The following is a 219,488-nucleotide window of genomic DNA, read 5'->3' as shown; positions in this document are numbered from 1 at the left end:
TGTCTCATGAAAGCTGTGGATGTTTTTTCCCCGGGGGGAAAATGCACATATGCACATACACTAGTCTGCAAACAATTGGGGAGTTCACCTGAGTTGGCTCTCTAGAGAAAGTTCTTAGAGAGGTGGTGTAGCGACATTCTTTCAGAGACATTCTAGTGAACTTCTCACAATTCTCTTGGCAACACCCCTACCCGCGCCCTCACTCCCACCTTTATTTTAATGAGACGTTTCAAACATACACAAAAGTAGAATTGTAGAGTGAATCACTATATACCCATCACCAGTTTCAACCGTTATCAAGATTTTGCCACACTTATTTAACTGACTCGCTTCCCTTTTTTTTGCTAAATTATTTTAAAAGAAATTTCAAACATCATGTCATTTTACCCCTACTTACTTCAGCATGCGTCTCTAAAACACATGGACATTTTCTTACATAATATGCCATTATCACACCTAACAAAATTAACACAGATTCCTGGATCTAGAGACTGTCATATGGAGTGAAGTTAAGTCAGAAAGAGAAAAGCAAATATCGTATATTAACGCATATATGTGGAACCTAGAAAAATGGTACAGATGAACCGGTTTGCAGGGCAGAAATAGAGACACGGAAGTAGAGAACAGACGTATGGACACCAAGGGGGGAAAGTGGTGCTGGTGTTGGTGTGATGAATGGGAAGATTGGGATTGACATGTATACACTAATAGGTATAAAACAGATAACTAATAAGAAACTGTTCTATAAAAAAATAAATAAAATAAAATTCCAAAAAAATTAACACAAAGTCCTGGGTATTATCTAATACGCAGTTCATATTCAAAGTGTTTCATTTGATTCAAAGATGTCTTTTTAATGGCTGGCTTATCCTAAAGCCCTGATCTATTTATTATTGTTGGGGCTCTCTTGTATTTTAAATGTATCATGCATCTCCCCGCACCTTGCCCAATTAAAGACTGCCAAACATTTCACAGCTAGTGGGGTTGGGGGGTGTTAAATAGTTGAGAGACCATCAGTGAACCGGGAGTGGGGAGCAAAGTAGAGGGATTTGGGGAAGGATTCATGAAGGACAGGGCTTTGGATCAGAAGGCCTGTGGGAGATGCGTTCCCTCCCCACAGGAGGTTCAGGGCCAAGGAGCTGCACAGAAGCCCCCTATGGGATTTGATCCTCCAGCGTTTCCTGGGAGCCCCCTAAATGTTCAGGGACATGTGGCCCCCAGAAGTTGGGCAGAATCAGGGTCTTATCTATTTAAGCTGTCCGTCCCTTGGGTCACCACCTTGGCTAGGGCAGGTCAGCATCATCTCAGGGCTAGACAGATGTGTCAGGATCAGGACACAATTTACAGGGCCCAATGCAAAATGACAACGTGAGATCCCTTCAAAAATTATTATAAATTTCAAGATGGCAATGGTAGAGCATTCAACCAAGCATGGGGCCCTTCTAAACACTGGGCCCTGTGTGACTGCACAGCCGACTCACCCATGAAGCTGGTCTTGGTCAGAATCTTGTTCTCCTGCAGCTCTGATAGCTACTATAGCAGAGTGAGGGACATTATGCCCAGGGCGCCCCTTCCTGCTTGGAGGAACCCTTTTCATTGCACAGATGGAAGCAGTGAGACCCCGAAAGGAAAGGGGTTATGTCCGAGTTTATGCAGCAAAATGAAGGTTGTTCATGGGAGGGGGGAAAGAGGGCTGCCTGGGTTGTGGCTGACATGGATGAGCTCATGACTGCCTTAGCAGGGAAGGTCAGGAAGTGGATGTGTTGGTGAAAGTTTGCTCAGCAAGTCCTCTGGAGTGCTGGGCTCTGCCCAGGACCCAATTTTTCAAGGCGTCAGTGAGAAACTGGGAAGTATACAGAGAAGGGAGGAGAGACCCAAGAGAACTGGGCTCTACTCTCTGAGTTGATGTAACCAGGACGGCTCAGAATGGAGGAAGAAAGGACCTGGAGAGTGACTTGAAGGTCTGAGTTTGGGGCGGGGGACAGGGCAGACCTAAGACCTGAGAGAGAAAGCTGCAGGCACAGAAATGGATTCCAACCCACCCATAGTGAAGTGCTCTCTAGAGGGCGGTCGTGAAAGAGAGAGTGAGCTCACCATCACAGAAGGTATGCAGGTGACTGCTGGAGGTCCCCAGTCAGGGATGCTGCTGAAAGGGTGCCTATCCCAGGGAGTGAGAAAGTTGGTGCCCTCTAGGTGCCCCCTAATTCCAAGAATATGCTACATCAGACCTAGATGGAAAGCTTAAAGTTTGGGACTAGGTATAAGAATTCATTTGTTCATGTGTTCATATGTTTGACAAATGTGTATTAACATTCCTCCTTTGTGCTGACCCTGTGTCAGGTACTGAGCGAGGCTCTGCACTTGGGGTGCTTACAGAAGGGGAAGGGGGAGAAGCAGGTACGAATCAAATGATCACAAATAGGGGCAAAATTACATCTCGGTGAGGGCCAAGAATCCGGAGAGTTTTCCCCAAGGGAGGAGACATGGAAGTCTTGCAAGAGGAAGTGACATATGAATCAAGGCCCTGGGGAGCAGGGAGGGACACTGTGGGCAGAGGGACAGTGTGAACAGAGGGGTTGAGGCTGGAGGGGACACGTGGTCCTCCAGAACTGAAAGACCAATTTGGAGTTTAGTGATGGGGGGGCGCACAAGACGGGGGCAGGAGAGGAGTGTGGAGAGAGACAGAGCAAGGCCTGGCAGGACAGACCTGATGAGGGGTATGGGAGGTTGTTATCAAGGGTTTTGCGTGGTGGGAAGGGGGCTGTGGCTGGTGTGTGGAGGATGAGCCAGAGGAGAGGTGGGAAGCCTGAAAGCTGCAAGGAAGCTGGGCAGGGGTCCAGGAGTGATGAAGACGGTGTCCAGAGCTTGGGTGGTGGCTGAGGGATGGGGGACTTTCCAGGCAAAGCAGGGACTATTTCCCTAGCCAGGGAGAGAGCAGAGTTAGGGAGGCCTAAGGCCTGGGGGCCCATCCCAGCTGCTCCGTGGTACCCTCAGTGCTGTCCTCTCCCAGGGTGGAGGCAGGAGGTGCCTGCCTCTCCACAGACACCTCCTGGGGCCGGCCTCCACCCACCACCACCCCACCTTGGGCCTGCTCTTTCCTGAGCCTTGGGTACTGGGAAAGGTGGGACAAACTGGCCCCATTTGCTAGATGAGGAAAGGAAGCAGGAAGCACAGAGAGGTCTAGGTGCCTGGCCAAGGTCACAGAGGCACAGAGCTGGGCACAGAAGCTAGGTGTCCTGACCCCACTGGCCTTTCTTGCTGCCCAGCCAGAGCGCCCAAGGGGGTCCTCAGCCAGCCCTGCTGATCCTCCAAACGGCACCCCTGGTCCATGTAGTGTAGGAATGCAAGGCTATCACACATTTCGTAGCATCCTGATCATACAAGACCCTTAGAGAGTCAACCCACTCATTCTACAGGTAGGGAAACTGAGAGCCAGAAGCCTCAAGAAAGAAAGGATTTTTTTCCAAGTTCCCACAGCTGGTCAGTTCTGTACTGGAATCAGACCCAGGTCTTCTGATGCCCAGCTCGGCACCCTTTCACTGCATCTCTCTGAGATTGCAGGGTTTGCCCTTTTACCTGTGCTGAAATAATAACAAGAGCACCATTATTTATTGAGCATTTACTAAGTGCCAGGCATCATGCCAGGTTGTTTGCATGTGTTAATCTCATTTCATCCTCAGCCAGGTGAGGTCGGGTCATTGTTATCCCTGTTTTGCAGGTGAAGCTGCTAGAGCTCAGAGAAGTGAAGTTACCTGCCTGAGGCCACACAGCAGGTGAGTGGCCTGTATGGAAGTTTTTCTTTCCTCTCCAGCTGAGCCACCTGGAAGGATAGTGAGCCTGTATGTGCCTCTCCCCTCACCCCAGGGTTTTTCTTAAACAAATACCTGATTCCTCTTCCTCCTTTAGCTTCCTCATGCAAAGGAGCCTCAACTCCCCCCTCACCCTCACCCTTAGATGGACCCCTCAGTCAGAGACCTGAACTACCCCTCACGTGACACCTCTGAGGACACTGTAACCTTGTTTAAAAATTTCAAGCTAGGCGTCTGAAATCGCAGGTCTTCCCCCACCTTGGCCTCTGACTCGCCATGTGACCTTGAGTCCTTGCCTCCCTGGGCCTCAGTGTCCCCAGGTGCCCACTGGGGACTTGTTGCTTTGGACAGCCGTCCAGCTGTGGCGCTGTGACCATGTGTGGGTGGAGAAGCCCTTCCTCGACCATGTCGCAGCCTCTTCCTCTCTGACAGCCCCTTATCTCTGGGAGCAGCCGTTTATTGGAGCCCTCCTTCCCTCTGGCTCCCCGGGTGGGCCCCTCTTCCCTCTGGAAGTCCTCCCTCTGGGCTGCTCTCACACACCCAACCAGGGCCTTCTGGGGTGGGGCTCAGAGACGATGGCCTCATAAAGATCTTGGTGATAACTCGGTTTTTAAATCAGGTTTATGGCCCTGAAAGAAAGAGGCTCTGGGCTTAGCTTCCTGTTGGAAATGATTTGCTTAAGAGAAGCTGGTGGGCACCACGGCCAGCATTAGGCTTCCCTAGACTGCCCCCCAATTCCCAGCCAAGCTTCGACCTCACTCTGTGACCTTGGGCAAGGAACTCTCCCTCTCTGAGCTGTTCCTGAGGTGGAAGTGAGGATGGTGATCTCTGCCCACCTTCAGGGGGCAGCTGTGAGACTCATGGGTGAGTGCTGGAGCTGCTGGGAGCCCCTCCCCCCTCCTCTCTCCCCTCCCATTACGGTCCTCTCCTCCTCCTGCCCCCTTCAGAGGCTGGGGCGCCACCTGCTGTCCCTTTGAGGTACTACTGGAAGGCTCACTGGCTGCCTGGTCTCAATCTTGACGCAAAAGATGTGCTGATTCCCCTCCCCCTCCCAGTGGAGAAACAGAGGCGTGGCCTGGGGGGGGCAGTCCCTCAGTACACAGCCACTTAGGGATCGGAAAGGACGCTAGAGCCAGAGACCCAGGGGCAGAATGTGCACATGTGAAGGAGCACTGTGTCTGACCCATTGTCCAGAGGAGATACAGAGGCCAGGACAGGAAGGTCACACTGTGAGTCAGTGGTCAAGCATGGCCCAGAAATCCCAACTCCCAGTTGAACGCATTCCCGCGGCCTCTGGGATGGAGAGAGTCAGGGTGGGAGCGGTCAGCCCACAGTCGACTACCGTAGCCTCCCTACTAGCCCCCTGCCTTGCCTCGCCCCTTGCCCCTGTTAGCCAGTCCTCCACAGCGTACCACCATGATCTCACCGGTGCCCTGTTTAAAATCCTACACTGGCCCCTCCTGACCCTCAGGACAAAAGCCAGACTCCTGTCGGGCCCACAAGTCCCCTTACTGCCTCTCCAGCCTATTCCCCACCACGTCTCCTCTCTGTGCCTCAACCATTCTTTCCTTCCTGTTCAAACACACCAGGCTCTTTCCGGCCTCCAAGCTTTTGTGCATGGTGTTCCTTCTGTCCAGAACACTGTTCCTGCCCCTGCATTGTAGGTGGCCTCTTAACCTCAGATCTCAGTTGAAATATGTCTTCCCCAGAGGATCCTTAATCTACCTAAACAAGAACCCCACCTACCCAGCCTGTTATTCTGACTCTTTTATCACATTTGTCACAATTTTTATATTATTAATTTGTGGTTTCCTTGGTGTTTGCTTATGAGCTCTATGAGGGCAGGGCACATGGCAGGTGTTCAGTTAACTTGAATTGCATGGATAAACGGTGGGAGAAACAGAAGGGCCTGGGAGTCAGAGGCCCCATTCCAGACCCACTGTGTGCCCTCAAGAGGGTTCTGGCCTTCTCTGAGACCCAGTTTATCCAGTGAGGGGGAGATATGTGGCCTCTGAGGGCCCTGCTGTTCTGATGATCCTTGAGCCATCTGTGCACCAGAAGGACACACTGTTGTTCCCTGGGGCACTGAGGCCAAGGCCAGCTGGAGGCTGGGGAGAGGCTGAGGCAGGCAGGGTCTTGAAGCCCTTGTTAGGCCTTGGTGGTGACAGCCTGGGCCAGCATAAGCAGTTCTAGGAATCTAGGTTGGGAATGTGGCCTGAAGCCGCCACCGGTCCCTCTGCCCCACCAGCCAGTCACTGTGCTGAGTGTCCAGGAGGGGAAGGGGCAGTTTCCACTGTGTGCCTCTTTTCACTCCCCCACCAGTAGGTACAGGGACCTACCAGCTCAGGGTGTGCAGGGAGGAAAGACACGGTGCTGGGGGTCAGGAGTCCTGCATTCCAGGCCCCTTCTGTCTCTGCTAACCTCAGGCGAGTCCTCTCTGCTCTCTGGGCCTCAGTTTCCATGCCTGTCGCTCTTAGGACTCCTCAGGCCCTGACATCCAAGATGAGTGTGCCAATGCCTGGAACATATGTGCTGCATCCTCACCCCAGGCCGGGGGAGCTTGGGGGGGGGGGGGGGCGGCGCCGGGAGCGTGGGAGAGCCAGATGTGGTGGCTGCTGGTGCTGCCTGAGTGAGCACTGATCTGGCCTACTGGGAATTCTCCCACTCAGGCGCCCTTTCCGGGCCCCCTCCCCCGCCCCACGGAGAGCTCTGGCTTCCGGCTCTAAGCAGCGTGGGTTGGGGGGCTGAGGAGGGGGTTCAGTTCAGCCCAGTTCCCTCCTTCAGAGAAGAACATGGGCCTGAGAGTCTAGACCGGAACCTGGGTGTCCGTCCTGGTCTCATATCACAGTCACTTTCCATCACTGGGCCTCAGGCGTCCTGACTGTACAAGCAGCGGTTGGACCAGCTTCCCTCCACCCCTGATGGTAGACTTCTGCGACAGCAGCTCCCAGCGACACCTGAGAATCAGGCACCTTCTGTGGAGCTTTCTCACTCTGCCCTAGTCCTGGAACAAAACACCTTCGGTGCAGGTGTTATTCAGGCCTCTCAACAGCCCCATTTTACAGCTCAAAACACTGAGGCTCTTTGAGCTCAGATCATGTAATTCGTCTAGGGTCACACAGCTAGGAAGTGGCAGAGTTGGATTGGAACTACCCATATCAGGGCCCAGGTTCTTAATCCCCGAGCATGACACTGTGCAGTGGGGAGGGGACGTGCTGAACCCCAAGGCCTGCGGTTCCTCTCTCCCTCTGTACCCCATCCCACTTCACCTCAGGCAGTGCTCCCCACGCTCCACGCTCCGCCCACCCACTCTCAGCCTAGCCTCTCCCAAGACAGGATTGTCGGAGGCTGGACCAGGCTCCCAGCATCTGGGCAGGTGGGAGACTGCTCGTGGCTTATCCTGTCCCCAGTGGAGCTGGGGGCCACGCTGACCACCCCGGCGTGACGGCACTGCACTACCCACTGCACACTCCTTCAGAGTACACAGGGGAAACTGAGGCCCAGAAAGCGGAGAGCTCAGCCTAGGGGTACACAGTGGTGGGCTGCAGCTGGAATGAGGGAGACACACTATTTCAAGGACACTTCAGGCACTGTACCTAGCCCTTGAGGTGTGCATTGCAAATCACAGCAGTCTTTCGAGTCATTCCTTGAATTATCTTCATTTTTCAGAGGAGGAAACCGAGGCTGAGAAGTTTAAGTGCCTTGCCTAAGATCATGTAGCTTGGAACTGCAGAAGCCGGGATTTGAAACCAGCTCTGTCTCCGGCTCCAGAGCCTGCCCTGTCCATCATGACCCTTCTTCCTCAACTGTCCAGCCCTCAGTGAGTGCCCTGTGGTGTTCCGTGTGGTTCTGCATCCCCCAACCCCATCTCAGCTATGAGGAGGCATAACAGTCCTGGTGCCTGCCAAGGGTTAATGGTGGTAGGGGCTAAGTGATTCCAGATGGGCCAGCCGGATGCCTGGGCTGGCCGGAAACCGGCAGCCGCCAGCTTCCCAGGGGAGCCACCAGCGGCCGCCCCCTCCCCTCTGTGCTGCATCTCTGGCCCCCAGCTGTCCCCTTGCCCTGGGGTCCACCAGCCTCCTCTCCCTAGCTAGAGTCCAACTCTAAGACACTTGTAGACAAAGCATCCCAAGGGCCCTCCAGCACAGTGAGTCCACCCGAGTTATGAACAGATGGGGAAACTGAGGCTCAGATAGGACATGGTAACTACCCAAGGCCACACAAGAAGTGCACAGCTGGGTCTCCTGACTCCCAGACTATCTATTTTGGGTACTGGGAGTTGAAATGCCTCCTTGTTCTCCCCCACTGACCTGGTCCGAGAAGTTGGGCCAAGGCTTTAGAGGTGAATGGCCAAGGCAAATGCCTGGAGGGAAGTTGTAAAGACTGATGGAATCTTTGGGCAGGAAGGCCTGACCCTGTGGTCTTTGGAGTCCCCCGTATTCCCCTGTGACTCCATTGCCACCAAGCTGGACCAGGCCCCCTCTCTTGGGAGGCTCTCACGGCCCCCACCACATTGCCTGGAGCTCGTCTGAGAACCCTTCTCCCTCTGTGTGGTCCAGCCAGATGCTCCGCTGGGCAGTCCCCACTGGGACAAGACCAAGAAATGAGTGCAAGATAGGTTACCGTGGTTGGCATGAAGTCCCAACCTCCTTCCACCCATGAACAGGAACCTGGGGTGAGGCCCAGGAGGAAAAGGGTGTAGACAGAGGGCAGGATGGAAGGAGCTCTGGGCAGAGTCAGGCTCTACCTGTGTGACCTGGAACACTTTTCTTCCCCTCTCTGGGACTCCGATTCCCCATGTGTACAGTAATGGCGGCAGGGTGACACAACCCAACTCTTATGTCCTTTTAAAATGATGCCCTTGGTCAGGAGTCTGTGACTAGAGACACGTTCTGATCCGAGGAAATGACGGTTGAAGAAGTGAGGGGCTGAGAAGCCCAGGGGCTCGCAGAGGAACCTTGGCAGACCTTAGTGCAGAGGATGGAAACGGAACGCAACAGGCACTAGAAAATGAATGAGAGATGGGGAAGGGATAACCCAAGAAGAAGGCGGGACAGGAGGGCCGGTTGACACTGCAGTGTGGGTCTTCCGCTGGGGTCGGATCACCTGTATCTGTTCCACCATGTGACTCATGAGGCCTGGTTCTGCTTTAGCTCTGCCACAGCTGTGTGAGTTTGCGAAGCTCACCTCACTCCTCTGGGCTTCAGTTCCTTGTCTATACAGTGAGGAAATAATTCTTTCTTGGTAGTCCAGGGATTTTGAGATGATGGAGGAAGATGTCTGGAAATCTGAAGTTTGCTGGATGACTTTGGGCATGTCTCTTTCTCTCTCTGTGCTGATTCACCCCTGGACCTTGATTTCTTCTTATGAGAAGTGACTGATAACCTCAGAAGGGCTTTCTCTCTCTTCCAAGTCACCTTTTCTCAGAAGCCCTTTCTGATTCCCTTAAGCCTCTGCGAGTGCCCCCTCTGAATGCACTCTCAGCCCCCCTGCCCTCCCTGGGCACTGTCTCTCCCACTAGCCTAGGTACCCTGAGGTCAGGGACTGTAACTTACTACTGCATCCCAGCACCCAGCACAGCGTCTGGCATGTAGTAGGTGCTCAACAAGCTTGTTTAAGGAATGAATGTCGATGGAATCAACCGGATAGGTTATCAGAGCTCCTTTTACAGATGGGAAAGCTAAGGCACAGAGAAGGGACCCAGCCCCAGGTGCCACGGCAAGGGGAGTCTGCCACCCGAGACAGGCATCAGGTGAGTGGGGCCAGGCCACTCTTTAATGAAAGTGACTCAGCGGCTGGCTGGCGTGGGCTGCGGAATTTCTAAACATCTCCTCACATCCTGAGTGAGCAGGCTACGGGAGGGAGCAAGCAGAGGGAAAAGAGGAAGAAAAACAAGAAACTTGGGGGAAAAGAAAGAGGGAGGGGGAACTAAAATTGAAAACAGACGCACGCGTCCACCCTCCCCGCCCCCAGCCCCCTTCTCCCAGCTGAGCCAATCAGAGGCCGCCCTGCAGCCTTTCCCCCAAAGTGGGGGGGGGGGGGCAGGGAAGCCCACGGTGGTGTGAGCTCCTGGGGCTGCCAGCAGCCCGCAGTCCCTGCCCGCCCAGTCTGGAGCCGGAGAGAAGGAGGGACTAGGAGAGCGCCCGGGCCCCTCTGACCAGCGGCACCCGGCAGCAGCCTGTGCCGAACGATACAGACAGATCCAGGGCGGCCCCTCCTGGCAGCCCTGCTCCTCCAGAGGGATGCTTTGGGAGTGAGGCCACTCCTCACCCCCGTAGCCCCTCACTCCCGCCATTCTCCTGAGGCTCTGGGAGCCTGCAAAGGTCCTCACTGCCCTCCTACCCTGCTGCTGCCCAATTTCAGGTCCAGCAAAGTCTTTCTGATAACAGGAGAGGGTAGGCAGTGAGGAGGTCTTCCTGGAGGGGGTGACAGCCCAGAGCCTGGGACCTTGCCCACACTTCAGAAGGCATCAGCAGCAAGGTAAGTGCTGGGAAGAGGAGGGAACCCCAGCCCCTTGTCCTGTCCCCTTGTCCCAGACTGCGCCTTCTTGGGTAGGTCAAAAAATGGAAAATATTTTTTACCAAACCAGATGGGAGGAGGCCAGGAGGCTGTTGGCGACATCAGGGCTGGAGGAGCCAGCTCTCTCCTGCTCAGGCTGCTTCTGGGGTCGGTGCCCCTTGCCCTCATCAAACAAATCTCAGAGGTTTCTGGGTGCCAAGCGGGAGGGCGGGGGTGTCCTCCAAAGCAAAGCACCGCCTGTGGGGGGGGTGGCGGGGAGAGCTGGGAGGGGTGTGAGAGGGGAATTGAGAGATGGCCAGCAGGGTACATGGCAAGAGGACCTAGCAGGGAACGGGGACCGTAGATCCGCTGCCTCTGTCCCTAGGCCCAAGCCTTGTCCCTAAGAATCTGTCTGGCTCTAAGCCAGTCGGCCGCCAGGCAACCTCTCAGGATTTAAATGGATTTGCAAATTTTCCAGATTCCTAAGATGTCCTTCCAAACCCCCAGCGGCTGGGAAAGTGTGAAGGCGAGGGGGCCATGGCAGGCCCTTCCGAACAGTCACAGTCGTGCAGCCTGGGCCGGGGGTTTGGGATCTAGCAGTCAGATCTGGGGGCCCCTCTGTGAAGAAGGGGGGTTGGCTGCTGGGCCCGTTCCTCTGGTCCCAGGCAGCTGCTCAGGCCTCCTCACTGTCTCCCTCCTTCTTAAATATGAATCTGATTCCTTCTGTGAGTCTCCCTCGTAGAAGGTGCCTATAGAAAGCCCAAACTCTTAATAGCGGCTGCCACTGATCGACCCTTACTGCATGCCAGGACCATGTGGAGTGTTTTATAAGCATGATCTCATGTAACGCTCACCAGCAAATCCAGGGGCAGGGACTGATTTTATACCCAATTTACGAGTGAGGAAACTGAGGCTCACAGCAGCCACAAAACTGTGCCACACTGCTCTGCTAGTAGGTGGCAGAGCTCAGGGAGATAGTAGCCTCCCTGCCCCATCACGCCGGACTTGGGCTTCGCGTTCCTGACGGTCAGATCCCAGAATTCCCGGAAGGAATCTTCATGATCCTGCCAGTGGGCATGCCCTGCCTTACCACTTTCCCTTTTCCTTCAAGGACCCTCCCTATTCTACCTCCTCCAGGCAGCCTTCCCACGTTCTTCTAGTCTTCCAAGAGCTTACTACGCCCATCATCCTGGAGCCTTGTTGCTTGACCCTCTCTTTCTGTTCGTGTTCTGTTTACACATCAGAGATTGTTTGGGCCCCAGGCTTCCCCATCTTGTGTTCTGGCCCCAGTGTTCCCAGAAGGCCAGTGGGGCTGAGAAAATGTGGTTGTGAAGGGGAGGAGGGACTGACTGAAGACCTTGTGTTCCCAAGGGTGAGCCCAGAACCCAGGCCTCTTGTCTTCCTTCAGGTGCCCTTCCAGAACCTTATGTGTGTCCGTCCCCCAGACATTTTCCTATATGTCAAGGGGGGTAGTGCCCCTGCCTCTGTGATCCCAAAGTGCACAGAGGCCTCTAGCGAGATCTTCTGAAATCAGGCAGTCCTCCCCTGCCTCCAAGCATCAGGGCCCTGAATCCACAGCACTTGGGGACATGCAGACCATGTTGGTCACCATCAGGAAGTGCTTACCCTGTGCTGGGCACAGAGCCTGGAACCTCGTATGCCTTATAATCCCCCACAACAGGTTTTTGGAATAGGTATTATTCTTACCCCTGTCTTGTTTTGTTTTGTTTTTTAACATCTTTATTGGAGTGTAATTGCTTTACAATGGTGTGTTAGTTTCTGCTGTATAACAAAGTGAATCAGCTATACGTATACATATATCCCCATATCCCCTCCCTCTTGCGTCTCCTTCCCACCCACCCTATCCCACCCTTCTAGGTGCTCACAAAGCACAGAGCTGATCTCCCTGTGCCATGCAGCTGCTTCCCACTAGCTATCTATTTTACATTTGGTAGTGTATGTATGTCCATGCCACTCTCTCACTTCGTCCCAGATTACCCTTTCCCCTTCTCGTGTCCTCAAGTCCATTCTCTACATCTGCGTCTTTATTCCTGTTCTGCCCTTAGGTTCTTCAGAACCTTTTTTTTTTTAAGATTCCATATACATATGTTAGCATACGGTATTTGTTTTTTCTTTCTGACTTACTTCACTCTGTATGACAGACTCTAGGTCCATCCACCTCACTACAAATAACTCAATTTCGTTTCTTTTTATGGCTGAGTAATATTCCATTGTATATATGTGCCACATCTTCTTTATCCATTCATCTGTTGATGGACACTTAGGTTGATTCCATGTCCTGGCTATTGTCTTACCCCTGTTTTGAAGACAAGAAAAACAAGGCTCAGAGAAGCTAAGTGACTTTCCCAGGGTCACACAGTTAGTTGGTAGAGTTGGTATGTAGGCCGAGGTCTACCTGAAACCAAAGACTTAACCCCCTTGCTCCCAGGGAGCCCCCCTGGTCACAGCGGAGAGTCTCCATCCTCCCACAGAGCCTGCTCCTGGCTCCAGCACTTTCTCCAGCAGAAAGATTAGCTTCAGGCCTGACCTGCTCCCAGGTCCACCCAGGCCCTGGCTTGGTCCTGAGTGAGGAAGGAGACCATCTGGTGAGTCCCCTCCCTTCAGTGGTGATCGGGCAGCCCTCCCTCCTCTGTGGGAAGAAGAGATGAGACTTCTAATTGCCCACAGATGTGGGGCAGCGGAAAGCACCGTGGATTCAGAGTCAGGAGACCCAGCACTGGTCCTGGCTCGACTCAAATCCACTGTGTAGCCAACCTCAGGCCCCCACGTCCTCTTTCTTGCTGCGTCCGCATCTGGAAGGCAGTGGGCACGGTGGGTAAACAACACCAGGTTTGGGCATCTGATGAGCCCCCCTTGGTCTGGCTGACTGTGTGACCCTGGGCTAGCGCTCTGCCTCTCTGGGCGTCAGGCCCCTCCTCTGTGAGCAGTAGGGTGGGATGCAGGGTCCACATGGTAATAATACAGATAAGGTGCTTGGCACAGTTCCTGCATCTCCTGGGGCTGGACTTAATGCCAAAGGCTAAGAGAGAGCAGCTGCTCTCCCCGCCTCCTGCACGGGACGACCTGGCTGTGAAATTGGTCTGCACCTCATGAAGTGCTATGCCCACAGAAGGGAAGGGACCTGGGCACCACGGGTGTGCTAAAGGCTCAACTCTATCCTCCAGGCACAGTCTGGCTCTGAGACCAGCTGCCTTCTAGGTTGAAGGAGGGGACTCTGGAGGGGACTCTGGGTGCTTTGCTCAGGACAGGCTACTGAGTGGTGAGGAGGGAGGAAGGAATGAGAGAGGCCCCAGACATTCCTGAAATGTCCCCCCTCACCCCATTTCTTGCACGTGGTTCAGAACCCTGCAGGCAGTGGACCCTTGGAAGGGGGAGATCTTCCTGCCCTGTTTTCCACAGCTCCCACAACCCTCCACCATGTCTTCCCAGCATCAGAGCTTGTGACGCCTCAACTGGGAAGCCACGTGTGCAGGATGACAGAACTGGGACCAGCCCTCTCTGAGCACTTTCATTGTGCTTTACATCCATTACCAGCAAGTCCACTGCTGTATTCCTTAGTGCTTGGAACAGGCCTGGCATTCAGTGAGTGCTTAATAAATATTCGCTGAACTAATTTAATCATCGCAAACCACCTCGAGGAGTGGATATAAACTCTCCATTTTACAGATGAAGAAATGCCCAGAGAGGTTAAGAGGTTAAGTCAGTTGCCCAAAGTCCCACAGCCAGGATGCAATGGAGCCAGGATTTAAACCGGGTGTTTTTGACTCCAGAGTCCACGATTGAGAGGCTGGGTGGGTTCTGGATCTCAGCTGTGGCGCCCCTCAGAGCTCCAGAGGTGGTCATCAGACCCAGGAATCCATCCTGTGCGACTGTGGGTGAGTCAGTCCCTCTCTGGGTCTCAGTTTTCCCATCAGTAAAACAAGGAGTTTGAACAAGATGATCTCTGAGCTCCTTCCAGCCCTAAAACAATTCCAGGATTCCAAGCCACACCAGCCCAGATGGGCAGTTGCACAAGCTCTGTTGTGTACTCAGGGATCATGCATATTTAACTTCACAGTGAAAGGGTTTTTTCTTACCCTTTTTCTACACATTACAGAAAGTGGTCAGAATCGATGACCTCTAATGGAAAACGGTACCCTATAACAAGGAGGAGGGACCTTCTGACAGTCAGAGCGGCCTGGTAATGCACTCAGTTTCTTGGGGAGCTCTGAGGTCGTGATTTCCCAGTGCCCACAGCCCTATTTTCCTGGGATACTGAGGAAGGAGGGTCAGGAGGACTGCCTGTGAGAGGGTATGTGTGGATGCTGTGACCCTTTGCTGATTTTCGGACTTCATAGGCTCTGATTTCAAAAGGAAGCAAGGCTTTGGCGCATGGTAGATGAATGAATGATGGGCTCCAGAGGCAAGGGAATGGATGCAGAGACCCACCTCTAATGGGAGGAGTGTGGAATTCATACACTGTTGCTTCCAGTGTAGAAGCCCCTCCCAAGACTTCAGGCCCAGAACCCTCAGGCAAAAGAGCTTCCTGAACCCCCCAGGCCGTGACCCCAGGATCCGCCTTTCCCAGATGCTTTCTGGGACGCCCCAGCCCAGCCTAGTGCAGGAGGTTGAAAATCAAAGTGTATTGCTTTAACTGCATTAGTACCCTCTCTTCTCCTCGCTTCAGATCAGAGCTATTTAATGTCTCAGGTGTCCAGAACCTTTCATCTGCCAGAGGTACCGGCTCCTCTGCCCTGTGATGGAAAGGGTTGTCGCTTGGGAGGTAGGGGCAGCAGGGCCAGGCCGGTTAGATGGTTCCTGAAGGTCAGAAGTGAAGAGGATTATGGGGATCACTGGGTTCAACTTCCTTACTATATGCACGGGAAACTGAGGTCCAGAGAAGAGGAGGGACGTGCCTCAGGTCCTACAGGTTGTCAGTGATAGCACTGAGCCCAGGACCCGGGCTGCAGGTCTGGACTTTCCTCTGTGCTAGCGCATGTGCTGAATCTTCACCATCCACCTCTGTGGTCCAGGGCTTAGGCTCCAGCTCTCCCCGGGGTGAGGCCACAGGGCAGAGTTTTGGCTGGAAAGGGACAGCACCATCCTGACGAGGGGTGGGAAACCCTCTGGGTAGTCTTGTGGACCATGGAGCCTTTGGTTACATCACTTCTCCATTCTGGCCATAATTTCCTTTTACATAAAGTGATGGGGTGGGGGGCAAGGGGACAGCTCAGTGACCCCAGAGGCTCCATCCAGCTCCGTTCTTAGCCCCTGAGAGCTCCTGCCAGCCTTTGTGTGGGTATTTCACGTGTTGTTGCTACCCTGGTTACCTTCTGTCCTGGGAAGTGGAATCATAAGAGCTGTGACACGTCCTCTTCTAGCTTCTCCACTCCTGAGGCTGAGCCTAAGTGGTCATGGATGGTGGTGGTGTTGGGGGGGGGAAGTTCCAGAGTCAGCCCCAGAGGGCAGGGCTCAGATTTACAAACCTGTCACTGAAGCCCTAAAGGTAAAGGCTCAGGTGTGACTCAGTGGACCGTGGGCTACTCCTGTCTTAACTGTATTTGTGTCCTTATCAGCCCCCAGGCTGGGGCCTTTCTGCTGAATGGATAATGAAAGAGTGATAAGTAAGCGTAGGGGAGAGATGGATAAACAGGTTGGTGGATGCCTGCACGGATGGATGGATGGATGGATGGATGGATGGATGGACAGACAGTTGGCCTCCCCTCTAGTCCAGGGAGCAGGGGTGACGTCATGAGCGTTCAGCACGTGTAGTCACAGTGGGCTCCACGCTTAGAGGGGCCTATCATTGCCTTGAAATGCTGAATAGTTTTTTAACAAGGGTCCCTGCATTTCTATTTTGCACTTGGCCCCGCAAATTATATAGCTGGTCCTGCCAGGGAGTTCAGGCTGGGTTTGAGATGGCTTCATCCCTGAGACTGGTCTCGCTGCCTCCACTGTCCCCATTCTAATCCACGGCCTCCCACAAAATGCCAACCTACTCCCATCACTCTCCTTTGTGGAGGACCCCCCATCCCCATAAGGGCTTGGACTTGCACCACTGTCACTGCCCAACCAGCAGCCAGCCCCCTACTCTCACTGTCAATACCCTGACAAGTTGGCTTCCCAGTGCCTCCAGGGCAGAGCCCAAGTCCTTACTCAGCACCCCAAACTTTTCCCAGAGTGGCCTCTGCCCTTCTTCTCTGCCCATCCCCTGCCTCTTTGCTGAAGAGCCCCAGTTTCTAGCCTAACGGATCTGTCTCTGCCACCACCCGGATGCCTCGCGATCTCCCCCTTCCCTAACTGCTCATGCCGAGCTTCTGTGGAATACCCTTCCCTGGCATCGTCCACCACAGAACCCAACTCAAGGCCACCCTCTCCCCCCTTGAAATCGTCCTATAATCATAATAATTACCGTTTACTGAGCGCCTGTTATACGTCAGGAGCCTTTCATCATCATCTCTAACCCTCACAGCCATGGAAAAGGATATCTCTTTTGCTGTTTTCCAGAAAATTGGGACTCAGGGAAGTTAAACTCAGAGAGATCACATGTTTATGAGGTAGTAGAACTGGGACTTTGACCTGGATTAAGTGGCTTCTAGCTGGGACTGCGGCCCCTGGCCTGGCCGAGCCCCTCCATGTGCTTTCACTGCCCCGGGAGGCAGCAGGCACAGCCTGCTGGCATCAGGGTCCCATATGTCTGTGCTGCCCCCTCACCAGCCCATCCCATCACCTTCCTGGAGGGGAAGGGTCACCATCGCCTGCCTATCCCAGTTTCCCAGCCCAGGGAGTGCTGAGTTTTTAGGGGGCAGCTGAGGACCGGAAGAGCTGACTCTACACAGCCATTTGATCTCTCATGCTGGGTAAGCATCTATTGAGCACCTACTGTATGCCTAATCCCATACGAGGAACTTGAAGACATCCCCCAAATTGTTAGATGGGTTTCCTCATTTGTGAAAAATCAAACTAAGAGGCCAAGACAAAGGTAGAAGAAAGAGCCGGTTGGCAGACAGTGGACTGGGAGTCATTAGACTTGGGTTCTGGTCCTGGGTTGGCCTTTAAATCCTTGAGTGCGCCAGGAGGAGACCCGACCCTACCCAAGCTGAGCCTGCTGACAATACCCATAACAACTGCAGCTACCCTTCCTGGCGTCCCCATCACCCCATTTCCCACACGCATCCTTTGCTGACAAGCTTAGCCTAGCAGGGTCTCAAGGCCAGCGAGTGAGTGAATGAGTGAGTGACTTATTCTCCCGTGAGTGAATGAAGAACAGTCACGTGGCCACTGACTTGGCCGAGGGCTGTGTGCCAGGCCCTGCTTTGAGTATTTTCCTTGTATTAACTCATTCAAAGGCCTTGACAACTCGATGACGAGCCCTGACTTACAGATGGGAAACCCGAGGCACAGGGAGGCTGAGTAACAGTTAAGTGGGAGACTCGGGGTGAGCGACTGGAGGAAGGGGTGAAAGAACAGATGCTGGGAAAGCCAGAGGGGAGTGAAACGTGGGCGTTTCACTCCCCTCTGGCTCTGCTGCCCAGGAGGGCTCTGAGGGGAATCTCAATGCTCCGTAATTGGCAGCAATTAGACGCAGGTTCTCCTTAGCTAGCTGCCCTGCCCGATGTGCCGGCTCTGGGTTGCTGGGGGAAGGCCGCGTGCTGGTGGGTCAGTCTGAATGGCCGAGGCCTGCCCCCTGCCCACTTGGCTCTGAGAACCATTTTATGTGTGGCCCCCACCCCGGCCCAGGGCTGATCTCGGGCTGGCAGCGGCCAGGGGAACAGAAGGTTTGCCTGTCTGCGCCTGCTGCGCCCCCCCCTCCCCAGCCTCAGCCTGGGACCCCTCTCAGGGGCTCCTCTGGCTGCCAGGGCCTGACGCTCCCCGTTGCCATGGCACCGGCTGGAGATGAGACTGGGGGTTGGCTGCAGGGGGCGGGTTTCAGGGAGGGCAGCCGAGGGATGGTGGAGGCCTGGAACTCTGCAGCTGCAGAAGCCCCCAGGCCCTCTGTGAACAGTGGAAGGGGTGCTGGAGCTTCAACAGGGGCAGGCCTGGACCCTGAGCGCAGCAGGCCTGTGGCAGCGCTGACCACGCACCTAGCCTGACTACTGGGATGCTCTTTATCAGAGGTGTCTGGGACAGGCCTCATGGTAGACCAGAGACCTGCTTGGGCACTGCCTCTGCCAGACCCAGGCTGTCCTCAGCAGAGACTCCTCTCCTCACCTCAGCCTAGATGCTGACCCTCAGACTCTGCAGTGACGTCGCAGAAAGGTCCTGAGTTCTACCCTTACTTGACTTCCAAATTCCTGGGTGAGCTGGGGTAGATCCCTTGCTCACTCTGCCCCTCAGTGAGGGAGGGACAGGACTGTAACCTCTGAGGATCCCTCATCCCTGAGAGCCTGTATTCAGTGTGGACCCCATTAGGGTGAACCCGTGTGGGAGTGTTTCTCTGTGAACAGACCTGTTTCTGGGCAGAAGCTAGGCAGTCTAGCAGAACAGTTAAGAATACAGGTTTGGAGTCAGATGGGCCTGAGTTTGCATCCCAGCTTATCGTTGGCTTATTACTTATCAGCTGTGTGACCTTGGGCAAGTTGCCGTACCTCTCTGAGACTTAGTCTCCCCCTCTGTGAAATGGGAATAATGATTGTATCCTCCTCACAGGATTGTTGTGAGGATAAAACAACATCCCCAGGTCATCTCATTTAGCAGAGTCCCTAGCTCTGAATTAGTAAGGGCTTTTGTTTGTTTCCAGATTGTGGAGCATCAGAAAAATGAATGGGAGGAAAACCGTCCTTGTTGCAGGGTGGGGGGCATTGGCATTGGTGAATGGAAGCAGGACCAATGGGTAGAGGATACGATGAGACAGATTGTGCTCAATGGGATAAAAATTTTCAAATAGTCTGACCTCTGAGGATCCTGGGCCGTCCAAGAATGGAATGGGCTGCGGGTGAGGTAGTGAGATCCCTATCATGGGAGGTGTGCAACTGGAGGCTGGACAACCCCTTTGTTTGCAGAAAGGGTGGGGGAGATGTGAATTGGGAGTACTTACAGCCCCTCCCAGCCCTAAGATTATAGGGCTCTGTGAAAGATGGTGTGACTTCCTCCCCGCTTATCCTGCTGAAGGAGACTGAAGGAGAGGTTGGAAAACAGAGGGTGAAAGAATAAACCTGGTGAATTGTATATTGAGCTCGTACTGTGTGCCAGACACAAGCTTGACATCTTTGCCTCCTGCCTGAGAGAGGCTGTCGCATGAGTGTTGAGCCTGTGTGCTGTCAGTCCGCCCAGGATCGAGCACCAGCTCCAGTACTGGTGAAATCGCTGGGCAAACGGTTTGACCTCTCTGTGCCTTGCTTTCCTCGTGTGTAAAATGCGGAAGCAGCGCTGATGTCGTGGATTGTTCTGAGATCATTCATGTTCAGGCCTCAGCCCAGGCTGTGAGTGATGAGAACTAAATCATAGGTAGTTATTCTTCTTCTTGTTGTTATTTTGAAGGCCTTCTAAGTCCTTGTTCCTTCTCGAAGGGGCCACTGGGGCCTAGCTGGGATCCAGAGGACTCTAGTCCAGGGATCACTGGGCCTGGGCAGAGCCAGGCCACATGGGCCGGGGAGTGGCCATGGGGATGAACAGGGAGGCCAGCGAGGCACCGGGGGAGGCAAGCAGTGCTTGCTCGGCAGGCGGGTGGACAGGCGTGTGCAGTGGGCCTCCCTCCCTCCCTGACCTCCTTCTCAGGGCCGCTTCCCAGCCCGTGTGGGGACCCAGGCCCCCTCCCCTGGGCCCCCAGCGGCCGTGAGGCACACACTGAGCGCTTTCCCATGAACTGTTCCAAGGAGCTTGGCCTGCTCCCCCTACCCCCAAGTGCGGGTGAGGGGGTGTGCAGGAGCAGGGGCTCGGACTGGGGGAATCAGCCCGTTCTTTATCAGCCTGACTCCGATCCAGACAGATGTTTCGTCTTATTTTGAACTTCCAGAAAATAGGTCATTTCTTTCCATTGTGTCCCTGGGGAGGCCTCCTGGGGACAGGAGCACAGAGTGAGTGACAAGAGCATGGAGGCCTCACTTGGGCCCCTGGGGAGCTGGGAGGACAGCATCCTCCCCCCTCTGTCATGATGAGCCATCTGTCAGCAGGGCCAGGGCTTGAAGGGTCTTAAAGGCTGGGCTAAGAAGCAGGCCTTTACTGAGGGCGGATGGAGAGCCATGGAGGTGCCAGGGAAGGACGTGGTCAGATGGGGATTTCAGAAATGTTCCTCTGGTTAAGGTGTGAGAACAGGCAGGAGGGGACAGACTGGAGGTGATAGGGGAGGGGTTGGTACAATGGGGCAGGCAGAGGCCACCAAGTTTCTGCTGGAGGGGGCAGGGGTAGGGGCATCAGATTGACGGTCCGTGGAGCTAGCACTGTTCTTCCACTCACTTGGACTTCCAGAACAGCTGGGTCCCATGCCAGGCCCCAGCTTAGCTGACTTCTGCTGCTTTGTTTGGGAGACCTCATAGGTACCTGGAAAGCAGGAAGGTCCTCTGGGTCTAGAAGCAGCGTGGCAGAGAGTTGGGCCTGGGCGATCAAGCAGCATCGCTGTGTGATTCGAGGCAGGTTGCACACCCTCTCTGACCTCCATGCGATCCTGAGGTCTGTGGGGAGATTCAGTGTGTAGGGTGGAGTGCTGAACCTTTAGCGGCAGAAGGGGCATCGGATCGAGAGGGGCAGGTGAGAGCCGCATAGCCTCAGCCCCTTCCCAGCTTTCTATCCGCAGCCCGTAACTATCTCCCAACCCAAAGGAAACTGCTCTCCTTCCTGGCTCCCAGGATGGGGTTCCCCTACCTGTGTTGCAAGATTCTACCTAAAACTCAGCGCACTTGGGGTAAGCCCACATGGGCCACACTCTCTGCCATCACTCTTGTACTTTCCCAACCGCTGGCGGGAAGACTCAGTCTCCAGCTCCAGATGCCTCTTGCCCCTACGCACGCCCAGGACTGGAGCTGGCTGCCTTCTTCGAGCTGAGTCATGACATCCTGGCTAGGGCCCCTCCCCCGCACCCTACCCCCACCCCAGCATTCTAACTCAGCACAGCTTCTTCCAGAGCAGGGTCCTGAGAGTCACACCATGTCAGCCCCAGAAGTGTTCCTAGGACAGCCCTGTCTACCCTGTGTACAGATGGGGAAACTGAGGCTCAGAGAGGGGCAGGACCATATAATCAGGTGACAGGGCTGAGCTAGAACCCACATCCCTTACTCTCAGCCAGGGATCTGTCCCCAAAGTGTGTGTCAGGGGCTGTGAAGTGTCTGTGGTGTGGAGGAGAGAGGACTAGACCAACGGGCAGGAGACCGGAGTCTGTGTCCCCTCTTCTGCCAGCAACTTAGCAAGTCACCTCCTCTGAGTCTGTTTCCAATCCCCGCCAGGCTGGGACAATGCAGGGAAGGTGATATAAAGGTCTGTGTGTAGCAAGGGGGGTCGGTATCCTGTGGGGAGGGAGGTAGCAGCAGCTGTGGTTTGAACCCTAGGCCCTGAGCCACCAGGCTCACATCTGAGCCGGGGCTGGAGGCGGGGGCTGCCCAGTCAGGTGTGCTTCAGTGCCCCATTGGTCAACTGAGCCCAGGATTGCCTAGGTCAAAACACTGAGACCTATCCCTGTCCTTTTCCAAGCCTCAGTTTCCCCATCTGTACAGTGGGGCGCGGTAAGGGGGCTGGATCAGATAGCTGGTTCCTGAGGGCCTCAGAGCTCTGACATTCCAAGACTCTGACCCCACGGCCGGGCCTCCTCCTCCCTCTGGCATCTTGTTTATTCAGAGCATCCCTGGCCCAAGACTGCTGGCCTCAAGCACCCGCTTCTCCCTGAAGCAGGGCTTCCTCCCACCCCCATTTCACTGCTATTTCTGCCCTGCCTGTTCCCCACCTCCAGACTGAGTGTCCCTCTGTCCACTCAGATACGCAGCCCCTCCAAATTCTAAACTAGGTCAGTGCCAGCTCCCAAAGCCTCTCCTCCACCACAGTCTCATCTCAGAAGATGGTATTGTGCCCCCAGCACACACACACTCCTGCCCGCTAGTACTCTAAGCCAGACATAGGGGTGGGGCTCAGGATACCTCTCCCTCCAGCCCCCCTACATCAGATCACCAAGTCCTGTCGTTCTGGGCTGGATAAATCTCAGTCCGGTCTGTTTCCATCAGTTCTCGCTGGCCTCAGCCCAGCCAAATCCAGTAAACAGAGTAATGGTGGCAGAGCAGTCCGCCTTGGCTCAATCTCTGCTCTGTGTTCCTAGGCAACTTCCATAAGCCCTCTCTGCCTCAGCTTCCCCATCTAAAATGGGACGATCCTTGTGTGTACCTCATAGTGTTGTCTGAGGAGCAAGTGAGTAGATCTATGTCAAGTGCTCAGAACGGCACCTGGCACAGTAAGTACACAACACGTGTTGGATCTGTGGCTTGTCTGTGCCCACATGTGCACGTGTGTTCAGGTGAGTTTGGGATACCGTGTGCACATGCTCTGTGCGTGTCGTATGTGCACAGCTCTCCTTGTGCCGGGTATACGTGTGACTTGCCGCGCATGTGCGCACCTCACGTGGGCACGTGGGAGAGCACAGAGGCTGCGGTCTGGGCGCCGTGGAGCTGCGTGTGTGCGTGTGTGGGCGTGCACGTGTCTGGTGCCGACGTGAGGGCGGGGCACACGCAGGGCCCGCTGCACACGGGTGTGTTTCAGAGCAGTGTGTGACCGAGCGCGTAGGCAGGAGCCTGTGCTGTGTGTGCAAGCACTCTCCGTGTGCAAGCCTCCCCCACTGGCAGCCATGCAGCACACCCCCGCCCCCAGCCTGCCTGTGTCGTGGGAGCCTCGGGACCCCGAGGGAGGGAAGCTGCTGCTAGCGGATGTGGCCAAGATGGACTGGATTTATTTAGATTAAGGCGGTGGGAAAGGAGTGGAAGCTTGTATGAGCAGGAAGGAGAGAAGGCTGGGGCTCTCACAGTGACTCCTCAAGCACGCTTGCTCTCCTGGGCTTGGGGTCCTCTGCTCACTTGGGGCTCTCCCCTGGACCAAGGGAGGGGTTCCCTCTGACTCACTGTGAGGAGCTGGGCAATTATCTCATCTTTGGGCCTCCGTACCCCCAACCTGGCCAAAACAGGAGGAATCACGAGAACTCGCCTCATGTGCAAAGGGGGGGATCTCTGAGGGTCCCCTCCCTCTCTCTGCTCCAAGGGCCTCCCCAGGCAGGAGAGTGTGGCAGGAAGGGGGATGCCTCCTCCCTGACTATGACACCCACCTTGTCCCAGGTGGTTCCTCCTTGGAGCGCAGCCCTGCCCCTGAAGAAGGGGAGTGGTCACAGGCAAGTCCTCCACCCCCATATCAGCCACCTGGGCCCCTCTGGGGTCGGCTGGAAATACAGCAGCCCCTGGGAAGCACAGAAGTCTATAAGGCATTGGATGGACAACTGGGGGTGTCAGGGAATCATCCAAGATGGCCCAGGAGGTCACGTCCCAAGCCCCACTCTGGTTCTTCCCAGTCCACCGACCTGTGGCCCACACCACGCTTCCCCCTGCCACCTCCTGAGTGTCCACATCACCCGTTTATTTGTCTGGAAGTCACCTGAAAGACTGAAGTCCAGAGACGGAAGCAACTTGTCAAAGTACACACAGCAAATCTGGGACCAAATGGTCAGGGGATTGAATCCGTGGAATGAGATGAGTTATGGATTCTCAGTCTACGTCAGCATCAGGAATGTTGCCCTTCCTCCCATCAGTCCCTATATCCCCAAACCACCCCGGCAGGAATAATAGTGACCAGAACCTTCTCTCTGGCAGTTTTAGAGCATGATGGCTCTTTGAGATGACTCATCCAAACCTCTCCCTGTGTGGATGGGGAAACTGAGTCCCAGAGAGGGCTGGAGACACACTCAGTCTCAGAGTAGGTCTGAAGCCCCATGTGAAATGCTCATTTCATAGAGAAGCCAGTCCAAGATCCCTGGCTGTCCGTACTCTCCCGAAGGTGACTGCACTCTCCCTGAGCTCCTGTGCCCAGCCCATCCTCTCCCTGCAGCCTGATTCCGTCTTTTTGCTGTGTGACTGGGCCATGACTCTGTCCGTCTCTGGGCCTCTGCTGCCCGTTCAAGAAGGCCCCTCCAAGCTCAGAGTCTCAGGGACTCTAAGCCCCCTTAGCGCCAGGCCTAGCAGGAGAGAAGCCAGTGTCGGGGGTGGTGGGGGAGGCCGCTTGCCCGCCCAGGGGCCCGGCCCACAGCCTTCCAGAGCCAGGCCAGTCCTAGTTGCCGTGACCTCCCATCTCCAGGCCAGCCGACCAAATTCCTCCTTTAGAATAATAAACAGTGTGGCCAGCCAGGGAGGCCAGGAGGGGAGGGGCAGAGAGGCTGAAATGACCCCCTCCCCCAGCCTCCGCTGCTAACGATTTTCTTTGGCTGAGATCTCTGGTAGGAAGGGGGGATCCAGAGGGGCACCCACCAAGGGACAGATAGGCCTCTGTGGTGGATGCTGGCTCCGCCACGGCGCTGCTCCCTCCTGCTGGAAGAGGCCTGGCATCCAGCTGGAGGGCTGGGGCAGGAGGGATGGGAGAGGAGGGCACCGTGGAGGGGGCCTCAGATTGGCTGGGCTTTGAGTCTAAAGCAACTGGGAGAGGGGACCCTCAGGCAGGCTGGTCTGAAGGGATGGGGAGAATGAGGAGAAGGAGAGCAGATTCATTCAGGGAGCTTCTTAGGGCACTGGGCAGAGCCGAGACCAGCGATCCCCAAGCCAGGGCCCTTGCCTGTGTCCCATGACTAATGCAGCCCTGGAAGTGGTATACTTGCCGTTGTCCCATTTTGAGAGCTGCAGACTGAGGCCACTGAGATAATGACGGTAAAGGAGGTAGCCCTGCTGGGGCTCAAACCCGGATCCCAGCCCTGGCATGGGAACTGAAAGGGGTGAGATGAAAGTCGAGTGGGAGCAATCGGTGTGTGGCCTTAGGAGCTGGGCCAGGCAGGGCAGCTACTCAGGGAAGGCAGGAGCCCCACTCTCCCGGTTGCCTTGTCACCTGGTCTCTGCCACATTTCTTGCTCTATGACCCCCACCCACTTCTGGCCTTCTTCCTGTTGATCCTACAGTCAGACCTTTGCAAGCCTGGCTATCGATGGTTATTTTGGACCCTCAGATGGGGCTGCCAAGGGCAGGGGTAGGGCAAAGATGCACGCAGTGCGATCCATCCCTCTCCATGTCCCTGCTTCTGTCTCCCTCTGCCTCCATCACCCGGCGCTTCCTTTCTCTCTGTCTCTCGGCGTCTTCGTCTTTTTACCTCTATCATTCCAGTCCCTTTGTCTCCCTCCAGGACAAGCCCTGCTGTGTAGCCTCGGGTAAACTTCTTCCCCTCTCAGAGCCTCACTCTCCCCATCTGGACCCTGGAGGTGTGGGTGGGGGCTTTGGATTCAACAGTTTCCAAGGACTGCCGAAGCCGTGCTGTGTGGGGTGGCCTCCCCTGGGCCCAGCCCCCGGCCCCTCCCTCCTGGGCCTCCCTGGGCAGCTTGGGGCTGAGTAAAGGGGGCCAGTGCTGGGGGGGGTGCCCCCCACATTCCACAGCCCCCGCTTCCCTCCCCAACGCCGCCTCCATTTCCTGTTGTGCTTGTGGAGCTGTGGGAGTTCTCCCGGTTCTGGCTTACCCCCTCCTTCTCCCCTAGGCCTTTCATCACACTTTCCCAAATATTTGTCCTGGCAGATAAGAGCCTGGTATTGGAACTGTCACCCGGAGGACAGGCTGTTAGAGCTGGCGGGCCCCTGGACACCATCCAGCCCAAGACCCGCCCCCCACATACATACAGAGAAACCAAGGCCCAGGGAGAAGCAGGGGGCTCAGCCGAGGCCATCAGGGAGGTAGAGGCAGAGCCACAGCAGGGTCCAGGCACCCTGTGAATGGGCCCGGCACAGGGGAGGGAGCTCCTTGGGCATGAGTGCCCTCTTGGAGGGGGCTCTGAGTAGCCTTTGACTTTAGCCCGAGGGATCCAGAGGCTGGGGGGCTCAGGCTGGGGCTTACTCTGCAGGACCCAGGCAAAGATGGGCCCTGGCACTGCCTCTGGCAACTCTGGGCCCTGACCCCTGTTTAACTCTGCAGGATACCATGCGGCCTCCGAGTGCCATGCGAGCTCCTGTCCTCGAAGGTAGGTAGACTCGGGGCAGGGGCAGAAGGCCCTGGGGAGCCACTTAAGTAGGATCTGGAGCTGGCGGGGTGGTGCATGCCAGCACCAGGGCCCGGGCACTGCTCTGCTCTTGACCAGTTCCCTGCCTTTCCAGTTGCTCTCAGTGGAGGCCTCTTTCCACTGCCTACCTCTCAGCTCAGAGGCCTCAGTCGACCTCTGCCTGTCCAGAGACATCAGCTCAAATCCTCGGCTTGGCCCTCCACACCCCATGTCCCCTCACCAGCAGTCCCCACCCCATTCCCTAACAGTCACCCTGGTCTCCCATCTCTTGTCAGCACTTGTTGGTACTAGTCCGGCCAGTCTGGTTCCAGTGGGGGACTCCCCTTCCCTGCCTGGACCCCTCATTGACTGTAAGCTCCCAAGTCTGGGTGGGCTTCTCCAGGCAATCAATGCTGACCAGGCAATCAGTGACCAGCCAAAGGCCCACCCAAAGATGACCGACCCACTGGCTGAGCACCCACCCGTCTAAGTGGGTGCTTATTTTCACCTCATGTTCCCTGCCGAAGTGGGCCAGGGTGGGGAGGGCGAGGCTTACAGAATCCTTCCCCGGGGGGTGTCAGCAAGAGGAGGGGAAACCAATCACTTGACATTCCCCGATCCCCAGTCCCCTTCAGCCTCCAGGGGCCTCAATATCTTTCGTGCCCCAGTCTGCCTCACTCTGGACTACCTTGGCCACCACTTCCCCAAGCAGGGCCATCTCTGGGATTTGGGGCAGAACCTGGACATCTGGGGCAGCTGCAGGGAAGAGGCTCAGAAAGTGACCTGGGAAGTAATGCAGGAACTGGAGGCCTGGGAATTGCTTCCCGAGGATTTCCTGATGCCTTTGAGAGAACATGCCTGCAGCCTGAAAGCTGCACTGCAGAAAGACTCCAAGGCTGGGGGTCTCTAGGAACTGAGGTCAAGAGGCCAGGAGGCCAGAAGGAGTCCCTGGAGACCAGGCCCCGGACAAGCAGGTCTCAGAGCCATGGGTTCCGGTCTGCGTTCTCTGTGGATGAGGGAGGTGTGTTCTTCAGGGTCAGCTGTGGGGAGAGGTGCTCACGCTCTTGTGCCCTGATGTCTCCTCTCCCAAAGGCCAGGTGCTGTTGCTGCCCTTGCTGTTGTTGCTGGGACCACCGGCCTCCTGGGGCCTGGTCATCACACCCCCGGGGCCAGAGCTTGTCCTCAATCTCTCCAGCACCTTTGTTCTGACCTGCTCGGGTCCAGCTCCAGTGGTGTGGGAACGGATGTCCCAGAAGCCCCCACAGGAAATGACCACGAGCCAGGACGGCACCTTCTCCAGTGTGCTGACACTGACCAATGTCACTGGGCTAGACACAGGAGAGTACTTTTGTACCTACAAAGGCTCCCATGGGCTGGAGGCCAGCGAGCGAAAACGACTCTACATCTTTGTGCCAGGTGAGGGACCCCGGCCTGTGTACTCACTCCCTTATTCCTCTTTCTCAACTGCAGGCATCTGGGGGAAGTTCAGAAAGTGCCTTACTGATATGGTGAAACGCAGCTGTCTCAGAAATGCAGATGAATCAGGGAATCCAGCCTGGTTCAGTCCAGGAGTATGTTCACTCCCACCCCTTGCTCTGAATATTTGTCTGCTCCCTGTCAGCCCACCCCATTCCTGGTTCCCAAGAACTCTGCATTCTCAGCTGGTTCCAGTATGTACCCTCTTGGCCTCCATATCTCATTTTCCCCATTCTCTAAGCTCCAGGTACCAGCTGCCCTTCAACTTGCAACTTATCTTCTTTCTCAGGCCAGTGCCGTCCATATCAAATGCTAAAGCTAGAAGGGACCTCTGAGAGCATGCTTATTCTATAGTGGGTAGACTGAGGCCCAGAGAGAGAAAGAGACCTGTTCAAGGTAACAGAGAAAATCAGGGCATAGCCAGAAACCCAGCTCCTCTGACTCGTATTCTTGGCTTCACCTATGGCAGATCCCGCTGTGGGCTTCCTCCCTGTTGACCCCGAGGAACTATTCATCTTTCTCACGGAAATAACTGAGACCACAATTCCATGCCGAGTGACGGATCCAAGACTGGTGGTGACGTTGCATGAGAAGAAGGTGGATGTCCCGCTGCCCATCGCCTATGACCACCAACGTGGCTTCTCTGGTACCTTTGAGGACAAGACCTACGTCTGCAAAACCACCATCGGGGACAGGGAGGTGGATTCGGATGCCTACTATGTCTACAGCCTCCAGGGTGAGCCCCCTTTCTGGCCTGGTGCTCAACAGAGGCAAGTATGACCCTCCACAGAGGTACAGACCTTTCGGATAATACAGTGTGCACTTCCATTTTTCACTGAATTCTCACTACAGCCTTGGAAGGCAGATGTGTTGCCCCATTTTACAGATGAGAAAACTGAGACTCAGAAAGAGGATGGAGTATGTCCAAGGTCACAGGAAGCATTAGTGGTGGAGCTGGGCTGTATACTGAGGTGGGCAAAGGCACAGGCTTTGAACCAGTGGGGTTTGAATCCCAGCTCTGCCACTTCCCATCTGAGTGACTTTGCGCAAGACACATAATCTCTCTGAGTCTGCTTCTTCCTCTGTAAAATGGGGATGATACTGACTGCTTACCTAGTGGGATTATTGTGAAGATTAAATAAAACAAAAGAGTATGTGGTTGTGCTCAATCAATTCCTTCTGTGCTCAGATGCTCAGGGAGTACTTTGATTTCAAAATTGTTACCCCTTCTAGAATGTCAGCTTCATGAGGACAGGAATTTTGTCTGTTGTGCTTCCTGCTAAAGCCCCAGTGCCTAGAATAGTAGGTATTTAATAAATATTTGTTGAAAGAGTGAATCTTCCACACCAGTTATCCCTTCCCTCTCTGGACCCCCACCCCCTCCCTAAACGGATGTGCTGGTGGCTGGGGGGTGACTTCCTCAGCCCTAAGCCAGTCTCTTTCCACCAGTGTCATCCATCAACGTCTCAGTGAATGCGGTGCAGACTGTGGTCCGCCAAGGGGAGAACATCACCATCATGTGCATTGTGACTGGGAACGAGGTGGTCAACTTTGAGTGGACATACCCACGCATGGAGGTAATGCCGGGCCACGGGTTGGAGGAAGGGTCAGGCAGGGATGGATATTTCAGGCTTGTAGCCTGACTTCATGGACCTTTCCTGATGTGGGGGGCTTGCCCCAACTTTCCCTACAGAGTGGGCGGCTGGTGGAGCCAGTGACCGACTTCCTCTTTGAAATGCCCCACATACGTTCTATCCTGCACATCCCCAGTGCCGAGCTGGGAGACTCAGGGACCTACATCTGCAATGTATCAGAAAGTGTGAGCGACCATCGAGATGAAAAGGCCATCAATGTCACCGTGGTCGGTGTGTGCCTTAGGCTTACCCCCAGTCCTCAGTCTGAACTGGACCCAGACCTTGTCACAGCCCTGGGGTACTGTCAGCCGTGTTCTAATCCATCTCTAGCCTTAGTGCCAAGCAAAGCCCCCTTTTCAGGAAAAACCAAAACCAAAGCACAGTACCAGCCCCGATTCCAATCCTCATCCCAACCTAGACTTCCTGCCTAGCCAGAACCTGAGCCCCAACCCGATTTCTAAATCCCAGCTGCCATCCCCGGCCCAGGTAGCCCCATCCCCAAATTCAGCCAGGCTGTAACTCATCTCCGCCACAATCCTGAGACAGAACACACCAAAGAGCACTACAACCCCAGTCCCAATCTTGAGCCCAGCCCCCAAACCAGTATCAGCCCCAAATTCGGCTCCTGCTCCGGTCCATCACAGTACCCACCTGAACCCCAACTCAGGTAACTCCTTCGCTGGTTCAGTTCCTAAAGCCTGAGGCCCCGCCCCCAGGAGCTGCTGCCCCATTGGAGGCCGGGCATAGCCCCGCCCCTGACGGCCGCCCCTTGCAGAGAGCGGTTACGTGCGGCTGCTGGGAGAGCTGGACCCTGTACAATTCGCGGAGCTTCACCGCAGCCGGACACTGCAGGTGGTGTTCGAGGCCTACCCGCCGCCCACTGTCATGTGGTTCAAGGACAACCGGACCCTGGGTGACTCCGGCGCCGGCGAGGTTGCGCTGTCCACGCGCAATGTGTCTGAGACCCGGTGAGCGGCGGCCTGTCCGCTTCATTCTTGAAGTTATTATTCTCTGCAGCCGGCAGGCAGGCCACAGCCTTAAGCTACTTGACAGACCTATCGAGGCCCATCTTTCCTGAGAGCCTACTACATGCCAGGCGCCATACCAGGGGCCTGTGCCAAGCACTGGGGATGCTGCATAGACCAGAACAGACAGTTCCAGCCTTCCTAGAGTTTCCTGTCTAGAGGGGAAAACGGACTCTGGTCATCCGATCACCCAGATGTTTAGTTGTCCTTGTGATGGGTGGAGTCCGCTGGAAGCAGCCACGGATAAAAAGGCAGGATGACTGGAGAAGAGGGTGCAGGCAGGCCACTGCCACCTATGCAAGAATGGTGGCCCTGAGGCTGGAGGTTAGCAGACTGAACTGAGGTGCTGCATGTTAGGATAAAGCAGTGTCAGGCCTTTCTGAAAGCGGTGAGATGTGGATGGATGGAGATGGTGCTTCCCCTCCACCACGCCCCCCACCCCATCCGTCCTAACCCTCCCTCTTGACTCACTGGAGCTGCCTATGGGTGGGGGATTCAAAAGTCCTGGCACTGCTACTGATACCCATGTGACCTTGACACTCCCCTTCCACTCCCTGGACCTTGTTTTTCTGTCTTTACAAGAAAGGTGGGGGCTGTAGGACTTCTCCCAGCTCTGACGGCTGGGTCTCCTGGCCTGTCCTCCTCATCAGGTACGTGTCAGAACTGACACTGGTGCGGGTGAAGGTGGCTGAAGCTGGCCGCTACACCATGCGGGCCTTCCATGAGGATGCTGAAGCCCAGCTCTCCTTCCAGCTGCAGGTCAACGGTGAGGAGCCTTCCTCCCTGCTTTCCTTCCCCTGACCCTCCCACCCCCATTGTCTTGCCATTCCTACACTGACCATCCACCCACAGGAGGAGGAGAAGAGTGAGTCCAGGACTCAGGAGGCTGGGTTCTAGGCCAGGCTCTGACACTGACCACTGCTGTGTGCACATCCCCTCTCTGGGCCTCAGTTTCCACAGCTTTACGAGAAGGTCATTGGGCTAGATTGGTGTTTACAAAACCTCAGGCATTCACATCCCAGTGGCATGATTTTTCCTTCTCACACACCACTTACACTGCAGTACTAATTGGGTATTTATTGAGCAACTACAATATGCCAGTCCATTCAAGGTTCTGGAGGCCCTGCCATTGTGGAGTTTGCATCCCAGTGCGGGGAAGATAAACATCCAAAAAAGGGGCAAAAACAGCAAACCATGTACAAGGTTAGAAGGTAACAAGTGCTGTGAAAGAAAACAAACGAACAGAAAAGCTCTGTAAGGAGGGTAGAGAGTCCTGGGGGCAGGGGAGTGGGGAGAGTTACAATTTCAAATAGCATGATCAAGATTGGCTGCATGGAGATGACATTTGTGTGAAGACTTGAAGAAGGTGAGGGCATTAGCCAAGTGACTATTTGGGGGAAGGGCACACCAGGCAGTGCAAAGGCAGGAGCAACGCAGAAAGGCTTGTGTAGCCGGAACAGAGTGAAGGGGAGAGCGGTGGGAGATGAGGTCAGAGCTGAGACGGGGCAGTTGGGGGGACAGGAGAGGGTAGATCGTGTAGGCCTTCCTGGGCGCTTGTATGGACTTTGGCTTTTACTGTGACTGAAATGAAGAGCCACTGCAGGATTTTGAGCAGAGAAATGACACGATAATGACTTAATGTTTTGTGAATTGACTCTCTAAAAATAAGTTTATTTTGAATGAAAAATGAACTTCTCCACTGTAGATGGAAAATCAGCATCACATGTCATAAGTATAAAGCAACCACTAAAATAAACTCTGAGAAAGCAAAACAGTGCTATTAAATTCTAACTCCACGTTCTTGCCGGTCCAGGGCTCTGATCCTGAGGCCTGCCCTCTCTTTGTTAAAAGGGAAGATTAGCAAATCTCAGAGAGGTGTTAAAGACAGACTAGCACCCTACTGAGATTTTCCCTTTGAAGTACCCAGAAGGGGAATCTGTCAGTTTTCACATGGTGATTCCTGGTATTTAATGTTCACCTGCAGTCTGAAGCTCCCCTCCCCCCAAGGGAGACTCTGGACCAGGTCCTCCCTGAGGGCCTTTCTTACTGACTGTCTATCCTGACCTCTCCACCTCCTGGCCCGTGCCCCTCTCCCTGCAGTGCCTGTCCGTGTGCTGGAGCTGAGCGAGAGCCACCCTGCCAGCGGGGAGCAGACAGTCCGCTGTCGTGGCCGGGGCATGCCCCAGCCACACCTCAGCTGGTCTACCTGCAGCGACCTCAAAAGGTGAGCAGACCCTGGGCCAGTGTCTCCCAGGGTACCCATAGCTGACTGGAAGGACCCAATGAAGGTCATCTAGTCCAACACCTTCCTCTGGGAACACTGTTCCAGGCTAGATCCATATCCTAGAAGATGTGGCTTCTTGGAGAAACTCTGCACGACCTAAATTGTCGCCTTTCTTTACCTTAACCCTGAAGGTCAAAGGAAGGGAGTGGATTTTGCAATCCAGGTTCTCAATTCTGGGGTAGGTGCGCCCCTGCTGGTCAGTTGAGGGATCACGGGAGGAACCAACTCAGGACCAGGCAGTGGGAAAAAGGAACTGGACGCGCCCAGCTTCCTTCTGTCACCACCCGGTGGCTCTACCTGCTTTTGGCCTCAGTTTTCCCACCCGCATAGGGAAGCAAGAGACTGGAAGCCGACCTGGCTGGTTCTCCGGCAGGTGTCCGCTGGAGCTGCCTCCCACGCCACTGGGGAACAGTTCCGAGGAGGAGAGCCTGCTGGAGACGAACGTGACATACTGGGCAGAGGAGCAGGAGTTCGAGGTGGTGAGCACACTGCGCCTGCGCCGTGTGGATCAGCCGCTGTCCGTGCGCTGCACGCTGCACAACCTCCTGGGCCAAGACGTTCAGGAGGTCACCGTGGTGCCACATTGTGAGTCCTCCATCCTCCGTAGCCCCTGACGACCCCTCACCCCCACCTCAACCCTGCTGTACATGGAGCTGTGCCTGCGTGCCCACAGCAGGCTGAAGTCAGCATTCAGGGCCACGGCATTCAGGAGCATTGTGGGTGTATCTTCCCAGGCATTTGCACAGCAGCACGATGTTGCCACACACGTGTACATCCACGAGTGCGTGTGTGTAAACCATGACAATGAACAGTGCTATCTTCTTTTGTATGTACACTGTATGTATGTCCTAAGCTGTGTACGCGAGCATGCCTGATCGTTGGACATGGGTGCAAACCCTGCAAGTGTAGATTTGTAAAGCAAGTAATGAAGAATGCCCAATCCCCACATACACGTATAAAGCTAGAGCGTGTGTCTGTAAGCAGGTACACAAGCATGTTTATGGGTGTAAACCCACTGAGGGTATGTTTGTAAACCATGTACACGAGCACCCCAATCCCCAGGCAGGTATATAAACCCACGTGTGTACGTCTGTAGGTGTGTACATGCAGGTGCACAGTCCCCATACAAGTGTGCAAACAATGTACAACTCCCGTGCACGTGTGCACACTGGCGTAGTGCACGTCTGTAAGCGTGGAGATGCAGCACACCTCTTTGTAAAACGGTGCAACCCAATCCCCATACATATATGCTTGCTGTGCCATGCATGTCTGTTAGCAGGTACACGTCCATGCATAAGTCTTATCCGTATGAACAGTCCCTACAGTGCCCAGATGCTTTTGCTACCTGCCACTCCCTGTGCATGCATGGACCTGCGTGCATGTGTTTCATTTTTTCACCTATTGCCTCATTCAGTAAATAGTCACAGGGTCGCAGCTTCTCACTGGAGAAGGCCCAGCCCTGCCTGTCCTCCTAGTGCCCACGGTCCAGAGAGGAGGCAGACAAGGAACTAGGCAACCTCACCGTGGGGGTCAGCGTTTTGGGGGAAAGCCTAAAGGGAGAAGGGGCTCCATACCCAGCTGTGGGATTCAGGAAAGTGTCCTGGTAAAAGGAAGCTTTAGGTCAATACCTGAAAGATAACTAGAGTTAGCCTGGTGAGGAATGGTGCTCTGGTCAGACGGAACAGCCTCTGTAAAAGCCCAGAGGCAAAGTGGGTTCAGAGAAATTAAAGGAATTCAACCTGGCTGGAGAACAGAGTGTATATATTTAGGGGCTGGGGGTGGAGATAAGGGGGAGGGGACTAGTAAGGGAGGGGGCTATAGGAGAAGGCAGAAGCCAGTGCAAGCAGAGCTATGAAGGCTGTCCAAGGTGTTTTGGACACACTTATGCCTATACTTAGGTAGGTCCATGGGCTTATACAGGCAGATACTGCTCTACACAGACCTGCCTCCCCCTGCCCTGTGGTGGGATGGGTGATGGGTTTTAATGCCTTATCTCACTCACACTCCCACACATGCACACATATCCCTGAGCAGGTGGGCACCTGCAGACCAGCTCTGAGCAAAGCAGAAGTAAAACTTTTGTGTGCCACTGAGGGGGAAGCCATGTACCAGCCCACGGGGAATTTCCAAGGCTGGTGAAGTCCCCTCTTTTTTACTTGGAGATGGCTCCCTAGAAGATGCAGGCTTCCTTCCCAGGATGGGGAAAAGGAGGAGAGGAGTGATGTTGGTCTGAGTCCCTGAGGAGGAGGGACAGAGCTCTCTAGCGAGCAGAGAAGGGCAGGTGGGTGACACAGGAGGAGGGAGTGAGTTCCCAGGGGACTTCGTGGGTGGCCAGAGGGGCAGGACAGGGGAGGTGAGGGTCTGGCTAGGGTGGATGTGGAGGGAGTGGGAAGGAGTGGGTATCTGTGCGGCAAAGAGGTTGAGGCTTTGGGGGTAGAGGAGACTCAGGTCTTGGGGGGGCACCCAGAGTTGGCCCTACTTGGTTACCCCAGTTCCCTGGCCCACACCCCGATGTACTTTACAACTGCCATCACTATGGGGGAGGAAACCGGCTCCTTTCTGCAGTCTGGATGCCTCAGGCTATGGGAGCTCAGTTATTGGGTCCATTGGCCTCTCAGTCAGGCTCTGTCCTAGCAGTGGCTGCCCCAATGAGTGCGTGGATTCAGAGGAGAGGTGAACCACAGCCCGGCTGTCAGGAGCGTGCATCCAATCTGGAGCTATGGCAGACAGGCCGGACTGACCCTGGCAAGGGCTGAAGGGATTTGGAGGCCAGTAGTGATCCAGGGGTAGTTACTGAAGGGCATGGGGTATTTATGCAAGGGGCTGGAGGTGTGGCCCAGAGGGGAGAGGCTAAGGGTCTGACATCATAGGCCAAAGGGGGATGGGGCTGGTTCCATTCTGGGCAGGTTGGGCAGAGAGGGATTTGTGGTGCCAGAGATGGACTGAAGGGAGGGGAGCTGCCAAATGCCCTGCTTGCTCATAAGCAGCTCTTGTCTCTGCTTCCAGCCTTACCCTTCAAGGTGGTGGTGATCTCGGCAATCCTGGCCTTGGTGGTGCTCACGATCATCTCCCTCGTCATCCTCATCATGCTCTGGCAGAAGGTAAGCCCCACCCTTGCCTGATGGGTGCAGACTGGCACACCATTCTTTGCACGGACCCTCCCTGCCATCCCCTATTGCTGGAGGATTGGGCCATGGCCGGGGCCCAGCGTGGAGCTCAGGTGTGAAGTGATGCTGGGTGTTTGAGCTGCTTTCAACCCCAGCAGCCTGGGCAACGTGGGCCTGCTGTGCACCCCGCTTTCCATCCAGAGTCCTGCTCAGGCATCATCCCTGCCCATCGCAACCACGGGGCATGGGACCTTCAGGGTGCACTGCACGGGCTCCAGCGTTCTTCCAACTCTGACCCACAGAGACTCCCAGGCTTCTACTGAAAGGCATTCTAATCCTTTAAATCTGTCATTTCAATGGACTGTTCTGAGATTTCACCGTTCCACGATTCCACCGTAGGACTGCAGCACCCCATGCTTCTTTCATTCTCAGATTCCAATCCTGTGACTCCAACATCCTATGATTTCAACACTCTAAGGTTATATCTTTCTGAGATTCCCGCTGTGACTGATCCAGCGTGGGGAGGGGCCATCCACATCCAGCAGAATGTCCCTGCCTTGTGTTACCTTCCAGGGCTGCCTGCTCCCGTCTTCCCATCTGAGGAGCGGCCCAGGCTCTGGGAGAAGCTGGTGCGGAGGTTCTGATGAGCCTGCCCCTCAGCTGTCAGCTGCTCCTCAGCATCTCCCCCTGACATCTGTTCCGTGGAGCCCATGAAGGCCTCGGCTCTATTGATAACTTGCTGTATGGCTTCAGATATGCCCCTCATCCTTCCTGGGCTTCAGGTTTTCCTGCCCCATCTGTTTCATAAGGAGCTGGACCTAGTGGTCCCCCTCTGATGATCCGTCCCTCGTCTTGGTCCTGCAGAAGCCACGCTATGAGATCCGATGGAAAGTGATTGAATCTGTGAGCTCTGATGGCCATGAATACATCTACGTGGACCCTATGCAGCTGCCTTACGACTCCACCTGGGAGCTGCCGCGGGACCAGCTTGTGCTTGGTCAGCCCAGGGAGGCCTCAAGTGCCAGTCTGGGGACTCGAGGCGGGTGGGAACACTGATGTCAGAGCACAGCCTTGCCATGATTAGCTTTGAGACCTAGGGCTGACGTCTTGCCTTCTCTGGCCCTGGGGCCCCGCCCTCTGTACAGTGGCGGCAAGATGATCCCCCAGGGACCGTCCAGCGTTGAGGTCCTATGATCCAATGATGGTGGGAGATGGGACCCCTTCGTGGCGAGAGAGGAAGTATTAGTCGAGGGCACGCTGAGTGCCAGGCCTGCGCTTAGTCTAGCTGGAGAGGCTGAGAGAGCGTGGAGGAGCTGTGCTCCCCTCTGTGGGGAGAAGAAGGCCTCCAGGGACTAAAGAGGGGCCAGAAAGCAGGCAGGACTTAAGCGAGACCAGGAAGGTCTGCGAAGCACTGTGATTTTAGGAGTGTCCGTCGGAGAAACACCTTAAGTCCAGCGTGGCTTGAGGGATGTCTAGCTTGACCTCAGAGAGTGTAGGGGGGGTACAGCTTCCTAGTGCACCAGGAGCTGAGAGATCATCTCTTTTCCAGGACGCACCCTGGGCTCCGGGGCCTTTGGGCAGGTGGTGGAGGCCACGGCTCACGGCCTGAGCCATTCGCAGGCTACCATGAAAGTGGCCGTCAAGATGCTGAAATGTGAGTCCTGGGAGCCCGCCCCTCCCTTACCTCTCCCCTGCCCCCTCCCCGCACATTCAGGCACTCCCAGAGCAGGCTTCTCGCTGATTCTCCGGGCACAGGAAGTACATTCACACCAGAGCCAGCAGCGCTCCTGATTCTGCTTTGGGAAAGAGGCTTTCTCACCCTGCCCCCTCCTCCGGGAGCCTCCTCTCCTCCTCCATCTTCCTCCCATCCTCTTTCCTCTTCTCCTGTGCACGGGTCCTCATCTCCCTCGGCCACCTGGGTCTTACAGCACAGCCTGGGACAGAAGAGCCGGAATAGGCTCCAGTGGGGTGTCTGCGGGGCCTCAGTGACTGGACCAAGCCTGAGGGCCCCCTCTCTCCCTCAGCCACAGCCCGCAGCAGCGAGAAGCAAGCCCTCATGTCGGAGCTGAAGATCATGAGTCACCTCGGGCCCCACCTGAACGTGGTCAACCTGCTGGGGGCCTGCACTAAAGGAGGTACAACCCACCCCTAGAGGATTCTGGGGAAGTGCCAGTGGCCAAGGCCTGGCCCCTCCCCGCCCCCTCCTCAGTTTACGGACAGGACACTCCAGCTGGAGGGTCCGTGCCCACCCTGTCTAGTGCCCTCACTTCACAGAGGCAGATGGGTGTGGGATTTAGCCAGTCACCAAATCACATCGCCTTCAAGACCAAAGGACTCTTTAGTTCACCAGTCCTAGCGGCTTCCAAATCAAGGGGTTCTCTGACACTGAAAAAATGTTCACGATACATTTTATTTTATTTTTACTTATTTATTTGTTTACAATACCTTTTAAAAACTATCAAAAGTGACAGCTCCTGTGACCCTGAAATGAGTTATAGCCCCGCCTCTGGAGCCCACCAACTAGCTTGCTCACTGTGAGCTGCTGTCACTCGGATCATAGAATAAGGTCTCTCCAGCCAAATGTGTTTATTTGAAGCTCTGATGACAAGTTAGGCCGCCAAAAAAAAAATGTTATCGCTATTTACAGCTGCTTATTGTGAGATCTGGGATTTTCCTCGGTATTGTGCAACAAAAACAGAAGTACGCTGTGTACGTAGGCCAACTTATGTCTGCGATGATCACACATTTCAAAATTTTTGATTCCACCAGTATGTGTAAGCTGCCACTGATTGACTTTAAGTCAATGTATCGTGTTTGAATTTAAACAGTAACCTGGTAATAAAGAGTTACCTTTGTTTATGTTGTATCCTGGGCTCGAGAATCAGCTTTATCAATAACAGCTAACCCTGTGCTTGCTACTTGCCAGGCATTGAGCTGAGCTGACAAAGACATTGTCTCATGAATACTCAGTGCAGCCCTTTGGGGTGGGTATTACTAGCCCCATTTAATAGATGGGGAAAGTAAAGCTCAGGGAAACTAAGTGCCTTGCTCACGGTCAGGAAAGTCCAGGTTTGCCTGGCACCTAAGCCTCTTTGCTGACCCACGTGCAACCCGTCATTAGCCTCATGGCCCTGATGGGAAGGCCCCCCCCCCCGCCCCGCCCCGGGGACTGTCCCTGAGCCTGTCCCTCCGCAGGGCCCATCTTCATCATCACCGAGTACTGCCGCTACGGCGACCTGGTGGACTACCTGCACCGCAACAAGCACACCTTTCTGCTGCGCTGCTCCAACAAGCGCCGCCCGCCCAGCGCTGAGCTCTACAGCAACGCCCTGCCCGTTGGGCTCCCGCTGCCCAGGTACTGGAGGGAGGGCGGGACCTGAATCTGTGGGGAGCCCTGAGGAGCGCCTGCTCACTCCTTCCTTGTCCAGGACAGAAAGCTGAGGTGAGGGCGGGCAGAGCCACTCCTGGAACCAGGTTTCACTTGTTTCACCAGCCAGCTCAAGACCTGGCCCCTGGCCACCCCAGAGGTGGGCAAAACAATGACGGTGGTGATGATGGTGGCATCGGCTACCACCTGCTGACTGTCCGTGGTGTGCCAGGCCCTGCGCTGAGCGCTCTGGAGGCTCAGAGGGGGTGACCCCCTTGACCCCTCACCCCACCCCATCTCATCTCCTGTCGTGGACAGGGGGCACCTGGGGCCCTCCTGTCCCAGGATGACCCCCTCTGTGGTGCTCCACACTCTACTCCTGCCTCGCCACAGCCTCCCCCCTCCTCCCCACACCAGTCTCTCCAGTGCCTCCAGGGCAGCTCATCCCCTTTCTTCTTTTTCTTTTCCAAAATGGCATTTCTTTGTTCTTTTGCTAATTACAAAAGCTACACATGTTTATTGCAGAGGCAAGAGTAAGTTCAGAATAGCATTAAAAGACATTAAAACTCACCTGTGTCCTCCCCAACATTTTGATTGATTTCCTTCCAGTCTTTTCTCTAACCCTAGAGACACATGGGTACATAGTCCCGCAGCTCTCGGGGGAGCTGCAGCTGCAGGCAGAGGCATTAAGGCGATTCATTGCCCACTTGCAGGGCATCGTGGCTGGACGGTGCTGTAGTGGCCACAGGAAGGCACTTGGGTACAGGCCCTTCCTGTGACCCTGGTCCTGGGGTGCTGGAGTCACCCCTGGACGTAAATTCTCTGAGGACACACCCTGGGTCCTAGGTCATCTTGGCAGACCCAGCGTCCAGCTCAGCGTGGGTCTGAGGTTGGCTGGAAGGGCTCACTACATGGTCATTCATATTGTGACAGACTGTGTGGGCATGCGAGAGTGAGGGAGAGAAGAAATGCATGAGTGATGGGGCCTTGCAGGAAGGGGAAGAGAGGGAAGAGCCTGTGCTTCTCCTTTTGTAACGCTCCTCTGCCCCCAGCCATGTGTCCCTGCCTGGGGAGAGCGATGGTGGCTACATGGACATGAGCAAAGATGAGTCAGTGGACTACGTGCCCATGCTGGACATGAAAGGGGACGTCAAATACGCAGACATCGAGTCCTCCAACTACATGGCTCCTTATGATAACTACGTCCCCTCCGGTGGGTGCGCACAGGGTCCTCACACCTAGGTAGTCATGCATTCTTTTTTTTTTTTAATTTTAATTTTTTTTAAATTTTTGGCTGCATTGGGTCTTCGTTGCTGCGCACGGGCTTTCTCTAGTCGCATCGAGCGGGGGCTACTCTTCGTTGCGGTACGCGGGTTGCTTCTCATTGCGGTGGCTTTTCTTGTTGTGGAGCACGGGCTCTAGATGCGCGGGCTTCAGTAGCTGTGGCTCATGGGCTCTAGAGCGCAGGCTCACTAGTTGTGACTCACGAGCTTAGTTGCTCTGCGGCATGTGGGATCTTCCCGGACCAGGGATTGAACCCGTGTCCCCTGCGTTGGCAGGCAGATTCTTAACCAGTGCGCCACCAGGGAAGTCCCATGTAGTCATACATTCTTTTCGAAACCTTTCCTCTGCCCAGCCTGGCAACAACCCTGTTAGGAAGGTGACCTTGTGCCCATTTCACAGATGCAGAAACTGAGGCTAGCCACCTGCCCAAAGCTGCTGTGTGGTGGAACCCCAATATGAACACCCTGTTTCTGGGTCCAGAGATGTGTACACAGTCCACAGGGAGGGGAGGAGCTAGGGTGGGCACAGGGGTGCCTGACCTGCTGGGGCCTCGGGGAAGAGTGGTCTGCAGGTGCCAGGCTGATCTAGAGTCCCTAAAGAGCAGGCAGGCCAGGCTGAGCAAAGGTGGCCCAGGGCTAAAGCCAAAAGTTTTTCTGGCCAATGAGGGCTCTGATAAAGGAGAATTTAAGTCAGACATTTGGAAATTGTTTTCCTTTTGTGGGAGGCTTAGAGGATCAGGAGTCTTCTCTCTGGGACATTCAGCCTCCACGAGCCAAAGGCCAGGAGTTCTCTAGCCCCAGGGAGACACAAGACAGTGGGTGTCCTTCTGCTCTTCCCTAGCTCCTGAGAGGACCTGCCGGGTGACTTTAATCAACGAGTCCCCAGTACTTAGCTACACGGATCTTGTGGGCTTCAGCTACCAGGTGGCCAATGGCATGGAGTTCCTGGCCTCCAAGAATGTATGTGTGGTCACAGTGAGCACAGTGGGGTCCTGGGGAGGTGGGTCACCCAGCCAGCCAGGGTGCTCCCAGTACATGGCCCCGTACTGCAGCCCTCTGGCGGGTGAGGACGGCAAATGCCCTCACACCTGGTGGCCCCTCACACCTGAGCACCGATGCATATTTCCCAAAGCCCCTGACACGGAGAGTCTTTCCCCAGAATTGCCCGCCATGGTCTCAGCTCCCATCTCCTCCCTCCCCAGTGCGTCCACCGAGATCTGGCAGCCAGGAATGTGCTCATCTGTGAGGGCAAACTGGTCAAGATCTGCGACTTTGGCCTGGCCCGTGACATCATGCGGGATTCGAACTACATCTCCAAAGGCAGTGTGAGTGCCTTTCCCCATCCTCATGGTTCGCGTGGCTGTGGCTCATGGGAGATCAGGACAGGGTTCTCGTGGCCTGACCTGCCCAGCGGCGATGGGCTCTGCCTGCCTAGCCCTGTGTGCAGGGATGGGAAGGGGAGCCACTAGCTGTGCATGGGGCGGGGGTGAGACGCCGAGGCCCGTGGGGTAGGCCGGGGGCTCAGATTTGCTGGTCGTGGCAGGGGTCAAGGGACCAGCTGTAAAGGGTCCTGGGGAGGTTGAAGGGGCAACAGGCCAAATGTGCTGTCCCAGTAGCAATGGTGAACAGAGGAAGAAGCCCAGGTGACAGGCTAAGACAGATGCGTAGATGGCAGGCAGTATTTGGTTCAAAGGTGACCATCCTGCCTCTCACTCGTGTCCGCACTTCCCGCATAGGAATCTGCCCAGAGATCTAAGGCAGCTAGGATGAGAGCTGGGTGACACCTTGGCACGTCTCTTCCTCCCCCCAGCAGTGGACTTTCCTAGGGTCAAGAAGGGGAGCCTGTTCCATGAGGAGCCCTGGGGCTCTCCCTCAAGGACAGGGGTTACCATGTCCCCAGCTTGTGCGAAAAGAAACTCAGCTTCCTGATCCTCTGACCAGCAGTGGGATGGGCGTGGGAACCATGCATCAGCAGAGATGGGCCCTCAGGGACCGAGAAGTGAGAAAGAGCTGGGGGTAGGAACTGCCAGGCTTCCTCCCGGCTCCCAGGTGCAGAGTGGGGCCCGGCCCCCCCCTTGCACTCAGCAGCCTCCGCCCTCCCGCAGACCTTCCTGCCTCTGAAGTGGATGGCCCCCGAGAGCATCTTCAACAGCCTCTACACCACCCTGAGCGACGTGTGGTCCTTCGGGATCCTGCTCTGGGAGATCTTCACCCTGGGTACACTTCCTCTTCCTCCAGTCCTCAGCCTCACGGCACAGCGTCTGCCCTGACCGCTCACATCTTCATCCTGGTGGGGCTGTGGGACGGGCTCTGGGACAGGGCTCAGAAGCTCTGCTTCTTTCTTGTTACTGTGTGACCTTGGCAAGTCTCTTGCCCTCTCTGGATCTCTTTACCTCCCCATCTCAGTAGAGATGAATTTGGACAGTGACATCAAAAAGCCTGCTTGGCTCCAGCATTCTCTGGTTCTCTGATTCTGGGGAGGCATGTAGTCTCTGTCCAGAGCCTATGAGGGAGCCCACATTTCCCAATGCCAAGGCCACTGCACCCTCACCGACGCTGGGGTTGGTGTACCTCTCCCTGTCCCATGGAAGAAGATTCTTGCCACTGTTCCGACACACCTGAGCCTGTGTTTCTTGTCTCTGCTCCCTAACAGGTGGCACCCCGTACCCAGAGCTGCCCATGAACGAGCAGTTCTACAATGCCATCAAGCGGGGCTACCGCATGGCTCAGCCTGCCCATGCCTCTGACGAGATGTGAGTGGAGCGCTTGGGAAGACACTTTGGGTGCAGACAGTAGATATCCAACTTTACCAGCTTAAGCTGAAAATAGATTTATTAGTTCAGAGATGTAGACAAATGTAGGTATAGCTGGATCCTGTTGTTCATAAGACATCATCCACACTCTCTCATCCTACCGCGGGGCTCTGCTCTCCTCCGCGTCAGCCTCACTCTCAGGTTGGCACCGTCCAAATGGCTACGTCCTAGCTGCTTTCACCATAGTTCCAGTGAACTATGTCACCAGTCCAGAGGTGACTGTCAAGGGCTCAGCTGGGGTCACCTGCCCATCTAGAAAACCAGCCACTGAGCTAAGGTGATAAAAATGCCTACTGGCCATGCCCGTGTCATGTGCTCACCAAGGTGTGATCAATCCCATGGGACCACTGAACTGAGGATGGTGGGAGGGCTTCCCAAGGGAACATGCAGGTGCAGTAATGGAAAAACCCCTCCCCTCCAAACTCTTCATTACTCCCCTTGTTCTGGGAGGTGGCAGACCCTGAGCCAGAGACCCTGACCCCTCTGCCCCTTTCCCCAGCTATGAGATCATGCAGAAGTGCTGGGAAGAGAAGTTTGAGATTCGGCCCCCCTTCTCCCAGCTGGTGCTGCTTCTCGAGAGACTGCTGGGCGAGGGTTACAAAAAGGTACGTTGAAGGCTTCCCTGGTGGCGCAGTGGTTGAGAGTCCGCCTGCCGATGCAGTGGACACGGGTTTGTGCCCCGCTCTGGGAAGATCCCACATGCCGCGGAGCGGCTGGGCCCGTGAGCCATGGCCGCTGAGCCTGCGTGTCCGGAGCCTGTGCTCCGCAACAGGAGAGGCCACAACAGTGAGAGGCCCGCGTACTGGAAAAAAAAAAAAAAAGTTACGTTGAGGCAGGGTTGGGGTGGGGAACGGAGAGTTCTGGTCCAGAAGTAGACACAGGGTACAAGGCTCTGTGTGACATGCTGGTATTTGGGGGACCATCCTTTCCCCTCTCTGGGCCTCAGTTTCCCTGTTGGTACTAATAAGGGATGGGCTGGAGCTGTGAGTGTAGTTTCTTTTAGCAGCATAGAGTTTTTAAAAGTGAAATCCTATGTGGAAGCTGATTAATTTAAAGTGGGGGCAAGAAGCCTACAGCCCCCTTCATCCTGCATCCTTCCTCATGCCTTTGCACCCAGACCAAGTCCTGGGCCTCCGTCACAAGTTTGAACAACCCCAGGCGAGATGACTGCTGAGGGCCTGACCACTTGGACCCTGTGGCGGGCTCATACAAGGCTTATGGAGCCAGCAGGGCCTTAAAACCCTCGCTGCCCAACTACGAAGCTACAGTGAGGGGGATGCACGTGTCCTTTGGCCCAGACACAGCTCTTTCCCTCAGTCCATTCCTAAGCCCACTCCCAAACACATCTGTTTACAGCTCCAGGACCAGTGAGTTGAAAGGGAGTTGTCTCCCTTCAGTAGCAAGGGAGACTGTGGCCCCAGCGAGGGAGGCCATGGCAGGCAGAGAGCCCGTGCCTGTCTACCCTGAAGTGGGGGAAGAGTTAGGGTTGCGGGTGCTAGTCCGATCACCGGCCCCTCCCTGGGTGACCCTGAGCCCATCTTGTGTGGTGAGAGGCCAGGTAGGCGAGCAGCTCAGCTGTGGGGCTTTGGGCAATTCTTCCTCTCTGAGCACCAGGTGCTTTATTTACATGAGGTGGGAGGGGCTGGGTCAGAATCTGCCCGGTAGATGATCCCTAAAGGCATTTCTGGTCTGACCCTCCCTGTGTCTCGGCTTCTTCCTGCCCTGCTGAGCAGAAGTACCAGCAGGTGGATGAGGAGTTTCTGAGGAGCGACCACCCAGCCGTCCTTCGGTCCCAAGCCCGCTTGCCCGGCTTCAATGGCCTCCGATCCCCCCTGGACACCAGCTCCGTCCTCTACACTGCTGTGCAGCCCAACGAGGGTGACAACGACTATATCATCCCCCTGCCTGACCCCAAACCCGAGGTTGCTGATGAGGGACCACTGGAGGGTTCCCCCAGCCTTGCCAGGTAGCCATTCTGACCTGCAGCCCAAAGCAGTAGGGTGCATAGTGTGTGTGTGTGTGTGTGTGTGTGTGTCTGTCTGTCTGTCTGGGTGTGTGTGTGTGTGTCTGTCTGTGTCTTCATGCCATCAGGCTTGCCTTAGAAGTAAGTTACCTAGGGTGAGTACTTATTCCTGCCAGTGAATAGAAGAGAGAATTGAACTCATTTGACCTTTGATGACCTCGATTGGAAATGGCAGGCTGGTAAGAGAAAGTGGCCTGGGATATATTGTAAGGTAGCTGTTTCTTTAAAGGAGCCTCCACAGGCCATCTACTCTGTCCCCTCTCTAGGCCCTGTCCTAGCCCTAAGGAGGAAAAGAGGAAAATCTAATTCGCATCCCCAGCACCCCATGTATTACTCTATGGTCATCGCCAGCCCTGTGGTCTGTCCTTTAGCACCATGCCCTGAGGACCCCAGGGAGCCTGGCACAGGGAGGCAGAGGTACCTACAGAAGTTCAGGCCAGAATTCAGACTGGGGAGGAGATTCGTGCTTTTCTTTTGCCTCAGGATGTGATGTTACGGTATGGGGAGGGCTTTGGAGGAAGGCCAGCTGTTGCCTGGACTAGATGTTCCCCATGTGGCCAAACCCACGCCCAAAATATTCCAAGGCTCCAAGTAGCCAGTGTATAGAGGAGTTGAGCTCAAAGTTTCAAACAGCTTGGGGTGTGAATGTTGGTGCCCTCAGACAAGCTGCTTCCCCTCTCTGAACCTCAGTTTCCTTAACTGTAAGATGAAAACAGTAAGAACACTTCTATTTGGAGGTTGTTGTGGGGATTAAATGAGATCATTATACATTCAGGCATGCGGGAGAGAGACACTGACGGGTGAGCGATCACCTCGCTCTGCTTTGAAGTCCCAACTCCTATACTTCCCCGCTGTGTGACGCAAGGCAATGATGTAACCTCTCTGAGCTGCACTTGCTCACAGCGCCTGCCTTGCACAGTCTTTACAAGGATTCAGTGAGTTAAAATGTGTAAGGTGCATGCTGCAAGGGTGGATAGACAGAAAGCTCTACGTTAATGCTGGTATTATTTCACTGTGGTTCCCTCCCAGCCTCTCACTCACTTGCCTTCCGCCTCTAGCTCCGCCCTGAATGAAGTCAACACCTCCTCTACCATCTCCTGTGACAGCCCCCTGGAACCCCAAGAGGAACCAGAGCCAGAGCCCCAGCCTGAGTCCCAGGTGGAGCCAGAGCCCAAGCGGCCGCCGGATTCCAGCTGCCCTGGGCCTCGGGCCGAGGCGGAGGACAGCTTCCTGTAGGGGCTGGCCCCCACCCTGCCCTACCCGAAGCTCCCCCTCTACCTCCCAGCACCCTGCGCCTCCAGGCCTGGCCCAGCCTCCCAACAGCCAGGCTGTTCCCTTCAGCTGTCCCCTCTGGAAAGCTTTTGCCCCTGGCACATCACACCCCGACCCCTGGGGCTGGCTTAGGAGGTGAGAGAACTGTAGGGACCATGACCGGTCCTCTGCCTCTGGAGAGCGCATGTGACTCTGAGCCAGGCTTCTCCCAGGGGACTCAGTTTCCCCATCTGTAAGATGGGAAAGGTGGGCTTGGCAACCCACAATCTGGGATTCTCACCCTGGCTGACAGATATGGAGGCTGGAATCGCTGAGGAGATGCTCAAGGTTCATGAGGTGGTAGGTTAACTTTTTTTCCTCTTCAGCCAGCTGCCCCTCAAGGAGCTGCAGCTCTCTCCTTGCACTTTTTCCTGCCCAAGAGCTGGGGAAGGGACCCTAGCATCTCTGGCTCCTGGCTGAGCTAGGGCCTGGCCTTGGACAGTGTTGTCTCATCCAGAAGCCACCTCCCCTCAATGCCAGTCTTTGCTTTCCCAGGCCCAGGCTGGTCTGGGGCCTTCCAAGCTTAATTAATGCTGGGGGCTGAGCCAAGGACAGGACACCCTGGCCTGTAGCCCCTGCCCCAGGCACTCGGGGTACACCTCCCCATAACATGCCTGTGTCCGTGTCTTCCTGGCCCCATGGATCCAGGGGTCTTTTTCCTCATCACTGCCAGTCTTACTCCACTCACCAGAGTCTCCAGGGCCAGATGGGCCCCACGTCTGTGATGAGTGTGTTGACGTGCCTGCAAGAGGTGTCCACATGTATGGGCCAACGTGGCACTGGACCCGCTAAGAGACCTTGGAGGAATCCCTCGCCCTCTGTTTTCCTTGTTGAAAAATGAGCAGGTTGGACTCATTGACTTCTGGTGCCCTGCCAGCACTAACATTCTAGAATATTCCAGGGGTTGCACACTTGCCCAGATGAAGCAAAGATAAACCCTCCAAACCTCTATCCTGGGTTAGTTGGGGTCTGGGGAGGTTCCAGACTACACAGCACACTCCAGGCATTCAGGAACTGTGCCCCTCCCCCAGGCCCCTGGCAAGTCCCCAAAGGCCAGCTGCCCAGGCCTTGACTCTGAGCGACAGCCAGTGTCCTGGAAAGCCCCCAGAAGCTGCCCCAGGGACATGGGGAGACCGTGGGACCCCTCTCAGCACCCACATGACCTCTGGAACTATTCTGGGCAAAGGAGGCCGAGACGGCAAGTCAGACCACCTGACACAGCCCACCACTCGTACCTGCTGTCCAGGTCTGTGCCGCAGACCTAGAGGACAGTGAAAGGACAAGAAACCTTGGATGGGGGACCTGAGGAAGGGGCGCAAGAGGTGGGTACTTTGGAGGGTGTCTTCCCACCTGCCAGCTGCCCCACCCTGAGGCAGGAACCGTAGAACATGGCTTTGTCTGCCCGGGGATGCTCACCTCACTGTGTCTGCCAGCCCAGTTGGCACTGGAGGGAACTGGGGCGTGAGGGCTGTGGCCAAGACTGCTGGCAGGGGAAGGGCTGGAGGGAGGGTGAGGGAAGGTCAGCGCCTCTGGGCACCAGCCCCTTGTGTTGGTTGGCACCTCCCCGCCCCAGGACCCCCGAAGCCTGGTCAAGGAGAGGGCGTGGGTTCTCACTACGGTACCAAAGATGTAATCACCTAGGTTTACAAGTATTTTTAGGACTCACGTTAACTCACGTTTATACAACAGAAGCGCTATTTTGTATGCCATCAACTTTTCTTCTCTGTGTACTTTTTCTTTAAAAGAAAGATTTTAATATTAAACCTGGTGCTTCTCACCCACAGACCTCGTGGTGTCTCGCAGGTTTGGATCCCCGGGCCCGGGAGGTGGCAAGAGTGGGGTAGGGCAGCCGGGCTCGCCCAGCTGTAGGATCCCTGCACAGGGCCCCTCAGCTCAAGTTTTGCTTCCACCTGTGAGACGGGGGTCTTCACACTCCCCCTGGTAGCTCCTCGCTGGTAGCCGGGTGACCTGGACCTCAGGCTTTGGTTTTCCAGGTTGCGAAAGGAGAAGGCTCTTCCGGCTCTGCAGTGCCCGGCTCTGGGTTGGGAGCCTGTGTTCCCCTGCCAGCCCCACTCCGCCCCACCATGTGCTTTGGCTTTGGCCGTTAAGCCAGGCCACCGCCCTCCCTCCCTCCACTCTGCCCACGGGCCCAGATTGAGGCCGGTGTGGCTCATGAGAGGCATCCGCTAAAGCCCAGATCCCAGGCCCCGGTGAGTAGTGGTCGTGTCTCAGGTAGGAGCAGGGCAGATGGACAGAGCACCCAAGGGGTCCAGAGAGCAGGAAGAATGAGGAGAGAGGGTGAAGGAGAGAGGGGAAGAGGAAGGGAGGAAGACGTGGGGTGAGAGCCACCAGGACAAGGCCCGTGGCGGGGGTGGGAAAGGCGGCCCGGCTGGGTCTCTGAGAGCAAAGTCTAGCCAGGCTGGGAGAGGAGTGCGGACCGGCCTCCCATGGTTGCAGCAGCTCGGTGGCATGGGGCTGGCACGAACCAGGCATCTCGGTGTCTGCTGGCCGGCTCAGTACTGGACGTCGGCTCCACTGCCCAGCCCAGGCCTGGGAGACCTGGCGGCAGTAGGAAGCCAGGGCAATAGAGCTGCCAGGGGCCGAGGGCAGGGTGCACAGGTCCTGGACCCAGCCTGGGGCTTCCTGGCCCTCCCGCCTGAGCCCTTTGGGAGGGGTCACCTGAGGTGGAACCAGGTCTCAGCTTGAGATCTGTCACACCTCACTACGTGACCTTGGCCATTCCCTGCTCACTCTGAACTGGGGAAGGGGCCTCTCAGTTTGTTTCTAGGGACAGGCACCTGGTTTTGGAACCACAGGGCTCCCTGGACTGCCTCCAGGAGTCTGGGGCCGTGGCTGCCAGTGGGGAGAGGAACAGAGACGTGGGGCAGCTCTGACTCATGGGCCCAGCCGCCAACTCGGGCGGTTGAGCCACCCCCAGGGAAACCCCGCCTGCTGCAGGGCCCACCCTCCTGGGGGTCCTGGCCTTAGAACCCGTGACCCCGTCTCTCCTGGCTGTGGTAGAAGATGAATAAGCCATACCCAGATCTGCCCTGTAAGGAGAGTAAATCACCACATTCCAGGTGCGGATTACCCTCGCCCGTGGGAAAAGCCTCCATCTGGAGGTCAGGGGACCTCGGCTCCCTCCATCTCAGGCCTGCTCCTTATGGGGCCTTGGGTGGATTATTCAGCCTCAGGCCTCCATTTCCCCAGAGGTAAATGGAGCTAATGATGCCACAGAGGGATAAAGGAGGATAGAGCGCTGGTGCCCACTTACTGAACAGTTACTCTGTACCAGGCCTGTCCTGTTGCTGCACACACTTCTCATTCGCCCTTACATCCACCCTGTCCCCATGTTACAAAGGGGACACCAGTTCACGGGGGGTTGAATTGGCTTGCCCAATGTCATCTGGTCGGTGTGGCAGGGAGGGGATAGGAGCCTGGGCTTGGCCGACCCCCAGGTCAGCCCTAGGGGAGGCGAAGCCCAGGCCAGCTTGCATGGCAGGTGAGTGGGGAAGCCTGGGTCCCAGCCCCGGTCTCCTGACTCCAGACCTCTGGGTCTGTGGGTCTCCAGGAGAAAGCACTGGGGGAGAGGAGAGAGCTAAGGGAGTCTGAGGGCTAAGTGGACATAATAAGCAAGAGTCTGGTGGGGGACTTGGAACCCACAGTCCCCTGTGCAGAGGGGTGCAGGAGCTGGAGGACGGGGGAACCGTAGGTCAACCTCTGCAGGCTCCCGCCACTCAGGCGGGCCCACGGGAACGGGTGAGCTGGAATTTTCCTGCCAGACGATGAGCCACTTGACTACACAATTCTTCCGCCACCCTATTCACAGCCAGCGTCCTTGTTCCTGGAAAAAGAGGGAAGGACTGAAAGCTTTTGCTGAGGGGCCCTGACCCTCAGCTGATGCGGGGCCCCACGACCCCCATTAATGCCCTTTCTTTGAATTAGAGCCCTGTCTCCACAAGGCCTCTTCTATTTCAGTTTCGCATTCAGCTTCATAGTCATTTAAAATTATTTTCACAAAAGCATTTATATAATATATGCTTACACTAAAAAGTATCTATTACCAAATATGTAATATAGAAAGGGACCCTTGAGACCCTGACTCTGTCCCGGTCCCTCACCATTTAGAGTGGGTTCCTATCGGTGGACCCATGTGATGTTCACAGTACAGCCAGGAGACATGCCAAGGGAAGATCCAGGTGAGGAAGCTGAGGCTCAGAGCCGGGAAGTGCTGGCTCAACGTCACACACAGGGAGGCTCATGCCTGCCAGTCTGGTGTCCTTGCTACTGCCTTTCTCAGGGAGTCTCTGAGTCCAGTTCCTGGACACAGAGAGGGCAGCAGGCTGAACCTTGGAGTCAGGGTGCTGACCGTCCACTCGGGGTGAGGCTCCTGGAATTCCCTGGGTAGGCTCCTCCTTGGTGGGGGCTTCTGGGGCTTCTCTGGGCTGTGATGGGTTCCCACAGCTCAGAATACCATCTGCCATGACCTGCCATGACTTTTGGGGCCTGATGAAGGGGGCCCAGCCTGGGGCAGAGGGTGGCCCTTCTCAGGATCCAGCAGGGACTCAGGGACATCACAGAAGCCAGACTATCTCTCTGTGGTCCCCCTCCCACTGGCTCAGCTCCTGCCCTTCTCTCTGGTCCCCCTTTGGCATGCTTGTCTGCCCTCTCCAACAGCTCCCTACGCCTCCACCCCCCGCTTAGGGCTCCTTTCCTCCTAGCACGGTTGGGACAGTTCCAGTCTCTTTCTGGTTTGGGGTTTTGTGGGTAATCACTGCAAGGAACTAGAAAGTCACAAACACAGGGAAGTAACAAAGCTTCTGGAAAATCACAGAATTCTCAGAGTGGTTGTTCCCCTTCTGAAGGGAAAAGATGGCAGCTTCCGCACCTGAAAGTTTTTCTTCTCCGTTACTGATCTTCTTGAAGCCTACTATGATCTTGGCTCTCCTTTGCTCAAACACCTTTGATGGGTCCCCACAGCCCAACAAACAAAGTCCAGACATCCTCATGTGGTCTTTAAGGCCCTTCCTGACCTGCCTCCAACCTCTCCTGTTCCCTCCCCACATCTGCCCTCAAGGCCTGTCTACCCCTGTGTGGCTACAAGCTGTCCAACCTTCCAACAGTGCACAAGGCTTCCCTTTTCTCCACATCCTTACCAACACCTATCACTTGTCTTTTTGATAACAGCCATTCGAACAGGTGTGAGGTGATACCTCATTGTGGTTTTGATTTGATTTCTTGATTAGTGATGTACATCTTCTCATGTGCCTGCTGGCCATATGTAGATCTTCTTTGCAAAAATGTCTATTCAGTTCCTCTGTCCATGTTGTAATTGGATTTCTTTTTTTTTTTTTTGCTATTGAGTTGTATGTGTTACTTATATTTTGGATATTAACCCCTTATCAGATTTATAATTTGCCAATATTTTCTCCCACTTCATAGGTTACCTTTTCATTTTGTTAGTTTTTGCTGTGTAGAAGCCCCACCTCTGCATTTCTGTTGGTGCTGTGCTTACCACCTAGGACTCCCAGCCCTCTATGACTGGAAGGCAAAGTCTTGCTCTAACTTCCAGCCCAGCCCAAAGCCACCTCCTCCAAGAAGCCTTCCTAATACTCAGCTGGAAGTGGATTCTTTTCCCAGTCCTTTGCTTGTGCCTCTGATGGGCCCTCATGTTTTTCTGACAGCCTCAGTCCCCTGATGTCCTATGTGCTCTCTCACTTCCAAGCCTTTACCATGCTGTCTCTCCTTCCTAGAATATTCCCTACTCCTCCCTGCACCTCTCCCCAACTCCTTCTCAGTTTAGGCAGACTCTTCGTTGTCTTCAGTGTTCCCAGGATGTCCTGCAACTCCACTGATGTCCTAGTTCATCTTCACCCCAGGCTGTGAGCTCCAAAGGGGAGGGACCATGCCTGCCATGTTCAGCACTGTCCCTAAGGCCAAGCAGAGAGTCAACACTTGATAAACATTTGTTGACTGCACTTCACCTGCATTATTGCCTCACTGGATCTGAGTTAGTAACCCTTCCCCTGTTTTACAGATGAAAAAAACAGAGAGGCCATGGACCTGGCTGTGGTCACACAGCTATGAGTGGGGAATGTCATTCCCAGTCTGTCTGGCTCCAAAAACCAAGCCACTCCCCTCTACCCTTGACCTTTCTGAGAGCCCCAGCCACTGCTGAAGGCAGGTGGTTAAAAACATGGTCTCTGGGGCTGAGTTCCTGAGTTCAAATCCAGCTCTGCAACTTATCAGCTGTGTGACCCTGGGCAGAACACATCTCTCTCTGAGCCTGTCTTTCCTCATCTATAACATGGAATAATTATAGCTATCCCCTTAGGCGATTGTGAGGATCATATGAGATGACCTGTATAAAGAGATTAGTCTAGAGATTGGCACAAAGAAAGTGCCCAGTGGACAGGGGGGACTCAAGACAGCCCCTCCTTATGCAACCACTTTACTGCAATTACTAATGACACCCCTTTTGGTCTCAAAGGTCCTCGTTTGGATGATAAATCATAGCAATATAGACTGATATCAGTATTATCACCTGCATTATAGTATCACCACTTAGGACAGGGAGGGCCTTGGAGGCAGAAAACTGCCCTAAACTGCCCTGACTCCACTTCACTGAGTCTAAAAATCAGTGGATCAGAATGGTCAGGTATACCACAGGCTCAAGAGGCAGGAAAACCCCCACCAGCTGTATGACCTTGAGAAAGTGACTTAACTCCTCTGAGCCTTGGAATAATAACCACACCTACCTCTAGGGTTGAGGATTCAGTGAGAAAATTCCAAAGAGAGCTTGGCATGCTGCCTGACATGTGGTGAGAACCTGATAAACCTCGCAGGCCTGCAAGTGAAAAGAGAACTGAGATGGGTGTGAACCCAGAAGGCTTGGGATGCATAGGCAGAACCCCTGCCAGCCTGTCAGGGACAGGTAGGGAGTCCAAACTTTTGGAGTTATAGCTGGGTGAACAGAAGTGACAGCTTCCTCTGATCTCTGGGACAGAGACAGGTTCTACTGAGGTGGCCTATGTCAGCCCTCGGGGTCACTGTGACCTCCATCCCCCTGGGTAGCCACATCCTTTCTCCACCTCAACGCCCTCCACCAGGGAGGGGTCCCCGCCAGCCCAGATCAGGGACTTTGTGAGAATCGAATGGAAGCTGAGCGCCCAGTCCTGAGACCAGACACAAACTTCACCTACATCTTAGAGATTCTCCGCTTTCCTCAAGGCCATCCGTGGGCTTTGGAGGACAATGGCCTCAGACACAAGGAAGCATCAGAATCCCCTAGAGAGCTTGTTTCCTGTGCAGGTTCCCATATCCCACCTCTAATTCCACAGGCCTGGGATGGCCCTGGAATCTGCATTTTAACAGGTACCCCTGTGATTCTGAGGCTGGGGTCCCTGGACTGTACTTGGACCCAGACTGTACTTGGAGGTACACCCCCGCTTCCAGTTCCCATGAAGAACCCTGGCCTGTAGGATAAAGCCTAAAACCCCAGCCGCATGGTCAGGGACACTTTGCACTTGGACCTCGCCCCTTCCTACTTCTGCCTCTGCTCCCTTCCTCTGGCCGGCCACAGGGAGCTCTGACTTTTCGCCCTCTCTGCCCTCATACCGGTCACACTCCTGGGTTTCCTTTCTGCCTGGAGGACTCCTCCAAGGACCAACTCCAAAGCCACTGCTCTGGAAACCCTCGAAGCATCTCCATCCTATCCCCCCATGCCACCTGATTGTGCCCCTGTCACCACACGAAGGGGCTCCTTCCAAATATATTGGACTTGAAAAAGTTAACGTCACATTGCTGACCCTGCATATTGTTGAAGATCTGATGAGGGTGAGGATGACCAGATGTGTTGGGAGACCAGGTCCCAGGAGGACCGCTAAGGGATGAAGTGCTTGCCCTAGAGACGTGGTGCCTCCAGGGGCCACAGGGGCTGCCCCCACACAGCTGGCCTGTTGGGGGACAGGGAACAGAGTTGCCGGGGGATCCTGAAAGCAGCACCAGTAGTGACAGGTGAGTACCCCAGGGAGACAGATCTGTTCCCTGGTAGGGAAGCATGGGCTACAGCTTTCTAACTACAAGAGGTACACAGGTGACCTGCCAGGAATGCTGTGAGTGTGTGGGGAATGGTATTGGCCAATTGACCTGGCAGCCGGGAGGGGTATCCTGGACCTGAGTCCCTGAGAATCCCAGTACTGCCTCTAAGTCTTCCCCAAAGTGACTGTGTGACCTGAGTTAAGTCACTTACCCTCTCTGACCTTTCTTTTTCTTATCTCTAGTGGAGATACTATGCACTTCACTGAGTCCCTGTGGCCCAGGCGTCTATGAGAAAATGGAAATGAAAGTGCCTTGTAAACAATGGCTCAGGCTTCCTAAGCAAGACACAAAACCCAGGAACCAGAAATGAAAAGACCAGCAAATTTGACAACAACAAAGTAAAACTGCTCTGTAAATAGAGTTACCAGAAAAGAAAGTTGAAAGAGAAGTGGTGGACTGGGGGAGAATATTTTCAACATACCTGATAATAGGGTTAATAGACATAATACAGAATATAAATAGTGCCAACAAATCAATAAAAGACAAGAAACAAACGGGAAAATGAGGCAAGGATATCTGTAGAAGAAATCCAAATAGCCAATATACATGTTAAAAAGACAATCACTTTACCATCAACCTCACAAATGCATATTAAATCTCAATGAAATAACATTTCTTTTCTATCAGATTGGGAACATCTTTAAAGGTCAGTAAAAGCCAATGTCAGCAAGAACGTAGTGTAGCTGGTTTCCTACACACTGTTGATAGGAATGCACATTTACACAGTCTTTTTTTAAATTTATTTTAATTTATTTATTTTTGGCTGCGTTGGGTCTTCCTTACTGAGCGCGGGCTGTCTCTAGTTGTGGCAAGAGGGGGCTACTCTTCGTTGCAGTGTGTGGGTTTCTCATTGCGGTGGTTTGTCTTGTTGCGGAGCACGGGCTCAAGGCATGCAGGCTCAGTAGTTGTGGCTCACGGGCTCTAGAGCGCAGCCTCAGCAGTTGTGGTGCACGGACTTAGTTGCTCCACGGCATGTGGGATCTCTCCGGAACAGGGCTCAAACCCGTGTCCCCTGCATTGGCAGACGGATTCTTAACCACGGCGCCACCAGGGAAGCCCTACACAGCCCTTTTTGGAGAGCAGTTTAACAGAGCCTCCACATTTTACTGGACCCACCCTTGGACCAAGCAATCCGGAATGGATCCCGCTCACATGATGGCACACACGCACAATCATTTAGGTGCTCGGATGTGCACCGCAGCATTGTTTACAGTGGAGAAAAATCAAGTAACTAAAGTGTCCATTCAGTAGAGGAATGGTGAAAAAAATTATGGTACATTCATCTCATGAATACAATGTAGCAATTTCAAAACTGAGGTAGATCTCAGCGTATTGACATGGAAAGACTTCTAAGATGTGTGATTAAGTGATAAACCCGAAGCCCCACAGTGCAATAAACAGCATTTATTACTGCTTTTTAAAACCACACAGTATGGCTGAGGGGACGGATGAATGGACCCATGGATGAGCATATAGCTGTGTGGACAAAAGTCAGGAAGGGTAGAGCATATACATGATTCGTACCAGTGGCTGTTGCTGGGAAAGGGGCTGTGGTTGGGAGCAGGGTTTGTGGGGGGGACTTCCATCCGGGGGGAGAACAGATCCCTCTGTATGTATGACTATCTTGCAGTACACACTGTGGGGAAACAGGACCATAGCGTGCTGCTGGGAAGGGATTCCTGGCACTGCTGCTCTCTGCCTGGGTTCTGTACCTGCCAGTGGCCAGCTAGCTGCTCTGCTAATGGCCTTTGTTGTTCATTTCTTTCTAAATACCCTTCTTCTTGTCTTCCCTTCCTCTGACTGGCAAAACCCAACCCTCCCCAGGCTTGGCATTTATCCCAGATCAATACATTACCAGTTAGCTTTCCTACTATAGCATTCAAACCAATAAAACATCACAAATCTACAATAATAATAAACAACATTTATTTCTCTCTCATCTACACCTTGTGCGGCTGATCTTGTTGGACTCAGGGTTCACTCATGCATCTACATGGCGACTGGGGATTCTGCTCCAGGCTGGGCTCCGCAGAGGTACCTTAGCTGGTGCAGCTCTGCCTCACATGTTTCTCATCCTCGCCTTAGGACCAACAGGCCAGCTCCGTGATGCTAGAAGCATCTTCTTGTGTCTCTGCAGAGATTTGTCCGTTTTATCTAACTTGTTGAAGTGATGTACCTAGAGCGTTTTACAGGATTCCCTTTTTATCCTTTTAGTGTCTGTACACTAAAACGGTGATGTTGGTGATGATGTCCACTCTGATTCCTGACATTTGTAACTTGTGTCTTTCTTGTTTTGTTTTTCTTGAATATTTTATTCTTTTTTTTTTTTTTTCAATGAAACGGCTTTTGGCTTTACGGATTATTCTCTGACATTTTCTGGATTTCATTCATTTCTGCTGTTATCCTCTTTCCTCCCTTATCGTTGCTATAGGTTTAATTTGTTCTTTTCTGGTTTCTTCAGGTAGAACTCAGATCATTGATTATTTTTTCATTCAATTAAAAACATTGTCTAATTTCCCCTGAGATTTCTTCTTTGACTCGTGGGTTGTTTATAAGTATTCAATTTCCGTATGTTCGTATCTCCCAGTTGTTGTTCTGTTAATGATTTCAAGTTTAATTCTGTTATGGTACATGAAATACTTTGTATGATTTAGATATTTAAAGTCTTTATGCTTTTAAAATTTTTAATGGCTTTTCTTATACATGAGTATATGGTACATCTTGGTGACTGCTCCATGTGTCCTTGGGAAGAATGTGTATTCTCTTGTTGTTAAGAATATTCTCTAAATATCAATTAGGTCAAGTCCGTTTGTACTTTAGTTCAGGTGTTTTATATTCTTAATTTCTCTGTACTTGTACCATCTGTTCCAGAGAGAGATGTGTCACCAGAGATTTGTCTATCTGTTCTTTCAGTTCTCAGTTTTGTTTCATGTATTTAGAAGCTCTCTTCTAAGGTGCACATACATTGGGGATAGTTGTATTTTGGATAATTGACTTCTTTGTCATTATGTAATATTCTTGATGATTTCCTAGAAATATTCCTTGTTCTGATGTCTGCTCTGTCTGAGATTAATACAGCACTCTAGCTGTTTTTTTGTTTTTTGATTACAGTTTCCATGGAATACCTTTTTCCATCCTTTTACTTTTATCCTACCTATGTCTTTATATTTAAAGTGGTTTCTTTTTTTTCATCGTTATTGAGGTATAGTTGATTTATAATGTTGTGTTAGTTTCAGGTGTAAAGCAAAGTGATTCATATATATATATATATATATAATTTAGAATCCTTTCCATTATAAGTTATTACGAGATATCGAATGCAGTTCCCTGTGCTATAAAGTAGGTCCTTGTTGTTTATATATTTTATATATAGTAGTGTGTAGCTGTTAATCCCAAACTCCTAATTTATCCCACCTTCCCCTTTGGTACCATAAGTTTGTTATGTCTGAGAATCTGTTCCTCTTTTGTAAATAAGTTCATTTGTATAATTTTTAGATTTCACATACAAGTGATATATGATATTGTCTTTCTCTGTGTGACTTACGTCACTTAGTATGATAATCAGTAGGTCATGTTGCTGCAAATGGCATTACTTCATTCTTTTTTATGGCTGAGTGATATTACATCATATATATATATGTGCCACATATTCTTTATCCATTCCTCTGTCGATGGACACTTAGATAGCTTCCATGACTTGGCTGTTGTGAACAGTCCTGCTATGAACATTGGGGTAAATGTATCGTTTTGAATTAGAGTTGTCGTCTTTTCCAGTTTTATGCCCTGGAGTGGGATTGCTGTATCATAAGGTAGCTCTATTTTTAGCTTTTTAGGGAACCTCCATACTGTTCTCCATAGTGGCTGCACCAGCTTACATTGTAAAGTGGGTTTCTTGTAGAAAGCAAATATTCGGTTTTGCTTTTTATCCAGCATGACAATGTCCTTTAACTGGTGTAGAGCTGACCCGTGAACACTGGGTGTTCATCCACATATCGCTCATCGTCATCCCTCTGTATCCAACGTTCCCCCTCATCCGGGGGGTCAACCAAGGCAAGGCCCTCAAATCTGTCTCCTTGGCAGCCAACCTCATAATAAAGCTCTTCCTTCTCTCAAAGGCCAGTCTCATAATCTTGGCTTTTATGCACGTTGGGTAGCGAGCCCTTGCTCAGTAACAGTTTTGGACTCCATGAAGGGACTCAGTCTTGTGACAGCCTGCCCGAGGCACTGTAGCCCCTGGCGGAGTGTGGGCTCTCACCGCAGACCCTGAGTGGCCACCTAGACCAAATTCCTGTAAAGGGTCAGCTGTCGAGTTCCTGCTTCCCCGCTGTGGCCCTCCAGGCCCCTCAGTGCTCCTTTCACTTTTGAGAGAAGAAACAGCTCCGAAATCACATGTCTTTGGGGGTGAGTAAGCTTGTTAAAATGCACCAGTGCTTATATTGTTGAATAATCTCATCAGGATTGTGGGTGAGAGTCCCACCTTAAGAGAGACACTCTAAAAGGTTGTAGCCACTGAGGTACCAAAGGATCAATCAGGTTAGAATCAGAATCCCTGAGTTAGAGCCCCATGCCTTTTGTTTGCCTATGTCTGACTGTTTCCTTTGTTAGGATTGGTTAACAAAGGGGCTCTAACTGTTTCCTTTGTTAGCGGTTGGTTCCTGGATGACTATAGCAAAACTTTCTGGAACCAGGATTAAAGGGGTTGGGCGGGGGCGGTCCTCTGACCCAGGAGGTAAAAGCCATCTCTCCCTGACTAGAGAGCTTGCCTTACAGAGCTGTTGGGAGTTTTCACCTGTGCCTAATATAATTACCTGGCCGTATTGATAAAGGTGTGTATTCTTAAACCAGCCCAGATTACCTTGTTGGGGCGAGAGGGTAAAGGGGAAATGAGGGAGCATGAAGCAGGAAAATCTCGACCCCAGAAGAACGTCACCCGTGTCTGGGTTAAAGGAATTTCATACAATTGGACGTTTTCGGTTTTCCTCACTGAGAGTTTTAACCCTCTTTTGCATGAGCCAAACTAGCAGGGAGTTAGCATTGAAATGCTTTTCAGTGTGTGTGTGTGTGTGTGTGTGTGTGTATGAAAGTTTGCCGGAGGAACAAGCATTGGTGGTGATGCTAAAGGCCACATGCTATATGGAGGTCTTGGGCGGAATGTATTCTACCTGGAAATTTCCCAGGTGCTGAGCTGAGCTTCTCTTTGATTTCTGCTCGGGAGGTAAAATGTTTCGATCATCTACCTAGAAATTAAATCCCAACATGCCCACAAAGGAAGTCAGGGCTTGGGTATTTCAACCTGTATACTCCTGAATTCGTCTCTCAAATTCAGCTCTGAGTCTCAGACAGCCTCCTCACTTTGGTTTCTTTAAGGTGATCCTGTCATTTCTTCCACCTGCCTCCCCATGAGATAAATTTATCCAGGCGGTGCGTGAGACAGAGCCTGGGCACTCCCAGGCCCCTCTGCAATAGGCACGCCTGCCCTCAGCACTCGGGGGGAAACTCTTAGGAGCCTCTGAGCACCGTGGCTGCAGTCTCGGAACTGCCAGGACAGATTTCTTGGCAGACAGGCAGCACGCGTGATGTTTAGGCTACAGTGCTTGGCAACCATCTTTAATGGAAACCTTTTCAGTGTTCCCTAAGGGAACCCTCAAATCCAAGCTGTTCATCTTTGAGACTCTCCATTCCCCTTTGTGATTCTCCAGGGAATTCTTTTTTTGTCTTTTTAAGTGAATGGTTTTACTTATCTATTTTTTTTTGGCTGCGTTGGGTCTTGGTTGTTGCATGCGGGCTCTTCTCTAGTTGGGGCGAGCGGGGCTATCGTGCTTGTGGTGCACGGGCTTTTATGAGTTACTGAGGGAAGGCCATTTTCTAGAGATTTGCAGTCCATACACTGTTCTCAGCCCTTTGGTTTGAAACCTGGGATATTGACTAAGACTTTGACTTAGGGGTTGCCTGTTTTCATGCGCTCTCTCCCAAACATCCATTCTCAGGGGGGCAAGCTAACCCCTCAGAACAGGCACTAAGATGGAGAGTGGTTGGAGGGGCAAGCGGCCCGTGTGCCCAGGTGCTGCCTATATAGGAACAAAGGGTGCTGGTAGCCACAAATTGGCAAGTCCTGGTGCTTTCCTTCATCTCCCGTGAACGCCCAGGTTTTCCAGGTGCAGCCAGCATTGCAGCATCACGAGGACCTGAGTCTCTGATAAGACTGCTGCTTGGTGTGCGGCCCCAACCACAAAGGCTGGGAAGAAGCGGCAGGCGTTTGGTGAAGGTGGTTGTTCCAGCCTCTTGTGGGGTTTTGCTGGCCAAGAAGTAAACTATCTTGAGTGCTGCAGCGGAGGAAACCCAGTCAGCCAGCTGCAGAGCCCAGCTTCACTAAGTGCTTCTTTTTCTTCGAGGAACGGCTCCTGGCTGTGCTAGCGTCAGCTCTGTGCCGTGCACTGCGGTTATCAACTTTCCTCAGATCAAGAGTAGCAGGTACGTCTGACCTCCGCTGGTTTTTCTAAGTTATTTTGCCAAGTAAGAATTTGTAGAAGAGATGTAAAATTATGGTTCAAGGAAGGACCCTCACTAAAACCTGTTCTCCCCGGTGGATTTTAAGGTGTATTCTTTTTGTTTTGTATTTTGTTTTTATTTTCCTGCGGTACTCGGGCCTCTCACTCTTGTGGCCGCTCCCGTTGCGGGGCACAGGCTCCGGAAGCGCAGGCTCAGCGGCCATGGCTCACGGGCCCAGCCGCTCGGCGGGAATGTGGGATCTTCCCCAACCGGGGCACGAACCCGTGTCCCCTGCATCGGCAGGCGGACTCTCAACCACTGCGCCACCAGGGAAGCCCTAAGATGGATTCTTAACCACGGCGCCACCAGGCGAGCCCTACACAGCCTTTCTTGGAAGGCAGTTTAACAGTGCCTCACATTTTACTGGACCCACCCTTGGACCCAAAAATCCGGAATGGATCCCGCTCAGATGATGGCACACACGCACAATCATTTAGGTGTTTGGAAGTGCACCGCAGCATTGTTTACAGTGGGGAAAAATCAAGTAACTAAAGTGTTCATACAGTAGAGGAATTGTGAAAAAGTTATGGTACATTTATCTTATGAACACAATTTAAAAACTGAGGTAAATCTCTATGTATCGACGTGGAAAGACTTCTAAGATGTGTGATTAAGTGATAAACCCGAAGCCCCACAGTGCAATAAATAGCATGTACTACTGCTTTTTAAAACCACACAAGGGCTTCCCTGGTGACGCAGTGGTTGAGAGTCCGCCTTCCAATGCAGGGGATGCGGGTCCGTGCCTCAGTCTGGGAAGATCCCACATGCCGCGGAGCAGCTGGGCCCGTGAGCCATGGCCGCTGAGCCTGCGCGTCTGGAGTCTGTGCTCCGCAACCGGAGAGGCCACAACAGTGAGAGGGCCGCGTACCGCAAAAAAAAAACAAAAAACCACACAATATGGCTGAGTGGATGGATGAATGGATCCATGGATGAGCATATAGCTGTGTGGACAAAGGTCAGGAAGGGTAGAGCATATACAGGATTCGTACCAGTGGCTGTTGCTGGGAAAGGGGCTGTGGTTGGGAGCAGGGTTTGTTGGGGGGACTTCCATTCGGGGGGAGAACAGATCCCTCTGTATGTATGACTATCTTGCAGTACGCACTGTGGGGCAACAGGACCATAGCGTGCTGCTGGGAAGGGATTCCTGGCACCGCTGCTCTCTGCCTGGGTTCTGTACCTGCCAGTGGCCAGCTAGCTGCTCTGCTAGTGGCCTTTGCTGTTCATTTCTTTCTAAATGCCCTTTCTTTTTTCTTCCCTGCCTCTGCCTGGCAAAACCCAACCCTCCCCAAGCTTGGCACTTATCCCAGATCAATACATTACTAGTTAGCTTCCGTTCTATAGCATTCAAACAAAACCCCACAAATCTACAATAATAATAACATTTATTTCTCTCTCATCTACACCTTGTGCGGCTGATCTTGTTGGACTCAGTAGGGTTGACTCATGCATCTACATGGCGACTGGGGATTCTGCTCCAGGCTGGGCTTAGCAGAGGTACCTTAGCTGGTGCAGCTCCACCTCACATGTTTCTCATCCTCGCCTTAGGACCAGCAGGCCAGCTCCGTGATGCTAGAAGCATCTTCTTGTGTCTCTGCAGAGATTTGTCCGTTTTATCTAACTTGTTGAAGTGATGTACCTAGAGCGTTTTATAGTATTCCCTTTTTATCCTTTTAGTGTCTGTACACTATAACGGTGTTGTTGGTGATGATGTCCACTCTGATTCCTGACATTTGTAACTTGTGTCTTTCTTGTTTTGTTTTTCTTGAATAGTTTATTCTTTTTTTTTTTTCAATGAAACGACTTTTGGCTTTACGGATTATTCTCTGACATTTTCTGGATTTCTTTCATTTCTGCTGTTATCCTCTTTCCTCCCTTATAGTTGCTATGGGTTTAATTTGTTCTTTTCTGGTTTCTTAAGGTAGAACTCACACCATTAGACAATGTTTTTAATTGAATGAAAAAAATAATCAATTTCCCTTGGGATTTCTTCTTTGACTCCTGGGTTGTTTATTAGACTGTTGTTCAATTTCCATATGTTCGGATTTCCCAGTTGTTGTCCTGTTAATGATTGCAAGTTTAATTCTGTTATGGCACATGAAATACTTTGTATGATTTAGATATTTAAAGTCTTTATGCTTTTAAAATTTTTAATGTTTTTTCATATACATGAGTATATGGTACATCTTGGTGACTGCTCCATGTGTCCTTGGGAAGAATGTGTATTCTCTTGTTGTTAAGAATATTCTCTAAATATCAATTAGGTCAAGTCGGTTTGTACTTTAGTTCAGGTGTTTTATATTCTTAATTTCTCTGTACTTGTACCATCTGTTCCAGAGAGAGATGTGTCACCAGAGATTTGTCTATCTGTTCTTTCAGTTCTCAGTTTTGTTTCATGTATTTAGAAGCTCTCTTCTAAGGTGCACATACATTGGGGATAGTTGTATTTTGGATAATTGACTTCTTTGTCATTATGTAATATTCTTGATGATTTCCTAGAAATATTCCTTGTTCTGATGTCTGCTCTGTCTGAGATTAATACAGCACTCTAGCTGTTTTTTTGTTTTTTGATTACAGTTTCCATGGAATATCTTTTTCCATCCTTTTAATTTTATCCTACCTATGTCTTTATATTTAAAGTGGGTTTTTTCATTGTTATTGAGGTTTAGTTGATTTACAATGTTGTAGTTTCAGGTGTAAAGCAAAGTGATTCAGATATATAATTTAGATTCATTATAAGTTATTACAAGATATTGAATGTAGTTCCCTGTGCTATAAAGTAGGTCCTTGTTGTTTATATATTTTATATATAGTAGTGTGTAGCTGTTAACCCCAATCTCCTAATTTATACCCCCATTCCTCTTTGGTAACCGTAAGTTTGTTATGTCTGAGAATCTGTTCCTCTTTTGTAAATAAGTTCATTTGTATAATTTTTAGATTTCACATACAAGTGATATATTGTCTTTCTCTGTGTGACTTACATCACTGAATATGATAATCTGTAGGTCATGTTGCTGCAGGTGGCATTAGTTCATTCTTTTTTATGGCTGAGTGATATTCCACTATATGTGTTTATATATTTATATTTATTTATGCCACATCTTTTTTTTTAACATGATATCACTTTTGGAATCCGAAAAATAGCACAAATGGATTAATTTACAAAACAGAAAGAGTCTCACAGACATAGAGACCAAATTTATGGTCACAGAAGCGGGGGAAGAGATAAATTAGGAGTATGAGATTAACAGAGGCACACTGCCATATATAAAATAAACAACAAGGATTTACTGTTACAGCACCGGGAACTATATTCAATATCTTACAATAAACTATAAGAAAAGAATTGAAAAAAAGAATATATGTGTTTAAACAAATTACTTTGCTGAGTACCTGAAACTAACACAATACTGTAAATCAATTATACTTTAATGAAAAAATGAAAATTTTCACTAGAGTACGGACGATGGGGTGACAGGGAGAGGTGGGGCTGAAGAGAGCAAAGGGTCTGGGTCACAGAGGGTCTATATGGTGAGACTTGTATATTCTGATCATCTCTTGCTAACAGTGGGATCTGCAGAAGTGGGACACAGGGGGCCTGGGGTTCAATCAGCTCTAATACCAACCAGCAGCAGGTTCATCACTTCTGTTCTCATCTTCTCAGTTACCATATTGGTATGATCAAGCTGACCCATCTCCTAGCAGCAAAGGCAGGAACTAGAGCAACCCAGGGCCCCACAGGGCTAAGATGCTGAGGACAAAGCTTGCTGTTCTGCTCTCTCAAGAATTGTCACGTAAACGTCCCTCCCCGAAAGAAGACGCTGAGCTCTCCCTTCCAGGCTAATGTGTTTTTAGAAAGTTAAGTTCTCCAGGTGTTGCCCATTTCAGATGGGTCCAGGACATGTTGGAAATTGAGAGGCCCTTAGCCTCTTGCAAACAGGCTGGGAGAGTCTTAGGTCAAAGCCCAAAGGAGAAGGCTGTGAGATTGTTCATTGGCATCCAGGAGAGATGAAGCTTGTTCCAATAATTCTCTCTGCTCTTCACTCCAGGCTCTGCCAGAATGCAGGACTGTTGGAAAGTGGGAATCCTGACAGGTTCTGGGAAACAAGAGGAGGCTATGCCACATCTTCTTTATCCATTCCTCTGTCGATGGACACTTAGATCGCTTCCATGACTTGCTTGTTGTGAATAGTGCTGCTATGAACATTGGGGCACATGTATCTTTTTGATTATTAGAAATAAAGATGAAATTAGAGTTTTCGTCTTTTCCAGTTATATCCCCCTGGAGTGGGATTGCTGGATCATATGGTAGCTCTATTTTTAGTTTTTTAGGGAACCTCCATACTGTTCTCCATACTGGCTGCACCAAATTACACTCTAAAGTGGGTTTCTTGTAGAAAGGAAATATTGGTTTTGCTTTTTTATCCAGCATGACAATGTCCTTTAACTGGTGTAGAGCTGACCCGTGAACACTGGGTGTTCATCCACCTATTGTTTATCGTCATCCCTCTGTATCCAAGGTTCCTCCTCATCCGGGGGGTCAACCAAGGCAAGGCCCTCAAATCTGGCCAGTCTCATAATCTTGGCTTTTATGCACATTGGGTAGCGAGCCCTTGCTCAGTAACAGTTTTGGACTCCATGAAGGGACTCAGTCTTGTGACAGCCTGCCCGAGGCACTGTAGCCCCTGGCGGAGTGTGGGCTCTCACCGCAGACCCTGAGTGGCCACCTAGACCAAATTCCTGTAGAGGGTCAGCTGTCGAGTTCCTGCTTCCCCGCTGTGGCCCTCCAGGCCCCTCAGTGCTCCTTTCACTTTTGAGAGAAGAAACAGCTCCTAAATCAGATGTCTTTGGGGGTGAGTAACCTTGTTAAAATGCACCAGTGCCTATATTGTTGAATAATCTCATCAGGATTGTGGGTGAGAGTCCCACCTTAAGAGAGACACTCTAAAAGGTTGTAGCCACTGAGGTACCAAAGGATCAATCAGGTTAGAATCAGCATCCCTGAGTTAGAGCCCCATGCCTTTTGTTTGCCTATGTCTGAGTGTTTCCTTTGTTAGGATTCGCTAATAGGCGTTGGACCTTGGATGAGTATAGCAAAACTTTCTGGAACTAGCATTAATGGGGGGATGTGGGGTCCTCTGACCCAAGAGGTAAACGCCATCGCTCCCTGACTAGAGAGCTTGCCTTACAGAGTTGTCGGGAGCTTTCACCTCTGCCTAATGTAATTACCTGGTGGTATTGATAAAGGTGGGTATTCTTAATGAAACCAGCCCAGATTACCTTGTTGGGGTGAGACGGTAAAGGGGAAATGAGGGAGCGTGAAGCAGGTAAGTCTCCACCCCCATAAGAATGTCACCCGTGTCTGGGTTAAAGGAATTTCATACAATTGGACATTTTGGGTTTCCCTCACTGAGAGTTTTAACCCTCTTTTGCATGAGCCAAACTAGCAGGGAGTTAGCATTGAAATGCTTTTCAGTGTGTGTGTGTGTGTGTGTGTGTGTGTGTATGAAAGTTTGCTGGAGGAACAAGCATTGGTGGTGACGCTAAAGGCCACATGCTATATGGAGGTCTTGGGCGGAATGTATTCTACCTGGAAATTTCCCAGGTGCTGAGCTGTGCTTCTTTTTGATTTCTGCTCGGGAGGTAAAATGTTTCGATCATCTACCTAGAAATTAAATCCCAACATGCCCACAAAGGAAGTCAGGGCTTGGGTGTTTCAACCTGTATACTCCTGAATTCATCTCTCAAATTCAGCTCTGAGTCTCAGTCAGCCTCCTCACTTTGGTTTCTTCAAGGTGATCCTGTCATTTCTTTCACCTGCCTCCCCATAAGGTAAGTTTATCCAGGTGGTGCGTGAGACAGAGCCTGGGCTCTCCCAGGCCCCTCTGCAATAGACACGCCTGTCCTCAGCACTCGGCTGGGGCGGGGGGGGGGAACTCTTAGGAGCCTCTGAGCACCGTGGCTGCAGTCTCGGAACTGCCAGGACAGATTTCTTGGCAGACAGGCAGCACGCGTGATGTTTAGGCTACAGTGCTTGGCAACCACCTTTAATGGAAACCTTTTCAGTATTCCCTGAGGGAAGCTTCAAATCCAAGCTGGTCATCTTTGATACTTTCCATTCTCCTTTGTCGATTCTCCAGGGAATTCTTTTTTTAATTTTTAAGTCAATGGTATTTTTTTTTTTTTTTCTGTGGCTGCTTTGGGTCTTGGTTGCTGCGCGTGGGCTTTTCTCTAGTTGTGGCGAGCGGGGCTACTCTTCCTTGTGGTGCGTGGGCATTTATGAGTGCCTGAGGGAAGGCATTTTCTAGAGATTTGCAGTCCATAGACTGTTCTCAGCTCTTGGGTTTGAAACCTGGGATATTGACTAAGACTTTGACTTAGGGGTTCCTTGTTTTCGTCCTCTCTCTCACCAAACATCCATTCTCGGGTGGGGGCAGCTAACCCCTCAGAAGAGGCACTAAGGTGGTGAGTGGTTGGCAGGGCAAGTGGCCTGTGTGCCCAGGTGCTGCCTATATAGGAACAAAGGGTGCTGGTAGCCACAAATTGGCAAGTCCTGGTGCTTTCCTTCATCTCCCGTGAACGCCCAGGTTTTCCAGGTGCAGCCAGCATTGCAGCATCACGAGGACCTGAGTCTCTGATAAGACTGCTGCTTGGTGTGCGGCCCCAACCGCAAAGGCTGGGAAGAAGCGGCAGGCGTTTGGTGAAGGTGGTTGTCCCAGCCTCTTGTGGGGTTTTGCTGGCCAAGAAGTAAACTATCTTGAGTGCTGCAGCGGAGGAAACCCAGTCAGCCAGCTGCAGAGCCCAGCTTCACTAAGTGCTTCTTTTTCTTCGAGGAACGGCTCCTGGCTGTGCTAGCATCAGCTCTGTGCCGTGCACTGTGGTTATCAACTTTCCTCAGATCAAGAGTAGCAGGTACGTCTGACCTCCGCTGGTTTTTCTAAGTTATTTTGTAAGGTAAGAATTTGTGGAAGAGATGTAAATTTATAGTTCAATTGAGGACCCTCAGTAAAACCTCTTTTGCCTCTCTCAGAGCCAAATGATTTTTATTTATTACATCTGTCTCCTCCTTGGGTACTCTCGCTCTTCCCTGTACTCAGTTCAGCCCAGGGGCCGCTCTGCCTCAGGCCAGGCAATATCTGTTGAGTTAAGTTCCCACAGGTCTAAAGGACTAGGATCAACCAAGGGGATGTTTATGTGTGTCCTCTTCCGTTTCTACCTCTGGTTTATATAATTGGGGGAAAAAAACATATTGCACAGCTCACACCAGAGGGCAGACAGCAGAAGCAAGAAGAACTACAGTTCTGCAGCCTGTGGAATGAAAACCACATTCACAGAAAGACAAAACGAAAAGGCAGACGACTGTGTACCACATGAAGGAACAAGATAAAACCCCAGAAAAACAACTGAATGAAGTGGAGATAGGCAACCTTCCAGAAAAAGAATTCAGAATAATGATAGTGAAGATGATCCAAGATCCCAGAAAAAGAATGGAGGCAATGATAGGGAAGATGCAAGCAATGTTTAACAAAGACCTAGAAGAATTAAAGAACAAACAGAGATGAACAATACAATAACTGAAATGAAAAGTACACTGGAAGGAATCAATAGCAGAATAACTGAGGCAGAAGAACAGATAAGTGACCTAGAAGACAGAACGCTGGAATTCACAGCTATGGAACAGATTAAAGAGAAAAGAATGAAAAGAATTAAAAACAGGCTGAGAGACCTCTGGGAAAACATTAAACACAACAACATTCACATTATAGGGGTCCCAGAAGGAGAAGAGAGAGAGAAAGGATCCGAGAAAATATTTGAAGAGATTATAGTCCAAAACTTCCCTAACATGGGAAAGAAAATGGCCACCCAAGTCTAGGAAGAACAGAGAGTCCCAGGCAGAATAAACCCAAGGAGGAACATGCTGAGACACATAGTAATCAGTGAAAAAAAAGACAAAGAAAAATTATTGTAAGCAATAAGGGAAAAATGACAAATAACATACAAGGGAACTCCCATAAGGTTAACAGCTGATTTCTCTGCAGAAACTCTACAAGCCAGAAGGGAGTGGCATGATATATTTCAAGTGATGAAAGGGAAAAACCTACAACCAAGATTGCTCTACAACCAAGATTGCTCTACCCGGTAAGGATCTCATTCAGATTTGATGGAGAAATCAAAAGCTTTACAGACAAGGAAAAGCTAAGAGAATTCAGCACCACCAAACCAGCTCTACAACAAATGCTAAAGGAACTTCTCTAAGTGGGAAACATGAGAAGAAAAGGATCTACAAAAACAAACCCATAACAATTAAGAAAATGGTAATAGGAACATACATGTTAATAATTACCTTAAATGTGAATGGATTAAATGCTCCAACCAAAAGACAGGCTCACCGAATGGATACAAAACAAGACCGATACATATGCTGTCTATAAAAGACTCACTTCAGACCTAGGGACATATTCAGACTGAAAGTGAGGGGATGGAAAAAGATATTCCATGCAAATGGAAATCAAAAGAAAGCTGGAGGACTTCCCTGGTGGCACAGTGGTTGGGAGTTCTCCTGCCGATGCAGGGGACATGGGTTCGTGCCCCGGTTCAGGAGGATCCGCATGCCATGCAGCGGCTGGGCCCATGAGCCATGGCTGCTGGGCATGCGTGTCCGGAGCCTGTGCTCCGCAACGGGAGAGGCCACAGCAGTGAGAGGCCCGCATACCACAAAAAAAAAAAAAAAAAAAAAGCTGGAGTAGCAATACTCATATCAGATAAAATAGACTTTAAAATAAAGAATATTACAAGAGACAGGAAGGACACTACATAATCAAGTGATCAATCCAAGAAGAAGGTATAACAATTATAGATATATATGCACCCAACATAGGAGCACCTAACTACATAAGGCAACTGCTAATAGCTGCTAATAAAGAGGAAATCGACAGTAACACAATAATAGTGGGGGACTTTAACACCTCACTTACACCAATGGACAGATCATCCAGATAGAAAATAAGGAAACACAAGCTTTAAATGACACAATAGACCAGATAGATTTAATTAATATTTATAGGTCATTCCATCTAATAACAGCAGATTACACTTTCTTCTCAAGTGCACATGGAACATTCTCCAGGATAGATGGCATCTTGGGTCACAAATCAAGCCTCAGTAAATTTAAGAAAATTGAAATCATATCAAGCATCTTTTCTGACCACAATGCTATGAGATTAGAAATCAGTTACAGGGAAAAAAACACAGACACACGAAGGCTAAACAATACGTTACTAAATAACCAAGAGATCACTGGAGAAATCAAAGAGGAAATTAAAAAATAGCTAGAGACAAATTACAATGAAAACACGATCCAAAACCTATGGGAGTTGTGGCTGGTTAGGTCAGTTGGTTAGAGCATGGTGCTAATAACGCCAAGGTCGCGGGTTCGATCCCCGTATGGGCTACGGGTGCTTTTACTTCTTACCACCCAAGGTGGTTACACGTCTCTAGCTGAGACTTGGAAGGCACAGGTTACTTAAAGAAAAAAAAAAAAAAATCAACATGTCAAAACCTATGGGATGCATCAAAAGCTGTTCTAAGAGGGAAGTTTGTAGCAATACAGTCCTAACTCAAGAAACAAAAATCTCAAATCAACAATCTAACCTTACACTTAAAGGAACTACAGAAAGAAGAACAAAACCCAAAGTTAGTAGAAGGAAAGAAATCATAAAGATCAGAGCAGAAATAAATGAAATAGAAACAAAAGAATAACAAAGATCAATAAAACTAAAAGCTAATTCTTTGAGAAGATAAACACAATTGATAAACCTTTAGCCAGACTCATGAAGAAAAACAGGGAGAAGACTCAAATCAATAAAATCAGAAGTGAAAAAGGAGAAGTTACAACAGACACCGCAGAAATACCAAGCATCCTAAGAGACTACTACAAGCAACCCTATGCTGATAAAATGGACAACCTGGAAGATATGGACAAATTCTTAGAAAGGTATAACCTTCCACGACTGAACCTGGAAGAAACAGAAAATATGAGCAGACCAATCACAAGTAATGAAATTGAAACTGTGATTAAAAATCTTCCAACAAACAAAAGTCCAGGACCAGATGGCTTCACAGGTGAATTCTATCAAACATTTAGAGAAGAGCTAACACCCATCCTTCTCAAACTCTTCCAAAATATAGCAGAGGGAGGAACACTCCCAAACTCGTTCTACGAGGCCACCATCACCCTGATACCAAAACCAGACAAAGATACTACAAAAAAAGAAATTTACAGACCAATATTACTGATGAATATAGATGCAAAAATCCTCCACAAAATACTAGCAAACAGAATCCAACAGCACATTAAAAGGATCATACACCCATGATCAAGTGGGGTTTATCCCAGAGATGCAAGGATTCTTCAATATACACAAATCAATCAATGTGATACACAATATTAACAAATTGAATAAAAACTGTATGATTGGGCTTCCCTGGTGGCGCAGTGGTTGAGAGTCCGCCTGCCGATGCAGGGGACATGGGATCGTGCCCCAGCCCAGGAAGATCCCACATGCTGCGGAGCGGCTGGGCCCGCCTGTGAGCCATGGCCGCTGAGCCTGCGCGTCCGGAGCCTGTGCTCCGCAATGGGAGAGGCCACAGCAGTGAGAGGCCCATGTACCACCAAAAAAAAACCAATCAAAAAATGGACAGAAGACCTAAAGAGACATTTCTCCAAAGAAGACATGCAGATGGCCAAGAAACACATGATAAGCTGCTCAATATCACTAATTACTAGAGAAATGCAAATCAAAAGCACAATGAAGCATCACCTCACACCAGGTACAATGGGCATCAGCAGAAAATCTACAAACAACAAATGCTGGAGGTGTGGAGAAAAGGGAACCCTCCTGCACTGTTGGTAGGAATGTAAATTGATACAGCCATTATGGAGAACAGTATGGAGGTTCCTCAAAAATCTAAAAATAGAATTACCATATGACCCAGCAATCCCACTACTGGGCATATACCCAGAGAAAACCATCATTCAAAAAGACACATGCACTCCAATGTTCGTTGCAGCACTATTTACTATAGCCAGGTCATGGAAGCAACCTAAATGCCCATCGACAGACGAATGGATAAAGAAGATGTGGTACATATATACAATGGAATATCACTCAGCCACAAAAAGGAACGAAATTGGGTCATTTGCAGAGACGCGGATGGATCTAGAGACTGTCATACAGAGTGAAGTAAGTCAGAAAGAGAAAAACAAATATCACATATTAACGCGTATATGTGGAACCTAGGAAAATGGTACAGAGGAACTGGTTTGCAGGGCAGAAATAGAGACACAGATGTGGAGAACAAATGTATGGACACCAAGGGGTGAAAGTGTGTGTGTGGGGATGAATTGGGAGATTGGGAGTGACATGTATACACTAATATGTGTAAAATAGATAACTAATAAGAACCTGTATAAAATTTAAAATTTAAAAATTTAAAAAGCAAAACAAAACACAGCTCTCTGTATATGCCTGAATGCCTTATTCCCTTGTTGGGAGGAGATCTACAAACAGAATTAAATGACTTTCTCACCAGAAAAAGTAGGCCTTAGAGAACTCCCAGATCAGGCGTACGCCCTGCAAACTGTGCAGGAGACAAGCCTCAACCAGAAGGTCCTGAACAAATTCTACAAAAGGTTAAGAGTGGATGTTTGGGCTGATGGGAGGCAGGAAGTGCCAAGAGGGCTGACCCAATAGTGGTAAAATTCTGTCTAGATGCCAAGGCTCCAAATGTAAAGCAATACCCTTTAAAGAGGCATGTGAGGGAAGATACAAAGTCTCTGATAACCACCTTTCTTAAGTGCCAATTAAACTGACCTTGTCAGATACAAAACAACTGGTACTGGAAAGTATTGTTTTGTACGGGATTTGCGAGTCACTAACCAAGTTGTAGATATGTACATCTGGTAGTACCAAATCCTTACAGTTTGCGTACAACTTTATTTGGAGACTTGGCTGGTTTACAGTTCTGGACTTAAAAGATGCCTGTTACTGCATATCCCTAAGTCCTGAGTCCCAGGAACTGTTTGCCTTTGAATGGGACAATCCAGAGATAATATATAACAACTGTATTGTTGGATGGTACTCCGACGGGATTTAAGAATGCCTCCACCATCTTCAGGGAAGTCTTATCCAAGGACTTAAGTGATCTCCCATTAAATGAGGGAGTCTTACTGTGATATACTGATTACTAATAAAAATAACGGAGCCTCAGACCAAAATACAATCCTCACTTTAAAGCTGCTGGCAGACCGATGATATAAAGCCTCTAAGGGAAAAATGCAAATCTCTCAACCAACTGTAAAATACCTAGGATTTGAGTTATCAGAAAGACGGGAGACTTTCGGCTTGGAGGGGACCAAGGTGCAACTTATTCAGTCTTCCCGAATCCAGGTTCATCTGACCCCAGCTGCCTCCACCCTGCCGCCTAAGTTGGACCCCAACGATACCAAAGTTGTATACCCGAGGTGTGTCAGTGGGGAAGTTTGTGACACATCTGCCCTGGCCCCCAAGATCTGCCCTGGGTCTATCTGCAAAAAAAGGTTGGTGAGGACATCGCCAAGGCAACTGGTGATTGGAAGGGTCTGAGGAGCACAGTGAAACACCATTCAGAACAGACAGACCCAGATGGACGTGGTACCTTCTGCCTCTGCCCTGATCATCAAAGCCCTAAGGGAACCACCAAGAGACAGAAAAAAGCAGAAAACCATTAAGCACAGTGAAAACATCACTTTTGATTGTCAACGTTGCCTGATAGATGCATCATCGATCTTTAGCTAGAGAACTCTCTGGAACCATTAAAGATATCCTGGGCCAGTCTGTGGGCTGCCATGTTGATGGCTGCCACCTTCACGACATCATAGATGACATCAACAGTGATGTGGTGGAATGCCCAGCTAGTTAAGAACTGCAAGGAAAAATAATTTAATAATGGGATATTTGATAACCATTTAAAAAAAATTTACTACTGGACCATTAGCTAGGGTGACAGTACCCACCATCAGAAGGCAATGGCGAGGATTCTCAGGAATGGCTAGGTTTTGTCCTATTTGGATCCCTAACTTTGGTCTCATGGCCAATTCCTATGTTAGGTTCTCAAAGGAAATGACAGCCATTAAGCTGGACTGTGGAATGCCAAATGGAGTTCTATCCCATACAAATAATCAACAAAGTCTATTCTAGCAGATTTGACTGATCAGCCTTTAGAAAATTGGGATATGGAGACGTTCATGGACAGGAGCAGCTTCATGGACCAGGGACTCCGAAAGGCTGGGCATGCAATAGTAACTCATCAGGAAGTCCTAGAAGCAGAAGCCCTCCTCCAGGAATGCCTGCCCACAAGGCAGAGCTCAACGCCCTCACGAGAGCCCCGCACCTTGGAGCAAAGAAAAAGGTAACCATTTATACCAGTTCTATGCTTTCTCTGTTATACATGAACATGCGGCCATATGGAAAGAGAGAAGTGTACTATTTCAGGAAGGAAAGAAATTAAACATGCAGAGGAGATAATGGCCTTATGAGATTCTGTTATAATGCCAGAAGAAGTAGCCAAAGTATATTGCCCAGGCCACTGAAAGACATAGTTACATAACTAAAGAAAGTAATTTGGGGCTTTCCTGGTGGCACAATGGTTAAGAGTCCGCCTGCTAAGGCAGGGGACACAGGTTCGAGCCCTGGTCTGGGAAGATCCCGCATGCTGCGCAGCAACTAAGCCCATGCGCCACGGCTTATATCTGCACTCTAGAGCCCGCCAGCCACAACTGCTGAAGCCCAGGCACCTAGAGCCCATGCTCTGCAATAAGAGAAGCCACTGCAATGAGAAGCCCGCGCACCACAACAAAGTAACCCCCGCCTGCCGCATCTAGAGAAAGCCCGCACGCACCAATGAAAACCCAATGCAGCCAAAAATAAATACTTATTAAAAAAAAAAAAGTAATTTGGCTGATCAGGCCACAAAACAGGTGGCCCGAACCAAAAGCCCAGATCCTAAGGCCCTAGCACTCATTCTGAGTGTGGACCTATCCCTTTTAAGCCTTGGTATTTGGAAATGGATCTAGAGAGTGCAGACGAATGGGGATTTCATGCCGACCCTTAAGACTTAGATGGTGATCAGTACCAAACAACCAAAGAGGGCTGGATTGACAGTGAACAGGGACTAGTGCTTATTCCTGAGCATTTAACGGAAAGGAACCCATTATGGGAGGGACTCAGCCTATGACTAGTTACAAAAGCCTGTTGATCCACAAATGCAAAGGACTATCTAAAAGGTAATATAAAATTGCCTGATCTGTGCCAGAAACAATCCGTAAGCTGGGCCACACCCAGCAATAAATGGGGTGCAAACCCAAGGGCCAAAACCAGGAGATGACTGGTAAATACTGTTATGCCAAGAGCCATGGGACATAATATACACTTGCTGGTGTTTGTGGACACCTTCACAGGATGGGTCAAAGCTTTTCCAGGCTGGATAGAGAAGGCTTCCAAGAAAACAGTGGCCTTACTAAAAGCATTTTTCCCTCATTTTGGTTGTCTCTTTCAATTCACAGTGACAACAGAGGAGCTTTCATAGCCACGGTAACTCAAGAGTGTCTGGGCCCCTCAGAACACAATGGAAGTTACATGCTTCATGGAGACCTCAGTCTGTGGGAAATACTGAAAAGATGAATCGTACCTACAAAAAGACAATCGCCAAAATGTCAAGAAACCAACTTAACTTGGGAAAAAGTCTCACCAGTTGCCCTGCTTAGGCTAAGAGTAGCCCTAGAAGCCCGGTCCAGCTGAGCCCTATGAAATGTTATATGGGAGACCCTTCCTTAAGACTAAGTGTTATTAGTCTTGAAAATGATCATATTGTAAAATAATTAGATACTATAAAACGTGTACAGTCTCTACGTGTTACTGTATCTGCTATACATAAAACGCTTCTAGGTGATGAATGTTTCCCACAGACATTGCCCTGCTCTGCATAAGCCGGGGGATTGGGTCCTCCTCAAGACTTGGAAAAATCAACACCCTGAGGACAACTGCAACCTAAGTGCAGTGGAGCCTGCGAAGTTCTGGTTACACATTCTTATCTTGTATTTTTAAAAAGGCCTCCCACACTCGCATGATGATTGCCCAAGACTTGAGAGTTCAAGGTGGGACTTGCAAATATTTCAATTTCATTCCTCTCATAAAAATCCACACTCCTAATCAGCAGAGAACAGCTAGAGCAGCCCTCCCCCTATTTCCCTCAAGGCCGAGGAATGTACCAGAAAAAAGGGGGGGAATTGAAACAGCACCAAATTAAACTGGTTTGTGTCCTTAAATAGGTTGTTGATCAAACCTATTTAAGGAGCTGTTTTGCAGGCAGAGATGGGAACCCACGCCTACAGGGTAACGCTGAAACCAATAATAATTAGTCTGTGGAACTCAAAGAATAGAAAGGTTGCCACCAGAGTCCTTTACAAAGTACTAAGTCCTTCGGAAAATCTGGCTTCCAGCAGCACATGTAGCTTGTATGGACTGATTCAAGACTAGCCAATCACCTTCCAAGCTTGAAATTTCCCCAACCCCTTAAATTTTCCCCAGTCCTGGAAAGGAGAGAGAGGTTTGAGAGCCTTGCCTCCTGTCTCCTTACCAGTTGACTGTGCGATAAAACTCTTTGTTTCTCAGAAGCCAGTGCCATAGTATTGGTTTCTATTCATGTCTGGCACTGAGCCCTTGCTCGGTTACACCTAGGAGTGGAATTGCTGGGTCACATGGTAATTCTGTGTAACTTTTTGAGGAACTTATCAAATTGATTACGACAGCAGCAGCTCCACTTTAAACTCTCACGTGTTGTACAAGGGTTGCAGTTTTTCCACATCCTTTCCAACACTTGTTATTTTCTGACTTTTTAAAAAAAATTATGGCCAACCTTGTAGGTGTGAGGTAGTCCACACTGTAGTTTTGATTTGCACTGGCCTAATGACTAATGAAATTGAGCATCTTTTCATGTTCTTGTTGGTCATTTGTATATCTTCTTTAGAGAAATATCTATTCAACTTTTTTGCTCACTTTTAAATTGAGTTGTTGCCTTTGTTGAATTATGGGAGATAACTCTAGAATATATGGGTATATTCTAGATACTGAACACTTGTCTATATGGTTTGCAAATACTTTTTGCCATGTTGTCTTTTTATTCTCTTGTTGGTATTCTTTGCACCAAAATGTTTAATTTTGATGAAGTACAATTTATTTTTTTCTTTGGTTGCATGTGCTTTTGGTGACATAGCTATGAAACCATTTTCAAGTCCAGGTCATGAATATCTACCCCCACGCATTCTTCTAAGAGTTTTATACTTTTAGCGTCTGTATTTAGGTCTTTGATCCATTTTGAGTTAATTTTTGTATATGGTATGAAGTAAGGGTTCAACTTCATTCTTTTGTATGTGGATATCCAGTTCTCTTCACACCATTTGCTGAAAAGACTGTTTTCTTCCTGTTGAAAGGTCTTGGCACCCTTGTTGAAAATCAATTGACCCTTGATGTGAAGGTTTATTTCTGAACTATCGAGTTTATTCTAAGAATAAATCTCTGTATCTGTTCTTAGTCCAATAACACACTGTTTTCATTTCTTTAGCCTTGTAGTAAGTTGTGAAATTCAGAAGTGGGACTCCAACTTGGTTTTTTTCCAAGATTGATTTGGCTATTTGGAATCTTTTGAAATTCCATGTGAATGTGGGAATCAGCTTTTCCATTTCTGCAATTAAGTCCATTGGGATTTTGAAAGGGATTTTGATCATTCTGGGGAGTACTGTCATCTTAACAACATTAAATCTTCCAATCTATGAATAAAAATCTTTCCATTTATTTAGTCTTCTTAATGTCTTTCAGCAGTGTGTTGTGGGTTTCAGTATTTACGTCTTGCATCTCTTTGGTTACACTGGTTCCCAAGTATTTTACTCATTTTGATGGTATTTATTTCAAATAAAATCAGTTTTTAAATTTCTTTTTTGGGTTGTTCACTGCTGGCATAGAGAAATACACGTGAGTTCTGTGTGTTGATCTTGTATCCCGTGACTTTACTGAATACATTTCTTAGCTCTAATAGATTTTTGAGGGGTTTTGTAGATTCTTTAGGATTTTTCTCAATATAGGGTTCTGTCATCTGTGAATAGAGATAGTTTTACTTCTTGCTTTTAATTTGGATGCCTTTTATTTCTTTTTCTTCATGATTGCTCTGACTAGAACCTCCAGTACAATGTTGAATAGAAGTGGTGAGAGCCGCTGTCCTTGCCTTGTTCCTGATCTAAGGTGGTGAGGGTGGGGAGTGGGGGAGAGGAGCTTTCAGTCTTTTATCATCGAGTTAGCTGTGAATTTTTTATATACGCCCTTAATGCTGTTGAGGATGTTTGTTTTAATTCCTACTCTTTGGGACGTTTTATCATGAAAGCATGTTAGATTTTGTCAAAGACTTTTTCTGCATCAATGAGTTAATCACGTGAGATTCTGTTCTTGTTCTGTTGATGTGGTGTATTAGATTGATTTTCATGTGTTGAACATCTTTGCATTTCTGGGATAAATACCACTTGGTCATGGTGTATGGTCATGTTAATATGCTGTGAGATGTGGTTTGCTAGTATTTTGCTGAGTACGTTTGCATCTATGTTCTTAAGGGATACTGGTCTCTAGTTTTCTTGTGATGTCCTTATCTGTTGTTGGCATCAAGGTAATGCTGGCCTCATAGAATGAATTGAGAGGTGTTCCCTCATCTTCTATTTTCTGAATGAGTTTGAGCAGGATTGGGGTCAATTCCTTAAATGTTTGGTACAATTCACCAGCGAAACTATCTGGTCCTGGGCTTTTCTTTCTTGGGAGGTTTCTGATGATTGATTCCATCTCTTTGCAAGTTAGAGGCCTGGTCAGAGTTTCAATTTCATCCTGACTCAGTTTGGGTTGGTATTCATGATTACTAAAGGTTCAAAACACTTTACTAAAGCACAAATGTATTTATAAAATGTATATATCTAAGTAGATAGAAATAATGTCCAGAAATAACAGGGCAAACATCTTCCTCTGATCTCAGGGATGGAGACAGGTTTTGCTGCGGTGGCCTAGGCCACCCCTCGGGGTCACCGTGACCTCCACCCCCCTGGGTAGCCACATCCCTTCTCCACCTAACACCCTCCACCAGGGAGGGGTCCTGCCAGCCCGGATCAGGGACTTTGTGAGAATTGCATGGAAGCTGAGCACCCTATCCTGAGGCCAGACACAAACTTCACCTACATCTTAGAGATTCTCAGCTTTCCTCAAGGCCATGCATGTGCTTTCGAGGGCAGTGGTCTCAGCCATAAGTAAGCAACAGAATCCCCTGGAGAGCCTGTTTCCTGTGCAGGCCTGTTTCCAGGCCTGGGGTGGCCCTGGAATCTGCATTTCAACAGGTATCCCTGTGATTCTGAGGTTGGGGCTCCTGGACTGTACTTGGAGGTACCCACCTCTGCAGGCTCCCATGAAGAACCCTGGGCCTATAGGATAAAGCCTAAGCTCCCAGCCACCAAAATGTTTAATTCTGATGAAGTTCCATTTATCTTTTTTTTTTCCTTTGGTTGTTTGTGGGTTTTGGTGACAAAGCTATGAAGCCATTTTCAAGCCCAGGTTATGAATATTTACCCCCGTGCTTTCTTGTAAGAGTTTTATACTTTTAGCCTTTGTATTTAGGTCTTTGATCCATTTTGAGTTCATTTTTGTATATGGTATGAAGTAAGGGTCCAACTTCATTCTTTTATGTGTGGATACGCAGTTCTCTTAACACCATCTGTTGAAAAGAATGTTTTCCCCATTGAATGGTCTTGGCATTCTTGTTGAAAAACAATTGCCCATAGATGTGAAGGTTTGTTTCTGAACACTCAAGTTCATTCTATTGATCTCTATGTATTCTTAGTCCAATACCACACTGCTTTCGTTTCTTTAGCTTTGTAGTAAATTGTGAATTGGGAGGTGGGGACTCCAGCTTCTTCTTTTTTTTTTTTTTCCTAATATTGATTTGGCTGTTTGGCATCTCTTAAAATTCAATATGAATTTGAGAATCAGCTTTTCCATTGTAATAAAGGCCATTGGGATTTTGATAGGGACTGAATCTGTAGCTCACTTTGGGGAGTATTGTCATCCTAACAACATTAAATCTTCCAATCTATGAATAAAAATCTTTCCATTTATTTAGTCTTCTTAATGTCTTTCAGCAGTGTGTTGTGGGTTTCAGTATTTACGTCTTGCATCTCTTTGGTTACACTGGTTCCCAAGTATTTTACTCATTTTGACGGTATTTATTTCAAATAAAATCAGTTTTTAAATTTCCTTTTTGGGTTGTTCACTGCTGGCATAGAGAAATACACGTGAGTTCTGTGTGTTGATCTTGTATCCCGTGACTTTACTGAATACATTTCTTAGCTCTAATAGATTTTGGGGTGTTTGTAGATCTTTAGGATTTTTCTGTGTATAGGATTATGTCATCTGTGAACACAGATAGTTTTACTTCTTCCTTTTAATTTGGATGCCTTTTATTTCATGATTGCTCTGACTAGAACCTCCAGTACAGAGTTGAGTAGAAGTGGTGAGAGCCGCTGTCCTTGCCTTGTTCCTGATCTAAGGTGGTGAGGGTGGGGAGTGGGGGAGAGGAGCTTTCAGTCTTTTATCGTTGAGTTAGCTGTGAATTTTTTATATACGCCCTTAATCATGTTGAGAATGTTTGTTTTAATTCTTTTGGGTGTTTTATCATGAAAGCATGTTAGGTTTTGTCAAAGGCTTTTTTCTGCATCAGTTGATGTGGTATATTAGATTGATTTTCATGTGTTAAACCATCTTTGCATTTCTGGGATAAATCCCACTTGGTTATGGTGTCTAATCATGTTAATATGATCATGTTAATAATCTATGCATGATCTAACATAATATGATCATGTTAATAATCTATGCATGATCTAACATAATATCATGTTAATAATCTATGCATGATCTAACATAATATGATCATGTTAATAATCTATGCATGATCTAACATAATATGATCATGTTAATAATCTATGCATGATCTAACATAATATGATCATGTTAATAATCTATGCATGATCTAACATAATATGATCATGTTAATAATCTATGCATGATCTAACATAATATGATCATGTTAATAATCATCTATGCTGTGAGATGTGGTTTGCTAGTATTTTGTTGAGTACGTTTGCATCTATGTTCTTAAGGAATACTGGTCTCTAGTTTTCTTGTGATGTCCTTATCTGTTGTTGGCATCAAGGTAATGCTGGCCTCATAGAATGAATTGAGAGGTGTTCCCTCATCTTCTATTTTTTGAATGAGTTTGAGCAGGATTGGGGTTAATTCCTTAAATGTTTGGTACAGCTCACCAGCGAAACTATCTGGTCCTGGGCTTTCCTTTCTTGGGAGGTTTCTGATGATTGATTCCATCTCTCTGCAAGTTAGAGGTCTGATCAGAGTTTCAATTTCATCCTGACTCAGTTTGGGTTGGTATTCATGATTGCTAAAGGTTCAAAACACTTTGCTAAAACACAAATGTATTTACAATATTTATATATCTAAGTAGATGGAAAGAATGATCATCTTCCTGGATCAGTGTTATATGGGTTTTTTCTCTTTGTTTTGTTTTTTAGTTTCAAGAAGTAACTTTATAACCATGTGAATCGAAATAAGAAGGAAAATACTAAGAGAATCAACTAAAAGGGGTAAACACAATTGCCTTCAGGAAAGGAGGGGGCAGAGAATCTAATCTTCTTAAGAAATACAGGGCTTCCCTGGTGGCGCACTGGTTGAGAGTCCGCCTGCCGATGCAGGGGACACGAGTTCGTGCCCCGGTCCGGGAAGATCCCACATGCTGTGGAGCGGCTGAGCCTGCGCGTCCGGAGCCTGTGCTCCACGACCGGAGAGGCCACAGCAGTGAGAGGCCCGCGTACTGCAAAAAAAAAAAAAAAAAAAAAAAAAGAAAAGAAATACAGCAGCACAATTAGGCTCTTTGTAAAAAATAAACTTAATTAATCCACAAAAAGAAAGTTCTTCAGCCAGGCTGCATGGATTCAAATTCCACCTCTACCATTTGGTATGTGACCTGGGGCAAGTTTACAGTGTTTGATCTCCATGAACCTCAGTTTCCCATCTATGAAATGGGAATGATAACAGTACCTACTCTATAAAATTTTTGTGGGAACCAAAGGAGACAGTGGAATATAAAGGGCTTGGCTAGTGAGTGTCCTGTAAATGGAAGCTTCTTGATGCTATTTATTATCAGGCTTGTCCAGACCAACCTAACTTCTCTTTCAGCTTAGCAAGAGCCACCTGGTCACTCTGGAGACCCCCATTTGTGCAGTTGACTGCCTGTCTGACACTGGGCATGTTTCTTCTCCCAGAGCCCCTCGGAGGTGGCTTCAGAAGGGCCTCAAACTTAGCCAGTCCTGCCCCAGACACTAACCCCTCCCCCTGGGGGTCATGGCTCTGTTTTTTAGTTTTTTCTTTTAAACAAAGATTTCCAAACTCTGTGGTTGCTTTGCCTCCTAAAAGGGGAAGAAGGGGGATCAGCCCAAGAAGAAGGAGGAAGAGGAAAATAAGACAGACAGCCAGTGCAGTGGAGAGGAGCTCATGTCCAGTTGTCCTGGTCCCTGAAGAGCCAGTGTCCAGGAATCTAGCTCCCTGCCCACCCCCAAGCCCTGCATCGGCCTGCCGCCTTCCCCCTGAGGCCATGGGCCCAGGGACTCTGCTGATCCTTTTGGTGGCCACAGCTTGGCACGGTAAGAGCACACCTGGAGCCTTGGGGGATGGTGGGGGGTGAAGGGGATGTGACAGAGAGGGCTCCTGTGGAAGGACTCTCTGAACCCCTGCCCCTCACTGGGTGTCCCCACTTCGTGCTTCCATCTCCCCAGCCCTGGGCTGTAGGTATGTGGGTGTCTGCTTTGGAGAGGCAGTGGGGGGAAAAGAGGGTATGAATGGGGTGGAACGAGCCTGGCCAAGGCTGTGGATCCGTCCCAGCTCAGATGTTGACTGTCCGTGTGTCCTGAACACGTCCCTGATGCTCTCAGGGCTCTTCAGTGTCCACTAAATAGTCAATAGCAGGTTGTTGGGGGCGGTGATGGACTAGAGTAAATGGTTTTCAAACTTCACTGTGCGTCCATATTCCCCGGGGATCTTGTTACGGTGCAGACTCTGACTCAGCAGGTGACTTGAGATTCTGCATCACTAACAAGTTCTTAGGAGATGCCAATGCCCCTGGTCCAAACCTACACTGAGTAGGGAGGCCCCAGAGAACCCCTGATGGCTCTGCTGGTTCTGCCAGCCTGTGAATCACTAGGCAGACTAGGCAGGATCTGGCTGGGAGAGGCAATGATCCTTCCTTGGGCGGCTTGGGCAAGGGGTTAGAAGGAGACATAAGAGGCCAGCCCTCCGGGCTTCCCTGGTGGCGCAGTGGTTGAGAGTCCACCTGCTGATGCAGGGGGCACGGGTTCGTGCCCCGGTCCGGGACGATCCCACATGCCGTGGAGTGGCTAGGCCCGTGAGCCATGGCCACTGAGCCTGCGTGTCCGGAGCCTGTGCTCCACAACGGGAGAGGCTACAACACTGAGAGGCCCGCGTACCGTGAAAAAAAAAAAAAAAAGAGGCTAGCCTTTCTGGCCCAGGGCTCAGAAGAGGTAAATTTGGGAGGAGAGAGTACAGGGCAAGAGGCTTTTCCGGGGGAAGGACAGCAAGGGTCTCCTGGGCTAGAGCTCTCCCAAACACAGGCTGCTGGGGCTCAGGATGGAGAGCTGTGGGGCAGACCCCAACCTAACTCCATCCCTCTGGCAGCAGCAGTGATGCAGGATCTCCATCTAGGAGGGTGCCTCACTGGAGGTGAGGGGCTGGGTGCTTGGCTTGTATCTACAGCTGGCCCAACAAACACATTAAATTTTATTGCTTATTTGGAGGGAGCTCAGGGAAGGATGGGGACTGTGGGTGGGGTGGGAAGGCAGCCCTCAGCTCTGGCCTCCCCACCATCCTGGGGCTGCAGGACCCTGGGGAGTAGGTGCGTCTGGTCCCTGATGAGGAGATGGCCCACTGAAGGTCTTTTTCTGGCCCAGTCCGTCCCATTGGGCTTGCATGTCCGTTCTCTTTTGTTGAGATGTAATTTACACATAGTAGAAAGCACAGATTCTTAAGTGTACATTCGATGAGATGTGACAAGTGTACACACTTGTGGCCCCACCAACTCAGTTAAGATCGAGACTATTCCCCTCACCCTAAAAAGGTCCATGGGTTTTATTTCACTGCTTTGTCCTGTCCTCCTGCCCAGAACCTGCCTGTGGGGGACTGTTGGAAGGTAGAGGGGCTATCCAGCATCTAGCCTCAAAGGAAAGAAGAGATGGGGACAGCGGGGTGGAAACCTAAGCTTTCAGCCCAGTAGACCGGTGGTGAGTGGCGGGGGGCAGGGGGCTGCTGTGAGAAAGTTGGGGGACAGGATCAGAGCACGCTACCGACCGGGAGAGGCTCGCCAAGAGCCTGGGCTGAGGAGGGAGCTCTGCCCCAGGCCTTGGTGTGTGCTGTGTGTGTGCGTTTTGGGGGAGAGGAGCGGAAGTTGGGGCACACCCTGGGAGCAGATGATGGAGAGGGGTCTCCCAGGCAAGTGGGAGGGGGTGGGGAGGTTTGGGGAGATGAGACGGTGGGGTGAAGGGGCAGGAGGGGTCCAGCCCCAGCCCAGGGAGGACGGCCCTGAGCAGGATTTTTCTTCCTGTCAGCCCAGCCAGCAGTGGGGAGCTGGGGCGGAAGTTGAGGGTGTCAGCCCTGTCCTGCGTGAATATTTGAGATGACAGGAGGAAACAAGAGAGATGCCTCTCTGACTACATTTCCAGGAGGCCGAGGCCAGAGCTAGAGGACAGAGCAGGGGAGGGGAAGGGAGAAGGCACCTGTGAGACCAGGCGGGGGCAGAAGCAGAATACAGAATCACAGAATCTGAGACCAGGGGATGTTACAGGCATAGGCTGTGACCTTTAAAAGTTAAACAATTCAGCTATCAGAGTGTCAGGACCAGAGGGAAGGTTAGAAGTATAGCAGTTGAAGCCAGTAACCCAGGGCAGGAGAGTTGAGTGCGCCAGAGGCTGCACGTCACCTCACTGAATCCTCCTAAGACCTCTCAGCGGTGGGAATTGGGATTCTTCTCATTGGATGGAAGAGTAGCCTGAGGGTCAGAGGTTAAGCAACCTACGCAGTTAGCAGGGGAAAACCAAGTTTTAGACCCAGGTTGGTGTGACCCCACGATCCAAGCTCTTTCCTACGATACAACCCTGCCTGGGGCGCTGCACGGCTGCAGCAGTAATAGGCCAGCACCCACTCCGTTGGGACTTGCCAACAGCCTGCCAGAAATGATGTTTGTCCCCATCCCTGGTGGTCAGCCGCACAGGAGTGCTGGCTACGACCCTCAGGTGTTGGCTTTGGTAGTATTCACTCAATCCTTTATGCCAATCAGAAGCTCGGGCAGAGAGGCTGCGTACCTCTGATGGGTACAAAATGAAAACATAAGCCATCCTGATATCATTTGACAGAGAAGATCTTTCCAATTCTGGGGTCTATGGTGAGGGTGGGGTGGTGGGGCAGTGGGATGGAAAGACCTATTTAAGAAACTTTTGTGCAGGACGATGTAGAGTCCCTGAATTTACCTGGTGCCCTCAGGGCTAGCGTGTCCGTGGCCCCATCGCTGGGACAGAAGGTTTAGACTCACTAGGGGTACCTAGTGGGTCAGTGGCAGAGCCAGGACCCACAGCCTGAGACATGCCAATGCCCAGCCGGTGGTACCCCCTGTCCTGGGGGCGAGGGGTTCTCTCCCCGTGGCCGGGAAGCAGAAGTGAGAGCATCTCTGGGAGAAGGGCTGCAGGCTGAGCGGAAACCGGGTCTGGGCCGGGTGCCAGCAATGTGCTTCCGCCTGCCCAGGCTGGAGGGCGCCTGGCAGCCCCTCCAAGGCCTTGAATCAGCTCTCACTTCCCTCCACTGCCCCTATTTTAGGCCCTGGAAAAATGCTGACACTGCAGAGGTGATGGGCCTTCTTCCCGGAGGGCCTGAGATGAGTTTCAAGTTCTGTTTTCTTCAAGAAAATTTTCCTTAAAAGAGATTGTCTCCCTAGTAAACGCAGCAGTGCTGGGATGTCAGGGTGGGTTGCTGGGGGTGGACTAGGTAATAAACATAAGGGCTAACCTCACTGAGTATTTATATTTGGTGACCGGTGATGTTCTAAAGGCTTTCCATGCGTTTAAATCTCCTGATATCTATCCCAATAAATGGGTACAATTATGGTCCCCATTTTATAAGTGAGGAAACTGAGACACAGAGCCTCTGAACCATCTTACTGTGTTATAGACCAGACGTCCAATGATGGGAGTGGGCACAACAGAAGACTTCTGAACCTGTCTAACTCTGCTGGGCTAAGATCCTACACCGCTTTTCTTCTTCCCCGTGTAAATTAACTCAGAGGACTCTGCCATGAACATGCCACTCATTTGTTTCTTCCTTTGCTTGTGTGAAGCCCCTTCTTTGAGCTGGGTGCTGGGCTTAGCAGCAGGGATGCAGCCCACTTTGTACATGGGGCTGAAGGAGTCCACTCCTGGGGAGAATGATGCAGTCATTGCCAGTGAGACTGAGGCCAGAAGCTGGGGGAGCCCCCATGGGACAGCGGCTGGGTTGGAGGCCGAGAAATATCCCACTGCCCTTCCATCAGAGACATCAGTCATTCACAGCAGCTTTGGGCTGGGGGCCTGAGCAAGTGACCAGAGAGGGGCAGGAACTTGTTCAAGGTGATCCTGCAAGTCACAGCTGAACCCCAGAACAACCATCACCCCTGCCAGGGCAGCACCCATCTCAGAGGCAGGGTATGGCCAAGGCGGTGTCACCTCAGGCCTCAATTCTGTTTGCCACCCCCCCCACCCCCCGTCACCAGGTCAGGGGCTCCCGGTGATAGAGCCCAGTGGCCCTGAGCTGGTCGTGGAGCCAGGCACAGCTGTGACCTTGAGATGTGTGAGCAACGGCAGCGTGGAATGGGACGGCCCGATTTCCACCTACTGGACTCTGGACGCTGACGCCCCCAGCGGCATCCTCACCACGAACAATGCCACCTTCCTAAACACGGGAACCTACCGCTGCACTGAGCGTGGAGACCCCCTGGGGGGCAGCGCCACCATCCATCTCTATGTCAAAGGTGAGGACTGTGAGCCCACTCCCAAGAGGACTAGCCAAGCAGGTCCCACCACGAATGCGCAGGAGGGCTGGGCCCTAATGTTAACAATCACAATAAGGCAGCTCCACATTTGCTGAGTACCTGCCACAAACAAGGACCTGTGGCAGTGCTTCTAATTGAACGTTGTCCTCACAACAACCCTGTGAGGTGGTTCTGTGATTCTGCCCATTTTCCAAAGGCTCAGAGAGGTTGAGTCATTTGCCCAAGGTCACACAGCATTAAATAGTGGGGCTGGACCTGGCTTCAGAGCCCCAAGCATCAGCTGAGCTTCCCTGGTATAGTGTGACCTCAGGCAAATGATCAGCATCTCTGAGCTTCCCTGTCACCAATGTCCAGGGACCTCTTGGCCTGGTGGAGGGAAGGCAGTTGTAACCCTGTATCCCGACGTTCCCCAGACCCTGTTCGGCCCTGGAGGGTCCTGGTCGAGGAAGTGACGGTGATGGAGGGTCAGGACGCGCTGCTGCCCTGCCTGCTCACGGACCCAGCGCTGGGGGCAGGCGTCTCGCTGGTGCGGGTGCGTGGCCGACCTGTCTTGCGCCAAACCAACTACTCCTTCTTGCCCTCGCACGGCTTCATCATCCACAAGGCCAAGTTCATCGAGAGCCAGGACTACGAGTGCAGTGCTCGGGTGGACGGCAGGATGGTGAAGTCCCTCAGCATCCGGCTTAAAGTTCAGAAAGGTGTGTGGGCCGGGAGGAACAGAGAGCTGGCACCTGGCCTGAGGGGAGGTAATGGGGGAGGGGGGGCAGAGGGGGCTTTGTTTCATCTCTTCCTCCCAATCGCGACAGAGTGATCTATGGGGCATCTACTGGGGCAAGACGGTAAGGTGTCAGGCACAGAAAGGCAGAGCACACATAAGCCAAGTAACTCGATGGGCAAGGTGGTCTCAGATTGTGAGACAGGCTGTGAAAATCATTGAGCAGGGAGATGGAATAGAGTGTGTGGGAGTGGGGGGGGTGGTTCATGGAGAGAGTGACATTTTATTTGAGCTGAAATGTGAATTATGAGAAGGTGGAAACAGCAGGTACATAGTCATGAGCTGGGAACAGGCTTCGAATGTTCCAGGAACGGAAGGAGGGCCCGGAGCTCTCCCACACTCTCAGACGTGGATTTCCCACTCAGTGCTGGTCTGGTGCTGGGTGCTGGGCACAGGAAGGGGGGTAGTGAGCCACGCGATGGGGCATCGTGGTGGTGGGTGCGTGGGACACCTCTCTCTGGGGGGCAAAAATGCTGGTGAAGTCTCACTCCTATTCCCCCTTGTCTCTGCTGGGATGGTGGACAGGATTCTGGTTTCTGGAAGGATTGGTATGTGTCAGCAGGACGCCAGGCTCAGAACCTGGGCTTGAGACAGGAATCAGGTACCTGTAATGAGGCCAGGGTCAGAGCGGCATGGCTGACCCAAGTCCCTGTGCTCTGAGGCCACGAAACTGTCCAGGAAGTCAAAGGACCCCACCCTGTGGGCAGAGGGAGCCATGAAGGCCCTTTCCCTGCACTTTGCAGAGAGAGCCCTGGGCTCTAGTTCGGCCATGACCCTCTCAGTGACCACGGGTGAGTCCCTTAGTGTCTGGACCTTGAGGAACTGAATTAGGTTATCTTTCAACAACAGCAACAGCTAGAAATATTCAATTCCTACTATGTTTTAGGCACTGGACTAGCTGTGAGGGATAGCGCCTTCATGGATCTGACATTTACCGGGGAGGCAGACAGGAGAGAAAGTCAGTAAATACCAATTGTGAAGAAATATGGGGCGGGGGGGGGTGGGGGATGAGGCTAATTCAGCGAAACTGTGACAGGAGGCCTCTCCGAGGAATGTCTGAGCTAAAGATCTGAAGGATGAGAAGAGGCAGGCAGTCAAAGCGTGGGAGAAGGCATTCCTGGAAGGAAGGGCAAGTGCAGAGTCGCTGGGTGGGAAAGGCTGTGCGGTGGGAAGGGCAGCTGGGGGAGTGGAGGGTGGCAGGTGTCCACGGGTCGGGAGCGGGGCCTGGGGAGGTGGGAGGGACTTCGGCTTTTATTCTGAGAGTGATGATGAGAAGCCACTGAATATTGTCACGAGAGAGAGGCATGATCCAATTTTCATTGCGAAGAGCTCCCTTTGGCCGCGGCGAGGAAGGAGGGAGGCCTCCCAGGTGCCTGAAGGGGTCCAGAGCAGAGAATGAGGGTGAGACTGGGGAGAGGCGCTGGTGATGGAGCAAAGGGGACTTTTCAAGGTCTATTTAGGAGACAGGACTTGTCGTGGGGAAAACTGAGGCGTCGGGGCTGCCTCCCAGGATTTGGGATGGGAGCCTGGCCCATGGCAGGAAGCAGAGTGACAGCTCTGGCCTGGATGTTCATGGGTCCCTTGCCCTGACCTCAGTCATCCCAGGACCCCCGACCTTGACACTGAAGCCTACAGAGCTGGTGCGGATTCAAGGAGAGGCTGCCCAGATCATATGCTCAGCCAGCGACGTTGATGTCAACTTTGATGTCTTCCTCCAACACGGAGACACCAAGGTCAGTCCCTGGGGAGTCTGTCCATCCTTCTGACACGCCAGGCCCTGCAGGATGCAGTCCCCAGCCCCACCTCAAGCTGGCTCTCTGGGCTGAGGGCATGGTCCAGGCCCAGAGAGGGGAGTGGACTCACCCAAGATCTCACTGCCAGTCAGTAGCTGATCCAGAAGCAGGACTCGGGCTCGTGCCACTAAATCTTGTGGGGGTTGATGGGAGGAGGCAGTACTCCACCCTCTTGACCCATGACCTTTGCCCCAGCCTGTAGACAAGAGCCACATGTCAGCTCACTTCTGACTTAGCAAGGGGTTCCTAGGCCACCTCTGAAGCCCAGGAATGTAAGAATCCTTTCAGAAAAACTCTGGAGAGAGGACGGGGAGGGGCTTTTCTCAGGAGGAAATGGCATTCGGCTGCTTCTAAGAACATCCTTCCTCCTTGTGCCTACCGTGTGCCAGGCTAGCCCTGTGCCATTTGCCTGCTCCATCTCACTTACTCTACAACCCTAAGAGCGTGGGGCCAATGTCAGTCCCATTTTGCAGATGAAGAAACTGAGGCTCAGAGTTCAGTCCCTGCCCAAGGAGAAGCAGATAGTAATTCTTAAAGGCTGAGAATTAGAAACCAGATCTTTCTAATTCCTAAACAACCTCAGTATACCATTTCCATTCCTTCTGGCTGCAGCTCACAATCTCTCAACAATCCGACTTCCATGACAACCGTTATCAAAAAGTCCTGACCCTCAACCTCGATCACGTAGACTTCCAAGATGCTGGCAACTACACTTGCATGGCCACCAATGCCCGGGGCATCCACTCCACCTCCATGGTCTTCTGGGTGGTAGGTAAGCATCAGGGTGGTGGGGAAGGGTCATCAGGGATCCTGGGGTGAGGGGGTGCATAAGGGGATTGAGAGAGAGGGAGCTGATGGCAGGGAAGGAGGAGACATTGTTAGAACAGCTCGCTAGAATCCCCTTTTTCTGGGCCTGGTTAAGGAGCCACGACACTGACAGCCCTCCCAGGTCCCCCGCCCCCCGCCCCAGAATCCCTCCCTCCCGCCTTGGAGGTCCCACAGTGCATGGCTGCATCTCATTCCAGCATCATTAGTTCTGTTTGGGGATTGGTGTCCAGTAGCTTCCTCCTGGGCTTCACTGTTCACTCATTCATTCCTTCCTCCATGCCTGGGAAACCCACATCACAGGGACACGTGAACAGACAATGACCACCCAGTGCGGTCATGGGGGAAGTGTGGGGTGTCCTGGGAACACCAAGCGAGACCCCCAACCAAGGCTTGGACAAAGTGGCCTCTAAGCTGGGACCAGAAGAATGGAGGTGGGTTAGCCAGGCAGAGGGGTGGAAAAGGAAGGGGAACAGCACTGCTGGCAGAGGGAACAGCATATGCAAAGGCTCAAAGGCGAAGAGAGCAAGAGCATGTGAGACATCCAGAGAAGCTGACAACAGCAGGGACATGAAGGGGAGGCGGGGGTGGTCACAGGAAAGCAGTGCTGAAGGTAGTATCCGAGGGCAAATTGGGTGGGGAGTTTGCATCGTATCCGGTGGAGGTCATTAAATGTGTTAAGAGGAGAGCGATGAGATCAGATTGCACAGAGGGTCCACTGTGTGGTGGTCAGGAACCCACACTCCTGGGGCACATTCCAACCCGGCTCCACCAATGACTTAGGCAGGTTCCTTACTCTGTTTCCCCATCTGCAAAATGCGGATGCTAACAGTAACTGTCTCATAGGATTGCTGTGAGAATTAAATGAATATGTGAATATATATACATATTTGAAGTACCCAGAATAGGACCTGGCATACAGTAAATGCTAAGTGTGCATGAGGAGATGTTATTTGAGAAGGCTCAACCCTACGCCGTGCGGATTGGACGGGAGACTAGAGCCTGGAGACCCATGAGGGCGGTTAATGCAGTGGTCCAGGCTAGAGATTGCAAAGGGTGCTGGACCACGGCAGCGGCCCAGGAGAGTCTGTCATCCAGAACGATTTCGGAGGGATGATGGACCAGACTTGGTGACTGCTGGGATGAAGGGGTGAAGGATAAAGGAGCCAAGATGGCTCCCGGGTCTTTGAACAGAGTGATTGGGTGAGAGGCGGCAACAGCCACTGGGCTGAGAATCCAGAGCTAAGGGGAGTTTCTTCAAGGTGCGGACAGGCTCTGAGTCATTTCAGTCTGGCCACACCTCGTGTGTTAAAAGTTATGGGAGCCCGAGGGGAGGCGGGGAGGGGGGATCAAGGAAGATCTTACTGGGAAGCTGACATTTGAGCAAAGACTTGAGGTGGGTGAAGGACCAAGCCATGTAGAATCTTGGAGAAGAGAGCTTCAGGCAGAGGGCAAGCAATGTTGTTAAGGCAGGTCCATGCTCACCACATGCAAGGAGTAGGTCAGCCAGTGTGACTGGGCTGGAGCTCAAGAGGAAGAGCGGTAGAAGTTGAGGTCAGAGGTGAAGGGGAAGGTCCCCGTAGGCCAAGGTGAGGACTTGGGCTTTTCCTCTTGAGAGAGATGGGGTGCCATTGGAGGGTCTGAACAAAGGGGTGACATCATCTGACTTGGAGGTAACAAAATATAACATGGCTTTCTGGTGCTCTGTTGAGGACTGTCTATAGGGAGATGAGGGTAGAAGCAGGGAGACAGGAGGCTACTGCTGGTCTGAGCTAGAGGTGATGGTGGCTTGATTAGGGTGGTAATGGTGGAGGTGGTGGGAAGTGGCTGGAGTTTGGCTGGCTGGCTGGCTGGCTAAGGGGAGAAGAGAGAAGAAAACAGCCTTGCCCTAAAAGCTCACAAACTCAGAGAGAGAAGACAGCTACCTAAAGGAGGAACCAGATACATGAAGTAGTGTAGATGTGGTGCCTAATGAATGTGTCATCTCAAAGGGCAGCAGAGGGCACCATGCTAAGTGAAATAAGCCAGAGAAAGACAAACATTGTATGATATCGCTTATATGTGGAATCTAAAAAAGTACCACAAACGAATGAATATAACAAAAAAGAAGCAGTCTCACAGATATAGAGCACAAACTAGTGGTTACCAGTGGGGACAGAGAAGATGGGAGAGGATTAAGAGGCACAAACTACTGTGTATAAAATAGATAAGCTACAAGCATATGTTGTACAACACAAGGAATATGGCTACTAATTTATAATAACTATAAATGGAGTAAAACTTTTAAAAATTGTGAAGCGCTCTGTTGTAGACCTGAAACTTATCAAATATTGTACATCAACTATACCTCAATTAGAAAAAAAAAAGCAACAGGAATCCAGAGGAAGGAGAGCTCCCTTTGGCCTGGAGTGGATGGGTGGAGTCTCCCTAATGGGTACAAGTCTTGGAGAATGAGAAGGATCTAAATAGAAGAGAGGAAGAATATGGGGTTCCTGGTGCAGGAAATGACTTGAGCACAACATCCAAGGTTGGAATGACTGTGGTGTGTTCAGGGGACATGAGAACATCGAGATGGGTGGAGAATTGTGTGTGTGTGTGTGTGTGTGTGAAGTGGGGACGTGGCTAGGTGCGCATAGGAAGACTTGAATGAGAAGAGCCTTGAATGCCAAGCTGAATAGTGGAGGTGATGGGGAATCACAGGGAGCTTTTTGAGCAGGAACAACACAGGGTAGAAGAGTGAATTTTAGATTTCATAGAATTGAGTGAGAAGAGGAGCCCTGAGAGATCATCTGGTCTTTTTGCAAAGCCTTGGGATTTTAAGAGGGTATTAGAGTAGCTTCCATGAGAGGCAAAGAGAGGCTGAATGGATGGGGGTTTTTTTTGTTTTTTTTTTTTCCCTGGTACGCGGGCCTCTCACTGTTGTGGCCTCTCCCGTTGCGGAGCACAGGTTCCCGACGCGCAGGCTCAGCAGCCATGGCTCACGGGCCCAGCCGCTCCGCAGCATGTGGGATCTTCCCAGACCGGGGCACGAACCCGTGTCCCCTGCATCGGCAGGCGGACTCTCAACCACTGCGCCACCAGGGAAGCCCCGGATGGGGGTTTTTGCACCTCTCCTTTGCCTACAATTCAATCAGAGCAGCTTGATTTTAATTCATGCATTTACTTAGAAGAAACCAGCTAAGACTCTTTCAGTTATAGGTACTAGAAATCAACTCAAACTGGCCTAATCAAAAGAGGAATTATAGCCAAAACCCCCATGTATATGAGCTTCTGGTTTCGTTAGATTTAGGTGTTCAGGTGTAGACAAGAATCTGTTGCTTCCCAACTCTTAGCTCTTTCTTTTTCTCGCGGGGCAGCACCAAGTTTGGAAACCCCAGTGGAATGAAAGCTTCTCTTTCCCTCGAGTTCCAACAAAAATCATGGAAATTAGAGTCATGGACTCACATGCCTAGCCCCAAAATCAATCACTGGTCCCAAGGGGACAGATTACCCTGATTGGCTGGCCTGGATCACGTGCCCACTTTAGAGCTGGATATGGAAGCTGCATTGACTATACTACTACAGAAAAAGGGGGAAATGGGTGAGAGCGTATGGGAAAAAAAAAAACAGACTTTTTTTTTAACTGCTAGAAAAATTTCCATGAAGTTATAACAACATAGATATATTCAATCTCTTCGTTATATAAATAAAGATGTAGAGGTGCCAAGGAGAATAGGAATTTGCCCAAGTTGTCCCAGGAACTCAGTGAAGAAGAGAAGAGTTTGGAGCCCTGGGGGTGGTGGGAAAAGAGACGAGAGAGGGCAAGTCTGGGTTATGGGCGGAGTCTGTGTGCCTGGCACATGGTAGGTGCTCAGGGAGGGCCCAGCTGAAAGACTGGCTCGATGGGTGGATTGCTAAATGAACACACACACTGGGGTATCTTCCCACTAATGCCAGATCTCTGTGCATTCTGCTTTCCAGACAGTGCCTACTTGAACTTGACCTCTGAGCAGAACCTCCTCCAGGAGGTGACCGTGGGTGAGAAGATAGAACTCAAAGTCAAGGTGGAGGCCTACCCAAGCCTGCAAAGTTTTAACTGGACCTACCAGGGACCCTTCCTTGGCCACCAGCCCAAGCTCAATTTTGTAACCAACAAGGGCACATACAGGTATCACCTATTAGCTCATATCCGCATAGCGCACAGCCAGATGGAGCAGTTCAGCCAGGAGTCAGGACACTTGGGTCCTATCTCAACCTTGTTGCGTGACCTGGAGCGAGTCCTTTCCCGTTTCTAGGTCTCATTTTTCTTGACTATGTCGAACCTCGATATCAGTCATCAGCGTCTGAGATGTAGATCAAATTAGTGTATCCCTCTGTCCTATATCCTTGGAAAATCCAATGTCCTCTTCAAGAACTACCATTTCTTGGGGGCATGCATTCTGATGGTCACCCAAGGTCTCGATCTTATGCCTCCTCTTTTGTGACTAATCCAAATGCAGAAGACAACCCCCCCCCCATGATTTCCACTCATAGTCACACACCTAATAGCAATCGCACGACGTATCTGCCATATACACAGGTTTGGGGAATAGAGGGAGTTAACATCTCTCAGTCACAGATATATCAGAAGTTCTTTAAAAGCCTGTGGTCATCCACCCCTGAGAATTTCTCACCAGCTGTGCTCTTCTCCACAGGCTCAGAGCTCTTCTTATAGAGTGCCGTGTGACTCTGCATCCTCCCGTCTCTCCACTCCCAGAATCCTGCTCATCCCACATGCACAACATTTTAGAAATCTCTTTTTCTTGTCTCCTGTGGACTCTGTCCTCGGGGTCTTACTTCCTCATCCAAAGTGACCTAACCCCAGGTAGTTTTCTAAACAAGAGAGTTTCTTCCCCAAGGAGGAACACTGATACCAAGTGTGAAAATAATAATTTCTTTACCCTGTTCTATTTGAATGAGAGGGTACAGCTCCATCAAGGGCAGCAAATATGTGGTGTGCGTGTGATAACTTCCCCTCCCTCACTCGTGACAGAGACCCTTAATTGATTTTTTTTTTTTTTTTTTTTTTTGCGGTACGCGGGCCTCTCACTGCTGTGGCCTCTCCCGTTGCGGAGCACAGGCTCCGGACGCGCAGGCTCAGCAGCCGTGGCTCACGGGCCCAGCCGCTCCGCGGCATGTGGGATCTTCCCGGACCAGGGCACGAACCCGTGTCCCCTGCATCGGGAGGCGGACTCTCAACCACTGTGCCACCAGGGAAGCCCCCTAATTCATTTTTGAACCCTTTCCTAATTCATTTTTGAACCCATCCTGCCAGATGCAGCCTCAGAGTCCTTCTCAACACAGTCTCTAGGCTATATTTCCATCATAACTGGCTCATGAGAGGAGACCTGTTTGCCATCCCTGGGCTAGATAATCCCTAGACATCTTCCGACTCCCAAATTCTCTGGAGTTCTCTTCCTAGCTCCAGAAGCCCAAACCTCTTTGATTCCTGGATTCTTGTGTTGTCGATCATCAGAATCAACAAGGATGTTCCCTTGTCCTTATCTTCCTCTTCCCAGTTCCCTTCTTGTCCTTTCCGGCCAGGATTTCTAGCTTCCCCTCGTCTAAAGCAGAAGTTCTGAATCTGGAGTCTGCAGACCCCTGGAAGGAGGCTGGTCCAGGGATAGGTTTCAGGGGTCTGTAAGCGACAGGGACACTGTGGAAAGGAACCAGGGAGATGCCCTCAAACATAGTAATCTGGGGCCATTCAGCACAGGGCAGATAAGCGTGGGCACCAAACAGCCCACGTGATAGGTGTGTTCATAATGGTGATTTTGACTCATGCAGAAAGTTAAATTCTTTCAGTTTAAGAAGGAGATGTTAGTTATCTCAAGGATTGCTCTCTGAATACCATGGGGTTTAGTCTAGTAATGGCTGCAGATATTTTCCAGTAAAGAGACAAGTGCCTACAATGAGTCAGGCACTCTATCAGGCACTCTGAGTATATATCCCTTTAGTCCTTAGGTTGAGTGTGTGGATTAATTACTGTAAGTGTCACCCTTACAGAAAAGGAAGCAAAGGATCAGAGAGGTTAAGTACTTGTCTAAGGTCACACAGCTAGGAAATGGCAACATTAGGACTTGAGCCCTGTTCTCTGGAGCCCATGGCTACATCCTGCCTCTCTCCCCTCTCAAGGTCCCTCTTGGCAGGGTTGGCGCTTTAGGGATGGAAGCTGACCTGGGTGCTAGCGTCTTCAGCAAGGATTGTTTAGCCCAGTGATGGTGGTGAAAGTAGGTACATTCATTGGGACCTGTGATGTGCCTCCCAGTGTTGGCATTTTACAGACATCACGTCTACTAAACCTCAGAACAAAAGCACTTTACGGATGAAAGAAGCAATTAAGGGAATCGGGTTGGGGGTTTTTGCGTGTCTCAGGGGCACTCAGACTGGGTACTTGGTTCAGCCAAGACCTTTGTGCCCCGGACACTTTACCAAAAATAAATCCCTTATAAGGTGGTTGTCTGAGCCCACTGTCCTCACCCCAGATGGCCTGCTCCTCTCATGCAGGTACACCTCCACCCTCACCCTGCTTCGCCTGAAGCCCTTCGAGGCCGGCCACTACTCCTTCCAGGCCAGAAATGCCAGAGGAGAGGAGACCCTGACCTTTGAACTCACCCTTCTATGTGAGTGATGGAGTGGGGCTGGGGACATGGGGTTCCTGAGGCTGCTGGGATGGCTGGGCTGGTGGAGAGAAGACTCAGTGTCGGGTGGTCAAGCCAGGAGGCGGGCCTCTGGGGCTGACTCCTCCCTCCTTTGCCCCTCCCTCTGCCTCAGACCCCCCAGAGGTAGAGGTCACGTGGACCCTCATCAACGGCTCTAAAACCCTGCTCTGTGAAGCCTCAGGGTACCCCCAGCCCAATGTGACGTGGGTGCAGTGCAGGGGCCACACGAACAGGTACGCGGGCTCTGGTTGCCTTCCTCACCTGGGCGCAGGGGCCGGGGCAGGGGCCGGGCACCCTGAAACTCTGAGCTACATTCTGTTCTTCCCAGATGTGGTAAGACCCAAGTGCTGGTCCTGGATGACCCAAACCCTGAGGTCCTGAGCCAAAAGCCCTTCCACAAGGTGACCGTCCAGAGCCTGCTGGCCACTGGGACCTTGGAACACAACAGGACGTACGAGTGCAGGGCCTACAACAGCCTGGGGAACAGCTCCCAGGCCTTCGGGCCTGTCTCTGTAGGTGAGCCTTTGACCCGCCTGCTCCAGGCCAAGATGGGAAGGAGGCCCAGGAAACTGCCCCACAGCCCCACCCCTGGGAACCAAGGGCCAGAGTTCCAGTGCCAAGCAGATCCCAGCCATACCGAGTTCTAGCTCTCTGCGTGTGACTCCAGGGCCCCTCCTGACCAAAGCTCTCCTGAAGCGGCGAGATGGGGGAGTCTAGGACCCGTGGGGCTGCAAGTAGTGGGGAGAAGGGCAGAGGGGATGCAGACGTGAGATGCAGAGAGAAAGCAGCTTGAAGCAGCTACAGCCGCATCTGGCCCCTCTCCTCACATTCCTGCACTTGAACTGACTCATTCGTTCATGAGTGTGTATTTGGGACTCACTTCGTGCAGGGAGCAGTGCCTCCCCGGAGCGTAGTCCGGTGATGTGAGCAGGCGACAAATGAACAGTCCCCTCACCCCCTCCCCCAATCCCAGGGCCGGCCTTGACAGCCTTCTCCATCCCTCCCAGATTCCCTTCCTGCCAGAGACACAGTCCTATCCATTCAGGGCCACTGTCCGGGGCGGGGATCACTAACACAGCTGCATCATCCGTCTAGAGGAAGAGGCATCTTTCTCTGCGTTGCACAAAGGCTGCATGTGGGTTAGTTCTCTGATTCTGAGAGGCCCAGGGCTGCACAGGCCCACAGAACCCTCAGGCCTCTAAAAAGCAGATTCAGCACCCACCGTGTGCCAGGCCCTGGTGAGGTTCTCTGGGCCCAGAGAGGACAGAGTGGGAGCCTCTGCCTGGCTCACAGGGGGCCCGCAGGTGCCCCAGCTGCTGGCCTTGGAGCAGGTGGGGCTGAGGCCCGATTCCACATGCCGCTGCCTCGGCTGCTCTGTCTTGCAGCTGGTGGTCGTATATCACAAATAATAAAGCCAACATTTTCTTGAAGGCTCACACTGCGCCAGGCATCACGCTAAGCCCTTTGCAGGCATTATTTCAGTGAACTCGCACACCCCTAGGAGGTTAGTCCAGTCTTCCTTCCCCCCTGGGGCGTGCTGAACCTGAGGCTTAGAGACAAGTCACAGGTTCAACTGTCACACCTCCTAAGTGGCAGAGCTGAGGCTGGGCCTCAGACTCATGCTGCTGATCTGGGCCAGGACGTGGAAATTATGTCCTTCCAAACACATCAAGGGAACTAGGGCTGTTGATCTGGGAAGAGGAGACCCCGGGTCCGTGAACCTGGCTTTCAGACTCCCAGAAGGGCTGTGTGGTCCCAAAGGGCACTTGGGGAAGCTGCAGGGAAATGCTGGGGAGGCAGATTTCAGTCTAACCTCTAGAAGGTCTTTCCATCCGAGCTGGCCAGAGGTGTAGGTGGTAAGTCTCCACACTGGGGGAGGGTGCAAGTCATGGCTGAGCCCCAGGCCAGGCTGCTGCAGAGGCTCCTTGCACGGGCAGTGGGTGGGCTGCGTGACCTGAGGGGCTCCGCTGGCCACAGAGCCTGCGAGTCTGGGCAGGGTTTGGAGCTGGTCACGAGCAGTGCTAGAGAGGTGGTCCTCCCTGCCCCCGGCTGGGGGAGGGTCTACGGGCTTCCCGCTGAGAGGACTCCTTGTTCAGTCAGTAAGCATTTATTGGGCACCTACTGAGTTCCAGGCAACTGGCCTGTTCCAGTGGGGAGCAGGTGGTCTCAAAGGCCCTTTCTGCTGCTCATTCCTCTGCCCCACCCTTTCCAGGAGCCTACACGCAGCCCCTTGATGAGCCCCTCTTCACGCCGGTGCTGGTGGCCTGCATGTCCGTCACGGCCTTGCTGCTGCTGCTACTCCTGTTGCTTTTGTACAAGTACAAGCAGGTGAGCCTGGGCAGGGCTGGGGGGCGGCCAGGCACCCAAGTGAGCCAGACCCTGGGGCAGTGCCCCCAGGCTGTGTGGATCCACCCTTCAGCCCCGTGAATACGAATTCGTCTGTCAGCCAGTCATTGAACCAACAGCCCTTTAATGGGCGCCTGCTGTATGCCAGTGTCAGTGGCTGGGTGAGCCAAGACTCGGAGCCTCTGAGGTTTTGCCCTCGTAGAAGTCTCTGTCTAGTGAGCTGGACGGTTGCTAATCGAATAGCCACGGAAGTGAGGGCGTGGATCACAGAGAGAGAGATGCTACGGGGAGAGCCGTGGCCGTTGGGGAGAGCATGAACATGGGAACTTGTCCCAGCTGGGGGCTTCCAGGGACACAGAGAGGGTATCATGGGGCCAGGCCTGTGTCTCTGTCAGGTGGCAGGTAAGTTAGTGGAGGGGAAGGCCTGACCATCATCGTCCTCGTCATTTAATATGATTATTAATCAAGTCTGCACGTTGACGTTTAGTGCACTGCCTGTCACCCTGAGTGCTCAGCGAGTGATGGCGGTTTTAGGGGCATTGTTACGAAGCATGTTACCTACATCCCCTCATTTACTGACCTCAACAGCCACGGCATGTGGGTAGTATCACTACCCCATTTTACAGAGTTGGAAGCTGAGGTTCTGAGAGGTTGAGACAGTTGCCCTAGTCTACAGCCGGTCAATGGCAGAGGCTGGTTTTTTAAAAGCCATTTTGTAAACCCATGGAATCATCTTATCTTACCCTCAAAACAATCTAGAGGCAGGGACTAGAGCAGTCAGCATTTTACAGTAAGGAAGCAGGCTCAGCAAGGTTGAAGGACCCGCCCAAGAGTCCCAGTTGCCTTGCACCCCAGAGCCTGTGGCCTCCACCACTTAGCCTCCCTGCCTCCCTACATAAAAGACTACTTCTGGTGCAGTCAGGCACTGGGAGGGCCAGGCCAGAAGGCTGTGGGGGGCCAGAAGTGGAGGGATCTTTTCTGGCTGGCAGGGAAGGGAGTCTGCTTGGAGGAGGTGGCTTGGCGTGGGTGGGACAGGCCTTGGAGAACGGGGCAGGCAGCCAGGGGGAGATGAGATTCAGGGAAAGGATGTCTCTGGGGGAGAGGGCGCTATGTACAAAGAGGCAGGTGGGGAGAAGACCAAGGTGAGTTCCGGAAATACTGATGCCTGGAAGAGGACCCAGGTGGGGACAGGTTGGGGGTCTGAGGGGTTGGACCCCATCCTGTAGGTTCAGCAGGTGTGAACAAGGGAGTGAGGTGAGTTAGGGATGAATAACCCACCTTGTGGGCTCCTCTGCTGCCTTCTCTTCCCCACACCTGCCTTGTGGGTTTTAGTGTGAGTAGAGGACTTGGAGTAGATAGGTAGGTGGTATGTGGGGGGTGCCCCAGGGGCCCACGGGGTGCCCGGTGCTTATGTCAGCACACAGCATGAGGAGGCAGCTCTGAGTGCAGAATCCAGGGCCCCAGGTCAAGTCTTCAGGGATCTGGGTCCTGCTCGGACACTGGTTTGCCATGAGACCTTGGCTGGGTGACTGCCCTCTTTGGGCTTCATGCAACCTTGGCGGGTGGACTGCCCGCTCTGGGCCTCATTTTCCCCACCTGTTCGTGGTGGGGTGGGTGACCTTTACAGCCTCCTCCTGTGACATGCCAAGAGGCTGATGGTCTCGTTTAAGAGCCAAGGGTTGGGAGTTGCATGGATCTGGGTCTGACTCTTGGATGGGCCCAACCTCAGACAGCCCTCCAATCCCAAGATGCACGAGCTATCTTGAGTTTCCCAGCCAACTTCCTCCTGGGTCCAGGGTGTGCAGCATCCATTCGGAGCACTGTCCGTGCCCACCACCCTGCTGAGTCCTCTATACGCCGTCACCTTGGTGAACCTTCAGCACAGCCTGCTACGGGGCTGCCATTATCAACACCATTTCACAGATGGAGAGACAGAGGCTTGGAGACACCAATGTTCCTAGAGTCCTAGAGCCTGGCAAGGCGGGATTCAGACCCAGATCCATCCAACTCCGCCCACCTCCGGGGACAGGACTTCACTCACTGTTGCGGCCTCCCGTTCCTTCTCTGCGCAGCTCTGTTGCAAAGTTCTTCCTTATATGGAGCGGAAAACAGCCTCTCCGTCCCCACAGAGCCGCCTCCTCAGCCCGGCAGAGATTCTAGAGAAGGGCCCAGTTCCCCTCCAGCCCTTTCTGCCTTGGGCCGCCCAGCCCCCTTGGCCAGCCATGGTTTGGCGACACCTTACGCTCTCTTCACGGGACCACTTTTGGAACACGTACTCTGGTCACCTCTTATCCCATTTACGAAACTGAACTGGCCCCTGAGCTGACCCAAGGCCAAGAGAAGGAGGACATCCCAGGGGTCAAGATGGCCACGCCCTGCCTCAGGGCTTGTCCAAGTGTCCTCTGCTTTGCTCCACGGGGTTCTGAGTCTTGCCCCTTCACTGGGGACTCAGCCTGGCTTGTCCTCACTACTCAGGCCTGAGGGGAGGGGTGGCCCCGCTTGGGGGAAGGGTTGCTTCTGTCTCAGGGCTGACTCATCGCCTTTCTGGCCCCCAGAGAGACCACAAGGGGGGCCAAGGGGGAAGAGAAAAGGGCAGGAGTCAGCAGGCTGGAAGGAGGAAGGACATGGGGAAGAAAGGATGATGGTGATGGGGAGGACCGAAGGAGACGGGGAAGCCACTGGAGAGGCTGGAATTCTGGGCGTTGGAACTGAGCTCTGGGGATTGGGAGGTATATGGGGGAAGCACAGGAGGGTCCCCAAGATTTCCAGTGGAAACTGTTCAGATCTCCCCCTTCCTGAGACAGGAAACATCTGCCCACCCAAAACAGCAGGCCTGGATGGGGAGTTGTGGGGACTTTGATGATTCCATGCCTACCTCGGTCACCAAGGGGAAGTGGCCTGGCCTGCTGTGAGGATTAAGTGAGATGACGAACGTTGAGTGTGGAGCCCAGCACCCACTCACAGGAAGTGCTCGGGAGACGCTCACTGATAGCATTATATTCCGAGGCTGCCCATCCTGGCCTCCCCATTAGGGTTCTCCTTCAGAGGAGAGGCCCCTCTGGGTAGAAGCCCCCGGGAGTTACACAGGAGCCCTGTCTAGGGATAGCAGAGGCTGAGCAGAGCTAGTGTCTGCTTTCCAGGAAGAGGGGTGGGGATGCCTGAGGCAGGCGTGGGAGAGCTGCGTCGTCCTCCAGGTATCAGGTCTGGGATTCAGAGAGAGAGCTGAAGTTCCAGCCAGATAGCCAGCTCGCGGTGGGCTGGCGAGGGGCCAGAGGAAGGAGAAGTGGCAGGGGGGGAGAAAACAGCCGTCACCACAGTGGCTCCTGGAGATGGAAGTGGCCAGGCGAGGTCAAGGAATCCCTCCCGGTTCTGTGTCCATCCTTTGCGTTGGGAAGGCACCCACACACAGGGTTTGAATCCTCAGACACTCAGGAAGTCCTCTTCCTGTCCCATTTCAGACTATCTGCTGAAACTGTAACATGGATGTCCTTAGGTTCACCGCTAGTCTCTCGTCCTGAATCAGGACCTGGAAATTCTTCCTCATGTCTAACTGCAGTCTTTCCCTCCGAACTACCATCTGGAAGTCCTTCCCTATGGCTATCTGGAGTCTTTTCCCTTAACCTGGTGAGACTTGTCACCCTCCTCCCCAGCACCCACTTTAGCTCCCCCTGCCCGAGTTGGGTGCCCCATGTAGGAGCCCAGCTGCTAATCACAGCCCAGCTGGTCCCTGTCCCCCGCAACTGACCGGAAAGAGAGCTGGACTGCTGACCCGAGGCCTCAGTGTCCTCCACCGCCCCAGCCCAGCTTCCACTTTCCACCTAAACTCTGTCTGCCATCAGCACTTCTCATGGGTACCCCTGGCATGATGCCCCCATGCAGCTGCCACCAGGGGCAGGAAAGAGAGAGGCAGCCACTCCTCCTCAGCTTAGGCTCTGCCACCAGCTGGCTCGTTGGAACAGCACGGAGAGCCTGAGGGGAATGCGGGTCCTCCAGACGCCCGCTTTCTTGTACGTGAGGTCTCTCTCTGTTGGTCCTTGAGCAATGTAGAGTCGGATGCATCACTCGCCTGCATCGAGCCTCAAAGGGTTCACCTTGCGCTTCGAGAACTCATTGCAGCCCTCAAGACTTTCCCGCCTCCAGAACCGCCCCCCCCCCGCTCCCCTCCAGCCACACGGCACCTTCCAGTCCCTTAGACTCGCCAAGACCTTTCCCACCCCCAGGCCTCCACTCCCTGCACCCGCGAAGTGCTTCCCCTGCTGCTCACGTGGCCAGCTCCCTCTCGCCTCCTCAGGGGCCCTCCCTGACTTGTGTGCAGTTGTCCCCGGCGCTCTCTGTCCTATTACTTTGCTTTCTTATCTCCATAGCACTATTCGAAAATTTCCTACTTATGTATCTGAGTCGATTGTCCGTCTTAGCAACTAGAATGCAAACTCCAGGGGACAGGGACTCTTGTCAAACTCTGAATCAACGATGCCTGAAACAAATAGGTACTCGGTGAAATATTTGGATGGGAATAATATTCAGCCTTAAAAAGGAAGGAAATGCTGACATAGGCAACAACGTGGACGAACCTTGAAGACATCATGCTAAGTGAGATAAGCCGGTTACAAAGGGACAGAACCTGCATGATTCCAGTTCAATAAGGTACCCGGAACAGTCAGATGCATGAGATAAGTGGCTGGGGGCTCGGGGGAGGGGGGAACAGGGAGTTGTTGTTTAGTGAGCACAGACTTGCAGCTTTTCAAGATGAAGAGAGTTCTGGAGGTTGGTTGCACAACAGTGGGACTGTATATAACACTACTGAACGGTATGCTCAAAACTGGTTGGGATGGTAAATTTTGTTCTTACCACAAGTGAAAATAAAACAGACAAGTAATAATTGGATGGGAGGATGGATGGATGGATGGATGGATCTACAGTTCCACCCTCCCTCCTGGCTCGGGAATTACCACATTATCAGAGCTGTCAAAACCCTCAGAGGTGGTCCTGTCCAAATCTTTCAATACACAGGTAGGGAAACTGAGGCTTGGAGAATGGACGGTCCCATGGTAAGGCCAAGCCAGGCAGGGACGGGGCTCTCGGTGCCGTGGGCATGAGATGACACAGCCCCTCTCACCACGTCGCAGGCCACACCGATCTCCTCCCGCTGTGCGGTGGGACTGCCCAGCCCCTGTCCTCCCGGGTCGGGATGATGTCCAAGATCCACCTGCCAGGCCCAGCTGACCCATGCCTCCTCCCTCTCCCTCTGCAGAAGCCCAAGTACCAGGTGCGCTGGAAGATCATTGAGAGCTACGGGGGCAACAGCTACACCTTCATCGACCCAACCCAGCTGCCCTACAACGAGAAGTGGGAGTTCCCCCGGAACAACCTGCAGTTTGGTGAGCCAGGGTCTCAGCACCCAACACTCCCTCCTGTCACAGGGCCAGCGTGGGTGGCAGGGAGCCTGTGGGCCCTTAGGTGCCCTGGGGCCTAAGCAGGCTTTGTGTGTGGCAGGTAAAACCCTTGGAGCAGGCGCCTTTGGGAAGGTGGTAGAGGCCACGGCCTTCGGTCTGGGCGAGGAAGATGCTGTTCTGAAGGTGGCTGTGAAGATGCTGAAGTGTGAGTGCAGGAAGCAGGTTTGGGGTAGCGGGTAGGAGGTGGTATATGCCAAGGGAGGGTCTGTTCTGTTGTCACAAGGGCATCACCCACATTTTTGGCCTGTCAGGGCCTGCGGAACAGAGCCTGGGATCGGGGGTGAGGACTCTCGGCTTCCTTTGTGAGCTCCCGGCTCCCTCTAACTCCTGGGTGTGGAAGGGCTTCTGCCTGAGCCTCGAAGGGGCTCAGGGGCACAGAGGCCATCCTGGCCTATGGCCTGGCCACAGGTTGGTATCCTGCCACCCAAAATCAGCTCAGTAACAGGCCATCTCTCCTCTCTCTCTCTCTCCCCGTAACTCCCATCGTGTGTCCTCATTTCTCCTGCCTCTTTCGGCTTCTGATTGCTTTGGGGCTCTGGGTCCCCTCTGCTTCGCTCCCCTGGGCGTCTGTGTGCGCGGCTCTCCATGTCCTGCCCTTTCTCTGTCTGTGGGATCTGTGGCCCCATCTCCCAGCCACGGCTCACGCTGACGAGAAGGAGGCCCTCATGTCGGAACTGAAGATCATGAGCCACCTGGGCCAGCACGAGAACATAGTCAACCTCCTGGGAGCCTGTACCCACGGAGGTAAGGGGCCCTGGCAGGCATGGGGGCCCGTCGTGGTGGGGCCTCTTGGGTGTCTGAGGGTCCCAGGGCTACCTCACTCCATCTTCCCCTTCCCGTCTCCACAAAGTGAAGGTGGGATCCCTGTCACAGCAACCCTTGAATTCCTAGGCCAGATGCCTGGACTGGTCAGAAGCTGCTTATGGATGACAGGTGGTTCTGTGAGATCTGCTCAGTGGCTCTCAGAGATGGGTGGGCATCAGAGTCACCTGGAAAAGGAGAAAAGAGCGCAGATGCCTGGGCCCTGCTCCAGGGAGTCTGACGCTATGGGTCTGGAGTGAAGCCCTTCAAATCTACCTTTTAGGAAGCCCCCACTCAAAGAGGCTTGGACACTCACCACAGGGCCCAAGAAGTGCCCCAGGGCCTGCTGGGACTCTCAGTCCGCTCCCATCTCTTCTCCTGTAGCAGCTTTGACGGGTGTGGAACTGTCATAGATTTCCTTCGAAGAAAGAATTATTCAGCTACAGTTTTTTGGAGGTTCCTCTGCTTTAGACAGTTGGGTCACTGAGGTCACCCAGAAAGCAGAGAGGGCTGCTTATAGGCAGGCAGGATTAGAACCCAGGGCTCCTGAGTTCCAGTCCAGGTTCTTATTGCCCCCGCCCCATGTTCCTGTCCACATGGGGTGGTGTGTTAGGGGTGCACTGACCCCACTCTTGGCTGCTCTAGGCCCTGTCCTGGTCATCACTGAGTACTGCTGTTATGGCGACCTACTCAACTTTCTGCGAAGGAAGGCGGAGGCCATGCTGGGACCCAGCCTGAATCCAGGCCAGGACCCCAAGGCAGGCACCGGCTACAAGAACATCCACTTGGAAAAGAAATACATCCGCAGGTTGGTGAAAGACAGGAAGGAGGCCAGGACTGGGAGGTGGGGCCCCCATGTCTGTCCCCGAAGTCAGCTCAGGGCTGCGTGGCTTGCGTGGCCCTCACCTTCCCGTTTGTGCTGTGTGGAGTACCCACCCATATTATGTGGGCAACTCAGTTCTCCTCCTATTTATTCCCATCATCCAACAAATATTTGAGCCCCTGCTATGTTCTGGGAGTATTGAGGGCAAAGATGGGCCGCTCATAGTCTGGTGGAGATGGGCATTAAAGAAATCATTATCTTATCATACGTAAAAGATCAACCAAGATCCATCCGGGGCCCTCGCTAGCGATGGGCAAATCTTGGGGATAATGGCCCTGTTTCTCCCATAGCATGTGCTGTCGGGGGCTGGAGGGCACCCATTCCACTTTTGAGTAGCCATGCAGAAGTGGGATGGGGGCTGGAGGGCACCCATTCCACTTTTGAGTAGCCATGCAGAAGTGGGATAGAGTCTTTCGGGCGTTGAAAGAGCAGGGGCAAAACAGCATAGCTGTGGCCAGGTCCCTGGTCCACTTGGGCCTCAGCTTCCCCAGCAAGCCACCAGGGGTTGAACCCCTCAGGGTCTCTCTGCTCTCTCGTTCTGTAATGCTGTGATTCCTGGAAGCCACCCAGAGGCAGATGGACAGAGCCACATTGGGGAACCAGAGAAAGGAAGTGGCCTTTGTGTCACACATGAGTCAAGGGCAGAGGTGGAGCCTGGCTGGATTCTGCTCTGTTGACTCCTTGTCCAGTGCTCACCTGAGCTACACTGATCTCCTGGGAGTCTTGGACTCGGGGCTTGTGAGGCTTCAGGGCCAGGCTGCTGGGTCAGAACAAGGGTATATATACACTGGGCTCCTATCCTACCAATGTCAGCTACCAAACCAGGGGAGGCAAAAGGGGAAGGAGGCCATTTCACTCCACCCAGTGACCTCGAGTATGGGGGCTGGCGGGATTTTCTCTGATTTTCTGACACCCTTTTGAGTGGGTGGCTCACGCCGGGCCTCAGCAGGCTGGAAACTCAGGCCAGAGCAACTCAAAATGAGAACTGAAGTCAAGTATTAGCTTCCATCTTCAAATCTACAGATGGGGAAAGGATTCCGAGTCGGGTGATTGCAAGGGCAAACGGCCTGTGAACCAGTCCTTAATGAGATCCCAGGCTACATTAATAGAAGTACACTTTCTAGACCAAGGGAGTGGATAGTTTAATGGTCAAACCATAAATAAAGCACTAGCTTGTTTTTCTGGGAACACGAGAGTAAGGACATCGTCAAGGTGCACAGCTGTATCACAGAGGGAGCAGGAGGTGAGAGGTCCAGACTCCTATCTGGTTGGAATATTAGAAGCAGTGGTGGCTATTCAATGCGGAGCAGTGCTTCTCAACCTGAACAGCCACCCGAAGCACAGGCTCACAGGCTTCTGAGAGCTGTTAGGAATGTACAATCTCAGGCCTACCCAAACCTGCGGAGTCAGAATCTGCATTTAAATAAGATTCCCCAGGTGATTCGTACGCACATGGATACGTTTAAGCAGCACTGCTCTAGACCAGTCCTCAACTCTGGCTACACACGGGAGTTGCCTGGATTAACGTGTAAGTGGGAATGACTGGGTCTTACCCCTAGAGTTTCTGAAGTCTTTGGTTTGATGGTCTGAGTATCTGGAACTCCCTGGGTGATCTTAATGTGCAGCCAGAAGGGAGAGCCGTGATGTAGACAAGAGGGCTCAAAGAAGGGGCCCTGGAATATGCTCGAAGCCCTGCTGGGCTGTTCCAGAGAAGAGGGAGATGCTTCTGGAGGGCAGAGTGAGGACCAGGAGGAGGAATAGCCCGGGGGCAGATCAGCATTAGGAACAGTGGAGAACTTTCTAACAGGTAGAGCTGCCCAAAGAGAGAACAGGTGGTAAGCTCCCTCACTGGATGGCCAAGCAGAGGTCACTGATCAAAGGAGGTGTCAGAAAGGGAAGTTCAAGTTGACCCTGAGGTCCCTTCCTTTCTCTGCTGAGTGGGTGGGAGAGGCCTGAGCTGGGCAGTGCAGTGACAGGCACTGACCAGCCCGCGGTCCCCTCTCCTATGCAGGGACAGCGGCTTCTCCAGCCAGGGTGTGGACACCTATGTGGAGATGAGGCCCGTCTCCACTTCTTCATCAAATGATTCATTCTCTGAGCAAGGTGCGGAGGAGGTATCAGGGCTGAGGGAGACGAGAGGGGCTACTTGGGTTGAGGTGGGGAGGCCGCCCTGACACCTCTCCCCACACCAGACCTGGACAAGGAGAACGGGCGGCTGCTGGAGCTGCGTGACCTGCTCCACTTTTCCAGCCAGGTGGCCCAGGGCATGGCATTCCTCGCTTCCAAGAACGTGAGTCAGAAAACAGGTCCCTATGATGTGTGGTCACCCAGGGTGTGGGGGGCGGGGGGGGCAGGGGCAGCCAACACCCCGTGAGGCTGGATGGGTGAGGACAAGGGGGAGAAAAGGGAGTGTGTGAAGGGGGCCGTCCTCCTTTCAACACAGGCCTGGGAGTCTAGAGCCTGAATGCTGGCTCTGCCGCTTGCTGTGCGGCTTTGAGCAACTGCTGAACCTCTCTGAGCCTAGGTTTCTACACCTATAGAAACGGGCACAATCGTAGAATGGCATGAAGGTGGAACTGGGTTACAACGTGTGCAGATGCTTAGGGAAGGGCCTGGAACGGCAGGGCCCTGAGGGTGGCAGCTCCTGCTCCCGTTAGGAGCCCCAGGGCTCACTGCTCCTGGGCCTGTGCAGACCACCTAGCTCTGAGGCAGCTCCTGCCACGCAGGGCCAGAGGGCCAGAGTCATGGTGGTTTCTCAACACTGACTGTATGCCCACATTAAGTTTTCCTAGACCTGGGTCTTGGTAGAAGGTAGGGACAGGATCCAGGGTACAGGACCAAAACTGATGCCCACTTCCTCGAGGAGGACCCCAAGCCTTCTGGGTGGGGTCCTGGCTGTTCCTCCTGCACCTCGGGCTCAGGTAGCTGGGGGGTCAAGACTAACCCTACAGTGCTTTCCCTCAGTGCATCCACCGGGACGTGGCAGCCAGAAACGTGCTGCTGACCAGTGGCCATGTGGCCAAGATTGGGGACTTTGGTCTGGCTAGGGACATCATGAATGACTCCAACTACATCGTCAAGGGCAACGTGAGTGCTGGGAGGGCTGGGCCAGGCTGGAGAGGGGTGGTGACCCAGGGTGCAAGGTGACTGGGGTCTGCTGTGCCAGGCCCGCCTGCCCGTGAAGTGGATGGCCCCAGAGAGCATCTTCGACTGCGTCTACACAGTTCAGAGCGACGTCTGGTCCTACGGTATCCTCCTCTGGGAGATCTTCTCACTCGGTAAGCCGCTGGCGCAGTGCAGGCTCAGCGTGGGGCTGACTGGTGCTTGGTTACCCACGGTGTCCTACACCTCGTGGAGGATGCTAGTCCAGGACACTTGGTGGTCAGGGCAGAGCAAGGGCTGCTAAGAGTGCAGGGATGGGCGAAGTATCTTAAAACCAAGCGTTGCAGGTCCAGAGTGGGCGGGGCACACCCCCTACCTCGACAGGCACTCCCTCCAGGAGGTTTCCTCACCTGTCTGCTTGTGCAGTTGCCAGTTTCCTAGAACGCTGTTTGCCCTCACTCTCTGAAACATGCGTGTCTTTGAAGATACAGCTCCCATTTCTGGAGCACTAGGCACAGGAAGTTGGGCTAAGCCCTTCAATGTACTCCTCTACCAAGCTCTTATTCCAAAGCCTGTGCTGGAATTTTGTGGGTGTGATGAGGCCTGGCTGAAGACTTTCAACGTCCTAGAAGCCTAAGCCGTTTGCAGTGCCCGGCATATAGTAAACACCTGTTAAGCGGAGCTGCTGTTCTATTATCGCAGTCCAGCTGGGACCCCGCACACCCAGCCCTGCCAAGATGTGTGGGGGAAGGTGACGGTGAGCACTGGATATGGTCTTTTCCATGATCCTGTCCTTTGCAGGCCTGAACCCCTACCCTGGCATCCTGGTGAACAGCAAGTTCTATAAACTGGTGAAGGACGGATACCAAATGGCCCAGCCCGCGTTTGCCCCAAAGAACATGTAAGTGAAGGACCCCAGGGAGGAAGAATACCCCAGGATTTGTTGGAAGTGGATGGGAAGGTGTGTGGCCTGTCTTTCCTGTCCACAACGTTCCAGGGTCAGGCTTCCACTTGCTCACAGTGGACTAAGACCTCTTTTTATCAACTTCAGGGTTTCCACTGGTTTCCCAGGTAGCATGGGGCGGGGACATTCTCAAAGACGGCTCTCAGCTGGGGCCGGCCCTAAGACGGATGATGGATGTTTAACTCAGACTCTGTTGCTATGACCTCAAGAGGGCTCTCTCTTTCCTTCCCTGTCCTGGAGCTCTGTGGTGGCGGCCAGCCTCTCACTCAGCATAGCCAGCCAGCCAGCCGCTGCAGCCTCTTAACTGCCTCACACCAGCCAGCCCACCCCAGGCTCCTCACTGGCTCCCTGCCCTCACCACAGCCTTCCCCCGCACTCGCTGGCCCATCTCACCCACTGCATCTTTCTCCAGCCACTGTCTCTCCACGGCTGCTCCCTAGATGCCACCCAGGCGCTTACTGCCAAGGTGGGTGCACTCAGCCAGCTAGCTCCTCAGCCACTTTAGTCCTACCATCAACTGGCCTCTTAAACCTACCTGCAGGCAGCAGGAGTGCCCCTTCTTCATCAGAGCTTGGGCAAAAGAGCATCTCTGAGCTTTTTTCCTCCTCAGTTACCACGCCCATTTTGACAAAAAGCCCCTTTTCCCAGGGTTACTGGAAAGATTAGATAATGCACACCAAGGACTTCGCACTGGCCTTGTGCAAAGCTCACTTCTGACTTGGTTTTGGGACCTCTGCGGGGCAGGACCCTGGAGTGTGTGTGCGTGCGTGCACAGACATGATGAGTTCCAGGCCCACAAGTAGCTTCTGTCCTGCCTCAGATACAGCATCATGCAGGCCTGCTGGGCCCTGGAGCCGACCCGCAGACCCACCTTCCAGCAAATCTGCTCCCTCCTTCAGGAGCAGGTGCTAGTGGATAGAAGAGAGCAGGTGAGTGGTGGCTGGCTCAGGGTGGGTGGCTGGTTAAAGCTGGGCCTGACTGATCAGTTCTGACGATCCCCTGACATCCCCCCACCCAGGACTACAGCAACCTGCCAAGCAGCAGCAGTGAGCCGGAGGAGGAGAGCTCCAGCGAGCACCTGGGCTGCTGTGAGCAGGGGGGCATTGCCCAGCCCCTGCTGCAACCCAACAACTACGAGTTCTGCTGAGGAGGTGACCCCAGGGTGACCCCAGGGATGCACTCTCTCCCCTCCTCCGTGGACGGGGCACCACGGGGAGAACACAGACTGTGCCCTCGGTCATTTCCCTCAACAGCCCTGCTCTGAAACTCGGGAATGTGGGAGCTACAGGAGGTTGGAGAGAACCCCACTCCCAGGGCCGGAGCCATCACTGCCAGTCAGGGGCTGGGGCTCAGCCCTGCCCCACCCCCGCCAGTTCTCAATGCTGTGGCCTCATGTGTGCTATGCCAACTGGGAGAATACCCAGCTCACTCTTAGCCTGTTCCCGCTTCCTCCCCTCCTTCCCTCCTGTTTCAAGGGAAAGGGACTGGTTTTGTGACTGAAGTCCCCAGGAGCTGCCCAAACCTTGGGGAAAAAACAAGGCTCCCTGGCCCTTAGAACACCTGCCGAGTGGATCAAGGAGAGCAGGCCGGTGCTCAGGGCTGCACTTGGTTCAGGCCCTTGGAGCAGGGTGACTCCTCTGTAAGAATCTAATTGTCCCTCTCTGCCCTCTAAGCCTTCTCTCCACGGCCCCACCCACCCTAGGTCTGGTATTGCTGCAATGAGCCAGGTGGCAGCTAAAGGTTGGGGTGCTGTCCGGCCCCGCCCTCCTGAGCTGGAAGGCAGGGGCCCCGTGTGGCTGGCCACACCAAGCAAGCAGCACACACTCCAGGTTGACTCATCATAACTAACAGTCACGCTGTGGGATGTCTCTGTCAGCATTAAACTAACAGCATTAACACAGCTGGCCTCTGGTCTTGGTGCCATGCGGATTCCCGGGGACCTCCGTCCATCCTTCCGCGGTGAGTGCCCAACCCCACTGAGCTGCATACAACGAGGCTGGAATGGACTCTTGTTGCACCCAAACCATATAATTTAATAAACTTTATTCTGGTCGGGGAAGAGGGAGGGAAAAAAAGCCACCTATTCCACTCCTCTCAATAAATTAAATAACACGGCCAATTCCCGTGCCCTAAGCAAACTTTGGGCACTTGAGCCAGTCCTGCTGTTTCCTTACGGCCCAGTCTGCTTACCCTTCACAGAAGGGAGTTTTTCCTACTGCCCCCAGGTTACATCATGCTCACGGGCCACATCCCCTCTGTGATGAGGGTCCAGAGAGGATGCAGGCTGCAGCAGCAGTGACCAGGAAAGGAGGAAGGGGATCCTCTTCCTCAAAGCTTGGGGCAGGGAGGCTAGGCCTGGAAGAGAGCTGTGGCTCACCCTTTCTCAGCTGCCCCCAGATGTGGGTGCAGAGGGAATGCATTCCTCCTCTGGGAGAAGGACCCCTGGAGCTAATGAAGCCCCCAAGGCCCCGAGTCAAAGGCAACAGGCCGCAGGGGCTGGAAACGGTGTCCCTGGGTGGGAAGGGAAACCTCCTCAGCAGCCTTAGCCCACCCAGGACCTCCACCCCGACCCACAGGCGCCCCTGGGAAGCCAGCAGCTACCTGCCTTCTCTCAGCCTCCCTGCCCCTTTACTGAACATATGGTGCCACCCAAAGAGTGTCCTGGTGCCTGTCCCGACCCCCAGAAGGCTGAGAACCAAGGACCCTGGGCTCCACCGTGCTCAGGAAATGGAAGCTCTTTGGTCAGTCCCAGCATCAGAGGCTGGTCCCCTGGATGGATCTGCCTCGGGCAAGGGCCTTACTATGGCTTGAGAGAGATGGTGCGGTCCCTGCACCAGAGCCCGGCTTACTCTGCAGCTGTGGCCACCTCCTCTTCCTCAGCGTCCTCCTCCGTCTCCGTCTTGATCTGAGCAACCCCGAGGCGGTACAGGGTGTCTCGGATGACCACCTCGCCAGGCTGGCAGCTCTGCACAACGTCGTGGATCTGCCGGTTGACAATCTCGCGACTGGTAAGGAAGTCCACGAGGCGGTTGTAGAGGTAATAGTGGGTGGCATTGTCAAAGGCAATGGGCCGCTGGCGGACGCTGTTTGGTTTGCTGTCTGCAAAGGAGGACAGGATGGCTGCGTAGGGCGCCAACTCAGGACACAGGGCCAAGGAGTGATGCCCAGCACTGGGGTCGCCAGGACTGGGCTGTGTGCCTGCATGGACGATGCGCCGTGTGGCAGTCTTGGTGACCGGGTGCTGGACAGAGTGCTCAGCCTCCGACATATCCACCGTATAATGCTGGTCCAAGAGTTCCGGGCAGGACACGCTCTACAAGGGAGATGATAAGCCACTGTGAAGTGAGGGAAGATTAAGGTCCAAGCTGTGTGACGGGTGAGAGCGAAAGCTGTGGGTGAGCCAGCTCTGCTTAAATCCTACCGTCACCACAGAACACGATTCCCGGGGCAAGTCCAAGTCCCCCTTTCCTCCTCCCCTGTGCCTCCGTTTCCTCGTGTGAGAATGGGGACAGTAACAGTGGCCACCTCCCAGAGCAGATGCTGGATTACCTGAGCTAATATTTATATCTGCCTAAACAATCAGACTGGGGCTGCAGGGGAACAGGAAGGAAGTGGTTCCCACGGAGGCTCAGATGCCTCACACCAACCTTACAAACCCAGTGAGCCCCATGGACTAAGGCAAGTGAGGACAGTGAGGGCCCCTTCCTATTACCAGTCCTAACGTCTCTTCTAGCCAAGGGCCTGTGCCCGTGCTGAGAACCACAGCCTGATACAGCACACCAAGACAAGGAGACCAGGGCTCTGCCATTCATCTGCTGTGTGACACTCGACAGGTCCATTTTCACCTCGGGCCCTTACTTTCCCCTTTTAATTAGAGGAAAGGGGTTGATACGGTCAGCGTTTTCTAAGCCACTGTGCCTCTAGATCACAACACAAGGAGTGCCACGCAGCATATTCGGTCAAAGCCAAAATAGGGCTGGTCTGGGCCTTTAGTATGTCAGCGTGCACAGTGTCCTCAAAGGTGGCAATTTTCTAGGCTTAACTGCAAGGTGACCCCCTTGACCCCAAGATACCTGGGGTCACCCTGGGCACCCTAAATGACATGCTGTGGCCTCACACACACGCATGGGGTGGGTCAGTAAAAATTTGTGGAGTAAATGCTGGTTCCAGAGCACTGAGACAAAACACTGGTGGAGAAAAAAGGTGGTGGATGGTTCGCAGAAGGTCTTCCCAACGAACCAGGGGCATGCGTCCCAGTTCCTCAGAAGGGAACTCACCACAGGCGGCTCCGTGGGGCTAGAGAAACAGCCCTGATTCCTCCCCCACATCTGGTTGGTCAGCTCTGGGTAGCAGAGGTCAGCACACAGGGCCACTGGTGTGGCCATGTCAACCACATACACAGGAGGCCAATGGCGGGAGGAGACGAGCAGATCCACATGGTCGAGGGCACTCTCGCCCCGCACAAGATACTTAGAGCCACACACCACCTGGTGGGGAGATGGAGTACAGCACAGGGTGAAGAAGCCAATCTGCTGACAGACCGAGTCAGGTCCACTCGCTTCCTCCCAGGAAGATGGACAATCAGGTTTTATGACTGAGGTCACGCCCTCCTGCCAGAGCCCATGACATTCTGCTTCCCTCCTACTTCTGGCCCTAAACGAAGTCGCCAGCTCACTGCAGCCTGGGAGAAGAGCTGGGAGCATCCGAGCCTCAAATGAGGCTGAGAGATCCCCCCGATCCCCACCCTCCACATCACCCCACCAAACCCCGTCTAGTCCAGTGGTTCCCAAGCTGCATGGCACCAGCAGCGAGGAGGAAGTTCCTGGGTCCCACTCAAATCTACAGGATTAGCCACTGAAGGGGGAGTCTGAGCAGCTGTACTTTGAGCAGACCCTGATGGTGCTGTCCAGACGAGAACCCCTGATGAAGGCACAGCCTTCCTCAAATCCCCCAAATACCACTCCACTGCTGGGCAGCTGTGTGTCCACTGGAGAATTCTGCCTCTACCTCCCTACCTTCACACCTACCAGTCCTGGCTATCGCCTCCAAGTAATACCACCGGCCCACCACAGCCCCGAGACCTATAGCTCTCACATCCCTGTGTTGTCCAGTGCTTCTCCTGAGATGAACCCCAGTCACATGAACACAAGGCTCTGAGCAGGCTCTGGCCTGCCAGGGGTTGTTAAAGGAGTTGACGACCTGACTCTCTTTCGACAGCTAGTCGCCCTGCCCCACTCAGTGAAGTGGAGGCTCTGCGAAGCCGTCTTCCCCATTTAGCCCTGTTCAGGGGGTTTTCTACCCTGGCATCTTCTTGGATTGGGACAACTGGGTCCCACAGGGCACAGCCTTCCCAGTGCTATCCTGGCGCCTACCCTGTGCATGCTCTCTACGGGCCTAAGGAGTGATCTTCTTAGAACCCAAATCAGACCATTTCCCATTCAAACCATCCAATGGGCCCCTCTCATCACTCTCAGAAGAAAACCCAAACTGTTACTCTTGCCTCCAAAGCTCTACATGAACTGGCCTCCGGGGACCCCTCCCCGCTCAGGACATAGAGGTCACATCCCTTCCCAAGCTTACATGGGGCTCTCAGCCTCCTCTGGCTGCCCCACAGACAGCAGGTCCCTCTCCGCTACTTTCTATCTCTGGTCCTTGTCTAGTTCCTGCAGAGCTGGTGCCACAAGCCACGGTGACTTTCTCTCTCAATAGAATGACATCTTCGCTGCTCACCTCTGTACCCTCAACAGCTGATGCAGGGGCCAGCGCACAGTAGGGTGCCTAATACTCACTGGTGATGACCCAGAGGAGCGATTCCACAGCTGCCCAGTGACCTACGTGCCAGCTCCAGGACGAGCTGGATCAACCAGATCCTCTGTGTGGGCAACTGACACGAACAATTTCACCCTGAGTTCTTCCTCGTTATCCTCCTACCTGATGGGGGCACATCTTGTAGATTTTACCCCCTGTGAGATGAGGTGGGGGCTGTCGAGCTCTGGCTCCATTCTGAACAGATTCGTAGAGGGCCAACAAGGAGAAGCAGAGCTGCTCCTAGAGCACAAGGACAAGATTAAACACAGCAGTGAATGCTAAGCGACCAGGCTTGGTACACAGCACCAAATGCTCACTCAAAGCAAATGAATAAACTGTTAAGGCCAGACTGGGCCTTGGAGCCTCACCAGCCCAATGTCCTTTAGGTACATATGGGGACGCTGAGGCCCTGTAAGGGCCAGGTCACAGACAGAGCCAGCCAGACTGATAAAGCTGCCAGACTCTGAGGCCTGGGTTCTATTTTTTTACAGGGCAGGGAAAGTGTCACGGAGGAGCCAACATTTGAGTCTGAACTTGAAGCGTAAGATTTTCAAGAGCACATCAGTATGAAGGGAAGTACATAATGTATGGATAAAATACACACACCCCTCCACATCCTGCTCTATGGATGCCATGGCGCTTGTTTTCTAAGAGCCTAGATAGGTGATAACTAGACACTGCAAACTTCATGAGGTTGGTATTTTCCACTTTGCAAATAAGGAAAATGAGGCTCAGATGTGTAAGGCAGCTTACCCAAGGCCACACACAGTTAGCAGGAGAGCCTGGATTCCTGAACCTGAGTCTGGATCCACTACCTCAACAGAGAAACTGCCTGGATGGGAAGGCCTTGCGTGCGTGTCACAATCTGGCTGCTGGCTATCTCCCAGGCCTCCCTGCCCACCAGCACTCTGTGTCCAACACAAGTGCCCAGTCACGGGTATTCATATCCCTGCCCAGAAAGATGGCCCACCAGTCTGCTCCCAAAGTCCCTACCCCCAGCGCTGCCCCGAGACTCACCCTGGAGTCTTCTGCCCCGAAGGGGATGCCACACTGCCTCAGCAGGCAGTGCAGCTCCTCCTCGCTGTAGGAGCCGATCTCCTCAAGCTTGCAGGTGCCCTCCTGGAGCAGCCGTACCAAGGCAGCACCATTGCCTGCAAGAGACGTCGTGCTAATGGGAGGGCGCTACTGCCAGCCACCTGAGGTCCTGCGGAGTCCCTCATGCACGAGGATGGGAACAAGGGGGCCTGGTCCACAGTCGAGCAGGCTTTGCCCTGAGCACTGCCCTGGGGGCTGGGAGAGGTGGACTCAAGGCAGGTCTTAAGCTTCTACAGATATCCGAAGTCTCTGAGAGCCAGCTTTCTGCCTTTGAACATCTAGGGGAGATACCCTGCACAGCACCCATGCAAAGAACCCTGAAATGGTTCAGCTTTTAACCTTTTAAGTTTTTCCAGAACCATGATCTCAGATTCTTAACACAACTGTAGCAACGTGAGGAACAGTAATAGCTCTCATTTTAAAAATGCTCTTTATACACTGTGTTCCTGAACCTGCTCAACAGAACTACGCAGGGGCCTTACTTATAAAATCAGTTTAGCAGGTCATATCCAGGATTTTAAAAATGAAATAGAATAGAAAATCAAGTATGTTGCATTTGGTAAGGGAAAGTACTGTTTTATGAAAGTTGTTTTAGTTACAGATATACACAGACGTGTTACTTATATGACCATCACGCTGGGTCATGATGTAGAACCTATTGCTTACTCTGAGTTGCAGTTAAAAAAAAAAGTAGGCCATCACTCTAACTGTATTAGCTCACTTAATCTTCACAACAACCTAGGCGGTGGGTAGCAATGTCACGCCCTCTTTGTAAATGAAGCAACAGAGGCTCGGGGCAATGAAGGGATTTGGGTGGAGGTCACATGGTCACTGAGGAGCATAGCTGGGAATCAAACCCAAGTTGTCAGAAACCGACGCCCTCAAAAGAGCTAGCCCAGGGCTTCTCAACGTATAAGCACAGAGCATCTAAAAAACCATGTGAAAGACCTGTTTAGAAGGCAGACTCCCTGCCTCCCCCTACATCTCTCAGTGAGACTCTTTGGGGCCGGAGCCCTATCATCAGCATTTTTCAGAGGGTTCCCACTGTTCGGTGTAGGGCATCCCAGAAGGCTGACAGTGGGCTATGTGGGTCAGTCCTATACAATGTGGCTGGCAGCTCTTCAACACTCTGCACGTGACTTTCATCTCCAGGGGATTCTGTCACAGGTCGTCATTATCTTTCCAGAAAGAGCCCTCCAGGTGGGCCTGGCCCCCTCTCAACCATACATGCTGTCTTGCCATGGACAATGTTCCAGACGCGATGGGACCCTTCCCTGACCCCAGCTACCAGGTGGCCTTACCAGGTACTGGCTGCACATCCAGGTTTTTGTCTTTCTCAGTGTTGACGACCACAGCTCCTCTCATGAGTGGTGGGAAGAAGGGGGCAATAACAGAGGCATCAAACTTGGTGATAGGGATGCTGGCGGGGAAGGCCACCTGCTCAATCACTTCTGTCTCCATCGTGGCCCAAAAGTCCTCCACATTTACCTCACTAGAGGCCAAGAAGTCAGGCCAGGTGAACTAAAAGGTCAGGACAAAAAGGTCAAACTGTAGGAGCCACAGAACGTCAGCAACACAACAGCCTAACTTCTCCATACAGGCTGAGCAGGGGGAAGGAGTCAGACAGCCACACACTGCCGGGACACCCCCGAATCTAACATCTTAGTGCCAAACTGCTCCTTGGCCTCATTCCTTTCTCCCACACCACAGCACTCCCCAAGACCTAAGTCCCTTCTGCGTCTATGCCTTTATTCATGTCCTCTTCCCTGCCTTGCCAGGAGAGGGCAGCTACCACTGCCTGTCATGTGCCAGACACTGACTAATTAACTACTACTATAACAAGCCTGAGGGTGCCTGAGGTGAGAGCACTGGAGCGAGGGGCAGTCTGAACGAGAACGTGAACAAAGATCTAGTTCCAAAGCCCAAGCCCTTAATCCTTATGCCTGGCTGGCAGAAATCATCAGAATAAAACTTAGTGGCACTCCACCCACTTGCAAGGCCCTGTTGATCCCTCACCTCCTCCCGAAGGTCCTCCCAGACCATGCCAGCACATGGCTATCTCCTCTACGTGCAGCCTGTACTTACGTACTGTAGACATTCAGCACTGCGCTACTCAATTTTTCTTCTTGTAAGCACTCTTATGCAGCCCTCAGAGTGAGACCCTGATCCTATTGCCTCATCAGAATCATTTGCGATACTCAGCAATGCTGATATCCAGGCTGCACCTCCATCTGTATGAACTAAATCCCTAAGGCTGCATTTTTAAAAGATTCCCTAGGTGAGCGGTTCTCAAAGCGTGGACCAGTGGCATGAGCAGCACCTGGGAACTTGTCAGACACGCAGATGCTCAGCCCACTCCAGACCCACTGAATCAGAAACCCTGGGGCTGGGCCCCAGCAAGCCTCTCACACTAAAGTTTGCAAATCATTGCCCAATGTAATTCTTACGCCACAAAGTCTGAGAACCATTGCTCCACATAGAGACGTCTCTTATCAGTCCAGAGGGTCCTCCTCTACCAGTCCCCAAGAGGCGTGCCCAACCCTACAATCTCCTCGTGGACGTTTGTTTTGTTCAATACCTTTCTGTTTTATTTCATTGACTTTAGAACACCCCCAGCCTGCTCTCCTCGTACGCACTACCCAACTCTGCACTCCACACACAAAAGGGAGAAAAAGTCCTGGTCTCTAGAAAGAAACACCCAGAAACAAAGAAGAGAAGAGACACGCATACGGAAAGTGAAGGGAATGCTACTCCATTCTGTGAGGAGTGAGCCTTGATCGGAACAAGGCGGGTACCAGGCAGGACTAGGATATGTGAGTTTTTGCAGGGAGGCGGGCTTCTGTCTATTCTAGAGAGCAAAGAGCCAAAAACCTGTGACCGGATGTGTTTAAAAAAAACAGAGCTCAGGGGCTTCCCTGGGGGCACAGTGGTTGAGAGTCCACCTGCCGATGCAGGGGACACGGGTTCGTGCCCCAGTCCGGGAAGATCCCACATGCTGCGGAGCGGCTGGGCCTGTGAGCCATGGCCGCTGAGCCTGCACGTCCGGAGCCTGTGCTCCGAAACGGAAGAGGCCACAACAGTGAGAGGCCAGCGTACCGCAAAAAAAAAAAAAAAAAAAAAAAAAACCAGAGCTCAGGGTCCCAGGAGGTACTGCTGAGCATGGTGGTGCTTATGAGCTCAGATTCTGGAGTGAGGGAGCCAGACCAAGGTCAAATCCCAGCTCCACCCCCCTTCCTGACTGGATGAGCTTGGGCAAGCACCCTTCATCTACAAAAATATCACAGGGTTGAGAAGTCAGCCAGAAAGTAATGCACTGAGTACAGAGTAAGAACTTGGTATATGTAATAAAATGCTCAATAAATCATAGCTGCACGATTAATATTTCCATTAGACAAGCAGATTTGAATGAGTCTAGAAACAGCCTCTTTGTGAGATAACATACAAAAGGAAATTTTTTTTACAGTTCATTTTACCTACAGGGAACACTGAGAAGGCTCCAGTAGCATTATGCTTGTTTTCATATATCTCATTATACACCACCACCCTCAAAACAGAACTATTTGATCAGCGTACGTACTTATTTTTTTAATTGGGAAGAGAAAGAGGAATATGCATTAAATCCCTAATATGCTCAGCTGGCCGTGTCAAAATACACCAGAGCTTTTCTCCAGAGGTCCTGTACCACTCCCGGTGGCAAGCAAGTGAGCTGCAGGTCCAGTGCTTAAAGAGTCACTGTGGTAGAGTTCAGACATGGAAAGCTACTACTAGCATGCTCACGGGGCACTCCACACCTATGCAGGCAGACCAGACCTCTCAGCATGATGGGAAGGAGTCCACCTATGGAATTTTTGAAAAATTCCCTGTACCAGGTTAAATAATTTTCCCTATTAGTTTTAGTTTGTGAAGAGTTTTATCATAATGGGCGCTGAATAAAAAAGAAAGCCTTTTTTAGACGTCCAGTGAAATAATCATATGGGTTTTCTCCTCTAAACTGCTAAGTACTGAATTACATTAGAATATTTTCTCATGTTGAAACAATCTTGCCTTCCTGGGATAAGCTCAGTCATGATTTTCTTTTACTCACTGTTAGATCTGTTCTGCAATTATCTTATTCAGAACTCTGACATCTATATTCATGAGTACGATCGGCCCAAATTTTCAGCTTATATTAAATGTATGGTTTTGTTTTCAGGTATATGGTCTTACACAATGACTGATATCCACTTTTGCTATTCTTCTACGACTGGAATCTTATTTCTTGGATAGTTGTTAGAATTAATGTATAAAGCCATCTGAGTTTGGTGTTATCCTTGTGTGAACACTTTTTAGTTAAGAACCTAAGTCAGATCAGTCCACTCTTCCTCAAAACCCTTCACGGGCTCTCCATCTCACTCAGTGGAAGTCCTTACAATGGCCCGGGCCACCCACAGCCTCTTGAACCTCACATATCCAACCACTCTACACCCTGCTCACAGAGCCAGCCACATCGGCCACCTTTCTGTTCCTCAACCATGCCCAGCAAACCCTCTTCAGATCCCATTCTTGCTGCTCCCTCTGCCTGGAATGTTCCTCCCACTGAAAACTACATGGGTTTCAGACGGCTCTACTCAAATGCCCTTGTGTCAGACAGGACTTCCCCGACCACCCTCTATAAAGCAGGAGCCCCTTCTTCCCACAATACTGCTCTCTTCCTCACCCTGCCTTACTGTTATTGTTACTTTAATGTATTACATATAATATATATTAATGGTATTTTAATACAATATACACAATTATTAATGTTTGTCTCCTGTCTCCCCAAATCAGAAAGTGAGCTCCATAAGCTCAAAAACTCCGTGGGTTTAACTGTCATTTCCCAAATGCCTAAAAAGTGCACCTATAGTTCATGTTTAATAAATTTGTTGTTGAATAAGTAACAAGTGCCTCCATTTCCATCTGGCCTGCCTTAGATGAAAACCTGGGAACTGGCAAGAAAAAGCTACTCACCTCATCCAGGAAAGAACTAGAGCCATCTGCTCCTGGAAACACCATGTAGGAAGGTGGCTGCCAAAGTGTGCAGACATTTCTAAAGGTCACCTGTGGTGACCAAGAGGCACTTACCTCCACACTCTTTAGTGCCAGCACATTTTCTTCACTCCTCTGGGCAACTTCCACTTTGGGGGCCACACCACAGATGCCACAGATCATGTCATTGTAGTCTCGGACAGTGAGGCACTCAAAAGCCCAATAGCCATTGCACAGCAGCTCCTGCAGCTGGCTCAGCTCCTCTGAGGTAAGGGTCTTCTCTAGAAGGAGAGCAAGAGCTCTGAGAAGTTCACAGAAGAAGACCTGGAGGCCACAGGGGATGAGCAATGGCCAGCAAGAATAGCAATTCTGCAAGGCTGCTTCTCTCCTAAGAACGCCCAAGAGTACTAACCACCAAAGGGTCAAGCACCCTAGCCATTAGGTGTTCAGGTAGCAACTCAAAGGGCAATTCCAATGAGAGTTATAGCTGCCCTGTACTCAGCACCCACTAGGACCTAGATGCTATGCTGAGAGCTTTGAATACATTCTCTCATTTAACTCTCACATCTTTATGAGCCAAGAGTATTATTATCCTCACTAAATAACTGGAAAAACTGAGGCACAGAGAGTAACTTACTCAAAACCACACTGCCACTAAGTGGTATAGTGCAGACTCAAACACAAACCTGTCTGACCCTAGAACCTTTCCTCTACTCCATCCGACCTCATAGCAGGGAAGGGGCAGGGGGCCTGGATTCTGTAGGAAGGGATGGGAAAAGCATAAACAGAAAGAAATGAGGAAAGCAAAGGGAAAAACAATTTCTAATAATAAGGAGGGTGGTGCCCACCTTCATGTCTCAGCACGAGCCTTGGAAATGGGAGCAGACCTCCAGAAGCTGTGTATTCAGAATGAGTCTGCTTACCATTGTAGTAACGCCAAGTCTACCTATGACCAAAGGATGAGCTTCTACGAAGTCTGTTTAACCTTGTGCTGAAGGTCTCTGGATACGTGGAAAGACTCATGCTTTCCAAAGTTTGGCATTCGTAAAATTCAAGAGGAGGAGTGTGTTAGGAAGTCAAGAATGTCTTCTTTTCAAAACATCAGACTCTCCTCCAAGGTAATTATGTTAACGAAAGCCCATCACTGAAAATTCCCAGGGAGCTTAGAACTAACCTTGGGGAAACGGAGGAAGCCAACCTTTACCTGTCTGATCCTGCACTGACTTCAGAAGAGTGCTGATGGATACTCTGGGGTCCTCTCCCAGCTTGATCTGGTTTCGGATTGCAAAAAGCAAGTCCAGGCTCACGAGCAGCTTGTTTCCCACATTAAAGAGACCTGCAGGTTAAAAAATGGCAACAGAGACATTTACTGTTAACAACATCCACAGCTGCAAAAAACAGGAGACTAACGAAATGCCCACCGATGGGGGAACATTAAAAAATAAACTGTGGTACATTCATAAACTACAAAACTAGAGGTCACCTGCCAGTTGGTAACCTACAAGCAGCTGTGAAGGAAACTGTTTAATTGGATCCCACTGTACCCAGAGCACAGAGCAGCCTTTTCAGCATGCAGGAGCTGCTCAGAAACCTTGCCTAGAAGATGGCAGAAGACAAGGACATGAGCTCATCTCTTCTTACGAAAATACCAAAATCACAACTAACTGCTGGAACAACCATCAACAAAAAAATCCACTGGAACCTACCCAAAAAAGCTATCCTACAACCAAAGAAAGTGTAGAACCCACAACAAGATGGTAGGAGGGGAGCAATCACAATAAAATCAAATCCCACACCTGCCAAATGGGCGACCCACAAATTGGAAAATAATTATATCGTAGAGGTTCTCCCACAGGAGTGAAAGTTCTGAACCTCACGTTAGGCTCCCCAGCCTGGGGGTCTGGGAATGAGAGGACGAGCTCCCAGAGCATCTGGCTTTGAAGGCCAGAGGGGACTGACTGCAGGAATTCAACAGGACAGAGGGAAACAAACTCTAATCTCAGAGGGTGCACACAAGGTCTTGTGCGCACCAGGACCCAGGAGAAAAAGCGGTGACCTCCTAAGACCCTGAGCCAGACCCACCTGCTGGTATTAGAGGGTCTCCTGTGGAGGCAAGGTCGGCTGTGGCTCACTGCGGGGACAGACACTGGTGGCAGTAATTCTGGGGAGTACTAATTGGCATGAACCCTCCTGGAGGCTGCCATTTTCTCACCAAAACCCGGCCCCACCCAACAACCTGCAGGATCCAGTGCCGGGATGCCTCAGGAAAAACCACCAACAGATCAGGAACACAGCCCCGCCCATCGGCAGACTGACTGCCTAAAATCTTCCTGAGCACACAGCTGCCTGCTAAACACACCCCTTGACACAGCCCTGCCCACCAGAGGGACAAGACCCAGCCAGACCAACCAATGTGCAGGGACCAGTCCCTCCCACCAGGAAGCCTGCACAAGCCTTGCAAACTGGCCTCATCCACCAGGAGGCAACAGCAAAAGCAAGAAGAACTACAACCCTGCAGCCTGTGGAATGGAAACCACACTCACAGAAAGTTAGACAAAAACGAGACAGCAGAGGAATATGTCCCAGAAGAAGGAACAAGATATAACCCCAGAACAACTAAGTGAAGTGGAGATAGGAAATCTACCCAAAAAAGAATTCAGAGTAATGATCCAAGATCTCGGAAAAAGAATGGAGGCACAGGTGAAGATAAAAGAAATGTTTAACAAAGACCTAGAAGAACTAAAGAACAAACAAACAGAGATGAACAATATGATAATTGAAATAAAAAATACACTAGAAGGAATCTATAAGAGAATAAGCGAGGCAGAAGAATGGATAAGTGAGCTGGAAGACAGAATGGTGGAAATCACTGCTGCGGAACAGAATAAAGAATAAAAAGAAATGAGGACAGTCTAAGAAACCTCTGGGACAACATTAAATGCACCAACATTTGCATTATAGTGGTCCCAGAAGGAGAAGAGAGAGAGAGAGAACCTGAGAAAATATCTGAAGAGATATAGCTGAAAACTTCCCTAACATGAGAAAGGAAACAGTCACCCAAGTCCAGGAAGCGGAGAGTCCATATAGGATAAACCCAAGGAGGAACATGCCGAGACACATAGTAACCAAACTGACAAAAATTAAAGGCAAAGAGAAAATATTTAAAGCAACAAATAAAATACAAGGGAATTTTCGTAAGATTATTACCTGATTTTTCAGCAGAAACTCTGCAGGCCATGAGGGAATGGCACGATATATTTAAAGCGATGGAAGGGAAGAAACTACAACCAAGAATACTCTACCCAGCAAGGCTCTCGTTCAGATTTGACGGAGAAATCAAAAGCTTTACAGACAAGCAAAAGCTAAGAAAATTCAGCACTAACAGACCAGCTTTGCAACAAATGTTAAAGTACCTTCTCTAGGTGGAAAAGAAAAGACCACAACTAGAAACAAGAAAATTACAAATGGGAAAGCTCACTGGTAAGGGTAAACATACAGTAAGGGTGGGAAATAATCCACACACAAATATGATATCAAAACCAGCAATCATGAGGAGTGTACAAATGCAGGATATTGGAAATGCACTTGAAATTAAAAGACCAGGAAGTTAAAACAATCTTGTTTATATACAGACTGCTATATCAAAACCACATGGTAACAGCAAAACAAAAGTATACAGCAGATACACACACAAAAAAGAAAAAGGAATCCAAACACAACACTAAAGTTAGTCATCAAATCACAAGAAGAGAACAAAAGAGGAAGGGAAGAAAAAAGACCTACAAAAACAAATCCAAGACAATTAACAACATGGCAATAAGAACACAGATATTGACAATTACCTTAAAAGTAAATGGATTAAATGTTCCAACCAAAAGACACAGACTGGCTGAATGGATACAAAAACAAGACCCATATATATGCTGTCTACAATAGACACACTTCAGTTCTAGGGACACATAACAGACTGAAAGTGAGGGGATGGAAAAAGGTATTCAATGCAAATGGAAATCAAAAGAAAGCTGGAGCACCAATACTCATATCAGACAAAATAGACTTTAAAATAAAGACTATTACAAGAGACAAAGATGATCGAGTGATCAATCCAAAAAGAAGATATAAGAATTGTAAATATATATGCACCCAACACAGAAGCACCTCAATATATAAGGCGAATGCTAACAGCCGTAAAAGGAGAAATTGATGTAACACAATTTAATAGTGGGGACTTTAACTCCCCACTTACATCAATGGACAGATCATCCAGATGGAAAATCAATAAGGAAATACAGGCCTTAAATGACACATTAGACCAGATGGACTTAATTGATATTCAGAGAGCATTCCATCCAAAAGTAACAAAATACACATTCTTTTCAAGTACACATGGAACATTCTCCAGGATTCATCACATGTTGGGTGACAAAGCAAGCCTCAGTAGATTTAAGAAAACTGAAATCATATCAAGCATCTTTTCCAACCACAATGCTATGATATTAGAAATCAATCGCAAGAAAAAAAACTAAAAAAACACAAACATATGAGGCTAAACAATATGCTACTAAACCAATGGATCACTGAAGTAATCAAAGAGGAAATCAAAAAATACCTAGAAACAAACGCAAATGAACACACGATGATCCAAAACCTATGGGACGCAGAAAAAACAGTTCTATGAGGGAAGTTTATAGCAATACAATCTTACCTCAGGAAACAAGAAAAATCTCAAATAAACAAGCTAACCTTACATACCTAAAGCAACTACACAAAGAATAATAATCAAAACCCAAAGTTAGTAGAAGGAAGGAAATCATAAAGATTAGAGCAGAAATGAATGAAATAGAGACAAAGAAAACAACAGAAAAGAACAATGAAACTAAAAGCTTGTTCTTTGAGAAGGTAAACAAAACTGATAAACCTTTAGCCAGATGCATCAAGAAAAAAAGGGAGAGGGCTCCAGACAATAAAATTAGAAATGAAAAAGGAGAAGTTACAACTCACACCAGAGAAACACAAAGGATCATAAGAGACTACTACAAGCAATTATATGCCAATAAAATGGATAGCTTAGAAGAAATGGACAAATACTTAGAAAGGTACAATCTCCCAAGACTGAACCAGGAAGAAATAGAAAATATGAACAGACCACTCACAAATACTGACATTGAAACTATGATTTAAAAACTCCCAACAAACAAAAGTCCAGGACCAAATGGCTTCACAGGCAAATTCTATCAAACATTTAGAGGCGAGTTAACACCTATCCTTCTGAAACTATTCCAAAACATTGCAGAGGAAGGAACACTCCCAAACTCATTCTGAGGTCACCATCACCCTGATACCAAAACCAAAGATACCACAAAACAAAACAAAAAGCAGGGCTTCCCTGGTGGCGCAGTGGTTGAGGGTCCGCCTGCCGATGCAGGGGACACGGGTTCGTGCCCCGGTCCGGGAGGATCCCACGTGCCGCGGAGCGGCTGGGCCCGTGGGCCATGGCCGCTGAGCCCGCGCGTCCGGAGCCTGTGCTCTGTAGCGGGAGACACTACAGCAGTGAGAGGCCCACATACCGCAAAAAAAAACAAACAAAAAAAAAAACAAAAAGCAAACAAAAAAAACCACAGGCCAGTATCACTGATGAAGATGCAAAAATCCTCAACAAAATACTGGGTTGGCCTAGAAGTTCCTTCAGTTTTTAAGAAAAAAATAAAAGACGCATTTTTCGTTTTCACCAAGAACTTCCTTGAACAATATATTCAGCCTTTCGTTCCACTACCTTCTGCCATTTTTCAGGCAACTTCATAATTCCATCTTTCCAAAACTTTTTACCTTTTTGAGCAAAGAATTGTTCCAGGTACCTTTTACAGTCTTCCAGGAAATTGAAATTTTTTCCATTAAGAGAATTTTATAAAGACCTAAATCAATGGAAATCCGAAGGTGCAATGTCTGGTGAGTACAGTGGATGAATGAGAACTTCCCAGCCAAGCTGTAACATTTTTTGCCTGGTCATCAAACATGTGGTCTTGCATTATCCTGATGGAAGATTATGCGTTTTCTGTTGACTAATTCCGGACGCTTTTTGTCGATGCTGCTTTCAGTTGGTCTAACTGGAGTAGTACTTGTTTGAATTAATCATTTGGTTTTCAGGAAGGAGCTCATAATAGAGGACTCCCTTTCAATCCCACCATACACACGTCACCTTCTTTGGATGAAGATCAGCTTTTGGTGGTGTTGGTGGTGGTTGCCCCACGATCTCTTCTGTTCCACATTATCGTACAGTATCCACTTTTCATTGCCCGTCACAATTTGTTTTAAAAACTGGAACGCTTTTACTGTTTAAATAGAGAACTGCATGTGGAAGGTTTTTTTTGCTTGGCTTATGTGGAACCCAAACATCAAAGTGATTAACATAACCAAGCTGGTACAAATGATTTTCAATGCTTGATTTGGATATTTTGAGTATGCCGGCTATCTCCCGCACGGTGTAACGTTGACTGTTTGCAATTAATGTCTCGATTTGATCTCTATCAACTTCAACTAGTCTACCCAACCATGGAGCATCGTCCAGCGAGAAATCTCTAGCACAAAACTTCGCAAACCACTTCTGACACATTTGATCAGTCACAGCACCTTCTCATACACTGCACAAATTTTCTGCGTTTCAGTTGTGTTTTTACCTTTCTTGAAATAATAAAGCGTAACACATCAAAAATGTTGCTTTTTTTCTTCCATCTTCAATATTAAAATGGCTACGCAAAAATTCAACAATCCTGATAAGTTTTTGTTTAAATGAACGCTGATACGACAGGTGTCACGATACAACCTAACGAAATTGTTTTGAATGAAGTTAATGACAACTAAGGGCTACTAGAGCCATCTTATGGAAAAACACAAACGAGCATTTCGGCCAAGCCAATACTAGCAAACTGACTTCAACAATACATTAAAAGGATCACACACCACGATCAAGGGGATTTATTTATCCCTGGGATGCAAGGATTTTTCAGTATCTGCAAATCAATCAGTGTGATACACAACATTAACAAACTGAAGAATAAAAACCATATGATCATCTCAATAGGTGCCAGAAAAAAAAGCTTTTGACAAAATTCAACATCTATTTATGATAAAAACTCTCCAGAGTGTGGGCCTAGAGGGAACATACCTCAACATAATAAAGGCCATATATGACAAACCTACAGATAACATACTCAGCAGTGAAAAACTCTAAACATTTCCTCTAAGATCAGGAACAAAACAAGGAGGTCCACTCTTGTCACTTTTAGTCAACAAAGTTTTGGAAGTTCTAGCCATGGCAATCAGAGAAGAGAAAGAAATAAAAGCAATCCAAATTGGAAATGAAGTAAAACTGTCACCGTTTGGAGATGACATGATATTATATATAGAAAATCCTAAAGATGCTACCAGGAAACCACTAGAGCTCATCGATGAATTCAGTCAAGTTTCAGGATACAAAATTAATACACAGAAATCTCTTGCATTTCTATACACTAACAACAAAAGATCAGAAAGAGAAATTAAAGAAATAATCCCATTTACCATCACATCAAAAAGAACAAAATATCTAGGAATAAACCTACTTAAGGAGGCAAAGACCTTTACTCTGAAAACTATAAGACACTGTCAAAAGAAATCAAAGGTGACACAAAAGATAGAAAGATATACCATGTTCTTGGATGGAAGAATCAATATTGTCAAAATAACTATATTACCCAAGGCAATCTACAGATTCAATATGCAATCCCTATCAAATTACCAGCAGCATTTTTTACAGAACCAGAACAAAAGATTTGTATGGAGACACAAAATACTCCGAACAGAGAGTTAATCACAAGGGAACCCCCATAAGGCTATCAGCTGATTTCTCTACAGAAACATTGCAGGCCAGAATGGAGTGGCAAAATATATTCAGTCTTGAAAGGGAAAAATTTGCAACTTACAATACTCTACCCAGCAAGATTATCATATTTAGAATAGGAGGAGAAATAAAGAATTTCTCAGACAAGCAAAAACTAAAAGAATACACTGATACTAAATCTACCCTAAAAGAAATATTGAAAGGTCTTCTCTAAATAAAAAAGCAAGAAGATATAGGAAAAAGGAAATCACAGTTGGAAAGTAAATCACTTAAGTAAGCCAGTATACAGATCAAATATAATATCTATTTGTGAAAGTGACGATAAACACAAGGAACAGCAAAAGGATAAGCATGAAGATGTAAAAGGGACATCAAAATCATAAAATCTGGGGGACAAGAGTAAAAAAATTTACATTCTTTTTTTTTAAGAATGTGTTTGACCCTATATGTCTAAAGCAAGCAGATATAGGAAGGGGTTATAACGTACTTGAAAAAGAGGGTAACCACAAATCAAAAACATACAATAGATTCACAAAAAACAAAAAGAACACAAGCATAAAATAAAAGGAAATCATCAAATGACAAAAAGTAAAACAAAAAGGAACAAAAAAGAAAAATAGAGCCAGCACGAAAACAAGGTTTAAAATGGCAATAAATACATATTTATCAATCATTACCTTAAATGTCAATGAATTAACTGTTCCAATCAAAAGACAGAGTGGCAGACTGGACTAAAAAACAAGAGCCTACAATATGCTGCCTATGAGACCCACTTTAGGGCAAAGGACACACATAGATTGAAAGTGAGGAGATGGAAAAAGATATTTCATGCAAATGGAAATGACAAGAAAGCAGGGGTTGCAATACTCATATCACACAAAACAAACTTTAAAACAAAGGCCGTAAAGAAGATAAAGAAGGACATTATATAACGATAAAGGGATCAACACAAGAGGATATTACACTCATTAACATATATGCACCGTATATAGGAGCACCTAAATACATAGAATATTAATAGACATAAAGAGAGAAATTGATAGGACTACGATAATAGTAGGAGACTTTAACACCCCACTCATATTAATGGACAGATCTTCTAGACAGAAAATCAATAAGGCAACAGATTCAAAATGATACAACAGAACAGTTAGACTTGATTATTTCAGGACATTACATCCAAAAAACTCAGAATACACATTCTTTTCAAGTGCACACGGAACATTCTCTAGGATTGACCACATGCTAGGGCATAAAACTAACCAACAAATTTAAAAGTATAGAAATTACTGCAACCTCTTCTCTGACCACAATGGCATGAAAGTAGAAATTAGCCACAGGAAAAGAAATGCGGGAAAAAAAAGATTACATGAAGACTAAAGGACGTGTTACTAAAAAACCAATGGGTCAATGAGGAAATCAAAAAGGAAATTTAAAAATGCCTTGAGGCAAATGACAATGAAAACATAACCATACAAAATCTCTGGGATGCAGCAAAAACAGTTCTTAGAGGGAAGCTCACAGCTATACAAGCCTTCCTCAAAAAACAAGAAAAATCTCAAACAACCTAATCTACCACCTAAAAGACTTAGAAAAATAAGAACAAACAAAACCTAGTCAGCAGAAGGAAGGAAATAATAGAGATGAGAGAAGAAATAAAATAGAGATTAAAAATAACTAGAAAAAAAACGAATAAAACCAACAGCTGGTTCTTTGAAAGGGTAAACAAAATTGACAAACCTCTGGCCATTCTCACCAAGACGAAAAGAGAACCCAAATAAACAAAATAAGAAACAGAAAAGGAGAAATCTCAACTGATACCACAGAAATACAAAAAACCACAAAAGAATACTATGAACAATCATACGCCAACAAATTCAACAACCAAGAAGAAATGGACAACTTTCTAGAAACATACAGCCCACCAAAACTGAATCAAGAAGAAACAGATAATTTGAACAGATCAATCACTAGAACTGAAATAGAATATGTAATTAAAAAAACTATCTACAAACAGAAGTCCAGGGCCAGATGGCTTCACAGGCAAATTCTACCATACATAGAGAAACTTTTACTGATCCTTCTCAAACTCTTTCAAAAGACTGAAGAGGAGGGAACACTCCCAAAGATATTCTGTGAAGCCACCATCACCCTGATACCAAAACCAGACAAAGATACCACCAAAAAAGAAAACTACAGGCCAATATCTTTGATGAACATAGATGCAAAAATTCTCAACAAAACACTAGCAAACCGAATACAATGCATAAAAAAGATCATACACCACAACCAAGTGGAATTCATCCCAAGTTCACAAGGATGGACCAACATACACAAAATCAATGTGCTATACCACGTTAACAAAAGAAAAGACAAAAACCACACGATCATCTCAATAGATGCAGAAAAAGCATTTGACTAAATTCAACGTCCATTCATGATAAAAACTCTTACCAAAATGGCACAGAGGGAACATATCTCAACATAATAAAAGCTATTTATGACAAGCCTTCCCGCTAAAATCTGGAATAAGACAAGGATGTCCACTCTCACCACTTCTATTCAACATAGTATTGGAAGTCCTAGCTACAGCAATCAGACAAGAAAAAGAAATAAAAGGTAGACAAATTGGAAGGGAAGAGGTAAAACTGTCACTATATGCACATGACATGATGCTATACATAGAAAACGCTGAAGACTCCACACAGAAACTAACAGAACTGATAAATGAATTTAGCAAGGCAGCAGGATACAAGATTAACATACAGAAAGAGATTGCATTTCTTTACAACAACAATGAAATAGCAAAAAGGGAATGTGAAAAAAACAATACCTTTTAAAATCACACCCCCAAAAAACCCAAAAAACAAAACTTAGGAATAAACCTGACCAAGGAAGTGAAAGACTTATACGCTGAGAATTAAAAAACATTAATAAAGGAAACTGAAGATGATTCAAAGAAATGGAAAGATATCCCATGCTCTTGGACTGGAAGAATTAATATTGTTAAAATGGCAACTACCCAAAGCAATCTACAGATTTAATGCGATCCCTATCAAATTACCCAGGACATTTTTCACAGAACTATAACAAATAATCCTAAAATTTATATGGAATCACAAAAGACCCAGAATTGCTAAAGCAATCCTGAGGAAAAGGAACAAATCAAGAGGCATAACCCTTCCAGACTTCAGACAATATTTCAAAGCTACAGTAATCAAAACATTGTGGTACTGGCACAAAAACAAACAGATCAACGGAACAGAATAGAGAGCCCAGAAATAAACCCACACCCCTATGGCCAATTAATCTTCAACAAAGGAGGCAAGCATATACAATGGGAAAAAGAAAGTCTCTTCATCAAGTGGTGCTGGGAAAGTCGGACAGCTGCCTGTAAATCAATGAAGTTAGAACACACCCTCACACCATGCACAAAAATAAACTCAAAATGGCTTAAAGACTTAAATATAAGACAAGACCCCATAAAATTCCTAGAAGAGACTGTAGGCAAAACATTCTCTGATAGAAACTGTACCAATGTTTTCTTAGGTCTCCCAAGGCAACAGAAAATAAACAAAATAAAAACAAAAATAAACAAATGGGAGTCCGCCTGCCGATGCAGGGGACATGGGTTCGTGCCCCGGTCTGGGAGGATCCCACATGCCGCGGAGCGGCTGGGCCCGTGAGCCATGGCCGCTGAGCCTGCACGTCCGGAGCCTGTGCTCCGCAACGGGAGAGGCCACAACAGTGAGAGGCCCGCATACCGCAAAAAATAAAATAAACAAATGGGACCTAATCAAACTTACAAGCTTTTGCACAGCAAAGGAAACCATAAACAAAACGAAAAGACAACTTATGGAATGGGAAAAAATATTTGCGAACAATGTGACCAACAAGGGCTTAATTTCCAAAATATACAAACAGTTCATACAACTCAACAACCAAAAAAAAAAAAAAAAACCAAACAGCCAAATCAAAAAATGGCTAGAAGACCTCAATAGACATTTATCCAAAGAAGATAGATAGATGGTCAATAGGCACATGAAACGATGTTCAACATCACTAATTATTAGAGAAATGCAAATCAAAACTACAGTGAGGTACCACCAACTCACACCAGTCAGAATGGCCATCATTAAAAAGTCTATACACAATAAATGCTAGAGAGGGTGTGGAGAAAAGGGAACCCTCCTTCACTGTTGGTGGGAATGCAAGTTAGTACAGCCACTATGGAAAAGAGTATGGAAAACAAAAAGGTATTACCATGTGATCCCACGCCTGGGCATATATCCGGAAAAAGACGCAGTTCAAAAGGATACACATGGGCTTCCCTGGTGGCGCAGTGGTTGAGAGTCCACCTGCCGATGCAGGGGACACGGGTTCATGCCCTGGTCTGGGAAGATCCCACATACCGCGGAGCGGCTAGGCCCGTGAGCCATGGCCACTGAGCCTACACGTCCAGAGCCTGTGCTCCGCAACGGGAGAGGCCACAACAGTGAGAGGCCCGCGTACCGCAAAAAAAAAAAAAAAAAAAAAAAGTATACATGTGCCCCCATGTTCACTGCAGCACTATTCACAATAGCCAAGACATGGGAACAACCTAAATATCCATCGACAGATGAATGGATAAAGAAGATGTGGTGCATGTATACAATGGAATATTACTCAGCCATAAAAAAATAACGGCACATGCAGCAACATGAATACAACTAGAGATTACCATACCAAGTGAAGTAAGTCCGAAAGAGAAAGACAAATACCGTACGATATCACTTATATGTGGAATCTAAAATAGGGCACAAGTGAACCTATCTATGAAACAGAAACAGACTCAGACATAGAGAACAGATTTGTGGTTGCCAAGGGGGAAGAGAGGTAGGGGAGGGATGCACTGGGAGTTGGGGTTAGTACATATTACATATAGACTGGATAAGCAGCAAGGTCCTACTGTATAGCACAGGGAACTATATTCAATATCCTGGGATAAACCATAATGGAAAAGAATATTTAAAAAGGATGTATATATGTGTATAACTGAGTCACTCTGCTGTACAGCAGAAATTAACACAACATTGTAAATCAACTACTTCAATAAAAAATAAATTAAAAAATGATATTTCAGTTTTTAACCTATCAAATTGACAAAATGTAAAAAATTATAATACTAATCTACAAAAAGTTCCTAAAAGTGAGTTTTGCAAGGTCACTGAAAAAAATCAATAGACAAAACCCAATTGTATTTCTATACTAGCACTGAACAGTTAGAAACTGAACCATGTCATTTAGTATAATCTAACAAAATATGTACAGGAACTATATGCTGAAAACAACAAAACACTGATGAGAAAAACAAAAGAAAATGTAATAAAATGGAGAGATAGACCATGTTCGTGGATTGGAAGACTCAGTATCTTTAAGGATGTCAAACTTCCCCAAACCGATCTACAGATTTTACACAATCCCAGTTAAAATTCTAGCACGGGGGCTTCCCTGGTGGCGCAGTGGTTGAGAGTCCGCCTGCCGATGCGGGGGACGCGGGTTCGTGCCCCGGTCTGGGAGGATCCCACGTGCCGCGGAGCAGCTGGGCCCGTGAGCCGTGGCCGCTAAGCCTGCGCGTCCGGAGCCTGTGCTCCGCAACGGGAGAGGCCACAACAGTGAGAGGCCCACGTACCGCAAAAAAAAAAAAAAAAAAAAAAAAAAATTCTAGCAGGATTCTGTAGACACTAACAAGCTGATTCTAAAATTTATATGGGAATGCAAGAAACTAAACAGTTAAAACAATTCAGGAAAAACAAGATTGGAGGATTCACACTACCTGGCTATAAGACTTACTAAAAAGCTGCAGTAGTCAAGACAACGTGCGGTATTTGCTAAAGGATAGACAGCATAAACCAAAAGAACAGGGTGCAGAAATAGGCCCACAATTACAAGATCAATCGATTTCCAATAAAGGAGCAAAGGCAATTCAAAGGAGAAAGAACTACTTTTCAACAAATGGTGGAAGTAATGGATGTCCAAATGGAAAAAAAAACCTTCAATCTAGGCCTCATACTTTATATAAAAATCAATTAAAAATGGATCATAGACTTAAATGTAAACGATAAATTATAAAACTTTTAGCAGAAAACATAGGAAAAGTACTTATGATCTCCACCTAGGTAAAGACATCTTAGCAATAACATCAGAAACAATCTCTAAAAGAAAAAATTGATGAATTGGTCTTTAATTAAGAACTTTTGCTCTGTGGGAGATTGTGTTAAGAGAATGAGAAGACAAGCCACAGACCATAATAAAGTATAAAGTATCTGAAAATCACTTATCTGACAAAGGACATGTATCCAGACTAGATAAAGAACATTTAAAACTCAACAGCAAGAAAACAACCCAGTTCAATGGGCCAAAGATGGAACAGGTACTTCACCAAAGAAACACAGATGGCAAATAAACCCATGAAAAGATGCTCAACATCATCAGTCATTGAGGAAATAGAAATTGAAACCACAATGAGTTACTACTACACACACCTATTAGAATGGCTAAACACACACAAAAAACTAGACATTAGACATTACCAAGTGCTGACAAGTGAGGCAAACTGGAACTCTCACCCATTGTTAGAGGGAATGCAAAATGGCAGCAACATTTAGGTAAACGGTTTGGCGAGTTCTTATAAAATTAAATATACACTTACCACATGGCACAGCAATCTGACTCCTAGTGTATTTACCCAAAAGAAATGAAAAGTTTTGTTTACACAAAAGCCTATACATGAACAGATGTAGACAACAAACATATGGATACCAAGCAGGAAAGGGGGGGCGGGGTGTGGAATGAATTCGGAGATTGGGATTGCCATATATACACTATTGATACTATGTATAAAAGAGATAACTAACGAGAACCTACTGTATAGCACAAGGAACTCTACTCAGTGCTCTGTGGTGACCTAAATGGGAAGGAAATCCAAAAAGGAGGGGATATATGTATACGTATAGCTGATTCACTTTGCTGTATAGTAGAAACTAACACAACATTGTAAAGCAACTGTCCTCCAATAACAAAAAAAAAGCCTATACATGAATGTTTACAGCAACTCTATTCATAACTGCCAAAAACTGGTAAAATCCCAAACATCCTTCAAGGAGTGAACAGATAAATCAAGTGTGGTGCTCCACACAATGGAAAGCTACTCAACAATAAAAAGGAACAATCTACTGATACAAAGAACAATATGGATGAATTTCAAAGGCATTACACTTAGTGAAAGAAGCCAAACTCAAAATGGTACTATAGATTTGTATGATGCTCTGGGAAGACAGAACTATACGGAATGAAGAAAACATCAAATGGTTGCTAGAGGTTAGGGGCGAGGGGTGGTTTTGATTACAAAGGGACAGAAAAAGAATGTTGTGAGGTGATGGAACTGACTGTGGTGGCAGTTACACAACTCAGTGCATTTGTCAGAACTCACAGAACTGCACAACAGCAAAGCAAATTTTACTGCATGTAAATTTAAAGTTAAAATTAAAAAAATATATATAAACCCTAGGTATTACAGGCTGAGACAGACTGCAGGGAAATGGCATTCTCCTTAACTGCTGACAAGAGCATAAAGTAGTACAAACTCAATCTGGCACAAAAAGACAATAAAAGCATGAATTCAAAATCAGGCACCATAAGGTTCTGAAGACAAAGAGAATAATAAATACTCTTGGGAGGGAGACGCAAGAGGGAAGACACATGGGAGCATATGTATATGTAAAGCTGATTCACTTTGTTATAAAGCAGAAACTAACACACCATTGTAAAGCAATTATACCCCAATAAAGATGTTAAAAAATAATAATAATAAATAAATAAATAAATACTCTTTAATCTTGAGCACTCCATTCTACATAGAAAACCCAAGATTCAAATTTTCAGAGTGGTTGGTACATGGTCAGTGTTCAATGAATGATGCTGATGAATGAATGGAAGGAAAGGGTGAATATGCAGCAATTCCACTTTTGGGCATCTGCCCAAAGGAAATAATTAAGGCTGTACAAAAGACTTAATTATTAAGAGGACTATAAAATGCAACATCACACACTCCTTAAAAATGGTCATGTTATTTCTCCACTTGCTGGCATAGGAAGATGTCATGATACATCACTGTGTTTAAAAAGAACACTCCAAATCAACATCCAGCACAGCCCCACTTTTGTTCAAAGAAAAACTATAGATCTATAAATCCTATATCTTCTTTTATTCTGCAGGGATGAATAACACACCTGAAAGACTACAGAGCACAATATTAAATGTTCATCTCACGGCAGTAGGATGACTAGTGATTTTTAGTTTCTTTTTACTCGGGTCAGCATTTTGTTTTTCCCACAACGAAGATCTGTTATTTTACAATTAACTTTGTTTAAAGAGCACTGATAAGAGAGTCCTAACACTTCTGAGATAAACGGAATCTTCTGGGGCTGAGATATCCAGGAGGAAAAACACCCTCTTCCTCAGAAGCCCTATCTGAGAGAAGATCCAGTCTCAAAGGACTAGAGGTCTGACCCACAGAGGCTATTCTCAAACATACCCTCTGAGGGAAAAAAGGCTGGCACCCACCTGTATAGATGTCCATGAAGCTGTGCAGGGCCAAACAATGGGGATTCAGACACATCTTCACCTGGGCAGTCACCACCTGCAGCCAGCTGGCTGTCAGCAACCAGCACTCCTGAGGCCCGGCCAGGGAGCTAGTACCAAGAACATCAACAAAAAAAACAGAAGGGAAATCAACTTACTGCAGTTCCTGGGCTCAATGATCAATGGCAAAAATCCTCAAGACTTTAAATATAGTAGGCAAATGAAGGTGTTGGACCTTGCGTTCCAAGGATTTTCTAGGTGGGTGTTCCCACTTCCCTGGACTGGCCTATAGAATCACCCCTCAAGTTAATATAATTCTGAACTTATAACCCAATTTAACCAACCCCAATGAATTCCCAAATCCAAGCATTATGCCAGGCAGTCCAGAAGTAAACTAAATCCTAAGTTGGTGATAGTAACATTTCAATAGAAATGATGGATAATCACTATTATCATTATTATTTTATTTCTGACAATTGGAAAAGTAAAGGAAACCTTAAGAAAAGCTGAGAAGAACATCTTCAAAGGTTATAGCCTTAAAGGTATTTGAAGAAAGGGGCAGTACAGGCCATGTAAGATAGGGCAGCTAGGGAAGGGTAAATCTAAAAGAGGTGCTTACTTTTGTCCCCCTTTGAACAATGGGCTGCTACAGAGAAGGCACTGCGTGGATGGAGACTCATAATAATTCGACCAAGAAGTCTGCTCGATGGTGACCGTCTCCTCACTCACGTTGGACAGGACAAGTCGAGAGCTATTGAGATCATGAATCAAGGCGAAGACCTCGGCCAGCTCTGACTCATTCTCAGGAATCTGCAGGACTTTGCGCAGCAGCTGCAGCGTTGACTGGCGCTGGATCTCCCTCTGGGCTGCGCTCAGGGGCCCTGTGGCGCTCAGCACATCCGGGAGTGGTGAGCTCGCCTCCTGAAGAGAGTGGATTGATCACTAAGCACCCAGGGCACAAAGAGCCAGCGTGAGGCCAAAACCATGAGTGGCAGAGGGATGGGCCCATGACTGAGAGGTGGGAAACCTAGGTTCCTAACCAACTCAGCTAACAACTCACTGTGTGACTCACGGCAAGTGTTTTCTCTCTCTAGCGCTGTTGCTCTACCAGCAGAATGAGAGGATTATACACACCTCTTGGTAATGGTTTCAAGAGTCAGCTCCCATTCACCGGGTATTGGGTTTGGAGGATAACAGTCCAGGGGTTCAATTCTGGTTAGGCCACTGAACAGCTATATATATGGGTGACCCACAGCAATTTACTTAATCTTTCTAAGCCTCAATTTCCTCACCTACGAAATGAAGGATCAAAATACTAATAATCTCCTACAGTTGTTGTACAGTAAATGAGATAGTATTGCAACAAAAAGTCTATGAATGGTAATTATGATTTATAAACAAGTACCTATACAGCTTAAAGCATTTATCTTTAATAGTGTGTGGCTTCTTGGTACAAGGGAACTTTATACACCAGTCAGAGGCTTCCAGGAAACAAGGTTCTGAAACACTCACTGAAACAGGTCCTTCTGAGGCAGGTCCCTTTTCAATGGAAGTCCCTCCCTGATCCCTTGGGCAAATGCAGTGTGAAATCAAGCCCTCCTTCTTGCTCCCAGAGTCCGCTCCTTTACTGCAGATTTCATTTTCTCACAGTTGGTAAACCAGTCCCCTGCCCTGCTTATTTACTGATTCCCAATACCACCATGAGGGCATACAAAAGATGCTAATTCATATTTGCTAGACACATTATTTTGTTTTATAGAAGTAAACTGCTTAGTAACAACTTATTACTCAGTATAACTACGACAACTCGTCTCACTATCTGTAAGTTTGGTTACCTATCTTCCCCCCCTCAACTAGACTGTAAGCTCCTAGAGGGAAGTGGCCATGTCTTATTCATCTTTGTAGCCCCAAAAGCCTGACCAATAATAGGCATTCAATACATGCTTGCTGTAAGAAAGAATGAATGAATGGCTGTAGAAGAGCTGAGTGACAATAGAATGAGTTGCCCCAGGAGGCTGTGTGTTCCCAGTCAGGACTATGTTGAATCATGGGCTGGAAGATCGGTTGGAAAGCATACTATCCTTTGGCTCTGAGCCACAGATGAAAGATGGAAAGGAATGAAGATCATTCCAGCCCAGAGATGTTGTGGTGGTCTTAATTACAGCCACTGGCAACAAACTGCACAGGAAATGTATGGTCACCAGAGGACTCCAAAGAGAAGGTACACAAAGGACCTTGGGTTTCTGACCAGTGTTTTATTTTCTGGAAAACAATAATTATATTTTGCTTCTCCAAAATTTAGAGAATTAGAAGGTGAGGGAATGTCTGAAGATAAGGGTCATGGTGATAAGCGGCTACCAGTTAGCCCAAGATAGAAGAATATATTAAGAGTGGGATTTGAAACCAATTGGCAAAAGGTGCCTAGATAACTCCTGTCTAACCTGGAAAGTTAAATGACCTCATCATTCCAGATCTAGAGACCAACATCCATTTTCACACTGTAAGTCACATCAACAGCTACAACGAAACAGGAAAAAGGAATGTTCAGAGCCATCTACCTACACAGAACTCAATTCCATTCCATAATCATGGACTGACACATTATATATGTAAGCTCCAGCATTAGAAGTATGGGAGCTGGGAATTCCCTGGGTGGTCCAGTGGTTAGGGCTCCTCGCTCTCACAGCTGAGGGCCCAGGTTCAATCCCTGGTTTGGAAACGAAGATCCCACAAACCACACAGCCAGTGGGGGAAATAAAAGGTAGTAGTATCGGGGCTTCCCTGGTGGCGCAATGGTTGAGAGTCCGCCTGCAGATGCAGGGGACACGGGTTCATGCCCCGGTCCGGGAAGATCCCACATACCGCGGAGCGGCTGGGCCCGTGAGCCACGGCCACTGAGCCTGCGCGTCCGGAGCCTGTGCTCCGCAACCGGAGAGGCCACAACAGTGAGAGGCCCACGTATCACAAAAAAAAAAAAAAAAAAAGTAGTATGGGGCAACAGACAAACCTGTCCTACAAATAATCTCGGTCTCACAGGGAGCTAACAGAGAGTCAAGACAGGGTGTGGTCAATATTTTCTATTTCCCTATGCTTCCTTAGAACCTTTATATCCACATTTCTACAGAGTTCTAATTAGAGTACCCATACCATCTAAATTTTTTCACTTATTAGATCATAAACCATTTCCATTTTGCAGACTAATCTTTATCTTTTTATGCAACATCTTAATATTTAGTTATAAAGATATGTTATAATTTATTTTATTTCAATGGTGGACACAGGTTATTTCTAATTTTATCTGTTGTAATTACTGAATGTATGACGTTCTAGATGGGCTTTAGTTCAGATATTTTGTTTAATTCTGTCTAGAAATATGTATTCTCATATTTGTCAAAAACATGTGCTCTGGGGCTTCCCTGGTGGCGCGGTGGTTGAGAGTCCGCCTGCCGAGGCAGGGGATGTGGGTTCGTACCCCGTTCCAGGAGGATCCCACACGCCGCGGAGCGGCCGGGCCCGTGAGCCATGGCCGCTGGGCCTGCGCGTCCGGAGCCTGTGCTCCACAATGGGAGAGGCCACAGCAGTGAGAGGCCCGCGTACCGCAAAAAAAAAAAAAAAAACAAAAAACATGCACTGAATTTGATTCTCAACACCTATCAAGAACCATGAAAATGTGTGTTGCGTGTGTGTGCACCAACAGTTTTACTCTGGGAAACTGACTTAAGGAAATAGTTCAAACAAACAAAAGATGTCTGAGTGATACAATATTATACTGTTTCTTCATACTTTATTTAAATTCTGGGAATGGTAGCATAACTTTATTTTTGTAACTAATGCTTTACTTTTTTTTTTCTTTTTGCATTTCTATAACCAAATAATTGACATGGAGTTCATTTGGGGTATAAGTTGTAGATCTAAATCAGTTTTCTTTATATTGCACTACAATCATCCCTATTTATTAAATAACATTCACTTTCTTGAAAGAAAAAAAAAGACAGGGTGTGGTCGATGCTTTTAACGTGAAGCGGAGCACATTAAACACATGGAGAAGCCAAAAGGAAAGCTCACTGCCAGCAGAGGGCACCGTGTGGGACAAGAGAATGTGATGGAAGGTATGGAACCATTTTACATGCAATTTCAAGGGTTTACAGACTCCTTTAAGCTCAATTCTGAGTCTTCTCTAGGGCTCATGGCCCTGAGAATAAAATGCCCAGATCTAATCCACCTTGCCTGCCTTGTTTTACTGATGGGGAAACAAAAATTCAGGAGAGGGAAAGCGAGCAGCTTAGGGTCACTCCCAGGCAGGTCTCTCAAGGGTCACTCCCAGGCAGGTCTCTCAATTCCTAGTCTCAGTGTTTTTTTCCTTTACTTTAGTTCCACTTCCCTTTCTCACAAAGATGATAACCTCAGAACACGACCTCAAGCACAGACCTGAAGATCAAGGGGGTGAGATTCATCTGCCAGAAAGCCCCTCCCCTCCATATGCACAGAAAACTTAGCTTGAGGCAGTCCCCGCCCCCCTCAGTCCTGTCCACTCCCAAACCCCCTGACCTCCTGACATAACCTTCTGGGTCTCTCCCTGACTCAAGGACATTCAGTGTGACCCCACTGCCTAAAAAACAAACTGCCAGGTCTCAGCATTAAAGATCGTCCATGATAGGGCCCCAATATGCCTTTCAAGACTTGTTTTCCATAATCCTCCCCACACAGTCTCTCCTCTAACCCAATGGAACGAACACCAGACTCCCGACCTCTTCACTTCTGCTCATTCTAGTCCGTGAGTATATGGCATGCCTTCCCCTTCCACCCACATCCTGCACATCTTGTGAGGTACAGCTGAGATCTGGAGTAACCAGGCTCCATCTTGGATCCTGACCTGTTGTTCCGCATGCCATCCTCTTTCCCTGCAAAGCGGATGAATGAGATCTCTCTTCTTACCCTCATCCTAGTCATTCTATTCCCTGCCTTAGGTACTACATCTTTCTGTTCACTTAAAAAAATTCACATGTGGAAATTCAGAGGCCCTCTGAAACTGCCTATTTTCCCTGGTTCTAATAAACCAACAAACAACGACAAAAAAAACAGGCCCTAAGAAGCCAAGTGGAATGTGTTTTACTATCCAAACAGTTTGGTCCAACTTCAGGGAGGAGGCCTGCCAACACTGCTAGAAGTAAAGCTTTGTGGTTGGCCAAATGCTCTGCAAGAAACCTGAGAAGCAGTAATCTCATCTACAATGTCCTGGGGTTGGCACTCTGTATTTACCAAAATTCTATTTACAGGCCCTTCACCAGCCTCAGAGCTAAAAGGATGTAACCCTTCCACGTCTCTCTTCTTCAGAATCCTCTTTAAGGCCTGTGTTGGCTTCCCCCCGGCACCCCCGTGAATGAACTTTTGGTCCACTGAGCTAGAAGGTTCACAGAGATCAAGGTATCTGGTCAGCCCCCACAGCTTGGCAAAGAGGACAAGGAAGCCCAGAAAGAAGGCACTTGCCCAGGTTCAGAACCTGTAACTTGGTTCCAGTTCGGGTACTAACTACTACTGTGTACTAAGAAATCCTTTTATTTCTCCTAAAGCTGGTCTGCTAACAGAGCCCAATCCAAGGCTGCGGGGTGTGTTTGGGGAAGGAACTCACGAGAACCTTGGTGGTTTTCTCAGTCCGGTCTTTAGCAAGGTTAAAACCACAGCTGGGACAAATCCGCGGTTTATGCCGATTGGTGTAGACATAGCTACAAGAGGGATTCTTGCACTTTCCCCGACCTCTTGATGTAGCCAGGCCCAAATCCTAAAAAAGTAAGACTGCAGTTCAATTCTACAAGTCAACTTACACCTGGGCAGAGCCGAGAATCAGGATGACCTGCTGTGGGTAAAACAGAGAGGGCAATCACAAAACCAGATTTAGACGAACTCTCCAAGAGCCTTGAAGCAACAAGACACTTTTTCTGCAGCTATCCCCTTTCAGTCTTAATACAGCCTAAATAATTGTGGCAAGTCCTTCCCTATCTGTGAAACAAGTGAGTTGAATCTCAAAGGTCAGAAATTCAACTGCCTTCAGGGTCCAGGCAATCAGCAGAGTGAAAGAGGCCTGTTCTAACAGAGTGCCAGAGACTGTGGTGAACCGAAGATTTCAAGCTCCAATAAAGATAAATTGTGACTTCTGGACTATTTAAGCTCAAACCTCTGGCACCTAGACTCCTACGACAAGCTACAGTCTAATTAGCCGAAGAGAAGGTCCTGGGCAGTTCCTACCAGATGGTATCCCTAGTGGCCTCTCATAGCCAAACGGAAGAGGTAGTGAAGGGATGGATGGCATGGAGAAGGTAGTAATTAGGTCTTTAGAAGAAGAAGCCTGAGCAGCTCTCTAGGATAAGAGAGACACTCTCCCCAAGGATCAGGCCAGATGAGGCACTGACCCACCATACTATGGGCTGTCTTGTTGCTACTGAATCCTAGCACAGGGCATGGCACAGAGCAGGTGCTCAATAAAGTTTCTGAATTTTAAAATATCTAGCTGCTTTCTCAAGATCTGTGTATCTTACTCATCCAGGGAAACTGCCAAATGATACCTGGCTGATTGGTACCTTAAGGATCAACAAAATTAGAGAACGCTGAGCAAGAGAAGCCCTAACGTGCTTTCTAGACCAACAGAGTATTTTACAGACAGTGAAAACTGAGGACCAGAGAAGGAAAGAGCCTTGCTCAAGGTTAGATGCCATGCTAGCAGCAGAGCCAGAACCACTTTTGGACTAGGTCTTTCGACACCCAGTGTTTATTCCACTGCTCTAGGCTGCTTACCCTGCAAAAGGACGACCCCAGAGTCACACATTCATTTATTGGGATGTTAACGTGTTATGTTAAAAATAAAAGTCGGGGAGAGAAAAACTTGGTGAGAAACACCAGGCTAAACAAAAGTTGCTTCACTAAAGCACTTCTCAAACCCTTTCAGATACTAGTACTGAATGTGACTCTGTTTTAGGGAGGAAAAAAATACATTTCTCAAACTTATATGTAGACCACACTTTTGAGGCTAAAAGGTCCAAAGACTGCTGAATGTTGAAGCTAGACTGGATTCTCATCTCCAGCTACTCTCAAAAGAAATATCCTGGTCTCAGCTGGCCTACACTTCATGGATCTCATCTGGGAAAAAGAGCAAACCTAGATGATTCACCCAGTAGCTATCATCTGTACCACTGACAGGATCTTCAGAATCTATGATCTAGCCCTCACCCTACTCTCACTCCCAAGTACCACTACCCACCCACCTCAGACTCCTACTCACCCTCAACCACACAATCAAACTACCTCTATGTCAACCCATCACCTGTCTGCACTTACCAGTGTGACGGTGCAGCTATACTTATATGGAGGAAACATATCAGGCTTGACCTCTACAACTTTCACCTGAGATGTCCTGTTGGCTGGGCCATTTGGTAGCTGTAGATCAAAACAAATTATTTTAGTGCTTCTGAACCTCAGTCAAACTCCTGAGGTCCTGTGTCCTGAAACAGCTTGAGGAAACAGTTGCCCAGGCATTTGTAGAGCTATGTTCCAAATGAGCCCTCTGGAATGCTAGTCAGCAGTCACCAGCCCACCAAAGGTTGAGTGTCACTTTCAACTCCAGGGGTTCCCACACTCTTTTGCACAGCTTCTAATACTGCATACCAGAAACACTATGAGTCTGATTTACAACTACTATCAAGTGAGAAAAGCATGTAATAGCTCTGTACACAACTATGTGGTTGAATTATGCTGACATAAAGAAGTCTGGGGAATTCCCTGGTGGTCCAGTGGTTAGGATGCCACGCTTCCACTGCTGGGGGTCTGGGTTCAATCCCTGGCCAGGGAACTAAGATCCTGCAACCTGCATGGCACAGTCAAAAAAAAAAAACACAAGAAGTTTGAAAGATTATTCACTAAAATGTCACAGGTTGAGGGAAAGATCATGGTTGTTTTCCATTTTACCACAATCTATAAAAATTTTCAAATGTTCTATATGGAATGTAAAAAAGAAAAGATGAAGAAAGCATTCTAAATTAAAAATAATTATTCTGTAATAATGAATTTAAGTTAATTTTCAGAACATAAGATTTCATGTAACTTAACTGGTTTAAGACTAGTAAAGGGGTTTATGGCTTTTTAACAAATATCCAATTTGCCAATTAAAAGGAAACTACACAGAAGACTGGGAATTTATACACACATGAAGGGAATCTAAGGGCTGGAAATCTAGGAAGCAGCTGAAGCAGACTCGATTACCGTCCTTCTATTCCCCGAGATCACACATGCACCCAGTGGTGACACCACATTTGGGTGAAAACAGATCAACCTTCAAAATAGAAGCTGGCTGATAGCCTTGTTGGGGCAAATTTGGAACTATCAAACAAAAGCAGTTACCTGACAGAGAGCACACGGCAAGGGAGATGGCAGACTTGATATTCCTATTCCAATTTGGTCCATGTCAGGGTTTTCAATTTCAAACTGAGGGATTGTGAAATTAACTTAATGGGCCGAAACCAGCATTTTGGAAAAAGAAATGGAAAAATGACTGCATAAAATAAGGGCATAGCTTCATTAAACTTTTAATGTGTATATGTATGTATATATTTACAGGGCTGTGATGTAGAAATGTGTTTGTTACTGACGGTCATACTCTCAAAAGTGCTGATTTAGGGATCTCTGATCATATTCAAGTCACAAATGGCAAAAGAACTAAAAAAAAAAATCTAATAATAAATATACTTGAACACATGCAATTTTGACACCTGAGAAATCTTTAATAGCTCTATCATTAAATGGAATGAACTGTACTGGTTACAAACCAGTACATGGAGAAAGAGCCATGCTTTTAGGTTTAAAAAATTACATTTAAAAGATAAACACAGGCTAATGCAGGAAAGAACTTGGCTGAATGAGCGCACACCAGACCATCAATAACAGTTATTTCTGGGTGGCAGGATCAGAAGAGACTTATTTTCTTTCTGCCTTACCTGAATTTTATTATCTATAACAACCATGCATTCACTTTTTCTAAAAAGACATGATAACTAAATGCAGCATATAATCCTAGATCGGATCCTGTTCTAACGTAGAAAATGCTATAAAGGACACAACTGGATAAAACCGACGAAACTGGAATACAAATGATAAAGTATCAATGTTTCAGTAACAGAATATCTCTAGTCTTAGGAAATACACACTGAAGCATTAAAGAGTAAAAGGCCATGTTACCTTTAAATTATGTGTATTTTAAACATACATACACACACACACACACACACAATGGGGAAGAAAAATGAGCACAAATCATAATGCAAAATGGGCTAATATGTTAACAATAGGTAACTAGGTAAAGAGTACATGTGTGCTCTTTGTACTACTTCTACTCTTGCAACTTTCCTTGTTTTAATTATTTCTAAATAAAAAGTTTAAAACATGCATTCATTTTTATAACCAGAAAAAGAAACTAATTAAAAAACAGATAACTCATTCATGCTAACCCTCCTCCCACAGTTCTACCAGTGTTAAGAATAGGCTTTTTGCCTATGGCTTTGAGACACTCAATGGAAGCCCTGTTCTCGGAGCTGCCAGCCGCCCCCCCCAACAGATGGCTCCCGCTCTGGGGAAAGGGTCTTACCTTCACCTCACCAGTGCTAGATGGCTGTTGGATGGGCTGGCCCAGCTGCTTCAGCGTGCTTGGCTTCAGGCCACAAGTCCTCACAGAGGGTGTCTTATCTGAAACAACCAGGAGCCAGACTGGTGACTTAAGTGCATTCAGAGTCTCCCTAAGTCTCTCACCTCCATGCTCAACCCCCACTCCTGTCCCCTTCCCTTTAGAGAGTCCCTCCTCCCGAATCTGTCCCAGACCTTACCACTCAGGGGAAAGGCCTGCCTGGCCCTGGGCAGTCCCATGCTGCTGCCTCGACCCACGTTAGCTGGGGCTGGAAGAATTGCTCTCATGGGTCTTGCTGCAGCCAGTAACGAGGGCTTGCCCCGTGCTCTGCCTTTAAGCTCTGGGGCTCTGGGCACAGGAATAAGCAGGTCAACTCTGAAAAAAAACAAGAAGGGAGCTCTCCTAGAAATTCCAGACCAGGGGGAAGAAAACCGAAGTGCAATCTTCAGATAGCACTTTATTAGAATAATGTCCTGGTTAAACTGTCAGGCTTTAGACATTAATTAAACCATTAAATAGCTGTGTAACCCTGGGCAAGAAATCTTACTCTTCTGTTTACCTCGTTTGTAATATGCAATCACATGTACTTCATGGGGTCATTATGAAGATAAAAAAGTGCAAAACAGTGCCTACAGTGAGGGATATCAATAGCTACTGTAGTTATAACATCTAATTTGCCTCTAATCAGCCCAAGTATTTAAAGTGTATCAGTCTCCCACATGAGGGCAGCTGAGAGACCCTGGGGAACAAGGTTCATGTTTTCTTCATCTTTGTAGCTCCAGTGTTGAGCATAAAGCCTGCCCATAGAAGGCCTCAATACACATTTGCTAAAGTGCTTCACCTGCCCCAAAGTTCTCTAAGGACACGGAACCATCTCAAAGTATACTGTTAAATTTTAAAAGACAAGATGTCCAAGTATGTATGTTATGCTACCATTTGTGTAAAGAAAGGTGGGGGGAAAATATATATATAACACACACACGCACACACACAGCTGACCTTGAATAGCATGTATTAGGGGCACTGACCCCCACGGAGTCAAAAGTCCACTGATAACTTCACAGCCCTCCATATCCAGGGTTCCACATCTGGCAGATTCAACCAACTGCACACCATGTAGTACTGTAGTACATACATACTGAAAAAAATCCACGTGTAAGTGGACCCACGCAGTTCAAGTCCATGTCTATTCAAGAGTCAACTATGTACGTGTATATATATATATATATATATGTGTGTGTGTGTGTGTACACACATGTATTTTTTCCCTACCTTTCTTTACACAAATGGTAGCGTGACATACATACTTCGACATCTTGACTTCTAAAATTTAACGATATTAATTATAAACACACATACCTCCTATTTGTTTGCATATACTTATAATTATCTCCAAAAACACAGAAAGTTGGGAATATTGTCTCTGGGAAATGGGAATGGAGCACCCAAGGATGGGACAGAAAGATTTGTTTCAGTATATATTCCTTACACTTTTTCAGTCTGAACTATGTGAATATATTTTCTATTCAACAATAAAAGTTTTTTACTTGTAATAGTATAAACCAGAACTTCTAAACCTTGGCACTACTAACATTTTGGGCCAAATAATTCTCTGTTGCAAGAGGCTGTCCTGTGCATTGTAGGATGTCTAGCAGCATCCTTGGCCTCTACCCACTTGATGACAGTAGCACTCCCTCCCCAGTGGTATCAACCAAACATGTCTCCAAACATTGCCACAATGTCCCCTGGGGCACTGCTCCCCTTTGAGAACCAATGATATAAACAAAAAAGAGCCTTCCATTTTAAGACCATAGCTGCCTCTGTAAAGGAGCTACATACATGGAGAATTCAGTCAAGCCTCTAAGGTAAGAAAGCCTTCAAGAAAGGGAGGAAAAACAGCCCACACTTACGGACCTCTCCTATCTGCAAGGCACTGGGCTGCAAGCTTTACACACAACCTTTTTCAGACTGTGTGGTCAGCCACTGAGGATACGATTCTCTTTTATAACACCCAACTCAAGATTTTTCAGAGGGGAAAATGGGTATGAAGTGACTATGCCCATGGTCAAACAGAAGCCCTGGACAGAGTCACAACCAGAATTTAGTTCTCTGACCACCAGGACAGGAATCTTTATTATATAAAGATACCCTAATAAGGCTTCTCTTTTCAAATGCAGTATCCAGAATTGGATACTAGGTTTGTAACATTGCCCACAGCCTGTACCAACAAGACTCTGTAATAACTGCTTTAGGGAGACTGACAAGAAGAGATGTATAAGGAACGGGACAGCAGTGAATAGACAGCAGAGTGTAGGAGGACAGGCAAATAAATGTCTCTAGGCCTCAGCTTCTGTATCTCTAAAATACAAACGATGAATTGGGCTCTGCTATCTCTCTCAGGAATGCTGTAAGGACATGGGACAAAATAAACACAGGGCACTACACAAGCTGCTGTTCTAAACACAATGCTGTAATATATAAACACATTGGGGGACTTCCCCGGTGGTCCAGTGGTTAAGAATCTGTCTTGCAATGCAGGGGACGCCGGTTCGATCCCTGGTCAGGGAACTAAGATTCCCACATGCCGCGGGGCAACTAAGCTCACGCACCACAACTACAGAGCCCGCATGCCACAACCGCAGAGCCCACGTGCTCTGGAGCCTGCGCACCACAACTAGAGAGCTCGCATGCTGCAACTACTGAGCCTGCACGCTCTGGAGCTCACGCGCCACAACTAGAAAGAAGCCAGCGCACAGCAACGAAGAGCCCACACGCCACAACAAAAGATCCCAATGTGCCGCGACTAAGATCTGATGCAGCCCAAAAAATAATAAACATATAAATATTTTTTAAAATAGGGGGAAAAAAATAAACACATTGGGTTACCCTGTAGGCTTTTTAGGAGCAGGGAGTGAATTGGAGGTGCTGGTCCCCTCAGCTGGTGGTGGCACGTCTAGTCCAGGACTGTCATTCTCAGTTGTCCCCAGAGAGACCTCACGCTGCACACCACTCTTGACCACTGGCTTCTTAATGACTGCTGTACCACGATTCCCAGGAGTTTCCTTGACCAAAACATGGGCATCTGAGATGATCACTTCCTCCCACTCATTCTCCTCACCCACGTCTCTTTGAGGAGCTATACTTAGGAGCTGGCTTACAGCTTCTGAGTTCTCCAGAGTCAGTTTGGAAGAGTTTTCCTTAGCAGAATTTTGCTCGGAGGTGAGAGGCTGCTGATTTCTTTTAACCACAGAGCCTTTGGAGGAGACTCCAGAAGTCAATTCCACTTTGACTTTGGCTGGCTTTTCCTAGAAAAAAAAAAAGAAAATCTTTCATGCATATAACATTTTACAGTTGACAACACATTTACAAATATTCTCTCATTTGACCCTTGTAACAATAATGTATGAGGAACATATAAGAAGCTGAGGCTGAGAAAGGAAGAGGCTGACTTCAGGTCCCAAGTATAAAACTGGCCTGAACCTAAGTCTTCTGATTCCAGTTCCCTTTCACCACTGTATTCAATGTCCGAGTTAGGATAAGCCTATTCTAATAAATTTCTTAACGACATGTTTCTTCAGGTTTCAGCGAATAAATGCTGACATTGTTTTACCTCGACCTTTGATTGTTCAAGGCCCTCTCCTTTATGTCTACAAAGAGGCTGACATACTGCCATACTGGGCCTAGAAGTATTAAGTTGTTTATCTTGGTGGTCCCTTTATGAGACTCACTTAATCACAATGTGGTCACAATGTCGCAAAGACTGAATGCTTCCAACTCCACTGGGGAAAACTCTCATCTTTTTCCCAGATTCTTTCAGGTTGAGTCCTAAAAGTCAGCGTAAGGCTGATTTACACATACACCACAAACTTCTCACTGGGTCAAATCAGATCACACACATTAATTACATGCTAGAAAAGGTTCCGACTCACTAAAAATACCAGCTGCTGTTATCTCAGACAGACCTGAGGTTTACATACATATATGTACACACGAACACTTAAAAAAATTTAACAGTGGACTTCCCTGGTGGTGCAGTGGTTAGGAATCCGCCTGCCAATACAGGGGACACGGGTTCAATCCCTGGTCTGGGAAGATCCCACGTGCCATGGAGCAACTAAGCCCGAGGGCCACAACTACTAAGCTTGCACGCTAGAGCCCACAGGCTCTAGGGCCCCCATGCCACAACTACTGAGCCCACATGCTGCAACTACTGAAGCCCGCGTGCCTAGAGCCCGTACTCCACAAGAGAAGCCACCGCAATAAGAAGCCCGCGCACTGCAACGAAGAGTAGCCCCCGCTCGCCGCAACTAGAGAAAGACTGCACGCAGCAACGAAGACCCAACACGGCCAAAAAAAAAAAAAATTAACAGTGGTCATCTCTGTGGTAGGTCTCAAAGGCTTTTTCCTTCCACGTGAATAGCGAAAGGCACTATAAACTAGGAGACAAAACACAAAAGCTGCACTCTGCCTAGGCTCTGCTTCAACCTAATTGCTTATGTCACCTAAGGCAAGCTTCAGCTGATTCCTCATTTCCCATTATGGAATAAGAGAGCTCTGTGTTTGTCAACAGCAGCAAGATAGCCTTTTGGGTGGCCCAGCTCTTCATGGTGGAGGGGCAGGACCCCCTGCACTTCACAGGAAATTCAGCATCTGTGCCCAATGCCATTAAATTTCAGTATTATCTCCCAGTCACTGACTATCAAAAACCCCTTACATTTCAAAAGTCCCTCTGGGCAACACGGTGCCTCTGGTTAGGAATCAATATAGACGACCTTAAGAAATCTCCAGTAAAGCATTCTCAGATTCTAACACACAATTACAAACCATGAGGACAAGAAAAATTCCAAGTAAACTGTACTGAGCTTACTGACTGCTAAAGAAGGAAGAGTCAGCAGAAAAACAGGAGACAAGATAAACTAAACCCCTGAGATGAGATCTTTGAGCAGAACACTGCCCACTAAGTAGGCTATAGACAAAAATTCTTTGCAGGAAGACTGGATATTTAAGCAATCAGAGCAAAAAACTCTAGTTGGTGATCTCACATTTCCTTAACTCAGCCTGCCCTTTTTAGATGTCACTTTCTTTCAAGATGGAAGGCAAATACTACCAGTTCCTCGATCAGAGACCTCAATTACTGCTATCAGAGAGCCCACAGTAATGAGGCCTTGAGCTATATACCATACCTTGAGCCTTATATACCATCTTTTGTTCCATCCAACTCACTGGGAACTGTGCCACATGTTCCTTGGGCTAATTTTAGCCAGTATGAACTCCAGAACAATATAAGAAAAGGTGAGTCATTTCCTGACTGGCATGGACACATTTGGAGCTTTTAGAAACTATTTATAATTGCTCTTTCAAAAATCAGAACTCAGGAAATCTTAAGATTCTGCAGGTAAACAGCACAGCAATGCCTGAGAAGTATGGTTTAGTGGAAAAGGCGACAGCATAACTAGCAATGTGAATGTTACCAGTCACTTCTCCTAAATCTCTTTTTCCTTAGCTGGAAATTTGGGAGTTGAGCTAGCTGATAACCAACGTCACCTTTATCTCTAAAATTTTAAGTGCATTGATGCTACATTGTTACTTTTTTTCTTCTCACACTCAGGTATTCTGTTCCTATGAGATTTAGAAATCACAGTATCTGCTCTTTACGTGGTAATTCTTGCAAAAACCTTTGGGAAAAATATTCTGACTTAGCAAGTAAAGACAGGACAAGTAGCTAAGAAAAAAACTGTTTTCATGTCATGAGTTTGATCTCAAAAAGAGAATGGCTCAAGTTATTCAATCAAAGGGGGAAAAAAAGACAAAATGAAAAAGGAAAGAAAACCAAAGTAAAAACAGAATCTGAAGCAGACTAGGCACAGGATCGGTTACACTCTTTCATGCAAAAGCACAGGAAATAAGGTCATTTGACAGACCTGCTGTGCATCAGTGAAGAAGGACCAAGGAGGAGTCCAACAACTATCCAATTCAATCTTCCTACTGCAGCTGGGGAAGTACATTTTGGGAGAATAATTAGGGTGGGAATAAATGAAATGGCTTCACAGTGCACACTAAAAACTCCACAAGGCCCTAGGTACTTCCTGCCCCTTGAAATGTTAATTGTCTCTACTGTTGCTCTTAATATTAATTATATTGCTGCCAACAATGGAAGCAGTGAAGCCCTACTGAGGATTAAATATTCAATACACTAGGAATGTGCCATCCACTTTGCATGGATCATTTCATCTGACCCCTCCAATAACCCTAATGAGGTAGGCACTATTGTTAACTTCCATTTACAAATGAAAGGAAGCCTAAATCAAGAACAGAGACATAAAATGACTTGCCCAGGGTGACAAAGCTAAATACTTGGGAAGTAGGGTTTGAACTGAGGAAGCTGACTCCAGAATTGTATTCTTAATTATTAACCTATTCTGCCTCCGAAACTGGTGCTATCCTGAACTCCAACACTCAGCCAGAGGACAAAAGTCACCATCCAGTAATTTTCTGAGAGTTATTCTGTGGAAACCGCCCAAAGGAACGTAAGTATGCTGCTATTTAAGTTTTCTCTACAGAAATGAGTTTGGACCATGAGTCAAACACATGACGAACACAATCCTAATCTAAGCTATTTTCACAAAAACAATGCCTTCTTTCCCCTTCTATCTATCCAAATTCTACTGATGTTTCCAAACCATCTTCTCTATAAAACCACCTGACTATTCTAGTCCTTTTGTCCCTAAATACTTTATATCAAAAATGTGGCAAGTATGTATGATTCATGTAGTCAGCATACAACAGGTAACGAACATGTGCCGAACTGAACGTCACAGGGGCTCAGCTCTAACGCTCATTTACTTACTGAGCACCATTTATTTGGAGACAGAGGTATACATCTGGAACGTTACGCTATGGGAGACCTGAATATCGGGTTAAAGACCTCCACTTTTAATAGGAACTATATGAAACTAAAAGGACTCTGAGCTAGGGAATGAGATGTGTGCTGTGCGTGTGAATAGCTAAGCAGTCAGTGCGGAGGGTGGATTGTTAAAAATGTAACCCTAACAAGAAATGAATGATTTAACATGGTGTAGTCACTCATGGAAAACTATGAAGCAATTAAAGATAATGTTTTTGAAGAATATTTAATGGCATGATATGTTAAAGGAAAAAAAGGCAAGATACAGAACTTGTATATCCACAGAAAAAGGCTGGAAGAAAATATACTGAAATCTTAACAATAGCTTTTCTTTGGATGGTATGAGATTACGGATAACATTTTATTCTTTCTTTTTAAAAAGAAAGAAACTGACTTATTTGTGTCGTCAGAAAATTAAATGAATATTAATTTAAGTCATCTGTTCTTAAAGGGAATAATAAGCCTACTTTGTGCGGTTTCCAAAGCAGTGACGGCCAATGAACTTTACCTTTGGGATCCACTTCCCTCCTAGGAAGTTACCACAGGTAGGGCACTTAGGTGGTTTGTGCCTCGTGACATATGTGAAGGAGCAGCCTGGGCTGGTGCACGTCCCATGGCCCCGTCGGGTGTACGTAGTAGTCTGTGTTTAAAAAACAAAAAGAAAAGAGCAAGTCAGAATCAACACCACAGTCTAATCTCTGTCAGATCCTGATGACCATTATAACCACAACAATGCCAGGAGGATACCAGCTTGCAGAAGGCCGATTCATGGTATCTTAAAAGGTCAGAGTTGGAAAGGTCCTAAGATACAACTAACTAGTTCAGTTTTTAGAAATGGAGAAAGTGAATTCAAATGAAGAAAGACAGCTGCCCAAGGTTACAGAGTTAGGTACCAGAAGTATAAAGGTAAGAAGAGTTGCAATTAATTAAGCAAAGTACCACACAGTGCTAAACACTCTACCAATATCTCATTTAATGTTCTCAGCAATGCTCTGAAGCATTATTACTACTGAGGTTCAGAGTAGTTAAATGCTTTGCCTCAAATCATGTAGTGACTCAAGGACAGAGCTAGACCCAGAAGACAGATCTTATTGATTCCTGGTCAAGATTACTTCCATGCATCCTGCTGCACCCTCTGGCTCTCAATACTTCAAAGAATTTGCTTCTTCATTCTCGTTAGTTAAAAATCAAAGAACCTAGGACCTAGGGTTCAAAGATATAAAAAAACAGTCCAGTCGCTAAAATAATGAGAGGGAACTCCAGTTGAAACCAGGTCCTCTGACACTCCACAGGAATTGATCATCTGCATACAAATATATTCAGCCACTGGCTTGCACCATCTCTGATGATTTCCCTTTGAACAGAATGTATTACATTTCAGCTACAAATAGAAATTAGCCACACTCCATTTCTTGATTAATGCTGGAAAGAAAACACTTCCCTATCAGATTTGTTCTGTCACTTATGGTTTACTCAGCTACTAATCGCAACCCCCCTAGCCTGGCCAGAAAGCAAAAACTTCCCTTGGGAAACACCAAGCTGCCTCTAGGCTACCTCTGGCCAGAACACCTAAGGAAAAGGTGATTATGACAGTGATAGCAGGTCAAAGATGAGTGTGAAGTTGTGTGGCACCAAGGAAAGAGACCAGGGTTTGGGTTCCAATTTTGTCACTGACATACTGAATGAGCTGGGGGTAAGTCATCTTAGCTTTTGGGCCCTTGGTTTCCTCTTCTGTAAAATCACCTGCCCTTTATGCTTAATGGATATATCCTGAGGAGCAAAAAGTTTGTGAGACTATTATTAATGGGTAAAACATTATATCTTATCTTTTCTCAGACTGTGGCCCCATATGGAATATTCATTCTGAATACACCCTCAGTGCAAAGTTAGTGCTATAAATAAATTACCATGAATTTGGAAATACTCCTGAACAGCAACTTATAGAAATGACTTTAGGAAATAATGCTAGTGTTCAAGGCTGATGCTGCCTTCTTAAGTATTTCTAGAAGAGCTTGGCTGACACTTATTAAATCATGAAAGAATATAAATTTCCAGAACAGGAAAGGCTCAGGAAAAATAATTAGTTTATTACAACTTTCTTATCGAAGGAAGTATTGTTTATCCACAGCAGGGGTTTTAGAGGATAAGACAGATTGTGACAAGTTAAAGCTATGTACTATTAATCCTAAAAGAAACCAATACAATAACCAAGACAAAGTTAATAGCTCATAGGCCAACAAAGGAGATAGAATGGATTCATAAAAGATACTTAATGATTTCAAAAGAAAGTACAACAAAACAGATAGGACCAAAACAATAACAACAAATAGTAAGAGGACTGATTTAAACCAAACCACATTAATAATCACATTAAATACATACAGCCTAAATACTATAATTAAAAGGCAGGGATCATCAGATAGGTCTTGCTCTTAGAGCCAAACTATATGCTGCCTACCAAAAAAGGTACAGTAGAAATACAAAGGTACAAACAGGTCAAAGGATGGAAAAAGATATACTTTGTTAATAACAATAATCAAAAGAAAGGTTCATATCAGAACTAAGTAGATTTCATAGGCAAGAATACTGCCAGAAATAAAGGTCATTTCATAATGAAGAAGCATTCAGTTTATCCAGAAGACGTAACAATCCTAAATGTTTGTGGATTTAATAACAGTCAAAATACATGACACAAAACCTAATAGAACTGCAAAAAGAAACAGATAAATCTACAATGACAGATGGATGCTTTCTCTCAATAATTGACAGAAACAGTAGACAGACAATCAGGAAGGATACAAAATCAATAAGAAACACTATCAATCAACTCAACCTAATCTGAAATGTATAGAACACTCCACCCAACAGCAGGAATACATATTCTTTTGAAGTGCACATAGAACATTTATCAAGACAATCCATATTCTGAGCCATAAAATAAACTGCAATCAATTTAAAAGGATTCAGGCCTTATAAAATACAAAGTTCTAACCATAATGGAATCAAATCAGAAACTGATAAAGACAGACACCTGGAAAATCCCAAATATCTGGAAAATAATTAAGTAACTCATGGGTTAAAGTAAGTTAGAAAATACTTTGAACTGAATGAAAATGAAAACTGCACCGTATCAAAATTTGTGGGATGGGCTTCCCTAGTGGCACAGTGATTAAGAATTTGCCTGCCAATGCAGGGGACACAGGTTCAAGCCCTGGTCCGGGAAGATCCCACACGCTGCTGAGCAACTAAGCCCATGAGCCACAACTGCTCAGCCTGCACGCTAGAGTCACAAGCCACAACTACTGAGCCTGTGTGCCACAACTACTGAAACCCACACACCTAGAGCCTGTGCTCCGCAACAAGGGAAGCCACTGCAATGAGAAGTCTGCGCACCACAGTGAAGAGTAGTCCCTGCTCCCTGCAACTACAGAAAGCCCCACGCAGCAAGACCCAATACAACCAAAAATAAATAAATAAAATAAATTTATTAAAAAAAAATCGGGGGGGGATGCCACTAAAGCGGTGCTTAGAGGGAAATGAAGCACTAAGCAGCTATATTACAAGAGAAGCTCTCAAATCAATGACCTCAGCTTCTACCTTAAGAAACTAGAAAAGACCAAATTAAACCCAAAGTAAGCAGAAGAATGATAGAAATGAGTGAAACAGAAAGCAGAAAAACAACAGAGAAAAACAATGAAACCAAAACCTTGTTCTCTGAGAGCAATAAAATCAGTAACCTCTAGCCAAGCTTATCAGGATAAAAGAAAGAAGACCCAAATTACCAGTATCAGTAATGGAGAAGTAAAATCACTACAAATTCTATAGATATTAAAAGGATAAAAATTCCACAAAACTTTAAACATAGAATTACCACATGATACAGCAACTGTACTCTTGAGGTATATACCCAAAAGAACTGAAAGCAGGGACTCAGACATTTGTACACCAAAGCTCAAAGTAGCACTGTTCACAATAGTCAAAAGGTAGAAACACACCAAATGTCCATCAATGTTTATGAATAGATAAAAAAATATAGTATACACATGCAATAGAATATTATTCAGCCATAAAAAGGAATGAAATTCTGATACTTGCTACAAGATAGATGAACCTGAAAAGATTATGCTAAGTGAAAAAGTCAGACCAAAAAGGAAATATTTGCATGATTCCACTTATTTGAGGTACCTAGAACACACAAATACTAAGACAGAAAGTAAAATAGCAATTACCAGGGCTTGGGGTCGAAACAGGTGGGGTGGGGAATGGGGAGTAACTGTTTAATAGATACCGAGTTTCTGTTTGGGAAGATGAAAAAGTTCTGAAAATGGATAATGGTAATGATTGCACAGCATTGTAAATATATTTAACAGCACTTGAATTGTACACTTAAAATTGATTAAAATGGTAAACCTCATGTTATGTATATTTTACCACAGCTTTTTAAAAGAAGAATAAGGGAATGTTTTGAACAATTTTATGTCAATAAATTTGACAACTCAGATGAAATGGACAAATTCCCTGAAAGACAAACTATCAAAGCTCACTCAAAAATAGATAATCTGAACAGTCCTATATATATTTTAAAAATCGGACTTGCCATTATAAACTTTCCCACAAAGAAATCTCCAGGCCCGGATAAGTTCACTGGTAATTCTGACCAAACATTTAAGGAAGAAATAATGCCAGTACTACACAAAACTCTTCCAAAAACAATTGGAAAAGCAGAAAATATTTCACAACTCATTCCATGAGGTAAGCACTACCTTGATACTAAAACAAGACAAACACTGTACAAGAAAATTAGAGACCAATAATATCCCTCGTGAATATAGATACAGAAATTCTGAACAAAATGTTATCAAATCCAATCCAATAATATATTAAAAGGATAATACATCATTGCCAAGTGGAGTTTATCCCAGGAACACAAAGTTGATTTAACATTTGAAAAATCATATTAATCACATTAACAAACTAAAAAAGGAAAAAAAAAACACAAAAAATTTTGACAAAATCCACCATCTCAAAAGACACAAAAAAGATGTGAAAAATCCAACATCCATTCCTGATAAAAGCTCCCAGCAAAAATAACTTCCTAAACATGATAAGGGTATCTCTGAAAAACCTACAGCCAATATTAAACCTAATGATGAAAGACTGAATACTTTCCCCCTAAGACGACACATAAAACACAGATATCGGCTCTAACCACTTCTATTCAACACTGTACTGGAGAGGTCCTTGACAAAACCATAAGACAAGAAAAAGAAATAAGGAATCCATATCAGAAAAGAAGAAATGAAACTATTAGCAGACAACACTGCCATCTATGTTAAAAATGCAACAGAATCTACGAAAAGGCTAGCAGAATACATGAGTTTATTAGCAAACTTGCAGCACACAAGTTTAATAAGCAAAAAATCAATTGTATTACTATATACTAGCAGTGAACTATTAGAAATTGAAAATAGTTTTAAAATACCATTTACAGGGACTTCCCTAGTGGTCCAGTGGTTAAGAATCCCCCTTACAATGCAGGGAACGTGGGTTTGATCCCTGGTCAGGGAACTAAGATCCCACATGCCGTGGGGCAACTAAGCCTGGGCGCTCTAGAGCCCACAGGCCACAACTAGAGAGCCCACGTACTAGAGAGAAGCCCACGTGCTGCAATGAAAGATCCTGCATGCCGCAACTAAGATCCAGTGCAGCCAAATAGATATTTTTTTAAAAATAAGATACCATTTACAATATCATAAAGAAACATGAGATATTTAGGAATAAATCTCAGCCCACATGCTGCAGTGTGTGATGGAAAAAACATTTGAGAATCAAAAGACCCAGGGTCCTCGTTCTGCCTTGTTTTGCAGCCCAGTGGCCTTGAATCATAGAACAAGTCCTTACTCTGGACCTTTTTCCTAACCTGCACAATAACAGGATTGAATTAGATCAGTGATCCCTCAATTTTTCTAAAACACATATGCTTCAGAAATTTTATTTTATTTATATATATTTTTTGTGGTACCCAGGCCTCTAACCACTGTGGCCTCTCCCGTTGCGGAGCACAGTCTCTGGACGCACAGGCTCAGCGGCCATGGCTCACGGGCCCAGCCGCTCCACGGCATGTGGGATCTTCCCAGACCAGGGCACGAACCCGTGTCCCCTGCAACGGCAGGGGGACTCTCATTCACTACGCCACCAGGGAAGCCCTGCTTCAGAAATCTTGATAAAAGCCATGGAACCTATCCCAGGAAAATACTCTCTCAAGGAGAAAAGTTTGTATGTAACTTGAGGAGTTCATGGAGGTCCATTCAACTGGACCTCCTTGAGGAGGTTCCTGCGGAGGTCCATTCACAGACCCTCCCCCACTCCCTCACCCCCAGTTAAGAATACCTGAACCAGAAAAACCTCTGAGATCTTTGCCAGTCCCAATGTCCTAAGTTTGTTAAGACTTTTAGAAAACTACCTGGAAGAGAATTCTTATGGAGCCTTAATCTCCTTGAACTCCCCACACACTGACCAGTTTGATGGAGGTGGGGTTCTCCACAACCGAGTAGGCAGGAAGAGGCAACATGATGAATTGTGCAGCTGGCGCAGAGGAGCTAATCTCACTGGAATCCTGTAGGTACATGGAGAGAAGAAAGTTTTATTGAGAGGGAGTGAAGAACACCCAGGACCATCCACGACACTGAAGACCAATCAAGTCCAATAACCATAGATAATGTGCTTATCCAACAGGCACATCAAAAAAATGAATGAATCTAAAATTATCTCAAAATAAAAGTTTAATTAAGAACAAACAGAGACAGAGAAAACCAGTACCACAAGGAATGTGCTATCCTCATTTTACAGATGAGAAAACTGAGGTTCTGAAGAGACTCAGAACTCCTAGATCACATAAGCAGTTAGTGAAAGAACCCAATTCTTCTGACCCTGTCAAATGTTCTTAGCGACCTATTAATCTGCCTTAACCAGTGGCATGCTTCATCATCATAAACAGCACTGCGGCAACAAGTAATAAAAGAGATTCACGCCTGGCACAGAATCCTCTGCAGGGCTATCTGCTCTCATCCGTCTAGGCCATAGGGGCCGCTGCATGCTGGTCCTCCTAGCCTAAGCAGAACTACCACCTCTTTGAGGATGCCATCGCACCCGGAGTAATAGCGTGGTGGCAGCTCCCCAACTCTCCACTTCCAGGGGACCAGGCTGTGGAATCACATAAATCACTGTTCTTTCTCCTCAACTGGGCATGACAGAAAAGCCACTGGGGAGATACCTCCCTCTTCTTTCTCAGCTATGAGTCCCATCAACCTGGCCCTGAAGAGAACTTCCTTCTTCCTACTTACTCTGTGCCCAACAAGATTATTTTAAAAAATTCTCCTGAACAGTTCAAGGTGCCATTGTGTTTGCTGAAACAATCTTAAGGGAACATAAAATTCTAACTAATACTAATAGCCAAACAGATCCTGGCTCTGACTCATGGACAGTCCAAATATCATCCCCATCCCTCCTGTTAATATACCTTATCTCATGTGAAGAAAATGTTGGCTATACTGGGCAAGAGGAGTTGGTGGGAGTGCCTAAGAAACTGAAGCCTGGGGACTTGGACCCTGCCTGGGGACAAAAAGGTTGAAGAGAACTGCAGTCCAACTAGAAGTGCCACACCAGTATTCTTACTTACCACTATTTCAGAATCACACTGCATGGTGCTAGCTGCCTTTTTAACAATCCCAGGTAAAGCAAAATCATCAGAACCAAAGTCACTTACCCTCATGACTGTTACCACTGACATGCTCTCCCCAACCTGGGGGTGGGGCACAGCCAGGCTTCCAGTGGGGAGGTCTGGTGAGCCATTCACTAAGGTCTCTTCAATTACCAGGCTTGTCTGGTAAGGTTGGTGGCTCTCCCCTACCTCCAGGGAAGCCTCATTTAGGAGCACATCCGGTCCGAGGATCTCTGAGGTGGTGATCTCCTGTACAGCACCTGGCTGGGCAAGGGCTCCCACATCCTCAGCTAAGGCCTCCACAGCCAGACATTGTTCTGCCATGCCTGCATGGCTGGGCACTGTCTCCAAGGCAGTGTTGGACACAAGGGATGGTCCTCTAGGGGACATTTGGTTCTGGGCCACACACAGCTCTAGCTGAGAGCAGCTCCGCTCCTCCTGCAGGCTGCTCTTGGGGATGATGATATAATCTGAGCGAGGGAGGATCTTGCGGAAACCTGGGATGTCCGGAACCACAGCAGTCAGTGCAGAGAGTTTAGAGTTCTGAGGATGAAAAAGCCAGGTCGGGGAGACAAGCAGAGATAAATGGAATAAGACCACATAGATATATACTTATAAGCCTTTTTTTTCTTCGTTTTTTCCTGCAAAGGAACCAGAAAGACTCCATTCTCTTGACCTAAGACTTAGGGTCAGCCTCTGCCAATAGCAATGTCATCGTCATCTGAATCACACTTGAGCCAATGTAACTTACTCACTCAATCACATAGGAGACAGATAATGTGGATTAGATTCCAGAAAGGGCACTGATCTTGGCATCTTAAACTGTGAGCTGAAATCCCAGGTCTGGCATAGTCTTAAACAAATCCTTTCCCTTTTTTTTGGCCTTGCTGCCCCATCTGTAAAACGAGGGAGCTGAATCTGGCTATCTATGAGTTCCTTTCCAGCTCTGATACTTTAGGATTCCAAAGTAGCTGAAGATTTAGATACCAGAATGTATAATGCTCAGTGAAACCTTTAAAAGCATCAAATACAAACCAACAGGCCATGTTGGATCTCAGGGCAGCAAGCAAGGATTCTGATATCACTGGCTTCTTCCAGACTTGCAAAGAAGAGAATGAACAGATCACAAAGCTATCAATCAATAAGAAGGCTTCACGAGAGAATGTGTATAGGGAAGTGGTTATCTGATAAGCACTGACTATATTGGGAGGTGATGGGGAGGGAGAAGAATATAAATATTAACAATGACCTAGGATCTTAAGGTTCAGAAAATAATTTCCTGACTTTTAAAGCAATACTACTAAGTTAGGTACTATTATTATTCCCACTTCACAAATGAGGGAACTGAAGCTCAAGGAGGATAAACTTTCCCAAAACACAGAATTAGTAAGTAGTAAAGGTGGGACTCCAGGCCAGGTCTTCTAAGGAGCAAGGAGACCAGGTACTGGAAGCACAGCCCTGCATGGCTAACTGGCACCAAGAAAAAGGTGCTTTTATTTTTTTCAATTTAAACTGAAAGTTACCCAATGAGGAAGATAGAAAAGTTCAAAATGAACAGATAAGTGAGAACTGAAATTAAACAGACCAAAAAATAATTTCAGAAGCATCAATTACAAAAGGATCCTTAAATAAATCAAAAGCAAGAAGTCAATGAGACTACTTAGGGTACAAAGGAAGCACTCAGAGATGAAAGTTAACAGAAGCACTGAGATGAAACATGAAAGCAGACTGTCCAAATCCTTTATGGAGCCTTTACTGGAGAGATAATGAAGAAATGATATTCTCAAGTCACGCTTTGAAGCAGACAGGTCAAGAGAACAAGACTAAATGGCGGCAAATACATAGGTTGGTCTGGACTTAATCAACAAATCCAAGCACAAGAAACCAGGGCAGCATGAATGGCAGTCATCTTTCAGACTGTAAGGAATGACACTGGAACCATGGGCCCAGCCACTTGGCAGGAGACCTGAAGGGCTGCCAAGGAGACAGCCTGCCCCAAGGTCTCTGAGAGGCTCCCTAAGTATGCAGGCAGGAGGGTCCCATCTGTACACCAGGTAATCAGGGAGAGGTCAAACAGCATATAAAGCCTGTCTTGGTACATTCCAGATGCTCATTAAATGCCACCTTTTCTTATTATATGGTCACTGGACATTTAATCTACTAAAGAGTGTTATTTACTCACCAAGTCAGAACTCAGCTAGGTGTTTTACACTGTCCATTTTAAACATTGTGAATAGATACTATTATCCCCATTTTACAAATGAGGAAAGCAGGACTCAAAGGTTAAGTGATTCTTCCAAGGTTACAGCTAGTTAATATTAGAGCTAGTCTATTAATGATCTTGGGGGTAGTGGTTGAGATGATGGTAGATATAAATTTACATATGGATAAGGAAAAATCATTGTAGATGATCTACTTAAATTTTTTTTTTAAAAAGCCTTAATAAGGACCTATATTAGTGTCTGGTTTTAAAAACCATATCACTCCAAGATTAGGTAAAATTTTCTTATATCATGGGCAAAAAGTCTGTGACCTTATAATGGAGAAACCAAAAAAAATATGTGTACCTTTCCTTGACTCCGTCTCCCCCTCTCCACAGGGATTGTTTCCCAGACTCACAGTTTACAAACAAATCATCTATAGGAGAAGTACAGAGTGGCATCTCCAAGACTGTAGGTAACACAAAGCTCTTCCAAGAAGGTAAATGCCAAGCCAACAAGGACAAAATAATCTAAATGGCATAATCAGTGGCAGATGGGCTCCACTAAGGGAAATACAACCCGTTCTGCTATAACATAGTTGTTGCATTCCTGAAGAACTTTTGCTCTTCATTATAAAAGAAGTTAGAGACAATTGTTTCAATTGAAAAAAAAAAAAGGAGTTAAGGTTAAAAGGTTTCAGCTTGCAATAACAAGGTTATTTTTCCTGCAGGAATATCAGTTTTAAAAAAAAAAAAACAGCAGGGCTTCCCTGGTGGTGCAGTGGTTAAGAATCCGCATGCCAATGCAGGGGACATGGGTTAGAGTCCTGGTCCGGGAAGATCCCACATGTCGCAGAGCAACGAAGCCCGGGCACCACAACTACTGAGCCTGCGCTCTAGAGCCCGCGTGCCACAACTACCGAAGCCCACGTGACTAGAGCCCGTGCTCTGCAACAAGAGAAGCCGCCGCAATGAGAAGCCCACGCACCGCAACGAAGAGCAGCCCCCGCTCGCCGCAACTAGAGAGCCTGCACGCAGCAACGAAGACCCAACACAGCCATAAATAAATTAATTAAATTAATAAATTTAAAAAAACAGCAGTGTTAACAGTTGTCAGTCCATTTTATTCCTGTGAACTAGAAATAACAAAATGGCTGACACAAACCTAAGTGCTTCCTTGCCTATTCTTTAATCCAAGCACTCAAAGGCTCAATGTCCTCCATCAATTTCACCTTTAGCCTTCCACTTTTCCTTCTAGCACAGTTCAATACCACCAGTCACCAGTGGTAACAAAAGAATGTGGCCTTCAATAAAGCAGCTGTGTCTACCTCTAAACTCGCAAGCCTAATTGCTGATTACGTTCTAACTGACAGTGGTGAGCGCAACACAAATTAATTATACTTACACTCAACAGATAACATGAAAATTCACGGTGTAGGGAAAATGCCTGTAGAAGCTACTCTATAAAAGGAAAATAACACTAACTACCCACAAGGACAAGTGGCTCCAAGTTTTGCTAAAATTCAGAAAAGGAACCTAAGGCTCACTGGAGATCATGTACTGCTGCAAGCAAAGAGTAAAGAGAGTGCAGGGCATGACCGAAATGGAAACAGGGAATTCCCTGGCGGGCCAGTGTTTATGACTTGGCACACTGCCATGGCCTGGGTTCAATACCTGGTACCTGGTCAGGGAACTGAGATCCCCCAACCCACGCAGCGAAGCCAAAAAAAAAAAAAAAAAAAAGAAGCAGACAATATCAGACTCAAGAAAGGTAAAAATGACTCAACTCAAAGTTTTCCTAAGAAGAGAGAAGGAAACCGGAGAACAGGGGGTTGGACTCCCCAAAGCCTCACCACTAAGGCAATGGAGGTATTAGCTGAAGAAGAGGAAAAAAAAAATTACTTACAGGATCCAAACCTTCTTTCTCTAGTTTGGCTTTCTCCAAGTAGTAACTCCTCTCGGCCACACTGAGAAGCCTCCAACTCTCACTAATCTTCTTATTGATCTCAGATTGAGGGAGGTGGGGGAGCTCCTGCTGCACTTTCAGGTAGATGTCGTAATAGTACAGAAGGTAAGCAGACCTGAGGAAGCAAGGACTTCTTAAGGTTTTCCCTCACTCAACCAGTAAATACTACAATGTTTGAGTAGTGAAGAGCTAAATACAAAACCCAGCTTTTCATTTCAAAAGCATTTCTCTAAATAGAGACTGAAGCAAAGATTAAATAACACCCCCAAAGGGTGAACAGGGGGAGGTTTCTCCCTCCAGAAACATGGAAGCAAAGGCTTGTCTGGTCTACTTTTCCATGACCACTTTTTCTGCAGGGCTTAAATCCCAACATGGGCAAAGATAGATAAAGGTGTCCCGTCATTCCACTTTCAGGAAAAGGTTAATTAGAGGACTAATTACCACTCACACCCTACTCTTCTACACAGCCTTTGGTCATCTCACTGGTCAACAGCACCTGACCTCGCCAAGGCTGAGAGAGGGAAGCAGGTAGAACTATCAAAGTGACCCAGTGCTGGGAGCCTCAGCAAGAAGTCTGGAGTGTTCACAGCTAAGAGGGAGCTTAGAGCTGCAATTTGGATATTCTTTATAGATATCATTGGCGCTATTTGTAATTCCAAATTTCTATTGATGTCCTAATTAAATATTTAAATAACAATGGCATTAATAATAAATACAGTGGTTCTCTTGTAGCGAGCTTCCACCATTTGTATGTATATTTCCTGCTAAAGCCTAGAAACGCGACCAAGATTTGGACAGGAATGGCAACGGCTGGCATCAATCGGCCACTTCCCACTCTCAATCACCGTCTCCCCCCAACCCCAATGCCCATCAGGAGACTTCAATAAATGACATGGCACTCTCAGTGAAACTGGACACAGGCTAAAGTCTTCTTCAACACAGCTCTCCAAGCAGCTTCTGTTTATGAATGCCAGCTATCAAAATGTGTTGGCTAACCTGGGTTTCTTGGCCTTTTCTCCATGTATTTTATACTTTTTCTTCTTCTTGGGTGGCCCAGGGGAGGTGTAACAGTAGGCTTCCTCAATTTCCTCCATCACGACAGTTACCTCAGTACCATCATATGATGCATCCATGGCTAGAGGAAAGTCAAACATAAACAAGGTTCAAGAACCTACCCTAAAGGGGAGAGCGGCCTCCTGATCCAATGATCCTTATCTCTGCCAGGGACTTAAGACTCAGTCATTTGCCAAACTCATCAGATGGAGCCTAAGAAGCACCTGGGGAACCTACTAAACATTCAGATTCCAGGGTTCCACCTCAGCCCTTCTGAATCAGAATCACTAAAGGGTGTGGCAATCCGTGTGCTTAACACGTGCACCTGGTGAGTCCTCTGACTAGGCAAACCTGGGATCCCTAGCTTAGCGAGCCCTTTCACTTTTATTCACTCATGGGATGCTCAGTAATCCTTCAACTCAAAGATTAGCCCCACGTTACAAGAATTCCATATGGTAATAGGTAAATACTTGGCCAGGAGTCAGTTCTGGACACTCCCTCATGGCATCACCTTAAGCAAAATGCTTCACTGATTCACTCATTCATTCAAACGTGTTAAGTGCCAATATGTAGCAAGTTTCTTAACGTTCTGCCAGTTTGTTTGTATGACTTTGGGCAGGTCCTTTAGCTGCTTTAGGTTCAATTCTCTCACACATTAACAAGAGATGTCTCACCCTCCTTACCACACTTATAGTGATAAGACGCAAGGACAGAACTCCATTTGAGAATAGTGCTATACAAAAAGGGTTCATTATTAAAGGTGAATCATCTCTGCCTGAGATGCTTAACGACCTGCCCAAGGCCACCACACCCAGGAACCTGAAAGGCAGACTTTTTAGTTCAAAAATCCAACTGTGAGCCTTCTTCCATTATACTATACTGCTCCCATCTCCACCCACAACCCTCTAAACCAGCACTGTTCAAAAAACTTTTTGTGATGACAGAAATGTTCTTCATCTGTGCTGCTCCAATACTGTAGCTACTTATGGCTATCGAGCACCTGAAATATGGCTTGTGTGATTGAAGAACTCAATTGATTTAATTTTCTTTAATTGTAATTGGTTTAAATAACCACACATGGTTAGCAACTACGGTCCTGAACAACTCAGGTCTAAACAGTAATCTGACAGACTGATATTAACTCTCTAGCACTGGCCTAAGAAACAGAAAACCTACTAATAGCTTTTCCTAGGGAAAGGAAGGCATTAAAAAAATTCAATGACTAGTTCAAGAAGAGTTAGTTTATTTCTGGCCACATTCTAAGTTGGAGTTTTACCCACAGACTCAATCCTTGGGTTCAAGAAGAGTTAGTTTATTTGTGGCCACACGCTAAGCTGGAGTTTTACCCACAGACTCAATCCTTGGATGGAGAAAGGCTCCCAAAAACCACTTGAATTTTATGAGAGAGAAATAATATAGTTGCTCTGGGAAATCTGTCAGAAGATAATTTAGGATTCTGGGAAGAAGGAGCTGTGTAAGTAAATACAGAACTGATAAGTGTATTACCAGGCCCACTCACGTCTCATTTAGAACTCACTCCACAAATGATGAGGTATCTGATAAACTATAATGAGAAAAAAAGCACTGTGTGTTGAGTCAGGAGACCAGGATCCAAGTCTAAATTCTAACCATGCGATCTCAGATAAGTCTATTCCCCTCCCTAAATTTCGGTTGTTCCTCAAGTGAGGCTGAAGAGGCTGAAATCAGTGGCTCCTAACTTTTTGAGAGGCAAGAATCCCTTTGAGAATGTTGTAAAGCGGGAAAAACCCTCTCCCAGAAAATGCAGACAGGTATTTTCACTTATAATTTCAAAGATATACCTGAGGCTAAGAACACGTTATTCCTAAGGTTCTTTCTAGTTCTGTACCATGTCTAAATGATTTCCCTTCCCATTGGAAAACAAAACAAAAACAACAACAAAAGAACCCCACTGCATTCTGTTATAGTGCAACTCTGGAGAACATAACCCACAACTTGGCTCGGTAAGAGATAGGCCAGTGCCTTCATTGGGTAAGGGATGCTAGGGTTCAAATCAAGGCTATGTGGGGATGTGCTTTTTTCGCCTTTCATAATTGACTTCTCAGCCCTTGAGTCTTGCAGAGAAAAGCAATACTGCAGGAGAGCTTCTGTAAAGAATGACATACAGGGTTTTAGCACCCAGAGCAAAACAAATTAGAAAACAAAGTCATTACAATCATATTGGGGTAGGGGCAAGAAGAGACTGAGTTTTGGCTTGTTTGAGTAGCCCGGTTTAAGCCTGGGTCCAAGAGTATTTTCAGATCCTAGGCCTCAGTACAGTAACGCAAAAAAAAAAAAAAAAAAAAAAAAAGGCACGATAATATAAAGGTTAAAACTAAGGGCTCTGGAGGGCAGAAAATCAGGGTACTAAATTTAAGTTACCCATTTTAACAGGACGCGCACAGAGCTCTATGACCTTGAGCAATCTACTTACTCTCTCTAAGCCTCAGTTTTCTAATCTGTAAAAGAGAAGTAAGGCAGTACTTGAAATCTGTGACACTCTTTCACTGTCCTATCAGATCCTCCTCGGAACCCCATTAAATGGCTTCTGACAGCTCAGCAGTGGGCCATGGTCGGCCTACGGGCCTTAGATGTCCCAAAGGTACCGAATGCGGGAGGTGGAAACTAAGGCTCACTACTCCTACTTCGTAGAAGAGGCAACAAGGCTCAGAGAGCCGCAGCTCCCAGCTCGTGGGCGCCCAGCCGGTGCGGTGCGGTGCGGCGCTCGAAGGTGGGACTTACCCGGAGAAGCGTGAAAGCCGCGCGGCTCACATTCCCGGAGGCGCCCGGCCAGGGGGCTCGACGGGGGGGCTGGCCAGCGCACTCGCGCTCCCCGCTGTCGGAGAGAGGCGGCTCCAGTCGTGGCAGTGGCAACAAGGAAGTGGAGACAAGGACTCGCGCGCGCATCCCGGGGGCTAGAGGAGCCCCGGCCCCGCGGCCCCGCCCGGCGACACACGGCACGGAGTCGCGAGAGCCCCTCTCTCCCCCCTTCCTCGGAGTCGTGATATGGGGTTGTAGAGGGCGGGCGTGGGAGCACAGGTTCTCTCTGCAGGCTCTTCACCGACGCCTGCCGAGAGCCCCGGGGGTCAAGCCCCGGGGAGCCCGAGGAAGACAGCAGGGACACGGGCGTCGCCGCGGCACCGGCTCAGCGGCACTAGCAGCAGCAACACACCTCAGCTCGCTAGGAAAACCCGTCCCGGCTGCCCTCGCGGCGCGCCGGAAGCGGCCGGCTGCGCGTGACTGCTTGCGACCCCTTGCGCAGGCGCAACAGTCCAGCCCGGGCTGAGGGGCGGGCCCCTAGAAACCGCTTAGAGGCTTAGAAGGGGGCCGCTAAGGCGGACGGACTACTTCCTGCTAGAGGTTCCGGGAGGAGGAGGAAGCTGCGGCCGCCCACGGTGGACGCCCTCAGCCCCCGGGCGTTGCTGTAGGGCGTTCAGGTAAATAGGGCGGGGCTGTGGCGAACACGAGGGGTCGAGGCTCCGCCTCGCCTGTCAAAGCCACGTCTGGCCAGGAGAGCCCGAGCACCACCCTCCCAGCACGGAGTTCAAGGCCTGACCCCAGCCCTCATCACTCTGTCCCGGCTTGTTCAGGACAGGGTTCTTCTTAGTGCCGCATGAAGACGTCCTCCTCACCCCAGTGATGTGCCCTCAATCCGTCTCTCCCACCGTCCCACACTCAGTAATGGTAGTGAGTGATTCAAACGGAGCTGAATGACCATGTGGAGAGGCTCTGGAATCAGATAAGGATTCTATTGTCCCTTCCCGCCGATGTCACAGATGGTGCCACATTCGTACAAGTCCCCTCACCCTCACTACCTTGCAAGTGCATGTCCAATCTGCCTACTTTTCTCCATCTACCACCATCACCAGTCTTCTCCTAGTCACCGTCATCTCCTGCCTGGACTGGGGCAATTTCTTCCCATCTCCTCTCTTTTCCCTCTACGATCTATTCTCCACAACACGCAAATTGATCTTTTTGCACTGATTAGGTCACTCTCTGCTTAAGACCCTCCAGTGTCCTCTTGTTTACTTAGAATAAAATTCAAACTTATCTCGACCCACAAGACTTTACTTTGGCTCTTGATTCATTCTCTTTCCACATCTCTTCTCAGTACTGGTTGTTCCCAGAACAAGCTATATAGCACTCTCGTGTTCAGAATGCTAGCTTTGTGCTGAGCCTCCTTGGGACTGAATCCCGGTCCTACCACATGTAAGCGATATTAAGCATGGAAAGTAACAAAGTATGATTACAAAGGACCAATAATTGGTTCTCATTTCAGTAAATGGCATCACCATCCACTCAACTGCTCAGTGCTCAAGCCAGAAATCTGGGAATTATCCTTCACTCCTCTGGCACCTCACATCCAGTCCATCAGCAAGATCTGCAAAAACATAGTCCCAAACTGACTACTTCTTACCACCTTCACTATTACTCTATCCAAGCCACCATTATCTCACATCTGGACTCCGGCAACAGCCTCCTAACTAGTCTTTCTTTTTCTCTGACACCCTTTCATTCCATTCTTCACACAGCAGTCATCTTTCTCCTTGCTTCAAATCCTCCAGGAGCTTCTTGTTGCACTCAAATTAACATATCCCAACTATATATGGCCTACTAGGCTAGCCTGCATTTACCTTCAGCTTTAGGGCCACCTCTTAGGAAAATGGACTTTACCTATTAGGTTCTCCACCTTGCACCCAAAAGACTCTTTCTTAAGTGCAAATCTGATCGTGTCATTCCAAAAACAAAAAAAAAAACTCCAAAGGCATCTTATTGTCCCAAGATCCTTGTTCTCTTCTCCAAAGACATTTTTTTTCCTGATCATGTCTTTTTATTTTCTATAGTACTTCATTGCCTTTACACATGTTTCCTTCTATCTCATGAATTCCTATTTGTTTATACTTTAAGTCCCAACATCAGTATTTTTTCCTCCTTGAAGTACACTGCCCATCTGTGTCCCACCCAGTTGATCATCCCACTTCTGTCTTCTCATCCACAGTACTCTGTAACCTCTGTTATAGCACTCCATACTCTAGTTTTGTCTTCCCTGGTAAGCTCCTCAATGGTAGGCACTATGCGGCATTCATCTCTGTATGGCTGGCATCAAGCACAGTGCTTAGCACACAGAGGATGCCATGAATGGATAGACAGATGTGTGGGGGTAGTGACAAAAGTCAGTCCTTAAAAAGGGGCAGTCACAGCCTGAAGCACAGCAGCTTCTCTTGTTCTTTGAGGACTCTCATGATAAAAGGTTTAAGCAGGCAGTTACCAAAACTGCTACTGTTGGGTCACGTTTATTTCCTTCATAGCACATACCACACTCTGTAATTAACTCATTTATCTGTTCACTTATTATGTCCCTACACCACATTGTATTATTTCATAAGGGCAGGGACCTTGACTATGTTGTTCTTCACTGTGTCCTTACCGCTTGGCACCTGTAAATATTTATTAAATGAATGTGTGGCTATGAGAAACATATTCTGGCAGTGAAAAATCATTCCAAGCCAAGCAGCGATAGAGCTATGAAGATCTCACTGTGGTGCAATTTCAAGCAGGACTATGGAGTTGCAGCAATAGCACTGATCTGAGTCAAGAAATCTGAGCTGTATGAACCTGGGTAGGCCCCTTCCCTAGGCCTCAGTTTCTGTATCTTTAAAATGAGCCAGATAATAATTCCTTGAATTTATACAATGCATTGCTATTTGCAAAGCTCTTTTACCATCTGTTACTTCAATATAGTCTCACAATAGACAGACCAGACACTGTTATTATTTTTACAAAGGCTCAGAAAGTTTAAGTAAACTAGACTATACCTCTTTTATTTCAAACATTCTATGAGTCTGTATAAATAACCTCTACAAAAAGTCAGTAGCATGATCCTATCTTCTCTTGGCTTCGGCCTTATATTATCATTTTTTTTTTTTTTTTTTTGCAGTACGCGGGCCTCTCACTGTTGTGGCCTCTCCCGCTGCGGAGCACAGGCTCCGGACGCGCAGGCTCAGCAGCCATGGCTCACGGGTCCAGCCGCTCCACGGCATGTGGGATCTTCCCGGACCGGGGCACGAACCCGCGTCCCCTGCATCGGCAGGCGGACTCTCAACCACTGCGCCACCAGGGAAGCCCTATTATCATTTTTCTAATACAATTTTTAAAAATCTGAACCCATCTTTTAGGGGGAATCCACTATCTTTGGTTCCTGATAGGCACTCCATTTTGTCTTCTCAGTTTTCCTTACTTGTGGCAAAACAAGCCAAGAGGAGGAACAGACACAGCCCTGGTAGTTGTGGTCCGGCCCTCATTCTACAGATATGGCAAACAAGGGGAACAAGAAACGTCGGCAGTTCTCCCCAGAGGAGAAAATGAAAGTTGTGGAAGCTGTGGACTCAGGCAAGAGGAAAGGCGATGTGGCAAAAGAATTCAGAATCACTCCTTCTACTTTGTCTACATTCTTAAAGGATCGTGCCAAATTTGAAGAAAAGGTGCGGGAGGCATCTGTGGGACCTCAGAGGAAAAGGATGAGGAATGCTCTTTATGACGACATTGATAAGCTGTTTTTGCTTGGTTTCAAGAAATCCATGCCAAAAACATCCTCGTGACTGGTTCTGTCATTCGGAAAAAAGCACTAAACTTGGCCAACATGCTTGGCTATGACAATTTTCAAGCAAGTGTGGGCTGGCTGAACAGATTTCATGATCGCCATGGAATTGCTTTGAAAGCAGTCTGTAGAGAGCATAGTGACAGATTAATGAATGGTCTAGGAATAGATAAGGTTAATGAGTGGCGTGCAGGGGAAATTATAAAACTAATTGCTGACTACAGCCCAGATGATATCTTTAATGCTGATGAGACAGGAATGTTTTTCCAGTTGCTTCCCCAGCACACACTTGCTGCTAAAGGGGACCATTGTAGAGGGGGCAAGAAAGCAAGGCAGTGGTTGACAGCACTCTTTTGTTGCAGTGCTTCAGGGACTGAAAAAATGAGACCATTGATTGTTGGTAGGTCAGCCAACCCACGTTGCCTCAAGAATGTCCATTCCCTCCCTTGCGACTACCGAGCCAACCAGCAGGCGTGGATGACACAGGATCTGTTTAATGAGTGGCTGATCACCTCGGTGCTTTGTGACCGCCTGGAGGGGTGGGATAGGGAGGGTGGGAGGGAGGGAGACGCAAGAGGGAAGAGATATGGGAACATATGTATATGTATAACTGATTCACTTTGTTATAAAGCAGAAACTAACACACCATTGTAAAGCAATTATACTCCAATAAAGATGTTAAAAAAAAAATGAGTGGCTGATGCAAGTGGACGCCAGAATGAAGCAGGCAGAACGCCGGATCCTCCTGCTGATTGACAACTGCTCCGCTCACAACATGCTTCCACGCTTGGAAAGGATTCAGGTGGGGTATCTGCCCTCAAAGTGTACTGCCGTCTTGCAGCCACTGAATCTTGGCATAATTCATACCACAAAAGTGCTGTATAGGAGCCACCTGCTAAAACAGATCCTCCTCAAGCTCAACAGCAGTGAAGATCAAGAAAAAGTGGACATCAAGCAGGCCATTGACATGACTGCTGTGGCATGGTGGTCAGTCAAGCAGTCCACAGTGGTGAAATGCTGGCAGAAGGCAGGTATCACCCCTGTGGAATTGACAGATTCTGACGTAGAAGCAGCAACCAGTGAACCAGATACTGTCATTGAAAAGTTGTGGCACTCAGTGACGATTGCCACCTGTGTCCCAAATGAAGTAAATTTCTGGGACTTTGTCACTGCAGGTGATGGTCTCATCATGTCTCAGGAGCTGCTGGACACAGGTCATCCAGGACACGGTGGCCAGTGAAAGTACTGATGAAGCTGGAAGTGAAGATGAGGGGGAGGCACCTCTACCACAGCAGCCAAAAGTCACCACCACAGGGCTTCCCTGGTGGCACAGTGGTTGAGAGTCTGCCTGCCGATGCGGGGGACACGGGTTCGTGCCCCGGTCCGGGAAGATCCCACATGCCGTGGAGCGGCTGGGCCCGTGAGCCATGGCCGCTGAGCCTGTGCGTCTGGAGCCTGTGCTCCACAACGGGAGAGGCCACAGCAGTGAGAGGCCCGCGTACCGCAAAAAAACAAAAACAAAAACAAAAAGTCACCACCACAGAGGCCAGCTCAAGTGCACAGAAACTTAGACGGTTCCTTTCCACTTGTGTAGGTGTTCCTGATGCCATTTTTGGACAGCTAAATGGCATAGATGAATATTTAATGAGAAGAGTGACACAAACTCTTGTTGATTCCAAAATTACACAGTACCTCTAAACAAAATAATGTAGAAATTAACTGCCTCTTTTAATTTAGAAGATGTAGTTTACAAGAATAAATATTTATTTAGCTAGGATATTGAACTTAAATTTTAAGCAATATTATTGTGAAAACATTCCAGTTTTCTGAAATAATCAGGAAACTTTCTTGAATGGAATTTGGGGCCAAAGACTTTTCATTTCTAACAAGTTCCCAGGTGATGCCAATGCTGATGTGGTCCAAGGTCCATGCTTAAGAACCACTGGTCCATCTGGATTCTAGCACTTCTCTCTTTAGCTGGCCATCTGAATACTCCCAATCACTGACTGTCAAAAAAAAAGGATCAGCTGTTCTTACTCCAGAACTGTTAACTCCTTCCTGCTGATTTGGTAACTCCAGAACCTTCTTAGCTATTCTCTTGAATGCCCCACCAAGTACTCAGTAGGGGTGCATCTGTCTGTGCCAAAAGACTTAACAAGAGCCATCTAGCCTATCAAAGCATCTTTTAATACTTCAGGATTATTATTAGTACGATGCTGGGGTACAGAGAAATAAAGTGCCTGAAAGAGGAGACACGATACAATCTGGAAGATGTGGTAAATATCAGAGAATGCTGTTAATCACAATCATGGGAGAGAACATACATCCCAGTGTACCTCTCAAATCCAGACAAGGTGAGAGGAACATTTGTGAGAGAGATGACATGTGTGAGAATGTTTGGATTATTTGGATAATCCACAGTGGTCCTCTCCACACCTGTGGATAATCCAGCCTCATGTCGTTAATGTTAGGGCACACTATGTTTCCCTTCACTAAAATCACTTCATAAATCACCCTTATTCCTTTGTGTTTGTTCTTCAGAGAAGTCTGCTACAGCAGAGTTGATTTAAGTTATTTAAAGCTGTATAAATTTATCATCAAATTTATCTTAAAGTTTTTCTCCTATAAAAAAGGCATTCTTGGACTTCCCTAGTGGCTCAGTGGTTAAGAATCCACCTGCCAATGCAGAGGACACAGGTTCGAGCCCTGGTCCAGGAAGATCCCACATGCCATGGAGCAACTAAGCCCGTGAGCCACAACTACTGAGCCCATGTGCCACAACTACTGAAGCCCGTGCGCCTAGAGCCTGTGCTCCGCAACAAGAGAAGCCACTGTAATGAGAAGCCCACGCACCCAACAAAGAGTAGCCCCGGCTCACCATAACTAGAGAATGCCCCCATGGGCAGCAACGAAGACCCAATGCAGCCAAAAATAAAAATAAATAAAAATTTTTTTTTTAAAAAAGGCATTCTTAATATCCTTTAAAACCCTAGTATCTATTTTCTAATGAGTCAGATAAGTGTCAGTTTCATTTTTAGAAGGTACACACAAGACCTGTTAGCGTTGTAGTGTAGTTCCCTGCCCCAGCTTAATTTTGTGGCTATTTCAGAAACCCATAGCAATTCAGTTATTCTTCTTTCTGTAGTTACTTAATTGAGACATGTATAAAGCAGATTAATCATAGAAAGTACTGCTTCCACGCTGAACAAAAAACAGCAGACGTTTGAATAGATGTGTATTTAAAGCTTATTTGGGGTATTTTTCCTTTTAACGAACTAGTATAACTTGAATTAAAAGTACTATACATATTTTAAATTATTAACACATAAGAAAGGAAAACAGTGTCTTCTGGATAAGTCGCGTGGTTCTGTCCCATTATCAGCACCTTAACTGCTCCCATCATCTGTGTCAGGATTACTGACGAAATTTCTAATTCCTTCCCTCATCTTTCTCCTGAAGTCCATTTTGCGCATGTTAGATCTCTTTCCCCTGCCCAAGTGTCTGTGGTGGCTCTCAAATGCCTACAGAAATAAAAGACTATTCACCTGAGTTTTAGCCCCCTCTGGAGCTGACTGCTTGGTTGCTCAGTACAATTTAGTGTGTGTGTGGCCCCACCATGGGCCATTGTCTTCACTCCATACCCATGTCTGCTAGTGTGCCTTTGCCTGAATGCCTCACCCTGTTCTCTACCAAGCTGGACCTTACACATTCTTCAAGAACTAATTGGAGTCCTCTTTCTTCCAGCCTTTCTTGAAGACTCCAGCACCTGCTCTACCCTTCTCTCCCTCAACTCCTCAGCACTTTTGTCTCTAAACTATTCAGTTAAGCACTTAAATGTTTTGCCAATGTTCTGTGGCTCTTTAGACTGTAAGTTCCACGAGAGCAGGGACCACTCAGCCTTTGTAACCTTAAAGGTGCCTAGCACTGTGCTGGGAACATCATAGGCACGTCAGTAAACATTTGTGTATAAATTGACACACAAGTAATGTCAAAGCCACCTTATTTTTAAAGTTGCATGAAGCATTAATTCTACTAGAAAATGACTTGGAGATAAGGTAGGGCTGTCCTCTATTTAAAAGGATTTGCAGAATTTTTCCATGAATATCATTGCTCAAATATTATTCCAGTCCAGGGTATAATCTATTCTTTGATAGTGAAGAATTCTCATCTATGGAGTTAAACCTGTTTCCTTCCACAGAAAGTCACTGCAGGATTCTCCATTTCTACAAGACTTTAGTGTGAAAGGCTTTGTCTAAGTGCTTTGCATATAGTAATATTCAGTAAGTATGTACTCAAACTTGGTTTGTTTTTTTTAAAAAAGAAATCTCACATTCTTGACTCATTTAACATATCATATGAATTATATCCAAGTAGATGGAAATCACATCCAAAAGAGAGCAAAGTCTGCAAAGTCTGGTTTATATCAGGTGAAAGTTTGCTTCTCTTGGACATAAGGGGTTTTTTGACACTTTGTTTTTTAAACTAAAAAAGGTTGATATTATCCTTTCTTGGTCTGCTGTCTTTATCAGGCCCTCTGTGGCTTCTCCCTGACTCTCTGTTCCCTCCAACCCCACTTAAGGATATAGTTTTGTCCCATTTGACCAATCTACTCTGTAAGCCAACCTTCTGGGACTAAGGACCTACCTCAATTGTGCTGTCATGAGGATAAAAAGGTATACCTGGCACAGACTAAATGTTCTACAAATGCTGTCTGTTGTCATTACTATCCATCCTATTTAGAACCTTACCATCTAGAGGCAGGGACCTGCCTTACCACTAAAATATCTTGGGGTTCATTGTTCCAGAACCACACAGCCTGTTCCTAAGGGCTCTTTCATTAAAAAGGAAGGAAGCTGGGCTTCCCTGGTGGCGCAGTGGTTGAGAGTCCGCCTGCCGATGCAGGGGACGTGGGTTCGTGCCCCGGTCCGGGAGGATCCCACATGCCGCGGAGCGGCTGGGCCCGTGAGCCATGGCCGCTGAGCCTGCGTGTCCGGAGCCTGTGCTCCGCAACGGGAGAGGCCACAACAGTGAGAGGCCCGCCTACCACAAAAAAAAAAAAAAAAAAAAAAAAAAAAAAAAAAAAAAGGAAGGAAGCTAAGCCTTATTGATTGCCTATTTATGTCAAGCACTATTTCACTTATCATTTACTCTTTCCAGCAAATCATAATACCAAAGGATAGACAGGTCTCCAAATTTGCAGACCTATTAACTGTTCTGCTACTGGGGCCATAGTTGTCTTTGAAGTGGGATGTGGTAGAGCATATTCCTGCCACCAGAGGGCAGAGGTGAGCTACATAAGGGAGACAATTCAGCCAACTGAAGAAACTAAGAGCAGCCACTTGTAATTTCTCTTAGTAGAGACTGAGAAAGTAGTCGAGAAAAGAAAGAAGAGACATAGGATGTGGGACTTGTTCAAACAACTGACTTAGAAATAACTGTACCTCAAACTACCCAATTCACCCCATTATACACACCTATCCCTTCACCTACTGATAACCACAGGCCATGTAATTGACCCTGGGCAGATAACTGATGTGCCCTACAAACGAGCCAGTGTTAGAGAAATAGCCACCCATCAAACATATCCATGCCTTCAGTAATCACTGAAATATTGGACCTTATAAAATACCCACTGCTGGCCAGAGAGGCTCTAAGGATGAATTAGGTTCATGACCCTACCCTCAAGCAGTCCAGTAAGCAGAGGAGATAGATGAGAGGGAAAAAATAATAATACAGAGTGGTAAATGCCATTTTAGAGAATAGTCAGAGAATTTACAGGAGTAGAGATAGAGCCCAAAGGAGCCCCTGCATGAGAGAAGAGGAATTCAATAGGAAATGTTGCCAAGAGCAAGGGACACTTAATATGAAGTATCTTGAAGGAGGAGTAGGGAGTTAGGTATATGGGGTGGGGAAGCAATTGCTGGCATAAGTCCCAATATATAAAGGTCTGGGGTATTACAAAATGGCCCATTTGGGAACAGTTAAGGTCAGAGGTAGGTATGTCAAGCAAAGGATGTGTGGTAGGACAAGTGACTGGAGATGTAAGCAAGATCATAGTTTTTAAGGTCTTGTGGGCTAAAGCATTCATTTTGAACTTACCCTGAAAACATTGGAGAACCACTTACAAGTAGCAAACGTCAAATTATTTTTTAGAAATTGAGTGATAACTAGTGTGGAGGCTGAGCTGTAGAGATACAGGTAAACTAGTTCGGCTATGGCATCATCCTGAACAGAAATGATACACACTGAGGGCACGAAAGAGATGTTGGATTTGAAAGACTCTTGCCAGGTAGATGGATTTGGTGTGTGAGTTGAAGAGGAATATTCTAGAATTTCCCAGGATTCTGGCTTGAGTAGCTAGCTCATGCCATTATCAAGATAGATAAAACAGGAGGAGTTTGGGTGTATGTTGCTTATGAAATGCCCCTGGGCATCCAGGTTGAACTGTCCAGTAACAGCTGTGGAGATTTATATATAGACAGATAATGCTGTTTGGTGTTCTAGAAATGTCAGGCTGGAAATCATGTTTGGCTGCCGTTAGCATGCATATAATAAGGTAGTTGAAGCCATAAATGTGGATGTAGTCATCTGGGGAGAGCTTACAATGCAAGGTGTTTATGATATGGGGTCCATGAACCAGCCTTTTTAATAATCACGTGTATGTATATACATGCACATGTGAATATTTCTCCAAGAAAAGCCATACTTTCATCAGTCACAACTGGATCAGAAAATTAAAACCTTAAGCAGTAGTGCTATATGAGAGACAAGGCCAAGGACATAAGCATTGAAAGGACAGATGGGATAGCACAATCCTCCAAGTTGGTTGGAGAAGACGCTAGAGAATGAGTGTGTGAGGCGCTTCAGGGGCTCTGGATCCCAGATGCTGCATGCAGACAGAGTGGGTGCACCCTCCTTCACTCTGTGGGTAAGGATGAGCTTAGAGGCAGAATGCTCAGGGTTACAGAAATACTGCAAAAGGAAGACTGAAAACTCTCCTTAAGCCTATACTCACACTCCCACTTCTACAGAGTTGAGAAGCAGAAGAAGGAGGACATTCGAGAGAGGCTCTCCGCAGGTACGGGGCAGGGTGGGGAGGGTGGGGGCCGGACGGGGGTGGTGCCGATTAGTCCTTACAAAGCCGTGTGCTCCAGTTAGGAGCTGCACGCCCACTTCTCTCACTTAGCTGGTATAAGGTGTTAGCCTCAATGTACTGATGGGGAAAATCTGGCTCAAAATTCAGTGTTAGGACAGTAGTAAAACACAAGCCAGATTTGGGTTTTCTGATTTCAGCACAGTATGGAATAGGAGTCATGCAACATAAGAACTCGAAGGGTCTTCGAGCAATCTAGTTCTCTTCCCTCTTTCACCGATGGAAAAATTAAGTCCCCAAAGGGTGAAATGACTCACTCAGGACCCTAGAGCAAAAAGGAAAGAACTGGGTTTCTTTATGCTTTAAGACTTTCCGTAAGGACAGATACTTTTGTCTGATGGGGAAAATGAATGCCTGAATCACCCTCCAAATGTAAAGAGATGGTATTGTAAAGCTCACTGGTGACCTGAATGTGTTCCTTAGTTAGAAACCCTGCCCCCTTACACTTGAATAATTTATACACAGTAGTATTTTATTAGCATAACAATTTATTAGCAGACAAATGAAATGACACCTCTAGATCACAACACATATAGGATCTTATATAATAAACATCACAAATAGATCCCAGATGAAAACGATCTGCTATTAACCAATTCCCCATCTCCTGCAATAGGCTGTAATCCATTAATAACTCATCCTCATCCCATAAAGGGTTAAGCAAGATTTATGTGGAATAGCATCAAGGCACTTGCTTTAATTTAAAAAGATATACATGGTATGAAACATATTCCCCAAAGTCATTAGCCTTGAATAAATTGTAAAGAAAAAAGGCAGTATACTTTTTTAGTGAATAAACAAGACTGAGATTTTAAGTTCATTCACCTCTCACCCTGATATTGTCTTGATTTGTATACAAAATTGCAGAGGAGACCAAAAACCGTAGCGTTTTATACAGACTGGTTTGTTCACACTAATTTTTGAGAAATCATGGCAGCATCAGAACTCAAACAGTAACTTCCCAACTGATTTGAATTGAAAAGGCAAGAGCAGTTTCATTCCAAGTAACTTATTATTTTAGGGATGGGGAATGGGGTGTGGGAAAAGAACTTCCCTAAAATAAGTTTCTTAAAACTGCAGTTAAAAACCCTTTCTGGCTAAGGCTGCTTGTCTGTTTGCCAAGTGAAAACCTTCAGTTAGAAATTCTGTCGTTGGTATTTTTAAGAAGATTATAATTATTTGGCCAATTTTGGAGCCATAATTCAAATCCAAGAAAGGTTATACAATGTTCCAGCATAGATTTACAAACATGGTAGCTCCAATAAAAGCATTTAGTGTCCTTCATCATTCCAGTTTACATAATTCAATATCTCCTTCCTATTTTATATCACTAGGAGAAAAATAAAATACATGCCAAAAACTCCACTATTTGGTATAACTGTATTTAACATGTTTACTTTAAAATTTCAGGTGCAAAACCCTGTTTTAAAAAAGAGTCCTTGTCAGGATAAAAATAACCTTATAAAAATAAATTTCTCCCACTCCTACATCTAAATTCTCCATTTCTAAAGTTACTAACATTCAAAAGAAAAAACCCCTAAAATTGTATACTTACAGTATTTTACTTTAATAATAGGCTATGATAACAAACTAGCTGGTATATTATTTTGGCCTATTGCATTATAATTTTCATTCTTGTTATTAGCACTCAAATGAAAAATGAATGATTCCACTCACGATTATCTAAAATCCTTACACCAAAAAAAAAAAAAAAAAAAGCCAAATTAGTTCAGAGCCTAAAGGCCTTCTAGATCCAATTTCTTCCTTTTTGCAGTTCTTAAAGCCCAATTTCAAATAAGGCATCACTAGAACAGATAAAACAGTAGAAGAAAAAAAAAGAGAAACAGTAAAGAACAGAAAAATTAAGCAAAGTCTAAATCCTATCAGTAGGATTCTTACCTTGTCACTGTGCAATCATTCCTTGAATAGACCAGGGGCGTCCTTGTTCGCCTCAGCTGCCTGCCTCCTGCTCAGACCTCAGTCCAAGCTCAGCCTAGCCCCTCCATAAAGCACCTCCAAGCGTCGCCATGTGTTACTAAAAGAGTTAGCATATAGCCCACCTACTGGATTTAGTACTGTAGTCCCAGCACCTGGCCCAGGGCCCTAGACTCCTGCATAGGTCCTCAGGAAGAATTTGAGGTATTGTCTACATTGATGTTATGGCTCATCTATAGCAACACAGAGAGGAAAACAATTCATTAAGAACATTAATAAGGATCACAAAGCTTGAATTTATCATTATAACTTCTAGGCTCAATTTAAGTTCCCAAGAAATTCACTGTAACACTTTTCTTACTTTTATATTAAGATCCGGGCTAACACCCAGACTGTGTGATCTTAAATGACAAATTACTAAGAGAACACCCACGCAGAGAATTACTGTTCTTGTTAAAATGTGGTCATTAGCATTAGAATAGCCTAATGAACTCATCTGACACCCTGACACAGTTCAAAGATCACCATTTACCATGCTGTAAATATACCAACAAATTTTGGCTTCAGTCTACTAACGTTTAAAAGCTAAGTCAGACTATCCAAATTGTGTTTTCCTTTGATCCTTCTTTAAAAAAAAAAAAAAAGTCAACTAGGCATCTGTCAATTTTACTACCATCAGAGGCTACAGTCACTCAGTCTAGTGCTCTGGAGTAGGTCAACCCGGGCTTTGGCCCCAACCTTGGCTACCAGCTCTTTCAGCTTTGGTGAACCTGTGCCCTCCCCTTCTGGAAGCAGAATCCAGTTCTGAGCTTGCTTTCAAACTAAGGTGCGGCTCTTAATCCTGGTCTTCCTACTGTTGTGCGTGGCTAACCAGGGATTGGATCCTATTCAACTGAGTCCCTCTCTTTTATCCCTTGTTTGGTCAGAGATAGTCTTTTCAATGGTCTATTCCCTTCATCTGTCTCTTGAATGTTACCCTTAGTCTCTCAGTGCACTGGCCCACTCCACCCCTCTGGTTGTTTTAACCATCAAGAGCGTACACATATTTCAATTAAACGACCAATTTAAGATATTCAGAATTTTGTACATTTATCAATAAGCAATGCAAATATGCTTCATTTAGACTCTAAAGTTTAGAGTAAGCATGATATCTTCATATCAGTAAAGTATGTAAAATATCACCTAAGGAATTAAAGTCCAAACCCTTGAGTAAGAAAGCAAATGAAAAATGTTAGTTTTATTGGTGAATTAGATTTTAGTTTCAGGTTTGATTCCTTTAAATACCAGCAATCAAAAAATCTGAACATGTAAGTATAGGCAGACTTCAAACCAGGCAGAGAAGGTAAGATTTAAATTCTAGTGATACCTTATTTTTACAAATGGCTTTCAAAAGCGGGAGCGGAATCTCTTGTTTGTTTGGGTAGATGGGAGAAGAACAAACCAGAACACAATTCAAGGATCTGCTAACTGCAAAAAGTTCCAGAATTGCTTATATCCACGTTATGGACAGAAATGGCAGGTAAAAGACAAACCCTGTTACTCTGTTCTTTTAAGAGATTTTCCAAATTCTATGCTTTTTTTTTTTTTTTTTTGCTGTGTTAGGGTTTGCTAAATTATAGAGTCGTCTTGAACATGTACTCATTACTCTGTCACATGGCACTGGATATCTACAATGATCTGGATTCAAACCTGGCTTGTGGAGGTACAAGAGGGGTTGGAAACAAATGACAACCAAGACACTCTGATTTTACTATTACTATTCATAAGACTGGAGAGAAACAGCAAATACTGGCTACAAACAATAAGCAAAAGACACAAATACAAACAGCAGTTAACATTTCTGAAATTCTAGACTTAAGTTCTAAAAGGATGTTAAAACTCAGGACACTATTACATTTAATCATGATGTCAGTCACCTCAAAGACAGAAATCTAGCTCCTAAGAAATTGCTTTGTTTTAATAACAGACAGGCATTTTTCATGTAAACTGATGGGCAGAGTTCTACCAAAAGAAGAGCAACACTTGCAGTTTATGGAGCCAACAAGAAAGGTGGTTCAAAGTCTTCCACTCCAACAGATGCCCTACACATAGGCTTTGCTTCTTTTTTTTTTGGCTTTGCTTCTTATAAATATTTAAACTGTTTAGAATGTAGGAGTGGGTTAAAAATGGTTTTTCACTTTTGCAATTTTTATCTTGTTTGTTTAAAATGGTGTGCTAAATGTTTCAATTTCACATCAACTAGTCCTAACTTTGGAAAACCTGTGTATTTTTTTCCCTCGCCCTTGGAAGTACAGATACAGAACTATAAGCTTTCAATGTCAGACATACTTGCTTTTCAAAAGGAAGTATTTCTGGGCCAAAACCTGTGACCAGCTATCATAAATAATACACCCACAGAACTTAGGTTGTATAAATGTGATGCTTCTAAATTCTCTTACGTAATAGTTTGAGGTGGCCTAAAGAGTTAAATGCTGTCACTGTCATCAATATTTATTGTACAGCAATAGGGTACATGGCAGTAAGCATTAGCTTTGTTTCACTAAAACATCTACAATTATTGATGTTCTTTTGGAAGCACTCTTATCACTTCTATGAATTCTTTTCCATTGGTTATAATAAATTTTTCTTGCGGAGTAAAGATGAACAGCAGCTTCTCAAATATGAGAAAGACTGTCAATTCCCAGCTGACCCTTGCTAAAATACAATGGGAAAGAAAAAAAAAATTCACTGCTAAATCAACAGTCTTAAGGGAAGCTGTCAATCATTCCTTTTTGTAATTTGTCCTGAACAGTTTGCCTCAAGCTCATTTAAAAGGCTACATAAAATCGCTGAGTCAGCATTTTGCCTTTTATCTGGCAAACTTGTCACTCACTGGTAATCAGACATAGCAGTTTAGGACAGATTCCATGGGAAACACACTAAATGACTGAAAGTTAAAACAGAGCTTAATGGTAGAGAAATACTCAGAAACAGGGACAGATAGGGATCACAGAAGAGACAGAGGATTCTCATTATGTTGGCTGATGATGAAGAGCTCTTTTCTTACCTACTTACCCTAAACAAAAAGGCTGACTAAAAACATCAAATGTATCACCAATAGCGTTCTGTATAATATGGGGCTGGCTGGTAGGATTTCACAAACCTGCTCAGCCATCAGACTCCTGATAAGATTGTGCCCGAGAGGAATGGTGCTTTCTTATTAAAAGCCAGAGATCCGACTGCCATCTGGGGGGCAAAGACAGGGAATAGAGAATTACAAGTGAGAACAAGCTTGTCTAGTTACTACCGTTACCCCAGAAGCCTCTTGACCTGCTGTTAGGAGAGCACACACAACATTCTCTCCCTACTTCCTTTCTACTCCCTCTCCAAAGAGCCATGCCAAACAGGCTCCAGCACTTCTCATGTAAATGCCAACTTTACCCCTTTACCTCCTGGAGAAGGAACAGTCCAGATGCAAATCTCCTAAAACAAGATGGTAATTAAGTTTTGGGGCTACTTTACAGTTCAATTCAATAGATATTTATTTAATTCCAAGAATATCTCATATCTGCAAGAAAGCTTAAAAGCACAATCTTTTCTTCTTTTTGATTCTGCCTAACTAAAAGCTCTGCTGCATCCGTGTATCTACAAAGGCCATCAGTTTCAAAGGAAGAACTCTGTCGAGCCAAAAGGTTAAGATTTCTAGTGTGCAACAATTTCCAGTTCCACAGCATAAAATGTTAAAAAACTTGAAATTTTAACCTCTGGGGCTAGACAGTGTTCTTCCTTCTATTTACTTTCTCAATCAATCACTGGAAAAACTCAGACCATTGGGAACATATATATCTTTCCGATTTTGAGAGTCTTCTGCAAAAGTCATTGCTTCATATACACTATAAAACAGAAGGTTTTCTTCTTCCTTTTTGCAGTACTCTCCCCGGGCCAGGGAATCCCTCACAGAGGGATTGCACTGAGCCAGCAGAACCTGGATGCCAATGGCTTCATAATCTCTGCGAACTTCTTTCAGTGTATGGATCCCTGCTGTATCTAAAAATTGTATTGCACTACAGTCAACCACTATGGTATGGAACTCTAAGGGATCATGGGAAAGTTGCACTGAAACTTCATCCCGGATTCCACTGAGAGTTGCTGTTTCCTTTTTGATCTTTTTCTTTACTGCCTTCTTCTGAGCTGCCTTTACTAAGACTGGGTTGAGAGTTTTTTTATATAAGGAAGATTTAAAATATTCTTTGTTTATGTAGTAGAGAGGGGCTACAAAGCGGAAAATCTTGATGCCTGACTTAGCCTGAAGGTTCTTGTAGGCAGACATGGATTCAAAGATTTCAGACTCTTCCACCACACCAAGCAATGAAGTCTCTGGCTTCTGAGTACGGAGGATGACACAAAACAGAGAAAAACAAACCCCAACGAGCAGGCCTATTTCAGTACTTATCAGTGCAGAGGACAGCATAGTAACAAACCAGATAACTGTATCCATTCTGCTAATCCTCCACATCTCGGGCAGATCCTTAAATTTACGTAGGGCTCCCCGGAGATTCACAATAGTGATCACACCAAGGACACTTTTCTGAAGGGAATAGAATAAAGGAGCTATTACCAAGAGGACCAACAAAAGAACCAGAGCTGTCACCACACCAGAAAGCTGACTTTGACAGCCTGTGGATTCTTTAACCAATGTCTTTGCAAGAGCTGCACTAGTAGCAAAGCAGTGGAAGAAGGAAGGAATGATATTGCAAAAGCCGATGGCATACATTTCCTGATTAGCTTTGACTGTGTAGCCATGTTTCTTGGCAAACATCTCAGAAAGCGATACAGTAATAGCGAACCCAATGATAGAAATAGCTATTGCATCTACAGCCACATTAGGAATTAAGTTCCAGTCCGGTGCTTTGGGTGGCAAAAACCCAGTGGGAATATGTCCAGCAATACTGGTATTGTATTTCTCATTTAGTTTTCCAAAATGAGAGACTAATGTGGCTGCCACAACAACAAAGAGTTCAGTAGGAATAGGTGCCTTAAGTTTGGACTTGAGGCGCTCATTGAGTTCTTTGGTTGGCAAAAGAACCAAAAGGCACAAAAGGCTGGTGATGAGATCACAGATATTGGTCTTATGGATGTTTCTGAAGATATGTATCCAAGTAGTGATGAGTGATCCCACACCACTACTCCGAGGAAGGCTGAGTCCAAGGAGATACTTGGCCTGAGATGTAAGAACTGTGAAGGAGGCACCAGTGACAAATCCACTCAGCAAGGCATCTGAGAGGTAGACTGAAACAAAGCCCACTTGAAAGAAGCCCATCGCTACCTGGAAGGAAGGATATACAGGTGTTAAATATAAATGGAAAAGAGCTTCTAAATCCTGTATTCCCCTGGTATCTCTTTGTGTGAAGACATACCGTCAGAGCACCACAGAATGTCAGAGCTAGAAAAAAAACACAATCATTTATCAGTCCTCTCATTTTACAAAGAGAGGTCTCATTTTACTGACACTCAGAGGGCTAAGCAACTTGCCCTTACTGACTAGCCCAGACAAGAGCTTAGGATTCCTACCTTCTTGCACAATGTTTCTTAAACTTGAATAAGGTTCAGATCGCTTTGAAAAAGAAAAAAATTTCTCAAGGATCCATGAGAAATGATAAAAACACAAGTTGGAAAAATTCTCATTTAAAAAACATGTATTTTTCTTTAAATTACATATCATTACTGTAAAAGTAAAGTTTTAACTGATAAAACAAAAAACTAGATTCACATCAAAATAGAATCACACTTTAAAAATTATTATAGAATTCTTTAATCTAACTTCAAACTGAGAGACTATTTTCATCCAGTGCATATGTGCTTATGCCATACTGCCTCCCATGTTAATTCTATATCCTCAAAGATATAACATTTTCTTTCTTTTTCCTCTTCCCAATAATTCCTCAGAATTCTATTGCACCCTTCCTCATTCTTGGTGAGGCATACTAACAAAAAAGCACAAATGAACTCTGAGGAGCACAACTCTTCTGCACACCAGTCCCTTCTCCCTCTCCTTCTATCCAAGCACCTAGTAAAGTGAGCTACTCTTCCCCCTCCTACATTGGTTCCACATGTCTGTGACAGAGAAGAGGTTTAATGTGGGCGCTGACTCCTGAATGCCAAAAGGCAGAGGCATGATGAAAATGGCAGATTAGTGGATTCTATGGGAGACCCAAAAGAATTTCATTTCTAATCCTTCTCCTGGCTGATAGCATGAAATAGTGGTCCCCAACTTCTTCCTTTCCCAGCAGTCCAGGAAAACTACTATCTTTAGTGAGAGTCACTCATTAGAGCAGCAATTCTAGAACAAGGGGGGAAGTCATCTGTAGTCTGAAAAACTCTTGCACTCTTCCTCTCCCAACCCCCATTCTGTTGCCCTCCTCCCTGTTAGTGCTGACTCTGCCAATAACCAACCACAAGTAACTTCAAGCAAATCTGATAGCTCTCGACATACAAAATTAAGAAGTTGTACTAGGTGGTCTGAGGTCCCTTTCTGGTCTGAATTTTTACAATCAAATAATTGAATTCTGGCTGACTGAAATTCATGGGTTAAGAGGCTGCCTAGGGTTGAGAAAATAGAAGCAGCCTTATCTTACCTGTGGAGTCAAACCAGGGTTTAAATTTTGGCTCTACCTCTTCCATATCCTGAGCATTCAATAAAAGATAGCTTTAATTATTATGATTGCTAAGTTCCCTTACAGATCTGAGATCTCATGCATAGTGATTTCTTTTGCCAGAAACAACCACTTATTCCACTGTTTCTTACCTGATAAACTCCAGCCATAAAGGTTACAGTGCTGCCAACTATAATTGCATAGCAACTTTTGTCACATATCTTGCCTGATGGCTGGCTTAATGATGTGCTCTCATTTGAAACCACTCCTAAAGAAGCGGCAACATGGGCAGTGTCATAGCCAGCTTTGTATAGTTCTCGGTCAACTACTTCACCAATCATAAGGCACAGTACTCCAAAAATGCCCACAGAAATGTGACGGGAGGTACCCAGTAGGAAATAAATGAAGCTGGCAAAAAAAGATGTGTACAGACCATAGACAGGTTCTTGGCCAGCCAGGAGAGAATAAGCAATGGATTGGGGCACCAATAAGATGCCCACAATCAAGCCAGACATCACATCTCCTAAAATGTTTTTCTTCAGATTATATTTTGGGAGCCACTGCAAAACAGGAAGGAAGCCGAAAATGATATTTCTGGCTTTGTTTGAACTGCACTGGCAACTCTTCTCTAGTTTTTTGATGACAAATTGCTTGAAGTTAGTATCCGGTTTCTCTTGAGGCTCCAAATGGATCCTAGCATGAGGTCTGCATTGATCATTGGTCTCAAATTGCTGGAAGTCATTACATGATTCCTCTTCATGCTCCAGATGGATCCTAGATGGAGGACTGTATTGGCCATCTTGCTCTTTATTTTTCAAAGACATTTCTGGAGATAGATGTTTCAGCCTCCTACTCCAGAGAAAATACGAGGGTTAACTGATTAAGTAATTCTCAGTACTCACACATTTTAACAGTCCTACTTGTCATTCATGAGAGTTAAGAGGAGTTCACTTGGGGGTAGTATCTTATATTCACTTTCCTTAGTTGAGCCTCATTTGTCTTGATCCAGGAAAAAAGAATCAGACCAAGTTAAAGCAAATAAGTCACTGAGCACAGGACTTCCCAAAAGTATAAACTATCAAGGATTCTTCTCCATCTCTGCCTGGCTCCTCCTGAAATTTTTTTCCCCAGAAACGGTACTGGGGTAGCCTGTCTCCTCCTTTCTATATGCTACTAACAGTCTTATTTTCAGATTTTTCACGTCCATGAATACTGCAGAAGAGGATCTGGTCTCAAACCTTGACACCTACCTTACCTGCAAAAGTCCCTGAAACAAGGAAGATGGTTTTTTTGTTTTTGTTTTTTCAGGGGGTGGGTCCTTTTTAAGATAACCTACTAGTTGTTGAAAATAAACAGAAAGAAAATGTGAGTGACAGAGTAAAGGTATGTTTTGAGAAAAAAAAAAAAAACTAGCACAGAATGCATTTGTGTCTTTGAACAACATGCTCTGGTTTGGTAGCAAAGAAAAGAGAGAAGCTGATAAGCGACTGCTGAAGGAAAGAAACATCAACAGCATGCAGTAGGCTGATGGGGCAAGCGTCTGATCTCTGAAAGGTTTTGTTCTATTCTACTTTGTTCTAGTATAGAGTCATATCTGCCCTAAGGGCAGGATCTATATTCATGCAAAGAAAGATTCGCTTTACTATCCTAAGTATACACTCTAAAACATAAGCTGAATAGAGGAATAATGTTGCCCAACACTTCAACTAGGAGGAGATCCAGGTGATACTGCATCTCCGGATCCTAAACTATAAAACTACTGCCATAAGACCTACCGCTAAGAACTACAGGAAAACAAAGAAGGTAAAAATAAGCAAAAAGAGAGGAGGGACAACAAAAAATAAGTCTTGTAATAAGAGTAAAAGAGAAGGAAAAAGAAACAGACCTTCAGAGGAACAGAGTGTAAACTGCCAAACACTTCACAAATCAGTGGCTTTGTGTTGGCTGTTTGCTTAGTTTAGAATGGCCATCCAACTCTCTATCAAGACCCCAATCATTTTTAAAACCCAGTTAAAATGCTCTCTCTTCTTCAAAGCACTGACCCCAGCCCAAATGAATCTGTGTCCCATAGTACTTCACGCCTCTGTTACAGTACTAATCATACTTTTGTATTAGTTAAGGAAGAGTCTCTCCAGGTCCTGGAGGAAAGGACATCTTGTTCATCATTGTAATCATCGACAACGTACGGTAACTCTGAGGTATCAGGCTTACAAAATATTTGAATGAAGGAAATAATAAATGAATAAACAAATTTATGACTGTGGCCAATAAGAGATAAAATATATTAGACAAAGGACTCGGGTAGTTTCCTGCCTCAGAACTGACAGAAGGATAGGCTCTTGTGAGGTTCTATAAGCCTAATGTTGCCTAGGTCTCATAATCCAGGACCCATGACCCATTCAAGAACACAATATTTGTAAAAGTAACCCACATTAATTTTGTTTAGGATAAAAGGGCTATAGCTGGTCATCCCACTGAACAAGAGTAAAACAGTAGTTACACTGATGGTCTTGTTAAATAGATAAGGAAGAAAAGAACATTTAGATTTAGATGACCACTTACCCTGGGTAAGTCAATCAGATTGGTGAATACACACAGCAGCTCTTCATTCCTCAGTGCAACTGGTCTATAACTCTCTTCTCACTTCCTACTTTCACGCCAATCTAGTTTGAGTGCATTCCTTATGTCCTTCTATTTTGGAATAGTTCTTAGTGAGTTCTGGGCCAAAACGCTTTTCCAAACCTAAAAGAGGCATAAGAAAAAACTAACAAAATTCAAATCTCACCCTATATGGCAGCTAGCTGGAAAGTAAAAAGATAAAAATTAATACTAGAAAGTGCAACAGGATGATGGAAACTGTAAGAAAGAACTGAAATGTAATACTAAAAGTGAGAAACGTGGTAACAGAGATAAAGAATGCCTCTGACAGGACCATCAAACCTGACAGAGCCAAAGAGAGAATCAATGAAATTGAAGATAGGTCGATAGACATTACCCAAACTAAAACAGAAAAACAATTTTAAAAAAATGAAAAATAATAATTTAAGAGAAAATCCAAGAGCTGTGGGATGTATTAAACAAACTAACTTATGCATAATTAGAATCCCAAAAAGCGAAGACAGAGAATGGGTGGAAGGAATATTTGAAGACATAATAGCCAAGAATTTTCCAAAATTAATGACAGATACCAAACTATAGATCCAAGAATCTCTGAGAATACCAAGAAGGACAAATACAAAACCAAACCAAACAATACAGCACCACACACCTACACATATCATATTCAAACTGCTGAAAACAAAAGACAAAGATAAAATTCTAAAGACAGCCAAAGGAAAAAAAAGAAAAAACACACTACATACACAGGAACAAAGATATGAATTACAGCAGACTTCTTATTGGAAACCATACAAGCCAGAAGATGGAGTGATACCTTTATCACAGAAATATAACTGTCAACCCAGAATTCCATCCCCAGAGAAAATATTTTTTGAAGGATGAAGAAGAAATAAAAACTTTCTCAGACCAACACTAAGAGAATTTATTGCCAGCAGACCAGCACTACTACACACACACACACACACACACACACACACACACACACCCCAGACAAAAACTCAGGTCTACACAGTACACAACAAATAAAGTCTAAGAAATGGAACAAATGAAAACAATATTTATTTTTAACTAAAAAAATCTTTAATTGCTCTAAAAAAATAACTGTCTAACTCAAAAATAGAAATGCATTTTTACAGCACATGCAAAATAAAATGCACAAAACAAGAGCATAAAGAATGGTAGGGGGAATTAAGAATTGTAAGGTCTTATACTATATATGAAGTAATATAATACTATTTGACTGGGCATATACCCTGAGAAAACCAAAATTCAAAAAGAGTCATGTACCAAAATGTTCATTGCAGCTCTATTTACAATAGCCCGGAGATGGAAACAACCTAAGCGCCCATCATCGGATGAATGGATAAAGAAGATGTGGCACATATATACAATGGAATATTACTCAGCCTTAAAAAGAAATGAAATTGAGCTATTTGTAATGAGATGGATAGACCTAGAGTCTGTCATACAGAGTGAAGTAAGTCAGAAAGAAAAAGACAAATACCGTATGCTAACACATATATATGGAATTTAAGGGGGAAAAAATGTCATGAAGAACCTAGGGGTAAGACAGGAATAAAGATGCAGACCTACTGGAGAACGGACTTGAGGATATGGGGAGGGGGAAGGGTGAGCTTTGACAGGGCAAGAGAGAGTCATGGACATATACACACTAACAAACGTAGTAAGGTAGATAGCTAGAGGGAAGCAGCCGCAAGGCACAGGGATATTAGCTCGGTGCTTTGTGACAGCCTGGAGGGGTGGGATAGGGAGAGTGGGAGGGAGGGAGATGCAAGAGGGAAGACATATGGGAACATATGTATATGTATAACTGATTCACTTTGTTATAAAGCAGAAACTAACACACCATTGTAAAGCAATTATACCCCAATAAAGATGTTTAAAAAAAAAATACTATTTGAAGGTAGGCTCTGATTAAAGATGTACATTGTAAACTCAAGGGTAACCAATAAATGTTTTAAGATATAAATGATAAGCTAATTGTGGAGACAAAATAGAATCATAAAAAACTCTCAATTAACCCAAAAGAAGAATGAGACCCAAAACAGAACACATTGAAAACAGCTAGCAAGATGGTAGAATTTAATCCAAACATATTAAAAAAACCCACATTAAATGTGAATAGTCGGGGCTTCCCTGGTGGTGTGGTGGTTGGGAATTCGCCTGCCAATGCAGGGGACACGGGTTCGATCCCTGGTCCGGGAAGATCCCACATGCCAGGGAGCAACTAAGCCCGTGCGCTGCAACTACCGAGCCTGCGCTCTAGAGCCCGCGAGCCACAACTACTGAAGCCCGCGTGCTGCAACTACTGAAACCTGCGTGCCTAGAGCCCGTGCTCCGCAACAAGAGAAGCCACCGCAATGAGAAGCCCGTGCACTGCAACGAAGAGTAGCCCCTGCTCACCGCAACTAGAGAAAGCCCTTGCACAGCAACAAAAACCCAACGCAGCCAAAAATAAAATATTTTAAAAATGTGAATAGTCTAAACATGCCAATTAAACAGATTGCCAGATAAGATTTAAAAAATAAGACCCAACTATATGCTGTCTATAAGAAACCCACATTAAATATAAAGATATAGATAGATCATAATAAAGTGAAATGTCTTTACCAATTTAGTAATTCATTTAGCTTGTGTAAGTGACTGAGCCAGATAATAAAATCCAGATTTTAAGACTCCAAGAATAGCTCTTTTTTTGAGCATGTTACTATTCCTATCACCTACCTAATTAGCTTTCTCTAACTTCAGGTACTTCTAAACACTTTGAAATTCAGTTATCCTACACATCCCAGTTTCCCCTACCTGCTACCCAAAATGACCTGGCACTGACATCTACAAACTTGTGCCCAACTCTCCTTTCTCTATACTCATGGCCATAGTCCTTTTCCATCTCCAGCTCTCAAAAAATTAGGTATTCACTCACAAACAGTCCTAGAAGTGGAAATGATTTAGCCATCAGTCTGAATCCAAAAACCATCTATAGTCTTTTACTGATCCTAGTCACTCCTTAAAATTCTCCTCAAAACTACTTTTTTTCCCTTTTTTCAAGGCTACTTTAAAACCCCAAACAATATAAAACTACATTAAAAATTATCTTAAACTAAATTGTAGGTATGACCTCCATACAAATTAAGCTCCTTGAGAGCAAGCTCCATTCTGTTTCATCTTTGTACCCCCTGAAGTGTCCAAGTACATGCTTTCAAAAATAGAAATGAAAAATATTTGCTAACCAAATAACTGAAATACAGAAAAAGTAGGATGCAAAGCAATATTTATTTTCAGGTGGAAATATCTACTCTGGAACAAATTTTTCAAGTATCCCTTTTTGCACAAAAATCCTCTCATTCCCCCAAGCCTGTTACTGCTTTCAATTACAGTACTCACCAATTGCTTCATGAAAAATGAAGTTACAGTGTTTATCCTTGAAATACAGTCTATAGCCAGACTCCCATTTTCAGAAAGTTGGAATACATACTACATATTCCATGAAATTCAGTAAAATAGGATTCTCCTGTATCATCTAGGGTAGTTTCTCCCTTTATCAACATTGATAATTGAGAGTGAAGAAGAGAAAGGTTCAAGAAGAAAACACTTGAACCTTCCACATTACATTGCAGGAACTGGAGGAAAAAAATCAACAAAACATTTGAAAAATACATTTACATATTCATATATTAAAGTATAATGGCAGTGCAGGCAACACAAAAAGGAAAAACATTTCTGTACTTTTTTCTTTAATTAGGCACATGCAGTGTGACTGCTTAGAAAGCTGTCTTATCCTGGTGACTAAACAGCAGCACTGGCACTGTTTCCCGTGTGAATTACGGAGAGTCTAAGAGAACTGAACTAAAAGAGAGGGATATCCCTTCTATGTAAGCCTGACAGCGGTCAGCCAACTTCTTTTGGAAATTTTGCAGATATAAGAGAAACAATGTCTACTTTTGGTAAGTAATTACAGCATATAATTTTAACCAATAATGCATATGAAACAGTTTTGCAATTTGTGAAACTGAAATGCCTTTTTGGAAGGCAACAGTGTTCAGAGATTGGTAAAGTCTGCCTCTGAAACATAACGATTCCATATTCATGCTCTGCTCTGTGTATGTATGCCACAACTCCCTGCTACATAGAACTGAAGCTGCCAACTACTAGGATCAGAGCATCTAAGCAGGGAAGAAATCTGCAAGAGACAGAGCAGTTTAGAAAGGCTTCCAGGGAACAACATATCTCACCTGGGATCTGAAGTCTGGGTCGGAGATGAAAGAATGAGGGAAGGACTTGGAAAACGGATGAGGGAAAAGAAAACACAACTAGCAATAGTTCTGGGGTTGGAGGGAAAGAATGAGAAATAGTATGATACGTTTAGAGCACCAGATGCATATGGAAGATCAATGAGAGAGAAAGTGGCAAAGGTGCCTAGGGGAGATTCTGGAAGGCTTTTATGCCAGGTTAAGAAAGGCAGACTTTCACCTGCAGACAGTGCATAGGCGCTGAAGGTTTTCGAGAAAATCACTTACTGTATCACTCATTTGACAATAATTATCTTATTACATCTTCTGGTCTGTTATGTTATTCAATTCTTTTTCAAGCAAGCAAGTAATATTTTCCTTTTTTGCCCTTTATGAATAAAAATTTAAAAAAAAATTAGCTTAAGATTTTTTTTTATTTTTATAAATTTTTTTATTTATTTATTTTTGGCTGCATTGGGTCTTCGTTGCTGCACGCGGGCTTTCTCTAGTTGCAGCGAGCGGGGGCTACACTTCATTGAGGTGCGCGGGTTTCTCTCACTGTAGTGACTTCTCTTGCTGTGGAGCACAGGCTCTAGGTGCGCAGGCTTCAGTAGTTGTGGCTCGTGGGCTCTAAAGTGCAAGCTCAGTAGTTGTGGTGCACGGGCTTAGTTGCTCTGCGGCATGTGGGATCTTCCCGGAACAGGGATCGAACCTGTATCCCCTGCATTGGCAGGTGGATTCTTAACCACTGCGCCACCAGGGAAGTCCCTAAGATTATTTTAGAAAAAAAACTAAACTAAACCATAAACAGGTAAAACCAAGACAGAGTCTCCATTTACACTGTTCCATCTGATCCTCCAACTCACTGTTGTCAGACAAGTTCAGGGAAGATAACAGCATTGTAAGGCCCGGGAAGCTAAGGATGAGCAAAGGCTTCTGTATCCATCTCCATCCCACTTACAGGTGCTTGCAACCAGGACAGCTGGAGCCCAGGCCACTGTTCCTTCGCCCTAGACTAGGAAGTTAATACTGTGAGTGGACTGCCCCCCGCCAGAAATGAAAATTCAGACCCATCTTTGTTCCGTGAAGTGCCAACAAGCCTTCCAAGGATGGATTGGTTAACTTTCTATGTGAGCTCCTAGAGACTGGGTACTGGCCTGCTTATTACTGTAAGCTAACCACTGTGCTAGACACAATGCATCAGAACCTAGACTACAAATCTAGGAGTCAATACTTCTTTTCCTTATCCCCACCCGACTCCCACATACAGTCCATCAGTAAGTCCTGTCTTCCCTGCCTTGAGTAATAAATCCATCCTCTCCCCACTGCCCAGAGTATCTGGAATCCAATCACTTCTCACTACCCTCCACCATCAGATCTCACATGGGCTACTCCAATAGCTTATAATACCTGAACCCTGCCCACCTCTCCACCCTCATTTCCTACTGGCCTTCTTGCTGTTCCTGGAACATGGCAAGTTGATTCCCTTCTTAGGGTCTTTGCACTTGCTCAAGTTCTCTGCCTGGAACAATCACACCCTCAGATCTCTGCAGGCCTTTTCTCATCCTTCATGCCTCAGCTTATATATCCTCTCCATACAATGGCCTTCCTTGACCATCCCAAATAAAATAATACTGCCACTCCATCATTCCCTAAACCCTCATCTAGCTTTATTTTCTTCACAGCATTTTCATAGAGACTTTTGAAAATTATATTATGTATTTAAACTTTTTAAAAACTATTATTTATAGTCTTTCTCATATCTACTGTATCCCCAGTACCAAGAACAATGCTTAGCACATAGTAGGAGATCAGTAAATTCTTACGAAAATGAATAAGAAACTCAGTTTCTACCCACAATCAGTGGGTTAAGACAGATTTATAAACAGATAAATTATAACATTCTAAGTGCCATAACAGAGGTTTGGCATACTCTGAGAGAGCAGAGAATAGGCTGTAGGCCAATGTGTGGAAGTTGCAAAGTAAGAAAAGAAAGGAAACTCAGGCAAGTGGAGGGTCCCAGGAAAACCCAAGACCCAGGAAGAAGTCACCTAGATTGCCAGATTCCTGGGGTAAAACTGCATTAGGTAAGACTGGAGTGAGGGACTTCCCTGGTGGCACAGTAGTTAAGAATCCACCTGCCAATGCAGGGGACACGGATTCAATCCCTGGTCTGGGAAGACCCCACTTGCTGTGGAGCAACTAAGCCTGTGCGCCACAACTACTGAGCCTGCACCCTAGAGCCCGTGTGCTGCAACTACTGAGCCCACATGCGGCAACTACTGAGCCCGCATGCTGCAACTACTGAAGCCCGCGTGCCTAGAGCCTGTGCTCCGCAGCAAGAGAAGCCACCGCAATGAGAAGCCCACTCACCGCAACAAAGAGTAGCCCCCACTCGCCGCAACTAAAGAGAGCCTGCATGCTGCAATGAAGACCCAACGCAGCCAAAAATAAAATTAAAAAAAAAAAAAAAAGACCGAGTGAAAGACCAGTTTCTTATGTAATCCCTTGTCAGCCTGGACTTCATCCTGTAAACTATAGCTGACAAAGGCATAAATTCCAAGACAGGGCAGGAACGGAGGTTTGACATTTCAGTGGTGCAATTAGACACAAGATGGTGCTTAAAGGAGATGGACACGTCTAACATGAATTCTGTTAGGTGGACCACACAAAAGGATAGTGCATGAGAATATGGAGGAGGAAATGGAAAGATAAGAAGCAACAAAAAGTTTGACTTATATTTCATAGGTTTGAGATTTCTATTAGATATCCAAATGAGAATGTCCAGTAGGCAATTAGAAATGGGGGTGTCAAGCATAGGAGAGAAGCCAAAATTGAAAAAATAAATGGGGAAGGGAAGAGCATATAGGTCATCAGCACATAAATAGTATCTCATTTTTCTCTGAATTCCCATTGTTTAGATGCTCAATAAATGTCAGATGAATGTATGCTTTATCTTCCCAACTAGATTAAAAATTATTCAAGGAGATATTTTCTGCTTTTTGTGAACTCTCACAGCACCCTGCATAGAACTGGGCACCCAGGAGGCACTTAGTAAGTCTTCTGTTGATGCATAGAGTGGTTTCTATTTTTAAAAGTTATTTTAACAAAAAAAAATTTTTTTTCAAAAAGAATTAACTGACTTTTGAAAGATAATTAATACATTGCGCTGGGAATGTAAAATGGTACAAACACTGTAGAAAACAGTTCGGTAGTTCCTCAAACTGTTAAACGGAATTACTATATGACCCAGCAATTACACTCTTAGGTATACCCTCAAAAGAACTGAAAACAGGGATCAAACAAATACTTGTACACAAACGTTCATAATAGTGTTATTCACAATAGTCAAAAGGTGGAAACAACCCAAGTATCCATCAACAGATGAATGGAAAAAAAATTATGGTCTAAGCCACACAATGAAATATTATTTAGCCATTTGAAAGAAATGAAGTTCAGGGATTTCCCTGGTGGTCCAGTGGTTAAGACTCCATGCTCCCAATGCAGGGGGTCCGGGTTCAATCCCTGGTCAAGGAACTAGATCCCACAGGCCGCAACTAAAAAAGATCCCGCATGCCACAACTAAAGACCCAACGCAGCCAAATAAATAAATATTTAAAAATACATAAATAAAAGAAATGAAGTTCTGATACTCTTCATCTACAACACTGATGAGTGAAAGAAGCCAGACACAAAAGGACAAATATTATATAATTCCACTTATATTAAATATCTAGAATAGGCAAATTCATAGAGACAGAAAATAGATTAGAGGTTACCAGGGACCAGGAGGAATGGAGAGTTATTGCCTAATTGTTATAGACTTGCTGTTTCAAGTTTTGGGAATAGATAGCAGTGATGGTTACAAAACATTGAGAATGTACTTAATGCTACTGAACTGTACCTTTAAAATGGTTAAAATGGCCAATGTTATGTTATATATATATTTTAACATACAGAAAGCCAGGAGAGAAAGCATAGTATTGCAAGGTTCTTACACTATACATGAAATGGTATAATGTCACTTGAAGGCAAACTATGATAGTTAAAGATGCATACTATATTGGGACTTCCCTGGTGGTGCAGTGGTTAAGAATCCGCCTGCCAATGCAGGGGACACGGGTTCGAGCCCTGGTCGGGGAAGATCCCACATGCCACGGAGCAACTAAGCCCAAGCGCTACAACTACGGAGCCTGTGAGCTACAACTACTGAGCCTGCATGCCACAACTACTGAAGTCCACGTGCCTAGAGCCTGTGTTCCGCAAGAGAAGCCACCACAATGAGAAGCCCGCGCACCACAACGAAGAGCAGCCTCTGCTCGCTGCAACTAGAGAAAGCCTGCATGCAGCAATGAATACCCAACGCAGCCACAAATAAATAAATAAATTTTTAAAAAGATGCATACTATAAATTCTAATGCAATCCCATTAATAACGAAGAGTTATGGCTAATAAACAATGGAGATAAAATGGAATTACAGAAAATACTAAATAATCCAAAAGAAGACAGAGAAGGGGATATAAACAGCTACTATATAAAATAACCTCAATCTAAGGTTTGCGGAAAACTTGAGAAGTTTTTTTTTTTTTTTGGCTGCACTGGGTCTTTGTTGCTGCGCGCAGGCTTTCTCTAGTTGCAGAGAGAAGGGGCTGCTCTCCGTTGCGGTGCACAGGCTTCTCATTGCGGTGGTTTCTCTTGCTGCGGAGCACAGGCTCTAGGCGCGCGGGCTTCAGTAGTTGTGGCAGGCGGGCTCAGTAGATGTAGTACACGGGCTTAACTGCTCTGCAGCATGTGGGATCTTCCCGGACCAGGGCTCGAACCTGTGTCCCCTGCATTGGCAGGCGGATTCTTAACCACTGCACCACCAGGGAAGTCCCGAGAAGTCTTAGCATTAACCTAATATTAATGTGAACAAGTCATCTACCAAAAAAATCTCTTCTCCTAAGTGGAAAATTCCAGTTAAACTAGGCTGGAATAGGTGTGGACTATATAGTTCGGAAATAATTTTCCAGTACTCACACAGCTTATAAGCAGTAGAACCATGATGAGAATCAAGACCTGTCTGATTCAAACCTACTCTCTGTCTCTGGACTGCTTATTTTGAAGCTTTTCAAATATTCAGAAAAGTTGAAAGAATGATACATGGAACACTTATTCACAATTCACCCATTTAACAATATACCAATTGTTAATGTTTTGCTACATCTGCACTACTTCTGCACTCTTCATACACTCAGGTTGGTTTGTTTGGGGTTTTTTTTTTTCCCTCAACTATTTGAAAGTTGACGACATACTTCAGCCTTAAACACTGAATTGAACCAATGTTTTTAACCACCATCCCATGATGCTTCTTCTTCAAAAGAAGCATTCTGTAACAACATGGCATCAAACCATTTGGATACACTCTTCAAAAATCTGCAATGGCTCTCCACCTCCTACTGAAATATAGTCAAATAACTTTAGTATAGTCTTCTCTCTGTGAATGAGCCTGCAACTGCCTTTCTCTTGCTTCTTTTCATGCACCAGTGTTCCAATCACCAGTCCATGAAAATACTAATAAGCATCCTTTGCCCTTTGGGACCCTTGCTCATGTTGTTCCTTCAGTTGGGGATGTCTTTCCCTTCTATCTCCATCTATCTTGGTCCTTTTTCTAATCTCTTAAGTCCCACCTCAAATGACATAGGAGAAGGGGGCTGAAACTTCTTAGGCTATGCTTCCCCAACACATGACATATAGCTATTTAGAACTCAAGTTTACATGTGTCTCAAACGAGAGTACCACTTTAGGGCAGACACCAAGTCATCCTCGTGTCTACATAACCCAGAACCTAACACAATGCCTCCCACTTGCTATGTATGGTTACAGATCTATGTTTATTGAAATGAACAAACAGGTGAAGTTTCAAGTTAATATAATGAAGCCAAAAAAATATTCCTTGTTTTCCAGTTATCACAAATGATTAACAACGCCCATTTATTTCTGTGATGCAAAAAGAAGAACTACCACAAGGCTTATATCAGTAGTAAAAGCACTACGATATATTTTTTCTTGTATAAAGCCCAATATAAGACAAAATAATAAAATACCCAAGAGGAAAATAGCTTAATGTAAAACCATGGTAAAATAATTAAATAGTTTCTTGCATAGTAATTCACTGCTTTCAAAAAGATTTCATCTAAATAAAAAAACCAAAAAGATAAAGAAAAAAAGAAAAAAAATTTTAATAAAATTTTAAAAAAGATTTCATCTACATCTCCCACTTGCCTCCTTAGTAAATCTGAGAATCAGAGTATGAATTCCTATTTTCCAGTATGAAAAACATCAAAGTTTAGTCACTTGCTCAACTGGTAGGACCAGATTCTCAGTCCTCATCTTCCAATTTCCAAGCTTAGATCTCTTCTAAAATACCACACGACCCCCAAATTTATTTCCTTGCTAAGAGCTCTTAGGAGCTAGTTCAAAGCAATAATTTTATGGCCAAGTGCTCACCTCATTTCTGAGCCTATTATTAATTTTAATATTTAATACAGTTCATAGTTGTATTCCCAGTACCTTGAAACATGTAGAGCACCTAATAAGTGCTTAACAAATATTTGTTGAGTGAACGGACGAATAACAGTTTAAGAGCTATGTGGTAAAGGGCTTCCCTGGCGGTGCAGTGGTTAAGAATCCACTTGCCAATGCAGGGGACACAGGTTCGATCCCTGGTCCGGGAAGATCCCACATGCTGTGGAGAAACTAAGACCGTGTCACAACTACTGAGCCTGTGCTCTAGAACCTGCGAGCCACAACTACTGAGCCCGCATGCCACAACTACTGAAGCCCACGTGCCTAGAGTCCATGCTCCACAACAAGAGAAGCCACTGCAATGAGAAGTCCAGCACCACAGCAAAGAGTAGCCCCCACTCATTGCAACTAGAGAAAAGCCCACACACAGCAACGAACACCCAAGGATGGGAGGGAGGGAGGGAGGAAAGAAGGGAGAGAAAGAAAGAAAGAATCCGCCTGCCAATGCAGGAGACTTGGGTTTGAGCCCTGGTCAGGAAAGATCCCACATGCCGCAGAGCAGCTAAGTCCGTGCACCACAACTACTGAACCTGCGCTCTAGAGCCCGCGAGCCACAACTACTGAAGCCTGTGCACCTAGAGCCCGTGCTCCACAACGAGAGAAGCCACCGCAGTGAAAAGCCGGTGCACCGCAATGAAGAGTAGCCCCTGCTCACCGCAACTCGAGAACGCCCGCGCGCAGCAACAAAGACCCAACGCAGCCACAAAAAAAAAAAAAAAAAAAAGAAAGAATAAAATTTTTAAATATATATTTAAAAAATCTTTAAAAAGAAAAGAGCTATGTGGTGAAGAAAAATCAGTTACTCCTCCCCCTCCACCCCCATACACCATAACCAAGTTTGTGTCAAGAAATTAGTCTGGGGCTTCCCTGGGGGCGCCGTGGTTAAGAATCTGCCTGCCAATGCAAGGGACACAGGTTCAAGCCCTGGCCTGGGAAGATCCCACATTCCGCAGAGCAACTAAGCCCGTGTACCACAACTACTGAGCCTGTGCTCTAGAGCCCGCAAGCCACAACTACTGAGCCCACATGCCACAACTACTGAAGCCTGCACACCTAGAGCCCGTGCTCCGCAACAAGAGAAGCCACCGCAATGAGGAGCCTGCGCACCACAACAAAGAGTAGCCCCCGCTCACCTCAACTAGAGAAAGCCTGCGCACAGCACCAAAGACCCAACACAGCCAAAAATAAATAAATTTATAAAAACAAATAAACCAAAAAAAATATTAAAAAAAAAGAGAAAGAAATTAGTCTGGCAATCATCTACCTGGGGGTTTATAATCATTAAAAGTAATATCAATGCATAAAATGATCCCTAGTGAATCTAATCTAGTCACCAAATCCCTGAATAGGTCATCTCTAGATCTTCCTCCAGGAGGCAGCAAATTATAGTACAATACAATGATATCAAACATGAAGATCTGTTAAAATGCAGATTCTCAGACAAATCCAGGGATGAGATCCAAGACTGCTCCCTGGGTGATTCTGAGTCAGTGGGCTGAGGGCCTATTTGGAGAATCACTAGGTATGTTCTGGAGTCAGACAGATCTCTATTCAGATCCCAGCTAAACTGTTCAACAGCTGTATGGCACTGACTGAAAAATTTCATTTTACTCAGCGTTAATTTCTCACCTGTAAAATGGGGATAACATTACTCAACTTGCAGTGCTGTTTTAAAACTAACCCAAGTAAAGTACCTAGCACAGCGCCTGGCACTAGTCTCCGTCCCTTGAGATTACTGAAGAAAAAAAAAGGGGGCTTATTTCTTGCCAACAGCTTTGGCCCGCCATTTCTTCTTTTTTTTTTTTTTTTTGAGGTACGCGCGGGCCTCTCACTGTTGTGGCCTCTCCCGTTGCGGAGCACAGGCTCCGGACGCGCAGGCTCAGCGGCCATGGCTCACGGGCCCAGCCGCTCCGCGGCATGTGGGATCTTCCCGGACCGGGGCACGAACCCGCGTCCCCTGCATCGGCAGGCGGACTCTCAACCACTGCGCCACCGGGGAAGCCCCCTCCATTTCTTCTTGACTCAACTTTCAAAGACAAGAACTTCTGCTTAACCCAATACTGGATATCACATTAGTTCCAGATTTCACATAAAAAGCCTCAGGGACAAGGAGGAAAAAGGTACTAGAATGAGTGCCAGAAAGGAGTTTAAGTCCTGAATGCGTCTAACTCATCGTGATCCCCAATCTGTGCAAGGAAGGGCCCAGCCTAATAGTCTATGAGTTTGGTAAAGCTGGGTACAAGTCCTAGTTCTGCAAATGACTTGCTGTGTAATTTTCGGCAACGCTCTGTCCCTCTGTGTCCTTTCAGTGTCTCCATCTATCCAGTGAAAGAATTTCAACTTAAGTCTATGAGTCTTGAAAAACTAAAGGTCCTGATTTGTACTTAACCAGGTGTGTGGTTTAAAAAACCAAGGTAATCAAGTCCTCTCTCCTGCCCAAGCCTCAGTTCCCCCATCAGTCTAAGGTGGTGGTGGCGGCTCTTATCTCCTTGGTCCTGCTGCCAGATATCTGGGTTCGAGAAGGCGCTACGAGGACTCTGGCGGAAGAGCCGCACCGTTACCAGCGGGGTGCGGGGCACCCGGCGCGAAGTGTTGGGTGGAGGGTGGGCAGCCCTCTGCCGTCGGAGTTGGGTCGGGATCACCCGGGTTGGGGGAATGGGGCTTTGACGCTGGCCCTGCCTCCGCTCCTGCCGACAGAGGAAATAACTCCTACGCACACCCACCTCGCACGGCCCAGCTACGACCGCCCACGGCTACCGTTGGTGCGCGCTTCCTCCCACCACACCCGGGTCAGAGGCGAGGACGACCCCAAGAGGGGCCCGCTGACCACGGGAAGGCCGGCACCGCTGTCTCCCCCGCGTCTCGAGTCCCTCCCCTCTCCTCACCTCTGGAGTCTGGGCCGCCCCGTGCGACCTGGATCCAAGGCGCGTCCTCTGCCGCTGCGGGGCTGAGGGGACAGGGTGGCGCGGGCAGAGGCAGACCACTCCCGGGCCGGCCTCCCTTTAACCCCCCAGCCCCCTTGCCCGCCCATCGTCCGGCCCCTGGAGGAGGCGGGGCCCAGGGGAGCTGCGAGAAGGAACCTGCGGGGAGGTGCTGAAGGCGACTCTAACCGCGAAAGTTCAGTATGCACAGTCACGTGGCACCGCGGAAGAACGACGCGGCTGTCAGCCAATGACGCGGCCAGGACAGGCAAGGGTGCTGCCCCCTGGCCGCTTTCCTCCTTGCGATTGGCTGCCCTGTACAGACGGAGCCACGCGTCCCTTACGGAGATTCCTCCTGACCTTTGTACGGCGATGAATCATCTTCGAAGTAGGCAGATTGCTGGTTCTCTGCCTTAACCCCGAGGGTATTGCGAGGAATCAGTATCAAGGGAAACGCGGAAATGATCTAACGAGGGCTGTAAACTGCTCTTTGTTTGCGAGGGGTATCGTCTTCATCTTCGATTCCTTAGGACCCGCGTTCCCACCCACCCTCCTTTATTGATAGAGAAATGGAGGCCCTGAATGGGAAAAGGTCTGCTAGAAAGTTAGAGGGGCTCTTGCCCCAGTGTAACTTACTTTCCACCAAAGTTCCCAATAGCCAGAGGCTCTTTTTAAGATGTAAAAGAAAATATAAAAATAAATATGAAATTCCAATCCTCGGTTAAAATCCTCAGTGGCTTTCCTTGACATTTACAGATAATATCAAATTTCTCCCTATGCCCCCAAGCCCTGAATGCTCTGGGCCCCGGCCCATTACGCCTCACGCTCCTCACGTGGCATCTCTCCCTCCCTCAGCCCTCTCCCACCCATCCTGGCCTCCTTTGCTTGCCAAGCTTGTTCTCTTTCCGGACCTGAAAACTTGTTCCAGTACCTGGTTTCTACTTGTCTCTCAGGTCTCAGGCTAAACCCCCAACTGCCCTTTCCTCAGCGACTTCCTGCTAGTCACTTCCTAGCAGGTACTCTTGATTTAATTATCTGCCACGAACTGGGCACTATCCGATATAGAGTATATGTTAATTTGTTCACTTTTCCTCTTGTACTGCCTGCGGAGGCCCACAGATGACGATAGGATAGATGGGAGTGGAAGAGAACCGATGAAGGAAGCAACATGGTTAACTTCCTTTTCTTCCCTTTCCCATGAACTTCTTCACAGTCGTTTAAGGAACTCCCTTTCTTAACCTGAGATGAGCCTCAGATTCTGTCACCCACCAGATTCAGAACTTCCAAAGTCACAAGCCATATCAGAATCAGAACACCTGGGTTCTAATCCTGGTGCTGTCCCTTACCACTGGGGACAAATCACTTAATTGACGTTCTTACCTTTCCAAGGGTAATTAATGGCCCCACACTCAGAGTCCTGGAGGGGATCAAGTAAAACAATGGGTGTTAAAGTACTTTGTCAACTCCCTATAAGCTGCAAAACAAGCAGAATGACAACAGTTGACGGTTTCTGGATATTTATTTCTGGATGCACAAAACTTCACATTTATTATATTAAGCCTCACAGAAGCTTTTGAGGAGGTGCTATATTGTGAATCTCCCTTTATAGTTGAGGAAATGAGACTCAGAGATGTTAGGTGACTTGTCCAAGTTAATAAATGACAATAGCGTGATTTTAACCCAGTTACATCTGCCTGCAAAGCCCACTGTTAACCTCTACACTCCCTGTGTTAGTCAAATGTAAGAATCTATCCCCATCCTTGCATGTAACAGACACCACTAAAGACTGGCTTAATTTAATAATGGCTATCATTTTCTCTCTCTTATTCCATACATTCTGATCTACTTTACAGATGAGGAAACTGCATCTTGGAATATTGTTACTTAACAAGGTCACTCAACCGACAAGTAGTGGATTTTGAGGTGGGACAGAGACGGGTTTTCTTACTCGTAGGTGTCAGTCATTGGTGCCTCTCTCCCTCCCAATTCAGCATCCCAGGCTGCTATTTAATGTTGTAGTCCCCCTACCTTCCCAATACATATCCCCAGGGACCTCATAGAGCTAGATTTTGGTCTGCCACTCCTACCTTACCTTCATCATGCTCCAGTTCTCTGCAGCAGGAACCTAAGGTGTGAAACAGATAGCCAAATCCCTGCTAATGGAGAGCTGGCTAAATAATAATCTGCTTTTCCTCAATAACAGTACGTCAACAGCCAGCCAGCCAGAACCCAGATCTCTTCACCCCTCCCAACTAAGCCTGGGCATTTTCCCTCCTGTTGGTCTCAGGGTTCACAGAGGTGACTGGCAGCTAGAGGGTTACATATTGTAGCCATTACTCTGTCCCAAACTGCTTTCCAAAGAGTAACTAATGATGTGTTAACTAGGGATGTTATGGGCCAGCAAAGAAGTCATCTCAGGTTAGAGACCACTTCAGGATTCACTTCCTCAGCCCTTCCTGACTACCCACTCTTCTCAGGAAGGACAGGTCACCTCCTCTGAGACCCCATTATTGAGTGGACTGTTCCGATTTGCTATTTGGGATTCATTTCCGCTGCTATAGCTAGTTTTTAATTTAACTTGATTTTTGGGACTTCCCTGGCAGTCCAGTGGTTAAGACTCCATGCTACCAAAGAAGGGGGTGCGGGTTCGATCCCTGGTCAGGGAACTAAGATCCCATAACCCACATGCCATGTAGTGTGGCCGAAAAAAAAAAAAAAAACTTGATTTTTCTTAGAAATAGGTAACATGTGCAAGTAAACAAATTCAAAATATCAAAGAGTTTACAATTAAAAGTAAATCTCCCTCCCATACTATCCATTCTTACCCAAGCATCCCTTTCTGGAGGCAAACACAGCACCAGTTTCCTGTGTTGCCTTCCGGGTTAGTCTGTACCAGCAGTTCTCAACCCTGCTGCACATCAGAATCTCTTGGGGAAGTTTTAAAAGATAAATATATTTTGGCCTCATCCCCAGATATTATGACTGAATTGGTATAGAGTGGGCTCAGGCATTGATATGTTTTAAAAGCCCTCCAGAAGATTCTAATGTAACCTAGGGCTGACAAACCAGTGATCTATGCATGTACAAGACTCCCCCAATCAATCAATCTTTCTCTCTCTCTTTCTCTCATATATATGCTTTTTAAAAAAAATAAAATAGGCATTCAATATATCCTATTCTATACTCTTAAAAATTAATAATATTAAACCTTAAAACTTGTTCCATCTGAGTGCATAAAGAGCTTCTTTATGGCTATCTACTGCTAAGTAACAAATCACTCCAAAACTTAGTGGCTTAAAACAACAATAATCATTTTGTTACTTCTCATGTTATAATAATCATTTTGTTATTAGAAATTTGGTAAGAGCTTTAATTAATTAAAAAAAAAAAACAAATAGTGCTTTGAACAATTGTAGGTATTTTTTCTCTGCCACCTCTCCCCCAATTCCTAAAGGGGGCTTGGCCCTTCATTTTTATTTATTTATTTTTTAATCTATTTATTTATTTATTTTTGGCTGCGTTGGGTCTTCGTTGCTGCGCAAGGGCTTTCTCTAGTTGCGGCGAGCGGGGGCTACTCTTTGTTGCGGTGCACAGGATTCTCATTGCGGTGGCTTCTCTTGCTGTGGAGCACGGGCTCTAGGGGCACGGGCTTCTGTACTTGTGGCTTGTGGGCTCTAGAGCCCAGGCTCAGTAGTTGTGGCAAATGGGCTTAGTTGCTCCGCGGCATGTGGGATCTTCCCGGACCAGGGCTCGAACCCGTGTCCCCTGCATTGGCAGATGGATTCTTAACCACTGCACCACCAGGGAAGTCCTTGGCTTGGCCCTTCTTGATCACTTGCCTCTCAGGGCTGCTCTGTGGCAGGGCAGGAAGTAACTATTCTCAGACTCAAGAAGAGATCCTCTCTTCCTTTTGGCCTTTGAGGGAAATTAGACTGAATTGTCCCAGAGAGGGAAAGAATGGAGGGCCAGGAGTCAGGAGGAAAGGAGATTGTTGAACGCTTCCCCCATGAGGGCTAGACTTTGCAAAATCTTTGAGTGGCAAGGACCTGGGCCTCTTCCTGCCCTGGAGATGTGGGAGGGTTTGCCACATGGGTGACTATTGGTGGCTCTGGGAGACTGGAGCCACAGCAAGAACCTTGGAACCCTGGCAACGAGCAGGACTGTTTCAGGGGCCTCACCAGCTTGGACGAGGGGCACATTTGTGGTAGTAGGATGGATCAAATAAAGGTTACAGGGCTTTTCTCCGGCTGGACTGAGTTAGACCAACAGGTCTTCACATGACCCTGGGGTGGGGCAGTGGTCACAGTAATTATTGAGATCGGATATCCTGCCAGCACTGTGGGATGGGGGCTTGGAACATATAAAATTTGATTTGGAGAAAGAAAAGAAATGTAACTCTGACACCTGGGGTGAAGAAGTACAAGTCGCCCTTGCTATAATATTTAGGTACAGAAAGTGAACTGTTAGTTGACGTTTCATGGCGATCACAAGCCCTGGCATCCCAGATTTGTTCTTTCAGGATTATGAGCTAGGTGCTGTGGGAAATGGCCATTCAAAATGGAACATGACCTTTGTGCTAAAATATTGACTTCTCAATATTTCTTTACTTAAACTCTTATATCTTTCGGATAGCCAGGACATCATCTTAAAAGATCAGTAGTTGAAGTTGTTTTTTCTGGCCATATTTTTTGGTAAGAAGATAAGAAAGTAAGCAAGTGTACAAAGATTTAACAAATGTTCATTAAGAATATCAAAAAAAAAATAGAAGCAGCTTAAATAACCGACAGTTAGAAATATATTAAATAAATTATGGTTACAGCCACCCAATGGAAGTCTATGAGGCCATTAAAAATCATGTGGTAACGGAATATTTAATAGCACAGAAAGATATTTACATATATTGTTAAACAAACAAAATATATATTGTGCAACCACAGTTTTGCTTTAAAAATTATACTTATATGATTGGGAAAGAAGGATATATATCAAAATATTTCTCTGGATGGTAACTGTTATATGCTTTTTGTTTACCTGTATTTTCTCAATTTTCTACAACACAATGATATATTACTTTATAAAAAGAAAAATAATAAAAATAGGAAAATAATTATATTTGCATTACTTCTGCTTTCTACCGAATATCACTGCTTCATACTAAGCTTATGTTATCATTATTAATGACTACATTTATTGAGAACTGGTCACGAACCAAGTTCTGTACATATACTGCCTCTAAGCCTCACAACAGTCCTATAAAATAAGTATCATTATTATCCACAATTTGAGACCAGAGATTAAGAAATTAGCCCAATGTAAAAGTTTGAATTACAGGACGAGGATTCAAACTCAGGTCACTCTGGTGCTAAAGTCCAAGGATACCCTCCTGCCTGTTGCCTTTCTCCTTACTACTGTGGTTACAAAGTATGTATTTAGGACTTAACTTTACCTGACTTTTCAGTATTCCCCAAGCTCCTAACTGTTTTTGAATCACAGATTGCTTTCAGAATCCAGACTTTAGAAAAATGATGTAAAGGTTAAAATGCACCTAAGGAGAAACTTTTACATGGCTCATCCATCACCCAAGTGAGATCGTCAAAGTAAAACAAAGAGAACTTCACAGACTAGCCATGCTCTAGAGACACACTCAACAGGAAACCCAAGTAGCTGAATAAAATTACAAAGTCAACAGGTGGCCGGACACTTAGGAACTGACATCAACTCTAGGTCAGGGTAAGAACAAATGAAATATGGGAGAGAGCCAAGGTTAAGTATAAAATGAGGGTGGAGCCCCACAAAATAAGGGTGGAGGCTGTCCCACCAGTTCTAAGGGCTAGCTGGTGGGGCCAGAGAAACTCTTCCTTTCTGTGGCTTCACAGAGGACATGGGGTTTGGCAAGCCAGAGGTGAAAGTCCTCTGATCAGGAAATGGAGGCTAAATCAACATATAACGCCAGTGAAATGTACTGAAGGGGGACACTCAATGCCCAGTGACATGCAAATTACCCAGGCTTGCAGCACTGTTTCTCAGGCCTCCTCTCCCAGTCAGTCAATGTGTCTTCCACACCTTCTTTTATTTTTTTCTTTAACATCTTTATTGGAGTATAATTGCTTTACAGTGTGGTGTTAGTTTCTGCTTTATAACAAAGTGAATCAGCTACACATATACATATATCCCTATATCCCCTCCCTCTTGCCTTTCTCCCACCCTCCCTAACACACCCCTCTAGGTGCAAGCTGATCTCCCTGTGCTATACGGCTTCTTCCCATTAGCTATCTATTTTGCATTTGGTAGTGTATATATGTCCATGCCTCTCCCTCACTTCGTCCCAGCTTACCCTTCCCTCTCCCCGTGTCCTCAAGTCCATTCTGTACATCTGCGTCTTTACTCCTGTCCTGCCCCTAGGTTCTTCAGAACCTTTTTTTTTTTTTTTTTACATTCCATATACATGTGTTAGCAAATGGTATTTGTTTTTCTCTTTCTGACTTACTTCACTCTGTATGACAGACTCTAGGTCCATCCACCTCACTACAAATAACTCAATTTTGTTTCTTTTTATGGCTGAGTAATATTCCATTGTATATATGTGCCACATCTTCTTTATCCATTCATCTGTCGATGGACACTTAGGTTGCTTCCATGTTCTGGCTACTGTAAATAGAGATGCAATGAACATTGTGGTACATGACTCTTTTTGAATTATGGTTTTCTCAGTGTATATGCCCAGTAGTGGGATTGCTGGGTCATACAGTAGTTCTATTTTTAGTTTTTTTTTTGTTTTTTTGCGGTATGCGGGCCTCTCACCGTTGTGGCCTCTCCCATTTCGGAGCACAGGTTCTGGACGCGCAGGCTCAGCAGCCCAGCCGCTCCGCGGCATATGGGATCCTCCCGGACCAGGGCACGAACCTGCGTCCCCTGCATTGGCAGGCGGACTCTCAACCACTGCGCCACCAGGGAAGCCCTATTTTTAGTTTTTAAGGAACCTCCATACTGTTCTCCATAGTGACTGTATTAATTTACATTCCCACCAACAGTGCAAGAGGGTTCCCTTTTCTCCACACCCTCTCCAGCATTTATTGTTTGTAGATTTTTTGATGATGGCCATTCTGACCAGTGTGAGGTGATACCTCGTTGTGGTTTTGATTGGCATTTCTCTAACGATTAGTATATAATGGAGAAAAGACAGCCTCTTCAATAATCAGTGCTGGGAAAACTGGACAGCTACATGTAAAAGAATGAAATTAGAACACTTCTTAACACCATACACAAAAATAAACTCAAACTGTATTAAAGACCTAAATGTAAGGCCAGAAACTATCAAACTCTCAGAGGAAAACATAGGCAGAACACTCCAGGACATAAATCACAGCAAGATCCTTTTTGACCCACCTCCTAGAGAAATGGAAATAAAAACAAAAATATACAAATGGGACCTAATGAAACTTAAAAGCTTTTGCACAGCAAACGAAGCCGTAAACAAGATGAAAAGACAACCCCAGAATGGGAGAAAATATTTGCAAACGAAGGAAATGACAAAGGATTAATCTCCAAAATATACAAGCAGCTCATGTAGCTCAATATCAAAAAAAGAAACAACCCAATCCAAAAATGGGCAGAAGACCTAAACAGACATTTCTCCAAAGAAAACATACAAATTGCCAACAAAGACATGAAAGGATGCTCAACATCACACCTTCTTCTTGCTTCTATGCCCACACCCTTCCCTCCAGTCTCTCAGTCCCCATCCTAGGCCAGTTCCTCATTCCTCTGGGAAAATTGCAAATCAACTATACGCCAGTAAAGATTATTAAAAAAAAAATTGTAACAGCTTCCTTACTGATTGACTAGATTCATCTTCCTATTTAAATGCTGATGTTTGAATCCTCTTTGCCTTGTCCTGGGCGTACCTACCTTCTATGACAGGGCTTTTGCTATCTTTAAGGTAATCCAGTTAATATTAGATAGTTATGATAACTAATAATGATTGAATGACTACTATTAAATTGAACAGTATGAAACTGCTGTCCCTGTAGGAGAAAAATAGTCAAAGAGGGGCAATTTCATATGGTTCAACTTAACATGCACTGGATGCATAGCTGTGCACTCTACAATATATTATCTCATTTAATCTCCACAACCGCCATGTAAAAGAATTCTAATTTTACAGCTAAGTAAAGTGAGGTCCAGGGAAACTGAATAATTTACACACCACCTCTTAAGCACTATGGGTATTGCCTTTTTTTTTTTTTTTTTTCTTTTTCTTTTGGCCTTGCTCTGAGGCGATCTTAGTTCCCCAACCAGGGATCAAACGCAGGGCCCTGGCAGTGATAGCGCCAAGTCCTAACCACTGGATCACCAGTGAATTCACGGGTGTTGCCTTCTTATAATAACTTCTGTCTCAACCTGCTGGCTTGTCTGGCTCTCTGGATGCTCCCTGAACAAGCTGGCACACTCCACCCATGACAGCCTTTCAAAGCTTCCTCCTAATTGAACATACTCAGTTGTCTCACCACTGATATTAACAGGAGTGATGAACAGTTGGGGGCCTGTGGAGACCTCTTCACCCAACACTGGGATTTGTGGTGGACACTGATACGCTAACCAGCCCATTCCCATTCAAGCAGGTCCTGAATTTCCAAAAAGGTGCCTTACAAAACACCTTTCCACAAATATCTCTCCTTCACCCAGCTGATTCCTTGCTGTGTCCTATTTCTTTCCTTTATTCCCCCACTTTATCTCCAAACTCAGTCTTAAAATCACCTGTGGATTTAGCAGTTCCACTCGTGGGTATATACTCAAAAGAATTGAAAACACATGTCCACACAAAAACTTGTACACAAATGCTCATAATAGCCCCAAAGTGAAAACAACCTAAATGCCCATCAACTAATAAATGGGTAAACAACATGTGGTATAATCTATAAAATGGAACATTATTCAGCCATAAAAAAGAATGAAGTTCTGATACATGCTGCAATATGGATGAACCTTGAAAACATTATGCTAAGTGAATGTAGTCAGACACAAAAGATCACATATTGTATAATTCTATTCATATGAAATGTCCAGAACAGGCAAATCCATAGAGAGAGAAAGTAGAGTAGTGGCCACCAGGGGATGAGAAGACAGATTAGTGGTGGCACAACATAACGAATACACCAAAACCCACTGAATTGTACACTTTAAAAAGATGAATTTCCCAGGCGGTCCACTGGTTAGGACTCCATGCTCCCACTGCAGAGGGCATGGGTTCGTTCCCTGGTTGGGGAACTAAGAGCCCACATGCGGTGTGGCACAGCCAAAAAAAAGATGAATTTTTATGTAATGTGAATTATAGCTCAAAAAATATTTTAAAATCACCTATAATTTGAGTCACCTAACTTTTCAAAGCTTTCCAGTTTTCTTATCTGTGAAATGTAGATCTTAGAGTAGAGATTATGCTAAGTAAATAGTTCCAGCTATTCTTCCAGGAGGATCTTTTGGCGAGGCTTGCGGTCAGGAACAGAGAAGTCAGCCATTCCCGGTCAGCCCAGCTTCACTCTCAGCCCATCTGGAGTCATGCAACCAGGAGTGTTAGAGATATGTTATTCAACCCTCCTGTTTTGTTCTTAGGAAAATCAACAAAGCCTTGAGAGAGGACAGGACTTTTTTCAAGGTCATAGAATGAGTCAGTGGTATTGTTGGGTCTACAGTCCTGTTTTCTTTTTTCTAGTAGAACATGTTCTGTAGGTCTGGACTACAGAAAGCACTCTCTCCTACCCATACCGGTAGCCCCTGCTTCCAATGAAAGAAGCTTCAAATTTCTTCCACTGACATCTGAAATCAGGCCCATTGAACAGGCATGTTAGGAGGTGACCTGCTACAAATACCAGCTTATCTGTACCTACCCAATAATTAGGACTGAAGATTTTTAAGCAGGTTTGACTGTCTCATTCTGGCATATTGAAAAATGAGGTAAAAGTAGATTTCCTGCAAAACAGTTGCTTATATTCCCAGCCAGAACTAAGCCTGGTGGGCATATTATGGGAAAGGACCTGGGCTGGGCTCTTTTGGAGTTTTTTTTAAAAGGGGTAAAGCTTTACCCCTATCCTCAGAGAGGTTGAGTTTGGTGAGAGTACAAATATGTAGAAATAACACAGCCTAGAATGTAGAAACTCCCATTGAAATGGAAGCAAACCGATAGTTTGGGGTTCTAAGTAAGAAAAGTCTAACTGGAACATCAAAGAAGCCATGGAAGGAATGGAATTTGGACTGGGTAGTAAGGGACAGGCTGAGGGCACAGAAAGAATGAAGGGGCAAAAGCCAGAGGAAATGAGAAACACTAGGGTGGAGCTTAGAGTATGTGTAGAGAAACTGTGCAAAACAAAGTAAGAAGGAATATTGGGGCCAAATTTTGGAGTGCTCTTAATGCCAGGATTAAGAAAGATGGCTCAATTTTTGAGGGGTGGGGTAGCGATAAGAACAGCTTCATGCACTCTGATACAGCCTTGGAGAGCAAAATTTGAATTATTTGTCCAAACACTAAGACAGCTGCGAGCTCTTTGGGCCTGGGATTTCACTTCTAGATGTTTTCACTAAGAAATATAAATGTTCATTACAGCATTATTTACAATACTAGAAAATTAGAAACAACATAAATATCTAACTGTGGAGCAGTGGTTTTCAACAGGAGTGATTTGACCCCCAGGGGACAATTAGAAACATCTGGAGACATTTTTGATTGCCACGACTTGAGGGGAGGTGGTACTGGCGTCTAGTGGGTAGAGGCCGGGGTGCTATACTACAATGTACAGGACAGCTTCCCACAACATAGAATTACTGAGCCCAAAATGTCACTATGGGGACTTCCCTGGTGGCGCAGTGGTGAAGAATCCACCTGCCAATGCAGGGGACACGGGTTCGAGCCCTGGTCCAGGAAGATCCCACATGCCGCGGAGCAACTAAGCCCGTGGGCCACAACTGCTGACCCATGTGCCACAATTACTGAAGCCCACGTGCCTAGAGCCAGTGCTCTGCAACAAGAGAAGTCACCACAATGAGAAGCCCGTGCACTGCAATTAAGAGTAGCCCCCGCTCACCGCGACTAGAGAAAGGCTGTGCACAGCAACGAAGACCCAACGCAGCCTAAAATACACGACGCCAAAGTTGAGAATATATATATATATATATATATATATATTCTCCAGGAAAATATTTTAAAATATACAAAGAATATTGGTAATGGTAATATCTGGGATTATGTTTGATTTCAATTTTTTCCTTTGTGACTTCCTGTATTTTCTAAATTTTAATCAAGAATATACAGCCAGGGGTCTCCAGACAATTGGCTCATGTGGTTATAGAGGTCGAGAAGTCCCATAGTCTTCTGTTGGCAAGCTGGAGAGCCAGGAAAGCTGGTAGTATAATTCAGTCTAAGTCCAAGCGCTGAAGGTTTAAGTCCTGGTCTGAATCCAAGAACCAGGAGTGCCATGTCCAAGGGCAGGAGAAGATGGATGTCCCAGCTCAAGCACAGGGCCAATTCACCCTTCCCCCACCTTTTTGTTCTATTCAGTCTCTTGGTGGGTTGGGCGATGCCCACCTACGGCAGTGAGTGTGA

The 219,488-nt window shown here is 47.4% G+C and overlaps 5 protein-coding genes, 1 non-coding gene and 1 pseudogene across 9 annotated transcripts; 5 read left to right on the top strand and 2 right to left on the bottom strand.

The window, feature by feature from the left end:
* Window positions 1–9,905: 9,905 nt before the first annotated feature.
* On the top strand, window positions 9,906–47,434 carry PDGFRB (platelet derived growth factor receptor beta). Of its 2 annotated transcripts, XM_065873382.1 has the most exons (23): window positions 9,906–10,289; window positions 26,364–26,409; window positions 27,520–27,843; window positions 28,373–28,639; window positions 29,353–29,480; window positions 29,597–29,768; window positions 30,313–30,505; window positions 31,213–31,328; window positions 32,663–32,786; window positions 33,220–33,431; window positions 35,853–35,947; window positions 36,818–36,950; window positions 37,503–37,607; window positions 37,978–38,088; window positions 39,149–39,308; window positions 40,373–40,533; window positions 41,445–41,563; window positions 41,806–41,928; window positions 42,709–42,820; window positions 43,257–43,356; window positions 43,916–44,021; window positions 45,150–45,382; window positions 46,498–47,434. In XM_065873382.1, exons 2-23 carry the CDS (start codon window positions 26,370–26,372, stop codon window positions 46,673–46,675), a joined length of 3,312 nt encoding a protein of 1,103 aa, XP_065729454.1. In that variant the 5' UTR covers window positions 9,906–10,289; window positions 26,364–26,369; the 3' UTR covers window positions 46,676–47,434. The 2 variants fall into 2 exon arrangements, with proteins under 2 accessions (XP_065729454.1, XP_065729455.1); XM_065873383.1 differs by lacking the exons at window positions 9,906–10,289; window positions 26,364–26,409; window positions 27,520–27,843 and having other exon boundaries at window positions 28,526–28,673; window positions 46,498–46,675.
* Window positions 47,006–74,356, top strand: LOC136120294 (large ribosomal subunit protein uL11 pseudogene; annotated as a pseudogene).
* On the top strand, window positions 70,775–70,848 carry TRNAI-AAU (transfer RNA isoleucine (anticodon AAU)). The gene has a single exon. It is a non-coding gene; the product is annotated as a tRNA-Ile (tRNA).
* Window positions 74,357–83,036: 8,680 nt separating the features above from the next.
* On the top strand, window positions 83,037–113,187 carry CSF1R (colony stimulating factor 1 receptor). Its single transcript, XM_065875600.1, has 21 exons — window positions 83,037–83,225; window positions 87,389–87,646; window positions 88,081–88,365; window positions 90,039–90,175; window positions 90,848–91,007; window positions 95,021–95,207; window positions 97,586–97,701; window positions 97,853–97,973; window positions 98,069–98,256; window positions 99,953–100,068; window positions 105,338–105,464; window positions 105,580–105,684; window positions 106,173–106,283; window positions 106,986–107,148; window positions 109,235–109,326; window positions 109,416–109,513; window positions 110,188–110,310; window positions 110,390–110,501; window positions 111,127–111,226; window positions 112,110–112,218; window positions 112,308–113,187. Exons 1-21 carry the CDS (start codon window positions 83,177–83,179, stop codon window positions 112,434–112,436), a joined length of 2,886 nt encoding a protein of 961 aa, XP_065731672.1. The 5' UTR covers window positions 83,037–83,176; the 3' UTR covers window positions 112,437–113,187.
* A 947-nt stretch (window positions 113,188–114,134) lies between these two features.
* On the bottom strand, window positions 114,135–172,668 carry HMGXB3 (HMG-box containing 3). 3 transcript variants are annotated; one of them, XM_065873619.1, is made up of 21 exons: window positions 171,962–172,126; window positions 171,654–171,678; window positions 169,145–169,283; window positions 168,089–168,263; window positions 164,028–164,525; window positions 162,780–162,878; window positions 156,771–156,902; window positions 152,245–152,663; window positions 149,558–149,733; window positions 149,323–149,420; window positions 147,024–147,122; window positions 145,324–145,473; window positions 140,314–140,615; window positions 139,677–139,804; window positions 124,401–124,532; window positions 123,293–123,477; window positions 119,494–119,713; window positions 118,115–118,248; window positions 117,221–117,337; window positions 115,567–115,776; window positions 114,135–114,602 (listed from the first exon to the last, which is right to left on the bottom strand). In XM_065873619.1, exons 1-21 carry the CDS (start codon window positions 172,124–172,126, stop codon window positions 114,135–114,137), a joined length of 4,071 nt encoding a protein of 1,356 aa, XP_065729691.1. The 3 variants fall into 3 exon arrangements, with proteins under 3 accessions (XP_065729691.1, XP_065729692.1, XP_065729693.1); XM_065873620.1 differs by lacking the exon at window positions 171,654–171,678 and having other exon boundaries at window positions 171,962–172,668; XM_065873621.1 differs by lacking the exons at window positions 164,028–164,525; window positions 171,654–171,678; window positions 171,962–172,126 and having other exon boundaries at window positions 169,145–169,281.
* Window positions 172,669–175,530: 2,862 nt separating this feature from the next.
* Window positions 175,531–177,524, top strand: TIGD6 (tigger transposable element derived 6). The gene is given in 6 exon segments (XM_065875616.1): window positions 175,531–175,768; window positions 175,771–176,333; window positions 176,512–177,029; window positions 177,031–177,118; window position 177,159; window positions 177,349–177,524. Coding segments are annotated over 6 exon segments (1,584 nt in total).
* An 11,165-nt stretch (window positions 177,525–188,689) lies between these two features.
* SLC26A2 (solute carrier family 26 member 2) lies at window positions 188,690–208,276 on the bottom strand. Its single transcript, XM_065873729.1, has 5 exons — window positions 208,240–208,276; window positions 207,860–207,921; window positions 207,417–207,661; window positions 191,690–192,386; window positions 188,690–190,210 (listed from the first exon to the last, which is right to left on the bottom strand). The coding sequence occupies exons 1-5, from the start codon at window positions 208,274–208,276 to the stop codon at window positions 188,690–188,692; spliced, it is 2,562 nt and encodes an 853-aa protein (XP_065729801.1).
* Window positions 208,277–219,488: the final 11,212 nt, after the last annotated feature.

This window comes from Phocoena phocoena, chromosome 3 (assembly GCF_963924675.1).
Source record: "Phocoena phocoena chromosome 3, mPhoPho1.1, whole genome shotgun sequence".
Classification (NCBI taxonomy): Eukaryota; Metazoa; Chordata; class Mammalia; order Artiodactyla; family Phocoenidae; genus Phocoena; species Phocoena phocoena.
This window is presented reverse-complemented; position numbering and strand designations above follow the sequence as displayed.

Excerpts from the sequence above, each read along its gene's own strand:
- PDGFRB (XM_065873382.1), top strand. The coding sequence starts at position 26,370 with ATGCGGCCTCCGAGTGCCATGCGAGCTCCTGTCCTCGAAG. Across the intron at positions 38,089-39,148 it reads GGGGGCCTGCACTAAAGGAG|GGCCCATCTTCATCATCACC; the intron begins GTACAACCCACC and ends GTCCCTCCGCAG. Across the intron at positions 44,022-45,149 it reads TGGGCGAGGGTTACAAAAAG|AAGTACCAGCAGGTGGATGA; the intron begins GTACGTTGAAGG and ends CCTGCTGAGCAG.
- CSF1R (XM_065875600.1), top strand. The coding sequence starts at position 83,177 with ATGGGCCCAGGGACTCTGCTGATCCTTTTGGTGGCCACAGCTTGGCAC. Across the intron at positions 90,176-90,847 it reads TCCAACACGGAGACACCAAG|CTCACAATCTCTCAACAATC; the intron begins GTCAGTCCCTGG and ends TTCTGGCTGCAG. Across the intron at positions 105,465-105,579 it reads CCGGAACAACCTGCAGTTTG|GTAAAACCCTTGGAGCAGGC; the intron begins GTGAGCCAGGGT and ends TGTGTGTGGCAG.
- HMGXB3 (XM_065873619.1), bottom strand. The coding sequence starts at position 172,126 with ATGCGCGCGCGAGTCCTTGTCTCCACTTCCTTGTTGCCACTGCCACGA. Across the intron at positions 149,421-149,557 it reads GCAGGCCTTTCCCCTGAGTG|ATAAGACACCCTCTGTGAGG; the intron begins GTAAGGTCTGGG and ends TGGTTGTTTCAG. Across the intron at positions 139,805-140,313 it reads TTGTTCAAAGGGGGACAAAA|CTCCCTGGCCGGGCCTCAGG; the intron begins GTAAGCACCTCT and ends TCTTGGTACTAG.
- SLC26A2 (XM_065873729.1), bottom strand. The coding sequence starts at position 208,276 with ATGATTCATCGCCGTACAAAGGTCAGGAGGAATCTCC. Across the intron at positions 207,662-207,859 it reads GGGCGGCCCAGACTCCAGAG|GAGCGGAGGCAGGGCCAGCG; the intron begins GTGAGGAGAGGG and ends CTCTGTCGGCAG. Across the intron at positions 192,387-207,416 it reads AGACTGATGGGGGAACTGAG|GAGGCTGAAACATCTATCTC; the intron begins GCTTGGGCAGGA and ends TCTCTGGAGTAG.